This window comes from Equus asinus, chromosome 18, assembly GCF_041296235.1.
Source record: "Equus asinus isolate D_3611 breed Donkey chromosome 18, EquAss-T2T_v2, whole genome shotgun sequence".
Taxonomy (NCBI): domain Eukaryota; kingdom Metazoa; phylum Chordata; class Mammalia; order Perissodactyla; family Equidae; genus Equus; species Equus asinus.
Genome location: NC_091807.1, coordinates 32,417,896 through 32,706,253, shown reverse-complemented (window position 1 = coordinate 32,706,253; position 288,358 = coordinate 32,417,896). Strand labels below are relative to the sequence as shown.

The following is a 288,358-nucleotide window of genomic DNA, read 5'->3' as shown; positions in this document are numbered from 1 at the left end:
TGTTAACTTCTTTTAAAAAATTTTATGTGGTGGCAAAAGTAGTAAGGAAGATTTGCTTGTTTGCCAATGTGGGTTTCTGGTGCAGAAAAGAACTTTCTTCATGCTGAGATATGACAAAGATAAAGAGTGGTCAGCAGGAAAAGTAGAAATTGTCCAGAGATGAGAGCAACTTAGAGCATAAAGATGTCATGAACCATAGCTGAGATGGGGTCTAGAAAGGCCAAATCTACTGTCAGAAAATCTCAGTGGAAAGTTGGAATTTGAGAAACCCTCATCCCAAGAAAGGCATTAAGCTCTGATGTAAGTAAACCTCTCCAAGCCTTGGAGAGTGAAAATAAAATTTAAAGATGAAGAGAGAGAGAGAAAAAAAATGGAACAGAATGGATGGTTATAAAACACTCATTTTAATTCAATTTCAAAACTTTCCTGGGATGAGCTCCCAGATCCCCACACTGCTACCAGGAGTGAAGGCTCCAGTTATTAAGGCTCTGTTGTTGCCAAAACGTCCTCTTCACTCTTTTCTTGCTGCATGTTCAGTAATGACCTTGAATAACCCTAGATCTGTATCCATTCAGTTCAGGTCAGTTCAACAACAGTTATTTTTGAGCATTTAGTAAGTACCAGGCTGTGCAGAACCTGCAAAGATAAACATAATGCTCTTTTCGTTCCAGTATGTTCTAGCCAGGGGGTGGGGAGAGGGGTCATTGGACATAATGACAGGTAATTTCAATATGGCGCCAAGCTAGCAAAAGCGGAAGGAGGTGCCTGACCAAATCTGGGGACTCCAGGGACTATGTCTACAGGGCTGACTTCTCCACTAGGCCCAGAAGTCCATGACCAAGGGCCCGTGAGAAATGTTTTCATTTCTTTTAAAGTCAGAAGAAAAAAATGAATATGATCCAGCTGGGATTTTGTTTGTCTTTATACCAACACAGTTGTAAAGTGATTTTGAATATTTTTATGGAAGAAGGGGCCCATACAGGCAAAATGGCCCAGGACTCACAAAAATCGTATCTGACTATGCTAGTTTCCTAGGGCTTCGGTAGCAAAGAATCACAGATTGGGTAACTTAAGCAGTGGAAATTTGTTTTCTCACAGTTCTGGAGGCCAGCCGTTCCAGATCAAGGTGTGGGCAGGGTTGGTTCCTTCTGAGGCTGTGAGGGAGGATCTGTTCCAGGCCTCTCTGCCAGCTTCTGGTGGCCCCAGGTGTTCTTTGGCTTGCAGGTGTCCATCTTCTCCCTATGTCTTCACATCTTTTTCCTCTTTGTACGTCTCTTTCTCTCCACACGGCATTCTTTGTTATGAGGACACCAGTCATATAGGATTAGGGGTTCACTTTATACCAGCATGACCTCATTTTAACTGAATTAATAATCTGAATAATAATTGTTACATCTGCAATGACCCTATTGCCAATTGAAGTCACATTCTGAGGTCCTGGGGGTTAGGATTTCAACCTATGAATTTGATGTGTGTGAGGGGACACAATTCAATCCATTATAGTGGCCCTGGGTCCCTAGGAGAGTCTACACTCCTCTCCTCCTGTGTAACCACTAGGCTGTGCTTGAGGTGGGAATGACAGGGGAGTCACGTGGCTTACTGTGGTCCCCTCACCTCCCTCCCAAAGAAATAAAATGAATAATTGCCTCCCGTAGGTCACAAGACCACTGTGGAAAATTATGTTGCAGACTTGACTGGAACATTTTATTTGTTGACCTAACTTCTAATTGAAGATGGCCAGATTTAACAATCTACAAAGCTAATCTTCATCCTCAGAAGAGCTGAGCGTGACAGCTTTAGAAAGTGAAGCCTTGTCATTGAACTGAAGTTCTGTAGAAAACTCCTCTGCATGCGCCATCCCCAGCAGGGCCGGCCTCAGTGGGTCCGGAGGCCCAGGGAAGAACTCTTCAGCTTTCACGGCTGGGAGCTATTTTTTCTCCATTTCTTAAGGACAGGCTTTGAGCCAGGGAACAAATGCCAGGAAGTGGTGATAAGGATTTTGAGCAAATGGTACTCCTCTGGTTCCCACCCTCCTGTCTTCAGGGTCGGGATCTACAAGGGGCCAGAGCCCATTTCTCACAGGTTCCATGTGCTATTTTGGGGAGAGAGCCAGGAAGTCACCCAGGCACAACCCTGGCACAACGCCCCCCACAGCCTGTTTTGAATTTGCATCTCTAACTCTGCCTTTTGCCCAGGGAGTTTCAGGGGACCTGTCTCCCTCCGCCCTTGCTGTGCAGGCCTGCTCAGCCAGTGGTGGTTTGAGATGAGCCAATGCTACTTCTCGCTCCCGCCCTGCCAACTCTGCAAATGCTTCTGGGTGTCTGGTCCTCATTAGGGTTGGCTGAGTTAACAGTTTATAGCTTCACCCTGAAGTGCCACCTCACCTGTGGTTGACCAGACGCCCCCATCTTCACTTTTGAAGAAAAGGCCACAAGGGACTTCTCGGTCGGTTGCCAGAGCTTGTCCTCTGGGCTCGCATGCCATGCAACTCGGCTGCTGCTGTCACCACCTTCCCGTCCAGGAGGCCAGCTCACTATGGGCCTCTCCTCCTTGCCTGGGGCTTTGCCAAACTCCCTGGACTGCAGCCATCTTGAGTTTTCTCCTGGAGCCCATCGACTGTCTGGGTTCTCTCACAGGTTGTAAGAGAAACAAACTGAAAATGTGCTAAGTCCTTCATCACCTCCTCCTTTTTCCAGCCTCTCATTTGAAGTTCTATGTGTATTCCCAGACTCATGCTTCTCAGTATTTTTCATAAAAATAAGTCTGTGTGGCAGCTCTGGGTAAATATCATAGCTTTAAAGTCTTTACAATTAAGACCTCCTCTTGCAACCGGAATGGAGCAGTTATAATTAAGAAAAATACCTAGAATAAATGTTTAAAGTGTGTCCTTTGTTTCTGAAGCATCTGAGCTGTTTTGCTATTAACAGGAGGAAATATTTAGAAAAATCCACGGCATTTCCAAACATCTGACTGCTCAGCTGGGTAAAAATACAATCTAAGTATTTCCTTTCAAATTTGCATCACTTTATGATTAGTCAGGGCTTTTGAAGTATGAATTTCCTTTTCCGAAATGTTTTCTATTACCAGCTATGTCTTTTTTTATTTGGTGACCCAATTATATGACTCTTAAGCATGGAAAAATTCACGTTATTAGTTTAAAAATATATTGTTGAACCTCAATCAGAAGTTTTGCAAGATTGTGTCTCATAAACTTTTATAAAGTTTACTTTCATCGTTTTGTTCTAGGATGTAGGGAAAGGGGGCTCTGGGGTCCTTAAGGTGTTTTGAGGTAGACAGAGGTAGAAATGAGAAAGGGGGAGTGAGGGCCCCTTTTGAATGTACCCCTTTTATCCATTCATAATTGTAAGGGAGAAGTTGGCATTGGATTGGAACATTCCTGATTATTTGAACCAGAGCACGTCTGGCTATGAGGCTTCTTCATCTTGGATGACTTAGAGTTTTTCTTGTTTTCCTTTACCCGAAGGTACAACCATGAGTCCATAACCATCCTAGTATCTTTTAACAGTGAACTCTTTAAGAGATTATGGAGTTGATTTCATTACTTAGACACGTTCCAAGAGTTCTGGAAAAACATTGCCTCAGAGAGAATATAATCTGGAGATTTACATTCTTTAGAATTTGCTACTCAGAAGATACTTTAGCACACAAGTTCTTTAAAAATAAATTATTTATAGCTCCAATATTTTCTTTATAATTTGTTCCAACTAGTTCATCATCGTTGAAGCAAGGATTATACTCCCCTTTTTAAAGCCAAGCCATTTGCTTCCAAGTGAGAATTTAAAGAAAATTCACTGTTTGATTTTTTTTCTCCTTATCTTTTCTGGGAGTAGATATATTGTGTGAGTGGTCAACACACCTGCCAAAGTCAACTTTTAAAATAGACATAACGTAAGACCAGCACACAGCTCAGCCTTGTTCCCTGGTGGAGCTCCGTCGCGGAGGATCACGGATCTGTAGGATTGGTTTGCCAGCCCTGAAGCCCGTAGAGGTACATTTGTCAAGAAAGAAAAAAGATTGTGTTTTGTTTTGAACCACCTCATCCATCAATGGCATCATTTGGTGCAACCTGATCTCGAAGTATCAGAAATACCTGTTCCCACTGCAGATGCATTTTAAAAATGGCACTTGCCTGGTCAATGATGGAAACACTGTGTGATGTCTATAGCTACAGTGGTGCTGCTGGTCTCCTTGAGTCCCTGTGAGACTGATCCACTTCTCTGAAAACAGGCCAGAGGCTCAGTTAACAGAGGGTCCTCTCTGTGATTCTTCCAAGAGTCTCCGCTTTCATTGTCAGGTATTTTAAGGCATTGGGAAGTGAAAAGGCAGCTGGGACCAATACATACCCTCCAAGACTGTGCTTTTGGGGACCTCAAGGCTGTGAATTGATACCAGAAGCCCAAACAAGTGATCTTATAGAGCAGAGGTGGTGTTGAGGATCAGCATCTGAAACGTGGAGACTGACTCACTGCCAGTATTTGAAGAAATGAAAAAGGAAAAAAATTTAAAAAATTCCTTACCCTTCAGATTAAGGGTGGCTGAATGATCCACAATGTGGATCTACAGGCAATTTAAGAAAACAAGCAGGAACTCTTTAAGCCTCAGTGGTCCTTAGTTTGTGTTTTCTATATCATGTTTAGCCAGGCTTGAGTAACTAATAGAACTCCACAATGCTAGAGCTTGTTGTGGGTAGAATTGTGTCTCCCAAAAGATATGTTCAAGTCCTATCCCCTGGTTCCTGTGAATGGGACCTTATTTGGAAATAGTCTCTGCAGATGTCATCAAGTTAAGGATCTCAGGATGAGACCATCCTGGATTTAGGGTGGGCCGTGAATTCACTGACTGTTATCTTTATAAAAGAAGGGAGAAGGGGTTTTGAGGCCAGAGACACATGGAGGGAAGAAGGGCGTGTGAAGATGGAGGCTGAGATCAGAGTGAGCATCTCCCAGCCAAGGAACACCAATGGTTGCCAGCAACCACCAAAATTTAGGAGAGAGACATGGAATATCTTCTCCCTTGGAGCCTCCAGAAAGGGCCAAATCTGCTGACACTTTGATTTTCAACTTCTGGCCTCTGGAATTGGGAGAGAATAGTTTCTGTTTTAAGTCACCCAGTTTGGGGTAATTTCTTGCAGCAGCGGCCCTAGGAAACTAATATAGAGCTGTATGGGGTCTTTTGAGATGTCGGAACCAGGAGCCTCATTTTATCTTCAGGGGGCCCAGTGACTTGCCCCACTTTACATGATAGGTGTGCAGCTGAGCTCAGACAAGAGTGCTTGACTGTGGACCCTGAATTTGGTGTCCCCCCACCCACTCATGATCATTTGTACCACATCTAATATGCTAATATGTGCAGAGCCTGGGGTCAGGTGCTAGAGGGAGTACGGAGGTAAGTCACATCAGCTTTGCCATTCAGGAACTTCAAAGAAGTCACATACTCAAAGGACTACGCTATGGGAGCTCTGTGGTGTCATTAGAGGCTATGAATCTAAATATGCTGGACAAGTATGGGCGATTGGAGGGATGAAAAAAATCTCATTTTGGAAATGGACTTTGTGGTTGGGCTTTAATAGATGTGATTTCAGCATGGGGAGGTGGTGGGGAGAAGAGGTGGGGGTAGGAAGCTGCCTTATCACTTTCAACTGATTGAGTGCCTGGGAGACAGTGGAAGATGTGACTGCTGCTGGAGGCCTGTGGGGGCGGGCCGAGCAGAGAGCTGCTGTGGGGCCATCCTGCCCAGCTGACCAGGTGATGCTGCCACCCCAGTGGGCCTAGAAGGCACAGTGTCAAGCCTGAGAGGATTATTCTTGAGCCTGAAGGTTTTTTAATGTTTACTCCTAATGGACTCATGGTTTTGGACTTACCTGGGACCTATTGTTCCTTCCTTCGTTCCGGTTTCTCCCTCTTGGAATGGGAGTGTTTGCCCTGTGCCTGTCCCACCATTGTACTTTGGAAGCACATACTTGTCTGGTTTCAAACGTTCACAGTTGGAGAGGAATTTGCCTCAGGATGAGTCATACCTCAGTCTCACCCATACCTGATTTAGATGATATTTAGAAGAGACTCTGGACTTTAGATTTTTGAGCTGATGCTGGAATGAGTTAAGACTTTTGGAACTATTGGGATGGAATGAATGTATTTTGCATGTGAGAAGGACATGGATTTGGGGGGCCAGGGGCAAAATGCAGTGGACTGAATGTTTATGTTTCCCCATCCCCCATTGCCCCAAATTCATATGTTGAAATCCTAACTCCCAATGTGATGGTATTTGGAGGTGGAGCCTGTGGGATGTACTTAGGGTTAGCTGAGGTCATGAAGACGGAGCCTCATGATGAAATTAGTGTCCTTGTCAAAGAGATGCCAGAGAGCTCCCTTTCCCCTCCCACCATGTGAGGCCACAGGTGGAAGACAGTTGTCTGTGAACCAGGAAGCCGGCTCTCACCAGATACCAAATCTGCTGGTGCCTTGATCTTGGACTTCTCAGCTTCCAGAACTGTAAGATATAAATTTCTGTTGATTATAAGCCATCCAGTTTGTGGTATTATGTTATAGCAGCCTGATCAGACTAAGACAGCTGTTAAAGGAACAGAGAACCAAATGCGAAGGAGAGTGAACTCTGCTGGTTGCCTGTGGCTTCCCACTTCTTTCCAAATGGAGTCTGGGTTTTGCTCAGGTATCTGCACGCCTTCTATGTGCCCCAGGGGAAGCTGACCCTACATCCAAGTGCGAGAGGTGGCCCAACAGGTAACACCAGTGATGCCACTCCCCTCGCCTGTGATTGGCTGAGTCACGGACGTGTGAACTAATGTTGGTCAATGAAATGTAAAGGAAATTCTAGTGGGGGGTGGGGAAGGAGGGGATGCTTCTGGAAATGTCTCCTTACACCTGGAGAAAGTACAGAAAGAAAAACTCCCTTTTCCTCTGGACATTGCCGTGTCTGGGCGTGGTGTCTAGAACTGGGGCAAATGTCTTGTTACTGGCCTGAAGGTGAAGCTAACACCAGGGATGGAAAAGAAACAAGAAGGCAAGAAACAGGGTCGCTGATGACTATGTGACACCACTGAACCAATGCCCTACCTCTGAGTTTCCTGTTCAGTGCCATTAATATATTTCCTTATTGCTTCAGCCAGTGGGAATCAGTGTTCCTGCCACCCGTTGCTGAAGCCTCATGGGCCTTCCTGGAGGAGGCGACACCTAGGTCATCTGAAAGATGAGTTGGAGTTAGATGGGAGAAAAGGGAGATAAAGTATTCTAGGCAGAGAAAGCAGCTTCTGTGAAGGCTTTGAGAGGAGCGACTATCAGCCTTCATTTGAGACACTGAACAAGTCTAGTCCGTCTGGAGCAGAGAATGGGGGTTGTGATACATGTGAAGAGACAGGAAAGAAGGAGGAGGAGCAGAGAGGGAAGAGGCCACGAGAGCGAAACAGGAGCCAGAGTAGAAACAGTCCAGAAGTTTACAGGGATTTGTGTGGGGGAGGCCAAGGGGGGGTATTCATTAAGAGACTATTAAATTGGTTCAATCGAGACATGAGAGGATTCCCAGATCAGGCGGTGGCAATGGTAATGAAAGCCAGGGAAGGGTGGAAAAGACTCCAGGGAGGTAGAATCCGTGGTATTTGGCAATAGATGAGCTGGGGGGAGATGGAGACAGCCAAGCTGATGCCAAGAATCTCGGGTGAGTGACTCAGAAGATGCGGTTATCATGAAAGGCCGGCTAGGAGGGAGGACTGGGTTGGAGGGGGCTGACGTGGAGGAGAGGACAAATGCAGCCATCGGTTTTGGGTTTTCTGAGTGCAACGTGCTTAGACACACACCAGACAGAGAGGCGGGGGTGGGGGTGGGCAACACTCTTGCGGACAATGATGGGCAAAGCGCAGCCGCTATCAGCAGCCATCCTAGCCTGGGTGAGGTCCAGGGTAACGAAGGTGACCCTTGAGCTCAGAGCTTTCTGGAATAGCCACAAGCTGAAATAGGGCACCAGTTCTGTTCTCTTTCAGCTCCCTGACTGGGCTGGTGACACCGGGGCCTTGAGCTCTGACTCTGGCTCTCTCCATCCATCCCTCTGGGTCCTGCTCCCTCAGTCCGCCCTTGTCCAGTGTCTGGATGGGGCACTTGGGACCTCCTCTACTCTCTTGGCAGTGCTTTATACCCAGGGAGCAGGCTCAGGTTGTGAGTTCCAAAGGACCCAAGTCTTATAAATCAAAACCTTGGTTTTCACGATTCCTGTCCTGTTCTGTTAAAATATAAAGAGCTATCTGGAAATTCCATGCTTTTTGCCTCTACATTCTGCTGAGCTGATCTTCTCTGAATGTCCAGTTTTAATAGGCAGGAAACTAGAGTTAATATATCTAACTGTGACCTCAGCACAGGTAGTAGCTACAGAAAGATGGAAAGAGATAGAAATGTGGCCTGCTCGGGTGAGGTATAAGGAACAAACTGAGTTAGTTGGAGACGGAAACACAGAGATCCACTTAGCCCCAACAAAACCCACAACGATGGCGAGAGAGCTCCTCATGGTACCCCATCTGACTATCTAAGGCTTCAACTAGAGATTGAAGATAGGAAAAAGGTGGCTCCCTAAGCTTAATGGCTGCCTTTTTTTTGCTTCAGGCCTTACGAGATGTACAAGTTGGGGTACAGGTGGTTTGGGGCCAACATCCCAAATGGAGTGCTGACCCCACTCCCTGGTTCTGGGAAGACATATAGGAAATCCTTTGGCATGAAGCAAGCAAACAAACACACACCCAAACAAAACAACACGAAAAGCCCCACACCAAAAACTTTCCACTTGCAAACATGTTTTTGTCACTGCCAAAGGTTTAGGATTGCAACATTTGGGCGTCTTTGGCCCCAAACTTGAGGACTCTGCAGTTTTCCCAAAGCACCTAAAATAAAGAATTCCTTTTGGCAAAAACAGTATGTTTGTAAACAGAAAGGCTTTATTTTTGAGAAACTCAATTCTCCCTTAGATGTAGAGTATTCGGAATAAAGCCCTGTGGCTATTTTCCATCTGCCTCTCCCGTTCCAGATTGTCACTGGCAGGTAAAAAATATCTCTAAGTTTGTGTGTGTGGTTTCCATTAACTGGGTGTGTGTTCGGAATTTGGGCTTGTCGGCCAATTGCTGATTGCCTTCTGATGCTTCTGGAGAGAAAGCTTTGCAGATGAGGTATGGATTCTTCCAGACTCCAGGTTTCTTGTGCCCCAGGACCATGACACTGGGAGCTTCCCAGAGATAGGGCTTAACCTCCTTGATCCTTGTCAGGAAACCTAGCCCACCCATCTGAACATTGAACCTGTTAAAAGCACAGATCTGAAGTTGGAGTAACTTGTTTTCTAGCTTCTTTTTAGAACAACTTTGCTGCTAAAGATGAGCTCACTTTTCCCTTCCCAGGAGCCCAGGTGTCATCTTTTTTTCTCCCCTTTCTCACTATTAAACCCTGTTTACACAGAGCTCTAATAACCTTCTCACTTTGGAGGGTGGCCCGAGGTCTCTAACTAAAGCTTGTAAACATTCTCACGAAATACTCAAAATGTAGAATACCCTGGTCTAAAATCCCAGGACAAAAGATAGAGTTTTTATTTGTGATATTTCTGGGATTGGCCACAGAAGGAGGTATATATATATATATATTTTATTGAGGTATAATTTAAACAACATACAGTTAACCATTTTAAATGAACAATTCAGTGGCATTTATTGCATTCATGCTGTTGTGTAACCAACACTTCTGTTTAGTTCCAGAACATTGTCATCGCTCCAAAGTAAAACCCTGCACTCATTAAACAGTTTCTCCCTCTTGTCTCCTTCCGGCTCCTGGCAACCACCAATTTGCTTTCTGTCTCTGTGGATCCACCCGCTGCCGGATATGTCATATCAATGGAATCATGCAATACGTGCCTTTTGTGTCCAGCTTTTTTCACTAGCATCATGTTTTCGAGGTTCATTCATATCAGGAGGACGTTCGTCTCCAAAATAAATCCTGCTGAAGAGCTATCGTGTCTCCTATTTAAAGTTGAGTAGGGGCATTAAAGAGCCCATAGGATGAACCCTGAAGCTTGCAAGACCCTGGAGAGATCATCAGAGGCTGCGGAGGCCAGACTCTGCCCACAGAACCACCCTTGTCTCCGACTCTGTTGTTCCTGCCTCTGCCTCTGAATGATGCCTCCTGGAGTCCTAATGTCATCTCCTGCTCATGGTCTTTGGCAGCTTCTCTCTCGCCCTGCTTCTCACATAACAAACTCGTTCCCGTTGCCCTGCTTTGCCTCTGTGTATCTGGGTTCGGTACATCTTGAGAGAAAATGAATTTCATGGAAATTAGGGAGAAGGGAAGCGGTGGGTTTCCAAGTTTCCAGCCCTTTCCATCTTGTTAGGTAGCCACGAGATCTCAGTAGAGGTGAGAGCTGATGGTATCTTAACACCTGGATGGGAAGAGGGTGCTGAATTAAGTTAATGCCTGGAAAACGTGATTAGTCATGAAAAGTTTTTAGTGTATACCTGTAATAAGTTCATTATAAGGATATACATTTAAAAATGATTTGCCGTATGGATTTAACTCTTTCATGTGTTTTACGATTGTCTTTTATTTTATTTTATTTAAAAAATCTGGTTTGACATCATTCTTATCACTATCATTGACTTTTCCTCTTTTGATCTTTTTCCTCGTTTTTATATCCTCTCTGTATTTTTAAAACTTTTTATGTAAGTCAAGGAATTCATCCTTCTGGAATTGGAATTCACTCAATCTGGAATTAGAAATTTGCATCCCCTAGATTTTAGTAATTTTTCTGTTCTTTTGAGCTGATTTTTCCTAACAGAACAATTACTCTTCAAGCAGCCTTATCTGGCCACTAGATGGCGAACATATGCCGCTCTAGATGGATTTTGATATTGAAGTTAAACTATTTGGAAAAACAATTTGTCTTCGTTTAAGGTAAATACAGGAATTGGCCCTGCAAACTGTGCGTGCTTGTGGGTTACAGATTTTTCTTTCCCTTTCTCTTCTCTCAACTGTCTTTTTCACTATGGCATCACAATTAAGCACAGGGACTCTAGAGTCAGACTCAGGTCAAATACTGCCTCCATCCTTCGCTTGCCACATGACCTTGAGTAAACCATTTAGCCTCGGGGTTCTCATCTACAAAATGGGGCAAATTACAACACATACATCATAGGGTGGTTGTAGGAGTTAAAAAGCTAATGTGTATTAAAGCACATGTTATATGTGTTTAATTTTTTTAAAAAAATATTTATTTTTCTTTTTTCCAGCTTTATGAGTATAATTGACATATTACCTTGTGTAAATTTAAGGTGTACAACGTGATGATTTTATTCGTATACACATTGTGACATGATTACTGCAATAGGGTTAGCTGTGTGTTTGCATTTATTATCACTACTTTTGTTCTTCGCTGTGGCATTGCTAATCACTTAGACAAATGTTTTCCAAATGCCAGTTCAAGGACAAGCAATATCAGAGGCACTTAAGGATCTTATTTAAAATGTAGATTTATAAGCTCCATATCTGGAGCATCTATTTCAGTAATTTTGGGCTTAGGGGCCTATATTCTTTAAAAGCTTCTCAGATGATTCTGTGCTCAGATAGATTTGAGGACCAGTGACATAGATTGCCCTGGGATGTTGCTGTCTACCCAAGTCCAATTGTGGTGTAAGAAGCTAATGCTGTCTGCACACTGGCAATTTACATTCTCCTTCAACACAGAATGTGTACCATCCAAAGCTGTGTCCATTGGGATGACTTCCTCTCAGCACTGTCTTCAAGGCTACCCCCTGAATAAGGTTGTACTGCAGGCCGTTGTCTCTATTTGGCTTGTACCCTCATATTCAGCTGACCCAAGCTTGGGCTTTTTCCTCCTTCATCAGCTGATCGTAACAGACTTTCCATGTGGCCAGAGGAATGAGCTAAGGAGAGACACTGATGCAACAATGGTGAATAACAGGGGGGGTCTGGGATACCTGCTAGTATAGCTTGCTTGTGTTCTTGATCTGGGTGTACCACTTCCATCTTACAATGGATTGCTGCCGGGCATGCCCAACCATGTGGCTTGATGGGTGTGCTGGAACACAGTTTGTCATGGATAAATAGTTATTTGGTGCCCCGTGGTCAGGTATCCATCTCTTCCAGGGCCCAACAGTGTGCTAGGAGCTGTTTTTCTAAAGTTATGCAATTGTGTGATGTCATTGGCATGGCTTGGCTCCAGAACTGTGTCTGAGTGTGATTTTCCCAAAATGGATTGCCAATAACTCCACACAGTGTCTTTGCCATCACCAATACCTCTAATATCATAGGGTCTGCCGGGCCATAAGGCTCAAGCTGTAGGGCCACTTGCTTGCAACCGGGACCCTTTCGTAGAGCCTTTACCTCCCATTTCAGCTCTCATTCAAAACTTTTGTGTCTCTTGTTATAGGGGTGTGAACAATATTCCCAACTGTGGAATTAACGCCTCTAGAACCCGAAGAAGCCCGCTAGCTATCATGCTCCAGTCTTTGTTTTAGGTGGGACATGGTACAATAATTTGTTCTTTACTTTGGCTGAGATGTCCCAGCATTCCCTAGACCCTGGACCTTTAAAAAGTGTTCTAATGTGGCAGGGCCCTGGATCTTCACAGGGCTTGTTTCCCATTGCCTTTATCATGTGAGTCTTACTTACAAAGGCCCCCAGCATACTTGCCACTTGGTGCTCATCAGGTCTGATTTATAAGATGTCATCACCAGGGTGATGTTCTGCAGATGTCCAGTTAGTCTACATGTCCTCAGACTATATTAGGACCGAGAGGAGAGAATTAACATGGCCCTGGGGCCACATTGTAGGTGAATACCGTTGTCTGTTCTGAGCAATGTGAGCAGTTTGTGATCCTCCTTTTTGATAGGGATGAAAAGGACGTAGGCCCCAGATCAAAGGCTGCATTCCACGTACCTGAGCCAGTGCTTAAGTAAAGATATGCTATCTGGTAAGGAAGCTTCAGTGCCAGCTGTTGGCTGCTACTTATTTAAGTTTGTGGGAGTCTCTCATCCTTCAGGACCCATCTGATTTCTGCAGGGACCAGACTGATTAAATAAATGGTGATATGATAGAGGCCACACCCTGCATCCTATAGGCCTTTAGGGTAGTTCTATGCTCTAAAATGCAAACCTCCCCTCCTCCCACTCCAAGATACTTCAGTGGTTTTTCTTTATTGTCTTGGCTGGGGTAGGGGGCAGTTTTAGAAGCTTTCCCTTGGCCTTCCTCACTGTGAGAGCTCTTATTTGTATGGGCGTTTGCAGCTGTCAAGTATGTCTATTCCCATCATACCTTCGGGGACTGCGGGGTGGGTTCACTCACCTAGCTTCCTGGTCATCCAACGTAGGTTCTTCTAATGGGATACACTGAGCAATATCTCGGTTGGCTGCTCTACCTGGCCTCTAACGTTGCTGTTCTCCAAAAATTGTCTCTCATCTCTGCCTGGATGACCCCTAGAGGATGCACTCTGACCTTGCCATTCATTAGGATAATTGTCTATCTGGCTTCTAACAGCGGAGCATAGCCCCCTGGTCTCTAATATTTTGGATCCCATCATCTCCATTGCTCCCAGTGGGCCTACTTCTGTGCTGGTGTCTCCTACTGTCAGCTCTGCCCTACAGAGAATGGCACCCACTGAGATTTTCAGTGATCCTGATAGCTCTTACCAGCACACTTCTTATTGCTTCTGGAAGTGGGATACCCTTTGGGTCTTCCCACTGAGCAGCATTTGCTGGGTTTTCTGGCCTCACAGGGTATGTTCACTTTAGCCGCCCACTTCTCTGAGCATTTGATTCTTCCTTCACTGTCTGTCACAGGACTTCTGGCATTTCGGCTTCACTCTGTGTAGTCATCCATCACTTGCTCCAAGCTTCTGAGAGCAACGCCAGCAGCATGTTAATACTGCCTCTCGGAAGTCCTGTCAGGGTGCTGTGATGGGCTGAATTGGGTCTCCCCACAAATTCACATGTCAAAGTCCTAACCCCTAGTACCTCTGAATGTGATTGTGTTTGCAGGTAGGGTCTCTAAAGAAATAATTAAATTAAAAGGAGGTCATTAGGTTGGCTCTAACCCAATATGACTGGTATCCTTAAAAGAAGAGGAGACTAGGACACGGACTCACACAGAGGGAGGACCATGTGAGGACAGCAAGAAAGCGTCCATCTACATGCCAAAGAGAGAGGCCTCAGAAGGAACCAAGCCTCCAGACACCTTGATCTTAAACTTCTAGCCTCCAGGACCGTGAGGAAATAAATTTCCGTTGTTTGCGCCGCTCAGTCTATGGTTCCTTGTTATGGCAGCCCGAGCTGCCTAATACATGTCACAGGGGGATGTTCCCACATTGATGAACTCTTCCTTATCCAACTTTGTGTTTGTCCCCAGATCCAGAGCCCCAAGGGTCCAGCCCCTCTATTCTCTCCTGGCTTCTGCTGGTATGTGTTGCCTGGGGTCTGCAGCTCCTCAGAGTCTGTCCTTTACCTCCCTTGGAAAGCCCAGCATTTCTCTGACCCATTACGTTGTGACCTAACGCTAGTTATTGGCTTAGTGGCCAGAAGGGAGGAGGGGACAGATCCTGTGTGTGTGTGTGTATCTTGCAGGGTAGAAGTCTCTGCACAGTGTCTTCGAGCAAAGGGGAGGTGCTAGCCCTCAAGAGGGAGGAGTGGCCTCTTTGGAGGCTCAGAGTTCAGGCAGTTCTGGGGATTCAAGGCCAGAGTGCATCACCCAGATGGCCCCACTCCATTTCTCAGGGAATCATTCTTTCCCAGTGGGAGCTCTGAGTTTTGCCACAGCAGAACTGCCTGGTTGGGGCTTAAAATTCTGTGGAGTGCTGTTTTTTATGATTAAGTCCTGGGCCTGATCCTTAGCTTTCTCTGTGATTTGAATACAAGTGGTAGAGTCCCTTCGCATGCTGGCAAGAAGGCCTTCTAGCTGTCACAGTTAGCATCTAATTGATGGTTAACGTCCTCAGGCTTTCACTGTCACTCTCTCAAGCATCAATTGCTCACAGCAACAGCCATCCAATCTCACCTCTTTATAGTGACTCTTTCTCGTACGTATTTCTCAAACAGCGGATGCTTAGCACTGGCCATGCATTTCCTGCCCGATACATGACCCCAGGTCACTAAGATGAAAGTTTTAGCAATTTCACTGCTACCCTGAGCCAGGGATTATATGATGGGGTCGTCATTGCTGGCTGGGTAGTGGGTGATCCTGCTCCAAAATCCTATCAGTTAGCCTCCTCTTTCTTGAACCACTCCTGGCATCAGGGTGGGTTTCTGGGAAACAGACTCTGAGGGGTGATTAGCAGGCTGGATGTCTCTCCTGCAATCCAGGAAAGAAGGAAGCTGGAGTGGGCAGAGGAGAAGTTGGACAATGCTGCTATCAGGCTGTGGGAAGCTGGCATGGCCTTCAGAGTCAAGCTGAGTTGGAGCAGGGGGGAATCAGGCTGTCACGCTCCTGATCTGTCAATTGTTTCCTGGATGCCAGCTGTTGCAGGAAGGGCAGGATCTCGTGCAATGTGGCTCCCTTCAGCCAAGGGCAGCACCTGCAGAGGACAGACAGCCCTCCTAGCCCTGGGGAAATGCACCTGTGGGTCCTGAAGGGGGATCTGGAAAATGCAGAGGGCATCCATGACAATAACCCAAAAGCATTTGTTTTATTGGGGCCACTTTGAACTTCACATGGGTCCAGGCTCAGTGCTGATGCCTCCTTTTGGTGGATGAAGCAAAATGCTGAAATTGTCCCACAAATTGGAAGCAGCACTTGGATGAGGCATACTATCATTAAAAGGTTTATTCTTGTTATCTCCTAACATAAGTCTTTTCTGTGAAGGGATGTTATCCTAGAAGGCTCAGGCCACCATCAGCCACCTCCACCTCTCGGACACCAGTTCTCGGGCGGGAATCTGAGCCTCCACCTGCCGCTGGGCTGTCATCAAGCCAGAAGTGACACTGAGACAATCTAGCTGTCATTGGCACGTTAGGAGCCCATGAAGGTGAATCGGGGGACTGCAGACATAGCTCACGTTGAACTGCACATCCCAGAGCCAACCACAACAAAACTCCAAAGAGGAAAGGTCAGACCCATGAAGTGCTATTTGTTTTCACTGAAACTCCATCCCACCCACTTAACACCCGTCTAACCAGGAACGGAATCAATTACCACGTGTCAGGCCGAAATCTGACACAAGAAATGAAAGAAGGACACAATCTCCCCAGGGGGATGGCAAGCGGGCAGAAAGGGTGGGGGAGATAGAAAACCCAGGGAAGGGAGCCATGAATGAGCCACCTTCTCCTGTAATTAAGGGTTAAAGGCAGCCAGAGACTTGATTCCTTTCCCTCTCTCTCTCTCCTGGCCTTAGAGCCCAGATTGGTATTACTGTTGGACTACTGGGTGTTTCTGTCATAAAAGGTGGTCAGCAAGACTGTGAGGTTATTCGACTTTGGTTACATAAGTTGCTCCATTTAATAATTAAAGACCAAAAGGTTCTAGACGTTTACTATTTTGTAGAGCTCCAGGAGCGAGAATTCCTGGCAGATCATGTTCAGCTGCCATGCCTATTTGAGCTGATTGAGTTGCTGCGTTTCTCAGGCTTCTGTTAAATGTGGTGTCAGCTCATCCGAGAGTGCCCACTTAAGATGATGTCATTCACTTGCTACATTTATGCAAGTCTTGAAAAGAGAGCTCACGGGCTGCTCAGGCAGAATCCACAAAACTTCAGAGGATGGATCTCGGCAGAAGTTAGCCTGGAGTGGTGCGGACAAGTAGTCTTCACAGCAATCGAAATATAATGATGTACAACCGAAATGTGTATAATATTATAAACCAATGTGACCTCAATAAAAAAGAAAAACAAAACCCAATCTAAAAAGCAGTTGTTTAACTTGAAAGTTAGCACCCTGTAAGTTGAAAAGCATTTCAAATAAATGAAGATGTTCTTCAGGAAGAAACATTCATCTGGTGCTACTTCACCAGCTCTATCAAATAAGACATTTTCAGTTTTTAGTTTTTATTAATAAAGGACACCTATACTCTTAAACTTTTATTAATGGGGTCCAAGGATGAAGAACCCTCTTGTCCTCAGCTAGAGCATTAGAGGGCATTTTCTGATCTGTCCTATAAATGGCCTTGCCCCTCATTGCCCTACTGTATTGGAATGTTCCAGGTATGAAGCATTGATTAAACTGGAACATGGATACAGAAAGCAGGGAGCATGCTCCAGATATCCTGGTGGTAATTAAAGGACATTTCCATTTATTGGCAGGAATTAATGAAAGGTAAAAGTTTTGACAATTAACATTGTCAGTGGCATCGTAAGCAGCGTGCTAATGAATGAATCCATGAATTGTTCTTTGCCGAAGTTATTAGCTTTATTTTGTCATATGATATTGATACCTCCCTAGGATGCTACTCTCAGATTATTTCTATTCTTCTCATGTAAATGGTGCTCAGCCGTTGGTTCTTTTGTCTGCAGAGAGAGAGAGACGTGTGCGCATTCTCTGCTCTCTCAAAGTGACGCTGCCTACAGTGTGGTTTTGTTTACTGCCTACATGGTAATGCCCCTTCTGTCGTGATTCTTATACCGATCTTCATTTCCTGGGCTCAGCCCTGCACCTCCATCTCCGGGGAGAAATTGTGCCCACTGGCTCCCAGACACCTTAAAGTCAGCAGGTCACAGTGGCATCAATCACCTTGCCCAGATTTGTCTCCTCCTCCACTTGTATTCTCCATTTCAAAGGTGGGAGCGATAGGCAGCACGCTCTTTGACATTGGTCTGAGCAGCATATTTTCAAATCCCATGTCTGACGGGCAAGGGAAACAAAAGAAAAATTGAACAAATGGGACTACATCAAACTAAAAAGCTTCTGCACAACAAAGGAAACCATCAACAAAACGAAAAGACAGCCTAACTATTGGGAGAAGATATTTGCAAACCATATATCAGATAAGAGGTTAATATCCAAAATGTACAGAGAATTCACACATCTCAACAACAAGAAAACCAATAACCCAATTAAAAAATGGGCAAAAGATCTGAACAGAGATTTCTTCAAAGAAGATATATGGATGGTCAACAGGTACATGGAAACATGTTCAACATCATTAACTATCAGGGAAATGCAAATCAAAACTACAACGAGATATCACCTCACTTTGGTCAGAATGGCTATAATTTACAAGACAGGAAACAACAAGTGTTGGAGAGGATGTGGAGAGAAGGGAACCTTCGTACCCTGCTGCTGGGAGTGTAAACTGGTGCAGCCACTATGGAAAACAGTATGGAGTTTCCTCAGAAAATTAAGAATAGATCTACCATAGGATCCAGCTATTCCACTGCTGGGTATTTATCCAAAGAACTTGAAAACATGAACGCATAAAGATACATGCATCCCTATATTCGTTGCAGCATTATTCACAACAGCCAAGACTTGGAAGCAAACTAGGTACCCATCAAGGGACAAATGGATAAACAAGATGTGGTATATAGACACAATGGAATACTACTCAGCCATAAGAAATGATGAAATCCAGCCATTTGTGACAACATGGATGGAACTTGAGGGTATTTTTCTAAGTGAAATAAGTCAGAGGGAGAAAGTCAAATACCATATGATCTCACTCATAAGTAGAAGATAAAAACAGTGACAAACAAACACATAGCAACAGAGATTGGATTGGTGGTTACCAGAGGGGACGGTGGGAGGGAGGAGGGTAAAAGGGGTAATTAGGCACATGCGTGGTGGTGGGTTATAATTAGTCTTTGGGTGGTGAAAATGATGTAATCTACACAGAATTCGAAATATATTAAGATGTACATCTGAAAGTTATATAATGTTATAATCCAATGTTACTGCTATAAAACAGAAAAATTAAAATTAAAAAATAAATAAAATGGAAAAAAGACAAAAAAAAAAAAGAAAAAAAATGTGGGAGCAAAATCCCAGGGGCACTTCAACTTGAAACCTGAGATACTTTCTTGATCCCCTGTCTCCTGTATACCCAACATCAACAGATGTTCTAAATATTTCTTTTAATTATTTCTCACATCTGCCCCTCTTCACTGTTCTCGCCACTTGGCCCTATTTTATACCTCCATCCCCCTTTTCCGTCTATTTTGACAGCCTGAGTTCTCACTTCTGTGGCTTTGCTCATGTTGTCCCCTCTTGCTAGAGTGTATCCCTCTCTCTTCCCTTTATTTGCTTGAGGAAGCTTTGCCCTGAGCTAACATCTGTGCCAATCTTCCTCTATTTTGCATCGCATGTGGGTCACTGCCACAGCATGGCTGCAGAGAATGGTGTAGGTCCATGCCCACGAAGCAAATCCAGGCCGCTGAAGCAGAGTGTCCTGAACTTAACCACCAGGCCACAGGGCCGACCCCTCACTTCTTTTTTTCTGGGAACATTAATTCCTTAATAGTTTTCAAAATTTGCATAGTCTCTTCTGTTTTCTATCTTCCTTGATTGCATGCATCCCTGTCTTCCCCCCTCTCCCCATTAGAAAGTTTTGCATCATCTTTTCTCCCCCAACATGAGGTTGGTTACCAAATGTTGACTTACTAATGAATTGCATCCATTCTCTTTCCTGTCTCCACCATCGCTCTTCGGGTTGAAGCCCACCTGACTTCCGTGTAAGCCAATACACCAGTGAGTCTCCTGGTGAATCTTTCCTCCTCCGTCTTCCAACTTTCACACTGTCCTTCGGCTTACCATTGGATTCATCTTTCTAATGTACTTCTTTGTTTGAAACTTCTGTACCCATTTTCTGCCGAGAAATGTCCTAACTCCCTAGCACGGCATTTGGAGCCCTTTACAATCGGACTCTAATTTACCATTTTAGTGGCAGGTGCTGTCACACTTCCCTAACTTCCTGTTTCCTCCCGTCTCCCAGCTGCCTTAGAGCTGTGCCATCTTTCTCATCATTTTGGCCTACGGACATGCTGTTCTCTGCTGTGGCATTTTTCTCTGGGTGTTAAAATCTGACTTACTTCTTAAGACCTAATTTAAACAGAACCACCATGTGAGGGCCCTTCTGATTCCACCAGCAAGAACAGATTGCCTCTTCCTTGTGGTCTCAATGCCACCTGTACCTCTAGTTGCTATTTATCACAGTCACCCTAGAATTATGAGCACTTTCCTATCTCTTTTCTTTTGAGCTTGTGGACCCCTCAGGATGCGTTGCATTGCTGTTTGTGCTCCTCAGTACTTCCATAAATTTAGGAGCCCCTCATTAAATCCATTGCAAAAAATGGAAGACCACGTATTTTAGATGTATATTTCAAAAAGAGAGTTCTTTTTTTTTTGAGGTATAATTTCATACAGTATAATAGCTTCTGATATATGACATAATGATTTGATATTTGCATATATTTCAAAATGATCACTACAATATGTCTAGTTAATATCTATCACCATACATAGTTACAAATTTTTGGTTTTTTTTTTTGGAGGAAGATTAGCCCTGAGCTAACTGCTGCCAATTCTCCTCTTTTTTTCTGAGGAAGACTGGCCCTGAGCTAACATCCATGCCATCTTCCTCTACTTTATATGTGGAACGCCTACCACAACATGGCTCGCTAAGTGGTGCCATGTCCCCACCTGGGATCCAAACCGGCAAACCCTGGGCTGCCAAAGCGGAACGTGCACACTTAACCACTGAGCCATTGGGCCAGCCCCCAGAATTTTTTTTTCTTGCAAAGAGAACTTTTAGGATCTACTAAAAAGAGAGTTCTTTATTTTTGATTGTGTGTTGTTTTTAATGTTCACTATCATCATTTCTAAAATTTTTATTAACACCAAAAGCATACACTATCTTTTGTCTTTTTAAAAGCTTAATCCAGTTAGTTGTTTTGAAAATAAAAGGTAGAATTCACATAAGTACGACAGAAAGTGTTTCTGAATTGTTGACTTAAAACCAATCATTTGGTGAATTTCAACATTATGTTTCAAACTGGAGTCCGTATGGACAAAGCTTGAATCAAGTGGCATACAGTTTCTCTGGTTTTGTTCAGGCATAGCTCCTGCCCTAAGGAATTCACCTTATTTTTCTTTTGCAGTGGCCTCTGATGTTCAGGGAATGGATCTGTGGGAATGAATAGCCTAAATTATATCTTGCTACGTAATAAATGGATGTCTGATGAAATGCACACACATACTATATATATATATATATGAAAGTGAACATGTGGACAACAGATGATTTTTAGATGTGACTAACATACTCATTAGGCATTTTTAGCAAATTTCTCCACCAGGCTCATTGTCCTGATGTTGAAATACAAGAAGTCGACTGTCCAGGACGCTCTTCAGAATCCTGAAGTTTAACTTGGATCCCTTTGAAGTCTTTCACTATGATTGACGGAACATTTCAACATTTTGCTATACTCAAAGGCTCTCAATAAAAGATAAAATCAAGTGCCTTACTAATCAAGGATACCACAAATGACTGGAAATCAGGTGAAAATGTGACATGAGCGGTAATATTAAACCCAAAAACCTGTATCAATCACTACAAATTTCAAAAGAGTTTGGAAACATTTAAAGCTTTTCAAAAGTGCACACGACTGATTTCAGAAACCATTTGGGAAGTATTTGGGTGCTATTTGTAATAGAAACAAATCCCAGTTTGATGTTTTTCTGGAGTGAATGTTTTAGAAGAGAGTTTGGCATCACAAAGCAAGGGCAGAGGAACGTCGTCTGTGCCTGTGTGTTGGAGAGCAGAGATCCCCCAGATACGGCTGGGTTTGTTCCCCACGTCAGTGTCAGCCACTGATGGGACAAAAGTCACTTTTTTGGGGGTGCCAGTCTTACATCCAGGTGGAGAGGGTTATCATCAACAGACTAAGATTTTGGGGTTCTTAGCAAGGACTCCCAAGACCCTTCGTTTCACTCTCATCATCCTCAGATAATCTCCCTGAGATGACTGAGGCCTCAAACTGCACTGCAGAGAGCTCAAGACTCAAATGCTAACACCCCTTGGAGGGTCATGAGAGTAAGTTCACCGTGGGTACCTATGGCAGGAGAGCTTCCCAGCCCGGGGGGCAGTGGGAACACAGCGATTGCTAACCAGGCTAGCAAGCAACACAGATGGAGGTATCAAGACTGCCAAGGACAAAGATCCAGATGGTGCCTTGAAAACAACAAACTCCAAAGAGGTTTTGAAAGTGAATTTCAGCAACTTCCCAACATCTTATCATCTAGTTTTCCCCCCATTTTTTAAAACTAGGAATTGAATCCCACATGGGTATCAGACGGGATAGCTGTTTGTCCAGCCCTGTCGCGTCTTATAGACTTGTTTCATTGTGTTGCTCGCTGGATGACAAATCTTCACTGACCCTCCCTTCCCTTTAAGGGGCAATCTGCAGTCTTCAGCTGGTGTTCAAAGCCATCTAAAATTGGCCCAAACTTACTCTTGTAGGCTTATGTCCCCTAGTCCCCAACATTAATTCTTTATCAGAGTCACAGTTACCCTGCAATGTACCTGCAATATGCCTGTCTCAGTACCTCTGCTAATGCCATTTACCTACCCCCAGAATGATTTTCCTTTGCTCTTGTCCAGTGGGAACTTCGCCTAGACTCAGAGACCTTGTCACATCTCACCACCTCCAGGAAATCTTCCCAGATCACCCAAGATCGGTGAGACCATTTGCTCTTTTACACCTCAAAGATGTCCCCTGGCTTTGTCACCTTCATGACACTTAGTCCATGCTGTCTGGTGCTGTCACCCTTTATGTACCTATTGAGAACCCTGGGCTGCTGTAAGCTCACAGACAGTGAGGGATGGTTTTTGATTTTCTTTTACTGGTCATCAGCACTCAGCATAATGTCCAGCATGTAGACAGCTGCTCAGTACATGATGTTGAGCTAACTGGGTGAATTATACCTCTACGTAATGCTTGGTACCTAAGTAGTTTACATGTAAATTCATTCAGCCATCCATTTCTACATTGAATACCTACTCCATCCAGCTCTGTGCCTGTCCCTGGAAATAAAGCTGTGAGCAATAAAGTTGTGGTGCCTGTCTTCACAGACACACAACTTACAATCATAATCCTCATGTGACTTACATTTATTGAAGGATTACTCTGTGCCAGGTATTATGGTAAGTACTTTTCATAGTATCGTTAAATTCTCATTACCACCCTTGGGGATAAGCATTCTTATCCCCTTGTCACAGATCAGGGAATGGAAGCTTAGCGTGTTTGTTAGGTTAACTGCCCAAAGCCACCTGGCTAGTGAGTGGGAGAGCTTGACTCAGTCTGTCTGACTCCAGAGCCTGTGATTTTTAACCACCACATGGTATAAATAATTACTAATATTAGAGGAATGACAAATACCACAAATATCATGTGTGTTAGTTTCCCATGGCTGCTGTAATAAATTACCAGAAATTTAGTGGCTTATTATCTAAAAGTTCTGTAGGTCAGAAATCCAACATGGGTCTCATCAGGCTAAAACCAAGTTGTGGGCATGACTGCATTTCTTCTGGAGGCTCTAGGGGGAATTCCATTTCCTTGCCTTTTCCAGCTTCTAGAGGCCATCCACATTCCTCAGCTTATGACCCCTGCCTCCATCTTTAAAATCAACAAGGTTGCTTCCTTCTGGCCAGTCTTCTATCTTTCTGTCTTTCTCTGACTACAAGTGAGAAAAATTCTCTGTTTTTAAGGACTCATGTGATTATATCTGGCCCAGCTGGATAATCCAGGGCAACCTCCCCATCTCAAGATTCTTATTCACATCTGCATAGGCCCTTCTACCATGTAAGCTCACATATTCACAGGTTCCAAAGGTTAGGGCACGGGCATCTTTGGGGGCTGTTATTCTACTGACCACATTGTGAGAGGGTATAACAAGGGGAGCAGTCTGGAGGTGTTGGGAGGGCTCAGGCTCCCTGGGAGGGACAGGAACCCCAGGCCAAGGATTGAGAAGGTATGAAGCTCCTGCAAAGACACAGAGCTGGGACCTTAGCAGGTCCGAGAGTGGCCTGATGTGGTGAATCAGGGAAAGTGGCTCTTGCAAAGGCTGGAGAAGGTGGCAGGAGCCACATCATGATGAACATGCCTGGTAGGCAGGAGAGGGATTCTATCATGATTCCAGGAAAAAAGGGAAGTAAGCAAAAGGATCAAGCAGGGGATGTGATTGATTTGAATTTTCAGATCATTCTGCTGCTGTATAGAGAATGAGTTGGTAGGGTTCAAGAATGGATGCAATTAGGAGGGTATTCCAATAGTTCCGGTGGGAGATGTTGGTGGCCTGGAGCAGGATGGTGGCACTGCAGGTGAAGAGCAGCCAGTCTGGGCTCTTCTCCAGAGCAGATAGCAGGGCTTGGTGATTGCTTGGATGCGGAGGTAAGGGAGACACTTCTAGGTTTCTAAGAGGGATAACCGGAGTGGATGGGCCTTTATATTGACAACAATGGTGCTGGAGGAGGACCAGGCTTGGATGGGAGTGACATGACCAGAGCCTAGTGGCTGTAGAAGGAGTAAAGACAATTAATATAGGGAAAAAATTCCTCTTGGGGATAGGAGGCCAGAGCTAAGTAGGTAGAACCAGGGCAAAATTTGACAGAATCACTCATTTTGTTTCTTATGATTGAATATTTATAAAGGCCGTATTGCTTTAAGAGGATCCAATACATGATGTTAAAACATCCTCTGGAAAGTTATGCAGACCAAGTGTTCTGATTGTTGGTTGGGTTTGATCAAGGGCAACAGATCTGTTATCTTATTTCAGCCTCTCCATCTTAATAACCAAGCATTCTCTTTGCTTCCTTCCACATGATACTTTCATGTACACCATGTATTTCTTCTGATCCTTAGCCAGATGACAGTCTGATTCTTTGGGCAGAGTATATGACCCTTGATTTTTAATAAGATTCATTTTTTCTTCAGGAAATACATATAGATGTATAAATACACATGTAGAATTGTGCATTTAAAAAACTTACATTTTGCAAAAAGAAGCTTTTAGGAAAATATGGTTTGGCATGAGTTAATTATGGGACTAAACAGGAAAAGGCAATCAACCCAACACGCAACATTTAATTAACAATTGCGTGCATGCACTTGAAGCTTAGCTTAATTTATATACCTGTCCTAGGATGAGACTCCACAATGATCTTGTTTAGATCTCACAACATGACTGTATCTACTAACACGTGTTAGGTTTACAAGCTCAATACTAGGGAAGAATGGAGTAAATTCTCCCAGCAAGAAAGAACACTCCAGAATTCTCTCCTGGTCTCCCATGCATCCCCGGGGACTGCAGTTGTCTGACCTGTGGGTTGATTTGAATGCCCAGACTTCTGTGGAGAGATGTCATTTTTGTTTTTGTCTTTAGCCTGTTTCCCTGGTTCTCAGATTCAGCGAGCATAAGAATTACTCGACAGGGCTCTGTAGATAAAGCCCTGGATTTCATGCTTGATTCACAATTGAAGACAATTTTAAGGGTACTTTAGACTTTAATTTCTGCCTTTGGTGCTGATTTGAGAACTTAAACTCCATGTGGGTTCTTGGAACCGAGCACAATCTGGGCCTGTGATTCCAAGTCTGATTTGGGGAGGCGTTTCAGCACCCTGCCTCTGAATGGAAGAGAGGCCGAAATCAGAGACAACAGGGAGATGCTCCATTGTGAAACTGATTAAATAATTAGAAGATGCTAAGCACTCTGTGGTCATGTTTGTGGTAAAAAGATCCTGACATAGCAAAACAGCAGAGACTTTAATATGAATTGTCACATGCCGATGTGAGAAAACAGACGTGGACCTAGGATCTATACAACCAGATTCCTCTTCACATGAAGGAAGATTATCACCTAGGGCTGTACAAACAAAGACTTCTCATAGTTTGCATAGAAAGAAATGTTGGGAAAAACACACAGCTCATGGTACACAGAATAGCGCCTTAGGGCAGGTGTGCCTTCGCGGTCGCTTTTATAGTCACGCCATCACCTGCCGTGTTAAAATAGACATTAATTTGAAATTCTGTGTTATTTTTTTATCATTTTGGTTATATTTATTTTAAATGTTATGAATAGCTTCAGAAGTATGCTAAGCAGAGAGAATTTATTCTCAGTTTTTGGTGAGTTCCTATTTAAGAAACATTATAATTTAAGCAAATTGCTTAGACTGGGGATCTAATGCATTTCGTGTTGAATAGAAATCACTCCAGTAATATAAACTCCTGTTCATCCTCAAACACTTACTGTGCACGTGGAGCCTAAAGATGAGTAGGTGAGTAAATGCGTGGCCTTTTTTTCCTGTAAAAAGGGTCTCTGTCTTGTGCAACTTAATAGAATCCTGCCGTGTACTAAAGCATGCATTTGTGTATATGTTGGCGATTTGAAAATGGCACCAAGTGTTAAGTAAAGAAAGTCCTTAATAGTCCTATAGAGGTCAAAATGCTAAGTTACAAAAAAATACCAGATCCTGAAACCTCTGCATATCCTTAACACAATCCATATTAAAAACGTTGTTAAATCCATTTAGTAAAAAAACTACATGTGAATTTATCAGAAAAGCATCTTAAAAAACAGCCATGAAGATAAGACTTGGCAAAAAAGAAAAGACAAGAAACAAATGAAACCTTGGGAAGGCTCTTGTCACTGGAAACCTTGACTCTCAAGCCAAGATTCTTCTGTTAAGTGTAAAGTAAAGAAGCAGCTAACGGTGGGGCCTTGAACTTTCTGTGGTCCCTTAACATGTTCGTGGGGTTGACGTGTTCATGCCGACCGCCTGCTCATCTTCAGATTCTGGAACTTGCATGTGCTCAGTGAGTGTTTGAGGAACGAAGGGAGTATGTGCTTGGGGGTGATTTCTATTCAACACCAAATGCGTCATTCAACTTGTGACTCAGCCCATTGGCAGCTCTTGTAAACGAGGTGCTGCTTCCAGGTATGTGGGCTGCAGAGCTTGCATATCAGTTATGAAATGGACCACACAGATGCGCACTTCTTTCCTGGGCTGCTGTCTGTCTTGCTTGTATGGATCTGCTTCATCAGGACTGTGTCCATCCCAGCCTGGCCCGGCTGTGTGTGCTGAAGCCCATCTGCCAACAGGCTCCCCCTCTGTCCTTGAGCCTATTCTAACCAGTGTATCAAGCAGCCTATTTCCCCTGGTGAATGGGGCCTGGAAGGATTTCCATTTCCTTCTACTCTGAGTCTGGTGAGGCCCAGGTGCCCTGACTACCCCGTGTGCAAACTGCAGCCTTATTTTACCTTCTTATCTCTCCTGAAAGCTTGGGTGAGTGGACCACTGATGAGACCTATTCCTCAGCTCCTAGTCTGCACACTAACTTCCCATTGGGATTGGAGTTCTGCCCTGTCCCTGGCTAGGAGAGGATTTTATTACCCTGAATCTTGCGTCCTTCTTTCTCCATGACTCTTCTACCCCCTGGCGCTGGCACAGGCTGGATTCCTGGATGAGAGTGTAATCAAAAGCCTTGGCTCTCTTTCCATCTAAATCCTAAATCTTGGTCTAGATCTAGGCCTCATTACTCAGTAGAGTTCCTTCCCTTCTGCATAAGTGAGTTGACTTTCTCGCGTTATGGGTTTTGCTCGAAGCAAAATAATCTTAATTGCCCATCATTGAAATGGAGAACCATATTCCATCTTACTGAATATATACTTAATACATTAGGGATATTATTCATGTGGATTTGGAGGTGAAGTTCAAGCTTAGGGTTGGTACATCTCTGGGATCTCTACAAGCAATGTCACAACTGTGGTGATTCTGGTTCTTGGTATTTGGTGCAACTCAAAAAGGGAAACCAGAGTCTTCGAGCTGCTTTATAGGTTCATAGTACCTCATCATGAAGATTTTCATTAGTTTCTTTGTTGAGTTTTTTTAAAAAATATATTTCTCACGAATAGTAGCTCCTGAGCTAAGGAATTCCCAGTCATTCATTCATTTGTTGATCCAAGCATGAGGTACAATTGCTCCTTCCATCAGTACCAAACAAATGGGGAAGGACAGCACTGGCCATTGCCTGGACTTCAGGAGAAAGCAAAGTCTGGGGTGGACTGAGCCACTGGACATTCGCTTGGTTTCTCAAGTTGACATGGGCAGTAGAAAGAAACAGATTGAAACGTTGTAGGAGAAGTCTAGGGGACAGTGAATTTTTGTTCTTTTCTTCTAAGACATCTCCCCATTATTCCTTGGAATAAGAATCAGGCTCTTTCCCCAGTCAAAAAGATCAAGTCAGTAGAATAAAGCGATAGCTGGGAATGTCTATTTGCAGGACTAATCATTTGAAACCCACTTTGCAAACTACCACACCAGCAGTCCTCCTTCTTCCATGCCCTCTCTGTGCTTTTCACTACTCTCCACTCCCCATGCCAGAACCCGGTGTCTGGATGTGTAGTTTGGTATACATCTTTAAACCACGCCCCATCCCGTTCACAAACAAAGCTGTCTTCTTGTTGGCCCCTTGGTGGGATTTTGGGGTGCCTCAGAGTAGTGGGCGAGGGATGATGGTTTGTAATTCAAAGATGGATGGTTTATTACAAATACCATAGACAATGCTAGCCAAGAAAGTAAGTTTGGGGTTTGGTTGTTGGGGTAGAGGATTACAATAGTTTCCTTTCTAGTTTTTGTAGGAAAAGTCAAGTGCCAAAACATAGTGGGAGGAGTTTAAGCACAGGGAGAAGGTTGAGAGTTGGATGAGAACACAAGATGGGATAAGATTTGATGATTTTGATACTTGCAATGATCACAGGCTGTTCTAAAAATGTGAACTTCCCAGCATCTTCATTCTCTAATGAAAAATTTGTGACATCTGTGATTGCATTTATCTTCTAAATTTCCTTTCTAACCATTGTTTCCCATAGTCTGGTACTTCATTAGTAATGATTTTACTGACAGTTCCCTTAAACATTCTCTGAATTCAGGTGGAGGAAGATGGATTTTTAACTAATCTTTTTTGGCATAAACATATATCATATAGGAGACTAACTATTCTTTCCATTTTTCATTTGTTTTCTTTGGTGTTATCTGACATTAGGTTGTCAGAACAAATTAAAGTGGTGAGTGAGCAATAATTGCTTTGTGATATAAAAAGATGGGTAAAAATTGCTTTTTAACTCAGTAGATGTTTTACTTCTTATGCCTAAAATATTTCGGCAGGCGACTCTGCATTTAGCAGACAGTCTTGTGGATATATTTATGGACCTGGCCCATCTTGTGAAAACGGGGATTTGTACTGAATAATTCGGATTTGCTGACTTCATAGCTCAGGTTTTGTGGATCAGGGCCAACTCCTCTTCCTTTTGTGAGATGCAAACGTGGTCTTGCTGTTAATGCTAATCTTGTCTGTCTGCTCTGCCCCTTCTTCAGACCATCCACTGGTATCCTCCTATGCTGCATCTGCCCTCCTTTCCACTTAACTGAACTTTTAAGAGTGGCCTGATTCTTTTTAAAAACCCATTTCAAAACCCAATTAGAGAAAAGAGTGACAATCTCTTGAAAACCCTAGGCCCAAGATACACCAAGAACAACAAAAAATGAATCATTTTTTGCTGCCGTTTCCTTGAATATTCATTTCAGCCAATTCCTTGGTGGATTCCAAGGGTTTTATCTATGTTACAATTTCAGTGTGGGAAAAAGGAATTAGAACAGTCCTTTTTCTCCCAATGAATATGTACAATAGTTAGCTTTCTTAGTCCTTAGAGCTGTTTCTATTCCCATGAAGACTGGCAAATTGGTTAATGGGTGGAACATGGCCGTGTTAGTATGGTCTTCGTTATTATAATGTGGTACAGGAAATATGAAAAAATAAAAAGCTGATTCTGAAAAGAGAGGGAAGTATACTTGGACTTGGCCAAGAGAGATGCTCAGGCCATTAGCTGAGTAAGGTAAATTCTCTGGGTTAAAATTTCATTGGAAGATCACTGCTTACTAGCAGCTCATTGAAACGGGAAACCTGGATTAGCCTAGTGGTGTTCTCTCACTGTCTACACAGATGAAACCGAATGAGGACAAAAAGTGGCCACAGACTGCTTTTTAGCTTTTCTTCCTCAGATTCCTGTGGCAAATGTTAAAACTTCAAGTGCAAGTGGTGGAATCAGGAAAGGTCTTAAAACCTGTTAGGTGTGTATGAATACACACATGGGCATGAGTGTTTTGGACCGATTTGTTGGAGGGAAATATGACTCAATTATTAATTCAGAATTGTTTTGCTACACAAAAATCCATACAGATAGGCACTTGCAAATTTTTGGATTGGCAAGTTAAACAAAGAATCAAAACAGATTGAGTGCTTACTCTGAGTTGCGTGGTGGGGTAACGAAATTACATGACACAGTTCGGGGCCCAGGAGTCTGTGGTCTCAGAGGAGACAGCCAGGAAAATAATCAGGGTGCAGAGTTCTGGTAGAACTGAGGCCATGAGGGAGGGAAGGGAAGGGGGCAATAGCAGCGACTTCCTGGGGGGGACGAAGAGGATGAAAAGGAAGCGTGTCCAGGGGGAGTCGGACTGGAGATGAATCACAGAAGTGAGATGGACAGGAGATAGAAATAGTTCATTTAATTTTACTCTTTTTTTTAAAAATCAAGGTCACATTGATTTATAACATTATTTAAATTTCAGTTTTTATTTTTTTAATATTAAAAGCATTTAAATGTGCACTTTCCTATGAGAACTATTTGATCCTATCTCAAAAGTTTTGATAGTTTTAAAATATTACTCATTCAAGAAAAGTTTACTTGTTGGTTTGTTTTAACTTTTTATTTAAGGGTTACTTAAGAGAATGCTTATTAATTTCTATGCAGTGGCATCTTCTTTTGTTTAAATATTATTACTCATTTCTGATAGTTTTTCTTCATATATTTGATGCTATGGTATTCAGCAAATATTTATTATTTTTGTGTATTCATTTTGGATTCTATCTATCTTTGTTGATATAACATTCCAGTCTTTGTGCTATTTACTATTCTATCTGAGATTCAACTTTGCCAGAAATAAGTGAATTGCCACCTTTTTCTATTTTTTAATCTACTTTTAAAATTTGTGTAATAAATTTTTGTGCGCACTCTGTCTCTTTTTTAACTTTTTTGGGTCATTTTATTTCACATATCTCTTGAGAGTAGACTACATTTGATTTTTAAAATCCAATTTGGTCATCTTTTAATGTTTTTATTTATTTTCGCCGTGATACTGATGCTTGGTTTTATAAAAAACAGTTTTCCTCCTCTTTCTAATGTTTTCTGTCCTTTTTTGAGTACTTATTTTTAACCTACACACTCTCCTGTAATTTTCAGTGAATGTACTCCAGTTTTAATTTTGTGAGTGGATCTTAAGTTAAAAAACAGTTAAAATGTGATTTCTATTATAATAAAAATAAAGAATGAGATCTTTTTTAAAAAAACTTTTATATCAAGTAAGGGATTTAATCTATCTTTACTTCCCTTTCCAATTCTGAGATTTTAAAAATATAACATGTTTTTAGATTCAGATTATTGATTTTAAATGATCATTTTTTTACATGTTTGCTATTTTTAAGAGATATTTTACATGTATATTTAGTTGGTCAGCGTTTTTGTAACCTTTATTTATATCATCTCTAATGAATTTCAAAGTTAACCACATTCTTTTTAGATGCCAAAAATCTTATTTTATTGATTTGTCTCTCAATAATCTCTTTTCAGCTTAAATTTAGGCAAAACTATAGTTGCCTTTTCTTTTAGTTTTCAGTGTTATGGAAGGGACATGTGAAGCTGCGTTAATTTTTGTTCTGTTTTGGGTGACTTCCTTTTCCTTTTCTTTTCTCCTCTGCCTGAATTCTTACATGCCTTTTTTCTCCATTCATATGATTTAAGAGTTGTCAGAACGTATCTTGAGGCCGGTTTCTCTCATCAGTTTAGGTTGGAACGTGGTGAATGAACTCTTTTTCTCCTCATACTTGAGGGTTTTTTGAACTCTCACATTTTCATAAATTATTTTAAATCAAAACTTTCTTTTCAATCTTTCTGGTTTCCTCCTCAAGAATTCACGGTATTTAAGTTGGCAGCGTCAGTTCTGGGTATTTGCCATCTTCTTGCTCTTCATTTTTATCTCCTTATCTCTTCCCATTTATCCTGAACACCCAGCTTTTCCTCCAAATCATGGGTTCGGTTTTCAATGCGACACAGTCTGCTCTTTACCAGACATGAATGATATTGAACTTAAGAGGGCAAGTGTTGTTGTCTTGCCATTCTTCCTGGCCTCACCACCAACCCTTTAGATTTTGTCCACTTAATTTGCTTCCTACCCTGTGGTTCTTTCTCCCAGCTTTTTGCTAATTGGGGAACTTTCTTTACCATTTGCTTTCCTGACACTCTGAACTGATAGAACATATGGAAAAATATGACCCCACATCTCCTCCTACTGAAGCTCTTGACTCCCCTCAGTGCTCAGAACTGCCCCTCCCAGGGTGCAATGCACCTCACTGTTCACTCCCTGTCTCCCATCTCCAAGTCATTTACTTAGTTTCTTTCCTCAGTTAAAAGTATAAAGTGAGACTCCGAAGGGATTACAACTATCAGAAACCTGCACCCACACAATATGGGGATGGCTGAGCTGCTTTGTGTTGCATACAGATCTCGGTTTCTGAAAGACAGGGAAGAATGGGAATCTGAGCTCCAGCAGGGCAGCTGTTGAACTTAACTTTGTAATTAGCCGCATCTCTTTGCATGTTCTGGTAATAGTTTGCCTGCCAGTCATAGTTTCACTATCCTTGTGGGCTTCTCCCTTTTTCTATATCTTCTTTTCTGTATCCTCTTTCTTCTTTTGTGGAAACTAAGGGGAGACTGCATTTTAAACCAGAGGTCAAGATCCAGGCGATTTTTGTTTCAAAGTGGGTTTTCTCCCTCTAGTCATCATTCTTTGGTGATGGATCCCACTTAGTCCGAATTCTCTTCAGAAGGTCCGTAAATGCCATAAAACACACAATGGCGGAGGGGAGATGACATTCCTGGAATGAGTCAGGCTGAACGGTTCCAGTTTTCTCCCTAAGTCATATTGTAGAAAATACGATATGATGTGGGAAGTGACTTGTCTTGGTGAAATGGGCCTGGTTTGGGAATCAGAAATCTAAACTCAACCTCTATTGCCCTGTGAGACTTCAGCCTTCTGTTTCCTGACCCATAAGAGGAAAAGGCTGGGCTAAAAGATTTTTCCGGTCCCATTGACTCAGGCTTTCCATATATTTTGTAGTTAACGTAATAAATATTGGGGGCCATTTCATCTCTCTATTGCTTAGCAAAGCCTGGGGTAAGAAGACAATGCTTTGTGTCAGGAATGTGGAAAGCTGTATTTGTGGATAGGCAGGAAGCAACCTCGCCTTTTGGAACCAGATCTTAAAGTATATCTGTATTCCGTGCATTACTCCATTGGGTGAACAAGGGGAGGAGTTGCATGCTAAAGGAGGAGATTTTTCTTTAAGGAAATTAGGGCTGACCAAACAAGGAATTGGTTGCTATTATCAGACACTAATGGGCTCTGATACAGGGTAATTAGATAGCCCTAAAGGTAGGGTTTAGAGCTAAGTAACCAGCCTCCCTTTGTGCAGGAGATACTGCGTGAATATGCTTGAGATGGATTCTGTTCTCTGTAAATTTTTAATCTGTTCAAAAATTTTCATGGAACAATTTACTCCTTTCCCTCTCCCTTCTTCCTTAGCTTCTTTGACCTTGACCATACGTTGAAAGGTGAATGTATATATATATATATACACACACACAAAATGATTACTATTGGCCAAGGAGCTTTCTGCACAAATCACAAGACCTTTTACATCTTTATTTTTCATAGCTGTAAGAGTCTGAAGTTCCTCTTAGATGGGCTTTCCTTAGCCAAGCATATATAGTTTTTAGACTTGATCTGTATGATTTGAAAATATCACGTTTCAATGTTATCGCACATTCCTTTAAAAAATACATTTATCTGGCCTTGTGGATTTGATACCACAGCCAGCAGAGGGACTCTGTGACTCTTCCTGGGGAGATGAACTCTTATATTTTAGCGTTATTTTACGGAGATTCCTTTCCTGCATTTTAGGTCAATGGGACGTCAAGCTGTCCATGACTGGGGTGGAGACTTTTTACATGCACTAAGCCCTCCATCCGCACCTCATTACATTTACTCCTCTGGAGTCGTGTTACAAGTGCGTGGATATCAGGATCCTTACTTTCTCTGGCTAGTCTATCAATCAGCTTCATATCCTGGCCGGTATCACTGGCCAAAGTTAGATGCAAAACGCGGTGTGTTCTCTGGAAGCAGACTTGAAGGTAGAGTTTGGTGTGCGGCATATTTTTAGGGAACACCAGTAAAGGAACAAGGGAGAAGTAGGATTGGGGAGGGGATGCCCAATGGTCAGGCCTGACACTACCTCTGCCAACTTGGAGGCAGAGGTCTACAGCGAGTAGTGTCCATTAGAGGAGACAGCTTTGGTCTGCAATGGCTGGGCCTCTTGTTCTGTCCTTGGGTGTAGAAGGCCCTGGAAGGCTGTGACCTTGGGTGGGGTCTTTCTGTAGCTCACTGCCACAGACAGGGCACCCTGGCAACTTAACCCTAAGTGAGTTGGTGACATAGTGACCACTTGGGCAAGTTACTTAACCTCCCAAGGCTCCAGTTCCCTCCTCTATAAACTGGGCGAGCCTGATAATTCCACATATCTCATAGGGTTATTGTAAGAATCATAAATGAGAACATATGCTAAGTATCCTTGTACAGTGCATATTAGGGTTTCAATACATGGTAACTAGACTTGTAAAAGAACATTTATTTCTTCTACAGTTGTTTCTGAGCATGCATTACAGGTCAGGCATTGACCTACACACTTTCTTTCCATTATCTATTGAATCCTGAATGTGTTCGTTTCCCAGGGCAGCCTTAACGAAGGGCTACAAGCTGGGTGGTTTAGGACAATGGTTTATTGTCTCACAGTTCTGGAGGCTAGCAGTCCAAAATCAAGGTGTAGACAGGGCTGTGCTCCTTCTAAAGCCTCCACGAGAGGATCCTTCATGGCCTTTTCCAGCGTCTGGTAGCCCAGATGTTCCTTGGTTGGTAGCAGCGTCATTCCAGTCTCTGTCTCCACATCATCTTCCCTCTAGTGCATCTCTGTGTTTAAATTTCCCCTTTTTTATAAGGACACTGGTCATATTGGATTAGGACCCACCCTAATGACTTCATCTTAACTTAAATACCTCTCTAAAGACACTACCTCCAAATAAAGTCACAGTCACAGGTACTGGGAGTTAGAATGTCAACATATCTTTCGGGGAGGACACAATGCAATCCATAACACTCGTGACTCTCTATGTGGTAGGTATTATTATCTGCATTTCGTAGGTGAGTGAACTGAGACTCAGAGAAGCCAAATAACTCACCCAGAGTCACGCAGCAGGCAAGTGGTGGAGCGAGGACTCGAACCAAAATCTCTCTGACTCCCCAGGGCATGTCCTTTCCACTAAAATATTGTCGCCTCCATATATGAAACCTCTAAGTAAACTAGGAGAGATTTGAATTTGAGGGATAAATTAGAGTCTACAATTGCTACAATAAAATTAGTTGTCATCTGGTAAAATAGCCTGAATCCACAAGCAGCTTGTAAGCCATTTTGCTCAAACAAATAACAAAAAGCAGCCATAAAGGGCAACCACAACACGTCTACACTTGGCAAGGGTTTCCAAACCCGGTTTTACCATTTCCTCCTCTTACCTGCAATTCCTGGCGCCTGAGACTGTGTTTAACCACTGAGGCCTCAGCTTCTTTTCTGGAAAAGAAAGTTGGCAATTTGTGTTCCATAAACTATGACACGAGTTTGATTAAAAAGTATCTTGTATCTTGCTTTAGTAATGATAATTATAACAATTTCAATCACATGTACTTTACTAACATGGTCCTGATAATAATAATAATATCCAATTTGATGTGAGCATCTCCCCTGTGCCAGGCACTTAGAACCTGTTAGTGACGTCATTGAGAGTTTCCACGTGGAACGGCGCTGTCTAGGAAAAACACACTGCTTTCCTTTACTTTCACACTTCTGGCCACCAAATGTGTGGGTTTTTTCCACACTGATGAATTCTCCAGCATCCGCTGGGTGTCATTCAATTTAAGTAAATTCTGACACCATCTACCTGGAATTAGTGTCAGGTTAAGGGCTCAGTCCTACAAGACTGCTTTCAATCCCCCACCATTTCAGATGCCACTTAAAGTCCCAGATTGTTATCTGCACTTCTAACCTGTTAGCTATAAATCAGAGGTTCTCATGACCTCCTCCTCAGGTTTGAAAATTTGCTAGAGTGGCTGGTAGAACTCAGGAAAACAGTTTACTTGCTAGATTACTGGTGTATTATAAAAGGGTACAACTCAGGAACAGCCAGATGAGGAGATGCATAGGGCAATGTAAGTGGGAAGGGCCGTGGAACTTCCACGCCCTCTCCAGGCATGCCACCCTCTCAGCACCTCCATGTGTGCACCAACCCAGAAGCTCTCTGAGCCCCACAGTTCAGGGATTTTTATGGAGCCTTCATCACAAAGGCATGATCAGTTATTAGCTCAATCCCAGAGGATGGCAGGTGAGCCTGTGAGTTCTAAGCTTCTAATCAAGGTTTGGTCTTTCTGGTGCCCAGCTCGCATCCTGAAGCTGTCCAGGATCCCAGCAAGAGTTGCCTCATTGGAACAAAAGATGCTCCTTGGGAAATCACAAAGGTTTTAGGAGATCTGACCACGAGCTGGAGTTGAAGACTGAAAAATATATATCTTATTATATTACAATATCAGATGCTGAGAAGGAACTCTGATTCTGGTTTTCTGGTTGAATTTACCTTCCTTCCAAAAGGTTCCCTTTATGATTAAGTTGATAGTGATCAGGCATTTTGTAAATACTAGACATCATTTCACCCTTTGAACTTCTAACGTGAGAAAGTAAAATAGAAGGAGCTGTTGTATAGGTTAGGAGTCAGCAATTAAGGCCTGGAGGCCCATTTTTGGTGCTCCACCTATTTTTGTAAATAAAGTTTTATTGGAACACAGCTGTGCTTGTGTACTATGGCTGCTTCCATGTTTCAACAGGCAGAGGTGAGTGTTTGCAACAGAGACTTTCTGGCCCACAAAACCTAAAACATTTACTGTCTGGCCTTTTTCTTTTTTTTTTTAAACTTATTAATATTCCATGGTTCTAGCACAACTAGGAAACATACTTTTTTTTTTAAAGATTTTATTTTTTCCTTTTTCTCCCCAAAGCCCCCCGGTACATAGTTGTATATTGTTAGTTGTGGGTCCTTCCAGTTGTGGCAGGTGGGACGCTGCCACAGCGTGGCTCGATGAGCAGCGCCACGTCCGCACCCAGGATTTGAACTGACGAAACACTGGGCCACCTGCAGCAAAGAGCACGAACTTAACCACTCGGCCATAGGGCCGGCCCCCTGGCTGGCCTTTTATAGAAAAGGTTTGCCAGCCCCTGGTCTAGAGGATTTAGAGGGGCTGTCAGCACCATGGATAACTAACAATTTGAAGATGAGAGACCTTTGAAGCTAAGAATCTAAGAGCAAACATTCAACCAACACAGAAGCTGATAAATAGATAGGAAGATACAGAGAGAGCCCCTGCACAACTGATGAAACCAAAATACAGGGGGTCATGATGTTGGTGTTGTACAGAACAGCAAAAGCAGAAATCCAGTATTAACATTTTACTCCTATAAAGCATTTAATTGCTAGGATTATGTTAAGGCCTTAACCGAATAAAGCAAAGGAAGTATCGGGAGACGCGTGAGTCACCATGCATGGTAAATCTCAATCCATTTCAGATGAACTGAAGTTGAAGTGGGATTTTCTAAAACTGGATTTAAAAATGCATTTTAATTTTCATTTGCCTAATGAAGTTAAGCATCTTTTCATGTGATTCTTTGCTACCTGCTTATATTTTTGGGTGAATCATCGGTTTAAATATTTTGATCAGTTTTTAATTGAATAGTTTGTTTTCTAATTATTGAGTTTTTTTTAAAAATTGAGATAAAATTCACATACTGTGATGACTAATTTTGTGTGTCATCTTGGCTCCACTGTGGTGCCCCATTGTCTGGTCAAACACCAGTCAAGAGTTTGCTAGGAAGGTATGTTTTAGATGTGATTAACATTTAAATTCATTGATTTTGAGTGAAGCAGATTACTGGCCATAATGTGGGTGGGCCTCATCCAATCAGTTGAAGGCCTTAGCTCAAAGGCTGAAGTTTTCTGAAGAAGAAGGGATTCTATCACCCTCAAGATTGCAACTTAGAAATTAGTTTCCAGCTTGCTTGCCTTCCCTGGATATTTTGGACTCAAAACTGCAACATCAACTCTTACCTGAATCTCTAGCCTGCCACATGGACTTCAAACTTGCCATCCTCCACAGTGTCATCAGCCACTTTCTCTCTATACGTCCTATTGGTTCTGTTTCTCTGGAGAACCCTAACTGATATACAAACCGTAAAATTGGCCCACCCCCACATGACAATCAGAAGAAATGGCTGTCAAACTTGGCAAAGACCAGAGGAGAAAAAAATGCCTAAAGTCTATTGTGACAAGCTCCTAAGATACTCTGTGCAGGTTTTTTGAGGGAGATTCATTCTCCCGTGATAGTCTGATTCACCTACTATTCAGAAGGCACTAGCTTCTAGGAATTTTTAATAGGAATGTAAAATATCTTGCCAAACTTTTGAACATCACACAGTTTTTGCCAAAGTAACTGACTAACAAATGTTGGCCAGCAGATTCGGTGGAATGCCTGTGGATGCTTCTCCATCTGACAGAGGAATCGTAAGCGCTGGTTTGTTCTATGGTCTCTACTCATCAGTTGAATCAGCCCAGAATTACATTTACCACAACTTTGAGCTCAGTCAATAAGTGACGAGAAATTAATATTTTTGAGTCCTACAGATTGTACCTCTCTGAAGCTGGACTAGCACCAAGGTTAGTGTCAGAATGGTTCGAGGATGGTTTTATGATTCACTCTGTAGACAAGCCCTTATTCTGTGCACTGTCAGAAGAATTGGAGAAAATATAAAGACAAGAAGAAAAATAATAGTAATAATGTGTACACCCCTGTTCATAGCAGCATTATTCACAATAGCCCAAAGCTGGACATAACCCAAGTGTCCATGGATGGACGAATGGATAAACAAAATATTCTATATGCATACAGTGGACTATCATTCAGCCTTAAAAAGGAGGGAAGTTTTGACATATGAAGGAAGCCTGAGTACATCGTGCTAACTGAAATAAGCCAGACACAGAAGGACAGATATTGTTTGATTCCACTTCTATGAGGTCCCTAGAGTAGTCACATTCCTAGAGATAGAATGTAGAATGGTGGTTGCCAGGGGCTGAGGGGAAGAATAAATGAGGAGTTGTTGTTTAATGGGTAGAGTTTCAGTATTTCCAGATGAAAAAAGTCCTGGAGACTGGTTGTACTGAACACAACTGGACTTAAAAATGGTTAAGATGCTAAATTTTATGTTATGTGTATTCTACCAAAATTAAAAACTAACAAGAAAAAAATAGCAACAATTTTAACATTGGCTATCATTTATTCTATGTTTACTATATACAAGACATACTAGGAACATCTTTTAAACAATCTTATGAGTTAAATACTCTTATGAGCCTAAGACTATAAGCAACAGAGGATCAAAGCAATTAAGTAATTTGACAAAGGTCATAGAGCCCCCGAGTGGTAGGGGAGGCCTCAAGGCCGGAGCTATGTGACCCCAGAAAACCTATCTGCTTTTAACCAAAAAAGAGGGATTTCAAAAAAATAGAACTGTGGCTTGGGTGAAGAAAGTGAGGCATTTGCCCCTGGCATGAAATTTAAGAGGGCACAAAAAACTCAGTAATCAGACAACTGACATGGTAAGGCAATCTTTTAAAAAAAACAAAAATTAGTTCAAAAATCCATGATGAGCAAAATGAGAAAATTTTAAATAAATTCAAGATCTAACAGGACAAGTGAGGGAAGTGGCTCAATTGCACGGGCGATCCTGCGAAGAAGTTACTTGTTATAGTCGGGATAATTTCACATCACTAATAGAATTTTTTAAAATTCCCAACCATTTTAACATGACCAGATATTGCTAATATTTAAAATATGGAGCAGCAAAGAAATGAAGAAGAGCTGTCAGAACGTGTGGAAAGAGAGAGGAAAGTTTATTAACACAACAATGTGAAACACTGTCTTAAGGAGCCGAAGCTTTGTAATAACTTGGCACCACATTCAGACGGCTTAATTTCAAGAGATATTTATCCCAACGATAGCTGATAGTAATGCTCTAATAAGTCCTGTACTTTGTGCTAAGACAAAACTAATCAGGGTTTTCTGAGGCTGTGTGATGTGCTGGAACTATCATGCTACTGGGACTCCGCCACTTATGAGCAAGGGCTGTTGGGGAAGCTAATTAACCTCTCTGGGTCCTAATTTCATAATCTTTAAAATAAGGATAATGCCCACTTTGTCAGCTTCATAGAGTTCTTTGCGAGGACCAAATGAGATAATAGTTGCGAAAGTGCTTTGTAAAATTGTGTTGATCTGCAGAGTTGGTCGTTGTTATTTTGCAGTGCATTCTTTTTTCGAAACCAGAGTGGGGAGCCAAAACTAATATCTCCCTTATAGACTGTGTCGCACAGGATTTTACTGTGTGTGGTTATGTTTGGGTGGGCAGAGACCTGATTCGACTCACAGTCTCCCTGAATCCATGTATCATTGAGCCAGAGACTCACTAATCAAGTTGATGCAAGCATGCGTAAAGAATTTAACTGAGAACTGGCAGGCGAGTGTACATTTTAGGGGTTTTGTAAAGGGAGCCATCTCAAAATGCAGATGGTTTTCAGATATGGCTAAAGGTTGAAATGAGGGGCAAGGGTTGGGCTTACATGTTGGATGACTGAGAGAGAAAAACATTCTTGGTTCAATTGACCGTTTTGTTGAGATTGAGCTGGTTCTGGGTACCCGGGAAGTGGTGGGGTACCTGGCCAGAGCTGGATATACCAAAGAAGGTGGACAGTCATTTAGTTATCACCTCAGTAATCCGGTCATTCACTCGTGTGAGCAAAAATGTACCAATGTACCGGCTATTATGGACATTTTAAAAGTATAGATAACGTGTTTTGAAAAAAATGCATTATCTCCACTAATATGTCATAAATATATTTATGTCAGAATAAAGTATCAAAGAGACTATTCACACATTTCAAGTCCTTGAAACTTTTTTAAAAACTCGGCTTGGTGAAAGCATAAGGAAGCAGGTCATTTGTTGAAGGAACAATACTGAAAGATTTTTAAGCAACGCTTCTTTGACCTTAAGTCCAAGCTATCCAGCTCGATCTAGTATTTGGTACTATTGGTACTTGGCTGCTGGAAATTCTTGGCAAGGTAGAGTGTTTTGATTTCATTTGATCTGTCATCAGACCAGGCACCTGATTTTTTTCCCCCCGAACTATAGAGCCTTAGATCTGGTGGGCCCCACCCAAATTTCAACACCAACAGAGCTTTTGTATTAAGTTCAGAGTGAGAGATTGTTTGGACAAATAATTCATACCCTTTGATGGGAAGGGGAAGATTTGTTTCAGAAAAGAGATTATCTGTGCTTGTGCCAGGTATGGCTGCCCTAGACCTCAATTAGCCAGTGCATTAGCCTGTCCATTAAAGGAATTGCATTTTTATTGGATCACATCAAGCTGTTGATTGAAAAAAATAAAAGTGGCCTTTAAATTTTTCACCAGCTGTCACAGGATAGAGATGGCACATCCAAAGAATGGGCTAGAAATGGTGAACTACCAATGATACCATTGTTCTTCCAACCCATCCTATAAGAAGAACCATCCATTTCCTCAACTGCTCTGGCCAGAATTGGCCCTGTGCATTATGTAAGGTGGGCTGTGCCTCCCTGTTAGGATAGATAGGCCTTAAAATGCCTCTCTTCTAAATTTTCATTCTATGATCCTTGCAATCTCTATAAATAAAAGTGCTTCAGTATAGTGGTGGAGTGAGAGGGGAGAGCAGTGATGAATCTAGAAAGGTGAAGCTGGTGAACCTTTAGAGTGATATGCCTTAAAGAGGGCCTGGGCACTTTATGGCAAATGAAGACATCAGTTAGGTGGTTGTGGAGGGTTCTGTAAAGGATGAGTAGGCACGGAGATGGGAAGGAGTCAGAAATTAAGACAAACATCATCTAGTTCATGACCTACACATGACAAGTTCTTTTCACATTTTTAAACCAGAAGAGTCATTGATAAACTCCCCAGAGTCATCGTAGTCCTGAGAACGAAGGCCTAGAACAACCATGTAAGAGGTCCACCTTTTCCATAGTGCTTGGTGGATTCCCAGCACTGACATTTCTGTGCCACTTGGCTTAGATTTATGCACATCGTGCAATGTTCCAATTTCTATCTTTCCATCTTCCTCAGTGCAGCAATTGGTGTATGCAGTTGCCTGGAGGCAATTTTTGCAATAATCATATCTAGTACCTTTTTGCAAATAGGATCAACCTATTATTAATCTGGCTGCTTTCCTGTTTGTTGTTTTTTTGTTGTTGTTACAATCAGTTCTTTTTCTGTTATGTCACTGTGAAGTTTTTTGACTGTAGGTGGGGACTGTGAATCGATAGTATCTTAACAAAAAGCAAATAATTTATTCCAGCATGTCTTAATCATAAGGGTGAAACTGATAGACAAAGTGATTCTCCTCTGCCGTAATGGCTTTGTTTTGATTCATGGTATAGATAAGTGGAGTGATTAAATTGAATCTTAACTAGAAATTCTGATTTAAATTCTGTCAACCTGGTCTGTTTATAAGAAGTGGTTCTTAGGCAAAGTGAAATGTTCTTTGGGCCTGAGAAGGAAATAAACACTATTTAAAACTTTCATAAATCCAATAATCAAGCTGTTTGTGCTCTCTTTTTATTCCAGTTTCTTCTGTTGTTAGTTAAAAATTTGGGGGCTTTTAATGAGCATCAAGTTACCAATTATATCTGTTACAAAGGAAGGAAGAGGAACTTCTTCTCATAGGTGGGATGTAGAAGGTCCTGGCCCATGTTTTTGTAAACATATTAGAACAAAAAGATAATTTGTAAATTTACAAAAAGCCTATTTTTATAGACATCAGAGAATTCGGAGAGCAAGGAGCACTAGATAAACTAAACTTCCAAGGGGAAAACTCTTACAGGGTGAGCTGGCAATCACCAAAGCTGTTCCCCACCCCTTTGTGGTCATTTACCAATTCTGGATATGGGATGAGAAAACAAAGACCCTCCCCAGGAGCAGAGGACTCTCATCAAACATTTGGCTTGTCTCCCCATCAAGACATTTTTAAATTTTGAGGCTACATTGGGTGGGAGGTTAGAGAGCTAAGTTGAAAACCCCTGAAGGGCAAATTGGAACTCTCAGAATCTTTCAGGGCTGAGGAGACCCAGGCCCCATCAGAATCTCAACAAACAGGTAGAATGCCCATGTTCTCTAAATAAAGGAAAAGCAGAAGTATTATGAGTCTTACTAAAGCTAAAACCCTTTCCAGCCTAACCCATTATTGCTTTGAAATGCTTATGCCTTCACACTATTTATGTAATAGAGGAAAGAGAAATTCTCTTTGGTGGGTGATAAAATCACCCAGAGTCTCTGCAGTTTTTTATGTTTAACATACAATAAAAAACCACAAGACATGCAAAGAGCCAAGACTATATGATTGCTAATCAAGGGGAAAAATGGATACTAGAAGAAGACCCCCAGATGATCAAATATTGGAATTAGCAGGCAAGGATTTAAAAATAGCTATGATTAATGTGCTCAAAAATAGAGGAAAAAAAGAGATGAAAAGATAGAGAATTTTACCAAAGACTTGAAATCTATAAAAAAATCAAATGGATATTCTAAAATGGGAAAATACAATATCTGAAGTTAAGAAGACATTGAGCTTGGCAGTTGATTGGACATAGCAGAACAAAGGGCTGGGGAGCTGGGAAAAAAGTCAATAGTATTCAAGTTCAGATTTTAAAAAAGATAGATATGTAAGACCCATGAGGAATATGCTAAAAAGGCCCAATATACATGTAATTTAATGTCCTGAATGAATGCAGGAAGAAAATAGGGCAGAAGAAATTTTCAAAATGATAATGGCTGAGAATTTCACTGAACCGAATCCTTAGATTCAAGAAGCTCATGGAATCCCAAGAAATGGAAATAAAAAAAGGACCATACACAGGCACATCCTAGTAAAACTGCTGAAGACCAAAGTAAAAAATACAATCTTAAAAACTAGAGAAAAAAGCCACATTACCTTTAAAAGAGTTACAGTAAGATTGACAACTGGATGCTGATAAGAGGCAATGGAGTCCAGAGGACGATAGAACAACATCTTTAAAGGGATAAAAGAAAGTCACTGCCAACCTGGAATTAAGAATATTTTTCAACAGTCAAAATGAAGAAAGATATTTTTAGACAAATAAAAATGGAGGGAATTCATTTCTAGCGTGTTCGTACTAAAAGAAAAACTCTTTTCCTCTAGGCAGAAGGAAAATGAGTCCACTTGGTAATATGGAAATGCAGGAGGAAATGAATAATAAATATGTGGCTAAATAGCAATAATTCCTGATTGTGCAAAGTGATAATTGTAATATCTTGTGAAACTTAAAATAGATGCAGAAAAAAATATATAATAACAAAGTGAAAGGGGGGAGGGTGGAAAATGGAATTAAACAGTTCTGAAGTTCTAGCGGGATTGAGATGATAAAAATTATAATATGTATTAGACTGTGATAAATCAAGAAAACACATTGTAATCTTTAGATTAACTAACAAGCTAGTAGAAAGAGAATAAATAGAATAATAAAGTATTTGGTGACCAAAAAATGAGAGAAGTAGAACTAATGTTTGCTGAATGCTTTTTGCCTGTGTTCCAAGTAATCCTCAACATTGTGGTAATGCACATTTCATCATTTCCATTTGATAAAGAGAACAACTGCTTTTGTTGGAATTCTTGGTTGGAAACAGAAGAAATACTCTAATTTGCATAAATATAAATGCAAGCTAATGTAGGATTTATTGGGTAGCTCATAGACTCTTGGAAGGGTCACAGGACAGATACTACAGTTTTTATGCCAATGCTGGAGACCTCTTTTGTTGATGTTCCCTGAAGCTGGAGGCTTCCATTGCCTCCCTCACAAAAGATGACAATTGTAGGGTGCTTGTGTCTCCCTCCGTTGCTCTCTACTGCATTGAAGTCTCTTGAGAGTGCATCTAATTCACAAAGCTTAGATCACATAGCTGCACCCTAGTTGCAAGGAGAGCTTAGAAAATGAGGTTTTGGCTTATTCCTGGGGGAAATAGGATCAACAAAGGAGAAATTTCCCTAAACACAGGCAGAGTATTCAAAAAATGTGTTGGAGTGTGTGTGTGTGCATGCATTTACAAAGCATGACACATATCCACTACAGGAAGTGAAGGTTATGAATGCTGAGTGCCATCTAGGAGCCTCCAAACATTGAGTGATGGCCCAGGGGCTGGAGCCCAGGAGGGTTGGCTCCAGAGTATGTGAACTACTTTGAACTGTCATTCACTTGATCCCTTCTGGCTCTTTGTGAGACACACTCTATAAAAAAGCTGTTGGGGGGATGCCAGTAATTGCTGGATGGCATTTCAGGACCAACAGGCTAGGGCTTGAGATAGAAATGGACCAGGATGGCATTGAATTCTGTGGTGGTAACGTCCTCTACTTGTACTCCTGCTGGCACCTGACATTCCAGGAGCTACACCTCTAGAAACTTCCACATCAATTGTCTGATAGCTCCTCACATCTCAAGGACCTTCTGTTTTCTACCCAAATGGCTGTGTGAAAAAAGAGAGTCCAAAGACAGAAAAACAAAAAAACAAAACTTCTAGCTATCTAAGAATTAACAAGTGAAGCAAGGAATAATAGAATTTTTTATGGTCCAATAACAAAACAAAATCCTAGATTAAAAAAACAAAGGCAATGTTGTGGGTAGTCAGCCATGGGATCTGATTGCGTGTATGATTATTTTAACCCACAGTGCATAATTCAAAGCACTAATTTGATAAACTAATCTTTTAGATCCTGCAGATAATATGGAAGCATTTTGGGGAGAGAGATTTTCAAACTAATGGATTCACTCCTCTTGCCTTTGATAATAATGGCTCGCATTTGCAGAGCACTTGCTATTTTCAAGTCTCTAACTTGCTCCCCTCAGCACTGGCAGGTGGGCAGTATAATTCCATTTGACATAGGAAGAAACAGGTTGTGGGTATGAGACAACGTTCTGGTGTTATGTACAAGGGGACATTTTGCTTTCTCATTTTTGTACTTAGTGTATTATCTTTTAATTGCAGTTTCTCTGTTTTTTTCTAGGCATAGGAAGGGGGATTAGAAGATATTATCAATGAGCCATTGGTTGTTTGTCAGTCAACAAATATATTCATTGTAGTAATGATTAAATTTGTGTATTCTATGTCAGATGTATATGCTAGTGTTTTCGGATTCCTATCTGATTGCATAATGGTTACAATATGCTGCTTTAATTGACATTGATAGCAAACCAATAACAGATATCAATTAAAGAAACTTTCTGAGATTAGATCGTTAAAGGAAACATTGGAGGTATAGTTATTATAAATTGATTTTCTGGGTTTATTTCATGACTCTGATCTGTAACATACTGGACACAATGTTCTTGCTCTCAACGAACTATTTCAGGGAAATGCAAATCAAACTGCAATGAGATATCACCTCACTCCCATCAGAATGGCTATAATTAACAAGACAGGAAACAAGTGTTCGAGAGGCTACGGAGAGAAGGGAACGCTCATACACTGCTGGTGGGAGTGCAAACTGATGCAGCCACTATGGAAAACAGTATGGAGTTTCCTCAGAAAATTAAGGATAGATCTACCATATGATCCAGCTATTCCACTGCTGGGTATTTATCCAAAGAACTTGAAAACATGAATGCATAAAGACACATGCACCCCTATGTTCATTGCAGCATTACTCACAACAGCCAAGACTTGGAAGCAACCTAGGTGCCCATCAAGGGACGAATGGATAAAGAAGATGTGGTATATACACAATGGACTACCACTCAGCCATAAGAAATGATGAAATCCAGCCATTTGTGACAACATGGATGGACCTTGAGGGCATTATGCTAAGTGAGATAAGTCAGAGGAAGAAAGTCAAATACTGTATGATCTCACTCATAAGTAGAAGACAAAAACAACAACAAACAATCACATAGAGACAGAGATTGGATTGGTGGTCACCAGAGGGGAAGGGGGGAGGGAGGAAGGTGAAAGGGGTGATTACACACACGTGTGTGGTGGTGGATGGTAATCAGTCTTTGTGTGGTGAACAGGATGTAATCTACACAGAAACTGAAATATAATGATGTTCACCTGAAAAAAATTTACATAAAAATAGCATTCACAATTAAAAAAACTGTTTCAAAATGCCGTGTGAAAGATATTTTCTGTTCTTTTAAAGATTTTTTTATTTTTTAATTTTATTTTCCTTTTTCTCCCCAAACCCCCCCGGTACCTAGTTGTGCATTTTTAGTTGTGAGTCCTTCCGGTTGTGGCATGTGGGACACCACCTCAGTATGGCATGATGAGCGGGGCCACGACCGCGCCCAGGATTCGAACAAGCGAAACCCTGGGCCGCCGAAGTGGAGCGCACAAACTTAACCACTATGCCGCCGGGCCGGCCCCCAGAGATATTTTCTTAAATGACCTTTCTTCAATAGATAAGTCTTGCTACCTCAACTTCCTTTTATTCATTTATTTTTGGTTGGGTTGAAGCCAGAAGAAAAAGGATGGAAACGTAAACATGGATGGCAAAGAAGGGAAGTTTGAGAAGGGTGCAGATGAAGTTGATCAAAACGAGCAATGAAAAGGGACGGAGACACACTTACTACCTGGCTAAGCATCGAATTAATTACTATTGTTGTACATTTCTAAAGCGCCGAAAGTGTAGCTTGTTTTCAGTCAGTAAAGATGTTCTGCCAGAGTCCCTTCCCTCCAGGGAAATAATAACCCAGTGAAATAAAACATCTGATTCAAGAGGGAAAATTACATGGCTTAAAAGAAATCAACCACAAAGGTTTCATTTATGAAACTGGTTGGGAGACATTTTTGTATTTGAAATCACAGAAACCACATTGCTTGGGCAATCTCACCTATACTTTCTGTTGTGTGAAAGTCCCAATGGTAAAATAATATTTACTCTCTGGCGCGAGATAATGTGTTTTCATACCTACACACATGCACACCCAAACCTATAGGCTCTGTGAGTGCCTGCCTTGGGGTGGACTCATTAGTTCTGCTTATCTGCGTGGGTGCATTCAGGACCATTCAAGGACGGTGGCAATGCCGGCACTTTAGAGTGAAGCTTACGATCAGTGCAAATCTGAAATGCTTTAAGATGAACGATGGAACTCAATTTAACCCTGAGAATGACAGTCCAGTTATCTGAAGTCAGAGGCCAGCAATGAGTGCTGGTGATTGATTTTGGATAGCTGAAAATGTTTTTCTATGTTTAGAGTGAGCCTGGAGGCTAATCTCCTTTAAAAGGAGTAATTTTTATATCACCTTTAAAAACACAGGTTGGCAAACTCTGACCAGCGGGCCAAACTCAGCCCTCTGCCTGTTTTCTGTAAATAGTTTGGTAAATGACAGTGGCACACAGCCACACTCACTTGTTTAGGTATCATCTATGACTGCTTTCATGCTGCAACAGTGGAGCTGAAGAATTGCGCCTGACACTGTAGGGACCATAAAGTCTAAAATATTTACTATCTGGCTTCTCATAGGAAAAGTTTGGCATCGCCTGTCCTAGTGTGTCAGTTTGGCAGACCACATACACACAGGGACAGCCACGTGAGGTGGGCTGTTGCTGGGACTCTAACATCCCTCTTCTGAATTTCTTGCCCTCCTATGGTCTGCCTTTTTATTTTTTTCTTATTTTTATTTTTTAAAAAAATACCCAGGTCCTCTTGCTTTCTTAGGATTCAGTGGAAAGATGTATTTCTCCATATAAAATGGTCAGTGAGTTGCAATGCTGAGGAAATTTACATCAAAAAATATTAGTAGTTCAATGTAATATTCTTATTTTTAATTTTTTTTAGAATTTTTAATTTTTATTTTTTTATTCTTTTGAGGAAGATTAGCCCTGAGCTAACATCTGCTGCCAATCCTCCTCTTTTTTGCTGAGGAAGACTGGCCCTGAACTAACATCCTGCCCATCTTCCTCCACTTTATATGTGGGACACCTACCACAGCATGGCTTGCCAAGCAGTGCATAGGTCCGCACCTGGGATCCAAACTGGTGAACCCTGGGCCACCAAAGCAGAACGTGAGAACTTAACCACTGTGCTACCAGACTGGCCCCTCAATGTAATATTCTTGCAATTTTTCTGTAGGTCTGGAACTTTTTTCAAGTGGAAAAGTTAAAAAAAATTGAGAAATTTCAAGGAACTTACCCTCAGATATACACACACATTTACAGACATATTTGTAAAACAACATCCATTATAGCACTCTTTGCGAGGAGAAAAGATAAATAGACATAAATGTCTGTTAGTGTGGGACTGGTTAAATTGTGGCACGTTCATTCATTCACACAATGGATGACTATGCAGTTATAAAAAAGGGAGAATGTCCCTTTTTAACTGTTGGAAAGTTGAAATGTTAAATGCAGAACAGTGTGATATGTTTTCATTGGTATGGAAAGGAAGGAAGGATAAGACGAAATATATAGATAAAGCTATAGGTTTTTTCCCAATAAACATTCAATCTTCGGAAAACTGCATAGGAAACTGGTAGCATTGGTTGCCTCCAGAGAGGGGAATGGAGTGACTGGAGAGTAGAATGAGGAGGGAAATGTTTCTCCGTATAGCCCTTTGTACTTTGTGAGTTTCTAACTATGCAAACAAATGGCCTTTTCAAAAATTAAAAACTGAAATAGAGAAGATTTTTTAAAAGAAAGAAAGAGTAGGTGTGTCGCTCATATTGAGTTACCCAGGTGATGTAACTGGTCGAGGTCAACATCGTTGGTCAACACCAGACTGAACCCATGTCTGAATCAGAGCCCAGAAGCTACTCAGAAGGGAGTACAAGGTGGAATGAAGGCTTTTCTGGTGACGGAGAGGAGATAAGGTTTGTCTTTTTTAAATCTACTGACTCTGCTGGCAACAAAATTAACGAACTTCAATCAGAAGCGAACGTCAGCTGGTTAATGGGTTTGACTGTTTCCACTTTGCTCCTCTGATGGCTGCTTAACCTGACTGATGAGTAGGTTAATGTAATTACATCCACTGAAAATTCCAACGGAGTTAAGGGCTATAGAAATATAGTGCTTACATTTTAATTATTAAAGGTTAGATTTACCGATGAGCTATGCCCACTGGTGGGTTTCTACTGCCCAATCAGACCCCAGGGACATTTTTAGTACCTAGATGGAACCATCCAGGGAGGGTTTCGTTGGCACATGATCTTGCAAACATCTCCCCCCACCTTCTGCTGCCATACTGACGACAATTCCCCAGAGTGGTATATTATTTTTGATGTTCTTCATTATTCTTTAGTGTCCTAAACTTTTTCTAATGCAAATATTTTATCTGAAGTAGTTCTCACTTATACAACTTGCAAATAACTATTTTAATCAGTTTTTTTAAAAAAAACCTTTTAACTGAAGTAGCATATAGCCACAGAAAAGCACCCATATTACAAGTCTACAATGAATATTACAAGTTCAGTGAATTTTCACTAACCGACCACCAGTGTAACCAACTCTAGATCAAGAAATAGAAGCTTTATCGCATCCAGAAATCCTGTTTGAGCCCCTGTCAGTTTCCACCCTGGTCCCTCCCAAGCTTAACCATTACCCTGACTTACAACAGCAGATTTGGTTTTGCCTGTTTTTGTACTTTTTATAACCGGAATCATACAGGATATATTGCTTTGTGTTGGCTTCTTTTGTTCGAGTTATGTATGCGAGGTTCACTACATTGGTGCATGAAATTGTAGATTATTCATCCCCATTGCTGTGTGGATTTCTATTAAGTGACTGTATCATGGCTTATTTGTCCATCTACTGACGAGGGACATTTAGCTAGTTTCCAGTTTTTGGTGTTATAAGTGCTGCTACTGTAAACGTTCTTGCACGTGCTTTTTGGTGAATATTTGTACACATTTCTGTTACCTATGTCTAAGAGTGCAATTTCTGGGTGACAGGGTACTCATATGTTTAGGTTTAGCACAGTGGTTCTCAAGATTTCACACGAATCAGAATCACCTGGAGGGCCTGTTAAACCACAGCTCTCTAGGACACACCTGGAGAGTTTCGGATGCAGTAGGTCCAGGGTGGGGCTGGAGAACCTGCATTTCTAACAAGTTCCCAGGCGATGCTGATGTTTCTCGTCCAGCGACCACACTTTGAAAACTTCTGCTTAGCAGATACTGCCAAACTGTTTTCCAAAGTATTTGTACCAATTTACCATCCCACCAAGATGAGAGTGCCAGTTGCTCTGCTTGGTATTATCCTCCTTTTAAATTCCGGTCATATGGATGGAGATGGAAGGTATCTTTGTGTGGTTTTAATTTACATTTCCCTAATGACGAAAGAAGTCAAACTCCTCTTCACAAATTTATTGGCCAATTGGATATCTTTTCATGTGTAGTGTGTGTTAAAGTCTTCTGCCCATTTTTCTATTGGGTTGTCTTTCTTATTGAATTGTAGGAATTCTTTACATATTCTGGGTATCAGTGCTTTGCTGGAGTTTGTATCGTAAGCATCTTTTTCCACTCTGTGGGATGCCTTTTCACTCTCTTAATTGTGATGACCAGAAATTCCTCATTTTAATATAATCTAATTCATCTTTTTCTCTTTTAAGCTCCGTTCTTTTTGTGTAATTTAAGGAATCTTTACCTACTCTCAGGTCATGAAGACATTCTTTTATATTTTTAAAAAATATTTATTTTTTCTCCTCATGTTTAGATTCAAAAATCATCTGGAATTGGTTTTTGCATTTCTTCGAGTTTCAGTAAGAGATTTTCATATACTAAAGTAATCTTCCTTAAGGCCCTGTTTAAAATTCTCCTCTTTGTATCTATTTTTAGTACTTTTAAAAAAAAGATCAATGCCATATAGCAACTTTTAGAAAATTCAGGAGATATTTTTTAACCTGCAATTGTATTGAAAGCAATATTTCAAATAAATGCTTTTTATTTACTCAGGGTAGGCTTACTTTCGACGGAGCCAAATTTAAGGCAGTTACCGAAACTTTTAAGTAACATAAAGCACTTTTTTCATCTTGAGCCAAAACTATAATGCCCACAATAATTTATATTTAATTTTTAATACAGTTATCTATCCTGAGTGATTATGTGGGCTGCTCCCAGTATTCCATTCTCTGTTATGTGGTTTTTCTGAAGACTGTGGTTTCTTTGTATAGCTACTGGGAATTATTACCTTGCTGATGAATTTCTCTTCTGAAGAGATATCAACTACGAGTTTCAGTGTCGTATTTTTTCACTTTAACTTACAAAACAGGCATAGGGTCTGGGTGCTCTCTTTATTTCTCGAGGGTTTAGAAACAAAGCGCTCTTTGTGTTTAAAGAAATGTTTTAGCAAGACTGTGCTTTGTGAGAAATACCTTTAAAATTGGCTGAAAGAATTGATTAAAATTACCCTACGTGTTTTGCCATGTCGTTTCGGAGCAGCCAGCTTTCTTTGGCCAACCGTGTACTTGAATAGTTAAGAAAGCCTCTTGGTATTTGGCGGTCAGACTGGCCGTGCCATTTTGCACAGAAGGAATGAAATTTGGCTTAGAAATTAGACTGGGGGCAATTAAAAACTTTTAGAAAGATTGAAAAATATATCATACATCAGCTGGAAGTTCTGTTATTCAGACCCCTCTTTCTTCCTACCAAGAAACAGATCCTTCTGGAATTCGAGCTCCATATGGGCAGGCACTTTGTTGGTTCTGCTCATCACTGTATCTCCATCATCAACAGCAAAGCAGTGCTTGATACTTGTAGGTGCTCAATTAATATTTCTCAATTGAAAGTAGGAGTGAATCAATCCCTATGCCTTTAAAGGGTGGGATGCAGGTGTGCATGGAGTTAGGAGGCTGATCAATGGCTTCCGTCTTTGCCCTCTCCCATCTGTGATCTATTCTAAGGGCCTTCTGGAGGGAGTGCTCAGGCACAGTCACACTGGGTGTTTCTTACCCCAGCCATCTTGAGCTTGTAGACTGTGGAGGATTGTAGAGCTTGTAGACTGTAGATTGGTGCTCCCCCACTACTGCGACCCCCCGACCCTTGAGGGTGAGGCAGAGTTGAAGGTGAGCCCAAAGTGGCAAACTTTCAGAAGCCAGAAGGTTACAGTGTTATTGCTGGTAATAAGATGATTTAGAAGAGATGGATGTAAGATATATGGATGAGGACATTTGTAGACAGGTTTAGGGGGTTTTGACGCCACAAAATTTAACAAGAAGGGTTCAGTTAATCCAGCTGACCAATTGTTTAATCAGAAAACAAATTATGGACTGGTTTGCAAGTTACAAATGATGAAGATTTAACTTAAATTAAAAAAGAGTGAGTGAATATAGGATTTGCTTATGATTGTTTAAGGTCTTTGTGGAACATCCCAAAGGAAATATCCATTTAATGGAATGAGAGTTGGAAGGAGAGATGTCAAATACAAACTTGAGGACAGTTCAGAAGTTAGGTGCTGCCTGAGAGCACACAAGGGGATGAGTTGTCGATGGGGCTTAGCAGTAGATGGGGAGAGAAAACGAGATGGTGTGCCTTTTCACCTTTGATTTTGAGAGCCTACGTATATGTGCCAGTTTTTATTGATTTTAGATTAGTCCAGACCATTGTAGTTCAGTTATTTAACTGAGAGTAATGGCCTAAAGGACTCTACTATCTTTTCATTTTCAAGTTCCTGTCGTTGCTCGTATTTGGCTGTGCATTTCTTACGTCCTCCTCATGGACATCGTTCCTCCTCTGGGTTCATTGTATTACTCTCTTCTCAAGTTCTTTGAGAGGAGCAACCCATTTCCTTTTTAGCTTCCCATGGTGCCTGAGGTAACGGAGTCTTTGCTGAGCCTCTTGAACTTGTGTGTATTGCCTTTCACAGGTGAAAAGTCAATATGTGGGGCATGGAACCTTCTAGAAGAGCAACTGATGTTGTCTCTCCACTTCTCCAAGGTAATGGTCAATCCCACACTTATTGCATGGAGGATGTGTATGGATGTATGCTACTTTCTCCAACGTATTTGGTGGTCATTGACAGGCTGTTGACTTTTGCAAAAATTACAGCTAGTTTGTGACCGAGTATATATATATATATACACACACATATATAAAATATTAAAGCATTTTATAGGCTACTTAAGAAAGCCGTAGGGCCGGCTTCATGGCCAAGTGGTTAAGTTTGCGTGCTCTGCTGCGGTGGCCCAGGGTTCGGACATGGCACCGCTCGTCAGGCCACGTTGAGGCGGCGTCCTACATCCCACAACTAGAAGGACCTGCAACTAAGATATACAACTATGTACAGGGGGGGTTTGAGGAGATAAAGCAGCAAAAAAAAAAAAATAAGATTGGTAGCAGTTGTTAGCCCAGGTGCCAATCTTTAAAAAAAAAAAAAAACCTAAACAAACAAACAAAAAAGAAAGCCCTAGAGAAATTTGCATCCAAGGATCTGCATACTTTATTATTTATTTATCTATCCCTGGACATTACAAGAGCTAAGGCAAACTTCCTTTGATATTATACAGTACAAAAAAACAGCTTATATAGTTTATGAGCAAGAAAACTTTCTCCATTAGATATACAATGGTATTTAATTTATAAAGCATGCTATAGAGTTATTTAAAGTTTCAAGTAGATGATAATGATAATGATATTACCACTAATAAAGTAGTCATCATAAATAGACTACTTACAGAGTGTCAGGCACTTTGTTGTTTTATACATCTTATTACACGTATTATTTCATTATTTTTTATACATGTTATTTCATTTAATCCATAGATAGCCTTGTGACGTAAGTAATATAGAGGTAGGGAAAGCGAGGCTCAGAGAAATTAAGCAACTTGCTGAGCCAGTCTAGGCAAGTGGCAGAAGGACACTGTTGAACATGTCTGTCTGACGTCAAAGCCCTTCTGCTCCCTTACTAAACTGAGCCTTTGGGTTCAAGAGAAAGCTTCTAGTTAGAAGAAGAAAAGTCCCACTGGAAAACTCTTGAATAAAAATCATGGACTCAAACCTTTAAAAAGATCTTGTTAGGGGCTGGCCCCATGGCCAAATGGTTAAGTTCAGGCACTCTGCTTCCGTGGCCCAGGGTTTCACTGTTTTGGATGCCGGGTGTGGACACGACACTGCTCATCAGGCCATGCTGAGGCAGCATCCCACATAACACAACCAGAGGCACTCGCAGCTAGACTATACAACTATGTACTGGGGGAGGTTTAGGGAGAAGAACGAAAAAAAGAAAAGAAAAAACAAGATTGGCAACAGATGTTAGCTCAGGTGCCAATCTTTAAAAAAAAAAGATCTTGTTAGAGCTTTGAGTATATGGAGTGACAGAAAAATTGTGAAGTACTCACTGGAAAGAGTCATTTAGTGTACAGCAAAAAAATGCATTAAGTGACTATTATGTGCGGGTAATGAGCTAGGTTCTCAACATCAATATATCACAGCCTTCTCTTTTGCTCTTATAGCCTAGAAAGTAAATATTTCTCTGTGCTTCACTCTCTTCATCCTGAAAAACTCAAACGAGAAATTCATTAAAATGCAATGTCCACTTGACTTTCCAGCCTTGTAACTAATTGGTCTCAGGAGCAGAATGGAAAATTTTTATCTAAGACTGGAGATACATAGGGCATGAGCAGTTAGACATCTCTGAAGAAACGTTTTCATCCTTCTGTTAATATTGGAATATCACAGAGTTATTTTCTTAAAATATTGAAATTAGTATAAAAAATTTTTAGAAGCCATCCAGTGTAAATGTCTTTTTTCCCATCCTGCTTGGCTGGAGAAGCCTGAAAATTGGCTACGTTTCCTGGGAACATTGAGAAATAGTGATGAGAAAGAGAAGGGTGAGCACAAATTCCAATCAACCCTCTTCTGATACAGTCAAAACTGTTCAATGATGCTACGAGCTCCTTGTCATGGGCCATCAAGGGAAATTAGAGCTGACAGCTGGAAACTGTTCATGTAGATTTTCCAGTTTTTCTTTAAAGTAAGCAGTATTAAATCACACCAAAAAGAGCTGACATATTTAAAATCCTGGCTATTATATCACACTAAGCCTAGGAAAAATCTGTCTGATTTTCCCAACACTAGGTCACCTGGCATGGATGCTCTGTGGACATATTAGAATTGGCCACATTCCCCAGGCACATGAGGCTGTCCCTCTGCTCATCTTTCATTTCATAGTGGAAAGTCATCTTGGCTCTTAGTTCTATCCTTCTCATCACCACATATCAGCAGGCACAGCAGCAAGTAATAATGCAGAGTTGCTCCTTGGTTTCCACTGCTACTGCTCTAAGTTCTGGCGAACACTGAAAAGTGGCCAACAAGAAAGTGAAAACTGACAAGAATGGCCAAAAAATGAGAATGTTGGAATAATTATATGCAAGAATTCATCTATAAAACAATAGCCTACAGATCATTGTTTCTTACATACTCACATTTTAAAAACCACTCTTGGGATCCTGTAGAATTCTCTAGAGACAGGGTGGATTTGCCCACAGCCAGACGCCTATTTGGAGTTGTCCTCAGATGTCCCCAGTGACCATTTTCACTGGTATCGATCCCAGTGATGGGGGAGATGTCATCACCATCTGAAAATCAGTGTCTGTGGGTCTACAATAGCACATTTAAATTTTTCCACTGATATTTGTCATACGAGGTATTTAAAAAATATTAAGTTTATTTTTAAAGACATTTTGTGGTTTTTAGTCATTTTTGCCTGTTTTTCTGGGAGCATGTCTACTTCTTTATCTCTTGTCACCATTTGCATGATATGCTAACCAAGAAGGAAAAAATGATGAGTAGAAAGAGTAAGCATTTAGCAAATTATCAAATGAATGGATCATTACTCCCTAAAAACCAGGCCTCCTGTAATTTTCTGACCACATGTAATTTTCTTATAGAAGCCATTTGACTCTTGGGAGCAAATGAAGCAATTGAGAACTCTGAGAATGATGAGTGTTGCCATGTGTTTAAGTCTGCGCTTTGGAATAAAACCACGTTATCTTTTACTTCGCTTTGTGAATCTGAATCTATACTGAAATGTCCTTGGGGGATGTAATTCTAACTAGATTATATTCAAGTTCAGTTTTGGAAACGTTAGGTTACATATGGACTCCTAAAAACATGAATGTAACTTCTAGAGTTTCTCTCTCATTCTCAGAAATGAGAGCTAAAGTTATTTTTAGAGATTACAGTTGAATGGAGACAGTGATCTATTGGTCTGATGCCTGTTTTTATGACATTACCCCTGAAATGTTGCATATTTTCATGCTTAGAAATACCCTCTAACTTTGTAACATACTCTGAGGATTGTATTGTACCTATTCTTTGCTCCGTAAATCACAGAATGGCTGTTGTCCAAAAGCAATAAGATCTGACCTGATGTCTAAACCGTGGAATGAATGTCACATGGTTCATCTTAGGCCCATGAAAGGCTGGAGGGGGTTGTTCTTCATAGGTCAGCATCCGGGCATGAGGCCACGGCAGTTCTTACTCTGCAGGAAGGGTAGTCTGTGTAGGAATAGCACCAGGGCTGCCTGTCCCTTCATGGTTTAGACTTTCTCCAGCAGCCAGATTACAAACCAAAGTGCAGTTCTCATGTGAAAGTTGGGATGATTATCACAAGGAAATTCAATTCACCAAGCACAGAGCCACGAAATTGCCCAATTCCAGGGGATACTATTCATACAGAAAGAGTGCTGTGGTAGGACTGATCAAACAGCATCATCTTTAACCACAAACGAGGAAACTGCTGTTTAGAATTCATCCCCAAGTCCATGACTTTTAATATAAAGCAGAGAACTTGGATGAACAGCCTGTGCCTGTAGCCCATTATGCCAATGATACTGGAAAAATTGGCAGCAGATTATTTTCCAATCAATGTCAATGTCCAAGGTCAAGGCTGAAGGGATATGAGCAAATGTGAATTCAACAATCTTGATTAAAGGAGCTTGGAAAATCAGGAACACCAGGCTGGAATTAGACGTATTGGCAGAGGATTGGAGGTGGAGGATGTTTTAAAGAATTGACAGCAACTGATATTTTTTCATTCCCTCCACCTACTCTCCTAGCTCTTTCCCCTCTCTCCCCTTCCTCTTCTTCCCAGGTGACAGAGACTGCAAATTGGTCCCCCTTTTCTCAATTGTTATAGAACCCCAATTTTTAGTGGGGTTCATGGACTTCTTCCTAGCCCCACTACATTTCTCAGTCTCCTTTGTAGTTGGGTGAAGCTACATGTTTAAGTTCTGGAATATGAACAGGCATGGGGAGCGCATCTTCTGGCTTCTGCCTTTAAGGGGAAGCACCGTCCTCCTTTCCCTCTCCTCTGGTTAGAATGAGGATGAGATAATGAACTATCTTGGACCTGGCAGATGAGAGAAAGACCCTAAGGATGGCAGGGCAACAAGGTAGAAGAATCTTGGCTCCCTGAGAGCTTGATGCCTCCGTATCAGCCCTGGACTCTATGTACCCAGATCATTATGTGAAATAGAAATAAACTCTTTTTGTTTAAACCACTACTATCTTGAGTCTTCTTGTCATCTCAGCTGTCCCTGTATCCTAACTAATACACTACCCTCTCTTCCCACTTGCCCTTCCTCATACCCTCATCTCCCAACTCCCTTATTCTTTTCTGTCACTTTCTGTGAGACTGTCCAAAGCATAGACCAATGGCTCTCAAACTTTAGTTTGAGTAAATATTGGTAAAGTGGACCTTCTTAAAATGCAGACACCCAGGCCGTGCCTCTAGAGATTGTGGTTTAGGGCATCTTAGATGGAGTGTAAGAATATGTATTTTTAGTAAGACTCTCAGGTGATTTAGATGGAGGTGGTCCATGGGCTACATTTGGAGAAGCATTGGTATAGCTTCTATGCCTAGCATGGAATAGATGCTCAGAAAGGCACTCGAGAGAGTAGGTTGCAGTAACTCAGTCGTGTCTGCTAATGCTTCCCACGGATTGAATCTACATGATACTTGAACAACTACTCCATTGACTCATCTGCCTTGAAAGTATCAGAGAACATGACGGTTTAAACAACAGCAACTATCAAATCAGTTATTTGGCACAATGTAGAAAAAAACCCTGGTTGACCCAATTTTTCAATTTCCAACCTTTATATAACTTTAGAATATAGATTTTCATTGTTGGTGCTTTGTTTTTGAGGAGTGAAGTTTGTTGAAGAGTCATATGCTTTCTGAAGTTTTCAACTATTCATTCTTGAATGACAATAATTATGAAGCTCAGTGAATAGCTTTAATTAATTAAAATAATTCATAAACAGTTGAGTTCTTCTTATGTGATAAGCTTTGTGCTAGGCATGAGGGATAAAAAGATGAACAGAGCACAGTCCTGCCTTCAAATTTCACACAGTCGGCTTGGGGGAGGCCGATGAACAATAGCCTGACCAATACCAAACAGTGTGAGAAGTTCGCTAATAGAGACATGCACAGGGACCTAGGGGCCAGATAAGGTGACTTGACTTAGCCTGAGGACATCAGAGATGGCTTCCCTTAGGAAAAGGCCACTGAGCTGAGTGGAAGTTAGGCAGGCAGAGAAGGTGGTCAGTTGGTGGGAAGGAAAGGATACTCGGGCCAGAGAAGGCAGCATGTGTCAAGTCATAGGAAGAATACTTGTTGGAGCCAGTGGGAAAAAGGATGGCAGGGTGAAAGGACCTGATTCATGAGGAGTGTGGAATTTAACTTGAAGTGTTGAGGCACTGTTGGAAGATATTAATCAGAGAAGCAAAATCACTAGTTATCAATCACAGTTCATCATGCTGGCAGTGTGTGGAGGAGGAACTGGAAGGGAATAAGACTGAAGACAAGGATACGAGGTAGAACGTCATAACTAAGACAGTGGCTGTGGAAGAAGGAGAAGAGTGTGAGATACTTAAGTGGAAGAGACAGAGCTAAGAGACTGGGATATAATGAGGAGAGGGAGAGTCTGGGATTACGTATAATTTCTGTTTTAGGCAACTGGTTGAGTGGCTCTGCCATTCACTGAGGAAGCAAGTAGGAGAGGCTGAAGAGGTTTGAATTGAGGGTGGGGAGGGGGGAAAAGTTAATGGGTTTATACTTAGACACGTTGAATTGGAGGAGCCTATAGGTTATCTAGAAGTGAATTTGGCGATGACTCTGATACCCAGGCAGGACGTTTTTGTCTCAAGACATAGTTTTTGGAGTTATAAGCATACAGGAGGTAGCCAAATATGTGTACATGAAGGGCTCTCCCAGGAAGAGTGTGTAATAAGAGTCAAGCAGAGGACCAAAGAGGGAAGTCCACACAAATTAAACACGAGACCGTCCAAAGCTAATGATGTCTTCACCCAGAGACTTGCTCACATCCAGTCTGCAAAGCATTCACCTCCTCTGTAAAAGAAAAGGTCCTTTTCTTTTACTTGTGATGATTGACAACATCGCTTTTGAGTCAATATTATGCCAAAGAGAAAAATTAAATTGGTAAAAATACAGTTTTTCCCCCAGTTGTCTGTCATTTAAAAATAGTAAAAGAAAACCAAAGAATTTACTTGAGGGTTACCATGAAAAACCTCTGTTTTATCTGTGGTTTAGATCAAATGTTGAAGCTGATTTTCTTCCTATTGTGAATTGTTGGCAGTATTTAGTCTTTGGTTTAGCATATTTCTTTCATTTAGATATTTCTTCATGCTGCCTAAAAGAGGGATTTACCAATGAATATTTTAAAAAACTGAATGGTAAATGAATAATCTTTTAAACTTGGAGCACATATTGAAGTCATACACTAAAAATTCCTTACAAAGAGTTCAAATCTCAGGATTGTGAATTTTCTTCTATTTCAGAATTGTTTGCCTCTTACTGTCTTTGGGAGGCAAGAAAAGTATTATATGTGAATATCTGTGCATATTTTTGAGATATTCTGCAGCGAATGTAGCATATCAAATTATGTTCTTAATTTGTCTGCGTAAGGAAAATGGGGTTTTTAGTTCATTCACCTCTAGGTTACAGGGTTTCTCAGGGCACTTCACATAACCATTTGCTTTAAACCACTCAGGTGGGATTTCCAAATATGGCAGAGACTTATCCCTGCCCAGACCAAGTCAGTCAGAATTTCCGGGTGAAGACAGCTACCTGTACTTTAGCCCCTCAGATTACCCTTGTGCTCACCTGGAGGCTGAGAACCACTGTGTTAGAGAGTGGTTCCAGGAATAAATGAGGCCTCCATGCTGAGGCAACAGAGCTATCCATGGAATCGAGACAGGTATTTGCAACATCACTCAATAGAAGAACAAGAATCATAATCTTCTTCATTGCAACAGTACATCCTGGAACTGTAGGACAGAAGAGTAATCACTGTCGGGCAGCTGTGTAGACTTTACTCTTGAACTTGCAACTATACTTTAGTCTACATTAGTCATTATTTGTTTGATGTCTCTATGTCCATGTAGAGTCTAAGCTCTGGGAGGGCAGGGACCGGTTCTGCATTGTTTAGAGCCATGTTTCATGGAGCTTTGTCCACAATGAATACTCAATTTGCCCTTATTTACTGATAGACAGGAAAGCTATCTTGTTAGCTTGAGGCAAGAATTGTAGATGATCCTGTACCCACACTTGTCCCTGTTCACACACAAGCATACACTCCTCACACATATCTTGCATTGCCACAAGACTAGTTTCAAGGGACAATGAAGACACTTCTTGTCCTTGGCTACTGATATCAGAATGACTCCAGTAGGACTACATGATGAGCTTTATTCTGCTCAGAGCCAAGAGGAAAGCCAACTTGGCAGGAGTGTGCATGGGCACAGTTCTCATTTCCAGATGGAGCAGTTTGGGGTATACCTATCTGTTTCAGGTGTGACTCCAGGAAGGAATGAGTTTACTGTGAACCAGGGTGGCTCCCCCTGAGAAACTGTTCCAAGAGCTCATGTCCAACTGGATGTGAGCTCTCTTGTTCTTGATTCCCCCAGGACATTGCTACTTTCTTTGGTGTTTGCCAGTCTACTGTATTTTAATTGTCTTATTTGCCTTATTAAATTATAAGTTCTCTGAGGGCAAAACCTTCCCCAGGGTTACAGAACTGTAGCTAGGTCTTGAACTCTGATTTTATAGCTCCAAGACCCTCCTTGCATCAAATCATCACCTAACACAATGCTAAGTTATTGTTCATTATTGTTATCTCAATGGGAATGGTATCAGACAGATTTTGAACAGGTAAGTAGTTGATATCAGGTCAATTGAGAATGGGAAAGAGTATAGAACATTTTTACTTGGAAAAAGGGGAAAGAAAGGTCTAGAGAGCAGGGCTTGGTTAGTGAGGATGATATTGGGGAAAGGCAACCATGTGAGAGGAGTTTCAGAGGCAGCAAAGGCCAACATGTAGACAATGGATGTCTTGATGGGGAATTATCACTGTGTAGTACGGACATGAGAAGACATTGGGAACCCAGCTTGGGAAAAGAGAAGGAAAACTCCACTATTTCAAAGTTGACTTCTTTTAATTTTCTTGTTGCAAAGAGGGTATCTGGGCCAGTTAAAGACTACAAGTGCACAAGAATCTTTTTCTAAGGTGGGATTTGGGAGGCAGAATTAACAGATGCTCCACAACAAACAGACCAACTACTTTAAGCCAGTACTTTTCTGTCTGGTATTTATGGCCAACAGCTTGCTCATATGTGTTGACCATGCCTAACTTTTTATTGAAAATATGAATAATTAGAGAAGTAGTGACAACTTGAAATGTTTTCTGAGGGATATCTATTTATGTCAAGATGGTGGAATGAAATGCAAAGCAAATTAATATTTAATATTACATTTAATTTAATATTTTAATTTAGTGTTAAATATTAATATTGTAATATCTTGATATTCTGTACTACTGCTAACTTTAGCAAAATGAATACAATCCTTCAAAATTTAGAGAGAATGAACAAACATAGTCAAACACAAAATTCCATGAAGTTGGAGTATGTGCCAACTTGACTGATAAATTAGGCTTTAACTGGATGATAGTACTAAGTTTCTCTGGTTGAGGTTTAATCTGTGCCATATGTGATTCTGTGAACTGGATAAAGTGTTATCTAATGTGGAGATTCTCAAATGTTACCATACTTAAGAATCACCTGCAGAGCTTCTTAAAACGCCAATTCCTACACCCCACCCCCCAGATATTCTGATTTGATAGGTCTAAGGTGAGGCCCAGAATCTGCATTTTCAACAAACTGCAAGGAGATGCTGACGCTGTTCATCTGTGGAACCCCTTTGAGTAGCAAGGGTGTAATAGAATTGGAAAATGCAGTTTCAAAGGAATAGAAGCTGGATGCATGTTTCTTAGTCAAACTTCTCACCACTAAACCAACGAGTATGATGATCATTAAATTAATTCTACTTTTAATAAAGTTTTTCCTAACAAACAGAAGAGAATGAAGTCCTATCAAATATCTTTAGAGGACAACTTGGCATTGACTTTGACATCTTAAAATTTTAATTTTATTGATTCTCCATTTTATTAAATAAATGTTCCTTTAGCTTGCTTGAGCTGGGGGGGAAATGAATTTTCAGTGCACTTTTACTGCCCATCTCTTGCCTGTTTGTTGGAGTGCAGAAAACATATTTAAACCAAATGGACAAAAAGAATCATCATACCAAAGGGGATGAACAAGAGTTACATTGTCACTTTTATTAAACAAAGAAAAGTAAAATTGTATTTGGTTAGCATTTGACAGGGTTACCGTGATGGTTAATTTTATATGTCAGTTTGACTTGGGCCATGAGGTGATATTAGTTCAAATATTATTCTGGGTGTTTTGCTGAGGTGTTTTTTTTATGAGGTTAACATTTAAACTGATAGACTGTGTAAGGCAGATTGCTCTCCCTAATGTGGGTGGGCTTCATCCAATCAGGTGAAGGCCTGAATAGAAAAAGGCTGACCTCCCCTGAGCAGGAGAGAATTCCTCCTGCCTGATGGCCTTGGAGCTGGGACATTGGCTCTTTCCTGCCTCTTGAGCTGAAACACTGGCTCTTCTGGGTCTCAAGCCGGTTGGCCTTCAGAGTAGAACTACATCCTCAGCTCTCCCGGGTCTCTGACCTTTGGACTTGGACTGGAATTACATCCCATTGGCTCTACTGGGTGTCCAGCTTGCTGACTTATCCTCAAGATCTTGAGACTGTCAGCCTCCATAATTGTGTGAGCCAGTTCCTTTTATTCTCTCCTTCTCTCTCTCTCTTTTCTTTTCTCTCTCTCTCCTATTGGTTCTGTTTCTCTGGATAACCCTGACTAACACAGTTACATTATAGCTTTTTCTCGCTCTTGTTTTGTCTTGTCTTTTTTTTTTAAATATGCTGTAATTTCTATGGTGTTTGGAAAGGTGGGTTGTTTGAGGCCCTATTTGCATCGTGTTTCATGCCTCAGAAACTTTTTGTATATCAGATTTCACACAGAGGACAAGAATGAGATACAACTGGTACATATCAGAGTTAGCGCAGCCTAGTGCAAATCAGAGCCCAGAGCGTGGTTTGGAGCATTACACAAGCTACTGTGTCATCTCCCTTGAAAGCTCATCTACGCAGGGTATCATCTCACAGACCTTTTGTCAAGGCACGGGAAAGACAGAGAAGGTCAGGGGAAGGATGAAGACCCAGCGGGAGGTGTGTCTGTCACTGAGCATTCATAGCTATATCGTGGGTTGTCTGTCCATTGTGGTGTTTTTTGGCTCAGGAGTCATCTTCCGAGAACCCTTCATCAAGACAAAGATGGGAAGTTTCCATAGCCCACTCTGGTCTTGGAAAGGCATCATGTTTCACTTTTAAAATAATAGTACCCTTGAGTGATTATTACTTTTGTTGTTAGTGCCATCGAGTGAATTCTGACTCCTAGAGCCCCTGTGTACAGCAGAGCAAACCCTGCCCAGTCCTTTTGTGCCATCCTCTCACTTTCTGGGGCTGTATCAGACAATGCCCCACTACTATTCATAGGGTTTTCATGGCTAATTATTTTGGAAGTGGTGGCCAGGTCCTTCTTCCTAGTGTATTTTGGTCTAGAAGCTCCAGTGAAACCTGTCCACCATGGGTGACCCTGCTGGTATTTGAAATCCTGGTGACATAGCTTTCAGCATCACAGAAACACCCAGCTGCCACAGTATGACAACCAATAGGTGAGTGGTGTGGTTCTCTGATGGGGAAGCAAATCCAGCCTTCAGTGGTGAGAGCTCTGAATCATAACCACGGGACCACCAGGCCTGGCTGATGATTACTTTAGTCTTCTTGAAAAGAGCATTGGCTTAAAAAAGTTGTGGCCTCATCACCAGCATGGAATATAAACATGTACACAGAATCTTGTACGAAGCACACATGGGAAAAGTCATATTTTTCCTTTTCTTAAAAATACTGACTTCATTAGTAAAATAGAGATGTTTTCTTCATTGCAAGAAAAAATAATCCTTTGAGCTGAAAATGGGAAAGAATTTACTAAGTTTGAAAAACTAAAAATAGTTCCTGGCTGGTCTTATTCCTGTCCTCTGTATTTAGAGGAATTTACTCCTGATACTATTATTACAGGAAATTCCAAAAGCATGAACATTTTCTGGTATTTTCACGAAAACAAGTGTTTATGTTTGGTTTAATTTAGACATGGAGGAAAACAGTTTTGCTTTGTATGCATTGAAGAGTCTAGCGGATGCCATGACAATGTGATTTTATGTAAAATGTAGGTAATGAAAGCATTTAAGAATTCATACAAGAATGATAGGGTATCAACTTACATAAAATGTCTATCAAACTCTATTGAAGTCCATTACAAACAGTGGTTCTTAACACAAATGCAACTTGCCCACTTACACTGTCAAGATTATTGCTAGAGGGAATGGATGTTGGTATTTTTCTCCAGTATCAGCTTTTAGGTCGTTATAAAAATGATCAGTGGTTAATAATTATGAACGGGTCTGATTACTAGGAGAAGTCCAGGTACTTGGGGCAGCTCCGTAAGTAAAGAGATTGAAGAGTGATGAAATATTCAGATGCCTTAGTTTCAGAGGCCAAAGTTTGCTTAGTAGCATCTCTCTTGCTCCTGGTCTCAGCCCCTCTTTCATCTGTTCTATCAATTCTGGAGCATGGGAATCCATCCTCAGGTGTGTCAGTGTTGTACGTACGTAAGACAAGGATGAAGATATCAAAAATGTTGATCTCCAGTTTAGAAAGTCCTTGGACCACAACTCTGAATTTCTGAGTTTACTGTGAACTTCTAAAGTCCTATAAAAATGCCATCTTGGTTTATAGCTAGCATTTTTACTACACTGTGAGTTTCCGGAGAGGAGAGCTATGCAGTGAAGAATACCCTTTGCATGCCCAAGTGTTCAGTTCTTGTGAGTTCTATACGATCACCGCTAAGGATCATGTCAATAACTCACTGAAGCAAGTTGAAAGAAGCTCTATTCACAGAATAAGCCCATGATATTTGCCTCAACATGTTCCTTAACTCTGTTTTAGAAGCCCGCTGAACATGTGTATTCATCAGAGCCTCAGATGCCACAGGTAACCATATAAAAATTTTATCTAACAATTTTGACTTAAATGTGCATTGGACAATGCCTTTGTGCTGTCAGGCCTCATTAATTTTTTTGCATCAAAGAAAATAATTATTGAGAAATTTGGTATTGCTCTGCTAAAGTGGATATCTACTGAATATCCCCAATCCAATTCTTTCCTCTAATATGGTAATCTGTTATCTGTATTCAATTATCTGGAAGGTGAAAGTTACTGGGCAGCCCAATGGAAAATTTTAAGTCCGTTCACTCTGGGTCTGCTGTCTTTTCAGATCAATCTTTCTGCTAATGACAACCAATACTTTCATATGTGATTACAGCCCTGCTCCATCTTTTCATGAGCCGAGACTCTTTGGAATCATATGTATTGATCTTTTTAATAGAAGTCAGGAAAAATAAAATTACTCTGGCTTCTTACGGCAAAACGATGATAAATGAGAACTTAGAAACTTATGGGAGAAATTTTTTCTGCCTTGGATTATTTTAATCACTAAAAATGATTGTCTTTTTAATAATATTTGCTTTCCATTATGCACATTTGCAGTAAAGCCAAAAATTGTTTCTGTATTGCTTTGTGAAACCACAGTGAGGCAGGGGCCTGTCAGTATTCCCGTACCTGCTGGTGAGCAGGTACCGCAAACAGGAGGCAAAGAACCAGCTCCAGAGTCTTTGCAGGAATCTCAAGTTGAGTTTCTGTAGGGCACTTTCAAAGAAAGAGAACTCACTGAACTACGTATTTTTTTAAAAACATTTTTTAAAGGTCATTGTTAATACTATTGCCTTAGAAGCAAGATTATATTTCTTTTATCATCCCTCCTCTTTTCTGATTATTTCCAGAAATAATACTTCTCCTTGGCCAAGACTGATTATTTCCCAAGTGGGTTTTCTCTATTGTTTAAGATAAAGTGTATGTAACTCCTTCCCTGTGGCTTGGTTGCTTTCTCTGTGTGTCTGGTAGCTGCAGGTGGTGCCATTGGTGATAACTGGGAATCAAGCTTCTGGGGTCATGGTTATATCACCTTATCTCAGAAACCTAGAAGCATAGGACTCATTTGGGCTCTCATTTTGGAATCAGAGCTTTCTGTTTTACATTTAAATTAAGTCCCCAGTTCCCAACTTAAGACTGGCTTGTTTCCGTGGCTTTGGAGGAACACATGGCCAACACAGATCAGAGTCAATGCCGCTACACACAAAGATCAGATCTTTCTTGGTATGAAGAAATGGATGAAATATTGCAGATGTCAGGCCAAAGTACAGCCTTGGTTTGCTTTGTTTGGCCCTAAGAGATCTATCTGTCAGAAGGAAAACCTGTCCCACTGGGATGCCATGTAAACAGCCACCACGGTCCACTGGCATTGTTTCACCTTGATGCAGAGATGAATCTCTTCCTCTCTGTCTCCCTCCTACCTAAACACGACAAAGGGAAATATCTCATTCAGGAAACAAATTATATTCACTGAGCTTGTCATTTAACTTGATTTAATCCAATTCCTTGAAGATTTGACGGGAGTGTACTATGTGCCAGGCAATGGGAATCTAGGAGTGAACAGAGGAGACAGTTTTCCAGATTGTGTGTATAGAGCTAATGGTCATCCAAGGAAGCTGGCCGCCAAACCTCCTTACAAGCCTGGGGAGTGTTGCTAAGCCCCCTCCCAGCGCACAGTGACGCTGGTGGAGGTGTAGAGTCTGATCTGAGGTTGGCGGAAGGTTATATTGAGAACTGAAGAACTAGAATAAGGCAGATGCAAATTGGAGAGGATAAATGGAGAAAGGACATTCTAGGCTGAGAAAACTGCTTGTATGAAAGCTGGCATTTGATGGGACGTCTTTGTGAGAAACTGAAATTGTCCCAGCGTGGCTGCAATACAGAAAGAGCACAGCAACTGGGTGATTGTTTCCTAATGTCACCTGGGAGGACAGCTGGCCTCTGAGTTTAAATTTACTCACACATGCAGACACTGATGATTCTAAGGCCGACTTTGGCCTTCAACTGTTGAATGAACCATGTGTGTGGTGTTGCCTTTGTCTAGACTACTCAACTTTCGCCACTTTGCTGTCTCTGTCTAAAAGGCAGTGTTTGTACAATTATTTCCATGTTTCTAGAATTTTGGCTTTAATTTATAAATATGAGTGGAAGATATTGGAACTCCAATGCTGATATATGTGATAAGAAGTGTAGGTTTTTAAAGAATTCATAAAATTGGAGGAAAAATGGCAACTTTTGTGGTGAATTATCCTTAGGTGTGCATTACTTTGTTCTTTTTTTTTTTTTTTTGGTGAGGAAGATTGGCTCTGAGCTAACATCTGTTGCCAATTTTCCTCTTTTTTTTTTCCTCCCCAAAGCCCCAGTACATAGTTGTATATCCTAGTTGTGTGTCCTTCCAGTTCCTCTGTGTGGGACCACCCCTCAGCATGGCTTGACGAGAGGTGCTAGGTCTACATCCAGGATCCAAACCAGCAAACCCCAGGCCGCCAAAATGGAGCATGCAAACTTAACCACTACGCCACCAGGCAGGCCCAGGCATGCATTACTTTTAAGCTTGCCAATTGTGTATTCACGTGTGAAAAGCAGACAAAATATTAAGAGCCTTGAAATACCAGAAATAAACCTATGAAGAGTATGAGAATGTTTAAAGGTAAGGTATAATAAGTAGGACTTTTTATTGTATATCTCTCTGGGAGTCCTCTCATTATGAAGAATATATTATTTAAGTTGTACTCAACTGTACTTGCTTTATTCGTATGAAAGTAGAGGACTGCCTTATTTTTTTTTCTCAGAGAGTTTGTAAAAGATGGTTAGAAATCACAGATTCAAAATTTGGTAGCTTACATATCAAGTCTTAGTTCTGTGCATTAGATGAAACAGTGGAATAATGTGAAATAGCAACTGTAAACGTCTGTTTGTACCCACCTTGTTGATACTTTTGAAGATGCCATTAACTCTTCAGATTTCCAAAATCTAGATCTTGCTATGCGGAAGAGGCAACAGCTCTTGGTAACGGTAAACATTATAAAGCTCGATAACAATTTGGACAATTGGAAATAGGTTGATAGCAAGATAGGACTAACTATGGAGAGAAAAAATCAGAAGAAAGAATAATGGAATCTTTAAGTTTACTGAATTAGGAATTTTTCAGATCCATTGAGGTAAATTCTGTAAACAAATTTTGTCGTATAGTTATTCAAAGAGCAATAGAGGACTATTGTGCTTTGGCTTGTGCTCAACTGTCCATGGAAGGTTTAAAGAGCTTCCAACACCAGAGTGCACACTGACTTCAAGAGCTTTCAGCAACCGACTCCTCCGTTTTACATGCCCCCCTTCCATTACTCCTTCTTGAGGTCGTTTCAGTTCAAGCCAATCTGTGACTTGATCCTCTACAGGCTACAGTGGTTGCCTTAAGAAGATTCCAAAATCTTGGATAACATCAAACTCCTTTTGTGGGCTGAAGATTCAGCAGGTAGAATATGGACTCCAGCTTACCAAGCTTTTCGTTCATAATTAACAAGCTAAGATATGTACAAGGAGTACAAGGGAGAAGTACAAGGAGGAGTATTGTCTCCCTCTGCCATCTAAGGTTCATTAGAGCATTTCCAATTCCCCTCTTCCTAGTGAGATCTGCTGGGAATTTATTTCTGGTTTGGCCTTCTCTTCCTCTGTTGAAAACATTGAGGGCTCTGTCATCACTTTGGTTGCAATTCCTTCAATACCCAGTGTAGCCTAAGACGGCCTTTAATTTCCCACAACTCGAGCTTGCAGAAGAACATTGTGGGTCATTTTCCTTGGCTGGTTTTGCCCACTGCCTCTGATTTGCTACTCTGCCTTGCAACCATCTGCCAGTTTTTTGACATCCCAAGGTTTCTTGAGTCCTCTGAGGGTTGTGGAGGTGAAGATATTAATCACAGTCCTGGAGTCATTTACTCCAAGCTCTTTCTCAGGGAGATTCTAAAAGCTGGTGTGTGCTCAGCCATCCACCCAGACAGCTCTCTGGAGTCTGCAGGTGAGAGATCCCCACCTGCACAAGCGTGTGATGTGGGCACTGCATGGCCTGCTTGTGAGAATATATCGGCCCTTGACCATGCCCTCTTCTTTGCACATTCTAGTATTTGCTGTTTGGATGTGACACATATCTTTAATTGGCAATCTTGGTCTTTCTTTCACATCCAGAGCTTTTCCAGCTCTGTAAACTACATGATCCCTCCAGTAATATTTGCTAATCAGCTGGGGATAGCAGTTTAAAGAGTCTGCTGATTAAGACATTGTTAAGTGGAGTTCCCTGGGCCCCAGCCCACTGCTGAGTCATCCTGATGCGAATGCATGAGCACATCAGGGTCTAGGAAGTCTGTTGATTCTGAAATCAGAGCGTTCAGGGCTTACATAGAGCAACCAAACTAAAAATACCCCCATGTACTGACAACAGGAGAATGAGGAACCTGATAATTGAAAGTGCTTCTGAATCATCCATAGGGGTCAGTCTTAGGCAGTACCTATGTTAAGCTTTTAAGAATTCAAGGTACCCTTTTAAATTCTATAATTCCTTCATTTGATAGCTCATTTATTTCACGAGTGCTTACTTAGCACCAATGAGGTGCCAGGTGCTGATGTAGGCACTGCATCCCCAAAGGCGTATTGAGCATCTTCTCTCCAGGGAGCATGGGTCCAGTGGAGCGTCTAGTTTCTCAACAATGATGACAAGAATTGGTCCCCACGGTGATGAAGGAGAAATGTTCAAGTGCTAGGAGAGGAAAGAGGTACCCTAATTCTGCCTCAGTGCTCACGGAACAGTGTGGACATGTTTTTTCCTCAGGGATTACAGAGCAGAGAAGGCGGGATATGTAGAGGAGTGATACCTGGGTTGAACCTTTAGAACTGAGTAGGAGTTTTCCAGATGGACACGGTTCTTTGCAGATGAAACAGTGTTTCCAAAGGCCCAGACGATGGTAGAGATTTGAAGGTCCCCTCAAACCAGAGTATTTTCATATGTGTTATTTACAGTAAGAAAAAACACTTTTTCCCCCTTAAAGATCTGTGATTGTTCAATATTTGCTATTTGTATTACTACTTGGCTTCCACATTGTAAAACTCTGAGCCATATTTTATATGCTTTAAATTACAAGTCAGTAAGAAAGTAAGATTCAACGAGCAATTTTTATTTAACACAACTTCTCAGGAATCCATTTAATTGGTAAATTGAGATTGGTTTCTGTCACATCTGTTTAAATATATGAAAGTAACTTGTTCTCTCTGGTTCGTTCTAGATAGTCTTAGTATGAAAATTATTTGAAGTTGATAGACTTCTTGTATCTCTGTGGCAATTGGTCACCTGTAAACGTTTGGACTCGATCTGGTTGGGCATAGATGTGCTAAGCAATTAGCAGTCCTCTCATTTCTGAATCTGGGATAACAGGCAGCATTTTGAAAGTGCAAATTGGATGCATGACAACTGGCAAGAGCAGAACGAAGAGAATTTGTTTCCCTTTGGGATTTGACAACTGTTAATTCTTCATGAACTTGGCTTCTGCCAAACATATATTGTACTTTCCTCTGATAGGAAATTCATATTGTTAAACTCTATGTGAACTCAAGGTATTAATGTAGAGTGCTTACTAGCAAAAATGACTTGCAAATGTCAGATAAAATTAAATAACATGGCTTAATAAAATAAGCTTGTTTCCGAAAATCTGTTTTTCATATTTGTGAAAGAATTATCTGTCCTGTTATTTAAACCAAGATATTGCCAGGACAGGGAAAAGAGACACTCTTTTATCAATTATCAAGGGAACCATTGATTTCACAAAGCCAATTAAAGTATTTCTGGAGGAACAAGTAAATATTAGTTTTAGAATCATTTCTTTTTAAAAGACCAGGAGACTAGAATAAGAGTAATAAATAAAAATAAGGCGTCCTATTCATTACCTAAGGCACAGTGAGCCGCTGGGCCTGCCTGGAGGTCACTGGTTCTCAAAGTTGTTACTTTAGCTGACTTAAACAATATGGACAGTTAGCTTTCACTAAGACACCGACATAAAATAGATGGATGGGCTTCATGGCTGTTTGGAAAGAATTTTGAGTCGAGTAAATGTCCTGTGGTTTGACTCAATGTTTTGTGAGCAATGAAGATTTTCAAAAAAGCAAGTCTGAATATTAGGTGCTCTCTAGAGAAGCCACCGGGGGTCCCTTTTGTTCGCTGTGGTCTTTGTTGGAATTAGGTGTGAATAACCATCTGTTCAGCGCCCTGATCTGAAGCAGAACAGAAACCGGGAGCTGTAGGAGCTGAGAAAGGCAGGATGGGCTGCTTCCCGAGCATGTTGGCCACTGGTTGGAAGACACTTTAGGAGTGAATGTTAGACTGGTTGGTGGTGGGAGTTTCTTGAAATATGTTCTTAGGTGATGCTGGCTTGATCTGTGTTATTAGAGAAATACTTCTCCTGGTAGAATTGATCTAAGGTGGCTAACTGCGCCCGAATGATCTATGGTGAGAAGCCCATCCGGAATCTACTCTGTTTGGAACCAACCACTTCAGAATAAAACATAATTAGAATGATTGCTGTGGGCTAAGGTCAAGGTCTATCTTCTTGGAGGAGATGATGTCAACCTCAGGACAAAGACTGTCCTAACAAAAAACTTTTTCGATGATCCTTTATGATTCTGTTAGCTGTGAATGACCTCACAGCTCTCCTCCATCCTTGGAATAATGAATTCCACACACCTACTCACCAGGCGCTCAAAGCAGTCTTCGATTTTATTTATTTTAATTATAAAATGATCTATTTTATAATTCTCTTCTCCAATTTAAGGAGATGCTACCAATTTACAGTTCACTAGAATTTGGTAAAGAACCAAAAGTAGCTGGGAATTGAATAGCAAAAATAGATATAATTCAGGACATTTCCAATTATTTTCCCCTCTGTAGACATTAGCTATCCATCAATCTTTTCATACCCCAACAATACAGTCAAAAAAATATGAGCACCATCCATGCGTGAACTTAGGAATTGCTATCTCCTTTGAATTTTAGCTGATGTTTGCTTCTTGTGTTAGTCCATTTGGGCTGCTATAAAGAATATCATAGACTGAGTGACTTATAAACAACAGAAATTTATTTCTCACACTTTTGGAGGCTGGAAAGTCCAAGATCAAGGTGCCAGCAGATTCAGTGTCTGATGAAAGACCCTTTCCTGGTTCACCTTGCGTCTTCGCAAGGCCAAAGGGGTAAGGGATTTCTCTGGAATCCTTTTTGTAAGGTCACTAATCCCATTCATGAGAGCTCCATCCTCATGACCTAATCACGTCCCAAAGGCCCCACCTTCAAATACCATCATATTGAAGGTTAGGATTTAACAGATGAATTTTGCTGGGCCACAAACATTCAGTTTATAGCAATTCTTAGTGGTTTTTTTGGAGGATTAAAAAAAAGTTCTACTATATTTCCTTCTGCAATCCTCACCTATTAGATCTAGTTTTTAAAATTTCACTTAGAGATTTGAACATAATTTTTAAAACCTAATGAAGTGTGACTATTTTGATAAATAAAATATATGTTAATGAGCAGACTAAATATTTGGTAATTTCTTAAAGGGAAAGGTTAAAGACAAAAAAATGTTTCCACCAGGAACAGCCCCCATGCACTGTGATCCCCAGGCTTGGTTCCTGGCTCTCTCAGGGGACAGTTGGTGGTTGTGTTGACCTTTGTATCCGCCTCTTGTAGTTCTGACAGAGAAGCTTTGAAATGTGGTTTCTGAGTCCTCCCTGGAAAAATGGCCTTGATGGCAGAACACACAGAACATCCCGTGATGTGTGTCTCCATCCTAGTGTTTTTATTAGCAGACAAGCTCCATAGGCGTCTTTACTCAGGACAGTAAGAATGACTATTTTCTAACTTGCCAAACTACTTCCTTTAAACTCTTGTCTTACCTGGTATACAGAAGATCATTTATCCAGGATTTCTAGGTCCTGAGCTATTCCAGATTTAGGATATTTTTGAAGTTTCTAAATAAAAGAAAAAAAACAAAAAGCACAGTCTTGGAGGTGGAGGGGCGTGTATAGCAGAAACAAATTTTAGGTGAAAAAAATCAGTTGCCTACAAAATGTAACCACTTTAATTTTTCTGTAATTACTTAATTTCTACTCAGAGTTTCCATTCTTCTGGATGGTAGAAACTAAATTTCTGTTAATTCAGGGTCTTTCTTCCTTTTCACGAGGTTTCATCCTCATCCTGGGGGCTTAAGGAGAGCAGAGACATCACAGGCATGAGGCCATCGGGCAGGGGTCATTGTCAGGTGTTTGATGCCACATCAGCTCCCTCCGGTCCACAAACCTGGCTCATCCCATCCTCAGTGGTAAAGGCAAAGCCTACCAGGTCTGCGTGGTCTCTTGTTTGCGGCAGGATAACTTAGCTTATACTTCATTTTTGCATCTCTTGGTCATTGCATAAATTTTATGCCTTGACTTTTTTTTTTTTTTTTAAAGATTTTATTTTTTCCTTTTTCTCCCCAAAGCCCCCCCGGTACATAGTTGTATATTCTTCGTTGTGGGTCCTTCTAGTTGTGGTATGTGGGACGCCGCCTCAGCGTGGTTTGATGAGCAGTGCCATGTCCGCACCCAGGATTCGAACCAACGAAACACTGGGCCGCCTGCAGCGGAGCGCGCGAACTTAACCACTCGGCCACAGGGCCAGCCCCATGCCTTGACTTTTTTTATGGTAGCAGAGAGAAGTCACAAAGTAGATGTACACATGACAACATAAATGAATAATTTGCTATTATTAAAAATCTAATGACCAGTTTATTATTAATTAATTTAAAATACATTCACACAATGGCTCTGCATGTTTTAAAAGGACACATGCATAGTTAGGGCTAAGCAAGCTCTTCAGAGTAGATTACCTACAGGGGTCTAGGGAATAGAGTGGAGATCATGGATCAAAGGGCAGAGAAACTCAAGAGGGCTTTGCATGCACTGGTGCTGGTGATAGAATGCTCCCAACCGAGGATCATGATTAACTTTGATTCCTGTGCCTGGGACCCATAACAACAAACCAACTAGCCTTTATTTCCTGAAGCATTTAGGATGTGGGCAATGCACACTCCAAAACATGGCCTCTGAGGGGCCGGCCCAGTGGCTCAGCGAAGCTAAGTTTTCACGTTCCGCTTTTCAGGTGGCCTGGGGTTCACTGATTCAGATCTCAGGTGCGGACATGGCACTGCTTGGCAAAGGCCATGCTGTGGTAGGCGTCCCACATATAAGGTAGAGGAAGATGGGCATGGATGTTAGCTCAAGGTCAGTCTTCCCCAGCAAAAAGAGGAAGATTGGCAGCAGATGTTAGCTCAGGGCTAATCTTCCCCCAAAATAAATAAATAAAATAAAATAAATAAATAAATAAATAAATAAATAAAAGTAACCAGCCCAAAAATGAAAAACAAAAAAACATGGCCTCTCGACAGGTGAAGGCTGCAGATTCTAATAAGGAAAGCCTCATTCAAAGTCGTATTCAAAAACCTCCTCTTTTCCTCCTTATTTTGCTGTAAGGGTCTTTCCCTGACTCAATGGCTGCTTCTTACTGACTCTGAGTTGGGAAGGACCAGGGAGAATTGCCATGCATACAAGGAGGTGCAAAGAGAATCCACAGTTAGTGTTGCAAGTTTCACTCTACAAATTCTCTTCCTAGAGCAAACAAGATTTACTTGTCAGCCTGATGTCCCCACCTTTCCTTTGAGAACAGCCATTGCTCTCAGGGTTCGGGTGATTGAAGTTCCGGATCTCCCACTCTACGGATAACTAAGTAATATGATCTCCTGCAGCAGAAGGGGTAGACTGAGTCCAGCTTGTCTTCCCTGGGAGATTCTCTAAGCAGTGGGGAAACAGACTTACGGGACAAAGAGGTTAACTCTAGGTATAACACATCAATTTCACCTTTTTCATGAGTTCCCCTGGTAAACAGTTCCATGGAATCTTACGGATGACATATTTCAACCCTTTGCCAGAACCCCTGAGCATATCTGTGATCCTGGACAATAACTCCATCCTCACAGAGTTAAGAGATTCAGTGAGCAGAAAGTATCACATATCCTACGTGTCAGTCATTAAACAGGGAACCTCTAACTGTGCACCCTCCTTTCTGTAAAACCCTGGACACGTTCCTTTTTGCAAAACCTCTGAACCTCAGGACCAAATCATTGGTATTTTCATTTCTATCCAAGAATGGGCAAGAGTGCAATTGTGGTATTCTGGTTTCTATGTTCAGCCTACTCATGCATGGTCCAAGACTCCACTCAATGGAGTGGAAATTCCCTTTCAGCTCTGAAAAGCTGACACCTTTCTCTCTGCTGGCATCTGCCTACCTTTTTGGGGACTCTGGCTAGAATGATGCCTTCACGTCCACCAGTTGTTCCATCTTGCTTCTCCAATCTCTACAAGTCCCACACATTGTTACATCCCTCTCATGAGACAGAGGGGGATTTTAATTATATTTGTTCATGGTTACCATATTTCTCCTTCTCTCTTGCTTTCCATATCTATTATGCTCTTGAATGGTCTCTCTGTCCCTTTGGTTTCTTTGTCCTTACTCTAGATTTCCTTCTAGATTGCCTTTTTATTAACTAAGGTAGGAACTAGAACTGAGTGGAGAGACTCATGCAAACTTCTGGAGTTCTCCATGTTAGTAAAACGTTTAGGCAGGAAGCCCAGAATTCCAGTTGACCCTGCTGTCTCCTTGCCCTCCACAGCTCCCACCTCTGCCCCACCCTGCTTGTGGTCACACATTCGTCCATTACCCAGTGTTGTTGATCCTGCTTCCTGACAGCTCTTACAGCTCCTATGCCCCTGCCGCATCTCATCAAGCCTCCTTCCTCTCCAGCCGTAAGCACTCTTGTCCCCACCGTCTCCTCCCATCCTGCTTCCAGAGTGGTCTTTCAAAACCCAACCCTCAATTCCTCTACTTCTAACCACTTAGTGGCTTCCTACCGCCTTAAGAATAAACAACAAGCATGACTTCTAAGGTCTGAACCACCTGACATGGCCCTTGCTGACCTCGTCTGCCTCTTCTTCCATCACTCTGTCCCAAGCCCCTCATCTTCATTCCTCAGAGTTCCTTGAAAATGCCACACCCTTTCCCTCGTGGTCCTGGTTGGCGTTGTTTGCTGTGTTTCTTTTCTCTTTGCCTTGTTGACACCCACTCATCATTTCTGTCTCAACTTGACTCCCTGGACCAGTTTGGTCCCCCATAATCCACTCCCACAGCTTCCCATACTTCTCCTTTGTGAGAATTTCATAATTTATAATCCCTTCACTTATGCCGCTTTTCTCTTTAGACCTTAGGTTTGTCAGGGGAAGTGAGCAGGTTTATTTTGCTTCCCACTGTACCCTCCGTGGTACTTGGAAGATAGAAGTGCCTTAATAAATATTTGTTGACTGGTTGATTTTCCTAAGTTGGTTAATTGCTTATTCAGTGCTCTTGAACAGTGCTAAAAAAAAATTCACCTTTGAAACACAGCTACTGTATGCCCAAGTTAATTCCTTGCTCCTTGCCCATGCCTATAAATACTACATTTTGGGTGAACTAAGACATTTTCTATTTTAGCACTAGACTGTCTAATGTTTGTGTTCCAATGATTTCCTTATGTCTCGTATGTTTCCTTTGAGCCGTGTCTGAGCTTCGGTCCTGTAGGAATGATTTCTCATCTGTTTCTTGTACTAGATAACACCATATTAGTCTTGAATAAATGTGACAAAGTTCTAGCCAAATTCATCATCCTGGTAGAAACCAATGCCCAGGATTTCAATCAAATGGAAAAATAAGAGATAAATAGTCTACTCTGAATTTATTTATGAATTGTGTGCTCCGAAAGTTACAGCCTATAAGGGCTGAAATAAAATAATGAGGCTGCCAGTTCCCTCTACCTAGGAATATGTCCAAGCCAGTTTAGTCTTCTCTGGACAATAGAGACAGAGAAAATTCCACAGGCAAAAAGGTCTTTTTCTCATGTGGATCAGGAGACAGGAATGTTCCAGTAAATGGCACCACCATCCACTTTGGCTCAAGCCAAAGTAGGAATCATCCTTGATTCCTTTCTTTGTCTCAAAACCTACACTTAAGCTGTTAGTGATCCTATTGCCTCAACCTCCCAAACATTGCAGATCCATATGTACTTCTCTGCATCTCTACAGCTATGCCACCATCTCCTCTCTTTTTCCCGTTGTTCTTGACTTCCACTCTCACCCTCCCTAAAATTCATTCTCTACACAGAAGCTAAAGCGATCCTTCAAATCTGCAATCATCTTATATCATTCCATTGCTTAAAACCTTCCAATAATTTCCAACAACTTAAGAAAAACAATCTGAATTTCTTACCCTGGCTAGAAGGCAAATGCCCTCTCCTTGGGAGAGGTTTATGAGATGCTCTTTTCTGAAGCCCCACCTCCCAACAGGATCTATGTCCTTATCCAGCTTCCCTTTTCCTCAGAGCACCTATTACTACTTGACATCATTCTAGGTACTTATCTGATTACTTATTTTTCTGCCTTGCCAGCAGCATATCATCTTCTTGTGAGCAGGGACCTTGAAGGTCTTGTTAAATGTTGTATATGCAGCATCTACAAGAGTGTCTAGTGCAAAATTGGTACTCATTGAATGCTTGCTAAATGAATGAGTGAAACAACGAATAGATGGGACTCAGTCCCTCTTGTGTCCCTTTCTCAGGAAAATTTCCCTTAAGTCAAAAGGAAAAGTGGCTTAAGGTGGTCACAATTTAGCTATTACTATAGTCAGTGTGTTGCTTTCTGGTTTTCTGCCTTGATATTTGGAGACCCCAGAGATCTGAGGCTTAGCATGTCCTTCCACTCAGTCTATGGAATGATAATTAACCCACACCTCCTTTTGGCTGGGCTCCCTGGCAATCAATGCAGGACTGTGCCTCCTGGCTGGTACCTGCTGGGCACAGAGGCTCATTTCCCTCTGCGGAGCTGCTGACTGGAGCTGTTTGTCCCTCAAAGGGTGCTAAGCCCTCATTAGCAGCTTATAAACTTTTTCCTGCTCTTCAAGACTGGCTTTTTAGGAAACAGTGGGGGCATTTACTAAGACCTTTGGAGAAATGAGCCAAATTTTTGGAAATGTGCATATTGAAAGGGTCTGGAATAAAAGCTGACTTATAATAATGCAAATAGTATGTTTCTTTGTAGACAGAATCACCAGGCTTCAATTAGGAGTTTTGGAAACATTTTTCTTTCTTTTTTATTTCCTCGTGAATTATCTTGGTGGTCCAATTTCAGAATTGATTTCCTCAAGACTCTGCTTTTACTTGCTCCTCTTGGGCATAGGGAGCCAGTGAGGGCTCTTCCTTTCAGTACTGGGGTCAGAGGATACCTGATCAAGGGGCAGAACCATTATACTTAGATGTTTTAAAACTTTTAATTGAAGTACAACATAGATACAGAAGAGTGTACATATCCTCAGGGTACAGCTTGCTGAAGTTTCACATTTAATTTTTGATGGGATTTGGATAGTTTCCAGTCTAGCTGTCATAAACAGAAGGTCTGCTTCCTTCCTTCCTTCCTTCCTCGCTCCCTCCCTTCTTCCTTCTCTCTCTTCTTCTCTTTCTTTCACTCTCTCTCCCTCCCTCTTTCCCTTTCTTCCTTCTTCCTTCCCCATCCTCCTCCCCCTGAACCCCCTCCTTCCCCTTTTTCTTTTTCTTCCTCTTCTTCTTCTTCCTCTTTCTCTTCTTCTCTTCCTCCTTCTTCAAAATGGAGACTATCTACTGGAGCAAGCTCCACAGAGACAGGCATTAGTGTGGCGGTCCCACTCGGAGGATAAACCTGGATCATGTGGTCAGAGGGTCTTCACTCAGTATCTACCCAAACTGCTGATTCTCCTCTGGAACAACCTGGTGCTTTGCTGGGGCTGGACCCAAGCATCTTTTTTTAATAATCCTTTTCCTATCTACCAAAACTTGAAGGAGCGCCTGCAATCAGAATTGGAGTAGAGATGAACCAGCTGGGCAGCAGCCCAGGGCACTGAGCTGTAAAAATGAATTTAAACATCTCTTTAAATGGTAGACCAGTTAACTCAGGCTTCCTTATACTGCAACTAACATAACCAGGGAAGTCTGACTTGGGCCACCAAAGACAGTGCCCTCCAGTGGAAAAAAAACTACTCCCACTTGCCCAGACCTCTATCTGTGGAGTGTTATTCCATAGGTACATGAACTTTACAGATGCTGAAATTCTGAACCAAAACAATGCATTCTGCAGTGCCAGTTAACCGGAACAACTGGCTTAATTTGTTCTATAAATTTTAAAACTTTTATATGCCTCCCAAAGATCTGTCTGGTTAGTAAGACAGAAAATTGAGAGGTGTTTTGCCATCATTTCTCTTGGAAGAAGGATGCTACTTTGAACTGGGAAAGTGAATTGGTTTCTGTATATAATTTTCTCTTATAAATAAATCTCGTCCCCACTGAAAAAATGTGGAAAAAATACTTAAAGAATATTGTTGAAAGGGGTCAGATTATTGGCTGGCCTAAAGTGCCCACATACTTAGTCTGGCCTGGTCTGTGAATCTAGCCCTCTCTGTTCTAGAAGCCCGGCCAGGCTGTGGGAGGTCAGAGTGGGAGAGCACTGGCCCAGCAGTCAGGAGACTGGAGCTTGGTCCCGGGGCCCTTGTGGACTGGTTGTGTGGCCTTGGTCCTTAATAATAATGTAATCACCTTGGTCCTTAATTTCCTCATCCAAAAAACGACAGGATTAGATGAGATGACTCAGGTTCCTTCCAGCTTCGACAACCTGTGAAATGGTGTGAACTGTGCCATGCAGGCAACTATATCTTGTTCTGGATGAATAAGGGACTTCACACAGCACTGTGAGTACTCACTGACTCACCCTAATGAATGAACTATTGCAGCTCGATTGTTCTTTACCATTTTTCCCCTGACTTGTCAAAATGCCTCACTGTGCTAAACAAAAGAGTTGGTGTTAAATCTACAGAAAATTGATTCATAATTTTTAATGAAATCTGTGATTATCAAAGTCCTCATTGTTAACTAGCCGACCTCCCCGGTGCTGAGAGAATCACTCCCGTGATGACAAAATCAGTAAATCTTGCGCCCCTCACCTCGGAGCCTGTGGAGTTGCCCCTGGGAGAAGCAGTTCCATCACAAGTGTGCATCTGTCCCTGTGACTTTTGGTTTCAAGTCTGTATTTGACTCCTGCTTGGTTTTTCATTTTTTCCGGTCTGTAAAATCTCAATACACGTGCCTCATTTCTCTCTCTCTTTTTTCTAAGATTGGCTCTGAGCTATCATCTGTTGCCAATCTTCCTCTTTCTTTTTTTCTCCCCAAAGCTGCAGTACATAGTTGTGTGTCCTAGTCGTAAGTCATTCTAGTTCCTCTATGTGGGATGCTGCCACAGCATGGCTTGACGAGTGGTGCTAGGTCCGCACCCAGGATCTGAACTGGCGAACCCTGGGCTGCTGAAGCAGAGCAGTTGAACTTAACCACTGGGCCATGGGGCCAGCCCCTGCCTCGTCTCTCTTGATTGTCAGGCACAGAAACTTCTCAGGAGACATCAGAGAGTGACCCCTGTCTCTTTGAAGCATCCTCGGGTCCTATAACCTCTCACTGTGAGTTTTACTTTTGTCAATGGTCTCTATTTGTATTAGTTTTCTATGGCTGCTGTAACAAATTATCACAAATTTGTGGCTTAAAACAATACAGTTTTGTTGTCTTATAATTCTGTAGGTCAGGAGTCTAACGTGGGTCTCCTGGGCTAGAATCAAGGTGTCATCAGGACTGCATTTCTTTCTAAAGCCTTTAGGGAAGAATTCATTTCCTTGCCTTGTCCAGCTTCTAAAGGTTGCCCACATTCCTTGGCTCTTGGTTTCTTCCTTCATCTTCAAATCAGCGATGTTGCATCTCTCTGGCCCTTCTTCTATAGACACATTTCCCATTGACCATAACTAGGAAAGATTCTCCGCTTTTAACAATTCATGTGATTAGTTGGGCCAGTCCAGATAATCCAGGATAATAATCTTCTCATCTCAAATTCCTTAACTTATTCACATCTGCAAAGTCCCTTTTGCTGGGCAAATTTCATCTGCAGATTAGGGGGTGGACATCTTTGAGGGGGGCATTATTCTCTTGACCTCAGTATTTTAGGTCAGACAATTCCAAACATTTTCCCTGAGCCTGGGGTTGCCATGGATTGGGTTCACCCTCAGGCTGACTCTGAGCACATGCTGACATGTGGGATGTTTACTAAGGAGAGTCCTTGGAAGTGATACCTATGGCAGGAAGGGGGAGGAGGCAGGAGCGAGCAGGGCAGAGGTGGAGTTACAACCTCAGTCAACCCCACAGGGAACTCTGGGGCTAGAATGGCCCTCAGAGTTGTCCTGATTGAAGCTGAGGTGGTCTTAGAGTAGCTAAGAAACTTGCTCACAGTAGCTCAGTTAGCAAGTGGTAGAGTTGGTATTACATCTCATATCGTTTGAATATAAAGCTTACGTTCCTCTCCATTGCGCCCTGCGTTAGGATGCAGTCAACCTCCAGGACAGGTGAGCAAACGTTGTATGTAAAGGGATAGAGGGGATACATTTTTGACTTTGTTCACCATGTGGTCTCTGTCTCAAATACTCTGCCCTGTGATGAGAAAGCCGCCATAGACAATACATAAAAGAATGACAATACTGTGTTCTAGTAGAACTTTACTTACAAAAATAGCTGGCTGGCTGGATTTGGCCCATGGGTCATAGTTTACCAACCCTCGTTCTAGGAAGTCATTGCGTTGAGCACATGCCATCGATCAACTCAGTGGTTCTAATACTTGAATGTGCATCACAATGACCTGGAGGACTCGTTGAAACACAGGTGGCTCCATTCCACCTCCAGACTTTTGATTCAGCAGCTCTGGGGTAGAACCCTAGAATTTGTAGTTTCAACAAGTTCCTATGTGGGGTTGATGCTGTGGTCCAGGGACCACACTTTGAGAAGCACTGGCTTGGGCTAACACTCATGAATGACAGATAGTGCTACCCTCCTCGAAGAAAAGTCCTTGAATCATTCTCCAGTGAAATAGTGATGCACAATTATCTTCTGAGGGTGTAACTAAGGGACATACTGCTTAAATGGATTCCTTTCTTCAGGACTCTGGCTAATGAAGAGCCAACACTTTGTCAAATTGTGTAATTTGAAGGATGTCAGAAATGCTTCCCCCAAAATGTTTTCTATAATCTACTGCATGAACTAGTGCTTGAATTTTCAGCAGGGCCAGTGTGGAGCATCTCCTCCAGGAAGGCAAACCCCTTTTCTTGAGATACAAATGTCCTGGATGAAGAGAAACAACTTGAGGGGGAGGGGAGGAGTGTAAGGTTTGGCGCTGAGAGACCAGTTACCAATTTAGTCACCATGGTTAAGCATTTTCATTTCTGAGCTGCAGTTCCTTAATCTGTAAAATCGGAATGATAATTACTATTTCACAGATTGTTATAAAAATCAAATGAAATCTAATGAGACAATCCATATAAAAACACTCTTTATGTTCATATATTTGATCAAATTGGATTTATTACTTTTTTTTTCCCACTCCGGGACAGGAAGCCTGGGGATGGCAGGAGACAGTAGTATCTTAGAGAGACAGGGTGCTGGGTGGGTGAGGGTGAGGGCAAAAGCAAGATGGCAGGGAGGCTGCTGAGGATAAACTACTTATTTTATAATATTATCTAAAACATGACGCATAATAATATCTAGGTCAGCCTTTGTTTAGGTCAAACCAGGTGTATCAGTTAGCTTTTGCTTCACAATAAACAACTCCAAATTAAATAACTTAAAACAACAACCATTATTTAGCTCATGACTCTGCAACATGGCTTTTTTGGTCTGGTTTGAGCTTGGCTGATCTTGGCTGGGCTGGCTCTTGAGTCTCTGGTCATCTGGTGGGTCAGTTAGGTGCTGGCTGGTCCCAGATAGTCTCATTCACATGATGGTTGGCTAGAGGCTGGGGTGATGGGGTGACTATGGCAGAAGTTGTTCATCTTCCAACAGGCTAGCAGGGCTTGTTCGCACAGTGGCAGGGTTCTTAAAACAGCCAGTAGAAGCTACAAGGCCTCTAGAGGACCAGGCTCAGAAGTGGCCCAATATCACATCTGCTGCCTTCTGTTTGTTAAAGCAGGTCACATGGCCAGATCGAAGACAGGGAAATAGACCCCACCCCTTGATGGGAGTGGCTATAAATATTTTGAAATATATTTGAAATCTACCATACCAGGTATGAACTCTTCCAAGTACTTAGTCTGGCAAGTACATAGTCCTCTGAGTACTTAGTCTGGTCTTATAGTTTACTGCTTCAGGTTTTGTTGTGTGAATTCCAAAACTCAAAGTGAGCTCAGAGCTGCCTAGTTCCTCAGAGAAATAACACACCCCATGCATTCCAGCATTCTTGTTGCGACTTATTGAAGAAAGTATATAAAAGCCACAAAGAGTTTATGGAATTCTGAACCACGAAATATGAATGACTCTTTGTACTCTAGGTAGAAGAGATGAGGATTTTAGATAATTAGAATTTCAAAGAACTTGAGAACAAAAATCATTTTTATTTTATTTTAGTTTTTTAAAGTTTTGGTGTCTGTAGAGAAAACTATGCCTTAAAAGGTGTGGGCAGAGGAAAGGGCAAATAAAATGAACCATATTTTAATGTTCCCTGAGCTAATTCTGAAACCTGAATAATGAAAACAAAACTTTAGATGGAAACAAAAAAAGCCTTAATGTGGACATTTGGCTTTCAATTAATGGGTTAATCCAAAGATTTATCTCTAATATAGATGAGCTTTAAGCAACTTTCTAACTGTGACTTTATTCTTTACATGTTGGAGTTGAGAAGATCTTCAGGAAATTTTGGCGCAGAGAGACTCTGAATTGTCTTGGGAAACCCAGCTTGTCAGTGACAGACTCACGACTAGAATCTACATAACCAAGTCCCAAATCCAAGATTTTTCCATTATTCCATACTGTGTCCAGCATAGATGCTCTGTTCACGGAGGCCCCTACCTCCAGGGGAGATACCCAGGGAGGTTAGAGAGGAAGTCATTTGGAATGCTGCGAAATATTAGTCATTCCCGTCAGAATGAGAAGTTGAATGGGTGAGGGCATCCCCTGTCCTTCCTATTTGAAAAGGCAACCATGTCTTTGACGATGTGTTAATATTGCTACTTTCCTAGCTTTTGGTTGGGTGTGTCTACATTACCTACAAAGTAGGTGACAACATTTTCCTTGGTGGAAAGTGCATTAGGTAATGATATTTTTCTTATGCACTCATCAACAACACTGTCTCTGTCCAAGACGTGGCCATGAGTTAGCTCATGCTCTGTCTTTAGGGCACGGTCACACCTCTCCCAGTCACCCCATGTTGATTTTAAGCTACTGAAACTACTCTTTGTGTTGCTTGGTGACTATTAACCATTTTTGACAAAAAGAATGTTTTCCATGTTCTGGTAAGGAAATCCTCTGTCAAGATAAACAGACCTTTCCCTCCTCTCCTCCAACTTGGGCCTTGCCAGGAAGGTCTAAATAGGTTCTCTGTAGTCATTTTCTTTTCAATATTTCACACTGGAGTTCAGTTATAAACTCTAAGCCAGAAAAGTTAACTTTTGCTGAAAGACCACAGAACCCACAGAATGGAGAGCTATTTTAGGTTCGAGTGTCCTGGGCCTCTTTTAGACTTTTTGTATCTAGGGAAATGTCATATTTCCCTCCCCTCTTTTTATATCATTTTCTAACGCCATTAATTTAATAAACATACTTCCCTCTTGAATTTTTATTGGTATAACTTTCTATCCCAACATTTACCACCTCCATTTTTCTGTTCCCAACTATATTATGAAGTATCGGGTTTACCAATGAGCTGAAATCTACACTTAATCCTTTAAGATGAAACTGAATGGTATTTGGAGACGACTGACTTATCCAAACTAGCTCCCGGGCCCAGATAGAACTTTCTGTTAGAGTAAACAGATGTTACTATTCCTGGATGGGAGTGGGGGCACCCCATGTTACTGCTGGTAGATGGGCTATAGCTCCATACACAGGTGGTGCCTCAACTAACATGAAAAATAATTCAGGGCTCATTTATGTGTATATAAGCTACCACCCTCTTTCCAATTTTTCCCTCCCTTCACCCCTTCCGCTTTTTGTGACTTCTTTTCTTCTTCATAATGGTCATTGATGTTAAATTTTTCTTTGAGGCACACCAACACAACAATTCAGGTGGTGGTGACATGGGGTGTGTGAGGGAGAAGGGTGTGGACAGTGTTTTGCCTTGAGATCCACACATCTGAACAGAGGCCCTGCTGCAGATTCTTGCCTGGAGAGGACTAAATTCTCTGTTGCCCTACCAGGTGTGCACAGTGAATTCTACAGTTGGGATCAGACTTGGCTGCTAACAGTGGATGCAGGAAGTGACCTGAGCCCAATCAGGAAGTGAGTTTGACTTCCAGGTCAGGAGCATCGTGAAGACTCAGGGCCTTATAGTACTTCTCCTTGCGACTCTGCACATTGCAGGAATGGAAACTTGAGACTCCGGCAGCCTAGGCCTGCTTTCAATCCAGCTCTTTCCTCATTGATGTTAAGACTGGAAGACGAGAAGTGATGTGACTATCTCTCCCCTCATCGAATATTCATTCTTTCATTTAATGAATGTTGACTGAGGACTTTCTCAGTAACAGGGACTGTGCTGGGTGGATGGGCTTCAAGTCTGGAGGCACCTTCTTTTCACATTGTCTCTATACCACCTCAATTTAGGTGTATATGTGTGTACATACACACATAAGCTCACACACACATATGCACACCTAATTTATTATTGTTGTAATTATTTGCATGTATCTCCATCCCCAACACCTTACTTTTAGGCCATTATCACATTTTACTTAGTTCTAACTTAGAAAGTTTAAATAAATTTCTAGTAGCTTCTCCCCCTCCCTCATCACTCTCCCTGTCTACCAATTGCATCAGTTTAATCTTTCATTAAGAGAACAACGTATGCTTGGAAGATTATAGGAATGGGAGCAGTGAGAACTTTCAGGACCCTGGGGTTATAATCTCTGCTCTGTATCAGTTACCTTATCTACAAAATACAGGGCTAACAAAGTGGAAGGGTTAGATGACCTTTAATTTCCCTTCCTGTATTGAGTTTCAATGACTCCATCCCTCTCCTTTACCCGATAACTTCCAACAGCCAAATATTGCCTGAAGGACATGATGCAAACTCATTTGTTGACTATCCACGGCCCTCCTAGTGGGGCCCAGTTCCATTGCATAGGCCTGCTTGCCTCCTCCATGTGGCACATCCAGGACAGCCACACTGGCCTACTAGTCTACTGACCTCTCTCCACTTTCCTACCTCTCTCTCTTTGCTTATAAGGTTCTTCATGTTTACAAGCCCACACCTGTGCCCAGATCTTACTCATCTTTCCAAGGCTATGTCCTCCAGGAAGCCTTTTCTCTTTTTACTCAACTGACTGAATTGTCCTCTCTCTGAAATTGCATCTCGCACAGAGACTGAATCTTTCATGTGGCCTACATACATACAAATACACATGTGTATGTGCATATATCCATCTCTCTCTTTATTGTAAATTTTATACCCCTCCCATTTTTGTGTTTACAGTGTATGACATGAAAAATAGCTCAAGAATGACTATTCCCAACCTCTTCCTCACTTAGAGGAAATCACAGAATTCTTTTCACCAGGAAGAACTCTGTGTATTCTAGGTCAGCACACAAATCTTTATTGTACAAAATCTAAATGTTGGGAGAGGGGAAATATCTTTATTGATTTATTTCAGAAAGCTCTAGATGGAAGAGAATACGATCTATCAAGAAGATTGGAAGGTTTATTTCCCCACTGTAAAATTTAAGCTCTATGAGAGCAGGAATTTTGCTTGACTTGTTCTCCTATTTATCCCTGGTCTTGAAATGCCTGGCACACTTTAGACGCGTAATACATATTTGTTGAAAGAATGAGTGAGGATGGACCGTACTGGGTGGGCTGGGCGAGGTGGCAGGGAGAGGTGTTGGAAGTTTGGAGAGAGGTGGGAGATGCTGCTAAGCAGCTGCTGGGCATGCGGGCTTTGGAGAAAGATAAGAAACTAAGATTTTAGGTTCTGCTGTGAGTCATAAACCAATCATTCTTTGTCACTTATTTTTTAGATGCCAGTAAAGATTCAAAAGATCTTGACAAAGATTTCTTAGATGTTGGACTGACGTTTCACTTCACAGAGTAGCACCTTATAATCTGTTGCAAGGCTGCCATGCGTGTATTATGTTCTATACTGTTTGTTGGATAAATGCATGATCTTCCATTCTTCCCTGAGATAGTATGCCGCCCAGAACATGGTTTACTTTGCGCATGGCGCCAACTTCTATGTGACCGTAGATGGATTTATCCCCAGATAGCAGCCTCGAGTATGGTTATAGTAGATTACAAGAGAGGCTGAAGGGGGAGTTTCTATGAATGTGTCCATATTAGTTGTGAGGGAGAAAACCCAACTTAAGCCAGCACAGGCAAAAAGGAGAACTTGTTAAATGGTTGTTGAGATGTCTTGTAGAACCCAAAGATAAGAATGGGGCTGGGTCTCAGGAGTGACTCTCAGATATTGTTTTTTCCTTTTTCACCTGGATTTGTCCCTCTTTCTCTCCATCCTCCTTCCCTGGACTGAATTTTTTTTTCTCTTAGCTTCTTTGATGCATAGTGTGGGAAATGGGAGAAAGCAATCTCTCTCTCAGGTTTAGATTTCCTGGGGAGCAATTTTGATTGGACTGAAATGCAGCCACAGAAGGTTGTGACCTTGTAGTCACAGTTCCTCCTCCAGCAGCCATGTGGATGGAGGGGAGGAACAGAGGGGGCTCCCCAGAAGGAAGGTGCAGGACCCCACTGGAGGTGGTGCTGAGCCGAGTGGACAGAACGGGAGGGCTCACTTCCTCGTATACACTTTCACCACCACAGTGGAAACACCTTAACATGCAGGCCTAGCCGTGGGAAGTCAGTGGGGTCATCTTCTAGAGTGACGAGCTAATTCCGAGGTACTGTGGCTCCATGGCTGTTTTGAACGCTTCCAGTCACTGGTTCTATTGTGTTCAGTGACTGACATTCTGACTGGAAGGAATAAATACAGAGTGCCAGGAGGTGCATCCCACACCTTGCAGGGGACCCTAAAAAGCAAGAGAGTCTCACCAGATAAAAACCTAACAATCTGCAATTTGTAAAAAATAAGAAGATGCATAAGAGTGGAGGTGGCTTTTTTCTTGTGTTTAGGTCGAGGAATCAGAATTTAAGAGGTCAAAAATATTTTGTAAAATAAAGCAATTGTTTGAATGTAAAAAATGGATGTACACAGAAGGGACTAATCCAGATGAAAGAGAAAATGTATCTTTTGCCCCTTTTCACTCATTCTTTCATTCATTTTGCAAATTTGTGTTGAGTACCCTCCATAGTAGGTGTTGAGGGTACAGTGAACAATAGAATCGTAGGCTCTGCCCTCTGGGAGTTTACAGTCTAGTGGGGAACAGAGACATTGACACAAACAGTGCCAGGTGTTATGCGTACTTTGAACAGGAAAGTAGAGGGAGCCTGGGAGCCTCTAACAGGACCAGACTAAGGGGTTCTGATAAGACCTCTTTGAGAAAATGGCCTTTAATTTAAAGGTTGAATTCAAGGATTGGAATGCACCAGATAAAGCAGAGAAGGGCTCCAGGAAGTGGAAATAGTGTGTTCTTGTCTCCAAGGGGAGGAGTGTAGCTCCTTTGAGAGCTGAAAGATGTTCAGTTGGTGGCAGTGGGGAGAGCAAAAGAGTGTGGCTGGGACCAAGGTGTGTGTCAGGGTTCTGGGCTCTATCGCAAAGGCACAAGGAAATTATTGAAGGATATCATATTTCTTAGGCGTTGTGAATACTATGGTGCTGTGATATTAGTTTTCTATAGCTACTGTAATAAATTACCATACACTTGCTCACTTACAACAACACAGATCTGGAGGTTACAAGTCCAAACTAGGTCTCACTGGACTAAAGTCAAGATGTTGGTAGAGCTGTGTTCCTTCTGGAAACTCTAGGCAAGAATCATTTTTCTCACTTTTTCCAGCTTTTAGAGGCTGTCTGAATTCCTTAGCTAGTGTCCCCCTTCCATTAGGACATGGACAAGTTTGGAGGCCATGGTTCTGCAGATCTCAGATACTAAGCCTGGAGGTGACATGATCTGATTGGTGTGTACTCCATGAGGACAGGAGCCACAGCCCTGTTGCTCACCACTGTATATGCGTATGTGCTTGGCACTGTTCCTGGCACATGAGAGGTGTTTCATAAATATTTGCTGAACGAATGAGAAAAAAGATATTTAAGAACTTCTGGCTGCAGAGGGAAGAATGGGTTGAAATGGGGCAAGAGTGGATGTAGAGAAGTCAGTTAGAAAGTCATTATAATCTGAAAAAGGGGCAAAGTTACCTGGATAAGATAGTGTCAGTGGATGGATTTGACAGCAATTTAGGAGACAGTCAACAAGAGTTGGAGATGAGGGTGATGTCCAGATGTTTAGCTTGGGCAAGGAGGAGGTGGTAGTGCCTCTGACTGGCACAGGGAACCTGGAGCGGGAGCAGGTTCAGATGAGATGATGAGCATAGATTGGGATGGGCTTAGTTTGAGGTTTCTGTGGTTGAGATGTCTAAGCGTTATCTCCTAATAGGCAGTGACATATGTGAGTCTGAGGCCTAGGAGAGAGGTTGAGGCCAGAGTTTAAGATTTGGAAGTGATTCTAGCATCTCAGTAGTTGTTCATGGAAGTCACGGACTTAGATGTTGTCACATAGAGGAAAAGTATAGATGAGGAGGGGAGAGAGCCTGGACCAAGTCCTGAAACACAGTTTCACAAAATCTGTTTCTCATTCCAACATCAATGCTATATGTGGTTGAGAGTAAGGCTTGGGAAAGGATCATTGTTTGTTTTGAGTGTTTTTACCATTGTGTTGTTTTTATGAACACTTCTTATTAGGATGAACCCTGAGGGAGTTGGCATGGAATATGGAAAGCACATATTTTTAGAAAACCCACTTGGAGATTGCTCGCACTGAAGTCCTTTGTATGAGCTTTGGAGTTTGGGTTTAGTTAGGTGCATACTTATTAAGTTCCAGTGGGGCGTGTGGTAGATGCCTCAAAAGGCTGCAATGTCCTCCCAGGGGCTGGAGGGGACTGGTGACTGTATTCGTCCTCACTTCCTTTCCTTGTTTACCAGCTTACCATTAATGATTGGACTGAGCTGGAAGCCAGGGGCTGTGTATCCTGAGAGCTCAGGCCCGGAGAGAGTACTGGGCCTTAGGGTAAAAGTTATGACGGACAGAAAGGCCCAGGAAATTGCCAGAACCCAATGACTTCACCCTGGGATACTGGACGTCGCTCCAATTTAAATGAGACAAAAGAAGAGAGGGCATTCAGGGCACTTGTATATTAGAGTAGAGCTGGGAGTGAATAACCTAAGAATACTTTTCCAGGACTTCAAAAAGATTGAGAGAGGCCCAGCATACTTAAAGTGTTTTGAGATCCTAAGTATAAAACAACACCAACATCAAAGGGAAGAAATGTCAAAACAACGTTGCAAATGTTCTGGAATATCTAAGTTAGCATTGAACAAATTCTGTTTACCCAAAACACAAACCCCACCATGCAGTATAATTGTGTTAGGCACAAGGTGTTTATAGGGTTTCTAAAAACTTATTCAATGTGTACCACAGGTGGTGTGGCCTGGTGATGTATCATGGGATTAAAGTTGTATGATGAATGTCATCATCTTTTCACCTTGTGAGTTCTATATATGGCACACGTGTGCCTTGAAAGTTGAAGTTTGAGATCCTGTGATGGTGAGGCCAAGGTCAAATGGCCCCTTCAGTGATAGGCCTTAGGACATCTTATCCATTATTTAAAACCCAAATAAAGTGTCCTTCTCCTCTCTGCAACATTAATCAAGAGCCAATAAATGAGCTATACTGGGAAACGGGGGGCACAAAGCTGCATAAAATACAGCTGTGCTCTGGAAGAGCTCTTATGGCTGAGGAAGCAGCCCAGCACAGCAGCTGACTCTCATTCCGGGGGATCTTCCCTGCTCTGGCTCTTTCCTTGAGTTTGAAGACTTGACGTTTATCTCATCTCCCTTGGCTCCTCTTGCACTTAAATTCTCTACTACTTTTTGAACACACCCTATTCACATTGTATTGCTGTTTGTTTTAATGTGAAAATAGATTAAATTTTATTATAAATATTTACATATTATAAATAATTAAATATAAATTGTAAGCAATTTTAATGCAAAACAGCGATCAAGGGTCTTATCCTTTGTTGCAGACTCTGCAGCAGGCAATCCTGGGCCTTGCATATTCAGCAGGACATTTTTGCTGCTTGATACTTTGTGATGTTATGGTCCCTTTTGGACTTCTAATGACAATAGTTTAAAATAACAGGTGCAGACAATGCTAATTGTCCTTTCTTCCTTTTAGTAATAGGATCTCCATCTTTTTAGGGGCAATGGCTGCTTATCTGGAGATTGCATTTCCCAGCCTCCTTTGCAGAGTAAGTTCAGGCCAATGGGACATGAGAGAGAGTCATTCCTGCAACTTATGGGCTGTTACCTTAAAGAGAAGCTTCCAGTTAACTATGATACCTATTATTATCTCTACTTTTGGTACTCTGGGAGAAAAATTTTTACCTTTCCCTGACCCAGGCTGGGTGCACATATACATATTATCATATCATTTATCTCACTCTGTTGTAAGAACATTTTTTATCTTCCAGGCTCCCCGTGGAGCTCATTGAGCCTTTAGTCACATTTGCCTCCCTAGCACTGAGTAGCACTCCGTGTTCCTGCCACATTAGAGGGTTTGTTAAACAAGTGAAGGAATTAGGGAATATCCTGGACTACATCAGGTTTCCCACGTCAATCAGGATCAACTCACAAAATGATTCAAGGATCACAGAAAGCATCTCATTCGTTTTTGCTAGTTACTCGAAGTAATTGATAACAATTGATTGTATATCAATAACTAGCTCCTAGTCTCATCCCACCCACCCTATACACATCAGGGCATGCACCCATGCCTTCATGTTTTTACCATCCATTAAATGCCCAAATATCTAGCCAACAAGAACAGCCTTTTATTTTCAGTAACTCCTTCTTAGTGCTTTACTGCGTGATTCAGCGAATGGTTAAATGTCAGTTTCAGAGAATTTGGTAACTACTTTACAGGAAATTCAGCTTTAAAAAGAGGCTAATCATCTATGTTCCTTTAAACAAAGTTAATTGGTTTGGATGGAGGAGGGACCTTGCCTTGTGGAATTGTCGTGACAATAAAGTCACATTCTGGAGCATCTCTGGGCAATGTGACGTCACCAGGCCATGCTGGACACTGCCAGTGGGCATCCATGCCATCATCCACTTTCTGAATGACTCTGATTTCCCCTGATTTAGGAATTGCAGGCTGGGTTTTGCTTGGGCTCTGAAAGGTGTCTCGGAATACCATCCATCTGTCGCTATTTGTACGGCAGAGGCATAAACAGCAAGGCAGGGTAGAAAACAGAAACAGGCTTATTGTACTTGTGTTACCAGGAGCAGCAATCACTAATCATGGTGGAAAGACGTTTTATTTTCCTTCCCTCATGTGCTTTTCTATAAACAGCAAAACACATTGAATCAATTTTTCAAACAAACTTGTAAAATCAGAAAATACAACAACCTTTAACAGTTGGTAGCATGAATTATCAGGGGCCACAAAGAGGTTTTTAACTATTGAAACATGTTGGCAAGGTGACAAATGAGTTTTTTTCCCTTCCAAATCGTTAAAAATAGCTTTTATAAACTCTTAACTCCCTCTGATGGTGAGCTCACCATTAATCACCTTTATGACATCTTATATTTAGGCCACGGATAAATCCACGGGTCCTAATCAACCACTTTCCTGAGGAAATTGTCCAAATCCCGACTGGAGGGGGGATGGATCACAACAACCCTGCTATTCAGACAAATCTCTTTTCAAGTGCCCTTAAAGCTTTTTTTCATACACCAGTGAAGACAGCCACACAGGAAACAATAATAGTTTAATCTCTTGAAAAATTTCCTTCCTGCATTGCTGTGTTTTCAGACAGGTAGTTAGAGCCAGCCAAAGAAAATGAGCAGCAGCCCCTGCCAAGAGCAGGCTGCTACTTGAGCCTCTGAGCTCCCCGTCCCTCCTCTTACCCTGTCGCCAGTGCAGGGGCCTGAGACGGGGTGCTCTTTAGCCCAGTGGTGACCTTTACTGACCTTGGGAACGCAGGAGCTATGTGCAATGTGGGGAAGGGCCATTCGTGACTCATTGTGTGACTAAGCGTTTTTTAAGCCTCTCTTCTCTTCTCCTCCCTGAGTTCCCTGGAGCATCTGGTTGGGAGGACACGCGTTGTCTGGAGAAGCACATTTGGTTCTCAGAAAAATGCTGTTTCTCACAAGATGGAATCACTGTATCCTTGTCTCTATCTTTTGCTCATGAAACCTTGCTGATTTAATGGTGAGCAGTGCAGGCTAGTTCTAAGACCACGGGGGAGTGTTTTTGCCTTAACAAGGCTTCCAAGAATCTGAGCTGGTTCTGAGCTTTGTGGGGCCGACAGGACCCACTTTCTGTAGGTCCACTTACTTCACCCTCTGCCACCAGTGTGGGACACTGGCCTTTGATTACCTCCAACAATCATTGTAGGTTTTGTTTGGGCTATCAGATATATTTCCTTAGGGATTTGGTCACAATTCTCATGAAGGTCTCATTCTCCCTTGCTTCAAAGGAGCTCCTTCCAGCCAGCAAGTTCACTGCACTGTGGACAAAAAGAGACCACCCCTCCCACCCATCCCTGCCCACAGGCCATTGACCTCTGGCTCAGGTTCTGTTCTCTTGATCGTTGGCTGCGAGCTTTGCTACCCACCCACGGAGTGCATGACTGCCTTACCACACCATCTAACTCTCCTGGCTCTCAATTCTGGCTTCTCACCCAATAATCTTTTTGTTTTTCCCCTTGGCTTGGCGATTTCGTGAACAACTTGCAGGGCCCGGACAAAATTAGTTGCATTTCTACCTCTTGTGTATTCCCCCCTGCCATACTTGTGACTTGTATAAAGAAAAATAAACTCTCTTTAGATAGACTACAGCAATGCCTCTGATGAGGAGAGAGGGGGCAAAAGGATTCATTGGCCAAACTCCTGATTGGCACACAAAAAAGTAAACAAAATTAGTTGTCATAAAAATAGCCCCTCAAGGCCACCCATGGTGTCTAGGAATTCTCTGGATCTGTTCTCATGGATTTTCAGGCCAAGCAGAAAGTACATGAAAAAGGGCCTAAAGATTTTCATCTCTTTTTTCCTCCATTATCAAGGATAACTGAAAAATCAGTTTTGTAATATTTTCCTTAGATGAGTGCCTTAGCCAGTCAGGAGCATTTTCTCAGCTGTCTAAGTCAGAAAATCAGCAATCCATAACCACAGAGTACCTAAGGAGGGGTCCATGGCTCACGCTGTTGTTAAGAAATATCAACAACCAAGTGGAACCTTAAGGTATTCATCATATTGTTATTTATAATAGCAATAAATTATTAATGACATATATTTCCAGCAAGGAAGGAGTGCTTAATCCGATGTTAGTACCATTCACATAATGACACTTATTGCAGCTGTGAAAAGTCAGGTTTTCTGACTAAAACTAAATTAATGGGGATTTGCTTACATTATGCTAAGGGGAAAAAAGTAGAATACACTGTTTATACTATTTGATTCCAATTTAAGTATATTTATTAGAAAAAAAGATTATTTCTGGTTAATGGAATTAGGAGTGGTTTTAATTGCATTTTTACAACTTTTCATAATTTCCAAAATATTTTTAATACAGAAACATTGTTTTATAATTCAAAGAGCCTTAGGCATTATTTCTGATTCTATCACTACAATCAATTTTACTTTTTTTCGATCCTGAATCCTTCTTGAGTTGTCTTATTTTTTCCCAAGGTGTTTGCCCATGGAATTCTATGTAATTTTTTCTGAATTTTTCAAATATACTCTGCTGCCTGGTTGTGAAACCCCAAGGTAATACATTCATTTTCTTTTGGATTGCTGTTACTTCTACTCTCTTGGGCAGTTTGTTTCAGTTGATCTGAATTTGGTTTTGAGTAGGACTTCTCATTATTTCTTCTACTTTCTGATGGATGAAATTATCACTGAAGTGAGTGAAGAATGTAATAGATACGCTGCTCTCTAGAAGTGTCTACAGGTAAGTTTTCTATTTCTTGCCTCTTGCTCAGCCTCTGAGTTCAATCAAGCCAGATTCTTCCACACTTTTCCCCTGGTCTTTGGTCTCTTGACATATAGACCATGACATGACACCCTTCAGCTCATTTTTTTTTTCTTGTTCACGTTTAAATGCCCTTAACTCAGCTTATACCCTTAGCTTGGTGGTTTCTTCTCACATGTCCCAGACTCTGTCCCTGTCCCCAAGACAAGGTTGAGGTCCAGTCTTTCTCTGTTCTTCCCTCACCCCTGCACATCTCCATCAACACCTTTACCACCTCGCAGGGAGATTACGTGTCTATCCCCCTCCACAAAGGCAGTGACCACTTCTTATTTATCTCTCCAACCCCACTGTGTAACACGATGCTTCAGTTTGGTGAGTGCTCAGAACAATGACGTGAACTGAATTATGCCTGTTTAATTTATATTACCTAAGCTGCAGGATCAGTTTACTTTAGATGTTGCTGTGTTACTGATATGATTCCTAGTACATCAAGTGTCCATGGTCTTTTCAACTCCTTGCAGTAAAACCTCATGCTTCTTTGTTTATCAGCTCTACCAGGTACATTGGTTTGCAACTGGTCCTTTCTCTTTTATCATGTCCAACTCTGTCAAGTCATACCTACAGAATTATATTCATACAGAATTCCGTAGATATCCTGTCTGATAAATTTGCTTGTTTAATTTTATTTGGGAAGTTTTCTCCTTTCTCAATTTTTATTTGAAAGCTCTTCAAAGGAGGAAGGGTAGAGGAGAGGAAGGGAGAGATAGAGAAAGAGAGAGCGGGGCAGAATGGTTGTTTCTGTATTTTGTGTTAAAAATTTTTGTGCTGTGTATTTTCAGTGAACACTGCAGTGATACTGAACTAAACACTATTTTTCCTGGAGTTTTGATAGCAGGTAGAGGATAAAGACATTGAGATACCAACCGTTCAGGGAAAAGTTCTATTGACTCGTATGTTCTAAAGAGATCTTGAATTAATGCTGCTACACTGGAGATGTCTTTGGATAGTGGCATTACTATATAAACAGCCTCTGAAACAATAAAATTTGTCTCAAAGTCGAGATCTTTGAGAGATATTTTTAAGAGAAAGTTCTATCTTCTGGGCCAATGAAAGATAATGAACGTTCAGAATTTGATGTTTGGTAAGAAATTTCCCTACTCTATGTAATTTTAAGAGAATATCTTATAAGACTGACTGATGAACCAAAATAAAATTCAGAATAAACAAGACATAAATGAATGGCAGGGAGGAAGGTTGTCAACGCTGGATGAGTGTGTCTCTCTTATTACCTCTGCTCTTCCTGGATACCTGTAACTGTAGTCAGCTAAGCCCCGATTTGCCTGACTTAACTTCATGAAAGTTTTTGACCTAATAAAAAAATAAGGTGTGGTGGGAACCAGAGTGAGAGCTAGCCTGGACGAGCCCAGCCTAAGCACTCAGAAACAGGCTCCTCCAAAACAATGCTTTGCCCAAGTCAAGGCCATGTCACTGTGTCAGTGCTTTGCTTATTTCAGACCAAAGTTGAGATGAGCTAGAGAATGTTCACGTGCCTCTGACCCTTACTCCGCTCTGCTTCTTTTGTCTAGTTGTTGAGGGAGACCTTGGCCCAGAAAACTCAAAGGATTCATTCCTCTTGAAAGCACAAGAAATCACAATGTGATTTCCTGACCCCAGAAGACATGTGTGGATGTTGACTGTCTGTGTGGAGCAAGGTGAGGGAGGGAGAGTGGCATGCCACACTGGATAGGTGGTCAGGGACCAAAATTCTTCTCTTGCTCACTCTCCTTTGCCCCCACCTAAGCTAGGCTTCTATGATCTTTCCAACAGCATGCTAAGTGTCCACCAAGCTGATCATTTTTCTCCTGGTCACATAGGAGACCACATTCCAGACCTCCTCATTCTCTACCAGCTGGACATGGTCCAAGGAGAGTTCCAAGGTCAAGTTCCATGGTGGATTACCAGGAGGAAGTGTGGAATTGCCTTGTGGAAGGACACCGTTGAATGTCTGATGAGACTGTGATATGAGTGGTGCATAAATCTTCATTAGGTTAAGCTGCTGATTTAGGGTGGTTTGTTACAGAGAGGTTAGACTGTCTGACCAATACAAGGTGGTTGCAAAATCTGACTTTCCAATGACCAGGATGGCCTCCTGGTTCTGTACCTCAGATTCTTCGTCTATAAAATGGGACGCTCATAATACTTACATCATAGGGATGTGGCAAGGTCGAATCACAGAATAGTGCCTGATACTGTCAGGTGCTGGCCACTACTACCATTACTAGTCTGATTACTATTACCTCTACTAGGACACCACCCTATTATTGCTGTGGAGCTTTTCTTTTTGGAGAAGGAATACCATGAAGTAAATTGGTGCTCATTTCAAGAAAGCCTACCATGGATCTCATGCTTCTTGAGAGGGGGGAAATGGGTTTCTTGATGAGAACCCATGTGCAGTACTAGCTAAACTAACAAAACAAGTCTTAGATCATGTCACTCAGGGATTATGTGCTAGGAGCTGGTACATTTCCTGTTGTTATAGAAGCTGAATATTACCTAATGGTTCACAGTGGATTTAGAGGAGAGAGGTCATTTATCAGAAAATTATTGAAGAGTTCATGGAGAAGCAGTTAATTCTTTAATCTTTCTAGTTTATTTGGGAGTAGTGATCTCACTCACTGTAAACAACACACATTGAACTGGCCCTAGAAATTTAACAGTGGCCAGAGGGCAACTCTGACTTTTCAACAGGTGTTTGCCTCATGAAACTCAGGTAATGGGATTTTAAACAAAAACAATGTGGCGTCTACAGTGATGTCCCAACCAGTCAGTTAGGATAGTTAGAACAGTTCCAACTGCCTAGCAGATAGAGACTGCTGTCTGAGTCCTAGGAAGGTATAGTTTGGAAGTCTAGTGTGGTTATTAAAAATGTGGACTTCGGAGTCAGATCTCCTGGCTTTGAATTTGGCAGCTTGCCAGCTATGTGACCTTGGACAAATGACTTAGTCTCTCTGAGCTTTGGTTTCTTCTGTTGTAAACTGGAAATAATCATAAGACCTCTCATAAAGTTGTGAGGGTTAAATGAGTTAATACATTTAAAAGGTTTAGAATAGAATGATACTAATTATTATTATTACCCTCACTATTATTCTTATTAGAAAACATTGTTTAGTAACTTGGTCAGGAACATAGTCCACTATGTCAAAGGCGTTTTGAGTTTTATAACACTGAATTTCAATCCCAAGGAACTCCTCCTTGGGGCTTAGTGTAGAACTGTGTTTGCCTCACTCAGTGGATGTCCCATCAGCAACAGGAAGAAGAGGATTCAGTGTCAAGATGATGCGATGCACCATTTGCACCAAGATGCTCGTTTCATACTTTTTGTTTGTAGATATTTTTGAGCCAACGAGAATGCTTTTGAAGGCTGTTTACCGATGAGGACTGGAGAGAAAAGAGTGAGGCTGGTGGACAGAAGCACAAAGAGCATTTACGATGCTGAGCCATCTCTGAAGATAGAAAGAAGCTTCGTCTTCCCGTCTTGCAGAGAATTGTTTTCCAGGAAATTAATTTTTTAGTTCTTCTTCCCTTTTGTCTCTCCACTTTCCACCTGATCTTCAAAACATAATTGCAAACCATAAGGCATGTTTTTTAATCTTTTTGTTTGGAAATAATTTCAATCTTATAGGAAAACTGCAATAAGAATATAGTCATGTGCCGCATAATGACATTTTGGTCAACAATGGGCCATGTATGTGACAGTGTCCCATAAGATTAGTACCAGACAGCCTAGGTGCATAGTAAGCTGTACCATCTAGGTTTGAGTAAGTACACTCTATGATGTTCACACAACAAAATCGCCTAAAGATGCATTTCTCAGAATGTATCCTTGTCATTAAGCAAAGCACGACCGTATTTACAAGGAGGAAACTAAATACACTTTTCTCAGATTCAACTTTTTTTACTCCATTTGTGAACATTTTACCCCATTTGCTTTCTTATTTGCTCTCTCTCTTTCTACACACATATGTATACACACACACACGTAATATTTTTTTCTGAACATTTGTAAGTGAGTTGCATACATCATGACCTGTCATCCCTAAATACTTCAGTGTATATTTCATAAGAAGAAGGATAATTATTCTCTTACATAACCACAGTGCACTTATCAACTTTAGTAAATTTAACATCAATATAATATTTTTATCTAATCTTCTATCCATATTCCAATTTTGTTAATTGGCCAAATAATATCCTTTAGAACATTTTTTTCTTCAATACAGGATCCAGTCTAAGATTGCATGTAGTGGTATGTCTCTTTAGTCTCCATAAGGCATATTTTAAAAAACATTGAATACTTTTAAGCACTAAAAGGTTAATCTTACTTTATTGCTCTTAATAACAGAAGCAAACCAACTTGATCTATTCATGATACTTGATGCTATAATGAAAAAGAATTAAAATGCTCATCTCTTAGAATGATTTACTTTTTTGGGTGCCAATTAGAGGTAAGTGTTTAATTTTTCTAAGTTATCTAATAGTTCTATTCTGGTGCTTCTCTTTCCATAAACTTTTCATGGATAAGCACTCTCTTCCTTCCTCAAATTTAATTTGATATATGTATGAGCATCAACAAAATGAAACTCCAGGGAAATCTTTCAGTGTATAGCATGGGGAAATGCATCTTTTTGGAATTCAAATGGAATCTTCACTTTTTCAGACTCAAGTTTGCTCAGTCAAACATATTTTTATACCATATAGCATATATCAATGCCATATATATATATATATATATATATATAGCATATATATATACATATACCATATATCAATATATTTATTGATATAATTCCATCAATATTTTAAGGTACCTCTCAAGTTTCTGGAACCATAACAAATTACTGGGGGAAAAAATGAGCCAACCCTTAAACCCTCTTCCAATGAGTTGAACAATGAAATAGGAAATAGTTTTAAGATCTGAGGTCTCTCTTTTCATTAGTAACAATTACTTCTTTGGCTGTTTCTTTTGCTCTTTATAACAGACTTCTGTAGGAGGGACCAGCAGCTTTTTAGAGTCAGCATGCTACATCTTTTTACGAATTTCATGAAAAGAACGATATGTGTGTGTGAGGGGGTATGTGGAGTGAGGGGACAGAGGGAAAAGCAGCAGTCCCTTGCAGTTCCATTCTTCAGAAGCCAGTAGGTGGTGAATTAGCTTAGTCAAATCCGGTGGTGGGGAGAGAGGTAGTTGAGGACAGCAAGGGAAGTGTGGGCTCCACAAAATAGGGTCAATGGATAGATGGGAGATGGTGGAGGGCAGATAGGGCGGTTTTCCTCTACAATCTTCTGAAGTTTAAATGTTCCTGGAAGCCATTGTCAGTTCATTTATAAGAGAGTAGAACTATTATAGGACCCAAACCAACCAACCAACAAAGGGCCATGTGGAGAGAGGGCTGTCTTCAGAAAGAGTGGAGTGAATGGTTGGTTGAGTACTCCAGCAGGGAATGCATTTCTGAGAGTAAGGAAAAAGAAAACACGAGGGAAACTGGTGTTTGAATTTTGGATCAAGATGAGAATAGTATGGGAAAGAAGGAAAGTTCTGGAACTTCATGTCTAAGGGAGAGAAGAGTGAAAATAAAATCCTAAGTCTAAGTGAAGATGGAGTCCTATAATTGACCAGTGGCTAGGGCATGAGGAGGAAGCTAAGGTGAGTCAGAGACAGCTGAAGCATAGAATTTTTGGACTTCCTGAAAAATGCAGAGGTGTTCCATTCTTAAGTGGTAGAATTTAGTCCACTGGGATCTAACATGGATGAGTTCCTATCTTCCAGTTCACATGCTCACTTCTATTAGAAAAGATTGGCAACTCTTAATTACCCTTTGGGTATTAAAAGGCTTATCACCTCCATTTCAGGGGCTTACAGACTGGTTCGGTGTGGGAATACCTAAGTATGCTCTTTCTGCAGCTTCTCAACAAAACTATTCTTAGCAGCTGTGACCTGTTGTGGAAGTTAGTATGATACTGAACAAGTTAAGCAGGTTGTCAAATTGTCTTTCCTGTGTGACTTCTACAAATTAATCTGAATATTTTATAGACTGACTTTATAGGGAACAAGAATCTGGAATATAGTCCAAGTTTTTCTTAATGTGTAAGTGGGATTAAACTTTAAATGCTCTTGGTAAACACTGAAGATTTAGCTAGATACGATATAATGAGGGATGTTTAATGACCCCTGACATTTTTTCCATCTTTCAGCATGTATGTAGAGAGAACTATGAGTTAAAGATAAATAAAATCTACCTGGATATGATACTGGACAGCATCCATCCATTCCCAGAATGGCAACTTTTATGTCTTGATTTTAATAATCCATGGAAGACGAGAGGGTGTGGTTCCTTCAGAGGCTGGTGAAGTGCACCTTCATCAGCCCATCAATTCTTTTTCCTGCTGTGACTCACAGATTGAAGGCAATAGTGAAACTCCCTTAGTTTCATAAAATATAGTTGGATATTTAGGTAAACATGCTTGTAGTTTTGACCTTTTGCTTTCGAATTTTTGTAGAACAAATAAATAGCACGCATAACAAATAAAAGTTAAATTATGTTATTTGTATGGTTGATCAACACGTAAAGATAAACTACACATGCATACATATATTATGTTTAGCTCTACAAAATTTTCACTTTTGGGGTAAAAATGGATAAATATTTCTAATTTCATAGGATTAAACCTAAAATATGTATAGGCATATTGCATTTCTACTAATCAAATAATAACATAACACAGTACATTTCCAGGAAAATATGTTGTGAATAACAGCCTCTCTATTAAAATATTCAAACTAATTTGTAGAGTGGTCAAGCCAATGGAAGTCACTATACTAGTGGGTGCAGGTGGTGTGCTTTGTTCTGTGGGAGAATTTGGGGTTTGAGTTAAGAATGAGACAGTCAGGAGTCAGAAAGATCTCAGAGGCTATAATATCTGAGAAAACTTGAAAATAGGTTTTCCGCTGATGAATAGTGGGGATGGAGTGTTGTATGAGGGTGCAAGCATGTCAAGGAAGGATCTTCCTTCTGGGAGCGTAGGTAACAAGGCTGATGGGTTTGGAGAACTACCGCAATACTGTAGATTAAAACTCATCAGATGCCAGACCTTGGAAAGTCTTGTATGCTGCTCTAAGAAATGCGAAGCAGCTTCTGCTCTTATTCTAATACGTTCCTTTTATGGAATCTAAAAAAAGATGCATCAGTCTTTAGTGTGTATGGTGAGCCAGAGAGCAAGCTCAAATGGAGCACTGAGAATTGAGGTTCCAGTGCCCCCAAATCCATCTGTCTAGCCAGATCTCTCCACAAGCTTGTGGTGTAGGCAACAGAGAGGTGGTGAAAGGTTTTAAACAATTCCAGGGTGTGGGATAAAAGGCAGTGAAGGCACTGAGATACCATTTCTAGTTCTGCATTGAAGGGGGAATAATGGGGCCGGAGAGGACAGATTCAAGTGGCTTTAGGTAAGCTGTTCAGCAGGATTTGGATGTGACTTGGATGATGTTGGGGGATGATGGAAAAGGTGGAGTCCAGGATAACTCCCACATCTCAGCCTGGTTTCACCTGCAGAGGGAGCAAAGAAGTTGGCCTTGGTAGTGACATTTGCCTCTTAGACATCCATGTGGACGTCTGAGTGCCTCTGAGACATCCGGCAGGCAATTCAGTCTGGAACTTGTAGAGGGGTCTGGGCCAGACAGCTGGATTTGGGGGCAATGGGTGCTTCAATCCTCAGTGCTCCATTTTGGCTTGCTCTCCAGCTCAACATGCACCCAGAAAACCGTCATAGATTGCTGGTAGAGTCTATGTGTGGAAGAAATTAGGATAACGGGAGATGCTAACTCTCTATCTTGCTACCAAGTCACGGAAATTTGCATTATTTTCTTCCTTAAGGCAAAACCAGTGGTGTCATTTGAGAAGGAGTTTGGGGCAGGAGGAAGGGACTATTTGCTTACTTAGAGCTCATCAACCAAAAATAGTGCTGTAGAAGTGGAATTAAAATTGTGCTTGCAAAGCTTGCCACACTGGGCTGAGCTTTCAGTGTAAATGCAGAGTACCTTTGGCTGAAAATACATGTTTTGTAGGCAAGGAACTTTCATGAGCTTGGAAAGAATGATTATTGTTTAATATACACACATAGAATTAGAATTTAATGTACATGTGTAGAATTATAATTTATTATAGACATAGTGCCACCTGGACTAACAGAAACTCCTGTCCTTAGGAACTTGGAAAGGCTGAGCAGAAAGGAGGGGGTGCAGCAGGAAGCAACATATCTCAAATCAGAACCAACTCACGGAGGCTGGCCCCCAAAGTTGTCACTGCTGCAGCCTACTGCAATGTAGTCGGGTCAGGTGGAGTTCCCCAACTGGACGAAGAGCACCATCAACATTGACTGGCAATACTTCAGAGGCCTTTTGGTGATTGTTAGACTGGGCAGGACAGGAGGTGACACTGTGCAATGATTGAAAAAGAGACTCTGAAAAGATAGAGAAAGGAGAAGGAACTGGTGGTTTTGAACTAGAACTGTGGATAGAGGGGGTCAGGGGAAGAAGAGGATGGAGGACATTCATCTTCAGAAGAAAGCATCAGGGGTCCTGGCTCTTGAAGAGAGGAAGGGAGACAGGGTAGGTGCTGGTTGCATGGGGAAAGATGACAGAGCATGGATATGAGACCCAAGCACCCCCAATAACTGGGATTGGACATTTCTAGTCAGTCTGCCTATGAGGAGAGTGATAAAGCCTGGTGGGGATATTTGATGGATGAACCAAGGAAGAAGTATGTGAGGTGAGATTTTTATAAAGATGTGGTGGAAGACCAATGAGATTGTGAATCAGGGATGGAAAATGTAGGACGTGTTTACTTCCTCTTTGGGCAGGAAAAGAAGAAAAGAAAACCCATTGGCTTTAGAATTTTTATATGTTTGCTAAGTGAAGTGACAAAATGGCGTCTGAGAAGAGACCTTTGAGACACACCAGTTGAAAGAGGAATGATGGTGAGAAGCTATTAGTGTTTAAGGGCTCCCTGAACCTGTGAGAGATAAGATTGGGTTTGGCTCAGGAAGGAGGACAAAAGTTAAAGGTCCAGGGACAAGTGAGCTAAATCCAACCGTTTTTATGGGAGAAGAGGAAGAAGAAAGAAGTGGGATCCCCCAAATAATAAAAAAGTAGGAGTCCAGAAAGCGAAAGAAAAGGCCTCAATGAGTGTGAAGTGAGCCAAGAACTCTGGATTTGAACCCAGAGTCAAGTCTTTCCATCGGTGTTCCATGGGCGAGTACTAGCTTCTCCAAGTCTTAAGTTTTCGTTCTCTGATTTTGACACGGGGGCTAAAATACATTCTCTGAAGGATGATTGAGCAAATTCAACCACCAGATCTCTCATCTATTTTTATTTTTTATCCTATAATGGAATCTATCTGGAGGTTCATGGAGACGATGTGGTGAGGGAGCAGCAGGAAGGATAGAATCCACGGGTATAGGATATACACATAGGGAGGGGGCTTCACAATCATCTGTTCAATGGGAAAAGTTAGAGAGCTCTCTTGGAATACAGTCATAGGGCTTGGAGGTAGAAACACACAGATCCCAAAAGAGAACACTTTGCTTACCATCTGCCCACTTCTTGGAGTTCTGGCCTTGTAGTTGGTCAAAAGGCAGCAAGGATCCGTGAAGCCTGTTCTGAATTCACCCAAGTCTATGTGCGAAAGGCATCCTTCTTTCGTCTTCCCATGCGAAGCGCAGCTATTAATTACACTAAGTGACAAAGATTCTCCTTGTTGCTTGATGGACACAAGGATGAATCTTTGTTACTGATTGCAAATAATAGAAGTCTGATGGTGATCAAGAGTCGGGCCTGGAAAACATGCACCAAGCCACACAAGGGGCATATGGCACCTTCTTCTGAATCAACCCCAGAGGCTGCAGGGAAACAGAGTGGGTATTATTTGGTCAGGTTCCTCCCATGAAAATATAGCCTCCATCCTTTTTTGCTTGTTCGGTTCTGGCACTGGAACAACCTGTCTCTTTACATTAGTTCATTTCTGTAGAGAAATGGTCATTTAGAAGGAAATAGTTGGAAAATCTAGGCACGAATCCATTTTTAAAGTCACAACTGAATGATTGCTTTCTTATTGTGCTACATGGGGCTGGAAAAATCATTCCTTTCTGTACATATTTTTCTTTTTTGCTTTGTGTTTTCATTCTGCTTAAAACACACATATGTGCCAGAAATGAAAACATTTTCAAAGGGCAAGTTTCAAGGACTCCTAAAAATAGGACCTGTTGCCAAATATACATTTCCCCAATATGTAAATGACTGAAAAGGAGCACAATGAAAAGCATATGCTATTCAAATTTTTTTTTGAAACGTTTAAGAGCTGGAGGATTTGACTTGTAGCCTTGAAACTCTTTAAACTAGTGGTTTCCATTTAAATTTTACCATAAGTCTTCGGACATCATTCTTTGCATATTTTACATCTGTCTTTTAATCAAACCTGTATAAAAGTTACTAAGAATAGTTTTATTTTCCAAATGGGGAAATGTTATTTCTTTTATCATTCTGTGATTTGACATGAAGATTTCAAATAATTATCAAGGCTAAATGATGTCCAGAACATCTGGGCCCCTAGCAGATGCTTCATTAGACCCAAGGATGAATCAATGAGTTGGATAGAAGAGGCAAATTTATCATAGTAAAAAGCCTTTCATTTCTTTCCTTCTGTGGTCTGCAATCAGGAACTACCTCAAATTCTTTCTAAAAAAATTTTTTAAAAGGCGGAGCATAAATGCATTAATTAAACTTGTAGAAGTCAACGTTAATAAGGATGTATTTCTGTGGTGGTCACCCAGTGTCAGTGAATGCCCTCTACACTTAAAGCTGTGCCTTGTAATTTAGAAGAATTATCATTTATTATGAAAAATCCCACTGGTGAGCTAGTTTCTCAAATGCCTTGTTTTATTTTCTGAAAAAAATGTTTTTCGATCAAGAACAAGTCAAGACATAATTATTACATGTCATCTGTCAAAGATTCACAAACCTGAGTGGCCATATCTTCCTGAGAAGGCTTTCATGGGGCTGGAGTCCTGAGTTCGCTTCTCTCCTTCCAGTGCGGTTGTGGAGGCAGTGCAAGTCTATGAAACACCACTGAAGGGCTAGACCTTTACCCTTGGAATTGCATGCTTTCCCAGGTCTGGTTAAATTTTGCCTTCCATATCTTAATATTTCCGTGATAGGGCATGGAAAAAGAAACTTAGAAAAGGTTTCATCTTTGTTGTTAAAAAGTTATGACCTTTGCTCACATTTGCCAGAGAAAGTGGCTTATAGCAGCAATTAACATGAATTATTAACTCTTAGATTAATAATTTATTAGAAACCTAACGGCCTTAGTCACTGCCAGATCACACTATTGAAAGGAAAACGAAGAAAACAACAGAGCTCTAATTATAACCATTTGTCGATGATGCTTGGAATAAGGAATGGCGTTTAGACTTTCTAAAGGATTTTTTAATTTCCCCTATAGTATCCCACTGGCTGCAAAGTCAGACAAATTAACTAATAATTCCTCTAATGACTTGTGTAGGTGCTGATTTTTAAAAAGTTTTTATTTCACAGATACTCATATAACTCTTCCTTTGTGTCAAGTTCTATTTGAAGCACTTGTGCATATTAATTCGTGAATTCTCCTAACAACCATCTGAGCTGCACACTGTTAGAATCATCCACATGTGCCCGAAGCTGTGCCCAGAGTCACGCAGGTAGATGGTAACCTGGTGCATTCGTTTGCCAGGGCTGCTGTGACAAAGTACCATAAACTAAGTGGCTTAAACAACAGAAATGTGTCGTCTCACAGTTCTGGAGGCCGGTCATCCAAGATCACGGTGTTGGTAGGGTTGCTTCCTTCTGAGGGCTGTCGGGGAGAATTTGTTCCACGCCACTCTCTGAGCTTCTGGCAGTCTTTGGTATTCCTTGGCTTGTGGAATCAATACTTCGATCTCTGCCTTCATTTTCACAGGTAATTTTCTTTCTGTGTGTGTCTGTGTCCAAATCTCCCTGTATTATAAGGTCATGAGTCTTATTGTATTAAGGCTTACCCTAATGACCTTGTTTCAATTGATTACTTCTATAAAGACCCAATCTCCAAATAAGTTCACATTCTGAGGTTTTGGAGGGTTAGGACTCCAATATATGAATTTTGGGAGGCAGGGGAGTGGACACAATTCAGCCTATGACACTGGTAGACCTGGGGTCTCAACCCAGGAAATCTGGCTTGAATCTGTGCTCTTAATCACCATGCTAGGCTGCCTCCCATATGTTGGTCTTTTCTTATTAAGGCAAGTTCAATTTAGAGCATCTTATTGATTCGTATCCAAGAATTGTCTCCAGCCCAGTAGCTCTTGGGGACACTGTCTTCTTGACCCCAGGCAGGAATCCGGTTAATTTAGGGGATCACACTGGTTCGTAGCTCAAGGATCTCTAAATTCCCTTCCAGCTCCAAGCCCACTGTGTTTTGAAATCTAAAAGCTCTTTCAGCTCTTTCTGTTTGACTCTGGAGTACATGTTTTCTTAAATCCACATTTTGAAGGCACTTGAGGAGGGAGAGGCCTAATTACTTCCTTTTTTCCTTCCAAATTCCTGTTCCTGGAGCCATGATTAAGTAATACTTACAGCACCTCTTGCAAATCTCCCTGACCTCATCATGTCTTGAAATGGAAAGAGAGAAACCGAAAGACCCATGAGTTCTGAGTCCTTGGCCTTTTCAGTTGATGAGGAAGCAAAGCTTGAAAATCCCTGTTCCTTAATGGAGGAGAGAAAAGGGGGGAAAAAAGGAAGAAAAAGAAGAATTGGGGAAGATAAAAGAGCAGAGAAAAGAACTTTGTAAATGAAAATAAAAATAGGGTTTGGGAAATTGTGTGTTGTTTCATCAAACGCCAATTTCCGAAGGAGAAAAGTGACATCTCACACATGGTTTTCCTTTTTTCATTTTTATTCCTTTTTCCTTTTATTTATTTTTATTGAGGTCACATTGGCTTATAACATTATATAGATTTCAGGTGTGCATCATTATATTTCAACTTCTGTATAGACTGCAACATGTCGACCACCAAATGTCTAGTTGCCATGGATCGCCATACACGTTTTTTTTTTTTTAAAGATTTTATTTTTTCCTTTTTCTGCCCAATGCCCCCCTGGTACATAGTTGTATATTTTTAGTTGTGGGTCCTTCTAGTTGTGGCATGTGGGATGCAGCCTCAGCATGGCTTGATGAGCGGTGCCATGTCTGTGCCCAGGATCCGAACTGGCGAAACCCTGGGCGCCAAAGCAGAGCGCACAAACTTAACCACTCGGCCACAGGGCCGGCCCCCTATGGTTTTTCTAATGATGAAATCAGGGTGGAGATTTACACGTGCAACTTCTTATGGCTTCGTTCCCCTCAACCCCTTGCTCACTCTGATAGCTGTCTGGAAGATTCATCATAAAGGTCAGACTCCCACAACAAATCCTGCATTTGGCTTCCAACCTCAATATTTTTAGGATTTTCTCCTTTCTTTCTTTTTTGTTTCTTTGGGAGTACAGACTGACTAGCATTTTAGTGCAGTTTAAGTCTCAGACCACTTCCTTGTTTTTCTTCTCTTTTGAAGCAAAGAATGTGATGAAATCATGCAGGAGAATGCCCGGTAGATTATAGGAACTCTTTCCTAGTTTGCTTGAATACATTGTCCACCCCTTTCAGTATGTTTGCAAATTTACTCTATTCTGAAGGTGGAGGTCAAGGAATCATTTCTAAAGTGACTCTAAAAAAGGACAGGAGACACAGAGAGGCCATTTCAGAGGGTAAGGTGAGTCCAGAGAGAGGAAGCAGGGGTCAGGGCTTTGTGCCGCTGGGTTTCTAAAGGAGAGATGTCACATCTCTAGGAATTTCTGATTCTTGCCTTGAAATGACTGGCCTGGAAATTTGATCAGGCTCTTTCTTCTCTCACTCTCTTAAGGGCTACCCTTCTTTGGGAGCCCCAACAAATGTTAATTTGTACAGAATCTAAGAGACTGGTAGATTGCAAGATTGGCTGCAATACTTTACTTTTCCCTGTATGCATGCTCATTATAATGTAATTTTGCAATTTTCACACCAAAGGGTAGAGTCATAGTCTGTTTTTCCTACCTTTGATTCTGGGCTGCCCTGTGACTTGCTTTAACTAATAGAATGCAGCAGAAGTGATGGTGTGCCATTTCCGAGCCTAGCACAAGAGCTCAAGAGGTCTCGTACATGGCTATTTCTTCTTGAAACCCTGCCCAGATACCCTGTGAATAAGACCAGGGTAGTCTGCTGGAGGAGGAGCAACAATGTGGAACAGAGGTAAGATGTCTCAACAGAGGCCATCTTCACTAGCCTGTCCTTGGCCAACTCAGCAGCTAAAAGGAGATGAGTGAGTGAGAACAGGCAACATCAGGGGAACCATACAACTGAGCACAGCCTAAATTGTTGACCAAGACAATCATGAGCTAAAGAAGTAGTGGTTGTTTCAAGCTACTAAGTTTTAGTATGGTTTGTTATGCAGCAATAGCTAACTGATATACTGGCCTGGAAATTTGACCAAATTTTATGCTTTCTATTCTCTTTTGTTGCTGCCTCAACAAATATTTGTGTATAAAGAAGACTTAGCATTGTTGGTAATCACCTCTGCTGCTCTTGGCAGAGTGATCATTGCTAGCGGAGACTATCCTAAGTCAGTCCTTGAAGTCACCATCAGGCTTCCTCCTTTGTGGTGAAAGATGCAAACCACAACAGTCTGTCCTTTACTTTGCACGGAATGTCCTGTCATACCTCTGACCACTGGAACCCTAAGCATTTTACTGATTTAGCGAGCCCCTCAGTCTTCATAGGGTTTCCCTCTCGCCCTCTGGGACACATGTGTAAGGCCTCCAGTGTACTAGCTACTTCTTGCTCATCTGGTCCAACTAGAAGATGCTGTCAGTGTGACGTCCTGTGGGATCCCCAGATGTGCACATCTCTTCAGACTATATTATGACAGAGGGTAGAAGAGCTAACATAGTCCTGGGGCAAAACTGGAATATTTTTGTCCTTTTAGTTTGAATGCAAACAGTTTCTGATTTTCTTTTCCACTAAGGATAGAGAGGAACGTCTTCTCCATATCAATAACTGTGTAGCCTATACCCGAGACCTATTAATCTCCCCAGCAAAGACACCACTTCTGGCATGGCAACAGCAATGGGGACCACTACTTTGTTGAGTTTGAGTAGTCTGCTGTCATTCTCCAGGATCTGTCTGGTTTCTGCACGTCCAGATTGATCAATTAAAAGGAGATATGATGGGGACCACTACCCCTGCATGCTTTAAATCCTTGAAGGTGGTACTTATTTCAGCTATCCCCCCTGGAGATCGATATTTTCTTTGATTTAGTGCACATGTGGGCAGGGTAGGAGGGAGAAGCAGCCTCAGAAGTTTGTACTTGGCTCTCCCCGTAATGGTAGTTCTTATCCCGCAGGCCAAGGACTCAGTGTAAGTTGGTTGCTCTGACTACCAATAAGTCTGTCCCAACTGTACATTTGAGGATGAGAGAAACAATTGCCAACTGGGTCTGTAGAACCGGTAGATATCTGCTGAGTTAGATGTTGGTCCGATGCCATTATTCCTGGTCCCCATATGCTCCCATTTCAACAGAAGGGCCACAGTAATGCTTCAGTCCTCCAGCTATCAGTGTAAACTGAGACTCAGTGGGCAATATTCTGAGATATATTTGGGTATTCCCCTTGCCTTGTGTACAGTTACCTGAATAAATGGCTGAGGTCCTTTGGGGAAAGACTGGAGGAATCATTGCCATGTTCATTTGCCATTGTGTTACAGGATCTGTCCTCCTAGGGACTCAGTCTCCTTTTTAATCAATGAGGTGCTGTCTGAAAACTGGCTAAAGTCTGGAAACTATGAAAGGGATCAAGACCCTTTATGGGGCTGACACTCCTTAGTCTCCTGGTCATGCATCATTGGTTCTTTTGCAGGTGTAAGGTGAGCAATGCCTTTGTCAGCTGCCCATCTTTTTTGCCCTGGTGATGCCTTCCCAGTCATTATAATACCTGCATCCACCTGGCTTCTGATGGTTAAGCATGGGTTTGCTTTGCTTGCTCTCCTGTACCGTTTGGAGGTGAGGTGGGGTCCTGTCATCCCCATTGGTTCTGGTGGGCCTAGTTGTATAACGGCCTCTCCTACCTTCAGCCCTGGCCTAAAGACGAAGGACACTTCTGAACTTCACAGCTCTGCTGCTGACCCTTTGCCAGTTCATTTCTGCTGTGTCATAAGTGGTATGTCCTCTGGGATTTCCTGTGGAACATGCGTTTTCTGGCCTTCCGTGATATTTCCTCTCCAGCCTGCTCACTCACAAGGAGCCATTTGAGCCCAGAAATTCTGGCACTAGAACCTCACTAAGTTGAGCTATCACTTTTTCCTTGCTTTGAGGTGCCATCCTAATGCCAGTTTGCATGCTCTCCTGGGGTCCTTGCTGAAGAAGGTTAAATTCTAATCAAGGCCAGTCTGCTACGCTAAGGTCAGGGCCCTGGTTGGGAAAGAATGGGGCCCTGACACCTGGATGCAGGGCAGCAATTAAGGAGAGGCAAAGAGGCCTCATCCAGGGTGCAGAGTGTAAGTGAGCACTCACTCTCAGGCCCGTGCAGGTGCAGGGAGAGAGTGACTCCTGAAGTTTTGCACCTTTTTGATGCCTTCAGAAATCTTGAATCTCCAGATTCCCCTGTGCTCCTGAGTCTGCAGAAGTAGCCTGCCCCTCTTGTGAAGAGCTGGCACCTTCCTCTTGCTTGGAGGCAATGCAGAGACCTTTCCCCTGCAAGACAACATGAGCCCCCTTCAGGATGTGCCCCACCTCCCCTCCTGGCCTGTAGGCTTATAAGTAGGGTTACCTCATGGCATTTCCCAGCTGAGGACTCGCTAGGCCTGCTAATTGAGGAAAGGAGCTGCAGGACCTGGAGCAGCAGGACATGGCGGGTATATGCAGACTGGGTCTGAGAGTGCTGGGTCACAGGGCCCGGAACATAAGGTTGGAGAAGGGAGAGTACATTGATTTGGGAGTACTCTCCCTAGATCAAACTCCCTGGTGAGGACCCCAGGATGTTGTGCAGACTTGCTATGAGGAAGATCTGGACAGTGCATCACTGTCCCACTACTTCCTGTGCCAGATCTCTGCAGAAAACTCACGGGCAAATAAACTGGGACAAGGATCTATGGAACGAGGAATTCCGATTCTTTGGACTTAGACAGTGTGAAGTGTATAAGTAAGACTTTAAATTTGACTCTTACCCCACGCTTGGTGCTTGCTCTACTCACTAGCATTAATAACTTCTTTACAGATGATATTCCTACAAGTGTTGTCTGTATTTACTTTCTCATTCTCTGACTCTTCCTTCACGTTTTAGCCCACTGAGCTCAGACTCTGCCCCTTACTCAGGTTCAAAACCCCAGTGGACACTTTTCAGTTCTTACGTAATGAGATGAAAAACTGATTTTGTAACAACTGTCAATGGAATTCCTTGTAGGAAAGAATTTGTCTTTGCACGGTATAGTTGGCAGAATAATGCACCCCCTGCCAAGATGTCCACATCCTAATGCCAGAAACTGTGAATATGATATATTACAAGGCAAGATGGAATGAAAATTGCAGATGGAATTAAGGTTGCTAATCAGCTGACGTTGAGATGGGGAGGGTATCCTGGATTACCTGAGTGGGCCTAATGTCATCACATGGGAAGAAGGGGGTCAGAGTCAGAGAGAGAGATTTGAAGATGTCATGCTGCTGGCTTTGAAGATGGAAGAAGGGGCCACAATCTAAGGACTGAAGGCAGTCACCAGAAGCTGAAAAGGCAAGGGAACAGATGCTCTCCTAAAGTCTCTAGAAGGAACGCAGTCCTGCTGACAACGTGATTTTAGCCCAGGGAGACCCATCTCAGACTCTGGCCTCCAGAATTATGAGATAATAAATTTGTATTGTTTTAAGTCACTGAGTTTGTGGTAATATGTTATAGCAGCAATAAGAATCATGGGGATGCCTGGGAAAACACTTTGAGACAGAGCTTGGAGCAGAAGATAAGGAAGAATGAATGGTAAGCGTATGCAGAAGGAGAAGCCTTTGTCTGGGGAGGAGGAGACAGGAGAAACAGCATCAGCCTGGTGTGGTGTGAGGTGAAAGGCTGGAGCCACTGACTAGTTCTCTCCTGGTCTTCATTGCCATCCTAACAATATCTTTCTCTGTTGACCACTCTTTCCATCTCCTCACTTCTTTTCCCCTTGGCTTCTGTCATGCCACACCTGCAGAAGGAGACATCACATCAGAACTTGGTAAAGCAAAGCCTTCAGAGGCCTCTTGTATATCTGGGGGTCTTCTTGGGGCTTCCCTGGTCTAACTAGAATGACCCACCCCTATGTGCCCAAACAGCCCTCCATCATTGTATTTGTATTGGATTTCTTCCTGTCTCTGATTTCCACTCTGTACTGTGAGCTCCGTGAGATGGGTCTTCATCATTTTGGCTTCCAGATTTTACCACAATGCCTGCACATGGCAGATGCTGATGAACTCTTTGTCAAATAAATGAATGAATGAATGGAAGGATCCTGAGTTCAACTTTGAAAAGTGTTGAAGATTTGAGTCCAGGAATTAAAGTTGATAGGTGGTCAGTTGATGTTTACAGGTTCTATGATCAAAGACTGTTATGGGAGAGCCTTTTCTGAAGTCCAGCATCTATTCCCATGATTCTGTACCCAACAGTCTTGAAGGTGCCATCCTGGAGCACAGCTTCCCACAAAGTGAAGGGACTTCTGCTGGCAATGAGGTAGACCTGCTGTGGTGGAGGGCTGGAGCTGGGGTGGGAAACTGAAGTACACAGGAGATGGACAAGAAATCTAGTGCTGCTGCTAATCACCTTTTACTGAAAACCAATCTCTATTTGGAACCTGGGACAATTTATTTGAGCTATGCTGTGGGTTCAATTGAGAACCCTAAAATTCATATGTTAAGTCCTACTCTTAGGGCCTCAGAATGTGACCTTATTTGGAGATTGAGTCTTTACAGAGGTAATCAAATTTAAATGACATCATTAAGGTGAGCCCTAATCCAATGTCTGGTATCCTCATTAAAAGGGGAAATTTGGACACAGAGACAGACATACGTAGAGAGAAGATGCATAGATGTGGAGATGTGGAGAGACTGCACAGAGGGAAGAGACGGCCATCTACAAGCCAAGGAGAGGTGCATGGAACGGATCCTTCCCGCACAGCTCTCACAAGGAACCCACCCTGCTGACTGACACCTTGATTTCGAACTGGCCTCCAGAATTGTGAGGCAATCAATTTTTGGTGTTTAAGCCGCCCAGGCTGTGGTACTTTGTTATGGCAGCTGTAGCACGGTAACACAAGCCAGAAACCTGAGCGTATGTATTCACTTCCAGAAACTTGTGCTCACTCCTGGGAAGCTGAGCTTCTCCATCACAAACCTTAGATGAGAAGGTGGGCCCTTCTCGGCCCCTTCCTGTTTGTGATGGAGGTTTAGTATCAAAGATCCCACCTCTCTTGGCTGCACCTACAGCACCAAGAGGAAAACGTGAAAATGCATCAGGCCCACCCGGGGGTAGGAAGGTGGAAGAAGGTCAGTGAAGAGTGACCTATTACAATGTCGACTTTCTGAGAAGAGGAATTAAAGGTACGTAATCTCATTTTCTCCAGAGACAAATAATGATTATAGGGCCCCAACTTCTGGAAAGTAAGAGGCTTTTGCGAATGTCTACAGAGATAAATAAAGTTAGAGAACAGGTTATAAATGGGGCCTGTGCTTGGGGACTGTGACTCAGTGACACAGGTTGTGTCTGTCACTCTAACTAGATTCTCGCAGCACAGCCCTCCCTCATTTGTGTGATTTCTTCACGTTCCCAGCATCGCTCTGCCCCAACGGCTCTGAAAGATTGAGCCTAGGAAGAGAAAGGAAGAAGAGATTTTCTCCTCTTTCTGACTCAATTTGGAAAGACACATATTAATGAAAGAAAGTTTACAAAATGCACTCTTAAGTGTTTACAAGTGATGAATTTTTTTTCCCCTCTGTGGAATGGTTTCATTTATTTAATAGAATCCTTTATTGATGCCTGATGCTAACCTGACCTAGCGAGCTTGGCCATACAGTGACTTTCAGTGCTGCCATCTCACTGTGACCCTTGTTGGCAAGTCATGTTCAAAGTGTCAGAGAGAGGTTCATTTCCATTCGTGCAAGCCCCCAATTCATCACCTGTTGTTTACTTTGCTTAGGTAAATGCACTGGGGACGAATAACAGTGTCTTAAGTTGAAGCTATGGGTGGGTAATTGTGCTGGGAAATACTAAATTATAAACACTTAAATTAGGAGTCTAGATGTGTCTTCATAGAAAGTATCTTATGCCTCCTGGGTACAATGTGGGGACGATGAGATGGGCCAGAAAGAAAGATGAGAGTGAGATCTAAGTGTATGCATTTGGGAGGAGTGGCAGCCACTGGACTCTGGATTTGTAGGGGACAAGGATGATAGGCAGGGTGCTCCAGGGGTCTAGACAGGATAAATTACACTGCATAGCAATGGTCTTGGAGAAGGAAGGTTAAAATGAATAGCAAGGGCAGCCCCTAAGGGAAGGAACCAGGCAGGCAGTGCTAGGAACCGTATCATATGTTTCCAAAGCACTAGGTTTAGGCTCACCTGTGCGGATGATGATATGAAGAGGTCTGATACAGGGGGACCTTCCATCCCAAGCTCTTAAGAACTTGGAAGTCAGTTTACCCTTACATGTTCAGAATGATAAAGCACATTTTTCTGGGTGATGTGACATTTGGCAAGGGACAAGAGGTCAGGGCAGACATACATTCTCTGCCACGCACTCCCAGATGGGTAGCTCCATGCAGGAGTCAGTGTATGCTTATGGTGTTATAAGACAGAGCTGTTATGGGTGGGACTGGCTGGGGTTCCCCCTGACAGGCTGCAGGGCTAACCACTTGCAAAAAGTGCTCAACTGGAACTCTGAAGGTCCACCCATTTCCCTGGGCTGTTTATTCATTTACCACAGAGTATTGGAAAAGTCAGGAACCTCTGTGTCTCACTTTACTCATCCGTAGAAAAGGAAATAATAATATTCACTCCACTTGTCTCCTGGCATAAATATGAACATCAAACTTTGAAATGGTTTAAAGACGGTTTTTAAAATTGTTTTTAGAGGTATAGAAGGAAAGAAGGAAGGAAGGAGGAAAGGAGGGAAGGAGAGAGGAAGGAAGAAAGAGTCATTGGAATCTCATCTTTATTCTGTGTTGAGATTTCTGAATTAATTTAGTGAAAGTTGAGTGCCCTGCAGGGAATACAGTCAGAAACTCTCCAAATCTGCTTCTTGGTACTTATGTTAGAAAAATGTTGAGGAGCACAGTCACCAAACTTATATTCTGCATGAAAAACTCGAAATTCCAGTCTCTGGAAACTTAATTCCTCTACGTGTCTTAACTTTTGTTGTTGCTGCTGTTGTCGTCTGCAGCCATCTTTAAACGATTGGGATTCTCTTTAAAACTGCAGAACTGTGCAATATCCTTTAACCATCAGGTCCTAACCACAAAACCCATCACAAAGCGTGGCAGAGCAGATCAGCAGTAAGAGGATATCTTTGAAAGACTAAGATGAACATTAAATTAATCAACCGATGCTCTGGGGGGAAATGGCCACTAATTTCAAATTTTTCATCTCTGGAAAATCAATTATTATTATGTTTATTGATGTTGTATTTGTCACTATTTTCAGCCATTTCCCCTGATGACATGGGTTAAAATAGGAACATTGTTATAAAAGAGATTAGACATGTTCGATTCCGTTTCTAGACTTTCCACCTCTCAGCTACCTGGGGTTTGGGAGAGAAATTAAACTGCCATAGGGCAAAGGCTGAGCTTGCCCTTTATTCCTTTCTATGGCCATCCCTTTTGCCTCTCTAAGATTTTAAATATTTAGTTAAACACCAGCTAATGCTTTTTACTCTCCGGGCAGGATTTTGGAGACGTGTGTATAAAGTCAACACTCCCTTTGCAGTTAGGTTGACTGGGTTGGAATTTGTTACCTTACCCCCAAAAGACTCTGAAGACCTTCTACCACAGTATGGCGTGGAGCTTCCCAATGCCTGTGGCACACAGGCTTCCTACAGATGGGCTTGATCCCGAAAATGGCCCTGATGCACATGCAAGCCGCTTAATGCCAGCCTATGCCCATGGTTCCTAACCTAATGATCCATTCCCTGTTGAATGGCTCTTGTCCTTTTTGGACCACTTGGTGATTTAGAATTCTCACAGCAGTGAGCAAGACAGGTTTGTCAGCAAAATAACAAAATGCTGATCATTTTCCCATTTGGTTGTATATATTTGCACATGCAAATGTGCAAAATTACAGTCATATATGTGGTCTATATAGAGCAGTAGAAGAATGATTCTAGAATCACAGTCTGTGCTCCACTAGCTGGGAGAAATTGGTAATAAAATATATATACTTCTAATATATGCCAAGCATTATGCAAAGCATTCTGAGAAAAAAGAGAGATGAACTGGATCAGACTCTGCCCTCAACGAGAACACAGTGTAGTAAGCACATTATATTGTTAAATTTTAGATTTGTACATACACATTTGTTAATGTGCCCCAAATCAAAATATAATGGGAACAATTTCTAAATAAAGCACTCAGACAACAAGTGCATTAATAAACCCTATATTGGCTTTAGGTATTTAAAAATAATATCTTCTTGCTGTAACACATTTAAACAAAGTGGAAGCTTATAAAATAATATAATAAGAATAAAATTCCTCTTCCTCCCCCAGTCTTGCTCCCCAGTGGCGGCTCTAGGTTAACTATTTGCTATGTGTTCTTCCTAAATTTTTGTTTGCCTATAAAATGTAAACATAAAGCACATATATGGTGGATATCTTTGTATGCCACCACCTCATTCTTTCCAAGGTCTGTCTAATGTTCCATATCTTGGATGCACCAGAATTTATTTAACATTACCTTATTAGGGGACACTTAGGTTATTGCCAGGTTTTTTTTTTTTTTTTTGTATTAATCTAAATGGATTGTGAATAAGCAAGAACTTGTTATAGGAGGAATATTAACATTGTAAGTGGTATATAAGCAATGTTTTGTAGTTGACCCTTAAAGCTTTCAATAAAGGAACAATGTAATCAAGGGCATATATTAGAAGGGTTCAAGGTAGAGTCTGAATTGGATTGGAGAACGACTTAAAGCAAGGAAGACCAGTAGGCTATTCATGCAATTGTCTAGAGGAGAGATGCTGAAGATTTGAATTAAGGCTGTGGTAGTGATAAAGGAGAGGAATGATTCTATCTTCTATTAACTGGAAGAAATTGGTAGTGAAGGAGAAGATATTAATTTCTAATTACAATTAAATCAAAACTTTAATCAACTCTTGATTTTCTGGTTGTGAGACAGCTATGGCTAAGACACAGAAGACAGCTGGAACATGCTTGTAGTGAGCTGATGAATACTGAATGTCTACTTTGGGGATTGGTCAAGTCTTGGAGTGAATACCACCTGGGATGGAGGCAGAAGGTTGAAACAGGATGTCCAAACACAGTTATGGTCTCTCTTCCCTGCTGACATTGAAGGCAGCTCTTCTGCATTTTGGGTTCTTTCTGCCCAGCATGGTAGTCAGCCAACAGAGAGTGCTCCCACTTAACTGGAGAGGTAAAGGAGACTCAGCTCACGGCTCAGCCTTACCCTTGTTTAATCCAACCTCAAATAGTCAAGATTCGACCCTTTTTAGGCCATAGAATTGACAGGAGCTGATGACTGGTTAGATATAGGAATAAAGGAGAGTCAACGATGGTTATGGCCAGCCCTGGTGATCTAGCGGTTAAGATTCCGTACTCTCACCACCGTGGCCTGGTTTTGTTTCCTGGCCAAGGAACTACACCATGCATCTGTTGGTTGTCATACTACGGTGGCTACATGCTGCTATGATGCTGAAAACTATGTCACTGGCATTTCAAACACCAGCAGGGTCACCATGGTGGACAGGTTTCGGTGGAGTTTCCAGATGAAGACAGACTAGGAAGAAGGATCTGGCCACCCACTTTTGAAAAAATTGGCCATGAAAACTCTATGATTAGCAGTGGAACATTGTCTGATGTAGCACCAAAAGGTGAGAGGATGGTGCAAAAAGACCAGATGGGATTCAGCTCTTCTGTACACAGGGTCTCTAGGAGTTGGAATTGACTCAATGGCACTAACGACAACAAAAAGAAGATTATGAGAGTTCAATCCCAAACAAATGGGTATATTATGGTGACATTAACTGAGAGAACGTAGAAAAGGAAACAGATTATTTTTTTGGTGGAATCTGTGGGGAAGGGATGTATTTAAATTTTTTAAATGCAAGATGGAAGACGTACAATTGGAAACTGAAAATTTTGTGTTGGAACCCTGTAGAGAGTTCTGTCAGAAACACCATCACATGAGTGAGGGTTGACTCTATGAAAAATGAACTTTCCACTAGAAAAGCTGTGAAGAAAGTTAGTGAATAGCAGCATGTGGTTATGGGTAGAAGAAAGAGTGGTCAGAAAGACTTATCCAAAAAGCCAGGAGACGATGCAATTTCAGAAGGACAGTGTGTTTTTCAGCATTAAATTCTGCACAGGGAATGACAGGACAATGCTGAGAAGAAGCCATCGGATCTGTTGACAAAACATGATTGGTGCCATTTGGAGCACAGTTCCAGGGGCAGAGCCAGAGTGGCAGTGTGGTATGTGTCTCTCCAATTTTTTCATTGTGGCTATAGAACTAAAATTTGTTATACATGGTGATGGTGATAAAATGCTCATTTTTTTCCATTGAAGGAATTTTTCTTGTGGTTGTTTTTGAGCTGGGCTTTTGGTCTTATCATCCTTAGGTTGTTCATATCAATGAAAAATTAGAATGTCCTAAATGTCCAACCACTGGTGGATTGCTTAATTAGATATGGTCAATATTGAAGTATTATATGGTCAGTGCTATAATATTTTCATGTTTTGCAGAAAGATAATAATATATGGATACATAGAAATGGCCAATCATTTGTTCAAATGTATCCTGCAGCATCAACCACGTCCCATCACTGGGAGCCTTGCAGGGTAGAAAAAGCATATCCTTCTTTTCTACAACCATAGTGTTAGAAAAGGGAAAGATTGGATCTCCTTATTTTCCTCAGCCAGAGATGGAAAGTTCAGTCATCAAGGTGTGGGAGATTTCCAGGTGGCTTTGACAAATGATTAGAAGGGCTTACAGAAGCTGGACCTGGTTTGTACTGTAAGAAATGAGCAAGATTTCTCATATGGGCCTGATGAAATTCTGTGTGCACACAAGAGGGAAGATTAGCCCACAGAGATGCTCTCACCTTTAAGACGGTCAAATATTCGAGCTTGATAACAAAACTTCCAGCCATCATACATCCCTCCAATGAACTGGCAATATTATAAAAGTCTAATAACCATAAAAAACTTAACGATTCATCTGTTCTGAGTAGAACACACAGGAGCCTTGTTGGATTATAATGTGCACTTATTAGATTTTGAAACCATTTCAACTATTCACCAATTAATGGCATTTAAAGGATATATTTACAAAGATAATCAGATTCACAAATAAGATTTTTCACTTAGTAGTAAATTTCAGTGAAATTCACTTGCTGGTTTCAAAACATGTTTCTTAGACATTCTGGTACTATCGGATTCTCTAGGAATATAATCGTATATTTGAATCACTGACAATTAAATGGGAAGGAGTATTAGAAACTATCTAGTAACCCATTTTTTAGAGGAAATTGATGTTCCTAGAGGCAGGAGGTCACATAACCTGTGGCCAAAATTCAGCTCTCTTTACTCTCAGTCTACAGCTCTTCCCAAAGCACAATAATGCTTCTTAAATAGACACAACTGAATGATCATATATACCTTAGAGCATTTTCAGGGTATTTGAATATAGAACCTGCACAAATGCATAACGTGGCTCTAGGTAATTTGGACTTGATAGACAGTACAAAGTGCTATTTTTTAAATCTTCTTTTGGGGACAAAGTAACATATATTCACAGACAAATAAATTACTGTGAAATAACTTAAGGTTATGTGTTTCTCTATTCAGAAAGAAGGTGTATGCCCTGGGGAAATGAAAGAGATTCACAGCCCCTCTGCAAACCTGCATCTCTGCAGCGTTTGTGGCTTCCCCACCTCACAGTGAGTTCATTTCTTCTCCTCCACACCAGGGACAATCAGTCCCCTCTCCCTGTGGGCAGATATCTCATCCCCATGGGCAGTGTCGTGAAGAGCCTCTAGGCTGACAGATGCATTTGGGAACTCATTCTAAAATGAAGACGTGATGGAGTTGATGGGGAACACATAGAACCGGGACAAGTCTCTGACTCAAGAAATCAGTCTGCTGGGAAGGATTCATAACAATTGTGACTTTTTAAAAGCTGAGCTTGAATAATAATTATAAAAAGTTATTGACATAATAAAAGAGCAAAAGGACTTACGTGATGAGCAATAGTTCCTGGCCTGCCCCTGCCCCTTACCCCCAGTTCTGCCCCTCCTCATTCCCAAGGGCTTTACCTTTAACTGTTTCTGTTTTTGGTTACCTCTGGTGGTCAAGCCCATGTTTCTAAATAATACAGCACGCCGTCAGTTCCTATCGCCCCTTGCCCACCCCTCTTGCCCCTCCCAGTACAGCTGTATCACTGTTTTTCCCTCTAATGCTACTATGGAAACTTCCTCTCTAGATGAATGAAAATAAAACTGAATCCTAACCTTATATTGTATACGAAGGTGGGCTCCAGATAAATCAGAAACCTAAATATAAAAGGTAGCACTGTAAAAATAATAGAAGAAAATACAGGAGAATATCTTTGTGACTGAGGAGTAGAGAAGACTTCTTAAGTCAGACCTTAACATCACAACCAAGCATAAAAACTTGGTAGAATTTATCACATCAAACTGGAGAATCCAATTCAGTGTAGAATTTCATATAGACATAGTTATTAATCAGACAGCAGGTTGGGAGGAGATATTTGCAACATTCAAAACTGAAAAGCTTATATAGGATAATCAAGGAATTCCTACATATTATCATGAAAAAGAGAAACCAAGAAAAAAGGATATAATAAATCAATTCAGTGGAGGAGAGAATTGAACAATGAACAAGTATATTAGTAAATAATCCAACTATTTAGGCAGCAGAGAAATGAAAATTAAAAGGACAATGTGATACCATTTTCTACACATCAGATGGCAAAATTAGGAAACTGAGTGGTGCCGTTGCAGGTTGGGTTCTCCAGGGGCAGACATTGAGACAGAGTTTGGCTTAAGATGTTTGTTGGGAATCAACACCTGAGACAGGAGTGGGGAGGATGCAGGATTGGGCACAAGGAGCAGCTGAGATGTGATGCAGGCAGAGCACAGCTTCAGCCAACCCAGCCAGAGGTGCGTGGAAATCACCCTTCAGGGTTGCTGGCTGAAATAACCGGCCCTTTGCACCCAGATTTGAGCTGCTCTGGGAAGGGTGAGATCTGGGGCCAGGTCTTTATCTATATTTAGCTTTGGTCAGATAACGAACTCCAGGAGTTCAGAGGTTAGAGATCATGTGTTCTGCAATGAAGGCAGAACCTGCAGGAGCTGACAGCTGGAGGCTGACTGTTGACCACACTCCCTATAGCCAGGCAGAGTGTCCTTCCTTGAAGAGAGATCTGGGCAGCACAGCTCTGCATCTGTCATAGGCATATTGTGTGTGTGTGTGTGTGTGTGCATGCATGCGTGCGTGTGTGTGTATGTGTGTGTGTGTGTGGAAAAACTGACCATTAAAAGCAACAGAATAATGGACATTCTTGAGCACAATGCCTTTTCTGCATTCCAGATAATTTCCTTAGATTGAGAAGTAGAATTATTGGGTCAAAGGACATAAACATATCTTAAGTTTTTTTATTTTGCTAAAATACTATTCTGAAAGGTTAAGTCAGTTTATATGAGTATGTACAAGGTTCATACGTAGATAAGACCATTTTAGCCCATACTTACTAGCATTTGCCAAACAGCTTAATTGCTACATGAAAGGATTACGAAAATGCTGAACTTGAAAGACTTCAGAATTAACAAGTAAAAGTGTCCAAGTCATAACAGATTTATCTCCCCCTAAGTTTATTAATTTAGGGGCAGTGACACTGTCTGAAGATTGACAGTCCTCTGGATTCCATTTGTTCTGTAGCTGTGCGTCGGTGACCAGCCAGCTTGGCAGTAAGTTGGCAATGTTTAATAAGACTGTCCTCCATGATTGAAACAAATGACTCTCTTTTTGTCATCAGAAATGGAAGCTTTATGCATTTGTTTTAGTAATACAGGATCTGACATCATTAATAACCTGGGCTTGCAACTTGTGCTTGTTGAATACAATAGATGAATGAAAAATTTAATTTTTTAGTAGATCATAAAAGATGTGCCAAGAGATCAAAAATAATTTAGGTAGAGTACCTCTGATGCTTGAGACATTCCATTGTCTCTACTTTTTGTTAGGCTAGATGTACATGCTGATATCATTCTTTGTGAATCCGCTAGGCCTTAGTGTAATATTCAAAGACTTGCATTCGCTGGTCTTATCTCTTCAACTTTCTCTCCCATTACTCTCCACCATGGCTTTGCTTGACCAACCAAGTCGATCTGTGTGATGTCCACAGAGGATGAAATGCAACCCCTACCCTCGTGTTTTTCTCTCTGCTGTACCTCATGTGAGGAACACCCTCTCTTCTCTGACAATCTGTGTAATTCCTCTCTTTCCAAGAGCTCACTTGAAGCTCACTTTCTGGTTTTATTTGCTCCCTCAAACCTAGCGCTTACATCTTGAGTTTATAGCGTTTTGCTTTTCCTGTAGTTCAGTTCTGTGTGGCTTCTCTAGGACTTTTATCTAGGCTTGGCATCGGACAGATAATCTTCAGGAGGTTAGAGACCATGAGTTTGATTTTTTTTCCCTTTTGAGCCCCACCAACCAGTAGGGTTTGAGCTTAACAGAGTCATTTAAGGTGTTTCTTCAGCTCCGATTTCTCCAGTTTATGCTGGAGAGGACACATTGGATTTGTGCCTTTCTGAAGCAAAGTAGCATCCAGCACAGAAACATCTGCCAGGGGCCGTTTAAGAGAGAATCCCAATTCTGCTTTTGGTCACAAGTGAGAGGGAGCTTCACAGTGAGCCCAGCATCAGTGAGGGCTTCAGCTGCTCCTGTGGGTGATCCTTGCAGTGGCTCCTTCTGCTGGGGACCTGTGGAGACTCCCCAGTGTTGCTACTAGTTCCTGCACATGAATCACAGATGGAGCCATGAAGCCAAGAAATGGTGCTGAGGATGGCTTTGGGGATGGAGAAGAGCGAGGAGGACAGGGCATGGGTGGCAAGCAGTTGATTTTTGCTTAAAAAGAAGAGTCCAGAAAATGTATTGAAGCGCCACCTTTGCCCACTGTTCCTGAAGAACAGATATTTAATAATTTGGGGGTAAACTTGTAATTCAATAATTGTGAGTAATGATAGCAGAAAGGAGGTCAAGTGACATCGCTATGCTTCCTTTCATTTCCCATGGGTGAAATTTATTGGCCCCTCAGATTTTTTTTTTTGAAATGTACCATGGAGTTCTACCATCTCCATGTATTCAACAACATCTAAAAAACAGTCCTGTTTTGGGGCTGGCGCGGTGGTATAGTGGTTAAGGTCGTGCACTCCTCTTTGGCAGCCCGAGGTTTACTGATTTGGATCCGAGGTGCAGACCTACATATTACTCATCAAGCCACACTGTGGTGGTATCCCATATACAAAATAGAGAAAGATTGACACAAATGTTAGCTCTGGGACCATCTTTCTCAAGCAAAAAAGAGAAAGATTAGTAACAGATGTTAGGTCAGTGCCAATCTTCCTTACCAAGCAAACAAAAAAACAGTCCTGTGAATTTTTCTATTTTATTTGTTGTCAGAGTGTTGTTGGGTACATAACATGTAAAGGGACGTGAGGAACAAATTCCTTTCATGTAGCACTATCAGAACTGCGGTCTCCCCCGACCCCCGTTAAAAACATCTTGTGGACACTGTCATCCTTGTAACTAATTTCCTCTCTACTTTCTCTACTAGGAAGCTTAGATCAAACTTTCTGGCCACTGCTAACAAGTGCAGAAGGCTGTGAGCTTGTGTTTCTCTGCTTTTTTCTTACTCTCAGATTTACCATGTTGCTACCTTTGCCATGATATACTCTTTGCCATGATATGCTCAGTTCTTTCTATTTTACCCTTTTGATTATATTTATTTATTTTTAAATTAAACTTGTTATTTTGAGATAATAGTAGATTCACATGCAGTTGTAAGAAATAATGCAGAGAGATCCAGTGTACTGTTTACCCAGTTTCCTCCAACGATATCATGCATAATTATTGTAAAATATCACAACCAGGAAATTTACATTGTTATAATCCACTAGCCTTATTTGGATTGATGGTATTGTTAAACCTTCTCCAAATAACTTGTGGAAAGGGATAAGATATAATTTAACAAATATCAAATTTATTCTGTAATTAATACATAGAGAAGATTCTTATGATATAATTAATATAGAGAGAGGGTTCTTAGGATGTAATAATTACCAGATACTTTTTAAAGATAAAAGTTTTTGTTTGTGGAATAAAAATAATGGCTGACCCTCAGACACCAAGATCTAAAGATGTACCAGTCTATCAGCATCTTGATGCAAATGTAACATTGGCCATGAATTTGATTAGACTTTCCGTCCATCAACTGAGAACCCACACTTAGGTGGGAGAACTTGGATTAAAACCTTTCACTTCCGTCTTGCTAGGCAGCTCCCCAAGCCCAGCAGATGCTCTTTGTGGTAGAAGTAGGTTTAGTTTGTTTGTGATTAAGTGACCTGCTGCAACATAGCAATCTAATACAAATACAACAACAACTTTGCTTTGAAGGACATTGGGGTTTACTTGGAGGTAAAATTGTATGTAGTTAGAATTAGTTGGCATAAAGACTCTGGAAATCAAGATTGGAAAAAAAGAAAGTGTTGTAATCCTATGATCTTGTGCATTTGTCAAGACTCCAGTGGTTGCCCATCTAAGAACCTTTCCTTTCTTCTTGCTAAATTTATTCCAGAAATAACAAACTCGGGGGAGATGAGCTCCAGGAATGAACCAGGATTGATTCAAGGCAAACTTAATAATTCCATTTCCTTTTGCTAGAGAGTTGTTTAGGAGTGGGCCTGCTACTGAGTTCTGCCCGGGAAGACACAAGGACAAGTGATTTTGGGGACAATTTTGCTCCAAATCTTTTAAAAAGAAGATACAAGAAGTTGGTTTGTCACTTCTTCCTGAAAGGAAAATGTGGGAAGGTATGTGATGGTACTGTGCTGCAGCCTAAGGTTGAAAAGCCAACTTGGTGAGAACCACAGGGCAGAAAGACCACAAGATGCTAGGTCCTTGACCAATGGCATCATTGAGCTGCTCTACCAACCCTGGAACTGCCTACTTTTAGACACATTACTAAGTGAATGATAAATGTGTTTGTTGTTATGGCATATTGGGAGTAGCCAAATGCATTCTAACTAATAATATACATATTTAGTTTAAAAGTTGGGATTCTCAGAGGGAAGTGTCCTGCAGATGTGGTGGCTAGATGTACTTCACGTATGTCAAAAGAACCTCAATTTTAAGTGTGTCACCTGTTGTCTTCATAAGCTATAGAAATATCATGACATTCTTAGTATTTTGATTCCAAATTTTCTTTTCCTCTGATTGCCGCTTGTGGAAGAAAGTGGTATAAATATCTTTGTCATTGATGAGACCTAGCTTTGGAAACCATGGTCTCTGTGCTTGCGGGCTATTTAATCCCAAACTTGTCTGATCAAGGACTCACCTTAGGGGGCTTGTTAAACTTTCAGATTCCCATACCCACCACAGACTTGGAATTCAAGATTTTTAACAGGTTCACACCCTCCACTCCTGTGACTGTTATGATCAGTCAAGGTTGGGAAACACTGCCCTAGACGAGGGGATCGTGGAACTTAGGGAGAAGAAGATCCTATATGTGCAAATTAATCAAAAACAAAAGACTTGAGGTCTTGAGATACTTGAGTTCTCAAGAAAGCATATCTGGGGAAGTTGTAGAGGATCCAGGTGCAAGTCTTAGAGGATGCTATGGCAAGGTGTGAGGCTCAAGGACTGATGACAGAGAAGACGTAGCTTTTCTTACACCTATCATCCAATTTCTGTGTTTTTAAAAATTAAGTTCAGCGATATGATTATTTTCTTTAAATTAATAATGGTAAGTACTATTATTTGGCCACTTCATTAATGCTGAACACTGGGCTAAGCATTTTTCTTATTTTGTCTCCTCCACTTTGCAAGGTGGTATTATCATTCCCACTCAATAGATAAGTAAACTAAGACTCAGAGAAGTTTAGTAACTTGCATAAAGTCACCCAGCTAAAACACGGATGAATTGGATCCAAACTAGGTTGGTCTAATCCTAAAGATGATCATTTTAAACATTGCATCATCTATATTGCACAATGTGCCACTGTTACTTAGAGTGAACGTTGTTCTTTCTATCAAGCCTGCTCATGTTTCTATCAAGCTCTGCTAGGGTAGCAGAGAAAATGCCAATAGTTGAGAGACAAGGAATTTTTATGTAGCATCTTGATGTTTGAGTGTTACTGAATGGTTGCATGATTGTTGGCAGTCAGCTAAGGTTTCCATTCAGGAGTTTACCCACCTGTAAGCCAATGAAGACAAGCCTGGCCTCAGGGCATGCTGAGGGAAGCAGTAATCTTGGAGAAGAATTTTGGGAAAAGGGTGCTCAATACAGAAGGTCATTGAATACACCAAGTAGAGCTCAGTGATTAGGGAAGAAATGAAAACATTTTATAATTCAAGAGAAATGTGTAGATATGAATAGTGCTGTTGAAATATGCAGATCGAGGGGAAGTAGTCAATGAAGTGGAGACTTAGGGGACTCTGGAGTGGAGTCTGCTCTGTGCTTGAGGTGCCCTTGCCTGGCCTTTCTGGGACCATAACTGTGAAGTAAGTGGTTATATACTTGAAACAGGGTGGAAGGGAAAGAAGGAGATGAAGTAGTTCCAAGACTATTGTGTGTCCCAAACTCTAAAAGAACAAGGGCAAAGGACGGAGTGGGGTCAGAGGCTGATTACAAAGGGCCTCAAGAGAATAAGTCCAACAGGGATGTGTGAATACCAGGAACATGCTCTGATGTAATTTAACCTTCCTCACATCAGTCTGTAGCAGTGGCTGAACCTCACCCTCTGAGGGGTGGGAGAGAGCTATGGGATGAGCACCAGGAAAACATGCCAGCTGCTAAAATATAAGGGTTGCCCAATGTGTAATTATCTAGGCAAGAGCAGACAGTAGGGGTTTAGCAAATGAGACAACCCTCATGGAGCCAGGACCATAGGAGACAGAGGACAAAGGCACCCCACAGAAGCCTTTGGCTCACAGAGGCGTTTCTTCTTAGCCTCGTTATCAAGCCATCAGGGATGGAAGTAAAATGTGTTCCTCACAGTCCTTGGGTCAGCCTCTCACTACTGGCTCATATAGAAAATTCCTCAATTAAAGGACTTTGATCTCTCCCAGGCTAAGAAATAGAAGACTCTTTTCAAAAGCAAATCATCAAAATTAGGTACATTCACCAACCTACAAACCCACTGGCTGTGAAGCTCACAGATACAGCGTCATACAGAGACAGTGTTAGTTGAGTGGACTCAATCCTGGGGACTTGCTCATTCCTGGACTGTTTACTTTTCCTTTGATGAGCCAGGCACTGGGCTGGGCCCAGAGGATCCCAGGAGAAGGGCACATTCTCTGACTTGGGTTGGCTCACAACCTGGAGGGATAGACAGAGACTAAACTAACCATTGCAACACAGTGGCTAAGAGCTTAACCTGGGGTGATTAAGATCAGAGGCATGGGTGAGGGGCCCCCAACTCACACCAGGGTGGGTGGGGGTCAAGGGAGGCCTTCTACATCCTGAGGGCCATATGTGAGTCACAGCACCCCCACCAGCCGTGTGTGCTGGGGAAATCCCTTATCAGAGTCTGCTCCCTCTCTCGTAGAAGAAAAGATGATAAACTCTGGTTCCTACTGCCATGTGCATGGACCAGGCTCCAAGCAGGTGTGCCATCAATGACGCTGTCCTCCAGAAGAGGCATTATTTGGTGATATCAAGTGGATGGCATTTCCGTATCAAGAGAAGGGAAAGTATTTGCCTCAAGGGTTTTTTTTCCTTTATATTTTTCCCTCTGTCCCAACATCTAACCTCTATTGTCTCATATCTACTAAGTAGTTCTAGAGATTTCACAAAGGAAGGGAAAAAACCCCATCTCGTTCTCATAGTGGCTCAATGCTCTGGGCACAGGCAGTTCTCACTGTGCCTGGCAGTGTGAGATGACAAAATAGACTGCGCGAGCTAAAGCTGTGCAAAACCATCTTAATCATCAAAGACAAAAATTACACAGAGAAAGGAAAGCATAAATATTCCAGAAGAAAGTTTTGAAATATATTTAGCTAAAGAAATCACAGCATAAAGCAAATCACTTCTATTTAATTGGTCTGGCAGCCTCTTCATGTTTGGTTCTTATACAGAAAGTCCTTTGTTATAGTGCATGGATAAGAAAATCTTGACTCACGTGTGTGATTACGGGAGGAATGTCTTCTCTAAGAGAATAAGAGTTGACTGAATTCCTTTTGTTGGAATTGACGTACCCTAGTTGACAATATTGCAGTAGATGCTTATGGTGAAGAGATTCCTCTGCATTCAAACAGCCCTTTCCAGTAAGAAAGCTTGCTTGTCTGTTGAGAAAGGGAGAGGGAGGGAGGGAGAGATTGAGCAAGAGGGAGGGAAGGAGAGATTGAGAGAGAGAGAGAGAGGGAGAGACAGAGACAGAGACGGAGACAGAGAAAATCATGTACGTAGGGAAAGAGCAAGGGTGAAGGGAAATGTCATAGAAGTTCAGAGAGGCATACTGTTAGAGATTGACCAGCTCCTGCTTTAGAAAAAAAAAAACGTGTGTTAGAAGATAGAGGGATTTCTTGGATTGGTGGTTCTAGTATTTCTCTTAGGACTTAAATGTTTTTCCATTCTTGGCACATTGTTTCTCCTGCATTCTATTGGTTGCAAGAAGGATTTGTAATGCATTTGATGGGAACTTGGTGCTTCCTTTAGGTCTGAGGGAGTAGAAGGGATGTGTGAACATGGGAGAGAGGAACCGTGGCAGGGATTGTGGCTACGGGTAGAGGAGTGCAGCCATTGCAATACTGCAGCGTGGGAGGAATAAATACCCTGCACTTTCTCCCCAGCCCTCCATCATCTTTCTAGAAACTTCCATGGCATACAGGCTTAGAGAAAGCTGAATTTTCAGTTGTATTTCACTGTACTTAAAAGAGTGTCTTGGGTCAGGTCCATAGTGGCAGTCATGTGGCTTTTAAGGCATAAATAATTTATAAATATATTCTTGGTTTTAAAATAAACAATAAAATATCTCAGCTACTCTTTCTTGAAGTCCTTCACATTTTCCCTTTCTATAGGTGACCTCTTTGGATGACTACAAGCCATGGAAATCCTAAAGATACTTCCACATTCTCAGGCTGCTTATTTCTCACTATCATTTAGTGTAGGCTCTTCACAAACAGAAAAGAGAAATTATTGACCCCTTCCTTCAAAGTCATACATTTTAATATAGTTTTGCATACCCATTGTCAGAGTTTGAGCTCTTGGATCATAGTTCAGACTCCTTCTAATCCTATTGTCCATATGTCTAAATTTCTTTGGCAATTTCAAGCACAAGACCATCAGTGTCAATAAAAATAGTAACAGGGTTTACTTTGTAAAGAGTGTGATGGCTTTTTGGCTGGTCTCTTTTGGTAGCACGAAGGTGTTTTTTTTTTGTTATTTCATTAAGCATTTATTTTCCTTACCTCCTGTATCTGAGAATACACATGAGTACAAATTGTCTTAAGCTTTTGTTAGCTTTTGAGGTAAAGAGGAACCTCCTTACCCAAAGGAAAATGAATCCACATGGTGGATGGGTGTGATGACTAATTTTATGTATCAACTGGCTAGACTGTGGTGACCAGTTGTTTGGTCAAACACCAGCCTAGATGTTGCTGTGAAGGTATTTTTTAGGTGATTAATATCTATAGTCAGCTGACTTTAATAAAGCATATTATTTTCCATAATGTGGGTGGATGTCATCCAAGCAATTGACGGACTTAAGAGCAAAGACTGAGGTTCCTCAAAGAAGAATCAATTCCGCCTCCAGGCTGCAATGTAGAAATTCTGCCCAAGTTTCCAGCCTTCAGACTTAAGACTGCAACATCAACTCTGAACTGAATCTCCACTCTGCCAGCTTACCCTCTGGATTTTGGACTCACTAGTCACCACAATCCTATGAGCTAACTCCTTAGAATATTCTATTCATTCTGTTTCTCTGGAGAAACTCGACTAATGCAATTGGGGAAGGGATTTGGGGATCAAGGCTGACCATGAGGGAAATTTGTTTGCTCGGTGTCCACAGTGCCAAGCATTACTGTCCTGAAGATGTGTGTGGCTTCTATAGTCAGGCTTGTGGTAAGGGAAGGCATAAAGGAGATTTTCTCCATCAGATTCCCGGTAGGAAACAGATGGCATACTCCAGGGGTTCATTGAAGAGACTATTTAGAGGTCAAATGGTAAAGGAATCAAGAAGGTGTTGCACCCAGGGGTAAGCATCAGTGGGAATCTGTCAACAGCCTGGGGCCTGAAGGAGCAGGGGTAGGGAATAAGTTCTATGGGAGATGCCTCCTCTCTTGAGGGTTGAGGCTACAGGGAGAGGGGGTGGCCACTGGCAAAACTGAAGGTTGGCAGAGAGGATGTGGAAGGAATAAGCACCCTGGTCTTTCTCTCCTCCAACTCCAATCTCCTGCTAGGACCTCCTATTGTAGGAACACATCCCGAAGCCATAGATCAGGAAGGCTCATTGGAAACGTTCACAGGCCCAGCCTCCTGGGCCACCCAACAGGGAAGAGAAGGCAGTGAATGGATGTGGAGGTAAACAAAGAGAGGACAACCAGATGGCATGGGAATTTATCTCTGGAGAATTCTTAGTAACGTATTCACTTTCAGTAAATAATAAGCTTGGTCTCATTAATTAAAGAAAAAGAAATAGGTCACTTTGGGGAGGTGCAGTTAATCTATTGAGCAAGGAAGTAGAAGGATGTAAGTAAATATTCCGTACTTACATATGTACATATACGGGAAGAGAATCCTTAGCCTCCCTGGACTCTGGGGTGCAAGTGACCCCAATTCTCAGCCACTTGGTGTAGGGCTCCCCAACTTAGATCCTGCCGTCCTTTCTCTTCTCCCATCCTTCATCTAAATAGTCAGGCCCCCATTCCTGCCTGTAGTCACAGGACAGCACAATGTGCACACTTTCAGAGTCATGCCCTGGGATAAAGGTTGATCATCAATGGATCACCTCATGCACAGATATCAGCCTCCAGCTTTCTGTGGTAAAACAAGGATTCAACTCTTAAGTGAGCATTTGATTACATGCCTATGAGTTCCTAAGTAATAGCTTTGAAGGACATGGGAGTAATTTAGAATACTAACTTCACTGGACTCACTGTAAAGCAGTTGAAATTATGTCTCTTGAATTTAAATGTTTGTTTAATTTATACTGAATGCTGGGTCCTTAGTGAGGTTTTTACAATCCTTAGTTGTTTTATTGATGCTTCCATTAAATTCCAGCACACCATCTCTGTGTGTATGAACAAGTTCTCGAGCCGGGATATGTTGGGTACTTGTTGAGCACTTACTTGACTCCAGGAAATGCGCTAAATCCTGCTTATGCACAGATCAGAACAGGCCCTGCTTTTTGGGTGCAAAGAGATTTGTCAGGGAGACAAACATGCAAAGGGAACCATCAGCCTGGTCAGAGAGGTGATAGAGGCATCTACAGAGGAACAGAGTTGTCCCTAACCCAAGACCTAGGCAAGGTGACCCAGAGGAGGAAACATTTCAAGACTCTAAGTCTTGAAGGAAGACCTAGAGTTAGCTCTGGGGCTGAGGGGGCACCCCGGGAGAGTGGCATTCCGGGAAGGACAGGCCAACCATCTTGGAACAGCAGAGTGTTTGTGAGCGGAGGGATGGGGACTGATCAGGAGGAGCCTGTATATCATATTATATTCTGGACCTTTGGGTGAGTTCAAGGAAGGACCCCAATGTCTTCCAAGTAGGTAAGTGGTACCATGGGATTTTAATTGTATAAAGAATAAATGTGTGTAGAAATGGGCAGAGACTGGATTGGAAGGCAGTGGGGCAAGAGCTAAGAGCCAGGCTAATGAGGAAACTGTTACACCAAATCCAACAAGAAATAATAAAAGCCTGAATGAAAACTGTGTTCAAGGCGTGGGAGGAGTGACAGAGTATAAAGACATTTCTGAGATGTGATAACAGAACTTTGCCAGAAGCGTGACTATGTTTCTGACTTGCTTGGCAAGACAGATAATTACCAAAACAAATAATGAAAGAGGAGAGCAGGCTGGTGGGTGGCGAAGAGGTCAGCTTGGTTGAGCAGCCTGCAGGGTGTCCACGTGGGGATGGCTGGAGGTGGGAGGGTACAGACCTGCAGATCAGAAGGAAGAGATGGAAAAGATTTTGTAGTTACTGTTAGAAGAAGAGGGCCGTAAAACAACAGATAAGACCACCAAGAACAATTGTAGAGGATGAGAAAATAAGAGAATCGAAGACGAACATACTATTCTCTGTATTTTTATGAACGTTTGATATGGTTCATAATTTTTAAAAAATACAATTAAAATTAAAAACAGAATAGGTGAAGGAAGAGAAATCTTTCATAGAGGATGAGACGCAGCAACCATGGATCTGGGAATCCATGAGTTCATGGAATAAGAATGGTGCAAAAATGGGAATTCATGGCCACAGGGGATAGTGATAAGTAAAGACAGAACTACTTCAATTGTATTTTGAAATGAACAGGGCACTGGGGACTTCAGCCAGAGCAGTTTCATGGAGTGCTGGTAGGGGAATTAGAGAATGAGGTGGGGAAGAAAAGCCGAGAGAAGTATAAGCTATTCCTTCAAGAAATTTCACTGGCAAGAGAAGTTGCTAGAGAGGAAATCAGATTCAGATTCAGAGAACTGTCTTTTCTTTTTTTTAAGCTAGGCATAAGTAGAGTGTTAGCAGGATGAGGGCAGAGACAGAGGGAGAGGTTCTGGATACCTGTGAGGAGGCATCGGAGGAGCCCTTGAGGAGGTGGAAATACCAGACCGGAAGCACAGGTGAGAGTCAGAGGCGTAGGGGCAGAGCCTCAGTCTCTGATTTCAGAGGCAGAGCGGGTCCTGGTGAGGAAAATCTCAGACGTGGGTTGTGGAGGAGCGTGGAGAGGCTCAAGGAACTGCAGTGTCCACACGGACACTTACTGGTCCAAACACAGGGACAAAAGTCTCCAGTGAATGTAGGGGAGTGAATGAGAGGCGGGTAGAAAACAATGTGGAGGAAAGTTAGAGGGCAACAGGGCGTGAAGGCCCAAGACTCAAAAGACCTCAAAGACTGTTTGAAAGCAGGAGGCAAAGGCAAAGTGAAGCCCAGCCTGGTCCATTTAGACAGCCCTTCCAGAGACGTGGATGTGGGCACCACCCAAATCCAACAGGCTCACAAGGAACGCAGGTAGAACCCGATTTCAGATGAAAATTGTTGAATCAGTTAAAGCAGGTTAGGGGAGCTGCTTTTTTGGTCCTGTGATTATCTAAAATTGGGGATTCCAGAAGGTACAGGCAGAAGTGAGAGCAGCACCAATAAAAAAGATAGCAGATGGAGAAACTATGATTATGGTTATTTGTTATGAGTCTATTTTAAACTTATATTGCCCAAGGTGGCCATTTATTTATCACAGATAGCTATTGCATTTTATAATCCTTGTTCCTCACTAGGCATGGATGTCATTCTCATGGGCTTTATTTAAGGTGAATTTCACTAGAAGCAAAGCGTATGGGCTTTGACAAGAGAAGTGCAAACAGCGTCATAATTCACAACATCACTAGTTCTTTGTACCTATTGCGGATATTTGCCAACCCTCCATCTGAAATATCACCATAGTATTGTTCAAAATGCAGAACTTACTATTAAAATAGGCCTTTTAAAACACCATGTGAGAGTAGTTAACACAAAATTAAAACAATCTTATTTTATTTATCCAAATGTATAAATAAACATATATGATACATATATTATACTATACTAAGCATTCTATTATGTTAAGTTGTGTTTCGTATGTGTCGTTAAGGACAGCATTCTAGTGAAGTTACATTATAGTCACCGTGGTTCATGTGTATATAGTTATATATCTATACCTATATCTATCTATTTTATCTCTACCTTCTATAGCTTCAGTTTTTATGTTAAGGTGAAGAAAATATTCTGAAAAGTGTATTAAAATATCCTGGGGCAACATCTTCAGACTTACCAAAGCTAAATTACTTTGAACTCCGTAATTTTAAAATGGAAGTTTGGGTAAAAGTTCATTTGCAAATAGTTGAATGTAATCACTCAGCCAGAATTTTTACCTGAATTGTAAGACTATGTTGCCATGCAAAGAGCTTAAAAGACCAAGAAATGACATAAAATTTATGATATAATTTTCTAAATGACCAGCCATAGCTTCTTTAAGAAATGCTATCTTCATTTGTAACTCTCAGGATCCCCTGAAATTTATAATACAAATAAGATTTCTGTGGTATTGAGTCCGCAACCCACACATAACAGCCCAGTATATCTTCATTAACAAGAAACATTTCTATTGATTTCATTTTGCGATGTTTCATATTACATATAACAAATATGTATGGTCACCTAAATGAATTATTACAATCCAATTTGAAATGATTGCATAGGGTTATTATATTATCTCTAGGATGCTTTAGTCTCTGGGTGTCAAAACTGTTTTTATTTAATGGAATAACATGGAAAAGTTAATCAGAGGAGGTTAACCTCTGTGGAACTGAAGGTCACACGCATTTACTCTCAACTGGAAATGGAGGAGCTTTCAGTTTTGAACTCTCACTGGGGTGGGTGAAGGGGGAAGAGGGAATAACCAAGAGAGATTTAATGTCTGTATTTCCTCTAGTCTCACTAGTATCGGTTGGCTTATGGGGCTTTTCGATAACTAGATTTTTGATTAAAAAATTTCCTGCAAGGAAAATGAAATTAAACAAGCAATACAAACATAATAAAAAATCAATAGTGCAGTTAACATTTCTATTGTATGTTATTGAATGGCTGGACTTCAGGCTCATTCAGCTTTGCATACACGTGCGGCTGCTCAGTTTCTGACCAGGGTTGGGGTGAGGATGAGGAGTTGCAGAGAAAGAGTCCTCAAAATTATATTTCCAAGATAAAGCACAGAGGCAGAAACTTCCTTTTTGCTTTGCTAACATCTTATATTTGATGAGCACACAGAAGTTACCAAGACTAGTGTGCATGGAGCATGTGGAAACTTTCTTATCCACATGGTGCTTTCCATTGCAGAGCAGTCTCTGTGGGGTTAGGCTTCTGTCTCAGCAAATGGGTTGTGATTTTTCATCTTGCTACGGAGGTACTTACTTGCTCTTAGAGGACTTGGATGCAGAGGTGGATGACTGGAAAGATATCCAATTAAAGCCTGAGGGGAAGCCATGAATTAATTCCTCTGAAGCTTCGAAGGTCCTTTAAACTGGTAAAGTTTGGCCAACTGAGATAATTGGGAAAGTTCCCCTTCTACTCCAAACATAACAAAAACATGAAAATCCACAGGTGAGCTCAAAAAGCAGGAAAAGGAGATCTCTAAGTGACAGGAACAAGAAGTGAGAGTTGGGGCAGAATAAAGCCTGGAGACTAGACAGGGTGTCTACTGTGAGTCTGGATTGTAACAGTGTACTAGGAAAGAGTTTGGGCTTCAAGGTCCTCCGTTGTAGGAGGTGAGACTGAACTCCCAGTGATAAGGACTGTCCTGTCATTGAAATAAGGATTGAAAGCTCCACCTACCAGTCCCAGATGGGAGCTTTGTGCTCTGGACCTTGGGTAGCAACAGAGTTACCTGAAGGAAATCAGAAAGCACAGACTTGCACAGTGTGAGTATGAGACTAAATGTACACAGCCAGATCTCAGTCCAAAAAATCCCATTAAAAACAAGTCTAGCACAGAAATCAACGTAAAAACTAGCCTGGAACTCCACAGGGTCTACAGGAGCCAAAGTTAAAATGTCTCCAGAGTCACCTCCACAAGCCAGGGCACACAGGTTGAATTCCTTCAGAAGACAACATATGCCAAAGACAAGCTTACATCTCACGTACTGTGCAAGCTTATATGTTCTAATTTCCCTTAAGCAAAGAATTACAAAACACACAGAGATATTGACCCCTTGAGGGAGGATCAAATGTTGTGACAAATGGGAGAATTCACAAAGAAATGCAGATAAGAGTAATGTCCAAGGAATTTGAAAATAAGGATGATTTAGATGCTCAAACGGAAAAATGAGGAACAAATTTTATAATGGAAGATGAAAGAAAAGCAGGAGGGTTTGAGAAAGAAACAAATAGATTGTTAAGGCAACCATAAAAGGAAGTAATTTTGAAGAAAAAGTTGAAAAAATAAACCATTCAAAATACAGCTCAAAAAGATAAAACCATGGAAAATATGAAACAAAAATTGAGACAATGAACATAAAATGAGAAGCTCCAAAATATAGCTAATAGGAGTTCCAGAAGGAAATTATGGAACAAATGGAGAGAGACAGTGGTCAAAGAAATATTGGTGGAAATTTCCCATAATTAAAAATCACATGACCAGTTTGCAGTAGCAACTTAAGCCTTGAGGAGGATACATAACATTAAACCATACCTAACACATTGCAGTGAAACTACAGGATATGTAAGATGATATAAAAAGCTTTAAAATATATACGTAAAAGAAGCAGCAATCAGACTGTCAGCAGACTTTTCCCCAGTAACAATAGATGTCAGAAGGTGATTGAATATTATTTTTCTAAGTGGTAAGGGAAAGTAACTATCAACTTCACATCTATACTCGTTAAATGATCATTCAAGATGGAGAGGAGATTTTCCCAGCAGCCATGAGCCTGGGATGCTGGCAGGGCTGCTGATGAGAGATCCCTCATCATTATTTCCCCTCTTTTCATTCTTCTCAAAACTCTCTCAATATAATGGTTTCACTCCCTGAGCAATCATTTATTTGCTCATTATTTTATATGCAATATTGAGAGATAGCCAAATGGAAATTAATAAGGAATCAGTAGGCAGCAAGAATCAAGGTCAAGTTAAGAAATTGGTAAAAAACACTTTGGAAATTTACTATAAGAGTAATATGAATAATAGTTGAGGAGATATTTAAAATGACAAGGAATTAAAATACTAGACAACAATATTGTGGATGAAAGAAAGGCAGAATTTGGTGGGGGGAATTTAAGGAGTTCTAAGATTCTTATCTTGTGGGAGAATAGAGTTATTGGTTAACATCAAAATCTGAAAAAAGATAGTTAAGTATTCTTAATACCATATTAATAAGAGTATATAAATAAGGATTCATAATTCCAAAAGAATAGAAAGAAAAAAGGGATAAAAAGAAACCAACAAAGCAAAGGCAGAAGTCATGAAAGAAGGGTGAAAGAAAAAAATAAACCCAGAGAAATGATGCCAAAAATAGATCCAAATGAATGATCAGAAATCAAAATAAATGTAAATGGATTAAACCCTTTTCTTAAAACAGCAGAGTCTCAGCCTGGATGAGTTCCCTCATTTCTTGGATACTCTGAGAGAGCCCTGTGTTGTACTACTCCTCTTGTCTCAGCACAGCAAGCGGTAATTTTCCACAACAAGAGCACTTCATTTCACTCTTTGGAAATGAGGTGTTATCTGTCATGTCTTTCTGCAGATATGATCAGATCCCAGACCAAGAGTCCCCTCTAATGTCATGACACTGTGCCTCCAGGGGGCAGGAGTGGGGCGGTTGATTTTTATGGCCCTACCCAGATCTAGTGAACAGAAGAAGTCTGAAGAAGCAGTGAGCCTCTTCCTAGGTGGAACAGATGGAGAGATGCTGGAAAGCCAGCTGAGGAGTTAGCTGATTCACAACAGGGTGAATGGCTTTACTCAAAGAGTGCTGATAACTGAATCAGTGGCCAGACACAGAGAGCTTTCCAGAGAAAAAAGACTTTGGAGTTTTAATTGAGTTTTGGCTCAATACGATGTGGCTACTAGATCAGTCAATGTGATTTTAGAAGGCAATGATGGAGGTAGAGCGTCCATAATAAGGGTGTGATATACCCGCTCTGCTTGTTCTTATCAGATCATAGCTGGAAGGTTGAATTCAAAGGCAGGTCCAGAGGGCATCACCTGGATGTTAAAAGTTATCAAATCCTATCATGTGGATACTTAAAGCAGTAAAAGAGGTGCTTATCTTAGATCAGATATGCCATTTGCCCCAAATACCCCATGAACTGTCATGGTGCATGGTGACTTGACCTAATCTTTGTGGCCTCAGTAAACATAGCTGGAACCCCTCAGAACTTTGTAACCAAACAGTTAAAAAATGAGTGGACAGATTCAGGAGGTGGAGAGGTTCCTATTGCAGGAAGTATGCAAGGAAAAGCTAGACCACTTTCTGTTTGCAGCATTATAAGGAATTCACGCACTCAGTCTGGAGTTGAATTTGCTGGCCCCTAATTTTCCCTCTCGCTCTGAGACCTTGATTCTGTGTTTCTCCCTGACATTTATGTGAATGCCCAGGGTAGGAGTGATGCCTTTTGATCCCACTTCTGAATCCCTCCTCAAGCCACATGTGAATTTGTAATGCTGACACAATAAGGCAAATCCTTTCAATAAATTAGAGGAGAGAAGAAAAGGTCTCTGTGAAGGGGATCCCTTCATCCCAGTCCAGGGCATCATACACTCTGTGATGTCTTCAGAATTACCTGAGGATATTACATGATTTCTGGGTTCCTATTAAATAAGAACCTTGGACTTACAGCAGAAAATCAGCATTTTTAACCAGCTTCACAGGTGGTTTTCACTCTCACTTAAGGTATAAGAACCACTACTGGGTTTCAGCCAGCCACTGGTAAATGATTGGAGCTTGCTTTTCTCAAACTTTTTCTACTCTGGTACCCCAAATAGATGACATTCTCTTCCACATATTCTCAGATGTTCATGGTCCTGGGACTAAACAAGCAGTAGCTTATGTGAAAATCACATTTAATAAATCGTAGCTCCACCCTTGCTTTTTCTCAGGATAAAGTAGATGTAGACATTCTTTGAGAATGGATAATGGCTCTACATTCATCCCTCCATCATCCACTGATCCACCATCCATCCGTTCATCCATCCATCCACCTACTCATCCATCCATCCATCCATCCATCCATCCATTCACTCACCCATCCTCCATACATCCATCATGTATTTATTAAACACCTACTACTGTTTGTAGCATGCACCAGGAGATGATGGAGGAAGACTTTCTGAGGATCGGTAGGAACCGATTCCCCCCAAAGGTTTTACCTATGTTGGCTTTGTCCTTATAGCAATTTTGGCTTTCACCAAGAGACACACTGACTATAAGTGAGCTCTTTGAAAGCGTATCCTTCATTATCTCCTCCACTGGGGCAGCACTTGTGCAGTGGAAAGACCAAAGACATTGGAATTAGCTAGAAGTGGTTTTGAATCCATTTTATGGATTTGGGTGACCTACTTGCCTCTCTGAGACTCAGTTCCCTTATTTCTAAAATGGGATAATAAGAATAATAACAAAGTTGATGTGAAGATCAAATAAAATAATGTAACCAGAGACTGTTGTACGATTGAGAACCTTCTAGGACTAGTAGAACTATGTGTTTGTGTGTGTGTGTGTAATATCCATCTAGGTTTCACTGGAAACAGATTCTGAGACAAAGATTGAAGTTCAGCAGGTTATTTTTGTGGGAAACTAGAGATTAACACCCCTGGGGAACTCTGGGAAATAGTGTTGAACTTGAACTTCGGAATTTTTCCACATTGAGGTGTATACACCCACCTACTCCGTTTAGTCACTGGGTTGCTCCCAGTGCTGTTAATTCCTGTCAATTCCACCTGCGATGTCTATGAGCAGATCAGGCTCTGATGGCCAGAGAAAGCCCTTAGGTGAAGAAGCGCAGGTGCTGGAAGTTGGAAGTTGGGCCAGAGCGCACTGAAGAGGGAAGAGCCAAAGGGATATGGACGGGGCATCTGTGGCATCTGCTAGAGAGTGTGTGTCAGCTTTGGTCCATGTCAGCTTTAAGATTGCACAAGATGGCCTTTAGTCACCCACAGCTACTATAATAGGCGACAGTTTATTGGTAGGTGGGATGCAGGTAAAGTACCGAATGCTCACGAATTGGAGGCACATTTGCTGCCACTCCTTTGGAACCCTGTGCACAGAGCCTGCCCTCCTCTCCTGGGGCATCTGGGCATTTTGGTGGCCACTGACGCAGCACTATCCCACTTTCCAACTTTGTCTTTGCACCTTGGTTTTTCTTCCTGAACCACCAGCTTCTGTAGCTTCTACCAGAAGCATCCCCTCTCCTCTCTCTCTTCTCCTTGAGAGCCTAGGTTAGTGTGGATACAAAGGCCATTTTCAGACAGTGCTGACATAGAGACACGTCCTTAGGTGGTTCAGACACTTTTCTGATATTATTAACAATCTGGTGCCCAGAGTCTCAAATCAGATACACAAAAAGATCTAAGCCTTTTTTCATTTGTGCACTCCTGGTATAAATCCTAAAATGAGCTGTCCCCTCAGCCTGCAGCATTGAGAGCCATCAGGGCAAATACACGATACTTGTAGCAACAGCTGCCTGCAGAGAGTGGCTTGTTCACTGTAGACCCTTGATTCTGCTGGTGAGCCTTTTGTCTCCACAGCCGCAGTGTTTGGGGTTAGAACCGAAGCCGAATTCTGTCCCACCAAGCCACTGGAATGAAGTGAAGGCAGGAGTGGACTTGTGTCACTGTCACAGCATAAAGGATTTCCATCGACCCAAAGGCTTGATGGAATTTCAATCCGGGGCTCTGAGTCCCTCTCGTCTGCTTCTGTCTCCTCTAGGGACAGGCACCGTGTTCATGGGCAGCAGAGCTAAGGCCAGCCAGGGCCATTAATATTTCAAAAAGGTGAACATGGACATGACATTTTGAATGATGCATTGTTCCTCCAGGGATGATCTTGAGGGACTGGGATTGGAATGTGAGGGCTCTTCAGGAAGTAGGTGTGGCAGCTTGGTGTCTGTCTGGTGCTAGGTTCTCATGTCCTATTGTAGAAATAAGCCCAGTGTGTCCTAACTCCTTACCTTCCCTGAGTAGCTGTCATCCTCCTCTGGTGCCAGGCTCGATTCACCATGCTTCCTCTACCCCGTTCCCACACCATGACCCTAGGAGTCCCAGCCTTCTCCCTATCCCCCTCCCACATCCTCTCTGCTAAATTAATAGATGACTTCAGACTAGGATGAAGCATATGTCAGTGATGCTCTGGCTTGTGACAATATTTACTGAACCTACTATGTGCTCCAGTGGGGAGATGCCAGTAGAAGAAGACAGTCTCTGATGTCAGAGGATAATCATGTGCCTGGGGAGATGGAAGAATTCATATAAAATGACAGCAACCAACTCAAGACACCCGGACCACCACGCCAGCCCCAGAGTTGAAATGTGTGCAGAAGGATGAGTGATGGCTACCACCACCAAGACTCAGGAAAGTGGATGTTGAGTTGCTTCTTGAAAGAGGAGCCGAAGGACTATTTTAGTGATGTCACAGAGGTCTGAGGGCACTGGGTCCAACAAACAGTGAGCTTTAGGGGAAGAACATGAAGTATTTCCTTGTGTTGTAGATCTTAATGAACTTACAGGAGGCAGGTCTGAGTAAAGGTTAAAAAGACAGGCTCTGGAGTCAAATGCTGGTTCTACCACTTAGTAACAGCGAGGCATCTGTGCCTCAGTTTCCTCAGCTGTAGAATGGGGATAATGAGAGCGCACTATCATGAGGATTGGAAGAGTTGGTAATTCTAGTGTTCTAACTCATGCCTGATACACATTAGAGGTGAGGTCGCTATCACTGTTATTATTAATAATATAATCATACAGGAAAAACCTTTCTCATTATCCAGATGGGAGAACCCAGCTTGTGTGGAAAAAGCGATTTTTTTAAAGATCCCACTAAAGCTATTGGCCAGCAGAGATGGAACTAGAAATCTGGGCTCCTGACTCCCAAATGATCATTCCTGTGTGTCAAGACTAGGAAGCTGTAACTCTTTGCCTCATCTTTATAGGAGAAAACAAAATTTGGTCTGAAAGTATCTAATATGTAACCATATTGTTCCCAGAAACCAAGATCAATAATTCTGAACTGTATCAAAATGCCGCAAGAAAGTAAATGATTCCACAACTTCAACCACAACGCTTGAAGCATCTAGCTTCTGCTGAGAACCACAGGAAGGACTCGGGAAAGATAATCGCTAGTATTTTTTTCCCTTGTTCTTTGGAAAGGTAAATTTGAGAGAGAAAAGACAAGGTGGGGAGAGCTACAACGAAACCACGACAACAGAACTGTGCTTGCTAAGTTTCAGATGCTGTTCTAAGTGCTTTGCGTGCCTAAACTCATTTAATCTTACCATAACACTTTGAGATAGATCGTATTAGTAAACCCATTTTGTGGATTAAAGCACTGAGGCTCCCGGGGAGGTTATGCTGCCAAGGCAGCACCGTTAGCAAAAGGGGGAGCTGGGATGGAGCCCAGGCATCATCTCTGAGTCTGTACTCTTGACCCCAACATGACAGCGTCTTTAGCTGGAGGTGTCGGAACGCTGGATTCTAGCTTCTTGATTGTTGGTAAACTTTGCTTCTTGATGAAGTATGCCTTACACACAGCAAGCGTATGCATCTTTAGTGTGGAATTCATGGATTTTTTACAAAGTGAACACATCCATGTCACCACCAGCCGGGACAAGATGTAGAATATTATCGGTGCCTCAGAAGCCTTCCTCTGTTTTGACCATGAGCTATTATTGTCTAAATCAATGCTTCTCCACCTTTTGCTTTCATTATCTGTTCCCTACACATCCTCTTAAGACACTGCCTTCCTAATTGTCTCCCAGGAAATTATAATATCACACAGAGTCCGTAAATCTGTTTATGTACATCTGTATTTATGCATAAAAAGAGTAAGATTTTTTTGCCCTTCAAGCACCACTTTTCACTTCCTTGCAGACAATATTGCCCCCATTGGGAATGTGTGCCCTAGAACAAGGGTTTCTGGGTATGAACGCAGAGGACATATGGGGACATTTCAGGACCCTGAATGCCTGCCCAAGATGTGCACAATATTGCCTACATGTGCATTTTTCTGGAGAAATCCTTAGTGTTCCTAAGATTATGAAAAGGCTAAAGAAGGTGTCAGGGTTCCCGCACTGTGGGAGCTAGATCAAATCAGTCACCAAAGGCTTGGTTAGGTGCAAAACAAGCCCCTTCAGAACCCTCATACACTGCTGGTGGGAATGCAAACTAGTGCAGCCACTATAGAAAACAGTATGGAGATTTCTCAAAAAACTAAAAATAGAAATACCATATGACCCAGCTATTCCGCTATTGGGTATCTATACAAAGAACTTGAAACCGACAATTCAAAGAGACTTATGCACCCCTATGTTCATTGCAGCATTATTCACAATAGCCAAGATGTGGAAGCAACCAAAGTGCTCATCAACGGATGAATGTACAAAGAAGATGTGGTTTATATACATAATGGAATACTACTCAGCCATAAAAACGACAAAATCATCCCATTTGCAACAACATGGATGGACCTGGAGGGTATTATGCTAAGTAAAATAAGCCAGACAGAGAAAGACAAACCCTATATGATTTCACTCATATGTGGAAGATAAAAAAACACACAAAGAGAACATATTAGTGGTTACAGGAGAAAGAGGGCTGGGGGGGTGGGCATAGGAGCTGAAAGGGAGTGTGTATATGGTGACTGACAAGAAATAGTATACAACTGAAATTCCCAATGCTGTAAACTATTCTAAACTCAATTTAAAAAAGATAACTGATGGGAAAATAAAAAATGACTAACTAAATAAAGAAAATCCTGCATGCAAAATATTTCAGATCTGAACCTCTGCCAGCTGATAGGACAAAAGTCAGTGTTCCAGAATGGCAACTATGATCTATTTGTTAAAGATAATAGCTTCTGTTAAAACTTAATATAAACATCTTTAATAATAAGTAAGTAAATAAATAAGCCCTGGGGTTGGCCTGGTGGCTCAGTGGTTAAGTTCCCACGCTCTACTTCTCGGCAGCCCGGGGCTCGCCTGTTCGGAATCCGGGTGCAGACATGGCGCCACTCGGCAAAAGCCATGCTGTGGTAGGTGTCCCACATATAAAGTAGAGGAAGGTGGGCATGGATGTTAGCTCAGGGCCGGTCTTCCTCAGCAAAAAGAGGAGGATTGGCAGCAGTTAGCTCAGGGCTAATCTTCCTCAAAAACAAAAATAAATAAAATAAATAAATAAATAAATAAGCCCCTTGACTTGGGGGAGTTCCATTGTGGTGGACTGCCCCCTCTTCTGAAGTGCCCCACAGGAACTGTCCTTGGGTTGGGGCTGACTCTGCTCCGTGCAGACCCTGTTACTGCTGGTGTCTACATTAGGCTTTCTGCATGACAAATTTCTCAAACTCAGTGGCTTAAAACCACACATAGTTATTGTCTCACAGTTTCCAGGGGTCAGGGGTCTGGACATAGTTCACCTGGTTTCTCTGTTCAGGGTCTCACAGGCTACCAATCAAAGCATCAGCTGGGGCACCAACTCCTATGAGGCTCAGGGCCTCTTCCAGACTCACTGGTTGTTGGCAGAACTGTTTTTTGTGGTTGTAGGACTGAGGCCCTCAGCTCCAGAGACCTCTGCTGTTCCCTGATGCATGGCACTCTCCATAGGTGGTTCATAACATGGCGGTTAGCTTCTCCAAGGAATCTCTAGTTCACGGAGTCTTATACAGATCTAAGTGACAGGATTTACATATATACATATATTAAGTCAAGAGGAGAGATTGTATGATGCATCATACTAAAGGTGGGGATCACAGAGACCATCTTAGAATTCTGCTACCATGATGTCTGTCTCCTGACTTAACCAACGCAAGGGCTTCCTTAGGGAGGGTCTCCCAGGGGAGATATTTCTGGAGTTTCTGGGGTTGCTCTGTGGGCTGGGATGTCAGTAGCTTGAAGTTCTTGAGCATCTTCACATGTGGCCCACTGTTAAGAGAACAGGTTCCACAGATGGACTGCCTGGGTTAGAATCTCAGCTCTACTCACCAGCGGCAAGATCTTGGGCAAGTTACTTTACTTCTCTGTGGCTGAGTTTATTCATCTGTAAAAGAGCTACTTCATGGCTTGTTTGTGAGGAATAAGAGTTTAATAACCAGAGACAACTAGAAGGGTGCTTGGTACATAGTAAGTACTCAATAAAATGTTAACAGTGACTATAATAATATCATTATTAGTCTCAACATCCATCCTCCACAGAGGTACACCCTGAACCAGTACTGATTGACCCTGAAGACATGTGACTTGGACTCATTCTTCTAGCACCTTCTTTTAGGGACAAGGTGAGTTGTGCACATTGAAGAGATTTCTTCCCTGGGGTACTTCTCACTGGGAAGTGAATGTGTGACCCTATAGTAGCTATGAACCGATGCTGTCTGGCCCTCTCAAGAATGTAAAAAAGCATGACATGCTGTGACAGTAGGCTGAAGCCAAGTCATCTTACCTCAGCACCTGAGAGAAAGTTCTAGTACCTCCCCCTGGGGTCTCAGGGTTGGACCTGTCCTTTAAGAGATTCCTTGTTCAGCCCTCCTGGTTTTGCAAGTTCCTCCACTTTCCTTCTTCTGAATCTCACACTTTGCTGAAGTTGACCAGAACTCATCTCTGGTGAAAGGAGCTGGCAGTTTTGGGTTGCAGGAGGTCCATCTGACACGCCATAATAGATTGACAGCTGCTGGAAGATGGAAAGAAGATGGTGCAACTGTCCAGCCTGCTTTCTCCTAAAGGGAAAGACCATGCGGCATGAGTTCAGAAGAGCTCTCTGTACAAGCCATGCAGGTTTGGGAGTAAATATCTCCCCCTTTATTCATTTTTCCCAATCTTTGGAATTTCTTAATGAATTAGTTGGAATGTGGTTTATTTCAGGCTTCCAGCACTTAAGAATTTAAACTGGTCTTGTATTATTACTGAGGCTAAGACACATAAGGTATCAGTGAACCTTGATGTATTAATTTTTATAAGTTAAGAAAATTAATAAAGCACTAAAATATAAAAGCAACCCTGAGTTTCCATCAGAAATATTGATTATCTACTTTGTCACATAGGTTTCTTTTAAATGCCCAGACTCAGATGCTCAGATTAAAGAGCTGCCTATTATTCATGCTCAAACATTCTCAATGCTACTATCTTGGGGACCTGCTGTCTGCCAGTCACCAGGACAAGTGGTGTGCACCGGAGAATAGAATGCATCAGCTTCTTGATGTGGGGACCTTACAGTTTGATGGTGGAATGTATTTTCAAAGTCCCCAAATGATTTTGTGGATATTTTTCGTCTCTTTAGGCAATATTTTCATTCTCTAATAGCTAGTTATTAGTTACTTTCAATAGCATTTGAGTAATATATGACAAAATGTTACAGAATGAATAAGATGATGTCAAAATACCATCAGTGTCTGAAAATTCACTTTCTATGTTTCTATTTTGATTACATTTGAAAATTTACTCATGTCTATTAAAAAGGAAGTGTGTATATTAATAATTATAAAGCTGTTTGTAATAAATTATCTAATTTAAGTGGAATTGAGCCTCAATAATATTTTCCCCAAGCTATCAAAAAATACTAAATACAATTTCCATTTTTAATCGTGAATATGATGCATTATTTATTTTGAATAATTAATTTTGATAGGTAGAGATACATATAAGGAAGTATTTACTAATATTTTGGGGGAAGGATATAAATTAAGTTTTAAAAATACTTCTAATGAGAAAAAGACTAAGAAGAGCGAGAATTCTCTTATACTAGGCCCTTAGTCTTCACACACTCCCTCTGGCCTGATGCATCAAGCTGGACATTTCAAGATTTATCCCCTCTTTATATAAACAATCTTTCCCAGTGGTGGTGATATAAGAAATCCGTACCTTATGGAAGGGCACATTTAGAAGTTAGTTTTGGGGATTTGAATATTCTTCCTCATAGAAAGAATGACAGCATCCCAAGAGAGCTGACTAAAGCCCAGCTGAGCCATGTCATATAATACAAATGGAGCCAGAAGCACTGTTGGCACAACACTGGGAAAATATATCAAGAGTTTTACCATGTGCTGGGCAAATATCTTCTCTTCCCAGAGATGGGAGATAGCTTCTCCCCTCCCCTGCAAGGGGCTGGTCCTGGAAGTTGGGAGCGGTCTTCCTGGTCACCTATAGGGTGGTGGCTGGAGAGAATGGAAGGAAGAGGATTGGGCTCTAGGGAGTGAGGAGTTGGGCATCCCTGAATCCAGATAGTACAAAGATCTAGGGACATCTTTTTGAGCCAGTAATCTGCATGACCATTACTGTCTACCTCTCCTCCATCTTTTTTTTCTCTTCACTTGTAGGTCCTAGTGATGGACCTGCATGAATCCTGTATCATCACCATCACTACATTTTCTCTCCCTAAAGGCCCTCCATGGAACAAGACATGTCTCAAAACTTCTCTCTGATTCTTCTGTCCCTCAAGGAAACAACGTGGACATTTTCTGTAACAAAACTGTGTTGGGTTGAATAGGGTCCCACAAAAATTTATGACTACCTGGAACCTCAGAATATGACCTTATTTGAAAATAGGGTCTTTGCAGAAATAATTAGTTAAGAAGAGGTCATACTGGATTAGGGTTGGCCCTAGATTCAATTACTGGTGTCTTTAGAAGAACGGGAGAAGACACAGAGACAGAGAGAAGAAGATCATGTGAAGATGGAGGCAGAGATTGGAGTGATGCTGCCGCAAGCCAAGGAATGCCTTGAGACACCAGAAGCTGCAAGAGGCAAGGATGGATTCTCCCCTAGAGCCTTCACAGGGAATGTGGCCCTCTTCAGATCTTGATTTTGGACTTTTAGCCTCCAGAACTATGAGAGAATAAATTACTGTTGTTGAAGCCACTTCAATGAATTACTGCTTGTATTTGTAATTATGGAATTCAATAAATTACTGTTGTTGTTATTTGTTATGGAATCCCTAGAAAACAAAAGCAAAACTTTTCAAATGCCCAAGAACTGGCAACTAGGGTCTTGACTTAAAACAAAAGGCATCAGGAATTCCCAAATTATAAAGACTGCCATCAAAATGCAGGCCTATGAAGAGCCAGCTCTGCTATCACCAGCAACCTCCCAGCACTTCTTCCCAGTCTTTACAATAAAACTGGGGAGGGGAGAGGGAGGTTGTTGGAGTAAGAGACAGTACGTCTCACCATGAAGACAAGTGAGATGACCCAGGGAAATGCTAAAAGACTGGAGGAGCCTGAAAGAAAGGGAAACTTGCCTTCCCCAGCTGAACATTGGCTTAAGTAGTAGACTTGCTGATTTGCCTGAGATGGGAGAGAAGGCAGGTTGGACAGAAGGGTGGGAGTGGAGCAGCTTGCGCTCCAACCACGAGGTGAGGATGCCTGAGTTCACTGCGGGTCAATGGACGTTCCAAAAAGATAGCTGAGCTTGAGCCATCCTGCTGGTACCCACCTAAGATTGGTGTCCATTGGGCCCAGGGCATCTAGCAGTAAGAGGCTATGAGATTTGCCCCTGATGTAGGGAGCATGGGGAAGGTGGTAAAAGACGTCAAGCCAGACTGTGCAGAAGTGGGAGTAGAGAATGGAGATGACAGCCCTCAGAGCTTAGACATGTGCCCCACTAGAGATCCAGTGTTCAGAGGTATCATAAGCCAGTCAGCCAGTAGAGCTGCAAGAACCTCCCAAGAGAGGATACCAGCAATGGTCACTTAAATGAAGAGGCACATGTCCCCTTCCGATGCCTCCTTCCTGCCCCATTGACTAGGGGAGCTCAGCCAAGGGGGCAGTGGGCATTGTAAAAGTAGACCTTGCCCCACTCCTCAGGACTGGAGTCCCAGCTCAAGTCTGCACAGAGGGAAAGAAGCCATGGGATTTAAATCAAGACTGAGATTGAAGCTTTGGAATGCACCATCACTGATTGCCTGGTCACTTTTAAACTTTAAGTGACTGGAGAGGTATAGAATCTGCCCAAGATACTGTTAAGAGGTGTGAAAAGGAAGATTCAACAGAGCAAAGTGGGAGGGGCAACAGCTGGAAGACATAAAACCGTATTATGTTTGTAAGCCAATGCTTTGAGACTCCTTGATAAACTTCATAAACGAAAGTATTTGCTTTATTTATTTATTGACTCATCCTGATAGACACACAAACAGCAGTGAACAGGCTTGTCTGCTCTATGCTTTCTCTATTTTACCTAGAAGCAAGTTGGGAAAGGGACAAGATCACCAGGGTTTCCCCTCAAGATGAGACCAAGGCTTGGAACCAAGCTCAGGCTTGTTTCCATCTGCCTTACCTTGCAGATATCAGATCAGCCCAGTGAGTGCCGCTTCAGGAACGAAGGAATGAATTAAAGAATAAATTGGGAATAAGGACTTAAGACATCTCACCTATATTTCAAGAGAGACCCTCCAACTCTGCTCTCTAGACACTTTGTCTCAAGAGTTAGCATCAATGTTTTAGCATGGAGTTGGGGCAGGCAGTAGAATGGCTATACCATTCTGTGAGATACTGGGGGAAATATACTGCAGGATTTTGGGGGCTGAGGCTCCCCCTCAAGACTTTACTCTCACTCTACCTTCCCCCAGAGCCATTGGGACTGCTGGCTCTGCCACTGGGACTCCAAGATGAATTACTAGTTAGAGATGAGAAGTGAAAGTCAGGGCTTGGGGGAGGAACTCTGGGAAGGGAAAAGGAGCGGAGATTCTAAGCAGTGACTATCAATGGGGAAGAGGGTAGATTCTGTGTATGCTGTCTACATGGAACACAGCAAGGCAACCTTTTTTCAAGGTGAATGAAGCTATTATATAAAGACATATCTATTAAGGAAAGATGTTTAGCTTATTTATGCATTTTCTTTAAAATGTTTAATAACCCATCTTTTGGAGAGGAATACATGTCTCTGGATGCTTAAGACTAATACAGTTGTGAATTACAAATTGGGAAATAGGTATCCAATTGCATGCCATCTCTTCAGATCTTTGCGTCTTTGGATGAACTTGGGTTTTAGACAGCACACTGCAGGTCCCAAGACTTGATTCACCCTGAGAGATTTTATTTCAGCAACGTAGCACTCTATTTTCTGAGAGCATTTTAGAAGAAAGACTTTCAGTAGTAGCCTGTATGAGGGTGAGCTTTGAGCTCATCAGAGTCTTGAGCACAGTGGTGTGCTCTCAATGAAACATCAAACTAATGACAAACTTTGCTTATTAAAAAAAAATTCTACTGAATTCGTACTCAAAATAGGATATCTTTACTTATAGCCAATGAGGTTTTTTTGTTGTTGGGGCATGTGGAGGAATCAAAATGAAAGTATTCAATGTATAGTTAATGGAAAGAACATGTGTTTTCACACTAGCACACTTATTAGTAAGAGAGATGAATGCTTCATTTGGAAGAGGAGATTGATTAGTTAGTCAATGTAGTGCATTCAACAATTTTGGGGAAGACAAAAGGAGAAAGGTGATTTGAAGTACTATATCCAAAAAAAAAAAAAGAAAGAATAATATTGTGGAGCTGCAATTACTTTTCAACTAGAAGAAATAAAATTGCTCATCTTCAAAATATGCAGAGTATCCAACTTGCAACTAATCCTGAATTTCAAATCAATAAGGTTTAATATTTCACCAGCAATCATAGGTTGAAATCAATGCTGTCATGGCTCTTCGGGAGAGTAGAAGCTTATGAAACAAAGAATTGAAGGCAATCATCCAAGGATGAAATAAAAGGATATACTTTGCAAGGGCCTCGGTGAAAGGAAAATATATGGTAACTCAACCTTTCCCCCCTCTCCCAAGATCTTTTCCTTCCAGTTTCAATGTTAGGTCCTGGTGGCTCAAGGAAATGGCTCCAAAAGACTTAATGAAAGAAGGAACAGGGACATCACCAGCCTACTGAGGGTTTCAGAATGAGCCAGCTGGTGGGTTCTTTGAAACTGGGAACCCTGATGTTTATGCTGATAAACTACGGAGACTGTATCAGTTAACTCGTACTGCATAACAAACTACCCCAAAATGGAGTAGGTGAAAAAAATAGCCATTTGTTTCACTATTGTCTCTGTGGGTTGGCTCAGCCCAGTCTGGGCTGGTCTCAGCTGAGCAGTTTTTCTAGTCTTGGCTGGGTTCACTCACGTGTCTGCAGTGAGCTGCTGGGTTGGCTGGGGCCTGGCTAGTCTAGGATGGCATCAGATGGGCTGGCAAGTCTCTATTCCACATAGTGTCTCACCCTCCAGCAGACTAGCCTGGGCTTAGTCTTTGCAGGATTCCAAGGGGTGGAAGCATGCAAGGTCTGTTGATGACTGGGGCTCAAACTGGCACACTGTCATTTCCACTTCTTTTTCCTGAAGCAAGTAATAACAACCACCCAGATTCAAGGTACGGAGGGGTAGATTCCATTTCTTGATGGGAAGCGTCACAAAGTCACATTGCAAAGGGAGTGAATATATGGAGGATTGAAGGACTGAGGTCATTTTTAGGTCTACCACAGAGCCATTCTTACCATTAGTCAATGCCCTACAGAGCATCAGACTTATGGTAGTTACCCGCTGCTGGGAACACCACCTCCCCAAAGAGGGCACCATGTTTGGATAGAGGAAATGGCTTGAATTACAAGTACCTCCTGATTATCTTCTAGGCAATTTTCACACCATTTTACAGAAGGAGAAAATAACGAAACATACAGTCTTCCCCTGAGATCTCCAGAGGCAAGTCTTAAGAAGAGGAAATAAATAGAACAGGATCTTCATTATGAAATGAAACACCACGGTGATTAATTTTAAAATGGTCAGTTCTCAGGGGAGGTGACACCTTGCATTAGGAGAAAGCTGAGGGAAGGCCTCCAGCAACAAGCTCTGAGTGCTACGTGGAGTTTAAACCTCTGGAAATAAAATATTGCATCTAAGGAGCTGGTAATGTCTGGGAACTCCCATGTGTAAACACGTGGCCTGAGGGATAATGTTACTTAACCACTGGCTGAGGGCCTGTGTGATGGCCAAGACTTGTAAATCTCAGCAGTGTCAGTCACTACAGCTGGTGGATTAGTGACCTCAAGGGCACAAGGACCTCCAGAACTGTGAAAGAGGGGAACTCAAGAGGGCTAGCTGAGTGTTGCCTTGTCTCACTCTACTGTGCTGGGTATTCAGTCATGCGGAAAGTATTCACTGTCTTTTTAGTTACCCGTAACCAACCAAGTCTTCAGAGGTGATTATCTGATGCCTAAACTGCCCCCTTGTTACCTTCATAGGATAAGAAGCCATTTGTCCAATTTGTCTATGCAGGAGCAAAAAGGAGAACAGGGACATGACTAAAGTCTTCTGCTAGGGCCAGGAGTCCAGCCTTGAAACATTCATCTTTGCATTTGCCCCATTTTTCCATCTCCTTGCTCCAGGGGTCTAACTGACCCTTGTTTGGCACCTGTGGCAGACAGACTGTCAGGTGGCCCTCATATACCCATCCAATGTAATCCCTTCTCTTGAATGTGAGTGGGATCTCTGACTTGCTTCTAACCAACGGAATATGGAAAAGATGATGGAATGACTTTCCTGGGCTTAGGTTACCTTATATGGTGAAAGTGGTGGAAAACCACTCCCGTTCCAGGAGTCTGTCTGATGTGAAGGAGGGCAGGGCTGGGGCACAGAAGCAACAGAGGCAGGTCCCTCATAACAGTGAGGGTGGCAGGGAAGTTGAGAAGCAAAGGAGATCCAAACTGCCAAGTTACTAGGTGTGGGTGAAGAACAAAGTCTCGCCAAGCAACAGCACAGACAAGATGGTATTTCAAAAGGCTAAATATGGAATAAGATACAGGAGTGGGAACCTTTGAAATGTCACTAGGGATGTGCTGAGCTGCTGGGAGACCTGGGCTGCAAATCCAACACCCACTGAGATCAATGCTACCTGTTCCAAGAAGGCTTCTTTGATGGGCCTCCAACCCAACTTAAAGTTAAACGTTACCGTCTCTTTCTTTGTGCCTCTATTCTACTCTATTTCATTTTTCTTTTACTTAAGTCAATTACTTACTTATGTGTCTTTAGATTTCAAGCTTCTCCAGGGAAAGCGATGTGTCATGGTCATTTTTATTTTTCCACCATGCCTTCTCTATATACAAAGTACCTTGAGGCAATAATTGGCTAGTACTTATGTGTTGGATTTAATCAGCAAGCTATATTTGTGGCAATTCTATTGTCAACACAACTACGCATCTCAAAATTTTTTACAGAGAAATTTCTCACTCTGGAAAGGAATAGTTCCTCTAACAGCCCAGCCTATAAACTCAGTACTAGCAACCCAGTCCCTCATGTCACAACATCTGTGTTTAGATTGCCCCGAAACTCTTTCTGAGGTTCTATAACTCCCTTCATCTTTATGGAGTAGTGAAGATTGGGTTTTCTCATTCTTTCTATGTCAGCTCTCTAGATGTCAGAAGATTGTCATCTTGCCTCTCTGTGGGTAAATATCACCCATCACGTCCGCCATTCCTCATCTAGAGTGGTAGGTACATCTTTTACTAGTATTGTTCCCCCCCTATGAATTGTCTCTTATCTGACTTGAAATGCAGTGCTTGACCTGAACCAGCCCACCACATAGCAGGATCATAACTACTTTTGAAGAGGGCCCTGAGCGTCTACTAACGTGGTCCAAAATCCCTTAGGTTTTGCTATTGCCTACAAAAATTACAGAAGCATATCATGTTTGGGCCCAGGTCTTCTCTCCTTGAACTGCTCCTAAGCCAAGATTCTCTCATCCTCTATTGTGTTATTGATTTTGGAATCAATTAAAGGGCTTTGCATTCATTCTCATTACATTTCTTCTTGATGGTTTTGGGGCCGTTGGACTAGCAAGATGAGAACATTTCGGATCCTGATTCTTCTGTTTAATGTTTTAGCAATCCCCCTGTATTTATGCCTTCTAACATTTTAATAAGCATGCCCTTTACAATGCTATTCCAGCCACTGATGAGCTGGCTGGACAGAGCAGGGCCTAAAAAAGAGCCCTTGGTACACGGCCACAGTCCTTCTTTCAGGATGACATCACTCTCTTAATCAACACTTTGGATACGCTTGTTCAACCAGTTACAAATTCACTTAACTGTGCTCTAGTCCCGCCCCCATTTCTCCGTCTTGTCCACAAGAATATCCTGAACAACTCTGTCAAGTGCCTTGCTGAAATCCAGATCCACCGATCAACCAGCCTAATAACCCTATCAGGGGAGGAAACGAGATTAGATTGGGGTGACTTGTCTAGGAGCCGGCAGCCTCTTGGCAGTCACTGTTTTCTCGTCTCCGAGCTCACAGATCAACCCATAATGATTAGTTCTCGTGTTTTGCCAGGGATCAATATGAAGCCCACTGGTCTGTATTTCATTGAATGTTCCTTCCTTTCCCCCTCTCTCCCTCTCTATCTCCAAACCCTTCCCCACCCCTTTTGAAAATTAAACCCTTTGCCTGTCTCAATTCTTTAGGAATCTTTCCTTTTCTTCCTGCTTTCCTGAACAATTATCCAGTCTTATGTCATTTTCATGTCTCCTAATAATGACTGGAGATGTCTCTTACTGTCCCCCAGTGTCAGTTTCCTCCTCTGGGTACAAAAGTGCGAGTCTCAATCGAACCCCTGAGGTCACTTTGAGAACCAAATAAAGAAATGGATGAAAGCTCTTTATACAATGTCCAGCATATAATGGATAATTGTTAATTGGATAAACTACAAAGAACCATATAAATAAGAGGTTTTACTATAATTCCATGTAAGACTCCCAAGATACACATAGAGTGCTTTTCTACAAAGCCAAATAAATTACATTTTGAGTTTTACTGTGTGCTGTCATAATTTTAGAAAGGGGCTCTTCAAAGGACCTGAAAATATCTGGCTTGATTGTCTATTTGAAATTATCTTACCCTAAAATTAGATTTAATAGGATCCTAAAGTCTTGTTACTCCCAATTGCTTAGATCTATTTAAGGAAATTTACAATTGTTGACCTAGTTTACACAAGTGCTTTTTGCTGGTTGAGGTGGATAAATTGAGTGATCGTGTTTTGGATCAAATAGTATGGTATTTCAAATATGAAAAAAAAAATTCAGCTAGAGCGAGAGGGTGAAGATCTCTGGTAAAATCCCTTCTTAATGGAAATAGAATTTGTGTGATAAGTGTTAATTATGATGTCACTACTGTTAATTGGCAAATTGCCCAGGAGTAGCAATCGTATTTCTTATCTCAATCAACTGACAATATTCTTCATCCTTGTGTCCTTACTACTCGAGAAGTAAAATGAGTTTTAGGTTGGAAGGGACCTTAGCAGTCAACCTAGGTTAACACTCTTTTTCCACCCCAGTAATATAAAAGGAATACACACAGGAACAAATTTAATAGTAAAATATTTAAACAATAAAAAGTCAGTCTTCATCAAGTACCTAAGACCAATACTATTTTCATACCTAGATGTGACAATTTTCATCATTAAGATGTATTGTTTTTCTTTTTTTCCCCCATTTTAAAATTATTTTATTGAGGTCACATTGATTTATAACATCGTATAAAACGCAGGTGTACATCACTACATTTTGGCTTCTGCATAGACTACATCGTGTTCACCACCAGAAGTCTAGCTTTCATCCGTCACCATACATATGTGCCCTTTTACCCCTCTTCTCCTCCCCCCACACCCTTCCCCTCTGGTGACACCCTCTTTGTACAGAAGAGGAAACTGAGCACCTACAGGCAAGCTGACTTGCTGAAGGTGACCCATCCTGAGCTGGGTCTCACAGCCAGGGGATCCTCACTCCAGATCTGTGCCGTTTGCAGTGATCCGTAGCTGCCCTGACAGGTTTGTGATCTTTGGGGTGACTCATCAGAAGTCCTCTGCTTCTAATTCCATTGGACAGGGGCCAGAAATACTCTCCCTGTGTGGTTGTCATCTAGGCTCTTTCTGCTATTTAACTTAGTCTTCGGAAACATGAAGCCTTCAACTCTGTGGTGTCTGGCTCCCAGGGCAACACGGATGCTGAGATGACAACATGCATCTCTGTGATGCCCAAATTAGAGCTGATTGATGGAAGGCCACTAATAAAATGTCACATCTTATAGATGTGGATGGGCCACGGGACCAGTGATAAAGTGAGACCGGGAGCTCTGACATCCACGCGGTCCGGCCATATTATTGACAGTGGGAGATACTATTGATCGAGCTGCCAAGATGATCCTATTACGCAATTAGAATATTAGATTTGCATTTTTAATTCCTTTAAAAGAAATTGGCCTGAGGCAATTATGGCAGGAAAATATTAAGATGGATATAGCTTCTTCGAAAATAAGAATTCAGAAGAAGCTTTTAGAAAGATGCAGTTATTATCAGAGAAAAGTTTTACTTAGAAAAGGGAGCAACAAGGAAGTAGTAAAAACACAAAGCTAGGCAAGTTGAAAGGGCTCGTGGAAACTAAATTTTCCCCTGAAGAGAAGAAAACAACCACCTGACACTAGAACACAGTTTAGACCCGCCAGGGGTGTTTGATTCTGTTCCACGGCAACATGCATACACGCCACACACTGGGCAGATTTCCACTGCGTCTGGGCAGCGTTACGCTCTCATCCTTGTGCTGCAGATTCGTTTCCTATACCAGCTCAGCCCTGTTCCTGGTTCCTCTTTAAGAAACTCACTTTCTGCCAAGGTTTTTTCTGGCAGCGTGGCTTGACGGAACAACCGAAGGCTGTCCTCTCTCCTCTGAAGTAATAATATTTTTAAAATTACAGACTCAATTTATGATGGCTTACGGGGAAATGTTTAAAATCTAAGGTATTAGCAGATGCTTTTAAAACAGGAAACTCCCTCCTTTTGAGTGTGGATGGCATTTGTTCCATCAGGGCAGTCCAGGCCAGATCTGTAGTCCAAACTGTTCCTGAGCCCTCGGGAACATTTCTGGGTAAGCTGAAGTGAGGTCATCAGATAAGAAATTGAAGCCGCAGTGAAATTAAAAGCCAGATGATGTCTGCGTGTTTGGAGCAGGATTCAGTAAACTTTTTCTGTAAAGGATCAGATAGTAAACACTTTGGGCTTCGTGGGGCCACCTACAGTCCCTGTCTCATGTCCTAGTCCAGTCAGCTCACTGTACAAAATCCAGCCATGGCCTGGATTTGGCCTGCAGACCATAGTTTGCTGACCCCTGGTTGGGTGGACAGCACATGAAGACCACATTTTCCCCTCGAGATTACTGGTTAAATGCCTTCTACATGGCAGGTACTTGTGATTTCAAGGAGAAGAGATTTGACTTCTGTCCTCTGGAGCTTCCAGTATAGTGGGAGATCTCGGCAGACATGCAAGAAGTTACAATAAAACTGCGTAATTGGTATAAGGAAGGGAAGGATGCCCAGCAGATGGTCAATCATATTGATACCAACACCTCCTCCATCATCAACAAAAAGAACACAGCAACGATAGAAACCTAGTAGGTTTCAATGATAAGAGTTTTCCATCTTGTCGTGGAGGAGGAAAGTAAAATCTGCTTAGGGAAATCCAGAAAGTCTTCCCAGAGGTCATTGCATCTGAGTTGAGATTTGAGGGAGTAGGAGTTTGAACAAAGAAGGGGCAGCACCCTACGTGCAAATGGAAGAGAACACGGTGTGTTCAGTGCCTCTGCTTGGCAGGCTGAGGGCCTGTGGGTCAGGGGAGCGGGTTTGATGCACAGATGCCATATTGGGCACAGAGAAGCATACCTGGCGTAAGTATCTGCGGGAAGAACTAGGATGGAGACACAGGTGTTATTGGGAGATAGATGCTCCATGTAAGGAGGACACTTTTAACCACAGATTGGTTTCACTTGTCCACTCAGAAGACATTTAGTAAGTCTCTGTATGTGGGGGACATGGCCCTGGATGCTGGGGCTATAAGGAGCTTGAGAATACAGTCCTTGCTCTCCAGAAGTTCTCAGGGGAGCCCAAAGGTAGGGGCTTTGTAGGAGAAGGTGAATTCCCTAGAGATACGTGGGTGCAGACAGGGACAGTGATGTCGTGAATAAATGTCAATAATGTATTTATGACACACGTAAGGACTGTGAGGGGCTTTAAGAAGATTTGGTTTCATAGAGAACACAAATTACTGAGTAGGACTTAAGTTCTCCACAGACTTTGCAAAGGTGAACTTGTCCCCAGCCTCTCTGTGCAAACTGAAAGATTCATTTGGTCCCTGGGTTCTGCTGAGCTTTCTTACCTGATGTATTCATCTCCTGGGGCTGCTGTAACAAATTGCCACAAAAAGAGTGGCTTAAAACAATAGACACTGATTCTTCGACACTTTGAAGGCTAGAAGTTCAAAATCAAGGTGTCAACAGGATTGGTTCCTTCTAGAAGCACTGAGGGAGAATCTATTCCATGCCTCTCTCCTAGCTTCTGGCGCCACTGGTAACCCTTGGCATTCCTTGGCTTGTAGATGCGTCACTCCAGTCTCGCCTCCTTCCCATGCCTCCTTCCCTCTGTGTCTGTGTGTCAACTCCCTCTGCCCTTCTCTTATAAAGACGTCTGCCATTGGATTTAGGCAGGATTGTCCTAAATCCAAGAGGATCTCATCTTGAGATCCTTAACTTAATTATATCTGCAAAGATCCTTTTTACAAATAAGAGCATATTTACAGATTCTGGGAGTTAAGACAGACGTATCTTTTTTTTCCCCCGATTATTGTATTGAGTTCATAATGGTTTATTACATCGTGTAATTTCAGGTGTACGTTATTGTTTATCAGTTTTTGTTTAGACTACATCATGCTCACCACCAATAGTCTGATTTTTATCTGTCACCATACATATGTGCCCCTTTATCCCTTTTGTCTACCCCCACACACACCCTCCTCATCTGGTAATCACTAATCTCTTCTCTTTGTCTATGTGTTTATCTTCCACATATGAGTGAAATCATGTGGTGTTTGTCTTTGTCTGGCTTATTTCGTTTAACATCATACCCTCAAGGTCCATTCATGGTGTTGTAAATGGGATGCTTCTGTCTTTTTTATGGCTGAGTAGTATTCCATTGTATATATATATCACATCTTCTTTATTCATTCAGCCATACGTTTTTTGGGGCCACTATTTAGCATGCTACACCTGATAAATAACAGCACCTGGGATTTTTGAAGACCATGCTGCTTGCATCTAGGTTGTCCACTCCATCATAGGGAGAAGAAGATACTGCCCAAGGCTTGGGGCTCATCCTTGTAACTCACTGGGGAGAATGAGGGCACTTCTGTGTAGTGTATTTTCAGCATGATTTCAAGGTGAGAGGCTAGTGCTGTGAATGCAAGGGCTCATGAGAATCAAGGAATGGCAGTGTTTGTTCCTTCAGCCAGCTTCTTTAAGCAAGACTGCTCATTCAGCTCAAAGTGGTACTGTCAGCAATGTCACCCTGGAATCCAAAAGACAAAGATGAATGGAGTAAAAATGTAGTACTCTTGATTTATCAAATGATTCTACCTAATGAATCCATCACATTCAATAGAAACTACATTAGCAATTCCTGTTATTGGTCTTATCCTCCCCAAAGCCCCTGGGGTCCACTCCAGTACCCATATGATCCATTTGCAGGGAAAAGAATGCAAAGTTTAAATATATTTTTTTGTAAGTGTAAACTGTTCGGACAAAATAATGCAAAACAGTGCAGACTGAGGTGGCAAAGACACTTGGCTTCTTTTTCCTATTGAGAACTAGTGAGGTGGTTGTTATACAACCTACTAGAAAAATCGAGATCCTCAGTTATTTGAGCAACAAAGTGTTCTGAAAAAGTTCGATTTGGTTTTTCATTCTTTTAGTGGCTGTGACTTGTTCTTGGTAATTTCTGCAACTGTCTTTCTGAATTTCTTGAGATGCATCTTTGCTTTCTTGTTTTAAACAGCATGGCTGGATCCCAACGTTCACTAACGGCAGCGCTTAATTTGTTCATTTGGTTCAGCTCAGCAAACACCAGTAAGCACTGACTGTGTGTTAGGCTCCATGCCAAGCCCAGGGATTAAGATGATGAATGAAATGATTTAAATGCAAGGTGGAACATGCATATGACTTTTTCGTCTGACTGTCCTAAATCTTTAAAGTCCCCTGTGCATTTGTAAGATTTCTTTTCGATGTGTGCTTTTGAATGATGGTGAAATGGAGGAACAGTAGGTGAAGTCAGTTCTCTGAAACTTTGACTCCAGGTCCTCACTTTCTTCAGCTTTCAGCAAATAAGAATAAAGTGCCCTAAGCCCTTCTCTTGCGGACTCTTGAAGGAAGCACAAGCTATTACAGTGCCGTTTCCAGCATACAGCACCATTAATTAGGTCTTCGCTATTTTCTGTATAGACTGAAGCTTGATTTGGGCGTCAGCAAGTTGAAACTCAAGCACATTCATCTTTCCTATAAATTCGGCCATTCTCCACCCGCACCCCCCATCAATTGTAGTCGATACTGCTGCTTTTCATGAGGGCTCTCCTGTAAGAAAGGAAAACACGGTAAAAATGTCTTTTCATTCTCTTTAACTTCTAGAGTCAGTGCTGCCCAGTAGAAATATGATGTAATAAAATTTAAAATTTTCTAGTGAAGTGAGACAGATGAAATTAATTTTAAAGTATATTTTAGTTAACACAATGTATCCCAAATATTATAATTTCAACAAGTAATAAGTATAAGATCATTAATAATATATTTTATGCTTTTAAAAAATATATTGAGACTTCAAAATCTGGTGTATTCTTACCATTTATGACACAAATTGATTCAGAGTAGCCACATCTCCAGGGCTCAACAGCCACATGTGTTAGCTACCATTCTGGACGATGCAGTTTCACCAGTCTTTGTAAAGAAGCACTGAGGAGTTAAAAGAAAATGGATTACTTTGGGTGAAATTTAGGATTATGTTGCCTGAGAAGAAAAAAATTATGAGAGTTTTCACTGTAGAAATATCTTTGAGGTTGAACGTGTATGAATGTGTGTGTGTGAAATGCATGTAAACATACATGCATACATATATGCTTATATTTTAACGTTCTATCAGTAAAGGACATGAATTAATAACTAGTTTAAACATGTACTGATTGAAACTCTAGCCTAAAACCAATTAAAGGCTAATAGTGTAAGTATTGTAGGCGTTAGTATCCAATAAGAATTTCTACATAGTGACTAGAAAAAGAAAAAAGTGATCAGGTTACAGATAGCACACTGGGAGTTTTGCATGGCTATGCCCACGTGTGCCCCATCACCTGTCATGTTGTCATGTGAGGAAAAAAAGGTTGAGAACTACTGATTTGGAGAAGAGAAAGAAAACAAAAATCTACTTGCGGAGGCCCCAAATTTATCACGTTTTCAACTTTAGTATCTTTATATTGATTTGGGTGGGGTATTATTTTGGATAGTATTATCTTCACCAATCCTCATCTTGCAACATTAAAGTGCTAACTTGTTTTTAATTTTAAATCTAAAATATATGGGTGGGAATCATGAGTAGAGAGGGAATCACAACCCGATGAGTTTCTCAGGGAATCACAAACTCAGGTAAGACACACAAGGATGCGTGTGGCTGCCCCTTCACCCATGCAGACCATCCACTCAAGCCCGCCCTGATTCCTCCCTCACCTCTGGAATAGATTGGACCACCTTGCTCTGACTCAGCTAATGTAAAATGACTCGCTAGTGAATATGCTTGAACCAACTCAAGAAGTAAGGCAATGGCATCAGTCTCCACATTGTGAAGTGACAGGTGACATTGGTCAGAATGTCTAGTTCCAGAATATTATAGCTAGAAATGATCTTAGAGATCCCCCAGTCCAATCTTCTATAGGAAACTGAGGCACAGAGATGAACGCCCATGGTTCCAGGCAATTAGTGGCGGAACTGGGATCAGAACTCAGGGCTCCTGATTGCCAGTCTAGTGTTTTTAACATTCAGACAATGGAATGGGAAAGCCGAACAAAGCCAGCAATGGTGATAAACCCCAAGTCAGGGTCCCTTCAGGAAATAAAATCCAGTCTAGGTATTTCAAATAAAGGGAATTTAGTAAAGAGAATTGGTTACACAGATGATGTAAGAGCTAAGAAACCGTCAGAGAACCATTAGGCAATCAGTGATTAGCAATAAGAACATTCCACTGCCGCCCCTTGGCTGGAAGGATATTGGGAAGATGTGATAGTCGAACTGGGGCCCCAGGGTGGAGTCTTCCTGACTGAAGCTGGGAAGCTAGAGCGGAGGGCAATCTGGTGGGAGATGAAGGCACTGTTGGAGGCTCTGTTACAGGTAGAGTGAGACTCTTCAGTCTTGCCATTGCCTCTTATTGGACAAAGCTAATTAGAAGCCAGTTGGCAAAGGGCAGGGGAAAGCGGTTTCCTGTGGTACAGAGCAGAGCAGGGCAAGGGTTTGGAGAATATCTGAGAACAAATGGACACCTGCAGCACAGATGGATGGCCTTAAAAATCAGATTTATCACTTGATTATGATTTAAAACTAATTTTAGAAATATTTTGTGCACCAAGCTCACAATAACTATGGTGAGTGGAGATGCCCATTGAGAAGCAACCTTTGGCCATAAATGTAGATACTCAAGAGCTGGCCACACCCATCAACCCTCTGGCCTTACTTTGGTCCATCTTCATTCATTTCTGTCTTGAGACGTTGGACTTCTCAGTGTCTTGTCCAAACCCATAGCCTTGTCTTTCTTGGGCAATAAACAATTTCTCTTCAGGGTTTCCTGGAAATTGCTTCTATTTGCTTCACAATTTAGAACAACTGAGGGTGCTCCCTTGAGTGTAGGATGAGCCAGGATTCATGACTGAAAGGGCAGGCTGGCATAAGAGAGGGTTTTTGTTTGTTTAGGTGTTTGTTCTTATTTTGGGCAGTACAAGACATTTTAAACTATTTTTAGCATTGAATGATGCATGGCGGAAAAGAGGTCCTAGCCCCATGAAGGTGAAGCACCAGAAGCAGGGGGAGCCACCTTTGACTAAGGATGTTCTGTGTTCCAGGAGCTCTCTGAAATGCTTTGCATCTATTAACTCTCTTAAGCTTCACAGTCACCAGCCGCGTGTTAGAATCAACTATTTCCCTCAATTTGCAGATGAGGACACTGACATTCAGGAAGCTTTAAGTAACTCGACCAAGTTGGCAGGTTGCTAAGTGGCGGCGCTGTTTTTGGAACGCAGGCAGATTGGCCTGTAGAGTCCATGTTCTTAACCACTAATTTGAGCCTCACTCTTGCCTGTGTCTGCGGGTGCACAGACCCTCCCCAGGGTCCTAGTCCTTATGCACTGGTCTCTGATACTCAGGAGGCTGGTGGGATTGGCTGAGTAGCTGTTGGTGCTATGATGAGGTTGTAAGTGCCACATTATTGCAGGGCACTTAGTTGCTAATTGCCATTTAATCACAAGATGAATACAGTTATTTCTTTTCTCCATCTAGCCGAGCGCCAGTGAGATGGTAATTATTTCTGAACTAAGTGCTGAAGATGTGGCTTTGCGTGGAGCTGGAGCTAAATGCCACATCCTTGAGCCACCACATTCCTGGCAGCACTCATTTACCCACGTGGCTAATTAAACACATTGTTTTGATATCAGATGCTCATTCCAAGCTTCCCATTTCCCTTAAATGAGGATTTTTTTCCCCTTGGAAAATTTAATTTAAAAAAACACAGAATTTGGACTTTATATTTGGTAAATCAAAATCCCCAATTTTTGTAGAGGTGACATTACATTTTGGCCAACAACTGAAATAGAAAACTTTGCATTTGAATAGTTCTAAGTTGAAAACGAGTTAACCTGGACGGTTCATTACTTCATGGTGCCCTGTAAACATAAGTCCTGCTGTATGCAGTTGAAGAGGGGCCGCTTCTTGTTTTCTGTTGTTTAAAGTTTGAAGGATGTAAAAACAGGGTTATGTGGAATTTCTCTAAACGTGGAAATGCAGTGGCTTCTGGCTCATCCTTCTCTGAGGATTTTTCCTCCAGATGACTTGTAAATGGGTTGGGGTTGATCTATTTTTCACAGGGGGCAATAAAGTGAGCAGGTTAAGCAACTTATCCAAAATAACTCAATTAACAAATGCAGTCCTTGTTTTGCAGCTCCTGGTCAAATGTCACAGGTAATAATTGAGGTTAGTAAGCCTTCAACCTTATAAAGACCTAATCAGCTTGCTCTGAGCTCAGAATAAATATACAGTTCCAAAATAGGTCATATGAGCAGTAAAGCAGCCAAATGTTTGGAAGCAAGAAGTCTGCAACACCAATGTGATCTCTGCACGGACTTTGCAGGGGCCTTGTGTGTGATGGAGCTGTGACAAGGGTCCCTAGTGAGATGGGTCAAACTGGTATTGAGGTCTCAGTTTATGGTGTTTTGGTTGGGACTCCCTGTGGATAGTTATCTAACTGCCTTAACAAAAACCCTCCAAATCTCAGTCTTTATACAATAAGGCAGCGGTTCTCAAAGTTTAGAGCATCTGAATCTCTTTATTAAGACGCAAACTGCTGAGCTCCTCTCCCAGAGTTTCTCATGGAGGAAGTCTTGGGTGGGGCCTGAGAATTTGCATTTTTAGCAAGTTTCCAGGTAATGCTGATGCTGCTTGTCTGGCGATCACACTTCGAGAACCAGTGTACTAAGGGCTTATTTCTTTTTCCCATCACAGTCCAGTGCGGGTGTTTCTGGCTGTGCACCTCTCCGGGGATGCTCTCCTTCAAGTGGTAACTCAGGAAATTAGGCTCCTTTCCTAGAAGCTCTGCTGTTCCCTAAGACCATGGACTCCTCTTCTGCAGGTAGCTAGTGAGTCATGGAGGAGAAAGAGCTTGGAGGATTATCCTGGTGGTGTTCTGGGAGCCAAGCCTGGGAGTGGGATATATTATTTTTGCTTACATTCCATTGGCTAGAATCAGTCATGTGGCTCCACCTAGTTATAAAAGGAAGCTGGAAACAGAGTCCAGCTGGGTGCTCAGGAGGAAAAGGAAACTGACTTTGGTGAAAATACAGCCATTTTTTTTGGCCACACCTAAGTTTATGAAAGTTCCCTCTTCACCTGTCTCCTCCACCCAAGACACTGGGAAAATGATTGATAAACCATTGATTTTGAAAGTTTAATGATGGTCCTTGACCCACCTGGATATATTCTTGAGTACTGGCAATGGAGTTGGTGAAGCACCTTGTCCATGTTCCTTCCATGGATGAAGACACTGTGATAGCAGTCCACTGAGGTGAAGGATTTACCCGCACTAGAAGTGAGACAAGATCTAGAATGGGAGTCCCCATCTGTGCCAAGTGTCAATTGATTGTCTCTCAGCTCCAGATCCATCCTGCTCTGCCCTGATATGTCATACTGGAGCTGGACCCTGTAAACATTTCTCCTTTGCCCACTGGTCCACTGTTACCTCCGTCACTGGAGTGTTCCAGAGTGGCAGTGCAAAGTGAAGGCACTTTGCTTCTAAGTTCTGGGCCTCCATGATAATCATTCACTGTAGCAGCCCAGTGGTTCATGCAGCTGAGCTCCAGGTGTGCCCTCAGGCCATGCTCTCCCCACTGGTGGCCACTTCCCAGAAACCCTCTCACTCATACCCCCTACAAAGACAGGCTGCTTCTCTAGACCATCTCTGACCTTTGCCTTCCAGAAAGTTCCTTTACCACCAGCTGGTTGCAAGTCCTGTGGTAGCTAAGCCCTTTCTGATGAGGTCTGAGTCTCAGCCTTGGGGATGACAATAGGTGGCTTCTCTCCTACTTGTTCTCTTTATTCGCTCTCCCTCAGCTTAGAGGTAATGGCTACTCTTTTGCACATGCTACTTCTTTAGGGTTCTTTTTTAGCCCGTTGTAATAGTTAAGCACCTTTTATAGTTAAAAATTCTTTATATTACATTTTCTTTGTTAAATTAACTAGAGTGATTTCTGTCTTTTGACTCAGCCCTGGCAGATAAGACCTCCTCCTCGTGGTTTTTGTTGCAGAAAGGAAAAGTTGAATGCACATCCTCTCAAATCAAAAAGCAGGACAGCAAAAGCATGCCTACTCAAAGCTCATTTCCATCTAGTTCCCTTCTTCATTCTTTGCTTTCATGACTTTGATTTCCTGCCCTGAGAAAGGCCGGTGTTATCAAAGATCCAGGAATCGGGTGAGCCGGTCTTCAAGTCTCAGACTTCTAGACTCTAGCCTCAGCAACCAGGGGCTCCCTTGGGTAAGGCCCTGGGTAGGATTCCGAGGTTAGCCAGGGGCATGAGAAAGAAAGAGGAAACACATGTGTCATCAGTAACCAGAAACCAATGTTGCTGCCTCAGTCTCTGTCCGAGGGTGAAACCGTAAAGTGAACTGTGTGTAACCACCGGGTCTTTTGTGTTGGCTTGGTTCTGCTACCACAGCAGTAGGGAATCAATATAACCTAAGAAAAAGAAAAAAAATCCCAAGCAAAAGTTGAGTAAACAGCACATGATCTAATTTTAGGCCACAGAAAATAAAAGGTCAGCATAGAATAAGGATAATAATAATAATAATTCCAGTCAGCATTAGCTACTTATTATTTCTTTTTCTCCACAGAGGATGGATCCAAGCCAATGGAAGGTTGAGGCCAACTCTGCTTCCTTTCTCGCGAGCTAACCTTAGCTTCCCAGACAGTCCTCAACGAGGGCTTCCCATCTGAGGCAGCCTCAGTCTTAGACAAACTAATTCCTATGAGTTAGAGACCCTGAGAAAGCTCTTTAATAGGAAATTTCTACCCTATTGCTACCACATCTGAAACTTTACCGTAAGAGCCCCATGGATGACCATCTCCAGAATCCTCCCACCTTTTTTTAACACTGTGGTGAAACTCACATAACATAAAATTAACTATTTTAAGGTGAAGAATTCAGTGGAATTAAGAACATGCACGGCAATGTATAATCCTCACCTCTATCTAGTTTCAAAACATTTTCATCACCCCAAAAGGAAACCCTGTTCCCACTAAGCAGTCATTCCTCACTCCCCCTCTGTCCAACTCCTGGCAACCATCAATCACTTTCCATGTCTATGGATTTGCCTATTCTGGGCATTTTGTATAAATGGAATCATGCAACATGTGGTCTTTTGTATCTCGCTTCTTTCACTTATCATCATATTTCGAGGTTCATCCACATTGTAGCATGGATCAGTACTTCATTCTTTTTTATGGCTGAACCCAAATGTTCATCAGTGGATGGACGGATAGTCAAATTGTAGTGTATACATACTAACTCTCTTTTAAATGATTTTTAAATGAGCTCCTCAAATGGAGGAGATGGCACATAGGACCACTGCCGTCGATATTTTACTTTGAATAAGATTATCTGATAAAATTACTTTATACTAACAGGACCAGAAAAAATTGCAGGGTGGAGAGAACTTCTAAACTACAGAGAGATGGTGGAGGGATAAAGGGTGGGAAAGTCAACTACTATTTAGCAGAGGTCTGACTCTGGTTGGAGTCCTAGGAAATTATTCCTATGGGGCCTCTCTGACTAAATGCAACATTATGTTGCTTAGTGTAGAATCAAAACACACACAGCCCTTGTTCTCAACGATCGGTGTGCTAAAGCAGATCTGGGTGAAAGGTCTGCCTTGTCTTTCTCTGGCACACCTCTGGACTAAGTCTTCATTGGATGAATACTTGAGTTGCAAAGCACGTAACCTCGTCAGCCCCAAGTGGGAATGAGTGATGCCACTGAACAAAGCCACTCTCATGTGACTGCCTTGTGATCACACTTATCGCAGAAGCTTGGTATATCCTGAGTTGAGTTGAGTTTCCACTCCTAATGTGGGACAATAAAATACCTTTGGAAGGAAATGGTCCAAGAGTCAAGGAGACAGATCTTCCTCTTCATCTTCATTGGGAGTTAATTTGCTGGCAATTATAGCGTCTTTACCATACACTTAGAGTCTCATTCATTTACACTCCAGGAAGAAGGATGACTCTTTATGACTTTTTTCTTTAAATTATTGATGCTTAAAACCATGAGCCATTCATTTCCTGCTTTCTCAACATTCGTAATTGACTATTTCGAGGCAGGTGTGGGTTTGAGAAAGCCGTTGAGTTGGCCTGAGGACTGATCCCTGGAGGGGGCTCATGCTGTTAATTTTTCCCACAGATAATTATCAGTCATGTAATACTCAAGTCTCTGCATTGGAGCACACAGGTGGCTCCCTGTGCTCAGCTAGTTTCTCTAGAAGCCAAAGCCAGAGCTGGGGCATGGTTATCTCTATAAACATGTATGTAGGCTAGCTCTCCACATGTGCAGGAGTGCACATAGGTCTTCCACTCTACCCACTCTTTCCTCTGTACTTCCTGTAGCCATTCAGCTACTGGTAAAATCTTGTGCCATATTCTACATGTAAGTGGTTCGCTTTTAGGAAAATCAAATAAAAACAACTAGAAAGGGAGGGTGGGCCAAGGTAATTTAAGTGAGGCAAGATGTAAAAAGCTTAAATGGCGAATGATCACATTTTGGATCAGGAATGTTACTTTATTGGAGAGAGAAATATGGCATGAGTTCAGCAAACATTTTGAGAGCATGTACCATGTTTTGGGAGATGCGCTACATCCCTCAGGGCCTCAAAGAAGAAGAACATAGTCCTGAACCTCAGGGAATACATAAATCTATCAGGGGAGACAGGTCTTAAACACCAAATCGTAGTAGAAATTGGATAAGTGTTATAATCAAAGAAAGAACAAGTAAGAGAGGGAGGCTGGAGGAGGAAACTGTTCATTTTTGGAAAAGGAGGTGGGAAATGATGAGGGTGCAAGGAAATGACATTTGAGCTCAAGTTGGAATGGTAAGAGGGATTTGTCAGCTGGGGAGGGAATTCCAGGAGCGTCCAACTTAGAAGACACAAGCTGCTGTTAGATTGTGAGAGCCATTTAGAAGGCAACTGAAATCTTTCAGGAGATTGGAGATAAGGCAATGATGGCGGGAATGTTGAGTGGAACTGATTCAGGCAGACATTTTGGAGATAAATGATGGCTATTGGGGAACCCCATGGATGCAGAGGTTTAAGGAGAGAGAAAGGAGACAAGGATGATTACAGTGTTTTCAGCTTAGGTGAACAGGTAGATACTAATACCCTTAAGAGAGGTGGAGAAGGTTTGGAGAGGATAATAATGGATTCAACTTTGCCCATGGTAAGTTTGAGTTGCCCAAGAGATATCTTGGGAGAGACGGCTAGTCAGCACTGGAGATTATGCCTTGGTGGTTAGGATAGAAGGCAAATCTGATGATCTATAGGTATTAACACATGCTATTCTAATTTTAATCAATTAGCATATTTTGGAATGGTATTAGAATTTCTGGCATTTATACTTGAAACTCTTATTAATGCATTCTTCATCATATTTTTGGTTTTCTTTGGTTCAAAGAAATGAAATCCCCTCACTAATGCATCAGTACTTTATCTGATGATGTATTAACATTTCTGTTTTTTTAGCCTCTGGAGAAAAGACCAACACATTTAAATTGCATACTACTACTAACACATTGCAAATCTCTGGAATGACACTTAGGTTTGTAAAGCCAGCATAAAGTTACTTACAAATTCAAAGTGTCTTAAAGGGAAGCAATTCTTTAAGCAATTACTTGTCAATAAATCTCTTTTTTTTTTTCCCTGGTGAAAGATAAAGGAAGCAGTCACTAGCAAAAATAACCAGTAGCCCAATGACATCATTCAATTGTTTGTGTGGCAGTAGGGAGGGGATTGGTATTGCCAACTGGACTTTGCTTTTATCTCCCTCTTCCTCTCATGACATGCCATGGCTCCCCACGGATGGAAAGATAAAGTCAAAAAGTCTAAGGTTGATTTTCAAGTCTCCACTGGTCTGGACCCCCCTCACCTCTATAACGCAATCTTGTATAACTATCACTAATAAAAATTCCTGTTCAAGCCAATTGGGTCTCCTTACCGTCACCCAAACAGGGCAGAGGCATTTCTGCTCTAGTGCCTGCCCAGGCTTGTCTGCATCTTCTGTATCCAGAGCCTTATCAGTACACAGTGCTGATGACTTGGCATGTTACCTGATCGGGGATGTGAAGCCCACAGCAGTTTTCAATACAATTTGACATAACGAGCTTTGGTTTTTTTCAGGAAGGTCTCTCTGGTAGCAGAGGGTGGGAAAGAGATACTGGTAGGTGGGAAGCCTTCCAGGAGGCTTTGCAGGGGTCCAGGTGAGTGGGGAGGAAGCAGCAGGAGGCTGGATTCTAGGCAGAAAGGTGTCAAATCAGACAGACATTTCCTAAACCGTGTCAACCAATGATCCTAGATTGCTTTTCGGATTTCTCTTTTAGATAATGGTGGAGATGTGGAGTCCTATAACGAAAAGTGGGAAAACAGGAAGAGGGAGAGTGAGCAAGAATACAGATATCCAATCCAGTTTGGGGCAAATAAATTCCCGGTGTCTGGAAGATCCAGGTGGACGTGGTCAGTTGGAAGCTGAGAATACCACTTGCAAGAGAAGCCAGAAGAAAGGGATAGAAAATAACTATAAAAAGCACCACAAATATTTGCATGCTAATTGTGGCTTCTAAAGGCTTTGAGGGGGTTTGAAAACAGCTTGCTTTTCACATAGTTTCAGCATTATTCTTGCCATTTTATTTTTAAAATACAGTTTGCAGTATCTATGAAGAAAATGCTTGCTTAGCAGTCTAACTCATATTAATCACAAATTCCAAATTCATGGCATCAGAATTACAAGAAGTTCCATATTGTATAATTAGAAGAAGATTCCAGTCTTTGGTTCATTGACTCTGGAGCCATATTACAGTCTTGTTATATTTGATAATGACATAGCAGACATTCTATCAGAACTTGGCTATCTGGAGAGAGATTCCAAAATGCTTTAATCTTGTCACAAATCAGAAGCAGCTGCTCCTTATAAAAATGAAAGCTCAAGGCTGTGTGGTCCACAGAAAAGCAAATCTGACTTACACTCTTAAATGGCAGATTCCAGGGTTTCAATTGGCAAGTGTTCTCCATCCAACAACCCCCTCTCCGTGTTGATTCAGGTTGGTTTTATTTCTTTAGACCACTCTCCAACTGAAAATTGCATTTGTGTAATGAACTTTATCATAAGCACTTAGGCTTCCTATAGCTAGGGCTAAGCATTATCTTGAGACTTTTACACTCTGAAAAAAACAGATACATGGAAAATGTAATTTAAATACAACTTACCCCCTCTGAGTGGTGGAATAACTAAAGAGAGAAATGTTATTATCATCAGTCAGTCAAGGGCTGCAAGGCTCAATCGCTGAGCCTACAAACCTTCCATAGGTTCTGTGATGACATGAAACTGCTGTCCTAGAAACTCTAAAACTAACAAGAGTATTAGCTTCATTGATTTTCTGAAAATGGGAAAGGAAAAAAACAGTGCTCAGCTAAGTCCAGGAAAGAGATTTAATACAACTGTCTTTTAATAATATTAAGTTTCCTAGAATCAATATTTTCTCCCCCTTGTATTATACCATAGGTTGCTACACACCAGTTGCTATGTAGTTGAATGGGATCAATAGAAGCCTTCCCTTCTTTGAAGACCATTTCAAAGACCTGCATAATGGAGCATAGATTAGGACGAGTGAAAGTGAATTTTAAGTACACTGACATTATGCTATCATCTTCAACCTGGAGAGTATAGATTGTTCTGGGGCCATGGGACCCATGAGGCTCAGGGTGAGAACTGCCAGTCACAGATTGGCCCACAGAACTCCTGTGACAGTAGCTTCCTCTAGGATGGTTTAACAGATGCTAACCACAGGCCTTTGGGTCATTCCTAAAAGTATCTTCAAAGACTCTGAGGGGTACCTGGTACATAGGGATGAAGCTGTGCTCTTTCCACAGTTTAGCACAGTGGCTCTTAAATCAGGCCAAACCCAGTTTGTGTTAACTCACACTCTGATGTTGAAAACCCTTTCTACTTGGCTTTATTTTGGATATTTCTTAGCCAATAAAAGTAATTCTTGATAGAATCACTGAAGTCTTTTTACAAAAGTACTAAAATGATTTTTTAAAAAATAATATCTACGGAAAATACTAATACCAAAAAAATATGAAAAATACAAATTTTTAGTGAGGGTAGAGCACATTAATTTTTGAGTGTTGATTAATAGTGTTGCCAATCTCTTTTTTTAAGACGTTGACTTAAAAAAACTTCTGGAGATTAACTGTGATGTTGACATTTACAAGTTACTATTTGTTAAAAAGAAATTGTTTGAATGACCCAGTAAGCCCACTCCTGGGTGTTTCCCTTAGAGAAATGAAAACGTATGTTCACACAACAACCGAGACGTGAATGCTTATAGCCACTCTCTCTCTAGTTGCCAAGATCTGCAAATAAACTGGATGTTCTTCCCCAGCTGAATGGTTAACAAACTGTGGTACATCCATGCCCTGGTATGCTATTTAGCAACAAAAGAGAAGAGACAACTTTGCTGATTCTCCAAGATGTTATGCTGAGTGAAAAAAAGCCAGTTTCAAAAGGCTGCATACTGTGTAATTCTACTTACATGACACTTTTTGAACAGAGTAGAATAGACCTGGAGAACAGATGAGCAGTGCAGGGGCCGGAGTGAGGAAAAACATATGACTACAAAGGGAGTGTTTTGAGGTGATGGAACTGTTCAGTGTCCTGATCGTGGTGGTGGCTAGGCAAATCTATACATATGTTAAAGTTCATAGAACTGTACATTGATAAGGAAAAAAGGTCAATTTTACTGAATAATTTACAAAATAAAATTTTAAAAATTGCTCTTGCCTAATTTTTGAATTTGGAAACAGCCTGCATTTATGTTATCTTTCTGTAAAAGAAAGCATTAAGTATCATAGATGGAAACCCGTGTGTAAGTAGCTTTTGGCACACATATGGTTGGGTTCTGGGGGAGGCCATGGAGTAATTTAGGCAGGAAGTTGCTTATGAGTTACTTTACAGGCGACTTGAACATAACTTGTAAGCCTCCTGATAATTAGTATAGACTGGACAAGTCTGTGTTAGCAATGATAAGATGGCACCTTTGAATGCTTTATAATTTTTAGCACTTTGCCATTTTCTCCTCTTAGTACTGTGAAGTCGTTGGGGCAGGAATCCTCATCAGAGTTTTGTAGATGCAGGAAATTGAGGCGTAGGGAGCTTAGGTAACTCAGACAGTAACTCTATTCCTGATCGCAGATCACTGGCTGGTGAGTAGCTGGGACTGGCATCCAGAGCATTTGACTCCTGGAAAGTTCTAACTCTAGGCTATATTTTTAATTTTTAAGATTAAAAGAAGAATTTATTTGTATCAGCCTTCCTCTAGGTGATATCCTGCAAAGCTGGAAATCTGTGAGACCACTTAAGGAGATTTATATATGTAGCCGAAGGGCCTCACGTCACAATAACGAAATAAACAAACCCCACACCACTTGGTTACTGCACAGTAGAACAGTACAGGGAGTTCTAAGTCCTTCCTGGTCTTTACATTTTTGGCTTAGCTGAAGACATTTATTAAATTTTTTGAACCTAAATTGTTCCACCTTAAAAAAAAAAGAGTAGTGAGTTGAGGGTTTACCTCTCTAACAGAAATCTGGGATGCCAACGAAACAGATGTAACGTAGGGGGAGAGTGGACCTTAGCTATTGCCACATTTTACAAGGACAGTTGTAGAAAACAAAGGGATTTTTGCCAGGGCCTGTGTGCTCACAGCAAATGCAGGGGACCCTTTGGCCTTAGCCCAGAGAGGGGCGCACCAGCCAGGCAACAGTCCTGTGTGTGGAGCAGCATCCCCCGCTGTTCTGGGAGGAAGTTGTTGTTTTGAATACTTAATCTGAGCTGGAGTCCCAGAAGACTGAAGGCTGGTCCTTTCTTTACGTCTTCTTTTCCATCCTTACAATTCCAGAGCTCTGTGCTGCTAAGCTCCTGCCTGCAGCCTGGGTGGGAAAGGTTCTAGAAGTTCTTCAGGAGGCCTGGGGAAAAGCCAGGGTCCTGCTCATGGTGCGGAGGGAGTCCGATTCCATTCTGAAGAGCGCGCAGAGGACCTGAAAGCAAGTGGAAACAGAGCAAAACAAAAAACGAAAGAAACAAACCAAAACCAAAAAGGGAGACCTCCTTTCTTCTCCAGATGGTACTCTGCTTTCCCCACAGTTCTAATTTCTAGAAAGGTCGGTAGAATAGTTGGGCATTCAGAGACAAGTGAGTGGATGGGAATGTAAACTATGCACCCTGGTGCCAGGGGAGGCCTTGGTCGGCCTCCTGGGGGGTCAAGCTCATAGATCAGCACAGCTGCCCATTGTTCTTTTATGGTGACAAACTGCCCTTTTGTGCAATTTATGTGACTGAGGTAGATAAGTAGCTCTCTTCCTATGAGTGTGCTGCATGTTTTCGCTCATTTTTCCATGCCAACCATGCAGTGATGTGTTGGTGTGTTGGCCAAGGAGAAAATAAATTCAACTGTATCAGATGAGGGGCAACCTGTGGGTGAGTGAGGTATCAGCTGGGAAGTGGACAGCACTCCAATCCAGGAGCAAAGTAAAAAGTCAATCCACATCCCTAATCGTTTCCTCCTGTCCTCCCTATGGTGGGATCTCCCGTTACTCCATCAGCGCACCAGAAAATTTACATAGATGAATTATCTTTTGTGGGATCTTTCTTCTTTTCCCCTCTGTCCTTTCTTACCTCATTCCATCCCTTTAGCTCATTTTCCCCCATTGTTTCTCTTCCTCTGGTCTTTCTCTGGAAATCTGCTTTCTAAATTGTTCTGCACTTTCCTCTGTAGGTGGCGATTTGCAATTAAAACCCACAATGTGCAACAAGTCCCCTCTGAAAAAGATTCCTTAAGATACTCATCGTGTGAACTGTGTATATCTTTGAAGATAATTTCAGAACCATTTATAATATTTTCATGCTTATAAGCATTTTTTAAGGCTAGTGGTCCAGACGGGACTTCTCCAGGCTTTCTTCCAACTTTCACTTCAGTCTAAGTTGCTGCCACCATAGATGAGATATTTGAAATTGGACTCAGGCAGCCAAATCCATGTTATTATTGCCTGTTAGTCTATAAATTCCAGAGTAACAACCTTATAAACAGCTAAACAAAATTAATCATTACAGTGCTACATGCCAACTTTAACTTGAAAATTATCTATTTGTTTGCTGACTGTAGTCTGAGCCCTACTGCACGAGCACAGTCCTTTCCCTTACAGGTCTCTTGGTGCAGCCTCAGCTGTGCATTCTGGTCATAGCTCCTTAGCTGTCCTCGTTAAGACGGTTTTCATCCCAAATACAGGGCTTCCCTAATTCCGAGAATTCTCGCAGACTGTAGCTGCTCATTGGTTCTGGCAGATGACTGGCTGTAGCAAAGAGATCATTATTCCCAATGACCAGTCTTCTACTCAGTTAAAGGTATCTTTTAACTTCCTTCTCCGATAAGCACTGATTCGTTCTCTGTCTTCCAAATGGTGAAAATATCTAGCTTTTCCTATTTGTGGGGAAAGTATTACACCAAAATTTGAGTTTCTCTACGCATTGAAATTTGGAAAAATAGTGAAAATTGGCTAATGTTTCTCTCTATACAATTTATTAATAGTTGGCACTCAGTGCCATCAATAGTTGGGATGAGACTTTTGCTGAAATAAATCAGAGGGGGGAATTGCACAGAAATACTATTTTTGTTATCTTAATAAAGCCTGTAAGGATAGGCCAGATAATTTCAGATAACCTCTCCTAATTCTTGAGTATTATGGCTGCCTCTTGCCCGTGTTAGCCATTCCATCTCTAGTCACTTCTTGGCAGAGTGTCTCTTTTCTATGCTTTATTCTTTTTATTGCTCTTTAACCTCTCTATCAGTCATTTCTAATGTGATGGATTCACGCTGTACCCAGTAACCAATTAGGACCTTAAATTCTGAGTGTTAGAAGGGAGTTAGTTCCTTGATTTTTTATGCTATTTTTTGGTAATATGTTTGGATGTCAGTTTTTTCTTATTGTGGTAAAATACGCATAGTGTAAAATTGACCATTTTAACTATTGTAGTGTACAATTCAGCGGCATGAGGGACATTCTCTTATGTTTTACAACCATCATCACTATCTAGTTCCAGAACTTTTTCATCCCCCCAAATGGAAACCCCGTACCTATTAAGTAGTCACTCCCCGTTCCCCTTCATTCCTTCTCTCCAGTGCCAGAAAATAACTCCTAATCTGTTCTCTGTCTCTATGGATTTGCCTATTCTAGACATTTTATATAAATGGAATCATACAATATGTGACCTTTTATGTCCAGCTTCTTTCACTTAGCATAGTATTTTCACCATTCATTCATGTTGTAGTGTGTATCGGTACTTCTTCCCTCTGTTTGGCTAAATAATATTCTTAGATTAACTTTTTAATTGAAGCACATTCTTGCTGCCTCAGGACTCACGGGCCCTTGTGTTCTCTACAGATCCCTATTTTCCTAGTTTCTTTCTTTCCAAAGCATAGCCTGGAACTTATCCTTATGAGCCTTAATTTTCATCAATGAGATGATGATGATCATGATGATGATGACGATGTTACATACCTTCTTTTGATCATCTGCCAGGTAACCATAACAGTGCCGCAAACTTTCCAGACACTGTCAAATATAATTATCAGAGTAGTCATGCTCTTATAATTTCATACTCATTTGGCAAAAGAGGAAATCGAAGTGCAGATGAGTTAAGTAACCTACTCAGTGTCCTCAGGAAATGAGAGGAGTCACATTTGTGCCCAAGACTGTCTGTTTCACTGCCCAATCTCTTATGGGCTCTTGATTTTCCTTGTTTCTTTCAAGCTGTTCCGTGTCACAGAATAAGAGAATAACCTGGTTTTATGACTGATTTGAAGACCTCAGGAAGAGGCTGAGTCACACTGTCCATTGGATCACATCAACTTCTTCAGAACTGACTTCAATAATTTGATGCTTTTGAGGACACTCTACCATCCAGCCTGTCCAGTTTCATCATTGCACCGGATCCCGTCCTGCGCATTCCTGCCTCTAAACTTTCTTTGCTCCTTCCTTCTTGTCAAATCTCTTCCCTTCAAAGCCGAGCTGAACCCAGTCCCCTCCCTAAGGCCTTCTCCCTTCTCACAATTCTGAGAATGTACTTTTCTGTGCTTTGCCTTCAGGTCTTTATCATAGACAGTCGTAGTATTAATTACAGCCTTGTGTGAATATCCTGTCTTCCCAGCGAGATGAAATGTTGCTTCAGATCCCAGTCTCAGTTTAACGTTTCTCCAGTAGATCCCCCACCCTCACATCCAGCTTTCAGCTCAATTTTAGACACGGAAATATACTTTGACATATTAATTTGATGTAACTGATCAAGTAGTGGAATTCAACCCCATACTATCTCCTCTGAACCAAAGTTGGCCAAAGACAGGAATTTAAATATACAAACATACAAACACAAAGTGGGTTTGGAGATGAACTCAACTAGGATGAATATTATAGAGAGTAGTTTTGGGGACTCAGGAGAGGATTGTTACATGGTTAATGTTGAGAATGATGAGCAATGTTTGATACAACCCCTCAGCAGGCAGTTGGGGCACCTGTGGTAAGCATTCCCTATTGTGGGACTAATGGAAACCTTCAATTTCTTGCTAAAAAGACTGGACATATATATTCAGTGTTCCTCTGAACACAGTTTGGGCAATTTTGGTTTAAAGTCATGTAACCTGATTGCTTTTGAAGCATGAATTTGGTACTGGAGTTTAAGTACTTTAAAAAGTAGCATCCTTTCCTGTTTTGGTCAATTTGATATTTAGAGAGGAAACTCATTAACACTTTGAGGTCTTAAGGAGGTATTCCATTTGGGTTGGGCAGGGACAAATGCCACCCAAACCTCAGTGGCTTAACATAGTAGGAATTTATTATTATGCCACATGGGTTGGTGGGAGGGCAGTAGGACTCTGCTCCACACAGTCAGTCTACACTATCAATGGTGGTTTTTAAAAGTGACCCATGCTGACTCCACCCATGCACACACATTCTTTGACATTCCTCTGATGGAGAGATGGCATCTGTGTTCCCCTCTCCTTGAATCTGGGCCAACTTGTTACTACTTCAACTAATAGCATATGCCAGATGTGATGGCTGTGTGGCTTCTAGGCTGGCTCAAAAAAGGTCATGCACTTTCTGTCTTCTTTGCTAGGGCACTCCCACATGGAGCCCTGGGCCACCATGTATGGAATCTGACTACTTTGATGTCACCGTGTTGTGAGCCAGTCTTCACCACCTGGAAAGGCTACAATGGGCACTTCAGGTGGTGGTCTTAGCCTTTGAATCACCTGCTTTGGCATCAGATATATTAGTGAACAAGGCTTCAGATGATTCTAGACCTTAGCCATTGAGACTTCCCAGCCTCAGACATTGTGGAGCATCGACAAGTCATCTTCTATTTACTCTGTTCAAATTTTTGATCCACAGCATCCATGAGCATAAGTCAATTGTTGTTTTAAGCCATTCAGTTCATCTGCAGCAACGGTAACTGAATATCATCTACGACGTCATCACCTCCACGAGGGGCTCATGGGTTGCTGACAGGCAAGAGATGTCAAGAGGGCTGAGCAACAGCAATGAAATGTTTTGGCCTGGAACTAACATGTTCCGTATTTCATAAATACAGCCATGACTAATCACATGGCCAAGCTTAATTTTGAAGAGATGGAGGAGTGTACTCAGCACTTCACTAGAAACAGACGAGAACGAGAAGTTAGTGAACATCGGTAACATCCACCTTCAAAAGCAGATAACACCATGCCTCCTGCTGTCGACTGAATTGTGTCCCCCTTAAAATTTATACATTGAAGCCCTAACCCCCAACATGATGGTACTTGGAGATGGGACCTTTGGGAGGTGATTAGGTGTAGAGGAGGTCAGGAGGGTGGAGCCCTCATGGTGGGATTAGTGCCTTATAAAAAGAGACACCAGAGAGATGGCTCTCTCTCTCTCTGTCATATGAGGACACAGCAAGGAGGCAGTCATCTACAAGCCAGGAAGAGAACTCTTACCAGAAACTGACCATGCCGGCACCTAGATCTTGGACTTCTAGACTCAAGACCTGTAAGAAATAAGTTTAGGTTGGTTAAGCCACCCCATCTATGGTGTTTTATTATGGCAATTTGAACTGACTAAGACAACTCCCACACTGCAAATATATTCAAAGACTTATTTCCTAAATATCCAGCCTGCACAGTAAGCTTGCTGGGTTTACACTGCAAAGGAAATAGATGTTCATATTGTTCATGCTTCCCTCTCAATACAGTGTTTTACCTGAGCGATATGCATCCTGCGCCACGGGATGCATGTTTACAGGTAGAAGCCAAATACATACCCCCCATTTCTCTGACTTCCTGCGAGCATTGAAGTGCTTGATGAGTTTAGAGGCTCCTAACATTTTGGCAAGTGACGTGCCTTCAGTGCATTGATAGATTATGACATGCAAGAAGCAACTGCTAGCACACCATGACGTTCTGCTGTAAGAAGCAGAGCCATGCTCAGCTCCTTCTGGAGGCTGGAATATTTCTACACCACGTAACATTCTCCTCTGGCTTCATCTGTCACATCCCTGCAGGCAAAAGAAAAATGCCTTGTGTGGTCCGAAAAACCAGGCTAATTAGGGGTCTCAGTACAGTTACCATCAATGCTGACCAGCCTCTCAAGTCCCAGTTAATGGATGATATTTTAGAGGGGAAAAATGTCACATTAGAAAGGACCTGGCAAATGGTGAATTGTACCAAACTGTAATTTTGGGTACTTGTGATTTACCAATGATATCTTGTTTTTAGAACTGCATTATAAATTCCTCAGAAGCTAATGGACGATTATGAATGAATTTGCTGTGCTTTCTTTTATTATAGATAACAGGCAACATAAATATGATTCCAGTGGATGCTAATGGACTGAGCCCCTTCCAAGGATTATGTTGCATTTTGGATTGTCTTTAGACAACTGAAATTCTGCATCCAGAGAAGGCGCCATTTTTAAAGGCTGAATTCTCTGCTTACAAGGAAATTTTATTTGGGGGAAAATATTGATGGCCGGGTGAATGCTGGGGGGGTTTGTCCTGAGCATCATGCAATGCACACGCAAGCTGGCATTCTCTCCTTGCTCTGCGTACAAGCGCACTGTTCCCCAAATCAACGATTAATGGTTGAAAAAGTCTGAAAAATGGATATCCCTTTGACCTTTCTAAGGTTTGTCATTTAGTTGACATACCCATTACCTCAAAAATCAAATGTGTTTGTCTAAACATTATTCTGATGTTTACTTTGGGCTCTAAAGGGCAGACAGCTGACCACGGACCCGCTGACAGTGATCAATTCAGCCTCGAATCTTGTCACTTTCCCTGTTTATTCTGCTATCAGTCTCCCCTTTGCCTGCCACCACGGCCACTTTCTGCTGCTCAGGCGCTTTTAAAACTAACAATAATCCAATTTAGAATTGATCAATGAGAATGTGTGGTCAGTAAGCAAAATGACAAAGTCTGCATGTAACCGCTGACCACAGTCAGGGGTCTATTTTATACAGATGGCGCTGAAGGCAAATTTTAATTAATTAATAAATGCTAACAGCATTCAAGCCTTTTCTCTTTTTTTTGGTTTTTTAACGTTTAAGTCAGACCCTCGAAATTTCACAGTCTTAGAAATAGGAGAACCAGGCTTGTTCACTATCTGCTACAATCAGTATCTTCTGGAATGGTGCTGTCCAGTAGAACTTTCTGTGATGGTGGGAATGGTCTATGCCTGTGCTGTCCATTATAGTGGCCACTATCCACCTGTGGCTAAACTTGAACTATGGCTTGGGCACTTGGGAACTGCATTTTTAATTTTAATTAATTTAAAGTTAAAGTTAAATAGCTTTATGCAGCTAATGGCTACAGTACTGGATAGCAAAACTCCAGAATGTTGAGTTTTGGTGATGAGATGAGGCCTGCCAATACCGTTTAGAAAGTCGTGCTGTCTAGATACTGTGTATCAGGAGGTCATAGTCTCTAGCCTGATCCAACACGGCTATAAACCAGGTTAAGAGAAGTTCAAGGAAATATTCAAAGTCTTCGCCATGTCCTAAAGGCAATGTCATATTTGACCAGGCACCTTTCCTGGTCCACAGGAGGAGGGTTCCTTAGTTGCCTGAGTGGCCCTGGATGCTGGCCTGCAGGGATGACCATCAGAGGGGAGCGCTCCAACAGGAGAGGATGCAGGACTGGACTGGTGCAGGAGAGAGAACTGGGTAACTTTTCGTAAAGGCCCCCCAAAGCAAGCTCCATTTTGGCTGCATCTCAGGTCTGGTTTCCAGAACAGAATGTTCCATTTGGTTCCCAATATCCATGGCTCCTGGGTTTCAGATGTACCCAGGCCCCTCCCTGGGCCCCTGCTTTCTGGCTGCCAAGTTGGCTGGGCCACTGGACCCTGCTCTCCTCGTTCTCTCAACCTCAAACACCACTTTTGCCAAATCCAACAGTGGGGCATCATTTGATCAATTTCTTAAGTGATCTGAAGAATCATTTCTCAAAATGATTTGCAAATGTTACCTTCAATGAGCAAACAGCATAAAAACAAATTGCTAATAAGATTAGAATCGTATATTATATTTGGGTGTCTTTTTAAAGACATAAGATCAATTTAGCTTTTCTCTCTGGATAGATATATGTCAAAAGCTAGGTTAAATTTTTTAAAAACCACATCACTTATCTGAATTTCCAAGTTTGTGGGGGACATTATGAGCAAGTGGAAACACTTTATGAGGGTTGTGGTATAATTGATGGAGATTTAAAATGCTGTACCGGGTAACTATTGCCTTAGAAGGAAAGTGGTCTGGGTATTCTCTGGAGGGAAATTCCAAATCTATAATTCTGTTTATTTACATACTACCAACACCAAAAATGTAAAAAACATTCAATTCTTATTTTTAAAAAATGGAAAAAGTCTATTTTCTGAAAATCTTTAGTAGGAAAAAAATAATTTGGGGCATTTAAAAGTTTAGTTTTTAATAAAGCTTTATGTGACAAAGAGCTTGACAATGACAACAAAGGGATATCTTATAATGAGAAGGTCTTTGAATTAAAAAAATATGTATATATATATATGTATATGTCTCATCTGTGATGCCACTATCCAAAGACAGTTAACACTTTCTTGTATTTCTTTCTAATCTTTATTCTATTTGTTTTCAATCTAAATGTAAAGGTTATGTATATATTACTTCTATCCTTCTTTTTTTCATTTAACATTAAAACACATTTTCCATATATTGCACATTCTTTATAGATACAATTTTAAAAGTTGCATCATAATTAATGGAATGAATATACCTAATTTGCCTAACTATTTTTCTTTTTGTTATTATTTCTTTTTGCTATTATAAATAATGCTGCTCAATATTCAGGATTATTTTTCTAGGTTCCATTTTCAAAAGAGGACTTCCTGAGTTAGAGAGTATAAACATTATAAGGCTCTTTGCCAAATTGCTTTCCAAAAGGATTATACCAAAATACCAGCAATATTCGAGAGTACTCCTTTCACAGCCTCCTCATCAGCAGTGGATATTATTATTTTTTTAAAAAAATCTTTGCTAATTTGATAGGGGTCAAATGTGACCTCATTGTTATTTTAATGTGCCATTCCTTGATTACTGGGGAAGGAAAGCATTTTCCACACATTTGTTGATTAGTTCTATTTCCTTTTTGGAAATTACCTATTCACATCCTCTGGCAATTCATCTGTTGGAGCTTCAGTGTTTCAAAATCCAGTTCGATTAACCTCTGTATGTAGCAAGATATTAGTATTTTGTCTATACAGTATTCCTGTGACTATTTTTCCCCAAATATGATATTTCTCTTTTACTTTTGTTTATTTATTTTGGGTGAATAGAAGCTTACAATTTTCACTTAGTAGCATATATTAATGTTTTCATTCTTTGTTTAGTAATGCTGGTATAAAAAATTAAATTTTCTCTTTGATTTCTTATATATTTATATTTTATATTTAATTTTAAAATTCTCTTGGAATTTATTTTGCTGAATGATCCTAGGTGAGCCTTTAAATAGATTTTTTTAATCAAGTGATCCATTGTTCCAAGGGAACTTATTTATGAAATGACTTACCCCTTTCTCATTCATTTAAAATGTATCTTTTACCATAAATTTTATATATTCATACCTGATAGCCTATTTCTTGATTATTGTGATTTGTTGATTTTTAGCTTAATTTTGTTTCAGAACTTCAATGTTTTACTTACTATCAATTTATACCATTGGTCACTGGTTGATGGGTCCAGAATACTCCCAACATCATTTTTCTTCAAAAAACTGTTTCGTTTTATTTTGTGTGTGTGTGTGTGTGTGTGCCATGGGAGGAGTGAGTATTGATTGTTGACTTTTTTGCTGACATATTTTGAGTTTTACTTTTCCAAATTCTTCCCATCTCTCAAGACCAGATCAAATCCTCCAGTCCACTGAGCCTGTCCTGACCCTTCTTGGTGAAAAGCATTTATTCTTACTCTTAATCCTGCAAGGCTTCATTTGTACCTCTTTTATTTATTTATTTATTTATTTTCATTTGTACCTCTTTTAGAGCATCATTACTTGCTGCCTTGTAGTATAGTTATTCACAGACAAATCTTATTTGCATCTAATTATGTATCTGTAGTAGGCTGAATAATGGCCCTCAAAGATGTCCATATCCTAATCTCCAGGACCTATGCATGTCACTTTAGGTGGCAAGAAGGACTTTGCAGATGTGATCAAGTGAAGGGTCTTGAGATGGAGAGATTATCCTGGGTTATCCAGCTGGGTCTAAATGTATTCGTAAGAGTACTTACAAGGGGGAGGCAGGAAGAGTCTTGACTATAGTAGAGGAGAAGGTGATGTGAGCACAGAGGCAGAGAGTGAGTGATGTGGTCAGGAGTCACCAGAACCTGGAAGGGGAAAAGAAAGGATTATTTCCTGGAGCCTCCAGAAGAAACCAGCCCAGCTGACACCTTGACTTTTGCCCCTTGAGACTCATTCTGGACTTCTGGTCTCCAGAATTGTGGGAGAATAAACCTGCGCAGTGTTTTTGTTTTTTGAGCCACTAAGTTTGTGGTAATTTGTTACAGCAGCAATCAGAAACGGATACTGCAATTCCTCACATCTTAAAGGCAGTAGCATGCTAAACCAGGGCCCCCTTCAAGTATGGTAGGGGGAATTGTCCCTTTTACAGGATGAGGGTTGGGGCTGTGCAAACCCTGCCTGAAGAATGATGCATAGAGAGTGGCTTCTGGTTTTGTTCCACGTTTCAGAATTTGGTCCAGGTCCAGATGCAGGAGCAGGACTGACGGTACATATGATTCTTTTTCCTCTGGGGCCACAACTTCATATTCCAGTTTTATTCACAAGGGAAGTGCAGTCTAGCTCATCATTTGTCAGTCTCTGTGAGATGAATTCAAAATCACTGAGGCCAAGAATTCTACTTTACAAAAGTTCCTTCCAGGATTACCACTGAAAGCCACAAATTAAGAAGAAATGAGTTCAAGAGAGAAGCTTGAATGAGTAATTGATATAAGATTTCATTAAACATTCTTATTTGCAGTTTTTCTATTGTATCAAGTAAATGTGAATGTATATTATTGGAATTTTGCACTCCTATTGCTTTATATGGCGTATATTTATTTAAACCAATGTGTGGTTTTTGTTTTTGTTTTTGTTTTTGTTTGGTGAGGAAGATTGGCCCTGAGGTAACATCCGTTGCCAATCTTCCTCTTTTTGCTTGAGGAAGATTTTCCCTGAGCTAAAATCTGTGCCGCTCTTCCTCTATTTTGTATGTGGGATGCCGCCACAGCATGGCTTGATGAGCAGGGTATAGGTCTGTGCCTGGTATCTGAACCCATGAACTCAGGGCCACCAAAGCAGACCATACACTCAACCACTACACCACTGGGCTGGCCCCAACATATGCTTTCCTTAAACTCAATTTACCTTTCTAGTATCTTTGTGAGTAGGAGAAGAACTATTATACACATTTTCCTGAATAGAAAAGATGACTAGTAAGGTAAAGCTTTCTTTCCAATATCTTATTTGTTTATTCATCAAGATTTTGAGGGTCTGCAAAATGCTAGGCACTGTGCTACATTTATAGTGATTTGAAGATGAATGAGACACAGTCTTGGCCCTGAAGGGTATCACAGAAAGCAATAAACAAGCTGGAAACAAACAATAGGAGGAGAGGGGCTCAATTAGTGGGAGGTACATAAGGGATTATGGAGGAGTGTTGTGGTTTTCGACCTTGGTTGCACACTAGAATAATCCCTGGAAGCTTAAAAAAATACTCAACTGTAGACCCTACCCCAGATTGTATGTATCACAATCTGTGTGTGGAAGCTGGAATCAGTTGGAGAGATAGACAAGAAAGACAGGGATGAAACACACAAAGGGAACTTCATGCACACAGAGGGCTTATGGGAGCAGTGAGCAGGGTGCTGACCCTACACAGGATGCATTGTTTGAGCGGGCCCCACTCTGGTTGGCTGCAGGCTTATTGGAGGGAAGCCTGGAGGAGAAAAGGAGTGTGTGGAGGTGGGGGGTTTGGGAGGCTACCATTTGTTGAGTGCCTCTGTGTGTCATGACTGTCCTGGGCTTCTCACACGTTCTCTCCATTTAGTTGTTGTAAGACTTGCGAAGTTATGTGTCATTATCCCAGTTTTGCAGATAAGAAACCCAAAGCTTGGGGTGGTTGGGAAGCTTCCTCAGGGTCACAAAGCCTGTGAGTGGCAGCAGGGAGTTGACTTCTCAATCAGTGCTGTTTCCAGGTTCTGGGCTGCCTTGTATAATGGATGCATGGCTAGAAGTAGGTATGGTAAGTAGTGGAAGGTATGCCCAGGTCTGGGGGCTTGACTAAGAACTGTGATGTTTGAATCGATGCTGTTCACCAGGTGGGAATGAGAGAGGAGGAGATAGTATTCAAGAAACATACAACCAGTGGGCAGGCTCAGATGAAAGGAGCAGTAACAACTTTTGTAGAGGGATCCAGCAATGAGGTAAATCCCAAGCATGGACTGATATGGGGGAGAGGAATAGCAAAAATCTGTTTTATGAATTATTAATCCATGTATTAAAACTCTAACTTTCACTTCAAAGTCTTCTGTATTGAAAACTGTTGAATGCTACCACTTGTAACAAAACTTTTGGGTAGAAATACAATTTTGACATTCTGGCTGGTCAATGGAGTTCTTCTGTGTTACCTACCATGTTAGGCTTTCTTAGCTGGTGTAGACATGTGACTGAGTGGAATCGGAATGAATCCTTTAGCTTTCCAATACACTTAGAGACTTGTTTCTTTTAACTGCTTTATAGTACGTAGACTAGAGGAAATTGCAAATGTGATTACCTGGAGAGATGTTTTATTTAATTGCATTTTTATCTGCCATTTTCTTTACTCAATTTTAATAGTCTATGTGGATAAAAGTTCTTGCGAGGGGAAAGTTTTCATATATTAATATAATTAAATTCTGTATTTCTATGAATAAATATTTTATTTTTTCCTAGGAAAATATGAGCAAATCTTAAACTCTTTCCAGTTCCAACCAACTCTGCCATCCAGCATCTCTGTAGTCATTTATAATCCACACATAAGTGCAAATCTCTACATACATGCTTACATCCCACTCAATGGACATCAGTTTGTTGTTAAGATAATAATCTCTCAGCAGGTTAGTCTCCCCTGATGGCCTGGTCAATACATTTATAGAATGTAATTAAGCCGTATCACTCCCATGACAGGAAATTGATGACCTTTTAATTATTTCAAGAAACTGAATATGCAATCATTTTCTCCTTTAGCAGAGAAAGACCAGTATATTTTGAATAAATTGAAAGCAGAATCTAAATACTTACTTGTTTTGTTTGTACGCTGTACTTCTGCACTTCTCTTTCCTCAAGACATCATCTTGGGGTACTTTTGACAAGATTTAGGAAAACAATTTAGGCAGTGTTAAAAACAGGAGATTAATATTTAGTAAATAATATTTAAAAGGCACTTGATGATTACTGAAATTAGATAAGTTCTATCAATGCTACCATGAAGTTTTATAATGTGGATAAGCTCACAATTTTTAAGATTGTCTGGTGGGAAATATATGGCAAGGAACTTTTTAAAAGAGTAGAAGACGACTGAGGTCTCCTTATGAAATCAGAATTGGAGAACAGGGTTAATTCCCACAGGGAGGAATGAGTTGCTGCACACTTTCATTCCGTCACTTTGGGTGAGAGAGTGCCATCCATCATTACAGGGTCCATATTATCCAAATCAAAGACCCAAACCCGCCATGTGAGAGGTGTGAGTTTTCTTATGGGGATAATGGAATGCAATATTTCAAATCACAATTATTTCACACATTGGGATGACGTAGCTTTTATATCTCTAGTGTAGCAGATTTTCTCCATTCAAAAAATATGCATTTTATAACTCCCTTAAAAAAGAAATCCTCAACTTGTATACTATGTGCATGTGGTTTAATAAATTTACCCAAATGGGAGGATTATCTTTGCATTCTGGTACAATAAAATTGGTTTGTCTCTACATATAGGCCAGAAAAGTGGAAGCCATTCCTCTCTCACCATGTTTTATTAAAAGAAAAGAGAATTGTGCTGCTACGTGAAAAATTAACTGCTTAATCTTCGACTGGAATTCCAGTCAGCAAAATTAATGGGGAGTGGGACAATTTCACTAGAAAGACCCCAGGGTGAGTGGTTTTGATTTATAGCTGGACATATTAAATGTGTAAGTTATGTCTAGAAGAAGCTCTTTACATGATATATTTTAAACGTAAATTAGTATAGCGACTCGTACATGTTATATTTAAAATTTTCCTTTCTTTAAAAAAATATTTGCAAGCATGCTCTGAAACATTTCTTTAATTAGGGTTTTTCTTTAGAAAAGGGTTTGCAATTTTACGGATTTTTTCCCCCTTGATTTTGCAGAGAATATTAGGAATATTCAAGTGTAAAGACGATGTGACACAATTCCTTGATTTTTTTTTTTTATGGTGATGACTATACGTGTCAATTTGGAGTAGAAGCCTCTTGTGTCAGAAAAAAATACAGGCAGGTTGCTATTATGCTCCTGACAAACTGGGCGACTGAAGGCAGAGCAGTAAATATGAAGCAAGCTCTCCTCCCCTTTCAACTCCACAAGCAGAACATGAAGTCCTTGAGGACACAGAGAGATCAGAGTATTTAAAAATTACTGTTAATGAGACTATGATCAGCACTTAGTACATATGTAGGAGGCCCTCAATTAAATACTTTTAAACTTTGTTTTGTCAATAAACCTTTCTTGAATGTTTGACACTTTGCTGGGGGCTGGGGATTCAAAGGTGACTAAAAGATGATTTCCGTTTTTAAGAAGCTGAAAGCTAAGTGGAAGAGACATCTATTATCTAATGAAGTATGTTTAACAGAGATTTATACATTGGAAAATTGAAGAAGGAATGATCAATCCTGATTAAGCGGAAAAGGCAAGTGTTCACGTAGAAATGATATTTGAGTTGGGTCTTGAATACCTGTGTAGATATTTATAAAGAAATAGCAAAAACAGTTGAAGGTCATCCACACTTTTCTGGCTTCTTTCCCTTGAATAAGTTTATTTCATGAACTAAGGGACTTTGATGTTAATAAATTTTTCTTGTGTTATTCTAGTTACCCACATTTTAACAGATGGCAGACTCCAATTTCTTTTTTCATGAAAATAGCTGTGTCCGATAGTTTAAATTTTACTGGCATTAAAATATCAGCAACAGTGAATAAGCACAAAGGTCTTCTTTGAACTTTCCTTGTTTGCAGCTTTTAAGTGGTCAATGTAGGGTAATGTTGAGAAACACGAATGAGTAGGAACACTGGTTTAAAGGGTTGAAAAATCATTTTATTCCTAGCTGTAAATTTCTTGACTAAAAACATTATTTTCCGTGACCTAATTTCCTATGTATATATATCAAGTGACACCTGAATAATGTTAAAGCCTTAACCTTTTTCCATTTCCTGTTGTAAAACTGCCTGAATTTGACATCTTTTTAAGTGGAGTTGAAATTGTTTTCACTTGTGATGTCAGAATTCAGATAATGCCCAAATTGATGTTTGGTGATATCTGTCTTAAATACCTCATTTTCGAAGATGTCTTCTTTTATTTTAAGGGAGACTAGAATTCCATTAGAATTCTAAAACAGAATATAAAATAGTCACTTATTACAATATTCCCTGTTGATTCTTTGAACCCCACCGTGCTGGTGACTGAATAGACAAGAGGAAAAGCATGGCAAGCCCTCAAGCAGATACTGAGTCTCAGCTCAAAGGCTGGAGCCGTAAAGGTGTTGATGCTGTTTATTCTCCAATCTGTCTGACTGTCCCACTGGGTGGCAGGACCCCCTAACAGGTCCCACCACCCCCTCCACAACATTGACTCTATAAGGGATGATCTCATTATTTTCTCAAACCATTTCTCAAATATCTGCCCCAGTCTATCTTGAGTATTTTCTACGCCCATTTATTAATTCTTCATTCAGAACTTCTCCAGAACTTCATTGTGCCATGCTCTATCATAGGCTAAAGCAGTGAAAAATCAGACTGGATTTGTGGCTGTCATGGAAACAAACTATAAGAAAGTAAATCGAGAAGAAACAAGATAATTTTGGGTTGCAATAAGTACAATGGGATGAAATAAAATACAGTAAGACAGAATAGAGTGAAATAACATAGAGTAGTGATGTTATAAAGAAAGGAGCCCTCAGGGGAGGGGTCTGCTTTCGACCGAGTGGCCGAGGAAGGCTTGTCTGAGGCGGTGATAAGAAGCCAGCAAAGTTCTGGGCAGCACATTGCAGGTGGAGGAAAACGCGGGAGCAAAAGTAGTAAGACATTTGGAGGAAGAGGCAGAAGGCAAGTATGGCTGAAATCTAAAAAGAAAGAGAAAAATAAAGTAAGGGGAGGCAGACAAGTGGCCAGTTCTTGTGGGCCTTGATAAAAAGGAGTTTGGATTTTATTCTGATGGTGATGGGTGACAGTCAGAAGTTTTAAGCAGGGGAGTGACAGGACCTGTTGCAGGGTTCTGGCTGCTCAGTGGAGAGCGCGTTATGGGGTGAAAAGAGAAGAAGCAGAGACTCCACTTGGGAGGCCCTGGCAGGCGTCCTGGGAGAGATGACAGTTGTTTAGACTGCAGTAGACGGGAAGGAAAGTGAACTGGGAAGGGATGTGCTGTGAGGTTAGAGTTGACAGGACTTGCAGGTGGTTAGCTGTGAGGATGAATGGGAAGAAGCAATCAACGACGACTCCACATTTCTGACACCTGGGTGTTGGGAAATAGGGGGTCCGAAGGAAAGCATGTTGTGAGTAGAAATCAAGATTATTGTTTGAAATTAAGGTTGAGAATGCTTGTTAGATGCTCAGATGCAAATATCAAGTAGGATGCCCCATTTATGTCTCTAAAGCTCAGGACCCCAAGATACGGAATTGAAATCATTAACATATAGAAGGTGCTAAAAGTTAAGGTATTGGATGAAATGTCCTCGGGCCAGAGTGTAGCAGATAATTATGGAAATTAGGAAGTATTTAGGGAAAAAAGTTTTAGAAAATTTTAAACAACCCGAAATATTAGAAAAGCAAAGTATTTAGAAAACACAAATACTCCATAATAAAACTCAAAGAAATAGAAAACCTGACTAATTCTATAACTATTAAAGAAGTTAATGTTAAAAATTTTTCTCACAAAGAAAATATTCAGATTATTTGCAGAGTTACTGGTGAGTTCTACAAATAATTCTAATTTTACATTGTTTTAAAATATAACCTTTATAATTATTTAGATGTGGCAAGGTCAACAAATCAGGAAATGTCTGCCATTGAAAAGAGATTAGTTGTACTCAGATCCCAAGAGGAGGGGGCATGCCACACCACGGGGGGCCATACGGGAAAGTACCAGGGTTTGTTGGAGGTGGAGGGAGAGGGGGAAATGTGGCAAGAAACTTTATTGTGGTTTCTGCGGAAAAGAACAGGTGAGGTAGGGTAAGCAGGTTTAAGATTGGCACGTTTGAATAATTTCAGGAGGCTCCAGGTGGGTCACAGGAACTGTCCTTAGTTGTTCCGGACCTGACCCTGGATTGGTTAGAGCAGGTGGATAGTGGGCTGGAAGCTGAGAGCCTAATAAGGGAGGTGGTTAGAGGTGTGGGCTCTGGATTGGTTGGTTTGCATTTGAAAGGCACTCTCGGGTGAGTTGTTTACCATCTCTAGGAATCATCTGACTCTTGGGAGGGGCAGCCCCTCCAGGATCAGCAAGGCTCTCCAATGTCAAAGCCTCAGAAAATAAGAGAGATGGTTAATACATACATAAACTATCCAAGAGGGGTGAAAAAGTTTATGAAACTAGCGTAAGCTTGACTAAACCTGATATGAATGAGAAGGAAAAGTGACAATGCAAATTTACTCATGAACGTGGATGCTAAAATCATACACAACATATCATTTGTGAATAACAAAAGTTTTGTTTCATTCATAACAATCCGTATGCATTTAGTTTGTTTCCTTGCACTTTTTCTTGCACTTGCTAGAACTCCCACTAAACTGTTGATAGAAATTATAAATTTAGAGATGCATCTAACTCTTGTGCCTGATTCCCCAAGGAGAGCTTTTAGTGTTTCGCCATGAAGTATAGTATTGCTATGGATTTTCTTTATAGATTAAGGAACTCCCTTCGTATTCCTAATTTGCTAACATTTTTTTTAAACATGAATGAACACTGATTTTTATCTATTCATTTCTCTGTAACTATTGGAAGGATTATATGATGATTTCACATTTAATCTGTTGATGTGGTTAATTATATTAATTGATTTTCTAATATTAGTTCAGCTTTGCTGTCCTAGGATAAATCCAAATTTATCATAATGTATTTTCCTTTTCTATGCATTACTAGATTCAGTTTGCAAATAGTTTGCTCAGGATTTTCTATCTAATAAGCAAGTTTGGTCTATAATTTCCTTATCTTGTAATGCCCTTGCAGATTTTAAGCTGGACTTTTTTCTGTTCTCTGGAGGGTATTGTGTATGATGAATGTTACTTCTTCTTTACAAATTTAAAAAAACTCACAAGTGAAGCCATCTGGACCTAGAATATTCTTTGCGGGGAAATTTTTTATTTACAGATTCAATTTCTAAGATAAATATAAAGCTACTCATATTTTCTCTTTCTTTTTGTGTCAGCTTTGGTACGACAGGATTGTCAAGGAATGTGTTCATTTCATATATATGGTCAAGTTTATTGTCATAAAGTTTCTCATAATATCTTTTTACCATCATTTAATGTCTATTTCCTGAAGGATGAGAGGAATGGTCCAGATAAACCACATGTAGAGGCCTGGTGGTAAAAACGAATTGTAGCATTTGGGGAACTCAAATCTATTGTGCAAATCTAAGCGCAACACGAAAGTGAGGATTATGATATATTTTTAATAATTAGAAAAGAATAACAACAACAACAACAAAAATCGTGGTCCTTTCTCCCAAAGAATTTAACTGAGTCAAGGCTTATACATATTAAAATGTCAGGAGGACAAATATGAAACTACGTTTATGCTAAATGCTGTGTAGTAGATTTTAGACTGCGTACAACAAGGCCAAAGAAATACCAAATAAAGGGGAGATGAATTAATATTTTTAAAAGGTTGTTTAGAACGTGAATATCTAAGTTTTATGCTTTGTTAGGTCAAATAGATCCTTTGCAAAGAATAAGCAATGTCTGCCTCTCTTAGGGAAATTTGGTTTAAGTTCATACCCTTTCAGAGGCTTTCACGCATATGCCGCTCCTTGACGTGTTTTTCTTTTGGCCAATGGACCCCTGGGTCTCTTTTTATTTTCTCAAAACATTTTTTCTTTCTCTTCTAAACACTAAATTACTAGTTTTGCAATGAAATAAGACTTGAAACAATTTGCACCTGTGTCTTTGGCATAAATCAATTAAATTAGCCACAAATATTGGTGTTTTAGAGATGAAAAAGAGTTACACAGTTGTGCTGATGTGAGGGTACTGGTAATCTAATGAATAACATGCATTTACCTAAGGTTGCCAGCTGAAAGGAAATGACTTATTTCCTAACTTATTTTTGGAAATAATAAGTTAAGGAAGTCCTTTAGTATTCTTAGTTTGCTTAGTTTTTCTTTTCTTTTTAACATGAATGAACATTGAATTTTAGTGTCCTGAGCACTGAGTCTCATATCTGGCTTTTACATATAGGATTAAAATAGAACGTTTGAAATATTTATTAAACTCATGGAATCTTTTTTTAATCATGGGAAGCTAGGCATAACGGCTTTTACTTTAAAATATGACAAGATGCAAGAATATTCCTGAGCTTTCCTTACCCTGCAAAGCTAGACAGGAGTGTGTTCCCCTTGCTGGGGTCCTTGGAAGAGCAATGGTGTGGTCAGAAAGAAGCAAAGGAAAGTCATCGATCAGAGTTTATGGAGAAGTTCTCTTTGTGGAGTAGATTCTGTTTTACAGGTAAGGCTGGTCCCAGACAGAATTTAGAAGGAAGCCAAGTCTTTTTTGTGCTTCACATTCTCGATCTGTGTCCTAGGCACAATTACCAGTGGCCTTCCTTGGCCCTCAAAGTGCTGAGGGATAATAACCGTGAATTTGAAATAATACTCATTTAAGGATGAAAGCAAAATAAAAATAATTTCATACAAATACTGGATGAATTTACTGCTCATAGACCCTCATTAAATAACTCTTAATGAATGTATTTGAGGAGAAGAAAATTAAAGCCAGTAGGAAGGTGTGGACTACAAGACAGGCCTGTAGATGAGACTGGGAGAAGTATAGGCGGATATTAAAGGACATCCCATTTAGGATTTCACCTTGATCTTTATAACAAAGGCTACTGGAATCATTTCAGCCTGGGGAAGACAGCTCTTCTACCTGCTGAATAATAGTTGGAAGGCAGCAAGGCAGGAAAGGAAGATGTAGAGGCTTTCCATGAAGGAAATGATGAGGACATCCCCCAGGCAGTGGAGATGGATTCTAGAGGTGTGGAAACAGAAAGAAAAGATTTACAGGTATGTCAGGGTGATTGGATATGAGCAGTGAGGCTATGAGTCTATGAGTCTTTGTCTTGAGTCATTGGTCGTGCCATTGACTGAGTTGGAAAGAAGAAAGTGTTTGGAGGAGAATGTTTGGTTTTGAATACATTGAATTGAGAAGCTTACAAGGCATCTAAGTGGAGATGGGCCTCAAAACCCACAAATCTTGATGTTGTTATATGTTTTAGAATTTTTTCAATCTGATGGTTGTATGGCAATCTCTCTCTGCCTCTCTCTTCCTCGTTCCCCGTCTACCCTTAAATTGTGTTCCTCTGATTACTAGTGAAGCCCACAGCTTTTTATTGGTTTATTAGTCATCATGGTTTGCTCTTCTGTGAAACACTTGTGGATCGTCTTTGGCAGATGTATAGATTGCTTACCTAACCAACATCCCCCTCCTTTCTTTCTTGTTAAAAGTGCCCTGATTTGGGTGAGGTGTGAGGGACAACGTCCCAGGAAAGGAGGCCATGTCTCCACTAAGGTCCTGTGGATGCACAATGATTGGTGGTCACCTGACCCATTTCTGACCAACAGGACCTAAAGGAAAATCTCCTTTGTAGATATTTGTGCTGCTCACATCTTCTCCAGTATTCAGCTTATACATTTCACTCTGTTTACTGCGTCAGATAGGCATTTTAAATTTTAATGTAGCAAAAAAAAAATGTACCACTCTTCCTCTTCTTATCTGTCATTTTTTGTGCTTTGGTTTAAAAACGATTCTCTATCCTGGAGCTCTAAAACTATTCTCTATTTTTTTTCTTCTATAAATGTTAAGTTAAAAAAAATCTTTAGGTTTTTAAATCCATCTGGAATTTATTTTTGTATCTGGCATGAGGCAAAGATGTTTTATTGAATGGATAATCAGATGCGCTAGGGCGTTTTTTGAATGCTTCACTCTCTCTTCCTGGTTTGTATTACCACCTCTGTTGTATATATATGAAGTGCACATGGGTATATTTGTCTGTTGTAAATTTTCCTAATCTGTTCGTTTGGTCTATTTGTCTACCGCTATTTCTTTTTTCTGACAAATTGTAGGTTCTCTTAAATTTTTCTTTCTTCCTTTTCAATGCTTATATCAATTATTTTTTTTCATGCCTTATTCTGCTGGCTAAGATCTCTGATATAATGTTAAAGAAAAACAGTAAGAGTGAGTATTCTTTCTTGTTTTTGACTTGTTTTGTTTATTTTAAGGGACTACTGCCAGTTCTTCACCATTGTGTGTGATTTGGATTGACTCCATTGATCAGATTACAGGAGTTCCATCCTTAACTTGTTTAGCATGTTTGCTATGTTATTCTGAAAGGTACTCAATTTTACTTTTGTGTTTCTTTGAATATTGTGATGATCATATAGCTTTTTTCCTGTAATGTGTTGTGAATTATATTTGTAGATTTTTAAATATTAACCTCATCTTGTACTCTTGAGATAAACCATATATGGCCATGATGTATTTATTTAATTATCTACTGAATTTAGATTAGTGATATTTTGTATAGGATTGTTGCTTTTATGATCATAAGATGGATTGGCTTGTAGCATTTTTTTCTTTTAATGTCTTTGCCCAGTTTTGGTGCCTAGGTTATACCAGCTTCGTAAACTGAAGTGGGGAGCTTTCCCTGAAATCATTTGTATAAATACAGACAGTTTGTGGAATACGTCTGCAAAATCATCTAGCTCTTCACAGCCTGTCTTCAGTATTATGGACACTCCAGGCAAAGGAGCCCACTTCATTGTTAGCTGAGGCTTGGTCCTCAATCCCTAGCTGGTCTTCTGTCCTTGGGATGTAGGCTAGGCTACAAGCAGTCCAGACTCCGTCCTTTCACCTCCTCTGGAGGTGCTCTTGGCCTTGGCCTCCACTTGTTCCATCCAGGCCCCATGAAACAGCAGACCTGGGACCATCTTATTGTTTTGACAGAAGGAATTTCAAAAAATAAAGCAACTAAATTAGGGGGACAGACCCTGAGAGAAGTTTAAGGAAGTAAGAGTTTTTAATGTCTTTGCTCTCCCCATGCCAGTGGGGCAAATGGCGGCTCCTACCATAGTTAGAATATGTAGATAACAAGCTGCATAAAACCTTGCCTTCATTTCTCCCTGGGTTTTCATTTTGCAGAGAGTTTGAATAAATTCCAGTTTGCAGAGTCTTTGGAACAAAACTAAGTCATGTATTTACTTTTTATCTTGAAAAAAATCTGTATCAGAATTTGAGCTCACTTAAGGGCATCAGTCATTTTTATCCCTCTTTGAATCCACCCGCAACCCCATTGCCTGGTGTATCACAGGTGCTCAGTAAGTAACTGTATTTGAAGATGTTTGTTCTCGTCCAAATAACTTACAAAATCAGTGTTAAAATCAGGCTGGGCAATGAGTATTCTATTTTCAGGGAAGAAAGCTCATTTTACTTCTGTTCGAAACTAAAAGTTCTTAAACAAACAAAAAGATGGAAAGCTGAAGTGTTACAGGACGTTGTTACTATCTACCATTTTCTCACTTACATGAGTGTGTTGATTTCTAATATTAAAACGCTCTTTAAAAAGAAGAGTTTGCTTGCATTCACTGCCTGCATTTCTTATCTTGGCCTTTTGGTGTCATTCTTAGATTAATCTGAAAAGCATATTAAACATGGGTGAAATTTTTCCCCAGCTTTGGGTCTTTCTGTTCTGTGATTTGAAGCAAAGATTATCATACCTATAGTACAGCTTACGAATCAAACATTTTCAATGTTATCTTAACTGTATGTTTTATAACTTACATGTGGCTGCAGAATTTTAAATACAACACAGAGATCTAGCAACAGTAAAGTAAGTCTTTATTTTTAGGGGTAGTCTAGAAAGAGCTTTTACTAAAGTTATGGTACTGGAGCTATTGAATTTAACTACATATGCAACTAATATATGTATGTTACATATATAACGCTAACACAAAATTCTAATGTATATCCTTACATAATAATGTAAGAATATAATGTTACACTATAATGCATATATAATATGTGTGTGTGCCCACCTTACTGAAAGTAAACTAAAATTTTAAAGCCATGGCAGAGCCTGATTTATTTTTAGTGATTTGTAAAATAAAGCTAATTGCTGTCTATGGAGCTTCAGAGAGCTGACGAATTTCTTTACAGTTCCTCTTTCTGTTCTGTATTTGGGGATACTCACATACTTTTCTTCACCTATGATCAGAAACGAAAACCCTTTGGACTGTAAACTTGATGCAAATCCAGCTGTCAGTCACTTGCTTGCCCTTTTTTCTCAACATGCAAAGTCTCAATAACTTTTCTTCTTTCTACCATTAATTATATTTTCCTATATTGTGATTTAAATACATATACTTAATGAGATTGACTTTTCTATTATCTAACAAATGAGTGAAGAAACAAACTAAAAATACATACTGATCCATAGTTCCACAAGGAAGAAGCAAAAGTTATGGATTTGTTGTGTTTGAATGTTATGCTGAAAGTTCCCAATGCTGGGTCCTTTAGGCTGCATTCAGTCTCAGGGAAAAGAGATGTACTTATCACCTGGACCTTTGAACAACTTCAGTATCTAAGAGAATCAGTGTACAGGCATGTGTCATTTAACAACAGGGATACATTCTGAGAAATGCATCTTTAGGTGATTTTGTCATTGTGCAAGCATCATAGAGTGTACTTACACAAACCTAGATGGTATAGCCTACCCCACACCTAGGCTATACGGTACTAATCTTATGGGACCACTATTGTATATGTTAATATGATTGTATTCACTCTATAACTCCTTATATCTGCCCATAGCTGGGGGCTTGGGTGGTTCAACTTCAAGTTCTGCGGCCTGAAAAACACTGGAGATTTATTTCTCAAAATATTCCATTTTAATTAAGATCCTATCTGAACAATACAGCAAAGTAATGTTTTAAAATAAATTTTCTTAGAAAATGATTATTCTAATTTAGACTGAGTTAAAATTCAACTCCGCAGTTCATAATTTTCCATAATATGAGATCTATGGGGTCTGAGTTCTCCATCATACTTTCAAGCTAACAGGTTAGCCTGACACAGTTTCACAAATGCTGGCAGAAGATATGAGACCCCTGCGTCCGAGACAAAGGGCTAGGTTACTCAAGGCACAGCAAGCAGTGTGAGCACTACTGTGTTGGTTCTTTTTGTCCTGTAGTCCCATGAGTGTGGTACGGATAGGCTTAGATTTTGCCTACACAGACAGTGGGATGGAAGTCTATACTTATGAAACCTAAATCTTATACAATGGGTAGTAAGTATTCTTAAGTAAGTAAGGAGACATTACGTCTCTCTTCCAAGGCTGTTTGCTATACAAACATCCTTGAAAAGTTAGCTCAGAACAAAAAGTGGTCAGTGCCTCATTTGCAAGGTATGCCTTTGGGAGACAAAGTAGAAGATGCTTTCAGAGCTGTGCCCCCTTACATGGGAGAAAGCTGACAATTTATCCTCCAATTCTTATTCACTGTGGGCTGAGAGCTGATCCAGGGGCGTTAACCCTTTAGCATTTCCAGTCTCCCATACACTGCCAGAGAGAAATCCTTGGTGGGTGGGGTTGAGAGTCACAAGTGCTTAAAGCAAGTACAGAGTATCACGTATGGACAGTGGGTGTCTAGGGACATGGGTGTGACATTGATAGTATCTGTCACACTCCCCAGTTTCAGTCCTGTCTCCTCCAAATATTACCCACATTTCTTCCTTTCTCTTTCAATCCATAGTTGAGTTGTTAAGTCTACTGGAAACACCCATAGGTCTTAAATGGCTGGTGGTGATGTGATATTTTTCCTCACGTCATTCCTCTTAACCAATTTACTACTCAACAGCATCCTTCTTAGAGGGTCCAGGGTGGACAAAGAAAAGGAGCAGAAGCAGAATTGCAAGAAGTCAATTTAGCTACTTATTAACATCTTTGGAAACATCCAGAGGAAAAGGTGGGAGCTAATTGCTCAAATCTGTGTTTTAAAATAACTGTGCCTTTTGTTCCTGATCTCTGTGACCCCAGCCTTGGAAAACCAAGAGCTGGTCTTCAATCAAAGAGTGTGTCAAGGATTATTTTAAGAACAAATTGAGGAAATGTAAGCGCAAGTCTTTCATCACCTTTTCACCACGATTAGATTTATTTGCTCCCCTGTTGACAACCCCCTTCTCTTTCAAGCTCTCCGACCGCTTTAGAATTAAGGGTGAAAAATGAAACCTGGTTCCTGCTTTTAAGAAAATGAGAGAACGCATATGCCAGGTTGACAGGTGCATTTCCTGGGAGCATAAAAGTATTGAGGATTTTTAGAAAAGAACAATATGACCCTGGCCAATGAGAAACCCACTCATTCAGAGTCTGGGATAAATTTAAAGTGCGGGTGAAGTGCATTGATATATTAGGGTTAGAGGAGGGGAAAGGATTTGCCAAACAAATTAAAAGTATAAACAAGGGAAATAAATAATCTCGCTAAGGCTCAAGGCCAACAAATGTTTCTAAACACTTGTAAAACCACTTTGTATTTAAATGCTTCTGTGAAACGATGAATGTTCTGATTCCTAATGGTTTTTTATCTATTATTAAAACTCTTAAAAATTCTCTGAGACATTCCATTCTTTCCCTTCGTCGGGGCCCTGTCGTCCTTGTTGCCATATGAACTTGAAATCAAGCTGAATTTTGTGAAAATGTTTCTCTACTTCAGACTTTTCCAAAACTTTCCACCCAATTAGGGGAAATTAATGAGGTTTCCTGCACTTCGTGTGGATATTGAGTCACCCGCAGACAGTGGGGCATTGTTCCTCCCCAGTTAGTATTTGAAGGGAGAGAGTTGTTTTCTTTCTCAAAGTTGAGGAAAACACTATTCTAAAAAGATGGTTTCTTGTTCTTCTAAAGGTCCACCACTTTCTGTCTTCTGGTTTGCTTTCTTTGTACTTTCCCGTTGGGTTCTGAGTCTTCCGCTTTATCATTTATTCTCTCATAGTATTTATGCAATCTTTACAGATGACTGCAAATGGGGATAAGTGGTACTCGAGGTTTCAGTACAACCTTGGAGATGAAGAAATGGAGATCCACAGAGGTAAAGAGAGTCACTCAAGGTCCTGCTGCTTATTTCAGTCAGATCAAGAACAACAGCCGATGAATCTCTCCCTCCTAGACTGGTGCTTCTCCCCCGCATGGTCATTGCCCTGAGAGGAAGGGAGGGATGGAGAGACAGAGAGAGCATGCTAGAGAGAAAGAGGGAGAAGGAGAGAGAATCTGGGTGACGGTTATATCAGTACTTATTGTACTACTCTTGAAAATTTTCTCTAGGTTTAAAATTTTTTCAAAATGAAAAAGCTTAAAAAACATCAGTCTTAGTCATATTTTAAAAATTTTGGTGCTGTGCAGAAATAGTAAGTTCATGGCCCTGTCAGTTGCTGGGTACTGCTGTTGTCACTAGAAGGCATATTTGTCAAATAAAGCAGACATTAACTTTTGATTAAAGTTCATAGAGGAGCAAGATTTTTCTCTTGTGATATTTTTAAAAAAATATTCTTATCATCTTTATTTTGAATCACACTTAATTATTCATGAATATTGTGTGTGCGATTTTTTTCCCTAATCATGAAATTTTGAGGCAGCAAAATTGACATTATGTATTTCATTCTGACCAGATATTAAGAATTTCTAAATTGACCTTTTCTCAAAGGATTCATGGCCTAAATAGAATTAAATAACCAAAAATTCAATGCAGTCTTTAATGGGTATTTTACTTAATGCTATGAAGACTAGCTATCAAACAATTGTACAGAAGTGATAATTGCAATATAATCTAATTTCTATATTCTAATTCTAATTATTACTTAAATCTCTATGAACATTTCTTTGTTTAAAAATGTTGTCTAACACATTCTCTTAGTAGTTGTCCCATGAAATCTTCCCCTTTCCACGTTAATTAACTATTAGTACATTTTGATGATTATTTTAACATAAAATAGACATTTTTAATATTATAATTAATCTTTATGGCATTTAGTCTTGCCAAAATAAATATGCATTTATCCTTAACCTGACTGATAGAATTTTAACATATGAAGCCTATCAGGAAACTTTTTTCTCTCTTACCTCTGATTAAAATTAAATACTTAGATATTGAATCCAAATCTAAACAGCATGGTGTATGAGTCAGGGTTCTGTGGAGAAACAGAAACAATAGGATATACATAAATATATAGAAAGAGCTTTATTATGAGAGATTGGGTCATATGAATATGTAGGCTGAGATGTTCTACCTCCTGCTGTCCGCAAACTGGAGACCCAGGGAAATTGTTGGGATAGTTCCAAACCAAAGGCCTGAGGACCAGGGGAACCAACGGTGTAAGTCCTGGAATCTGAACGTCCACTCCAACAGCCAGGAGTGCTGATGTCCCAGGGAAAGGGAAGATGGATGTTCCAGCTCAAGCAGAGAGCGATTTCACCCTTCCTCCATCTTTTTATTCTATTCAAGCCCGCAACGGATTGGATGATGCCCCTGAATTGATGAGAGCCATTTCTTTACTCAGTATACTGATTCAAATGCTAACCTCTTCCAGAACACCTTCACAGATGCACCCAGAAATAATGTTTTGCCAGTTATGTGGATGTCCCTTAGCCCAGTCAAGTGGACCCATAAAATTAACCATCACACATGGCATGTTGATATTATTGATGTTGTAATGCTGGTTACATAGGATGTGAATACTGTACTTCCAAGTTTATAGATCATAGACAAGATTAGGGATACCAGAATGATATTGTAGTCATACAGCTATTTGGGCTTCTAATGGCTGAAAAAAAGATTTTTATTAAATACCAAGGCCAAAGCCCAACCTTGATGCTTTCTTAACAGATATATAACCTTAAATTAAGCTGGCCCACCCTGGTCTCTTCACAAAAACTATTAGGAACCATACAAACCATTATAAAATACAATGAAAGTATATCACTTTTGGAATAACAGCAAAATACAGATTATCTAGGAGTAAACTTTTAAAGACATGTTTAATGCCTATGAGCAAAAAACTAAAAAACTTCATCAAGGAACATAAAAATAATAAGACTCATGAATAGAGAACATAGCTTGTCATTGGATAAGGAGACAGTATGATTTAATAACCTAAAGATGTCAACTCTTTAAAATTTAAATCAAGCTTTTCTTTTTTTCCAGGAACTTGAAAACTGATATTAACCTGGAAATATAAGTTTCTAAGAATAGTCATGAAAATTTTTTTAAAATGGGATTTGGGGAGAGGATTTGGAAAGGAAGACTATCTCCACTAAATATTGAAGTGTTTTATAGCTTTACCTACAAAATCTAGATAGTTAGAACTGGAATAAGAACAGACATATCAATTGGACAGAATATTCCAGAAGTATCACAGAATATATGGGGAGCACAAATATACAAAACTCTAAATATCTACAGGCAACAATTTATCAGCAAATTAAAGATAATTCAATAAATCATGTTTTCTCAATTTACTATCTATCTGGATAAAAATCTCCCACTCCCAACATCAAACAAATTTCACGTGAACTGAAGATTTAACCATGAAACCATTATATTACTAAATAATTCTAAGTATCCATCTGTTTGTCTATCATCTATCATATATCTGTCTAAGTATATATTCTTAGAAAGGAAGAGGAATTTGTAAACATGACACAATAATCAGAAGTAAAATAATAAGAAAGATTGATGAATTTAAGTACTTAAAAGTTGAAAATTTCTGCATGGTAAACATACCATAGGTAAAGCCAAAGGACAAATGGTGAGCAAGCAAAAGCATTTTCAAATATATAGAACAAAAGTTAAATTTCATTGCTGTGTAAAATATTTTTTAAAATATACAAATCAATTTAAAATATAAAACAAGTAATTCACAGAAAAAAGAAACAGTAAATGGCCAAAAAACAAAAAATATTCAACATCTCTCAATATTAAGAAACTCTAATTAAAACAAGATGCCAGTTTTCTAATCTATCAGATGGTCAACGACAAAAGCAAATTTGAAATGCCCCATGATGGCACTTGTATATACACCGGTTTGAAGGGAGTACAGTGGAGCATCCTCTTTGCAACAGTGAGCATTCCTTTAGGAATTGAGGAATGCAGCCTGCATCCATGCTCACCTAGGGACACACCGTCGTATGTTGAAAGATGTTCATTATAGCATTTTTTATGATAGCAAACAGTTGAAACATCTGAAGGGTCCACAGGCGTAACTAGATCTCCATTAATCCAGACAGTGAGGGAGGCTACGTGTCCTGTTGTTAGAGACTGCTCAGCTAATGCTGTTAAATGGAGTCCAGTATAAGACAGCACATCAAATGTGATATTTGGGTGGAAGGATCCCCAAACCTACTTTTGGTGATTATTTCTGAGGCCTGGAGCTGGGGACTAGAGTAGGATGGGAGACTTGGTTTTGTTTCTGTATCAGTTTTCAACTGTAGGTGACAGGAGTGACACTAGTTGTGTTAAGCAGAAATTGATTTAATAGTGATTTCTTCAATAACCCAGTGTATGTCTTCCTGAAAAGCTTGTGTTCTTCAAAATTAATAACAGAGCATATAGGTCCAGTGCAGACCACTCAAAACCTGGGTAATTTTGCATCCGCGGCACCAGCAGATGCAGTGATTGAAACCTCGGAGGACACTTGGACAGGCAACTAAAAAAGGCTGGAGTTAGCCTCAAGAATGTTTAAAATGAATAAAAACGGACTAGTGAAAATGCTAGCTTTCAGACTGAGAAAATGCAGATAAAAGCTCTGAGCATAGAGAAAGAGCAACCTATTCTGTCCGAAGCTTTGCACAGCTAGGGGCACCCCTTGTCGGAGATGGCGCCTCTGGGGCAGGTGATCGTGTTGAATGTTTTTAGGACAGAGCTGAGAAGCATTCTGTAGCCGAGCTGAAGATCTTTCTTCTTGCTCCTCTTCCTAGGAAGAATTGTGTATGAATCAAGACAATTGTCATGTTACAGTGACATCACCCCCTGACTCCTAATCTTACACGAGCTATTCTGGAGGCTTAAAAAGATGCAGAACAGACTGCACAGAGAGTGAGGACTGTACAGAATTGCTGGCAGGCTGAGGGAGAGGGCTCTAGGCTGACCACTCGGAGGACTCCAAGAACAAGTTGGGACACTGGCCGTCTTGAGGAGCCATGACCTTGAGCAGGAGGGGACTAGGAGGCCACCAGCAGGACTGCTGAGTTCAAATATGCACTGTCACTGTTTCAGAAAATAAGGAGTGATGCATGAATATAAGGTGCAGATGATATAAAGCAAATACAACAAAACGTTAACAATTGTAGAATCTACATGGTGGCTGTATAGGCATTCACTATATAATAGTTTCAACTATTATGTATGCTGAAAACGTTCATAATAACAAAACAAAACAAAACAGAAAAAAGAGACTTGTAGCTTCCCTCTGTAGCTGTTACTGCTCTCACTGTCCCCTAGGATGCATGAGGCTGGTGACTGGACATAGGAATGGTGAGTTGGGCTTCCACAGGCGCAACTGCCTTGGCCACTGGCGTTGAGACTGGAGCTGCAGGAGAGCCCCTCTGTGTCCCTCGCCACCACACCTGCCATCAGAAAATTCCGAGTAGCGGAAAGATGGTCTCTAACTCACCTCTGCTTTTCTTCTTCTGAGCACATCTTGCATGAATGCATCTAACTTGAAGAAGCTTGGTTTGACTCCTTGATTTAAGAAAATCAGAGAAACACGATTCTTAGCTTCCTAGTGTCTGCAGTTTAGGGATGCTTGTGAGAAAGTGGCTGTAATGGATGCTGATGTAATGGATTCTCTGTATCCACTGCAATCTTACATTCCTTTGGACTGTTTTCTCTTTTTTAATTTTTATGATTTTTGTAAATAGAGTATAATTTACATATATTAAAGTGCACAGTCTGATGAGTTTTGGTAAATATATACACTTACGTAGTCGCCACACAGTCAGAATGTAGAACATTTCCATGACCTCAGAATGTTCCTTTGGCCACCTCTAGGGGCACTGTTCTGATTTTCAGCCAGATAACTTAGTTTTTTGCCTGTTCTCTGCTCCAGAGAAATTGGGGGTCGGGGTGGGGTACAGTAAAATTATTTGTACAAGAATTTTGATAGCGACATTATTCATAATAGCCTCAAACTGGAAACATCCCAAATGTCCATCAACAGGAGAATGAAAAATCAAACTACGGTGTATTTGTACAATGGAATACCTCACATTAATAAAAAGAAATGAACTATTGACACACACAACATGGACCATGAAGCACAAATATAATGTAAATTAATTTTGTAATTATTAAAAGAAGTTTCAGTACATTTTAATGCTGAGACAACTTTCACTTTTGCTTTATGCATTTCTGTAGTGGTTATGTTATAATAATTACGTATTAATATTAAACATTTAAATATGAAATGCAGTAAGCCTTGCGATTAAATGCTAGCAGCTTTTGTAGTAATATTATAATAATATTGTAAAATTAAATATTTTTATCATTTTTATATTTATAATTTAAACATAAAATATGTTACTTATATTTTAAATATAAAAGTAAAATAATAGATATATTATTTATTTGGAAGTGAAGGGGATCAGAACATGTCACTCCAAAATATGCTGCGTTAGCATATTGATTATTTTGAACGGAAGGCAACTGAGAAACAGTCGATATAGGAAGAGCTCTCCACCTTCGCCCTTTCTGCCTAAAAGCAGGACATAAATTTCCCATGAGAAAGGTACCCTTCTGGGACCAGGAAAAGAGAACATTCTGATCATGGGAGATGGGGAGTTGATGCCAAGATGAGTCTGTACAAACTAACCTTCACCTTCCATTAGTTTCCCTCATGTATTTCCTAGTCACTGTCCCACCAATTTGCCACCCCTAAAATCCCTCATCCGCAGCCCAGGGCTTTGTTGGTTCAGTTCCTGGTTGCGGACATGGCACCGCTCATCAGGCCATGCTGAGGCGGCATCCCACATAGCACAACCAGAGGCACTCACAACTATAATCCACAACTATGTACTGGGGGGCTTTGGGGAGAAGAAGAAGGGAAGAGCAAAAAAAAGGAAGATTGTCAACAGATGTTAGCTCAGGTGCCAATGTTAAAAAAGACCCCAAAAAACACAAAACTCTGAGACACTAATCGTTCTTCTAGGTGCCTTTAAGAACTAGGACCATATACAGAGTAGGTAACTCATTTAGTCACTGGACATGCTCAAATTTCATTTTCAGAAGAAACAAAAATTGTCTTTTGATTTGATTTCATAACTAGATCAGTTGGATGCATCTGGAGTAATAGGAAACATTAACAGTGGCTTAAACCCTAAGAATGCTTATTTACATAACAAAAACTCTGGAAGTAGATGGTCCCAGGGTAAATTTTATGGCTTAGCAATGACTTCAAGCTCCTACACTTTTTTTCTTTTTCCTTCTGACACTCTTAGAGTGTGAGCAATGCCCCCCCACCTTCCACTCATGCTCACAAGGTGGCTGCCCCTGCTCCAACCATCAGGTCCTCAGGTGACTGACTGTGTTGCAGCCAGAAGGAGGAGCTGGCACAAAAAGGCTTTCTCTTCTGCATGTCTTACTTGTCAGGGAGGAAAATTTTTTCCAGACATCTACAGCAGATTTCTTACATCTCTTTGGTCAGAACAAGGTCAGATGGCAACCACTAAACCAATCACTGGCTAAATCGATTGGGTTTGCCACCATTCAGTTAGACCAACTAAATCATCCTGAGTGACACATTGCTGCCTGAACAAAATCGGGGTCTGGAGGCTAGGAAGTGGCTGCCTGGGACGTTGTCTAGTAGATCAATAATTATAGGTTATTTCAATAATGTCCTCCCCATCAATGCTTAAAGTGTAGACCTTTTATCCTGATCAGATGGTAGAGCAGAGGAGAAGATGAATTCTGGCTTAAACCGCACAAGCTCTGTGTCCTTGAGCAAGTGACTAGTTTCCTGTGAGTGAGTTTTTTTTATCTGCACAATAATAATAATCATAATAATCCCTGTCACGTAGGAGTTGGTGAGAAATACCAGAAAAAATACACGGAAAGTACTTGACATGGTGTCCAGCACATAGTTAGTGCTTAATAAATAATAGGTATTGTACTCTCAGAAAGAGTAGATTGGGCTTAAACCATAGCTTATATCAATAAGTCAGTTTGCACAGGCCTGTAGATATTCCCTTTAAAGACTTAGACAGCATGCATTCGAAGTGCCTCATGGGGTTGCTATGAGGAGTGAATGAGGTTCAGACAAGGCATTTAAAGCATTTAGTTCATGGCTCCATCCTCATTGGCTATATACCTTCTATGTATTCGTTGAGCCTGTAGTTGGTGCTCAGTGAATTTTGTTTGGAGTCCAGCTGTGAATCATGCACCTGTCCTTTTCCCGACAATTATGTGAACTTGGTGACAGTGATGCTGAAACTGGGCCCGTCTCCCTTCTCATCCCTGATGAACCCAACGTGGATCTGCTCTTATCTGCCTGTCTGTGGCTCTGTGAGTGTCTTCAGAAAATCGGTGAAGGTCTGGGCTTGCAGGTGGGGAACTGCGAGGGGAAGAGTTAACCAAGGGAAGGAGTTAATGCTGAAATTCTCTAAAGCCTCCGCATGTTTTCTTCACAAGATTTTGAACCTGAATTTTGGATTTTTGAACTTTCCCCTTGTCTTTTACCTTGGCTTCTGACGTCACTAAGCAGGCAGATCCTTAGAAAATGTACAAGGAGGTGGACCTTTGCAATTTCACAGTGCGTGTTTCATCCATTAGGAAGGCAGCTGATAACGGAATGTGGTTCTGTGCATTTGCCCACCGCTTCCGGATGTGCAGAATAACTTCAACCTGTGAGCCCGTGCCGGAAGGATGGGTCTCGTTTCTCCATTTCTATGAATGAGCAAAATGAAGCCTCATAGAGGTTAAACGATTTTGCCAAAGTTCTCTATTTAGTACTTTATTAGGAGCTGGAATTAGGAATCTGATCAGAGGACACCTAATATACTTGGGAGATAGTGCTTTGACTATTATGCATCGGGGACATCTTTCATTTTGTGGGGGTGGGGGAGTTCTATAAACTCATAATTTTTCTCCACTTTATTACGCATAATCAAAGGATTAAAACAAGCCCTGCCCACACCACAGCATTATCCAGGCTCCCAATTTATGGATTACAGGACAAAAGGTTATCCTCAAGTCTTTCCTTTCAAAAGTAAAGATGATCTTTGCTATGGCATGGAGACCTTCCCAGTGGAAGAGACTTCTGAAGCCTTGAAAGTGAAAAACCAAAGGTTAATTCACACCACCTTTGTGAATCAAATATTTATTTTCACAATCAACAAATGGCCAAGAAATTAAACCATGGTTTTTGTTTTGTTTTATTTCTACTTCCTCTAAAATCCTCTAAGGCATTGAAGCTAGCTTCTCCCAACCTCTGAGCTATGGAATGAGATCTTTTTGGGGATTTTTGAGGTGCAAAAGGAGAGAGGCAAGTCCTGGGGTGGGAAGGGAGACTGAGAAGGGGCTCCAGAGTCTGGGGTTTCACTCAGGATGCTGCTCTTGAAGGGGTACCATAGTTGGCCTGTAGCCCAGATGTTGCAGGGTCAGGGGCCCGGAGGAGGAGATTCTGAGAGGCACTGTGTGAGGACCCAGGGCCTGAGCTGGTCAGGGACCAGTGGAGCTGCAGTGGGAGGATGATTCTAAGGCAGGCTCTTGGGAAGCTGGGAAACACACACTCCTGCTTCCCAAGAGCCCACTTACAGGAGGCTTCTAGGATTCAGCTTCAAACACACTCCCTCTGTCATCCAACACTTGCTCTCCAGGAATGAGATCACCCTTTTCAGGTGGGGTATATAGATCGCATGCAATGCCAATGCCCCCACAAATTGCTCAGAGCGTCCTACTCAACCATGGGTGGCCTGTCCTACAGTCATCCTCCCCTTGCAGCTTCATCAGTCCCCGTCCAGCTCAGTCCCTGGGTCCTCACACTGCACTTCTCATGGTGTCTTCCTCCAGGCCCCTGGCCCTGCAAAATCTGGACTACTTGCCAACTGTGACACCCTCTCTGTGGCCTACAAGGGCTCTGTATGCTGATGGCACTGTCCCTATAAGTGTTTACTGTGAGTATTTGTGTGGCACAGCTGAATATGTGCTCTGGAGGGCTGGCAATGTGTTCTGTTCACTGGATCCCTAGTGCCCTGGCTCAGGGCCCGGCACACAGCAGGCTCCCAACACTCACTGAAAGGACGCAGGAACTGCTGCGGCTCATGATCTCCGCCTCTTAGTGCATGGCTGCTATCTCATCCAATGGATATTTCACACTGCTACACCCAGGTGAGTCGTTCTAGATGGCCCTCCTTGCCTTCTCCTCTCGAGGCTTTAACTGATAGAATGGAAATCAATCTGGCAGTTTTATTCAGCACACTGTGGTAAGAGCTGGATTCCTGTTTTCCTCCTCTTTATTGAAGACACTTGACCCACAGGTGGTCACACCTGGATACCTAGGGACCAGGCAGTGGAGGCGTCCCCAGAGGAGGGTCCTGCCCAGATGGGTTTTCTAGGCGGAGTCAGGACCTGCTGGAGAGTTGGGCCCTTCTCTCAGTCCGTAAGGCAGTCGGGAGAAGGGACAAGAAAATGCCACAGGCAGAGCCCTGACAGGGTAACTGCACCCAACAGAGTGCTTAGTCCTCCTGGGAAAATGGAATCAGCTGCCCTGAGTGCTCATTTGGAAATACAGACATGATCAGTTTCACCATGCGCTTAAAGCCTGGGAAGTTCCCTTTCTGGAGGATGCAGTGCTGGTTAAGAAGATGAGAGGATGCCCCTTAATTCTGGCACATATGGCCGCAGGCCAAGGCACATGATTAGGGAGGGAATGCAGGCAGGATTTCTGCCAGCCCAGCCACACAGCTGCAGCCCTCTGGCTAATGCACAGATACCTGCACAGGATTCTACACCCCCCGCCCCCTCAATCTGCCCACCTCTCCTCTCCACCTGCATCCCATGCAGCCTTTCATAGCATCCTCTATTCCCTTGTATCACACTGCAGTCAGAATATCTATGTGCCCATTTCTCAAAATATTGTAGCATTTGTGCCAAAAAGCATCTGTGCCATATAGCCTATGTATCAGGCATTATTCAAACTGCATCAGACTTATTAACTCATTTACTCTTCACAATAACCTGTTGAGGTAGGGATCACTATAGTCCCCTTTGAACATTTGAGGGCAAGGGCTACATGATTCACTCTTTTATCCCCAGAACCTAGGACTAGGTTTGGCATAGAGAAAGCTCTAAGGATGTAGAGATGAATGAATGGATGGGCTGTGTTTACTGACTGTTTAGAGAAGGGAACACATCGTGTCTAGTCAGCACTTTCCTACTTTCTTCATATTTGTCATCAATTCTCCATCTTACCCCTTTATTTTCCCAGTCCTTCCTCCTCCACCTCAAGGACCGAGATTTAAGCCAGCTGAAGTAAAGTATTCATTAAAAAACAGAGTCTCTTAATTGGCTAAAATTACATTTTTCTGTTTGCTCTCTGCGGTTTGGTTAAAGAATGAGATCGGTGTTATCGTCTGTTTGGAAAATGCCTTTTGAGAACAGGGACAGTTAATGACTGTTTCCCACTGAGTCCAACAGACGGTGCCAAGTACCCTGCGGGCACAGAGAAAATATTAATTGATGTTGATTTCCTTACTTATTATTTAAATATGCTAAATGGCCCCTGAAAAGCTTCCAAAGAGTTAATATGTTGCTCAAAATATATGACTTATCCAGGGAGTACTTCACTCGCTGAGAGTTCAGTGTCTCTGTTTGTGTTGCCTATTCATTGTGTAAATTTGATGAATTTAGGCAGGAAGAAGTAGAACAAGATTCGGTTATAAAATGGTAGAAAATAGCGCTTATTTCAAGTAAAAGTCAACTTGAATACCAAGTTGCTTGTGTACAACAGTGATGCATAAATCCACATGGATTTGAAAATGTAATGACATCTCTTTTTACTGATTTTGAATGTTGTAAAAAAAATTGTTTAAATGTTGAAATATGACAAGCTTAATTATTTTTTTTATTCCTCACTTCCACAGCACTGCAGCCCAAGCTTAAAAATCAGGCTATGTGGCATTTTTGGTGCTTGAGTTATTGGGAAATAATTTTACTCAAAATCAAATCACAGAAACTTATTCATTTTAAAATAGGAAACATTTTAGAGTTATCCGTGTCGTATGTTGCTGAGAGATTCCAGAATATATTAGGCAGATGAGTATTTAAAGTGGTATAAAGATTTCTCTTGTCATCACTTTTGTAGATTAAAGTCCAGACTAGCTCTGGGGATTTCTGATAAGCCATCAACAACCACGAAGAATGATTTTCCTTTGCTGATTTTGCTAATAAGTTGTCAGGTTATTAACACAAAGGGCTGGTCAAATTTGGGCTATGTGTTGTATGTGATCATGGAAGAGGGCACAGCAAAAGGATTTTGATGCTGTTGTTAAGAGAATAAAGACAGGAAAGTACTACAGAATGCAGGTTCACAATCCATCTCTTGAACCCTTAAGCCAGATGTGTCTTGAAATGTGGAAGCTTTCACATTTTGGAACGTAATTTAGTACACATATCACACACTGTGTGACAGTGCTAGTAGGGTTTGCCACATCACTCCATAATCTAAACTGTTAATATGTCTTCAATCAAATATATCAATATTCGCATTAGTGGGAGAAGTGCTGCGCACGGCCACATGTCACTTCAGGACAGGTTTTGCCCCAAATGAGTTAGCACAAAAGTTTCGGTTTCCAGAAAGTTTTGGATCTTGAAAGTGTCATAAGGGATTGTGGATGTGCATAATTAAGGTCCAAGATGTTCATGTTACCGACAGAAACTGCAAAGGAAAGTCAAATCAGAAAACCACAGCATGTTTGATAAAATGCCACACAATTCTGTCGTAGGAAAGATTTTGTATTTTTAGACGCCACTTGCTGAAATATTTGGACTCTCTATCCAGAATAAACAGTGAACCTCCATTTGTTGTTTTGGAATATGTACTTAAATATATTAAATTTTAATTTTTGTTTGACTAAGTAATACACTGGTAGAAATTTTAAAAATCTATATTCTAACAGAGCACATCTTTTCATGCTTTCCTTCAGACATACGTAGGTGTAATTTACCCAATGTAGACACAAGTCTTTTGTCTTTTTTAATTTAAAATTATAACGAGTATTTTTCTATGTATTTTACTTTCTTTGTAACTGTCATCTTAAAGAACCTTTTCTGAAGCAAGATTGAACATAGCATTCCGCTGCTATTTTGGAAATAGGATGCAAAAATCTAGAGAACACAACAGAAATTAGTTATCCTGCCATGTGGGTAAAACACAGCCGTGAATATTAAGCAAAACGATTGTCAGGATCTTGATCAGTTACACTTCTGCCATGATGAATACAGTTTTATAAAATAAAATAGAGTTGCTGGTGACAATTAACACTGTTTGAAGAAGCATAGCATCATTAGGACTTATTGATTATATTATTATTTGTAAATTTTTGAAAAATAATGACATCCAGTGATTTAATTTCTACTAGAGCTAGGCTAGTGAGTTTGTCTTTTGAAGTCTTTGAGTCCGTGTTAATTTGTCCATATTCTTTCCCAGTGTTTTTGTTATTGTCAGCTGCTGAACTGATAGTGAAAAAAGAAACACAGCCAAATGAAGTTTTAAGAAAGTGGAGTAAACTGAAATTGTGTTCAACAAGGTAGGTAAGGTCACGCTCTCAAAATGTTGAAGTTCTTCTTTTTGTCAAAATATGACATCTATGAGCTTAAATTGAAGTTTTAAAAATTCAATCAAGGAATCCTACAGAGTGACGTTTGTAGGTGTATATAAATGACCTTTCATAAAGAGGCAAGGAGAACTCTATAAACTAGAATTTATTAACAAAATTCATGTGAAATTAATGGAATCATGTGTCTGATAAGTGTCTGAATTTCTAAGATAATTTGGAAAAATCTTGCCCAGGTATTTTTCCCCCCTTTGATTTTATTTCTTATTCAGAGCTATAGTTTAATTGTCCTTTCCTCTTTGTCACTGGGGAAAGACCATCCGCTCCATTCTAGACGTTGCTTTGATTCACCTCTTGTATGAGATGCTTTACAACTTAATCCACTTGACCTTCAGATGAAGTTCTGCTCTGGAGCCTACTGTCACTACTCTTGTCCTCACTGAGTTTTCCATATTGATGATGGCCACTCTCCTCCTGGTAGAAAACCTCCTCCTTCTTCCTCACATTTTGGCTGCATACGGAAAGTGGAGAAGACACTAATGTTGAAATGGAAGAACAGTACTTATAAAGCCAAGGGAAAGCAGGGCAAGAGCCAACTTGGAGGATTTTCTGGAACTTTCTGTCCTTATGGGTGCCCTTATGTCTCAATAGATATTTATGGAACATTTGTTCTTCTGGTGTGGTGTTAGACGCTGGTGTTAAAGGAGCAAAGAAGATATTTGCCCTCATAGAACCTAGAGTCTACTCTAAAAGAGAAGAGCATGAAGCATAAATAGATAAAATAAATTTATAGATAAAATCATATATAAAATAAAGAGATACTGTACATGGTTATATAAAAAGACAAAAAAGTAAGTATAATTATGATGTGTGCTCTGAAGAAAGTGTGCAGAGAAACACTGAAGCTGAGATGAGAGCCAAGGTCTAGTTGCTCACGGGCTTCTGGGAGCATGGGAGGTGAGTCCTCCTCCTCACTGAACTCTGACTCAGGAAGGACTCCACTTTAGGAATCAGATTAACTTTCTTTGGCACTCACCAGATTCTCTCTGGGACATTCCCTGAGGAAAACTTATTGAGCAAGGTTGCCCAGAGAGTATTCCTGCCAAAGTCCTTTCATTGCTCTAAATGCTGACTTGAGAGCTATTTGTTTTTCTAAGAAGTATAAAATGTGGTTTAATTTCAGAAGAATAAAATGAGATTGAAGTTCTAGGTCCTTGGTCACATCTTTCTCTGCTAATTTTTCTCCATTAGAAGATTCTTTGGCATAAAGAATTAATTGTCTTAGACAAAGGGATAGTGAGGTTGAGTTGGGAGCGGATCCTGAAGAGGTAGCTATGTGAAGCTTGGTTTTAGTGGTTTGGGCATTGCTTGCTTCTGTGTATGCTTTAATGAAATTTCTTAGAAAAACACTTGAAAAATCAGAAGATTTGTAAGTTAAGATCCTTAACAAATCTGACCATTGTTCCTTAAATATTACATGAAACAAGGGAAAAAACTTTGGACTGGTGTTGTGGGGAGATCTGAGTTATGGTTTCCATTCTACCATTGGTTACCCTTGAAATCTTGTATGAGTCATGTTACTGTCTTGGGTAAGAGAATTCTACGTTCATATATAAAATGTAGCTGGTAGACCAGATAACTTCCAAGATACTTTGCATCTCTCACATTCCTAAGATTCTAAGATGAACGTTTTGAAAAATTGATTTGAGCTTAAAAGTGTTTATTGGAGCCATTTGAAAGCCCACTATTTCTGTTCAGAGTTTTATTCTATTCTGCAGTTTGAAGTGTCCCAGAGGTATTTCCCATGTCACACCCACCTCGTTCCAGATAGTATCTTCACTACTGTCATTTACAATGCATTAGACATTTTATTTTCATATAGGAGGTCAAAAATCCTTCTAAATTTGAAATTTCACTTCAACTGGGAAGCATATAGGATAAGCAATAGAAAATTCCCTAATGCAATAAAAATGATTCAGGAAACTACAGCGTTTTCATTTTACAGAGAGTGGCAAATTTTGTAATGTACAGAATGAATGAACGATTATGGGAACAATTATGCAAATTTTTATCTTATCTGCAAAATCACGATTTCTGAAAATTCAAGAGCAGCAACTTCATCCTTGAAGCTGAACAATATTCCCCAAAAGCTTTTGTTTGCCCTAATATTCCATAATGTTATGCTTTTACCGTCAATAAGCCATTAGTAATCAAGAGATGTATAATTTATTAATTACACTCCACATTAATATTTAATCTTTTTGGTTGCTGAGCATACTTCTAAATCTACTTTTTAATTACATTTTAGGAATATAAATCTTCCAGGCAACCATTAGAAAAGTAATTTTTCTGCACATTGTGATGCCAATTACTTTAAAGCAGTTGGTTGTGAACTCTTGTGATGATACTTGGTAAAGTGGCAATCTTGGTGCATAGGTTCACTCACTTGAAAGCTAATTGAATAGTAGTGAGAAAGGAATGTTATAAAGAATTTACAAAGACATAGGATAGCCAGAGGGAGATGAAAAAGAAACAACATATATCAGAGGGAGTCTTATCCACATCGTCCCCCTTAACCAGGCAACACCTGTCAGTGGTGAACCTTTTCTGAGTTCGAAGCAGATGTTGGGCTGTGGCCCCATATTTACAGTTCACCGAAATAAGTAGTGCTTTTCTGTTATGACTCTTGTCCAAATAATGGCATTTTAAAGCCATAAACAGATCTCCCTTACTTTTTTTTCTCCAATAGTGATATTAGATGGCAGCGATGATGAGTTTGTCTCTGTTTTCTTGAAACTCTGATGAGCTGCCTGCTAACATGGCTTTGGCTGATTTTTTGTTGTTCTATCAGATTCTCATGGTTTTGAAAATTTTAGTGCCAGATGTTTTGTTCATTTAGGTTTCTTCTGCCTTTCTGGTGTTTTACATGTTCTTTTTTTTAAATTACCTCTCTACTGGGACAATTTTTGAAAGTGAGCTCTAAATTTTTTCATAATCAAGTTTTGGTGGTGATGATAGTGGTTTCAATAGGAGGTAGATGGAGGCATTGGATTATATTTGGGGAAAAGTATACACTTATTTATAAAAGAGCTTCATCTCTGAGAACTCTGCCTTTCCAAAACTGTCTCCCTCATGGGTTTGCCCCTGTTCTTCTATCGGGCTGAGATTTCCACCGTAAAAATCACTCTTTAGGTTGGACAGAATATGAAAGCTGTTGTTTTGAAGATATTAGTGCTAAAATGTCTACAGTTCACCTGGGAGCAGCAGGTGCTTACCCGCACTGTTCTCCTCTTAGCTTATTTCCATGGCCTAATTATGGAGGTTAACTCCTGCAGCCTTCTGAACTTCTATTCTCACAAGTTCTTACAATTCCAATTCTTCTTCAAATCTCTTTATTTATTTGAAGGCTTAATTATTTTCTTTATTTAAAAGTATGAAATTCATGAAATATATAAGAATGCATAAACTTAAATATACTGCAAATAATTTTTAAAGTGTTCTCTTTCCTCTACTAGTTTGTAAGCTTTATGAGATCAAGAACCATCTCATGTTCATTGCTGGCTCCCCAGGGTTTGACACAGTGCCTGGTACATAGTAGGCCTTCCAAAAATATTTGTTGAATAATCCACCAAATGAATCAGGATGCATTTTTTTACTCACAGAATGAAGAGTCTTTGGAAATTGTCTTTTAAAGGAAATTCTGGAGGGAAGACAGGACCGAGTTACCTCTCAAAGAATATATAAGGACATTTGAAAGTGAGGATGACATTTTTTTTATCTGCATATGAAGTTTAGAAATGGATTTTTTTTGTTGTTTGCTTGTTTTTATTTTAGGTCTTGTTTTCTTACCAGGAGATTAGAAAGACCTGAGTTATGATGCAAATTTCTTCTTTTTTTTTTCCCAGATTCCTACCTTAGATACAAAAATGTTATTGAAACTGGAACTTCTAATTCCTTTCTGAGTCTAGAATGCATGGTATTCCAAGTACCCTGGGGAGCTTTTTCCTTTCTACAAAAGTCAATTTTTGTTTTTAACAACCAAAAAGCAATAGTCAAAAATACCCTTGATAAGCCCAAGTATATTGTATGCACTTACCAACTTCTGCCTTTTAACATGTGGGGGTAATTCATGGACAACCTGGTTTCCTCAACAGTCTACTAGCCAACTGGTCAACAACACTAGAACCTGAAACTGTAAAACATCTCTAATGGATTAATACTTGAGAGGATGCACAAGTGATTGGGTTTAAAAGGGCCTTTCTCCTTAATTGGTGTGGTGGTCCATGTCAAATAGTCCCTTTTGGCTTTAGAAAGTTCCATTTTAGAGCATACATTAACAGTTATTTATATAGACCTCCTTTTTGTGGCACCTACTCATTCACAGTCAGGCAATTGGGTCATTGACAGGAAGGGGGCAGGGAGGCTAGACTGAGTAATAAGTCTTGTGTTCTGAGCTACTCGAGGGGGAGAATTAAAATTGGGGAAGAAAGATGAGAGAAAGGAGGTGGCAGAAGCTTAAAAAAAAGTTGTCACTAACCTTGTGACACAGCAGGGTCAAAAAAAAGATGATAGATATAAAGAAAAAAATTAAGCAACATTTTGATAATTTCTCTAAGGAGGCCATTTCTCACCTCATGCATCCATCTTAAGACATGGAGACAACTTTAAAAATCATTCCTTGGAGAATGGTGCCTTCAAACAGGTAAAGGGTTGCGTTTCCATCCACTTCTGGTGAGGTCTGGAGGAAAATTTAGATCTCACACACTCGTCATATGGCAACTAAGTTACAACCTGAACACCCTTGGAATATAATGTGCTATTTTATTAAAAAAAAAAAAAAAGGCTGTAGCAATTGTTTGCTTCCAAGGAATTGCCCCCCCCCTTTTTTGGGTGGAATTCAGTGTTTGTGGCAGGACCCTTGGTTATTCACGCTACTTTCTATAACTGGATGCACAAAATAATAAATGGCTCTGGCTCAGTTGGTGTTCTGTCTACACCACAGTTATTCCCTTCAGAAATGTCTCCTATTGATTTGCTTTTTCTCCAGAAGAAATTTTTTCTCCCTCTCTCTGCTTTTTTCATTTCTTCTCCCTCTCAGTTTCCATCCATCTTCTTTTCCCAAACCGTAAGGATTCTGACGTTCTCCCCTCTCTGCTTTTTGTTCAGTTTATTCGCTCAAGCCCTTATCTTGCTAGGAAAGGACTGGTCATTAAAGACAAGGGAAGCCAGCGGTCACGTATTTACCTGTTGAACCTCAACAGGTGAGAGTGAGAGTGAGGTGTCTTCCCTGAAAAGATTCTCCCTGAGTGGAGATGTGCTTGTGTAGAAACTCATAGGCTCCCTCTGCATTCGCAGTGTCTCCTGTCTGTTTTCTCAGTGGCTGTTTGAAGTTAAGAATGCATGTGAATTTAACTCAGTGAGTTCCCACATAAGTTTGAATGGCGTGAACAAGGGGAAGGGTAATTAGAGATTTTTAGGGCTAACATTATTAAAGGACTTATTTTCCTGCATTCATGCAGTGATTCATTCTGAGGATAGGCTTGCTGAAAGAATAACATTTGATTGACCAAAACAATAATAACAGATATTGTATATCTTACTGAGTGCCTAGTGTATGCCAGAAACTTTAAATTATCTCTAATTGTTATAACTGTTCCACTAGTGGGTGTTATTATCTCAGTTTTGGAAATGGAAATTTTGGCTCAGAGAGATTCTGTAATAATCCCAGGATTGCCAGGTATGAAGGGTTCAGCTTGGATTCATATCCAAGTCCTTTCTGACCAAATGCTGTTTGCTGTGCATTTTAATACCCCTGGATGTCGGATGTCAGAGGTGGCCATCTTGCCATTTGGAGGACTATGGATATTCAAGGATATGTTAAGGAGCCTCAAAAGCAAAATTAATCCTTTTCCCCTTTCATTTCCCACCATTTGAACCTAATTCTTAACATTGGTCCTTCATAAAGTTAGGTTTTGTACTTTCAAAGCCTAAATCATTTGATCTTTTCATTTTTCTGTTTTTATGCAAAGGACTTTGAAGCCAAATGTTTCTGAGCAAAGGACAATGGGAATAGCGTAATGATAAACACATAGATTCTGAAGGCAAAGGATGTAAATTTCTAATTCCAGCTCTTCAGCTGGTAGTATCACCAGGGCAAGTTATTTACCCATGCTGTGCCTCAGTTTACTCTTTGTAGGGTAGGCATTAGAATTGTACTTATTTTACAGCTTATTGAGAGAATAAAGCGAGTTAATATATATAAAGCTCTTGGACAGTATATATCCTACACATAGAAAGTGCAGTGTTAGATATTATTATTTTGCTATTTTTTATTTGTATCAATTGACATTTAAAAATATATGATATAACAGCAGGATAAAATCATAGTTGGTGAATTCAATACAATAGAAATAAAACCATTTAACTTTTATAAAGATTCACAAAGATACTCAGTTTTTCATGAATCAGATACAGTTGATCCAACTAACATGAAAGAAAGAACTCGATCTAAGTCAATTTACTGTGCAGTAAAGTTGTTGTGGAATCTGTTACTTAAATCCCCAGGTTGGAGCTTTGCAAATGGGGTGGGGGATGACCTGAGATGCAGCCCAGTGAAAGACTATAGAAATCATCAACTCCAAAGTTTGGAGAAACCAGAGCAAATGTAAATTCCAAGGGAGAGCAATTCTGTCCTATTGTTAACTTCTCTTTAGATTGCTTCGAGCCAATGTTTAGTGTTAATGCCTGGCGAGTTCCAAACAGGGAAAAACATAGGTACTTATCTTCTGTATTATATATGACTAAAATTAAAGTTGATGTGTCCATTAAGCAGTGCACTAACAGGTCTTCTGACTTTTCATAAGGCATTAAAGGAATGATGCTTATCAAGAAGACATTCTATTTCAAAAGAACACTAATCAATGCTGAGAACATTTGCTATAAATTATTCACATTTGTTATAAACTACTCCATCCCTTTAAAAATTAACAGTACACAACCTATAATCTAGGAACGAAAGTAGGGCTGCCTCACCTTGAAAAGTTTGAATATGAGGGGCTGATTACAATAAGAGAACAAATAGGATACGAAGACTTGAGTTCAGTGTATTATGAGGAATAAATCACAGAGCAGCCTTACATCTGATAAAACATGATCCCTGCTCCTCGTTGTGTGTTCTTTCACCACACATTAATATTTCATGCAACCATTTCAAAATAAAATCATAATGTGAGTCATAAATCACAAAACAGTGGTAATAAACCACTTTGGTTTATATTAGCTGTATACGGATGATACTTAAGTATTTCCACCATTAGCATGGACTATTTGAGCTTTCTCTGTACCACATTTGCTCTATTTCTTCCATTTTAAGTGGTGGGAATCTGAAAAACAATGCTAAATCCATTCATTAGTGATAAAACAGTGCTATTTGTTCTCATAATTGATTTCATTTCAACTTGGACCTGTGAAAATAATAGCACAGTTGAAAATGACAATACTATTGACCTTGTTTTATCAAAGAACATGGCTTCCCAATGAATCCTGCTGAGGGGTAAAGGGGCATCATATGGGAATAAAATATTGAAACAAAAAGTAGAACAATGAATTGAAGGTTGCAATGATTGAATGTATAAACATGGTTTATATTCATTAACGAATGGCTTATTCTTTATGTAAACTCATGAAATGAGGCTATTATAAGTATGGTATTGGTTTTATTATTATTATTAATTTTCTTTTAGTTTCATTCTAGAGGAATCTCTTCCATCCTATTGCTTGAGTTTCTTGAAATTGTTAGTACTAATAACTGAAGAGGCAGGATAAGGTTATATCTGGAGATATATATGTATTTTCATCTGAGAATTGTTTTGTTAGGTGATTTCCTTGTTGTGGGAACATGATAGAGTGAATGTACACAAACCTAGATAGGATAGCCGACTACACACCTAGACTATATGGTACTAATCCTATGGGACCACTGTTATTTATGTGGTCCATTGTTGACTGAAACATCATTATTTGGCACATGACTGTATATATTCTAGATGTGAATATATGTATTCTGGATGTGAATAAAATGTCCATGAGTTGAAGCATCCTGAACTCATGAAAAGGGAACTCCCACCAATTAGACAAATTGATCAAGACATGAAACACATACATATATCAGACTCGTAAATATTTGAAAGTGATGCTGCTGGTGGTTTCTCGTGCTTAAGCTCACTTCATAATCCTTATGATGAGGACACTATTTATGGATCAACAGTTGGGTTGGTCCATAAGCCTGTGGCCCTTGACTCATAAAGTGAGAGTGAGGTTAACATTTAATGCCCTTGATGGATGCTCATGGTTTCTCTCAGATGCCAGGTATGCAAAGGGACCAACCTTGTTTCATCATTAGAAAAAGTCAATAGGTATAATCACTGGACTGGGCCATGGTTGGAATGAGGATGCAAAAAGGATACAAGAGCATGTTGAAAAATTGGCATTAAAACACTATGGGTAAAAATTTATTGATTTTTTTATTGATAAAAACTTTCTTGATTTTTGGAAAGTTTATTGATCAGGGGTGGACCACTCAAATCCCCTCGGGGGTCACAGAGGTTATGTATTCCAAAGAAGTGGACTGGGCTCCTGAAACCGTGGAAACCACATGCCGTATCTGAAGATGCTGCTCAGTCACCACATGGAAACGTGGTCCCTGCTGTCAGGTCATCAGATTTTTATGTATTGGCAACCAAATCAACTAAAAAAGCAAACAAGACTGTGTAGGTTAAACAAAACACATTTTCTGGTCTACTTTGCTCTGTCAGTTACCAGTTTGAAGCATCTGTGTTGATTGCTAAGCAGGAACTTGAATATAAATGTCCATAATGTTATTCATAAAAAGAATGTATACTATGTTTCAGGTTTTCTAATGAATCCTTTGGAAGTACTCAGATGCTTTTCCTCAGCTGTTATCTCCAGAAGGCCCTAACTTTTTGTTGAAGACATATTTTCTTAAAGGAGAATTATGTAGCTGGCGATACTGATACTGTTTGGATTTTCAGAGAATGAAAACTTAAGAAGTGCATATACCTGGCGTCTTGTGAAAGCTAAGGTAAGACTAGAAGAGGAGAAGGTAAGTCCCAGCTAAGCATTTTTGTAGCTTGGGAGTGGCAAAGGGTTATTACCGTGCGGTACACTTTAGCACACGCGGCACGCTTTTATGGAGGATAGAAGATTGCCGAATAGCAGGTCACTGTGGGCAAGAAGAAAGCTGAGCTTTGACCTCAGAAAGGAATTCGGTCTTGATTTCAAGAAGGCATTTAAGACAATCATCCAATACTTTGGAGTACCTAAATGGATGGTGGAAACTACGAGAAAACCACAGGTAGTGTTTGGTCATAAAGAAAGTGGTGGGAGGTGTGTGGAGGTGAACAAGCAGAGAGAAAGGAGTTCTGAAGCCAGTGGAAGGGCACACAAGTGCTCAAGAATTGTAATATTTATAACCACATGGGACCTGTGAGAAGAGGAGGGTGACAATGGAGGAAAGGTTGCGGCGAGAGGAGAACATGTTGAAAGATTCATGCAGGCAAAGATTTGGGAAGATGTCCACCTCGTGTCAAGGTAACACCTTCGTTCTTTGAAAGCCAGGTTTCAGAGGCTCAGCCGACTTTCGAAAATGGAAATCTCTTTCCCGTATAACCCATTTTCTTTCTACTTACTAACTGCTACCCATTTCCATCACTTGGCTGGAGCCCTTGGCTCTGTTAGTTCTGTGGGAGAAACCCAGAAAATGCCCTAGACAAATTCATTGCCCTCCAGGCTGCTCGGCAGTCTGGGTTGTAGAGGGATTATTGAAGTTTGGGGTGGGTACCATCTGTACCTTCGGAACGGCTGCCCCTTGTCAATGCCCCCGATACCCCATAGCGAGCAAAGGACAGACTGAATCAAGGTAGTCTGTGAGTGTTTATGTATCTTCGGCTCTTATTGTCGAATGTTGTCTGTGTCACTCCCCAGTCCTGGCCATGTAGGTCAAGGCTAATTGTCCATTGGCCTGCTGCAGGGGTCCACCCATTTCTGGTCCCGCCCTGCCATTTATTTTCACATTTTTTCCCTCTGAATTATACTGGGACACAATTCCATGTCATAATAGGTACATGGAAGGTTTCCCACTTCTTTGGAAATAGAACAATCACCAGTCAATTACGGGGATTACTTTTTACTGCAAATTTGGGTTGTTTTGGTTGCTTCCCATTGGAAGCTTGGTTTATAGTGGATTAATTTCTAGAAATTTTGTCTTTGTCCATTTTTAGAAATAGAAGTAATCCCAGAGATAATGAACACTCCCAAAAGTTTTTTCCATAATCATCTCCTTAGTAAACTATTGTTCTTATCTTGACTTTAAATACTATTGAACTGGAGGATTCCTCTCCTAGTGAGCATCATTTTCCATAAGTCCCATTTCGTAGACAATATGACGCAACCTGTTTAGCATGGGTTTAACTAATGAAGAATTGGGAATGCTGTTGGTAAATTTTCACCTGCTGAAATGGAAACACCATGCCTATTGTATTTAGCTACTGGAGAGCAATAAAAAAAAACTGCATGTAAATCCCGGAATGTCTGGAGTCACATATTGCCCTTTCTTTTCTTATTTTAACATAATGGCTCTATTTTTCTCATTTTAGTATGGGTGTGCCCATACTAGCGTTACTAGCATCCTTTAATTTAAAGCCTGAATGCAAGTCCTTTCCCCTAAATTAATACAGGGAAAGGTCAAGGTCAAGGTCAAACTCAGGACAGTTGTCTCCATTTCAAAGATGAAAAGATTAAGGTCACCTTTGACATAATTTATATCTCACAAAATTACAAAATACATTGCAATTACATATTTATTAGATTAGCCATGGGACCGTTAACAAAGTTCCTTTAAAATGTAAACAGTGAGGTATTGATTAAATCAGCCATGAGTGCATGTTGACTCCACGAAAACTCCTGAAGCTCTTTGTAACTTGGATCAGCTCAGTCCAATTTCTTTTATCCTCATCTCCTTTTAAAATTGTTTAAACAACGTTACCACTTAATTACTAAGTCACCTGTAGCAGGAAACAATTATTCTGAATAAGCCCGTGTACTGCTCTGGTTTTCCAGCAGATTATTTAAAAACAATATTTCCTTAAGATAACAATTTTGATAATGATGCAGGAAGGAAATATATTCGCAATTAAGCGAACATGCTTTAGCACAACAAGCAATAAAAAGCTTAACACTGAGCCTTTGTGAATTAAATGCCGGAACAACATTGGACAAAAGTCGTGCATCTGCTGACACATTTATTTCTCAGTAAATGAAGACTGTTTAGGTTTAATGCATTTGTGGTTAGCAATAGTTTAAAAGATCAATGTAAATTCGTTCTGAACTAGTAAATAAGGCTTTAATGAAACTCCTAACAGCATGCGTTCACACCTTAGATCTCTTTATCATTCTGAGGCGACGCAGCAGGATTCTCTTAGAGGTTGATGACAAGCACATAACATTATGAAGTGTTTGACAGATTTTATTTGATGTTTATTTGATTTATGGGGTTGATATTGGATTTCAACATCTCCCTATCAGCCTTCGTTCAGGCTGAGTGCAGACTGCTTATGAAGACAGTTTCTTCTAAACGTGCTTATTAATATATATATATATATATACTATTAATGAAATGCAGTTTAAGACTGGGATCATTAAACATTTCCACTCTCCTAAATGAGGTAATGTATGAGAAAGCACTTTGCAAACTGTAAAGCCATATACAGATGTTAGTTATCATAATTATTGTTGTTACAGGAAACCCGGGTTTTATACATTATTATTCTGTTTTCCTTTAACACTTAATTCAAAGAGTAAATACAGACAACCAATTTCCTTAAAAACCTGCTGCAGCTTTTTAAATAGTTCTGAGCGTTTCATTAAGGTTTTATTGTAAATCATTCATGATGCTATTCATTTAGTGTAGCCTTAAAAAGAAAAATCTACTTACCTAATAAACATGACTTGTTACACTAAATTTTGCCAACGTGAACTCTATTAAGAGGGTGCTGGAGAATTTCCACCTGAGCCTGGGAACTGCTCCATGAAGCACATGAAAAAGTTATTTTGCAAAATGTAAAGCTGTTGCCTTGCCAGTCATCTCTGTTAACTTGCCTTTTCTGTTCTTCATAGATGATGAACTTCCTAAGTTATTTTTTGTCAGGAGGAGGCAAAGAAAGGAATTTTTTCTTTCTCTCTCTCTGTCTCTTTTTTTTGGTTTAGTCTAGGAGAGACGTAGGGACTGAAAGATAGTCACAAGCTTATTAATAAAAGTCAAGATAAAATTATTCAGGTAAAAACCAATGATTCCTTGGGTTAGAATTTGAACCTTATCCTAGTGATGCAAGGAAACCTTGGCAAATTTTATGAACATTTGGGGAATTTACTCAGGGACAGAGATGATCGAGCTCTTCTGCACAACCCACATCCGTGACAAATTTAAAAGTCCAGTGCACTCTTACCATATAAACTTCACAAGATGATCACACTTTTTTTGGTCTTAAACACATGAGCACTAAAGGAATTACTAATTGTTTATTGGGTACTTAAACTAAGCACAAATTAAGCAAATACTTTAAATAAATAAAGGAACCAGTTACCCAGTCCCAGGGCTTGGGAAATCTCAAATGTGCTTGCTTGATATGTAGTTAGGAAGGAAATATAAAAGCTAAGTGAGCAGGAAGGACTTGTTCCTATTGTTAAGTGATGCCCTAAAAGTGTTCAACATGCAGAACTTGTCAGGAGATCCTGTAGCATCGTGCATCCATTGAGGGGAGGAAAATCCACATCGTTATATATGCTTGAAAAGTAGGAAAGCACAAATAGCTTAGAGGAAATAATACTACAGAAAAATAGGGGAGGCATTAACTAGACTACACCGTCCAGGAACTCCAAGACAAAATTGATTACAACCAGGTTATTTCCTCCCTGGTCTACCTATTCCTCATCTATCCTGCCTTTGCAGGCCTACGCGTTCTGGGTACTTGCCTCTTGACACACTCCAGGTGCATCTCTACTAGAGTATGGCTGAAAATGATACTCTGATAGTAACTGAGCCGGCACCTGCTTCATTCCAGACCCGCTATTTCTGGTCATGCAGCCTATGGCAATACTTGCTTTATGAGTGGCCATGCCATTTTATGATACCTCTCGTATATTAGATGCTCAATGAAAGGTTTGGAATGGCCAAATAGGTGAGGAAAAAAATATCACACTGCTAACTCAGTTCTGTGTCCATTTCAAAAAAATCAAAGTGGAAGTTGGAAAGACAAAAAGTGAATAAAAATCAAAATCACTCAAGTACAGCTGCTTGGTATGCCATCCCTGCGAATGTTCTCTTTTGGATGGTAAAGGATACCTACCTTTAGTCTCTTCTCCTGGTTGATAATAACTTAAATATCAATGAAATGTATTTGTAATAAAAAAATGATGTTAATCAACAAAGTATCTGCATCTTATAGTAGAATCTAAGATTTAATTCTGCTAAGTCTAAAATTTTAAAATTCTACTCAGTGGTGCTTGCTTTTCTGGATTTACACATAAAAATGTAACAAACATTTAACCTGTTTATAGTTTTTTCTTTTTGTTACTCAAAGAATAGTGTCAGTGAATTCATTGAATATTATTTAATTCAATAGTACGTTTTGGTTTTTTGCCACATAATAAATAATATATACTGGAGCTCCATTTTCTTGTCTTCAAAATAATAAATTTGAGCTAAAGTATCCATCTGGCTTTAAAGTCATTTAATTAGAAAGATGATCATACAAATATGATTTTCCTATTAGAATCTTCAGGGTAGGGAAAGTTTTCTGAAAGAAAGATAAGAAATCCTAATTAGGAAACAAATAATTTGGCCCCTAAATCAGTGATCATCAGTCCTGATATTGTGATGCATTGAAGAGTACTGAGTTTTCTGAAGGGATGATGTGAACTTTCAACTTTTAAAATATATTTCAATTCTCTTCAAATAAAAAACAAATATGTTAACAGTAGGGTATTGAAACTCTAAAAAATGTTGGGAATATTGGCAAGGCATATAAATAAAATGGAAGACAAAGGGAAAGTCAGGTTTAAAAAGGGAGAAAAAGCAATTTCAGTAAAGCGAACGCAACTATTTTGTTTTTGTTAGGTATCAAAATAATCTTTTAATACTTAAAATTGAGAAGTGAATTTACTTACCAACTTAAAACGTTGATTGTATAAAAGCAATTAAAGCTATTAAGACTGTCATTTTTATTTTAATAGCTCATCTGGCAGGGCTTAGGAATAGCAATCCTGTTTTACAAAACATTTTTGTTTCATAAGATAAAGAAAAAAGAAGGTAAGTTAAGATGTAAACACCTATTATGGAATCTCGATCTCTATTTTTGATTAATAGGAAGCATTTCTACACTATATTGGTTTCAGAAATATTCTTGAAAGATCCGTGTGAGTAACTGACTTACAGTGTGCCAATGATAATAATGATTTAAGGAATTTACATTTGTTTGAAGTTATAATTGAAGCTACATTATTGCATTTCTCAAGGGAATATGGATTTTTAGACGTTGGCTTTTGAACTATATATACTATTACAAAGAATTTCCAAAGTGATCATTTTTCTAATTCCAAAATATTGACCTTAAGCCATTCAATTTCACCCTGATAATGTCAACCATTCTAAGTGAAAGAAACAAGTGATAAACTTTATTGACATGAGTGAGAGTTGAGAATTGCTGGCAAAAATATCAAGTTAATAAAACCAGGAAACAATTGGGTTTTCCTTGTGCTGTCTTGCAAATACTAGGCACATTTTCCCATGGAAGCACCAAAACTGAATAGGATGAGGAAAGAGAAACAATTGTCCAGTTTGGTTCTAATAAGTTTTGTGCAAAGACAAATAAAATCCATCTTAAATATCAGTTATTGTAACTGATTGAGACATGGAAAGGTGAAGGAAAGAAATTGTGCCCAATTGGGGTTTTAATAAGGCAGCAGATCTTTGAAGAAACTTATGTACTTTGATAACTAAAGTCAATTAATCATGACTTAGGTTTGTAAAACTCAGATGGCTTATCTGCCCTCCTCAAAAATTACAGCCGTTTACAATAAAAACTTAAAACATCTTCTCGAATTAAAAAAAAATGTCATTTAGAGGGACCAGCCCAGTGGTGCAGCAGTTAAGTTCACAAGTTCCAATTCGGCAGTCTGGGGTTCACCAGTTCTGATCCCGGGTACGGACCTACACACTGCTTGTCAAGCCATGCTGTGTCAAGGCATCCCACATATAAAGTAGAGGAAGACAGGCACGGATGTTAGCTCAGTGTCAGTCTTCCTCAGCAAAAAGAGGTGGATTGCCAGCGGATGTTAGCTCAGGGTTAATCTTCCTCAAAAAAAAAAAAAGTCAGTTAGAAAAAAAATGAATTAACACTTTTGCTGTATATTCTGATGGTGCATGATCTTTTCCCTTCTCTAGATAAAGCCTGAATAATTGCTTTGCTCACATCTTCCTCTGTTACCAGACAGTGGAAAGAAAAGATGAAACTTATTGAGGGAAGCTGCTCTATACTGCATGGCATACACTCATTTATTCCCCGTTGAACTGTGTACTGAATACCAAGAAAGCCACAATATCTCTTTAAGTAACTTCTTAAAGCCTGGGATCTCTAAGGAGTGTTAAGGGTACCTTATTAGCTTGCTGCTGCCTGCTGAGAAAACATTGTTTATGTAGAATTGGCTTATTGCTAACGAGAGAATATATTAAGGCATAACACCGGCAAGACAAAATATGGACTCTCTTTTTCTAAATATTTTCCTTCAGATCCCTCTCATTCCAGTTGATGATATTAAAGGGTCAGACATAATCACTCAATCCTTTACTTACTGGAAAAGGCAAACAGACTTTATTAAGATTAGAAAATTTCCCCCACCCCATTTGTCTCTTCTCCACCAGTGTCTTAGCAATAGCCCCTTGGAACCATGAGATGCTAAATAGTTCCAGTGTTTCCCTCTTCCTGTAATAATCATGCATATGCCCAGCTTGCTTGTCTCCCCTGCCTCATGAATTTGCAGAGTGGCCCCAGCTAGGCTCCCGCTTGTCTTGGGGACAATTGCCAAGGCTGATCCAAGGAGAAACAAATTGTGAAAGAGAAGGTTCACTGTATTTAACACAGCTATGACCCCTGTAGGGTCTGTAGCTTTTGTAAGAAGGCCCTGTGCCCCTCCACCCTTGTTCTCTCTCCCCACGTTTATACCTTGCACCCCTGTCCATTGGCTGCTGGAGATTCCAATGGCAGCACCTCACTTAGGACTGAAATGCACCACACAGCTGCAGGGCCCAGCTCTACCAAAATGGCCCTGGGTGGTAGTAGGTACTGAGGGAAACTGATCTCCAGACTCTCTTCTCCATTTTCTAGGATCCAGGTGAATTCTGGTGGGCAAGAGGAACAGAAGAGGAGAGGAATCAAGACATCATCATCTTACTGCAGAGGGTAGCAGTCTACAGAGCCCTGCCTCTGATGTGTCACATGTACTGGGAAAGCCCTTGGCCCTCTTGACTCCTCTCTGCACACCCAGGGGAGCTCTTCAGGATTCCTCTGGGTGGCAGTCACCGGCCTGGAGGTATTTCTTCCAGAGGGAGAATCTCCCTGGAGAAGCTGATCTCCGTTTCTGCTGGGATCGGTGCTGAGGAGACTGCATAATTTGGTAAGTAGTGAAGCAGCTAGTTTTGTCTCAGCTGACAGTAATTATGGATTAGGGTGCCCCGAGCAAGAATGAGCAAATGGTCTGGAGAAATAGCAGCAGGGAAACTCTACATTTCTTTTGGTAACTTCTAAATCAGCAAAGAAAATATGCTCTAGAACAAAGGCTCAGGAGTCTGGGAGAATGTGGAGAGGGTTCCATGCAGTTTAATGCACAGATTTGCCCCCAGGTCCTTCATCCCACCCTGAACTTCTTCCAGGAGGCCACGCTTTGTATACTCCATCCCTCCTTTCTCGCCCTACCCTACTGCTTCTTGTTTCTCTTGATGTTTTCAGCCCCTTCCTGCTTTTTCCCCTGCTCCTCAATGGTCTCAACTGTGCATCCCAGAAGCACCTTGTCAGGGCATGTTAAGGAGGGCCAGAATCTAGCTTCTTTCAGAATTTTAATCACATGTTAATCTTGGTTGTCCCTAAAGATCCATGGTAAGCAATCATCCATGAATTTTGATTTCTCCTGTGGGGTAAGTAAAAACACAAAAATTGAAAGACATTGGGAGTTTTGGTAGCTCAAACACCATCTCCTGGAGAGATTTCATATGACTACCTCCTCTGAAATGGGCTGTTTCCCCATTCCCTTCTGTAATTCTGTCTTGTTACCCTCCCAGATTTTCTTTATGCACCAATAACTATTAAAAATGGAAACAGAAAATAAGCGAGTGCAAAACAATACTATCCCACAAGTCTTGAGCAATACCAGATACATCATAAGCATTGACTCAATGAATGAGTAATAATTTTTTGTTTCCCACTGTCATTGTGTGCTACATCTAGCATTAGTAGCTTAACCAACAAATAACATTTTCTTTATAAGAGAAAAAGTGTTTCAGACAATTTTTCTGATGCTGACAACATTTCGCCTCAATATTTTGCTAGTTTTGGATTGACTTTGGTAGATTTATTATTTTTTTTTAGGTATGCTTTTTTTGGTGAGGAAGATTGGCCCTGAGCTAACATCTGTTGCCAATCCTCCTCTTCTCCTCACTCCCCCACCCCCTGCCAAGCTCTGGTACATAGTTGTATATCCTAGTTGTAAATCATTCTAGCTCTTCTATATGGGATGCTGCCACAGCGTGGCTTGATGAGCAGTGTATAGGTCTGCACCCAGCATCCGAACCAGTGAACCCTGGGTCGCTGAAGCAGAGCACACAAACTTAAACACTTGGCCATAGGGCCGGCCCCAACTTCAGTGGATTTTTGATAGAACACCATGAAATCTTACATGAGTCGTTAAGGATTTGAATTCAGAATCAGACATGGCTGGGAAAATGGTCTCTTTGATAATTTATGGGTTTTGGTTGTTTGGCACTCTTTTTTTTCGGCCTTATCCAGCCAAACCAGTCTCCAGGCTGCACTTCTCTTACCCTAGAGGGGTAAGCCTCTTCACACAAAAGCTCTCTATGACATGGTCCTTTCAATGCCCATCATCTCTACTTTGAACAAGGAGCATGTTGTTGAGCTTTGCAGCATAAGTTATCTCAGAAGTGGCGCCACCCCATTGCCAAATAGCACAATGATGGGTCATTTAAGAGTGCTTAGGGTTGGATGAATTCAGCAGTGTTCATCCAGTTGGTCTGGGCAAATGGTACAGAAGTCAAAATTGTAGGTTTGATGACTTTTGGGGCCAGTGAGCTCTGTTTTGTCCCATAGATCTGCCAATTGTGGGCATAAGAGCATTTGATGCGAATATGGTTGATGTTGAATCAGCACAAATGAATCATTCTTACTTAAAAAACTAAAACCAAAAACAAAAAAGTAGGAGTCTTTGGTGAACTTGCAGACAAAAATTCAATCCTTTCCTCTCTCTATCTTTCTGTCTCTCTCTTCCTTTCTCTCTCTCTCTCTTCCTCCCTCTCTGTATATAAGCATTATTTTATGAACTAAGTGACAATTGGATATACTGTTTCCATCCTGTAGGGTGACTGTAAGAAGACACTATTTAGAAAGCACCTACTGTGCAACAGCTAATTGGCGTTGTAAAGGAAGGCCTGCATCTCCCTCTCTACATTCCCTCCTGCAAGGCTGACCCTCTGTCTGTGTCTCAAGGACCATGGCACTGACCCGCTTGTTTACACTGCTGAACTACATGGTTAATAAGATGCTGTTTTCCATCTAATGAATTTGCCCTGCAGGCACAGGAAAAGGGTTGGTTCCACCATTTTCAGAAGCCAGGCAACCGATAAATTTAACAGGATTTTGTTGACATTAATTGGGTTTGCATCGGTGTGAGACATTCTCACTCCTGGCTCATTTGTCTTCTGGATCATTTGAATTGCCCAGGTTCTGGGCCAGCCAGTCATTCAACCATGTGATTCAGGCTTAACAATATCTCCAAGTCACTGGCGACTCAATCACACTTTAGTTTATTGCTCAATAAAATAATAATAACAATTCGTTCAGACATTTAACCAGCCTGCGTTTCTCCAGGGGCAAAAGAAAGCTTTCTAGTTTAAAGAAGTGTATGCTTTCCTTTCTTTTTTTTTTTTTCCAAGAAACAAGTCAAAATGCTTTTGGTATTAACAAAAGACTCTTTCCAGAGGTGTAGCTGCCAACACCTGGAGCAAATTCTCAGAACTGGTTTTAGGATTGAAGACCAAGTGGAGAAGACATGGGAGCTATTACTGTTTCCGTGATGGAGATACACAAACACATATAAATACAAATTGTTTTATCTTATAAAATAAATTACTTCATCATTCTTATATTATTATACAAGTATGCTTTGCAAATTTGCCCACTGGTAACAGTCATACTCTTTTGCCAGGTGGCAAGAATATGAGAATGATAAGTTTTTGTTTTGTTTTAATTGTAGGTGGTAACTTACGCAATGTGCCTTTGTCCTTAAGAAGTTTTTAGATTGGCTGTTTGTGAATTAAGGTATAAATGAAGCTGAGAGCTAATTTACAAATGGGCCTTTATATCTGCAAATTGGTTACTAGATCAATTGCTGTCTGGGGCATGGGCCATTTTTTAAAACTTTCAAATCTATTCAGAACTAATACTTTAGTAACTTACTAAACATTAATTGTTAGAAAGCGTATATGCATTTGGCAATGTCATTTTCCTACAAATGTCTCTGAGTACTTGACTCCCAATCTCTGTGCTTTTCTCGGCATAGACTGATTACAAAAAATTCCTGGACCACAGTCGTCCCAGATCTCACTTTCAGTAGCTCCATCCTGGACTGTGCAGATGCAGAGAAAGCTCTACTCTAGGCTTAAAATAAATGAGATCTCATTAAACACACACACATTGGAGTAAAAAGCAATCAGTTTTAAATTAATAAGATTATGAAATTATTAACTTAATGGAGGTCTTTTTAAAGACAATTTCTTTTAATAGCTCACTATTCTAGAACATAGGTAAAGTGCTTTTAAATGGACTTTATTGTTTATCCATCCCTAATCTAACACCTTTTGGAATCATGTCAATGGTCAACATGCAGATAGTTAGAATGTTTGCAAGTGGGCTGTTTTCTGTAAATTTGCTTCAACTTTTAACACACAGAAAGATTATCAAATTCCTTCCAGAGCCCTGGAAAAAAGCATATGTTCCTTTATGCTATTTCACTACTGAACATTATTTTAGGATCGTATAATCATGTATCATTTTTTATGACCCGGATATGTGTTGTGCAATGGCTGGCAGAGCTCAGGGGAGACGTTGGCCTGTCCCCACATGGAGAGAAAGGCAGTACATTTCTGGTTCTGTTTTTACTAAGGGACCAAACCAATAAGAATTTCAAAAATGTGTTGCTAAATGTTTAGATGTAGAGTCAAGTTGGACTTTGATATATTTTTAATACTCGCTTGCATACTTAGACATCCGTAAGTATAGAGATGCTCCACTTAGCAGTTTAGCCCTGAATCTGTATACTGATAAGGATGTAGGTTTGCTGTTGTGAAAAGCATTTCCTGAACCAGGTAGAAGTATAAAAGTTTGAGCTGGTATGTCAATTGGCTCAGTGAATTCAATGGAACCCAGATTCCTTCTATTTTGTTTCTCCATTTTCTTAGCATGTTGGTCATGCCTGTGTGGTCCCAGGTAGTTCACGGCCCAGCTGCACTTTAGCCAACAAGAAAGGGAAGGTGGAGGAGCAAGGGAGAACACGCCCTTCCCTGGCGGGGCGTGGCCTACAGGTTGTGTACATTCCTTCCTCTCACATTCTGTGGGACAGTTTATGCCAAGATAAGCACAAAAATTGAGAGTCAAATACTTAGAAAGTTTTATAGAAATCTGACATTTCTATGAGATCCAGGTGCATGATCTGGTTTCTTATTATTAATTTTTATTGTATTTTACAAAAAATGTCAGTTCTTGACAGCTTTGAATTTTTTAAAAAAGTCCCTTCACCCCAGATAGCAATGATCTAGCAACCAATTTGTAGATATAAAGGTTCATTTGCAAATTAGCCACCTAGCTGTAAAGAAGGAAATGTGGTCGAGAGACAATCCGTAGATTCTGGACCACCACATGCTCATCTAAATATGGTATTACTGTGGAGAGAGGAGATGGAGATTCAAGGCCACCGGCACTGCATGCATGGGCACCTTCCAAGTCCCCTGTCTTGGCTGACTTTGGTTCCCAAATAAAGTTTTGGTTATTCACCTTACTGTCATTTGCTGAGACATGAGGCAGCAACATACAATGTGATTTACCAGATCTTTCACACCATCCTTTGCTTCCTCTCGGTGTTGGCTTACTGAACGTGGAGAGCATCCAGCTACTTAATCTAAGTGTTGAAGGAAGATTTAGTCAAGATCTAAAGGATGAGGATTTGTGTTGAAACACAACAGAGTTGAAATTCCTTAAACCAAATGCTGCAAGGTAGAGTGAAGAACACTCGTCTGTATGGCCTGCGCAGAACGCACAGGGATCAGACAAATAGAGAATACAGGGAACCTATGGGTCAAATGCAAGTGTGTACAGCTTTGTTTTATGGCAATTGTCACCCAATGGTTAAAAAATGAGAAGAGCTGCCTTTCTGGAAAGAATTGTAGGTGTGCCCTGAACAACAAAGTTATAATCACATCTTGCAGTTGCTGCTTACCCTTCTCCAGTAGAAACACTCTAAGGGCGGGGGGCAAGGCTTTCCAGCGCTTTCTCCAGCCCCCGCGGTTGTTTCAAGAGCTTGAGGTCTCCTCTCCCCCCCAGCCCACAAGCGTCATGGCCTGTCCAAAACCTCTTGGCAGCACTGTGAAACTCGTGACTATTTCTCCTCTAGTTTCTTCCCTTCCCTCTCTCCTTTGTTTAAGAAAGTCTGGGCCGTGGGTGTTGGGAGGCCAGGCCTTCAACCAGAAATGCTTGTCTCGCTTGATCTATTGAATTGGTTGCCTGTGGCTGAATAATGGATTGCATTTTCCCGGCTTGTTGGGGTAGAGGCGGGGGTGATGCCACAAGGGAGTCTGAACCAGGCTCTCTGTCTGGGTCTTATTGAAAGTTTATCTGAGGGACACGACTAGATGGAGGGAATGGATTGAGGGGCAACAGGCAGTGAGAAACAGCCATGGTTGTTTTCGCGTAGAATGACGCTATAGTAAAACCCTCAGGGGGAGGGGGTGTTCCAGGATGGATCCGATAGAATTCATCATGTGGCTTCCGCAGGGGACATGCACATTGGGCTGGGGCAGTAAAGTCTTTATGTTTGTTTTTGTTTTGTTTTGTTTTGAATTTTAAACTCTGACATCCAAATGTCTCTCAGGAAGAGATCTATCTTGATTTAGAAAGTACCCTACTATGCTGTCTGGAGTTGAGAGATGGGATTCTAAGGGATTGGCTGCAGGGAAGAACCCCAGAGAGTTGCGAAAGAAAGAAACTGAATTTGAGGGTTAGAGAGATGCAGAGAAAGGAAGGGAGAGGGAAGACCCACAGCTTGGTGGGCAACTGGAGCCCAAGCTCTGAGAACTGATTGAGGACATTCAGAAGAGGTGTCTCAGCACAGTAAATCTACTAACACCACTCAACGGTACACGTGAGGCAGGTGGATTTTATGGTATGTGAATTATAGCTCAATAAGCTTCAAAGAAAGCAAGCATAGGTGTGTCTAATACTCAATTTTGGGTTGCTTGCAATCATATTGCTGCAGTGGAACTTCCAGGTGCCTCCCAGAATTTAGCAAAGCCTACTAAACACAAACAGACCTTGTGAGAGGCTTTGTTTGTGTCTTTGTTTGGTTTTGGTGGAAATCTAGGAAAGGAGCGGCCTTCCGCATTTGGGTTAATACGGGGTGAAAGGAGGCAGTGTGCGCTGGGAGCGGAGATGGTCATAGATTCCTAGATCGGTGGAACCTGGGGCTCAGGGCTGGAAGTATCCAGGAGAATATAAGGCCCCGACAATTTGCAGAAATCCTGGGAATGACTTTGGACTCTTCCCCTGAGGTGGATTGGAGGTTTGTCTGGAAATGACGGAGCCTCTGGTGACAATGAATTTCTCTTAAGTACAATAGAATTTTTCTATGATGTGCCTTGGTGTTTACTTTTATGGAATGCTCTCTATTCTGGCTACAGTTATATTCTGCTAATTTGGCTTTTTCAAAAGTGCGTTCCTGGGATTAATAATTCCAGGAGATTTGCAGGGAGAAAAATTAGATGGTCAAGTAAATATTAGGCAACATCACAAACTCAATCCCCCTCTCAGAGAGTCACAAGGCACTATAACATATTAAGGGCTCTGAGAAGGTCCGCAATAGGATCCATGTTTCGGTTTAGTGCAGTATTTCCCACACTTAGTTGACCACTGCCTTTTTCTTTTGAGTAGCTCACATTGACAGGGAAAACTGGGAAATGTTGCTCCCCTTGAAGGCTATTTTGCATTTGGACCAAAACCTTCCACCTGGAGCCAAGCTAGAACTCTCCACCAGCCTATGATTGATAATCTCTCATCTGCTCCTTCATTCTTTCATACCAAGTCTTCTCCTAAAGTGTTTGAAGGCATTTTGGGTTTAATTTCAGTAAGATCTGTGCAATCGGCCCTGTCAAAGCTGGAAAGCCTGTGTTGCTTTGTATTTGTCAACAGCAGCAAAGTGTTGAACGACAATCATTCAGCAACCACAAGATGCATCCGGGGAATTGGTGCCGTCAGATTTGGATATTAGTCTTGGGTGGCCTGACTGTAGTAATTAATACATAACGATAATGCAAATGCTAATGAAATTAACAATACGATTGCTATTAATATGGTTTAGGCATATCATTAACAGTCTGCCTCCCTCAGTGAAAAAGCCTTTGCTAAAGTCAGCCTTTTTTCCTGATACTAGATAACAGTGAGTGAAGATTTCTAGATGGATTCCCTGTTTTGCATTTAGTGTCACATGTCACATGAACTGCTGCATGCTGCTATACAATTCCATTTTATAACTTCTGAATAATTATCACAAATATAGAAAATGTTCCAAATAGACTAGATGAATGACAAGTATTGGACAGGAAGAAATAAAATAAAAATAGTGTCTTAGAACTCAAATATAGTAAATACTGTTGGGTAGAAGCTAGTAGAAAGTCAATGCGATGTTAATATGCTAGTCATTATAAAAGACAATTCATTTGTACCGCCCCACAGTAAGGACATGCAGGTCTTCCTAATGGTATTGTCATAAATATCTGTCCGTTTATTTCATTTCAACCTTTAATGAGGACCCGATAGAATTTTCCTAACATATTAGGATAATATTGTTTTTACATTGTGAGTTTTTCTGATTCAAAAATGGGGTGGAGGCTGATTCGTGCTGCCCCATGATGGCTACACAGAGCATCTTTTTTTTGGAAGATTAGCCCTGAACTAACATCTGCTGTCAATCCTCCTGTTTTTGCTGAGGAAGACTGGCCCTGAGCTAACATCCGTGCCCATCTTCCTCTACTTTATCTGTGGGATGCCTGCCACAGCATGGCTTGCCAAGTGATGCCATATCCGCACCTGGGATCTGAACCAGCAAAGCCCAGGCTGCCGAAGCGGAACATGCTCACTTAACCGCTGCACCACCGGGCTGGCCCCTACACAGAGCATCTTTTAATGGCAGGTGACACAAAGGGGAATTCTTCAGCCTTTTCTCATTATCTATTCACTTTTCACCCATTTTTTCATTCCCTGAATTTCTTCTCTGGAATACTGTCTCTACTTCTTGCTTTTTGCTTCTCTCCACTTTTTCCTTGTCTTGTGACCCAGTCTAGGGACCTTCTTATGTGGAGCTATACACAATTTTGGTAGAATTTTGGTTGTCTGTATCTTCTATTTAAGTGTTTGTAAAATCACTTGTCAAATAAGGGTTTTTGTGAAAATCTTAGGTAACATGACAAATCCAATAGTTAAGAAGGTCGTCCTTACTGTGAAAGAGAAGAGAAATAGCGGAGTGGGCTCATTAGGTTAGCAATGTAAAGCAGCCATCACATAATGGGTTATGTAATGGAACCATTTAATAAAAATAGGTACAAAATACTACTAGTGTAATTAGATGAAAAGGTCATAGATATCATCAATTTAGGTGGAGGTGATATGAGAAATAGGAATTAAAACTTCCAGGAAACTATCTCCTGGAGATTATTTGAACCACAAAAAGTGGTTTGCATTTCCAGCTTAATAGCCAAAGGCACAATATGCCATCTGCGGCGTGGTTGAGGAGAGAACTCTGCAGGGCATACCTAATTGGAAATGTTCAAGGATGTGTCTCGTGCATTACCTGATGCTAGAAAAATACAGCAGTCTGAACGCCTGCTCCAGGAAAAGGACTAACCTGCTCCTTGGCTAGTGTTAGTGAGTTTCTTTACAGTATAATTGTGGTCAATTTCTCCAAAGGAAAAATGACCAACTTTTCTATTACTAAAGAAAATAAAGAAGAATAACTTCAATTAGGATTTTTCAAATTTACCTCTAAGACAGATGAGTTTTGTCTCGTGACACTTTTCTAGTATGTCTTCATGCACGACACTCATCCTCCTTTTTCTTCTCTCTCTGTCTCTATTAAACCCATCCACATCTAAGTTGCCTTCAAAGGATGCTTCTTTTTGAAGTGACACCTGACCTCCACAGGCACCACCCTTGGCTCATGTTCTTGCTATTAGGGATGTGCCTTGTCTCTCCTGACAGCCTGTAGGCAGACGCGAGGTAGGCTCCCTTCTTACTCATTTCTGTAGTGTCTTGTCTGCTGCCTCCTCACCTCTTTTGTGCTTAGTGGAGTGCTTGGCTCCTGGTGGATATGCACTAGGTATTTATAAATGTAAGAATAAATGAAAGGAGAATAGAGTTGGCTTACTGGGAGCTGGCAAGAAAGGTGTGCATAACGATTGTTCCCTGTGGTGCCTTTGGGCCACCCAGCAGTGTAGCATTAAGTTCACGCACTCTGCTTTGCTGGCCGGGTTCGCTGGTTCGGATCCCGAGCGTGGACCTACACACTGCTTATCAAGCCATGCTTTGGCGGGCATTGCACATATAAAGAGGAGGAAGATGGGCGCAGATGGATGTTAACTCAGGGCCAATCTTCCTCAGAAAAAGAGGAGGATTGGTAGCAGATGTTAGCTCAGGGCTGATCTTCCTAAAAAAAAAAAAAACGTACCTCAAAGAACAGATGAGCACCTCTGTCTTCAGGGGTGCAGCATTTGGCCCAAGCAAGGGCGCTTCATGATGTTAGAACATCCGCTCTAGTGACTAACATCATTCAGGTCCCAGGGAAACACTTCTCCACCTCTTGTCTTCTTGTGTGTCCCAAACAAATGGTAACTGAGTCTAAACGCCCTGAAGGAGTGTGGGTCTATTACTGGCGAATAAAAATACAAGCCTCTCAGTTAAATTTGAATTTCAGATAAACAATGAATAATTTTTTTTAGTATAAGTATGTCCTCAATACCATAATGTGTCGGTGAACCCTATGTGGGTCTTGCTACTTTTGTTGTTCAAGATGGACACAGCTTTGAAGAAGTGAGAGAAAGAATAAGTTAATGAATTTCTCCCTCCTTCTCTGAGATTTCATGGTGACGGTGTATTCTTGTTTAACGAAGTGTCACTCTCCAATAGTTCCAAACATCTACATTCTTGCTTCTTTGTATCCCAATTTGTATTTTGGGGAGTACTCATGAATCGGTGAATTACCATGGCATTCTCAACAGTTGTTCACAGTAGCTGAGAAATATTTTGCAACATTTGTTATTAAATAGTGAATTTGTAGACATGTAGGTTTGATGTAACGTGTATAAAGCATAATAATGATTTTTCGCGGATTCTTAGATATTTATGTATTACTTAGATATTGCTTTCAGAAACAGTGAAAATAGCAAAATAAGTGATAACAATCTATAGGATAAAGTTAAACTATTTTGCAATATTTTCTATTTGAACACAACATGTAAAATTCATGCATTGCTTCCAAATTAAAAGTACTGCTTTAAAACTGTTATTGATAATCTCGCTCACTACTGCCAGAACAGAGCAAAGATTTTCTTTGAGATTTCAATTATTAAAAACCTAGGGGTCTGGCCCCATGTCCAAGTGGTTAAGTTCACGTGTTCCACTTCGGCAGCCCAGGGTTGCACCAGTTTGGATCCTGGGCTCGGACATGGCACCGCTCATCAGGTCATGTTCAGGCGGCATCTCACATAGCAGAGCCAGAAGGACCTACAGCTAGAACATACAACTATGTCCTGGGGAGCTTTGGGGAGAAGAAGAAGAAAATAAAAATAAAAAATGAGATTGGCAACAGATGTTAGCTCCGGTGCCAACCTTAGGAAAAAACACAACAACTACATTGTCTCAGTGGGCTTACAGTTAATATCCGCAAATTATGTGACTGTTTGGCTTACAATGACATTCGAAATGAAAGTAAACAAAAAAAAATTTATGGAATACATATATAATTTTTAAACAATTATGTACATTCAAATTTTATTCTCTGCCAAAAATGCTGACGCATCAGCAGGACACTAATAATATTATCGCCTAATAATATTATCATGTTTTGCTGACATTTATGCCTAATAATACTATTATACTTTTCTGACAATTTAGTCATATAAAAACTATAGCTTCATGTATTTCCTTATTTTGTTATTATGAAGGTATAGTTGTCAAAGTGAAAGGGTGACATATTTTATTTAATAGTTTGTTAATTTGATTTATAACATGTAGATATTTAGACATAGGTCCCAGTGTTGTCCTGGGACCCACATATTTTGAGAGACCAACGTGCATGGAGAGGCTGGCAGTATTCTGCTTTCTCCCACAGCACCTGGTAAGTGCTGAATTGACTTAGCAGGAGCCCCGGGAAATAAGTAAGACTTACTCTCCTGTCACTTCCCCTCAGTGAGGACTGAAGATATCTATGTTAGTTTGCTAGGGCGACCATAAAAAAATACCACAAACTGAGTGGCTTGAATCACAGAAATTTAATGTCTCACAAACTTCAGGAGCCTAGAAGTTTGAGATCAAGATGATGGCAGGTTGGGTCCTTCTGAGGGCTGTGAGGGAGCATCTGCTCCATGCCTCTCTCCCAGCTTCTTGTGGTTTGATGGCACTCTTCGGTGTTCCTTGGCTTGTAGAAGCGTCACCTCGATCTGTGCCTTCATTTTCACATGGTGTTCTCCCTGTATGCCTGTCTGTCTCCAAATTTCCTCTTTTTATAAAAACACCAGTCATATTGGATTAAGGACCATCTAATGACCCTATCTCAACTAATCGCATCTGCAATGATCTTATCTCCAAATAAGGTCCCATTCTGAAGTCCTGGGGGTTAAAACTTCAACATATAAGTTTTGAGGAGGACACAATTCAACCTGTAACAACACCGTGTCTTGCCCGATGGTTGAGGCAGGACTTTCAGTGAAGCCCTTGGACTTGAGGTGGGGGTTGGGTCTGGGGTTGAAGTTCGGATGAAGGCCAAGCATGGGAGGAGGCACTTCAATTCACACATACTTGGTAGTTGAAAAAAACCAAAGTTTTTATTTTATTTTTGTTGTTGGTGGAAAGGAATGATGGGGAGGGGATCTGTCAAGATGTCCCGGCATCCAAATATCCCTGTCATCCAATGGCAGCACCACCCTGCCATGTTGAAAGTTGGGCACACGATCTACTTCCCACCCTTAGGCAGAATCAGAATTTTCTTTTCAGAAGAAGAGCCAGAGGAGAGGAACATTTCAGTGTTTTTTATAAGGTTAGGTTAATTTAAAACTTCATTTCATGTGGCTCAAACCACATTAAAATGAAATATAAAAATAGTACCTTCATTAAACAAGCCATTGTTTCCCAGGTTAGATAGATGAGATAAAAATTTCCAAATTTAGGGAGGTGTCACAGCCAATGCTATTAATTATTCTTTGTTAAATATCAGAAACATGCAAAGGATTTTAAAAAAGGAAACCCAAAGTTAGAATGTTCCCTTACTTGGCTTTTTGAAGATCTAACTGTGAATGGAAAAAGTCCAGGATATGAGAGCAGGCAATGCCAACTTGGCCCTTGGTGGACCGTAAATAAATATTTCTGGAATGGAGAAACACAAGCTAAACATCATAATTGCTTATGTTTGCAATCCTTCAATCTGCAAATTTCAAGATATTTTTCTACCCTGTAAGGTAAACATCACAGTTATGCTGTGGTCGTCTTGCTGCCCTGACCAGGACTGAGAACTTCATGGAGGAAAACAGTTGCCTTGGTGGTTTGACTCACTTATTTTGAGATTTGTTGCATGACTTTCATCATTACCTGTGGATGGGCATAACCCCTGACTACTTAGTCAGGACCTTCTTGAGTTATTTTTTTGGTAGGTGGTATAGGGGAGGTGAGTGATAATTATCACTCTGTCTTTAACAAAACTCCTACCTGTGTATCTGGAAAATATGCATCTTTTGGACAGCCAATTGTCTCTTCCCACAAGAAGATGGGCAAGCTCCTTGAGGATGGAGCTTTTATTCATTGTGTTCACTTATTGCCAGCACTTAGAACAGTGTCCAACAAGAGGTAAGAACTCAAAATACTGATAACCAAAGCTATCCACTTGCTACGTTGTCATGATGGGGTGGAATATCTTAACAGAAAGCAACATCATTATTCACCTGTGTGAGAGCAGCATCTCCCAGAGTGTGCTGGGGCACTGGTGGGTGGCATAGGGGCAGAATGTCTTACTGTCTCCCTCCCTCAACATCATGCCTGACTGCCAGCTCTCTGGGACCCCACCCTGGATTTCTTCTCATTGCCAAATCTCACTCATGTGCCAGGAATGAGATTTTCTTTCTCCACCACTGATGCCTCTTGATAGTCATCAAAAGACACAAGCATTGGAATCAGATCTGAATCCCATTTCTTTTGTTACTTTTTAGTTTTGTGTTGCTGAGCCTGAAGTTGGAGTGTATATGCATTTCTTAATCTGCAGGATTGGAAGAGTGATACCAGCCAGAATGGCCATAATAATTAATGAGATCGTGCATTTAGGACAATTCTTGGCTGGTCATAAATGCTCTTGGGGACACAATTCCCTGTGGGTGCCTCATGTCTCTGCATATCTTATGAGAAGAACACTAACTGTCTGTTTTTCTGGACAATCTTTTTGAAGATGTTTGTATAGCTCCCATCCTTGGATGATAGAGATAGTGCCTCCTAATGGGGCAAAGGACTGGACAGGTTTGCTTGGGGCCATCCATGAAGATCTGGGTTTCCTAAGCTTGAGGTTCCTCAGCTGTGACACAAACTCACTCCATTTGCAGCCTCTACCTGGGTCCCACCTCATCACCTCTGTGGGGCTTGAGGGACAAAGAGAGCTGAAGTGAACGTGATGCTCATGCAGCTTGCTGTGCTATGAGTCATAAAGTCCTTAGTCTCTTGGCCAGGAGTCTCATGTCTTCTGCCAGCATCCACGAAATTGTAGCAGGCTCACTTGCTAACTTACAAGTAGGATAAAATCTCAGACCTGTCACAATTCTTGATGACACTCAATGTATAACCACATTTATTTAGTTTTGCTCAGCTTCCCTCACTAGATGGCAAACTTTTGGAAGGCAGGGACCATGATTTTCATTTTAGTGTCTTTAATCCTAGTATAGAGTAGACTCACAGTACGTTCTTGATTTAACTGAACTGAACTGGTCTGCTGGTCTTCAGCTCAGTTTTTGCTTCCTCAATTAACTCAAACTCAGCAACATCTGAAGGTCAGCCAGTAGAAAGGGAGGATACAGGAAGTAGGCTGATGAGAAGGAAAAGGAAAAGCTCAAACATCTAAATTCTTTTGCCATGTTTCACCTATGTCCCCCTCTATAACCATTTCTTTTCATAAAAATAAAATCCCTCACCAAAGTCCTCTCCAGAAATGCGTGGAAAAATGACCAGCAACCACTACACATGATATAGAGTAGTTGTCTTCCAATGTGTGTGGGGATAGCACACGCCTAGCAAAAAGATCCCAGTAAAGGACTAAGGACGTCCTCCTCCACGCATGGCAGGGAGAATTCCACCTTTCTCCCATGAGCAGAGAAGTGGGGATGCTGGAGACAGAATACAGGAGAGATTCTTCAGTGGAGGAGCAGCATTGGTCAAACAGCTCGACCCTTCAGTCCCGGGGAAGGGAGTTTCTGCCACTCTGGATGCTGCTCCAGGATCTGCAGCAACTGCTCAAAGCAGGGAGGGAATTGAGGCCAGCTGAGTATCTCTAAACAGAACTGCAGGCTGTGTAAACCAAACAGTGGCTGTGGTCATCCTCTTTGCCCTACTACTAGCTCTGCATAGCTTTGATGCTGTTGTCTTAGTGACTAGCCCCTTAGCCCCAGAAATATCTCTCCCCACCTTACCCCTGGAATGAGCTCCTATACACCCCCTCAGAGCCCAAGATCCTGTGCAACAACCTGGCTGAGTGTGCAGAGCTGTGCCCTTGGGCAGGAGGCAGAATGTGTTGTTTCCTGGACTAAGGTGCCTGTCCTTTACCAAACATTGCTTAGCGTGCTAAGGCTTTACATTAACTGTTTTCTTATTTTCTGTATTCTTGATGCTTCAGCATCTGGAGTCTCCCTGGCTGGAGGTGTGACTGTCCCTCCACGGGCTAGCTAATTCTTAGAGATGGCAGTCAACTCTGCAGGGAACATGCCTTTCACAGGCAAAGCAACTAATCCAAAGCCCATACCCCCATCCACTGCTGTTTTTGAGCTTTCACAGGACTCCTACACTCTGGCCAAAATTATTGTCTCCTATTCACCTGGGGCCCAGTACTAGACACCTTAGGACAGCTCCTATAATCCAGAGCCCACTGCAATAATTCAAACTAACCAATCCTGAATCTGCTTAGCTTGCTTAGCCTACCTTGCCCATTCCTTCTTGTGAAAACCACAATAAAGGCTCTGGCTCAGGCTTTCTCATCATACCTTCTGCCTCCTGACCCACCCTGGTGCTTCCTCCTATGGCTCTGTGTGGCTTGGTGTGCCCTCTCCTCTTGGGAACTATGAGTAACAAACTATCTTTTCAGTGGCCGTCATCTCCTGATCTGATCCTTCATGGTACCTGAATAATAATAAAACCCACACTTCAAAACAGCATTGCCCTCTGTTCTGAATGCTTAAGAGAAGATAAGCTTGTGTTAGGGCTCAAGGGAGCACTTCTCTTGTTCTTTGTTAAAGAAAATATCTTTAAGACTTGGGTCAGCGTTCTATGTTCTGATTCCCGGTAGAAAGTTGCAGAAAAAGAGCAGGACAGAGTTTCAAGAAGTTTTGCCCATCCAGAGAAAATGGTTGAAAGAATGATGGACCTCCCCTATCCTGGAATACTGTGCACTGTGAAAGACTGAGTCAGAGCTGTGGAGGTTGAGGTGGAGGGATTTTCCTAAGCTCTTACTGAGAGAGAAGAACAAAACACATAGAAATATTTGTAATAGGATCCTATTTTTGTAGAAATCAAACAATGGCAGAAATGATCTATCTATATGCACAGATGTCTGTGTGTCTGTATACAATTAGATGAGCATGAGGAAGAACATGGAGGGATACAAGCTATGTTATTAATAGGAGTTAACATGGGCAAGTGGGCTGAAGTAGGAGCCGTGAGAAGAGGGGAACAAGAGAAGCCAAGGAAAAAATGGGGGGTGGGAAATATTACACTTAAAATCTCATATCTAGGGGCCGGCCTGGTGGCACAGCGGTTAAGTTTGCATGTTCTGCTTCAGTGGCCCAGGGTTTGCCAGTTTGGATCCCGGGTGTGGACATGGCACTGTGTGGCAAGCCATGCTGTGGCAGGCATCTGACATATAAAGTAGAGGAAGTTGGGCATGGATGTTAGCTCAGGGCCAGTCTTCCTCAGCAAAAAGAAGAGGATTGGCAGCAGTTAGCTCAGGGCTAATCTTCCTCAAAAACAAAAAATCTCATATCTACATGATTACACTTAAGTATTTATATTAAATTATGTATATGTGTGCATATGTATAAATACATTTTTTAAAGTTCTATAATTTCATGTCTCAGATTTTTAGCAGAATTGTATTCTGTGACTGAAGACATTTAAATATTATTTTCCTGTGATTTAAATTCTGTGATTTAGTTTTAAATGTGCTTGAAGAGACGTTTTCCTGACAGCCAGCTGTTGAGCTCAGGTGAGCAGAATCCCTGGTTTTGATATCTCACTGCCAGGCGGGTACAGGTCACACTTGAATCCCGTCTCCCTCCCTGCTCATATCTCTGATTTGCGGGACAAGTAGACCGGGAAGAAGTAGATGCCTCTGAGGAAGGGAGCCTGGCTCTCCAGATAGAAGGAGACGATTCTGTCTGTCCAGCTATGGCCCACCACAGACTCACTCACTGCCCTGCGGTCACTTGGGCCAGACAAAAGCAAGTTCTTTTCTCACAGTGCAGGGCTTCCTGCCCTGCAAACCTAGCCCCTTCTTCTGGGTGTTACTAAGCCATGCGTCTAAATATGGCACAAGGCAGTTTGATGGAAATCATTTCCAGTAAAAGAGGATGTTTCCTCAGCAGTTTTCAAGCTGGCGCTGACTCAAGCATCCTCCAGGGAGCCCATTTAACTGGTCATTAGGGAGACGGCAAAAAGGCATTGAGGAATTCTGTAACAAGATGCACATCCTGTGTGGATGATCTCCTGGGACCCTCTGACCATGGGCTCCCTGTGCCTGCTACCCAGGTTTTATTGATGCTGCGGAAAAGTCTTTTGCTGCCGCTAATATTTGTGCACAGTTTTAAAGATACTAGTTCCAGCTGTGAGGAACCGCTCCGATGGTGAGACACGGCACTCGAACAGTAATTAAATGTTTAGAGCTAATGCTCATCCCATCACTACATCCTCAGAAGCGGGGAAGTGAATCCAGACCTCAAAAGGAGAGATGGAAGTTTATGCTGAGTTTTTTTTTTAAGGCAAAATATTTACACTATCCTAAAGGCAACAAATACACTTATTTACACTTCTAAATTTTTGAAAATCAGAATATAAACAAACTGAGAATTTTTGCACATGGACCATACAGTGCAAAAAATAGTTTACTTGAGGGGTATTTTGGGTCTATTTGTTATGGAAAAAAGCGATCCTTAGGAGAGTAAGTAAAAGTGTCGCAAATCTCCAAGGATAGTAGTTGTAGACAGACAAATGTAGCTGCTGAGGGTGATATGATGACCAATTATCTGAATTCTAATAGGCCCTTTGGGGTCTGGAGTCATTCAACACTTATCAGGGCTTCAGTGGCAGGTTCAGAAGCAGAGGGACTAAATTTTTAAAGTTAAACATGGCTTCATAGAATCTTTAGAGATGGAACTCTATTCCATTAAGGTTCGTTCCTCTTCCCAAACCTTCATTTTTTCCAGCACTATTGAGGTAGATATTTAGGGAAACATTTCAAATGATTTGAATAGCAAAAATGAGAAAATATCTTTAAAAAAATGGAAGATATGCTAACAGTGCATTTTTTTTTAAAGGATCAGAGCAAAAGCACCATTACTTAGCTAAGAACAATATGGCTAACCACAGCTGCACAGTTCTCAGCAAATTTATGAATGTGTGTTGTCAAGGAATGTGTCCTGGGTATAGACTAAGGAGTCAGAACCTTTTGGTTATTTATTTATGAGTCTAAAAATTTCTTCCTAGGAAATATGAATTTGTAAAGTTTGGTAATGTGGGCTTATTTTTTTTAAAAGAGTCATTTGAAATATTTCTCCTTAAAAACAGAACTATCTTTAGGTACAACCAATTGTGAATGGCAATGAAAGTGTTGCTGTGCTCATCCTGGGGGCAGTTATTCTTTTCACACTTTAGTCTCTGGACTCTGCTTTGGTCTTGAAGGGATAGATGTTTTTTCCTTAGGATAACTCTCGATGCCTCTCCCATGGGAAGTCAAGGTCAGGGCTTCTGGTTCTTAGCGTTTTCGTGCTCGTAGTACTGTAGCCCCTAGAGATGTGGGGATCTGTGAGAAGATTTGCGTGGAGAAAGGAGAGGCTGGTGAATCCACCCTACTCGAGGGAATGTATATGGAGAACTATGTCCCCAAGCTATGATTGTGGACTCAGTGAGGACCTCCCTTGGCATTCCTGTGAATCTACTCTCCACTCTCGTTTACTGTCAAACGGTATGCCGTGTTACGCCAGCAATAGCCTCACACATCTTGTGTTTACTACATCTCTTTATTTCATCATGTTCTCTTGTGCTTGATTTAATCTCATGTTGTTTTCTTCATCACGGTCCCTAAGCTCACAAAATCCACTGCCACTGTTGCCACTAACAGGCCACACTGAGCGATTGACTGAAAATGAAGTTACAAGTGATTAAGAACTACAAAGGAGGAAAATCAGTGACGGTTATTGCTCACCAGACAGGTGTGTCCCATTCCACCATAGCTACGATCTTGAAGAACATGAACAAAGTGATGGAAGCCATTAAAGGGCCTGTTTCACTGAAGTCAACAAGATTGACAAAAATTTGAGAAGCGCCTATATCGGACATAGAAAAATTTGTAATGACCTGGATTGAAAACCAGGCACAGAAGCTTATCCTTCTCAGCACCAAGGCAATCATCACCAAAGCAAAAAGATTGTGTGCGATGTTGAAAAAAAAGGCTGGACCCGAATATAATGTTGAATTTCCTGCTAGCTCTGGGCAATTTAAACAATTCAAGAATTGTTACTCATTACATAATGTGAAAGAGAGTGGTGAGTTTGTGAATGCTGATGTAGAAAGCAGCTGAAGAATTTTTGGAAACTCTAGATAAGCTGATTGTGGAGGAAAACTACTTATCAGACCGAATATTCAATATAGATGAAACGACCCTATTCTGGAAACGCATGGCTGAAATGACTTTCATCCATAAGGAGCCCACATCAATGCCAAGATCAAGGCTTTTAAAGACAATACCAATCTTGCTTGGGGGCAATGTTGCAGGCTACAAATTGAAACCCTCTGTGATCTGGCACAGCGAGAACACCAGGGCCTTCAAGTGTATCAATGCGCACACACTATTAGTGTATTGCAGGAGCAATAAGAAGCCATGGATGACCCAGCTCCTCTTCCAAGATGCCCTCCTGAATTGGTATGCCATTGACGTGGAGAAGTACTGTTTGGAGAATAACATACCTTTCAAGATTTTGTTTATTGTTGATAATGGTCCTGGACATCCTCCTTTTATTAGTGATTTTCATCCCAATATCAAAGCAGTGTTTCTCCTTCCAAACACCACCTCTTTGATCCAACCAACATATCAAGGATTTATAGTGGCTTTTAAGGCCTACCACTTGAGGAGGATCTTTGCCCAGGCTAAGGAAGACTGCAGCTAAGGAAGACATTGATGCAATTCTGGAAGCATTACAACATCTATGGCTGCATCAAGAACATTGCTTGGGCTTGGGGTGATGTAACAAAGGAATGTATGAGTGGAATCTGGAAGAAGATGCTCAAGAGGTTTGTCCATGACTTCAAAGGATTTACCAAGGATGAGGATGTTGCGAAAATCAACACGGCTGTGGTTGAGATGGCAAATGACTTTAACCTGGGTATGGATAAGGATGGCATTGAGGAGCTCCAAGAGGTGGTTCTTGAGGAATTGATTAGGGAGGAGTTGTTGGAACTAGAACATGAACACAGAGCTGAAGAAGAGGCAAGAGAAAGGAAACTGCAGGAGAAGAAAAAGAAGAAGAACCCCCAAGAAAATTTACAGTGAAAGGTTTAGCAAAAGATTTTGCAGACTTCAACAAGCTCCTTAAAATATTTGAGGGGCCAGCCCTGTGGCATAGTGGTTAAGTCCAGCGCACTTCACTTTGGTGGCCTGGGTTTCCATATTTGATCCCAGATACAGACCTACACCACTCATCAAGCCATGCTGTGGCGGCAACCCATATACAGACTGGAGGAGGATTGGTGCAGATGTTAGCTCAGGGCTAATCTTCCTCAAGCAAAAAAAAAAAAAAAAAAGAGGAAGATTGGCAATAGATGTTAGCTCAGAGCAAATCTTCCTCATCAAAACATTTAAAAAAATTGAAAACATAGTCCCCCAACACTGAAGGTTTTTTATTAATAGAGAGGAATGTTCGTAGTGCATTATCTGCTTACAAGCAAATCTGTGATGAAAAAAAGAAACAAACCAAGGAAACCACCATGGACATATTTCTGAGCCTCAGGTAGGTCCTTCAGAGGGTATTCTACAAGGCACTGTTATCATAGGAGATGACAGCTCCATGAGTGTTATTGCCCCTGAAGACCTTCCAGTGGGTCAAGATATGGAAGTGAAGACAGTGATATTGATCATCCTGCCCCAGTGTGGACCTAGGCGAATGTGTGGATTTGTGTCTTAGTTTTTAATAAACAGATCTAAAAAGTAAATAAACACTTTTTTAGATAGAAAAAGCTTATAGAATAAGAACCTAAGGAATAAAATACTTTTGTAGAGCTATACAATGTGTTTGTGTTTTAAGCTAAGTGTTATTACAAATGAGTCAAAAAGTTAAAAAATTAAAAAGCTTACAAACAGTTACAGTAAGCTAAGGTTAATTTACTATTGAAGGAAGAAAAATATTTTAAATAAATTTAGTGTATACTAAATGTATGATGTTTATAAAGTCTACACGGTGTCCAGCAACGCCCTAGGCTTTCACCTTCATGCCCCACTCACTCACTGACTCACCCAGAGCGGCTTTCAGTCCTGCAAGCTCCCTTCATGGTAAGTGCCTTATGCAGGTGTACCATTTTTTATCTTTTATGCTGTATTTTTACTGCACCTTTCCTATGTTTAGATATGTTTAGATACACAAATACTTAGCATTGTGTTGCAACTGCCTACAGTATGCAGCACAGTCACGTGCCGTACAGGTTTGCAGCCCAGGAGCAATAGGCTCTGGCATACACCTAGTGGTAGGCTGTCCCATCTGGGTTTGTGTAAGTACACTCTGTTTGCACAATGACAAAACCACCTAGTGACACCTTTTTCAGAACGTATCCCTGTCGTTAAGCGATATATGGCTGTGTTACTACCCTATTACTACTCTATGACTCTGTTGCTGCTAGAACATCGTAAAACCACTGGCCTTTATAATAGACAGCTCAGAATGCACTCAAGTCTTTCAAGTTTTTTGAGTAAAATGCTCAAAAAATCTAAGCTCATTCTTGTCTTCCATTAATAGCACCACATTCTGTGGCTCCATGTGACAGCACGAGGGGTTATGGAGGATGAGTGTACAGGCCTTTTGAGGGAGCAATGGAAGCACCTAAAAGAGGGGAGGAATTCTCAGTCCCATAAAAGCCACCTTGTAAGAGAGGGGTTGGCACGTTGGGGCCGGGAGTTTCACGGAAAGCGTAGGATTTGGAAACATCTAGACTTCCAGATGTGTCCTCCTTAACATCTAATTCTCTCAGCCTCAGTTACTGACCTTGCAGGGCTCTTGTAAAGAGAAGCAGTACTATATAGAAAACTCTCTGGTGCGTGGAAATAACACAGGAAATGGTGATTAGCATCATTAAAAGTAAAATTGTAAATAAAAGTAGAAAGTGTGACTCATTGTTTTGGGACTACTCTTTTTAAAGTATCTGGATCCACTCACACCACTTGAATTCTTGCTGTAACGTGAGCAATGGAGCCAGAACGCCGGAGGGCTGATTTGTTCCCAAACCCAAATCTCTGCAAAATCTATCTGCTCCAAAGATGGGTATTTCTTATGATATTTGTCTAAAACTGGAATTAGCCATGGAGGGAAAACTGGACCTTAGATCATACCTTGGAAATCAGCTGACTGCACATGTCTCATAAACGTACCCAGAGGTCCCATGATGGGCACAGCGTTCACATCGGTAATAACTGTTATTTAAATAAGAGGGACAATGAAAAATGCCAAAGCACCATGTTAGATTTATTGACTAAAAAAGTAAATCCGGCCACATATGGTACTTGTGGAAGTCTCTGTAGAGTGCAGAGAACATGTTCTCTATACAGAAATGATAGGCCCAAACACACAAGGTAGAAACGCACAAGGCTAACTTTCTTTTTCTTTCTTTTTCTTCCCTCCCTCCCTCCTTTCCTCCTCCCCTCTCTCCTTCCTTCCTTTCTTCTTTCTTATCCTCTTTCCCTCCTTCCTTCCTTCCTCCTTCCTTCCCCCCTCTTTCTTTCTTAAATTTTGTTAACGGGCTTTCTTACATAAGAATGTAACTCAGCTCAACCACTGTTTTTAGCTCTGTGAAGATATTAACTATCAATGAAAAACTTATTTATAAACTTTTAAAAATGTGGATTATTGACTTCATCCCATAAATTCCACTTTAAGATGTTTTAAAATGAGTGTTTCTGAGCTAATGAGTTGAAGTGACTCCAATATGGTCTTCTGTGTAGAGTTGATACGTTACTCCATCTTGTAGAGTCAGTTAATGGTTTAGCCGTCATCACTTAAACACAGTTAGTGCTGTCTAGCAAAGGGCTTGGCCAAGCACCATGTGAGTGTCACCTGTGTAGGCTGAAACTCGAAAGCAGAAGGACAGCAGATGAACATGAGCCTCCACTTCTCAGATCCCATGGAGAAATGTGCTGAAGCCAGATATGTTTCCACTCATTATGAGCTGTACTCTAGGAGAGGGACCCTGCTCCCTGCTGTTCTCTTTTTCCACAGAATTCTCAGAAAAGACACTCACAAGTATAGGGAAGAAAGCAGACTGAGTTTAAGTGCCAGTTGATCAGAGGAGCTGCAAACCTGTGCTGGGAACATAGGCTGTCCAGTGCTGTAGGCACCTGGAGCTCAGTGAGAGGTTGAGACTATGCCTAGCCCTTCCTACTTGGTAAGAGGAGCCACCTATCCAGCCAGCGCATTGCTAGATAACCCAGAGAGACACCACAGTCCTCCCTTAGACCCTTCTGCCTATCTCTTCTTGGTACCCAGCTGTACAAGAGACTGTGTGAGAGACTATACAACAATATGTGAATGAGGTCCCTGCTTCTGCAGAAGAGAGTGGAACAATGGTAAACTGCATGTGCAGATGTTAAATTCTCAACTGGGAATGCAGTCAGGTTCACATGGGTTATCTTAAGCCCTACGGTAAAAAATAGAGTTGATAGAAAAGCCAGTTCATAAGTTGCTACACAAGAGCTGACACACTCTCCTTACTATTTTTATATTTTTCAAGTTCTATGTTTTTCTAAATACAAGGTTTTATTCTCCCGGCTTAGTCCTTTAAAATCACAAGAGATATGTGTTAGCTGGAAATTACTAACTCAGTAACTTGAGGGTTAATTGCTCAAAGGGCATGGTGTAAATGGGGAAAAGTTTAAAAACCTGTGTTCTCTCTTCACATCTATACCTGTGATGGGAAATACATTTATTTCGCTGCTACAAAGGGCAGTAGGTCCTCCAAATATTTTCTGAAATTTGGCTTCCGTTTTGACCCATAGGTTATTTAGAGTATGTTATCAATTTCCAAATATTTGGAGATTTTTCTAAATATCTTACTGTTATTGGTTTCTAACTTAATTACATTGTCATCAGAGAATATTCTCTATTCTCAGAAGTTTACTGACATGTATTTCATGGCTCAGTATACGGTCTTTCTTGGTGAATATTTCACACTTGAAAAAATAAGTATTCTGAAGTTTTGTAGCATTGTGGACAGGTAAGTCAAGTTGTTTGACAATGTTATTTAAAACTTCCAGACGCTGATTTAATTTTTTCTTTTTTGGCTAGTTCTATCATTTATTGAGAGTGGGGTCTTGAATCTTCCCCTAAGATTATGGATTTATTTATTTCTCTCTTTAATTCTATCAGCTTTTGATGATGAGTCAGGTTGGAAAACACTGATCTGGGAGACTAGAGAGGGAGAAACGACCTCAGCCTTAGTGGCCTGAGGGACGACATAGCACTTGGTCATGGCCAGGAAGGCTGAGTAAATCAGGGGAAGTCAAAGGGAAAGGAAAGATCAAGGAAAGTCCAAGAACATAACATGCAAAGCTGCTGAGTCAAAATACAGATGGAACACCCTGGGGGTGACATGGAACAGTGGGCAGATGCTCCCCAGCTAGGAATGGGATGGTTAGCCAATCTGGGGTCAATGGGAAGATAAAGAATCTCCATGTTCAAGCCCCTCCTTCACGTGGGGCCTTGTGAGCTCTGAGAGTGTCAGGATCTGCAGAATGTTCTAGTTGGATGGAAGCCAGAATGTGATCAGGAACCATTTCTAGTCAATTGACTTTTGATATCTCACCAGAAAGGCCCTGAATCTCCAATCTCTAGTAATTTGCTGTGATTTTTCTTCCCATTTTCTTAAAAAAAGTCCTCGAGATCGTATAAGCCTCTCGCCCCAAGAAGCCTGGATTCACCCCAACCCTCCTCGACCACCTACCAGCTGTGCAACCTTTGGCAAGTTATTGAGCTCTCTGGCCTAACTTCTTCATTAGTACAGTGAGGCTAATAATAGTACCTACTCCATGGGTTTTTGAGGGATATAGTTAAATGAGTTGATACATACAAAGCCACTTACAACAGTGCCAGGTGCTCAGTAACAGTAAGTTAAGCATTTGTTAAATAAAAATAAACAGAAGAAACGTGAGTATAGGCTTTGGGGTAGCCCAGACTAGGATTCTAGCTTAGACCTCTGTGTCTTGAGTCTCAGTTTTCTCATCTGGAAAATGGGGCTGTTGTGATTTTCAAGCTCTTAAAATTCCATGCACCTCATATATTCCACTGTTTGACTCAATCTCAGACTACTTGTCGTAGCTCCGGGGTGAGCTTCTCTCCATCTGCCCCGAGTGCGAAGTTTTAGCACAAATAAATATGTTGTGAAATCAGCACATACTGCATTTCAAAGCAAAACCTGAATTTTAAAAATGGTGTCTGTATCTGTGCCTTAACTTTATCATGTTTACATTTTATGAAATTTTAACTAATTAGGGCATCTCAAAGTGTTGGGACTGGCTTGGGTGTCATATTTTATTTTCCATGAGAATGGCATCCAATTTTTAAATAATTTCCAAAATTGAGAGAGAATTCTAGTTAATAAAAAAGCTAATCCTTCTAATGATCACTTATTTAAGGTTTCGCTTCCATGTTGCAGTGTCGTCTTTACAATATTCCATTTCCTGAGAATAACCCCCTGTGTCTAGTGTGCCCATGCACGCGCACATGAGTAATAGAGCAATAGAGCAGGCCACTTGAATGTCAAACATGACCCTCATGTCAGGCTTTAGCACCACCTAGACGAAGTGTCTGCCCTTCAAACTGCTAATGGTTCTTTAACACAGCAGGGGAGGATGTCAATAAATAGGCTTGATGGTTGTTTAAATTTTATTTTATCTGTTTATTTTTTTGAGGAAGATTAACCCTGAACTAACTACTTCCAATCCTCCTCTTTTTGCTGAGGAAGACTGGCCCTGAGCTAACATCCATGCCCATCTTCCTCTACTTTATACGTGGGACGCCTGCCATAGCATGGCTTTTGCCAAGCAGTGCCATGTCCGCACCCGGGATTCAAACCAGCGAACCCCAGGCAGACAAGAGTCGGAACATGGGAACTTAACCGCTGCTCCACTGACCGGCCCCTAAATTTTATTTTAAAGATGAAGAGCATGAAGGATACAACAGCTAAGTTTTCAGCTTTATTATTGATGACAAATTTGTTTAGCCACAAAGTCTAGAATCTCTATATAGAGCCCAAAACAATACTACTATTGAACATCATCAGCATATTCCCTGTAGAAAATATATACTGTATATAGTATAGAATAATGAAATTCTTACCTGAGTTTTATAAATGCAGAGTTAAGAGGATAGGGTATTAGACTATGAATTAGCACACGTGACTTTGATTTACATGGACCTCAATCTCTGATCCGGAAAATCGCCTCCTTAAACAGTGGTATGGGGTCAATGATGACCTTTTACAGTTTGCACCAGCCCGAGGAAGCTTACAAGTAAAAGGCAGGAATAGTTAAGGCATTGAAGACGTAGAAACTGAAAATTCCTGGAAACGATTCAAGTCCACCTCTTACAAGCTAAGCAAAGATGACCTCAATAAGTCACCTGTGTAGCACTTTGTAGAGTCAACAACCTGTTTGACCTATTTGATTCTTGAGACCCTTTATTCTCCCATCGTAAAGGTCATACATCTGAGGTTCCAGAACAGACCAGTGTCGGAGCTAAAACCTACATCTAGGTCTTTTGATTCCAAATCTGGTGCTCTTTGATCTAAGCTGCTGCGAGGTCATGGGATGCTAAAGAAGGGGTTTCGATCTCTGCCGTATAGTGTATATTTCTCATCATCTCTCATTGGGGAATCGTAGACATTTGCTGTCTTTCAAGGCTTTGAGAACCTGAATAACAAATGCAGTGCGATTGCCAAGCCATGAGTATCTTCCTTACCTAGAAGATATTATGTTACGATCTTGATGTAATGAAATGCTCACGGACTGTATCCTATACGTCTAATAGAGAACAGATAATGGTTATAAACAAGACGTTTATTCGCTTGGACTTGTACCAGGAGCTCGTTAGTGGTGTGCTTATCAAGATGCTCTGATGGAGTGAAATTCCCGTGCCTATCATAGGACTTTGCCAGCCATAGTCCCAGCAGCCTGTGGAGCCCACCAGAGGCGCTCACAGAGAAAAGAGCATGGTGAGACGCCCAAATGATGCCTAGGGGGAAAGAAAGATTGAAGAACACAGCATTCAGAGACTGAAAAAGTTCAAGGACATTTTAAAACCCTGTAAGCCTTAGTGGCTGAGATAATTAGCTGTGTGTATGTTATTTTATATGCATTTTTATATACTTGTGTTAACTGTTGAACATAAACCGAGATCTGTAAATGGGACCCGGAAAATCCAGTCTCATTTACACATCTGCTATTGACCTTGCTAATATATGAACTGAAATGCAGGAGAGAAGCTAACATTTATTGAGCATCTACTATATAACAGGCACTTTATATACTCGATCTCATTTAATCCTTAAGATAACCCACTGAGATACTTATTTTTATAGACATTTTGCAGATGAGGAAACTGAGTTCAGAGAGGTTAAAGAATGTGTCAGTGGTACACAGTTTTATGTGGCAAAGCTATTACACAGTAAAGGTGACTTACACAAAAGCCTACGCATCATGATTCTGCATGCCACCCCCCCTACAATGGATTTATAGGCTGCCTGTCTCTGAGAGGGAGCTTGCATTTCCCCTACTAGGGACTCACCCTTAATCAATGGTTCTAGAAAAATGGCAATTCAGGGAAAGATGTAAGTTTGCATACGGACTAAAACATGATCACATCTTAAAATAGAATTACCAAATGTGTAAAGCAGCGATTTCTATGGACATCAGTTCAAATTATTTTTCAGACAGGGGTTCTGTACCCGTAAATGGTTCCACAGATCCCCCCCAACATGAAATCAGGAGTGAATTATTGCACCTCAGAGAAAATTGCTTTTCACTCAACCCCATTCTTAAGATAACATTTTATGAGAAAATGCACTGCTATTTAGTATAAAATATTAAAGGCAGTTCATTTTGCCTTCGGTGACATTTTAGGGGTTTCTGATAAAGAATCAATGGTTTTCACACTAGGACTCTCATTTTAAGTAGTCATCAACAATTTTTCTTACTGTAAAAGTTTGCTAATGGGAAGTGTTGATCAAGTAGTAGAAAGTTGATAAGATATTGGGAAAGAAGAGGGATTTGTGGGAAAATAAAGTGGATGTATAGTATTGATTTTTTTTCACTTTGAGAAAAATTCTTGACCAAAAAAAGCCCTGGTTGATAAGTGCTTTCTTTTTTTTACACTTTAAGTTTGGGTTTTTAAAAAGGAGGTTAGGAAATAAGAGCTCTGAAGGAGTGTATGTGAAGCATGTAGCCCACATAATGTGGTCTGCAGCTTAATATTCTCAAAATTTTTCTTACACGGTTTCCCCAGAATTATTGAAGTAGATGAGTCTTTCCAATGTAAGATGTCATAACTACAGGGACGGGTCCAGTGGTGTGGTGGTTAAGCTCGCATGATCTGCTTCAGAGGCCCCAGGTTTGTGGGTTTGGATCCTGGGTGCAGACCTACACACCACTCAGGGAGCCACACTGTGTCAGCATCCCACATACAAAATAGAGGAAGATTGGCACAGATGTTAGCTCAGCACCAATCTTCCTCAAGCAAAAAGAAGAAGATTGGCAGCAGATGTTAGCTCAGGACCAATCTTGCTCCCCAAAAACAAACAAAAAGATGTCATAACTATAAAATAAAGTCAATAATTGGTTTATTCTAATTTTACCTAATATTAAGACTAAATTACTCATTTAAAAAAATGAGCAACCAGTGACTCTTCTGCCATAGCTTTTGTTCAATGACATTTAAGAAATTAAGATTTTAGAAACGGCCAAACATACGTGACTTGCATTTAAACAACTTCTTAATTTCTTTTAATGAATGAAAGTGATGAAAATTCTATCATCCACAAGTTCATAGTGACAAATGGTGTTAACTGAGCAGCTCAGAGATTCTCAAGCTTCCTGTTCTTACTTCATTCAGGTTCATCTTTTATCAAATCCTCATCGTTGGTATTAAACAGGTTAAATATCATCGGTGCATGAGCCTTTTCCTTGCCACATCAAAATCTCCAGTGGGAAAAAGTATGTCTATAAAGAGTCACTCGTTTGTTCTACTTATACTGTTACTTCAGTCACCTGAAGCAGCAAGGAAAAAAAGAGTTCATGAGACGATTCCGACTGTATGACATTCTGGAAAGGCAAAACTATGGAGACAATAAAACTATCAGTGGTTGCAAGGGGTGGGGGGAGAGGGGGAAGGGATGGTTAGGCAGAGCAAAGAGGATTTTTAAGAAAGTGAAATTACTGTGTAGGTTCTTATAATGATATTATCTATATCGTTACACATTTGTCCAAACCCGTAGAATCTTCACCCCCAAGAGTGAACTCTAGAGTAAACTATTGACTTTGGATGATTATGATGTATCAGTGTAAGTTCATCCTTGGTAGCAAATGTACCATTCTAGTGAGTGATGTTGATAGTAGGGGAGGTTCTGCATGTGAGGGGGCAGGGGGCAAGTGGGAAATCTCTGCGCCTTCCTCTCAATCTTGTTGTAACCTTAAAACTGCTCTAAAAGAACAGTCTTAAAAAAAAACAGTTGGTGAAATAGATGTGTATTATCTACTTTACCTAAACTGAGGGCTACTTCATAAAAATGGACAATTTCTCCCTGGCTATTATCATATTCATCAGCACTTTTCAGGGCTGTATTGACTCGTTTAGGTGTTTGAAGGCATCTGCCGTGTATGCTAGGCGAATGATGTTCTTTATTTTCAAAGACATACGCTAAATTGTCGTTTTGACTGCAAGGAAATTGACTTATTTCTTTAAAAATTTTAAAAATGTGAATAACCATAAGGCAATAGGAAAGTCGTCCCCCTTGAATTAGAAAATCAGGACAGTGTGTTTGGTTCCAAGTTATTCGCACAAAGAGTGGAAAAGGCAATGGCTCATGATATCTTTTCTGATCAACTTTTCTGTGTTTGCTGGAGAGAATAAAGCACGCTTCAGGTATCTACACAGAAGTCCTTGCAGCAGCTGACACACATTCATTCACTCTTTCCACACATTGTTGCCGCATGCCTACTGTGCAGCAGGCACTGTTCTGAGTTTGGGGATAGGCTGGTAAACCAGATGGACGAGGGCCCTACCTCACTGAGTGACACTCTCAGAGCAGGACACAGACATGCTCAAGTAGACAAGCAAAGAAGAACTATAGTGTTAGATAAGGACTACGCAGAAATTTACAGAGATGGGACGATGACTGGGGGTCTCTTAAGCCTGTGTGTTTAGGAAAGGCCTCTGAGAAGAAGATGTTTAAGCTGAGCTCCAAGTAAAATTGCCAGATGTAACAAATATAAACAACGACTCCCAGTGCAATTTGAATTTCAGATAAACAACAAATAATATTTTAGTATAAGCATGTCCCATGCAATATTTTGTCTCACGTTTTATCTGGCAACCCTGACCTCAAAGGAACCCAAAGGAGTCAAGAGGAAGGCCAAGAGGAAGAACTTTTATCCTAAGGCAGAGAAGAAAAGCTAGCACCAAGGCCCCAAGGGGCAAGACTAGGGGAGAAACTTCTTTTGTGGAAAGGCTGTGTGGCTAGCGGTCAGGAGCTGGGGCACTGGGACAGACAGCCTAGACCTAAATTCTGTCCCTACTGCTTACTTGCCACATGGCCCCTGGGTCAAGTCACAGAACCTCTTTGTCCCAGTTTACACATTTGAAAAATAGGAACATTAATATCACCTATCTCTTAGGGCCAGTGGGATTAATACAGTTAATAAACATAAACAACATGTACCTTCTAAGTACTTGCTATTACTATAATTTTTCGGATTGACATAGACAGTGTATAAATCTGTCCACACACATCAAACATCCTCTTTGCTTCCAGAAGAAATCTCTGGCAATAGTAAACCCATCCATTCCTTTCATAAAACAAAACTTGAACCTCACAAGCACCAGCAACTGACGGCAGCCACACCCAGGGTGCCACGCTGAGCATCTGTTTTAAGAGAAATATCTGAAATCTCTCTTAACTCACTGCTAGAGCTCCTGGCCTATCTTAGAAGTTCCAGAATGGATCATGTCACCTAATAAGGGAAACTGCTAACACTTTTTTCTCTGCAGTTGGTCCTAATATTTGTTAGCCATTTCCAAGGCAGAAGTTTCACTTTTGTTTTTACTACTGTATCAAGTAATTCCTTCTTGATGTACAAATAAAAATGTTACATGAGGTAGCACTGATAACAAGGATTTTTCAAATGACATTGACCCAAATGTCCTGGAATGTCTCTTGTGGGCATAAGTCATTGCTTCCTTCTGGATGTCAGTATCCCATGGCCAGGTGCCACTCACTGCTGTGGTGTGACGGCCATGCTCAGATGGCTGCAAAGGTGGGATGTGGACGTTAGAGGTATGCCGTGCTCTACAGAAGTCATGGTGGGCATTGACTTCCACTCATCTGTGTCAAGAAAACCAACGTGTAACAACAACAGCACAAAGGTGTGGGAGTGCAGGGTGATGGAGAGCATGGGCTCTGAGTTCTCACTAGCTTTCCTCCATCACTGGGTACCTCAGTTCCCTTAACTGCAACATGGGGATAACTTTCTTATAGAGTTCTTATGAAGATCACATGAATACGTATATGTAAAAAAGCCCTTAGAACTGTGCCAGAAACATAGTGAATCCTGCATATAAATGTATTTTTTATGTTTATGACATATAAACCTACATAGAATATCACTCAATATAAACTACTATTATTATTATTTCATTAGTGTTGCATTAACCTTGAGCCCCAAATTTCCCAGATGCTGCCCAGAAATGATAGGAAATCTTGCATGAGAATACACTGTCATAGCGTGCTTACAGCCAGTGGCTAAATGAATTTTAAGAACATATTTAAGCACTAACTATATTATTATTATTGTTTGACATAGAAAAGCTAATGACTAAGGTTAATTTTTAACCAACAAATCTGTATTTAATTTTCAAATAATTGTAGGACCCTTTAGAACAACTTCCATTGCTCCACACGGATTTGAAATCTATTGACTTGCCTGTGGACTCAGGGGCCCATCTTGAATTCCTGGGTCTTTTGGCATCAAGACTGAGGGATATGTTGAATGAGCCAATGGGGCGTTATTATCATGAGTCAAAAGTGAGGGTTGACTTTAAAATACTAGGACTGATTTTAGAATATGTGACAAAATTGTCTCTAAAGCAGCTCTAAAAGAGAAATTTTAAAGAATATTGTGAGCAATGGCTACAATTTTGAAATACACATTCCTATGACCGCTTTGAAGGGAGAACAACTGGTACTATCCTTGCGTTCTACATTTGATATGTTTTACAGTCTTGCTAGTCCAAGTGAGTGCCAATGGACCAACTACATCCTAACATAGAGGGATGCATGCCCTGGGATCTTGTTAGAAATGCAGAATCTCAGGTTCTACTCCAGAACTACTGAATCAGAATTTGCATTTTAATGAGATCTTTACATGATTTGCACTCACATTAAGGTTGGAAAGACATTGTTTTACAGTCTCTCTACATTAGGTAAGCCCGTATTCTTACCTGTAAACATTTGAGGTCATTATATTCATTATAATGGGATGGAATTCTCAACTGCACATGTTAACAACAATGGGATTCTTTGGCACACTTATCGCTGACCCAGGTAGATGGAATTTTAACTGGCTCCTTTGTTATTTATCTTGTATAACTTGTAACATCAAACAAAGCTGACCACAGGAGTTACCACTTTACCACTATGGGAAGCCACTATCGGAATGTCCTAGTTAAAGCAAATAGTTGGTATTGATAACAGCCTTTGGGGTTTAGTGATGGCTGCTTGGGGTCATAAATGTCCTACTGGCTTGTGCCAAACCTCAAATAAATGAGAACATTGCTGCTCAGTATCATCATGTCTGTGGACACTTTTTAGTTTAATCTATCCTACTAAACAATTCTACCCAAAAAAGGCCTCAGCTCGTCTACCCTAAAATCATTTCAGTGAAAGTATTTCTCCATGGAAGGAGGGTGGAGAATATGTCATTGTTAGTATTAACCAATCAAGATACAAACCATCCTTTGCTCAGTGGCACTGCCACAAAGTATTTGGAGCTCTGCCTCTGCCCGCAAACTACTTAATGGGAAAAAAGTCATTTGCTGCCAACCCACTGTCTGATGCTAAGTTTTTATGACTGCGCCTCTCTGCATGGTAATCTGGGTCTAAATGTGGACCCGACTTCCCTCCTCTGTTTGTTTGCCCCTCTCAATCAAAGCACACATGGGTTAGACCTTCGACTCTTGAAACCAATGTGTCCGTTTTGATGGAACCATATACATCAACCCCTCTGCACTCTGTGGATGTTTCTGTTTAGTTCTTAGAAGATGCCTGAGCCAGTCCCTGAGAATTGGAATGGTTCTTTGCCACCCTGGGAGTGAATTTTTGCCTTTCTTGCTGACATTTTAAGTAGACCACTGGGTGTGGGCTGCTATTCCGTTTCCCAACATGCTTGGTGCAATTACGCTAAAATATTACAAAGCCTGTTTGTGGAAAGGGTGAGGGTTTTGGCTCCAGAACCTAAACCTCTTGAGAAGACAGCGTGAGATGGAGCATTGAACAAAAGCGTTGGCCTGTTGGCTGGATTGTGGGTAAGTCCTTGGAGGTCTGGTCAGCCTGGTCAATTCCTGTCAGTGCCTGGAGAGCTCCACGAGTTTCCAGGACTCGATCCTCCTCTTGAGGAGGTCCATGCCATGAGGACAGAGTTTCCCAGAAAGAGATGGCAGGAGAAATCAGGAGAGGTTGATTTTCATTTCAGAGTAATGCTTTGGCAAAATTCTCCTTCACAATGACTCTTTCTCATTCTGTCACCATCTTAAGTGGTAGCTGAATTGTACAATGGCTTATTTTTAACTTTTTTCCCTCCAAATCTGAGTCTATGGCTGAAGGAAGAATATGACTAGGAGACGTCCTTGTGAGCATAGCTAACATAGATGCTAGGCCCCAGCTGACATTCTTCAGTGTTTACCACCTAGAGCCTAGGCCTAGGTGATAGGACTGTTGAATATGATAATCTGTTCTAGTCTAACAACTTGTTTCCATAATAGCTGAGTCCATCATAGTGGCATCTTCTGATCAAGAAAGGGAAAAATCAGTGTAAAAGTGATGACATCTATAATTATTGAAAAACACCTTTTAAAAAGAGATGCTAAGAGCTGTATCTGTTGGCTTTCAAATTGCTTCCATCCCAGGGTATTGTCACTCCAGCATAGCAGGTTTTGAGGCGGACTCAATTCCACTGTGGAAGGGAGAGATGATAACCGAATCGCATGGTGTGACTTGACCCAGGCTGCAGCCCTGAACGAGGGAGTGGAGAATTCTGGATAAGAACCAAAGTTACTACCATCAAAGGGAGGTTGGGGCTTTTAGGTAATGAGAAAACACCTGCTGATATGGATGGAGACGTCAAGGGAAGAAAATGATTTGGTTCCAAATTAAAAGGGCAGCTGGCTGGAATGCAAATTCAGACTACACTGAGATACCACTTCTCATCTATGGGATTGGTAAAATTTGACTACATAGTCTGATAGTGAGGCTGTGGGGCAAGTGCTACTTTGTACATTGCTAGTGGGAATGCAACACGACACAATACCCATAGAAGGAAATTTGGCAATATCTGGAAAAAGGACTCGTGGATTTACCCTTTGAGCCTGCAATACCATTTCAGGAAGATAATCCCAAAGATGCTGGCAAGATATGAAATGATATTTGCACTAGATTCTTTACTGAAGCATGGTTTCTAATTGCAGAAGTCTGGAAACAACCCAGATGTCCATCAGTGGGTTGATTGGTTGAAGAAACTGTAGTACATCCATACAATTAAGTAATTAAAGAAATAAATACAATACACAGAAATGAGAAAGATATATTGTCAGCCCTCCGTATCCACTGGTTCTGTAACTGCGGATTCAGCCAAACGCAGATCGAAAGGCCTACGATGGTTGCATCTGTACTGAACATGTACAGACTTTTTTTTCCTTTCACTATTCTCTGAACAATACAGTATAACAACTATTTACATAGCATTTACACTGTATTAGATGTTATAAGTAATCTAGAGATGATTTAAAGCATAGGAGACGGTGTAGATAGGTTATACGCAATACTACATTATTTAATATGAGAGATTTGAGCGTCTGTGGATTTTGGTATATCCTTTGGGGTCTTGGAACCAATCCCCATGGATACTGAGGTATGACTGTACTATTTCTGGATAAAGTGTTAAGAAGAGGAAGAATATAGTTAGTATTTTGCATAATGAATAAGGAGAGGTGCCAACATATCTTCACATGCACTTATAGTTTTTAAAAGAACCAACAGAATGATGTGGGGAAAACAAAAAGTGGGGAAAAGGATGGACACTGGACGTTTCTGAATAGATCTTGCTATATAGATCTGACTTTGGAACCAGGTGAATGTTTTATGTAACTAAATATTACACAGTAAAAATAAATTTAAAGTTAAAAAGTTCAGAGACACGATAAAACGTAATCCTAACTGTATGTCAGGTGGATGAAAAAAATCATGCAGAAAACAATCTCATATGACAGCATGGAAATGTAACTGCACTCACATTCCATGTGGGATATAAGGAGTAAGCATTTAAACATTTTTAAACTGCAGTTTTACTTTTAGTAATAACATCGGTATTGTTATTTCAAAACAATTATATAGTATACATATAGATATGTTGTAGGGTAAGGAAATAATTTCAGTAACGACATTAGGAAACCAGATTTTCAAGATAGCAATACAAAACAAGATCAATAAATCAAGTAAAAATTCTGTACCTTTTCATTTGAATTCAAAATATTTTATGAACCCACGCTTTATTTTTCTCTTTTTAGAAAATACGTTTTTCCTAGTTGCCTCAAATTGGAAACGTCCCAACGTCTCTCAACAGATGAATGGATACACAACATGGCGTATCCATACCCTGAAATACTCTTCTGTAACAAAAGGAATGAACTGCCAGCCACACAATGACACGGATGAATTTCAAAAACGTTACAGTGAATTAAAGAAGTCAGGTATAAAAGACCACATTCTGTATAACTCCTTTCATATGATGTTCTAGAAGAGGCAAAATTCTGATAGAAAGTGGATGAGTGGTTGTCTGGGGTGGGGAGTGGGAAGGATTGAATGCAGAGAGGCACAAGTGACGTTTGTGAGATGGTGGAAATGTTCTGTTTTTTAATGAGGGTGTGGGTTTCATGCAGGTATACATTTGTCAAAACTCAACAAACTTTATGTTTAAAACATGTGTAATGGTATATAAATTATACCTCAAGACATTTGTTTTAAACAGAGACAAGACAAGAAAAGCTCAGGGACAGGGGACTGGGCTAGGAGCTGGGCATGCCAATCCTAAACTCTTGCTACACACACGAGAAGGGCATGTGTCCAGTACACAAGTGGGCAAGTGAGCAGGGAGTGCGGCCAAGAGTAACACGCACGCCCTGTCTGCCATCAAAGGTCAAGTCTGGAGAGTTCTCCAATTGCTTAAGAATGAGCAATCAGGAAAAAAAGCAACCCAAAGCAACAAAAGTGAGTTAAAAATATGCGTAAATAAGGGAAATGGAGTGTCATGTTAAAAACACATCTCTGAAAAAGGTTTCCTGCTGGAATTAAAAGATGAGAAAGCATCTGTTTACTGCGCAGGTGTTGGGGAGCCAAGGCTGCCCTAACCGGGATCAGGGCGTCTTGTGGGGAGAATGCACTGCCATGCCATTTGGCAGGATGAGCCACACATCAGAGCTTGTCTGGGTAGGGCTGTAAAGAGCTTTGATGACAAATTAAGTAGTGTGGGTTTTTATCTTGCAGGCACTGGATTTTTTTTTTTTTTTTTTTAAGCTCAGGAGAGTAATGTGATCAGGCTGTTTTAGCCTTGTTTGTTTTTAATTGAGGAAGATTATCCTGGCTGTGGTGGGAAAGATGGTTTTGTTAAGGGAAAGATGGAGGCAAGCAGAACTATTGGGAGCTGTCTGGGTCTGGGTGAAAAATGATTTGGTTCCAAACTGAGACAGCGGCGGTGGGAATGGAAAAGACGAGATGGACTTGAGGGAAGTTTCTGACGTGGTAATGAAAGCAACTACTGGCCAATGCTCACATGTGTGGGAAGAGATAGGATGGGAGATGAGGGGAGGTACATGGAACGAGGAAGGGGGTAGGTGAAAAAATGACAGGAAAGCAAATTTCTGACATTGGGACTCTGGGTCGATGGTGACTCCATCAAGAGAGACTAGAAATAAAGAGGAGACACAGGTTTGAAATGAAAAATAATGTATCCTGGTATAGAAACTTGAATCTGATTTGCTTGTGGGATACCCAGGAATTATAAACTAGTTGTTTTATATTAGACTTTTGCTAGTAATTCTGTTTAGGGAGATATTATTAGACTCATGTAAATCCAAATCTGTATTCCAATAAGCTGTTTCATAACAGACTTTTGCAGTTTTGCCAGAAAGTTCATTTTACTGTTCCGCATTTCAAGGATCATCTTAGTGTAACACGACTCCAGAGAGGGACTTAGCTTTTACATTTCTTAAATCTGCAGGTTTAAAATCTCAAATTCGACTACATAATTTAATCACTCCTAAAAAGTATTAGTGCTTACTATATGCAAGCCACTATACTAAGTGCTGTAAGAAATGCAGAGAAGTCTAAGAACTAGGCCTATGTGCAGAAATTCGTGATAAGCACCCAAGGAGCACCCTGCTGGGAGAAAGCAATAGGATGTGTGTCAAGTGTCCAGACTGGTAAGCAATCTAGGAGCTGAGTTTATACCTTGCATTGATTCAGAAAATGCCATGTGAAAGATGCTTCAGAACAAATGTTATCTACGTATAGGAGCAGATTCTGCAAAGAGAGTTTAGAACAGTGAGAACCACTCTCCGGAGCTCAAGCTGTTTGTTAAAGAGTTTGTTACCTAGACCCAGAATTGAATGGGCCTCCCTTTCTCTGCCTGTCCTCCGAATTCGTTCCATTGCTTTGCAAACAACTTCTGCTCTGCCTGGTGGAAGCTTTGCAGATATGGTAATTAAGTGACTAGTCAGGGAATATCCTTTCAGCTTTATGATATAGGACTCCTCTCTTAATTGGGAGGTGCTTATTCGGGAAATCCACTCCTTCAGGATGTGATCAGAGAACCGATTCAGCCCTAATGATATTTAATGGCAGTGGCTGGAATTTAATGGGGATGATAATTTCATGTAATTGGGGGGCCTTCAGATGAGTTAATGCACCTGAGTGGCATTGCATTTGGGTCTGTGTCTGAGGCAAACATGTGCTTCCTGACTGCATTTCCCCTTCTGCTCCTCTGCTGAAGATGAGAGATTCTGGAGAGCATGTGGAGTTTTTGGCAGCTCTGTGTTCCACATCACTGTGAGGAAAGATGTGTTCCACATCTCTTTCGAAGAAGGTGCCCAATACAGGTACTGTTTCTTAGAGAAGGCACCACTCTGATTCAGTCTCAGGCAAAGTTTTAGTCTAAATTTCTTTTTCTCTTTTAAAATTAAAAACCCTAAACCCATTTAAGTGAGTAATTCTTTAAAAGGGCCTACCATAGAGCTTGGCACATAAGTGTGGAATGAACCAATTTTAATTGGAGCTGCCACCTTGAGGTTAGAACGTTGTTGGACCATGCTGCTACTTTTGTAAATATCATGATGAATAACATGGTATAAAAAATCAAGCAGGTGTACATCTAATTATACATGCATGTGAGAATCTGCTTTGGGAAATGCTGTCACAAACCGAAAGGAATTTGCCCTGTGAACGGAGGAAGAAGAGAAGTGATGCAGACATCAACATTCATTGGGCCCTGACGACGTACCACTCATGATACTAAGTGCTTGGCATGCATTGTCATCCCATTTGCTGGGCAAGATGGGCCTTAGGTAGAGTTCGGTGAAATCTCTGGAATAGTGTTATTGTTTAATAGTTGCTTATTCTCTTTTTCCTGTGAAGAGCTGTAAAACTCAAGTTTAGAAAATGGAGCTTTTACAAGGTATGAGGTCTCTGGATTAGACCTCAGGTCCTACCAGCTTCCCTCCCCACCCTTCAGTCCCCACGCTGTGCGTGGAACCAGCTCCTTCCAGGGGCTTAAATACAGCCAAACTGTCATTTCAGAATTCACTTAAAGGATCTAACTGACCCTCTGAGTCTACAAGCAAGCTCAGTAATCACATCTGTCGACAGGTCAATATTTTACATGGATGAAATACCCACGGCCGGGTGACTAAAGCTACTGCACGGAGGACCGTGGATGGCAGTTGGCTAGTGTTAATGCACTTTCACAGGTTAAAGACCCGGATGGAACACTAAATGATGCTAATGTCACTACAAATAATGCCTGGACTTGCTACTTGTCATCATGTGGTTTTTGGAGTTTCCTACTCCATGGCCTCATTAAACCAGAGATGAGCAAGACCCACTTGACAATCTAGGCTTTTCTGGGGCTTAGTGGAGACCACAGTACATTTTTCTGTGTTTCACACAGAAAGCACACTGTGTTTCAGAGTGTTTCTGCAAAACTTCCTTGGGAATCATCTAGTTTTTGATAAATGTGGGCACCTGCTGTCCCTGAGGGCCAGAGACTGAATGTTTGTGTCCCCCAAGTTCATACATTGAAACCTAACCCTCAGTGTGATGACATTTGGAGGTGGGGCCTTTAGGAAGGAGATTAGGTCATGAGGGTGGAGCCCTTGTGAATGGCATTAGTGTACTTATTAAAGAGAGCCCAGAGAGCCACCTCACCCCATCTACTATGTGAGGGCACAGCGAAAAGACTGTGAACCAGGAAGAGGGTCCTCACCAGACACCGAATCTGCTGGTACCTTCATCTTGGACTTCTCAGCCTCCAGAACTGTGAGAAGTAAATGTTTGCTGTTTAAGTCACCCAGTCCACAGTACTTTTGTTATAGCAGCCCAAACAATCCAAGATACTGAGTCTCTGATGATGATGATGATGATGGTGGTGGCGGTGATTTACTGCATGATCTTCTAGGGGGTGACAAGATTTGATTTAACCACTATATGTGCCCTTAAACTTGAAGTCTATTCAGGCAGGCAAGGCAAACGCACCAATGTTATCAGCACAGATACTCATAGAAACTGGTGACACAGGTAGAGGACTTTTACCTGCCCGGAGGCATGACTCACGAGGTGCTTGAAAGTACCCCCCATCCCGCATGTCCCACCTCATGTAGTTCACACGGCTGTAGTAGAGATTCTAACATTAAACTAATCTGATGTCTGACAGCACTTTAGGTCAAAACGTTCTCTTCATGTTGACAAACTAATTCTATTATAGATTCCCCAAGAATGGATCACAGGCCAGGGACATTTTAATGATAAGGCTAGGTTCAGGAAAAAGTTTTTACGTAAGGGTCAGTATAAATGCATAGTGTGAATAAGAATGTTCTGGAGCCCAGAAATAGGAGAAAGGGAAAACAAGAGCAGGAATGAAGGACGTAACATGTGGATGACATCTAACACTGACTTCATGATTTCTGCTCACTACGAGCTGCACTGAGCATTTCACATGGATTCTGCCACTTAGCCCTCACAACAGTCTAATAAAATGAATACTATTCTTAACCTCATTTTACAGGTGAAGAAACTGAGGTACAGAGAGACTAAGTAATTTACTCAAGGACATCCTGCTGTTAAACACTAAAATCAGGGCTCATGTCAACAACCGCTGCACTACGCTGACTTTCCAATGTGAAGATGTGGAATATTTGAGAGAAAGGAACTCAGAAGGATGAGTTAAAGACACAGGAAGGTGAACATGGGAAAAGGTGACCTTTACTGAGATGAAGGCTCTCAAGAAGAGAATTAGAGAAAACGTCTGTTAAAGAGAAGGTGTAGCACTGGACACATCACATAGCAGGAATGAGACCCACAGAGCAAGGGATGGGAGTCATGCTTGAACATACCTGAGAGAAGAAGGGATTGGGATGGAGAAAGGCACAGACGGGCATGTAGCATGGATGGAAAGAAGTGGACAGGAAAACCTTAATTCAGATGGAATGAAAGAGGCATGATTACATCCAAAAGTGAGGGAAGAGTGTGTTACACTGCCCGTCATGAGGGATGGGGTATGAGAACACTTGCTGGTCGTGAAGCTCTGGGGCCCGGAGGACAGTTCTGAGATGCACTTTGGACCGGTGTGTGACCTCACAAGTCATCTCACCTCTGATGCTCACCTTACAGGTGGAGATGGAACCACCTGACTCTGAGATCCCTTCCTGTTAAAACTTTCATTTCCCTGCTTTCAAATTCTACCATTTTTATACTTTTTCTGTCACTTACGTTTCATAGTTTCCTCCTAAGTCTTGTTGACCTCATGAAAACAGAACTAAATGCAACGTTACCATAGAGTCTTTGTAGTTTTAAAATTTCTAACATTTCAAAGTGTAACCCAATACATTAGATTATAAGCACTTTTAAAACATGATATTAAGTGACTCTGAAAGGAAAATAGTGTTTTCTTCCCATGGGCATCCACAGGGGCACAATTTAACACTGTCCACTAAATCTGCTAGTTATGGGGGCCTCCAATGAAGCTGCTGTAAACTGGAGCCACTGCTGAAGCTTTATCTCGTTCCTCGGTCTTTGACTATAGAGTAGGCTTTGAGCTCCTCCATCTCTGGTGCCCAGGATGGGAAAGAAGTGAATTTGGCTCAGTTAAGAGAGCCATGTGTGTGTTATTTAAGCACTAAACTTCCAAGACCAAGGCACTTCCCCATGAATTAATGCCTGGTTGGAAATGTGATCGCTCGTGGGATAGCTGAGGGTCATGTGCTCTCCACTGGCCACTAACCTCCACGGAAAGCAAAAGTCTTTGCTTTTATAAACAGCAGACAAATGCATGGCAGTATATAGGAAGGAGGGTGTAATTTGGGATCTATATCATATTTTTAATAAGGAATAAAGCTGAGGATATTTTTAAACCTCTTTTAGTATTATATTCAGCATAATTCCCTGTAGAGGAAGGCAGTTTCATAAACTTTTCTGTAACAGCCACAATAAAATGTGCAGGGTCCAGACACAGTCATTCCACAGCCATCTAAGCTGTGCCTCACTGAGGAGTCCTGAGCCCCAGGGCACCAACATTTCTGGCCTCTGCTTCCAGGAAGCCACTGGTATAGCAGGGTGATGGTGGATTCTAAACTGGTTTCTTTTGGAAAGCGCCCTGAGATGTGTGCTCATTCATGGACCAGCTGGGAATTGGGACTGCATTTGGGGAGCTCCAGAGGTTCCCAGGCTGACCTTGAACTTGTCAGCCCTCATCAAAGGGATCAGAAGGGATCTAAACTTTCAGGGTAAATCCAAAATGGTTTGCGTCTTTGGAAGCTTATTCAAACCTGAGGCAATTCCCTAATCTTAGAACCACTGTTACTGCCTCAAATGGAAACCAACATCTCCTTCTCTATCCCAGGCAGTGAGCAAAGAGAAGAACACCCTTCACATCACACTCTCTGTTTCCTAATAGTGACTATATATTATAAAAGACAACCATAAAAATGGTGACATCAACAGTAGCAAGTCTCTCTTCAAAACATCCACAAATACTCCTGCCCTTTGAAAACTCTGCATTTTGGTCACTCACTGTGACAAAGTGAGACACGAGGTCCTGCAAAAGATGCAAAGACCAATAAACAATCCAGCAATTCAGCAATATCTGTGAGGAGACACATAAATAGTCATCTCAACTTGATGTCATAGAACATCAAGAAATCTCATAAAAGGAAATAGCAAAACTCTACATGTCTGCCTGGGTTCATTGCCATGCTACTAATAAATTAGCATAGGATTGGACAAGACAAAAATATTGAAAATAAGAAAGTGGGAGATGGTTGATTCCCAGTGGACCTCCTTGAAATGAGAATGAATGGATTTAGGAAGCACTTACTCTCCTCATGGCTTGTCCTATTTCTGTCCAAATTAGTGTCCACTGTTTGTGGGACTATCGTGTTTTTAAAAGTTCTGAGCAGTCTTAGTCAAACATGGAGCAATCGTTATATAATTATAACCACGTGTAATATGTTTAGTAAGACGGGCGTGAGGTTAATGCGGAGCAAACACAAAGGAGGTGGGGGGGTGGGTGTTGGGCAAAAATGAATCAAACAAAAAAGAGAAATTTACAAAGTGAAAGGGCAGAGAGTTATAAACTGTCCAATGTGATATTGAGAGCTAGTCCCTCACGTTTGGTATCAGAAATCACAGGAGAGAAGGCACAAGGCCCTCATGCTCCACCAAGCAGGAGGGGACTCCTGGGTCATCCTCCCGAACCCAAGGTCGTAGCTGAGTCTGACCCTACTCTTCTGTGCCCTCTCGGGGTCTGGTGATGGTCGATCGCCAGAGACTGTCCAAGAAGAGCTTAGCTCTTTACATCTGCTATCCGTCTACCCTCCTAAAGGGCCTACAAACACAGGGATTTGAGAACTATGCTATCTTCAGAGGCCTTCTGTGTGTACTTTGAGTTTCCTTGACCTCAGGTAGATTCAGAAGGAAACTAGGAATTAGTCCTTGACTGGACCAAGGGTTCTTATACAGGAATTATGATGACTGTGTTGTGACATGAAGAAGCTTGGGAGATAAAGATAAACAAACAAATTAGAATGTAACAGTGCATGTGGGCTGTGTGTTTGGTGATCAGAGCCACATAACAAACGAGCACAAACTACCAGGAATAGAAGGCAATTCTAGAGTGGTAGGAGGATGAGAGTCTCCCTTCCTTTCTTTTCAAAGTTTTATTTAAAGGAATTAAATAATTTTTCTTAAATATGAAATAGAAGGCAAGATTCCCTTTCTCAATGAGCTTTCAGTCTAGGCCAGTGTTTTGCAATGCTGTTTTCTTTTTTTTAATTGTGCCTCTAAGGAGCCTTTTTAGACATTTTTTAAAAAACTGATCCCCCTCTTTGTGTTAGGCTGTTGGGCTGCTATAACAAAATCCCACAGATGGGGGTGTTTATCAACAGGAGACATTTATTGCTCACAGTTCTGGAGGCCAGAAGTGTGAGATCAAGGCCAGCACAGTTGAGTGAGGGACATACTCCTGGTTCATAGACGGCTATCTTCCCGTTATGTCCTCATGTGGTGGAAGAAGGGAGGGAGTTCTCTGGGTCTCTTTCATAAGGGCACTAATGCCATTCATGTGGGATCCACCCTCATGGCCTCATCACCTCCCAAAGGCCCCACCTCCTAATACCATCATCTTTGGGGGTTATGATTTCTACATATGAATTTTGAGGGGACACAAACATTCAGACCATAGCAACCCTCCATGAAATTTTAATATCACAGGGATAAGTCTATGTACTGTGTGCAGATCTGTGCTTTAGACATAAAAACAGGAACATGTTTTTGCTCCCAACCCCCAAGAACCATTTGTAGACCCCTTGAGAGTCTAGAAAGCAGTGTCCAAATGGGCATCTGAGACAGGGGCACACCTGACAGAGGTGATGCACAGTAATAAACATCATGGAATGGAGAAACAGGGCCACAGCGGATGCATGGAAGAGGGAAAGGAGGAAACTTACTGGGTCAAGCTTGAACTTTCAGTCTTCAGTTCAAAGTTCAAATCTAGAACCCAGTGAGAAATATCAGTGGCTCTGATACAAATTTTATGCCAGCCAGAAGAAATACCCTCACTAAAAACAAAGAGAAGTTCCTGTCAATGAAACATTAAAGTACACTGGCAGAGGGGCTGGCCCCGTGGCCGAGTGGTTAAGTTCGCGCACACCGCTGCAGGCGGCCCAGTGTTTCGTGAGTTCGAATCCTGGGCGCGGACATGGCACTGCTCATCAAACCATGCTGAGGCGGCGTCCCACATGCCACAACTAGAAGGACCCACAACGAAGAATATACAACTATGTACCGGGCGGCTTTGGGGAGAAAAAGGAAAAAAATAAAATCTTTAAAAAAAATAAATTAATTAAAAAATAAAGTACACTGGCAGAAAACAACCAGCCAAGGTGCTCACCCATCCTCTTTGCCACACCCTGAGTCTGTGAATGTTATGACTGTACACCAGGCCATGGATGTCACTTCATCTTTGATATCTAACAAGGGACGCTCCACCCAGAAATAATTATTGACCTTTCATGTCTCGCGACAGTATATCCAGACTAATTACACCGCACATTTGTGGACTCTTTCATCCTTTCATTTTTAGCCAGTTTGAAAATGAGGCCCCAAGGGTGTGAGCTGATCCACAAAAGAGGAGAAAATATTAATCTTTCTGACTCTTCCAACATTTACTTCTTTTTCTTATGAGGAGGATTTTTGGCTTTGCCTTTCGTTGATGTTCTCTTTTCTGCTTGAGAACTGTCGAGGTGTAATGGGACTACCGAGCAAGATTTTGCAAGTCTTGTCTTGTGAGTGTTGACAGAATTTAATGAATTTATTAGATGGAACCAACTCCTGTCAGGAAGCAAATCTAATTGGATGGTGTTGGAATAGAATAGACACATTCTGAATAATGAATGCACTGTATGTATATTTTTTTTAAGCAATAAGAACCCCAAGATATTTCTGCAACACAGCTTTTGGATTGATTTTCCTTATGCTTTCTAGGGTTTTCAGAGATTTTAAGAAGCTATCTTCTGCTCCTAAAACATTTGCCAAACGTAATTCCCCTCTTGCCAATCTAATGCGTTAAATCACATCCCCTCAACTTTGCTGGGGAGAACATACACTGAAAACTGGAACACATTTTTTATGCTTTAAATAAATTGATCCCAGAATTTCTTATTCTGATTCTATTTCTAGCATCAATTTTTTTTCAAGGTTGAGTTTGCTGATTTTATCCAAATTGTGGAATATGGAGGAAAGGAAATTAGGCATGTCCAAGTCAATGAGAAATATCTAAAACAGAGAAAGAACAGCATGAACAAAATTCTCTCTCCTTGGAGCCTGGCCAGGATTAAAGAGGCAAGTGTCTCTAAAGTAGATTCGATCTTTCTTTTTGCAGGGGAACAGGGTGCCCAAACTTAAGCTATAATGACCTTCATGACATAATTCATAGCATGGTTTTGGAAACGCCTGTCCACTCCAGTCGAGTAGAGATTTTATTAATTAAATCCATGCATGGACAAAGGCAGCATTCAGGCAGGTATTATATTACTGCTTATATTAGAGATTAAGTGTCCATAATCTCTTTTAAAAGTTTGTTTCTTTGTTTGTTTTGTATTTTCAACAATCAAGAGGCAATTCAGTGCAATTGGTGGTGGCTTAGAAGTAGATGGACTGGGGTGTGTATAAGTCGGTGGCTGGCATCAATTTTGGAGATGTCCACCAGGAGATGACTAGATGGCGTCTTGGTGACTGCCAGGTGGGAGGACTAGCCAGGCACCAGGTTATGTTAAATAAAGACCCCTGAGACTTCTAGGGGTGGTTGTGGGGAAAAGTGTACTCAGAAGGGAGTTTGATAGATGTTTCAAATGTATGTACATGGCGCTATTCTTGATGGAGTCATAATATATTGAGAAAAGAACCTAGATAATCTTCTAGTGAGATGAATGTTTCACCAAATCACATTAGCAGTTCCTAAAAAACTCATCACAATTGAAAAATCTTTTGTTCAATGGTAAGAATAAGGCTGAATTCATCATGTGCTGTCTTAAGTCTGGTAGCTCCGTAGTGATCAGGTCTTGTCTCGGGGAAAAGGTACTGATTTAGAGACCTTATAAATTCACACCAGAGGCGAGCATATGAAGTGCCATGATAAAGTCACATGCACATGTTACACCTCCACCAGCTGTGAGCTCTTTTAATTCAGGGGCCGTGCTTATTCACCTTCGGGACTTAAGAATTGGATAAACCATCGTGTCTGGTGTGTGCTGTGGAATGAACTGCTCGAATTTTAGTATAAGACCTTACATTTATTTTGTCATTCAACATGTTGTGAGCTTTTATCTTCTTGATTCTTCTACTGAGGTGTCCCTCTCAAATTTTTTACCTGGAAGTGTGATTAGCATGTCTTGTGTATTTTCGTCTATGTTGATAGTCAATATTTAAATGAATAATGACTGTTACATATTTATAAATTTCTGATAAATGCAACACCCTTGTCTTTGACAAGGCTACCAAATACAAATAATGAAACAGAAATTACTCAAAAGCATTCTAGTAGAATACTAGAAACATTCATACATTTGTTCACCAAACAGATATTTATTGAGGACTTAACATATGCCAGGGACTGTGATCAAGAGCAGATGTGACCCTCCCCTCCTGGAATCTAGCAAAGGAGACAAGTGTGAGTCAAAGGACAGACTACATGAGTAAAGGTAGAATTAGAACTTTGATGGTTGCTGACACAGGGCAAGGCCTGTTGTAACAGGGGACGTGGTTAAATCAGGAGGTCGGGGAAGACTCTCCCAAGGAAGTGGTGATTAAACTCGTTCTAAGGGAAGGGGAGTCTTCGTAAGGAGGTTTGTTGGGGCCACAGTTGAAGGCAGGATAGCACAGAAGGAGAGAGTTCCAAATGGAGAAAGGAAAAGAAAAGACTTGTGCAAGAGGAAAGTGGAGAGGTGAGATGAGACCAGGCTGTCCAGGTCTTTTCAGGGAACTGCAAGGATTGGGGTCTTTATCCTAAAGACAATGACAAATCGGTGTTTTAGGAAGGGTTGTTGTGAAGAGATCAGATCTGCATAAATGAAAACCCTGCTGTCTCCTTGGAGAACTGGTTGGAAGGCTTGATGAAGAGTCGGGCAAGAGGCGGTGGCAGCTTGGGCTGGTGCAGAGGGAAGTTGACCAACATGACAGGTACTGAAGAATTCTTTATTGGGATAGAATTCAGATAAGTGATGAAAAATGGGTTTTCCCCTTAAGCATTTTGACCTACGTTGACACATTCTAGAATTTATAATTTAAGGACTAAAATTGTAGACAGTGCCATGTTGTGAAAAGAGCTGACCCGGAGTTACCAAGGTTCCTGGTCCGGTCAGGCTGCTCTTTACCTGCGTGCCCTTGGGGGAGTCACTTCATCTCTCTGGGCCTTTATTTCTTCCTCCAATGAAAGAAGGACAGTTCCTCTCCAAGGTCCCTTTCAAACCTAAGACCCTCAGATGGATTATGTGGTTTCCTTTTGCACCTTCTCAAATTACTCAGACTTTCTGATTTCCTTCCACTCTATCCCATGCCAGCCATGCCAGGCTAACTTGAAGATTTTAAAATGTAACAGCTTTGCCTGTAGTAACATTAAAAAGAGGGCATGAGTGGCATTTTGGGTCTTACCCTAAGTTCTGTGTGAACTTCAGCTTCACTAGACACAGAACAGAGTTTCCTGGGACAGAAATATGAAACAAAGGCAACTTGTATACTTATATGTGCCAAAAGATACATACAAGAATGGTCAAAGGGGTGCTATTTGTAAATGTCAAAAACTAGATTAGTAGTGAAATGTGTAAATAAATTGTGGCATGTCTATACAATGGAATACTATGTGAAAATGAACATGACTGAATTACTACTACATGCAACATCATTGGTGAAGGTCACAAGCAATGTTGAGCAAAAGAATCCCACACAAAAGAGTGAGTTCTGGATGATTCTATTTGTATGAATTTCAGAGACAGGGATTGCTCATGCGTGGTGACCGATAAGGATAGTGGTTACATCCAGGAGAAAGCAGTAGCCCTCGTGGTGGTGGTGGGGGGGGGGCATCCCAGGGGTGCTCCTGGGGTGCTGGGAATATATCATCTCCTGATCGGCGGGGGTGGCGGGGGTTACATGAGTGTGTTCGCCTTGAGAAAGTTCATCAAGCTAGTAACTTAGGATTTTTGCACTGTTCTGTATGTGCCTTTACTTCAATAAAAACATTTTTTTATGAAAGTGAAGGATTCAGTTCTCACCAATGCCCAGTCAAAACAGGAGTTCCCTCAATGAGGAATATACTCAACAATGAAGCATATAGTTATAAACCTCCCTAGAGGTATGTCAGGCATTTCATTAATAAAAGCATCGTGTTATTTCTTTGCATTTTGTGCTATTTCCAGCATTTGTCAGCTTTTCTACATTCATGATATATAGGAATGTCTTATTCACTTAAATAAATATTCACTTTCATATCAACAGAACCCCTTAAAAAAGGGAAAAATACAAAATATATTTAGAATATAGATATAGAGAAGGCTGACACGATGAAACGATCAAAGGTCCTCTTAATCAATGGCACGGGTTGTTCAGACATGGAGCTGGACACCTAATTACCTGAGTCACCGCACCTACAGAGAGTATGACGTTGCAGTCAAAGCAACGCCTGAGGCCTGCAGCCCACCTCTCAGCTGAGTTATGTTCAGCCTCCTTGGAGGGAGGGAACGAGGCTGCAGAGAACATTCTGCACATTGGGGTCATCATTCTGTTTCTCCTGGGTTCTCGTTTCATTTCCCATGGTTGTGCAAACACATCAAGCAAAACCCTGCCAAAAGTGGACACTCAAGAATTGTTGCCACTGTACTTATGGTTTTGCAGTTTCAAAACTGCAATCCCAACAGGCTTTAATAAGGAGATAAGGGATGTCTCGAATGTATTTGCGGGAACTCTGCAAGAGGGAGCACTGGGCACGCTCTGTGCTGCCCAGCGGTTCTCAGCCATGTCTGCCTGTCAGAATTGCCTCGGGAGTTCTAACCAACACGGATGGCTGGGTCCCGCTCCCAGAGAGTCTGAGTGAATTGGTTTGGGGGTGTGTCCTGGGTATCAGGATTTTTCTTTTTCTTTTTTTGAGTAAGATTAGCGCTGAGCTAACATCCGCGCCCATCGTCCTCTATTTTATATGTGGGATGCCTGCCACAGCATGGCTTGATAAGTGGTGTGTACATCCGTGCCTGGGATCCAAACTGGCAAACCCGGGGCCTCTGAAGTGGAGCTTGTGAACTTAACCATTATGCTACCCAGCTGGCCCCTGAGCGTCAGGATTTTTAAAAGCTCCCCAAGTGATGTCACAGGCAACCAGGCCTGAGAACTACGGCTCTAACCGGTCTTCTTCCTGTTTCCCCAAGTACCGTGCTGAAGCCCACTCTCTCCTCCAGGCTGACCCCACCCTGGGGGACGGTGTTACATGTCTTTTCCCAACTTGGTTCAGTGACATCACCTTGGTAGCCTGAGGTTGGCCATGGTGGGAGTATTTACACCATGGAGATCCACAAACCCTACAAATCAGGCCTCCCCCCCACCACCCTGCAGAGAACTGGTTGTTAAACATTTACAAGCACCTCACTGACTGCTCTTTATTCTAACCTGATTTGGGGTGTATTAAGGGAGGAACAATGAAATTTATTTCTCCTTGGAAAGGTCAAGGTGTCTACATAAAGATGCCACGTGAAATCGAGGCTGCATCTCAGTTCTTCGTCACTGACCTACTTGAACAGTTTAGCAAGCAAGGGCAATTCATACAGTGTACTTTCAAGATACAATCAGAAATTGGGGGAAAGGGTTTGCCTACCATAGAGATCTCAGAGTGAGTCTTCTTCTAACGTGCTGAGAAGCCTTTTCTCATTTCTTCTCTTCTCTCATGTCTTTCCTTTTAGTTTTTCTACATTTGTCCAAAAGACGTCCAACAGTTGAAAGGAAAAGTCGTTATAGAGCAGGCTTTCTGTTTTCCTTCTGCAGGATACAAAGGAATCTTGGCCTGGGGGGGTCAAAGGGCGTTCAGAGGTTGTGCTGTCCAAGAGGCTGTCTGTAGGATCTACGTTCTACAGATTCTTCTGTCCTGCTCCTCAAAGGGGGTTCTTGGGGGCTGATGTTGCACTCAACCCCAGAGGCAGGAGAGTCAGAGGGAGGGTCCCAGAGCTGTTAGGGAGCCTTCCCTCCCCCCACCGTCCCCAGCTCAGCCAGAGCAGGGCAGGTGGGGATGGCAACAGACAGAGTTATCCTCGTCTCTGGGCAATCTGCACCTTTGTGTAGGATGGCTCAGCCTCTTCCCTCTTACCTGTCCTTTAGAGGGAGGGCCCTGATCTTGAGCCAGCCCATGGGTACTCCATGGGAGGAAAAAGCTCCGAAGAAGGTGACCACGGCCCAGAGATTCCTACAGCTTCAGTAGCAGCTGCAGAGACCACTTCCAACTATTCAAAACCCAGAGAGGGTGGTGACAGGTAGGAGATGTCCAATAGGACTTGTTTACCCTTGGGACAGGCTCTTCGGTCTTGCATCAGTGGGGAGCAACTCCATCAAATTCACGCCTTAGGTTCATGGTTCGTTGTCTTCCTACGTCTTACACTTGATGTCTTAAAAGCATGTACTTAAGCCGAAGACCGAATCTGGCATAGTAGGGTGACCAACCATGCCTGTTTGCCCAGGACTCAGAATGTTCTAGAACATGAGACTTTTAGTACTAAAACCAGGATAGTCCTGGGCAAACCTGGACAAGTAGGTCAGCCCATAGTTAAATTTCAAGTCAGAGAGTTATATACAGTAGTAAACAAGACCCCTCAAACACACCAATGAGGGCCACGGGACCTTGGTTGTCATTGCTACATTCTCCATCTGAGTTATCTTATAGCAAAGACCTTTCTGAAAGCTTGGAATTCCACAAATTGAGAAGATTTCTTAGCCAATGGACATTAGAACTCTAAATGACGTCCATATGATAGACTATAATTGCTTTGAAAAAAACAAAGTGTTTGAGAATAAGGCAAAATAAAAATAAGCAAACAAATGAGGACAGCAGCAAAGCATGATTATAGTCAAAAAGCCTAGAAAGGATGACATGGAGCTTCTAAGTTCTCACATTGCCTAACTTGAAACGTATGATTAATAGTAATGGATTACCACGATGTATCTGTGTTCATTAAAGTGAAGGAGACCGGATAACTCACACACGATGAGTACTTTATTTATGAATGATTAAAATATTTCACAGCCATCTATCACTGTAAGCTCGAATACTCGAGTGTAGTTAAAAATCAATTCACAGTAAAAGTAGAAGGAGAGGTGGCTGGGAGAGGAAAACGCTTTCTCTCCTGCCTCCGGGTTTGGTTTCCGAGTTAGACACGGTTCTGCGGGAGAGCCTGGTTTGGTTCTTTGCTCCAGCAGCCTGGTTTAGTTGGGATTCAAAGGCAAGCTGTGTAATAACAAACCCCGACAGGCTTTAATAAAGAGATATACCGTGTCTTGGATGTATCTGAGGGAACTGCGATGCTTGTGGTTTTGTATATGGTTATGGTAAATAACCAGCCCGCTCATTGTTGTGGTCTGGCCTTTGCTGCGAGCACTGGACCACTGGAGACCCATTTAACCTAAATCACCCGCACCTACAAGAGAGCCTTGCATAGCAATCAAAACAAGCAGGCAGGGGCAGGGGCCCCAGGCCTGCAGCCCACCTCTCAGCTGAGTTACCCTTACTTGCCCCCCCAGGAAAAAGGATTTCTTTTTTTCCTTTGTTGTGAGTTCACAAGCCTGAGGCAGCAGAGAACTTTCTGTGCTCTGGGGTTGTCACTCTGCCTCTCCCTTTCCCCATGACTGATTCTTCGAGAGCATCTCGGTAAATGAGCCCAAGTGGGAGGAGAAGATGACTGCAGAGTCCTGAGCAGTGCTTGCTGCCCTCGTGGGGGATAGCAGCCTTCACGTCCTGACAGGAGGCGCTCAACCCGAACCAGAGCTGCAGGCACGAGAAAGCCCTGTCCCTGTCTCAAATTAGAGCTTGAGTACCCGGCTTCAGACCTCAATATGCATGTATTTCTTTTCCCCTCTTTCAACTGGCTAGTGTCTTATGCTTTTAACTGCTCCTGTGTATAGAAGAACCTAAGAAGAAAGTGGCATTTTTGGACATCAGCATCCATAGAGGGAGATTTCGAAGCCGTGAGGAACGATCACTTTGGAGCAAATGCGAAAGCTCATTGTCTTGGTCCAGCTCTAGTATAAAGAAAGTGTTTGCTGCTTTGAGCAGCTGGGGACTAGGACTCATCTGATGCCTGCCTGCCAGGCGGATGTAGAGGTCTGTGACTCCATACTGGAAAGACAGGGCTTTTCTTAGACTACACAAAATCCTCTATCAAACCAAATGTGAAGATCATATGAATGCATTTTCCCCAACCCTCAGAAATGAGCAATTCTTAGATTTAAAAAGGCAAGGGAGGCATTTTTCCTTCAAGCCCTTGGCTGCATTTTTGCTGTCCCTCGTGAAGCAAAGGTGAGATGTTTTGATATTACAATAGAATATGATACGCTCAAAGACAGCTTCCCAGCCCTCACCCCCTGATGTCCGCTGGGAGAGATGCCTTTCCCAACATCACAGTAGACTAAAGGCATTTTCCAAATGTCTGAGTACTGCTTGTAAAGAACCATTGTGTTGTGCCATATTCTGCTATTGGGACTAGATTTGACAATTGGGGGCACAAGGAAGGGTCTATAGAAACACCAGGCTTTCTCTTCACCTAGTGCATCTAACACTCACCAGATGCCCATTCTTAGAGCCTTTTCACCCGCCTGCCCACTTTCACACATCCACAGAGCACTACAAGGAGGAGTGGGTTATGATGTCACCAAGCCAATGCTGCTGGAAGAGCTCTTTAGTTCTCTGCTACCTCTGCCCAAGGACAAGAAAGAAGGAGATGTCTCTGAAGACCAGGACCCCTCTATCCTACACTTCGTCGCATTATTATTTTCCCTGTTCCAGCAATGTTGCTTTAAAAGAAACTTAAAAAAATCCCCCAAACTATACATAATCCAGGGCACACTGTTGTTTTTGTTGGTCAACAAATCTCAGAGGAACAACACAGACCCCACTGAGGGAGTCACAGAGAATCTTGTCTTAACTCAGATTCAAAGCATTTAAAACTTCCCTGCACCTTTCGGCTTCCCGCAGGCATCCCTTTCTGATTCATTTCCAGGTCTGATCACTACTTGGCCCTTTGGTCTACAGGGCAGAAAGGCCCTTTGTTTGATGTTTGATGACCTCTGGACACATCTGCCACCCCGTCAGCCTCCTGACTCAGCAACCCAGTGGATGTCCCCAGGCACTGCTTTCAAAAGTCCCATTTTCTTTCTCCTGTCTGCCATACCCTAAGGCCCAGGCTTTGAATTCAGAATCTGTGTCCTGGGACTCTAGGTCTGGGATGTGAGCCCATTGAGCAAATTGTGCCCTTGGACCTAGAAACATTGTTCTTTATTGCTTTCTCATTACCTTCCTCTGCTCACCTTCAGCTCTTTAGAACACCAAACCCCTCCCCTTAATATAAGCATCAGTGCAATTGCCTCAAAAGCAAGGACCTGTCCCCTCCCTCCACCTATCTTACAGATATCCCTTTATGGATCCAAACTCTAGGGTTCATAATGTATTTTTTTCTCTCCACATTGAAAGTCTTAGCCCTGGAGGTTTCCGGTTATCTTTTCTTGAAACACTTCTTGTATTGGTTTGCTGCTGTAACAAAGTACCAGGGACCGGAAGGCTCAAACAACAGACATTTATTTTCTGATAATCTTGGAGGCTAGAAGTCCAAGATCAAGGCATTTGCAGGGTGTCTTTCATTCTGAGGCCCCTCTCCTTGGCTTGTAGATGGCCGTCTTCTCCCTATGTCTTCACACGGTCTTCCCTCTGTGCAGCCTCCCGGGAGACTCCCAATTGGACAGCCAGTGATCAGTTCATGGGTTTAAGGGAGTCCTTGTACTCGGATCTGTGCCAATAACATGGAGATGGGGGCATCTTAGGAGAGAGAAGACTCTGAAAGGAAGGGCTGATAGTAGTTTACTGAACTGATTCAAACTCATGGGGAACAGTATTTTACGTGGTCCCTCTAGTGACTGATGCAGGCATAGCCTGTGGGACTTCTGGTATACCCAGGGCAGGAGCGTTCATAGAAGACGTAAAGGGAAGGACGGGGCTCCTCTGGGAGGTTTCCCTGTTGGTGGGAGGGAAGGTTAGTAAGCACAAGTTCTTAGAATAGCATTTAGGAATACGATGCTTTGAGCTAAATAACAAAATCCACATTACAAAAAAAAAAAAAAACACCAAAACCTCTATTTGCTTTATTTAATCTACAGAGAGATTTTTCACTTGATAACTGATTGTTTATCAATGTGCCGGTGTGTTTTGACAAAAAGGCAAAAAGTCCTAACAAGTTGCAATATGAATGCATCCAAAGAAGTAATGGAGGATTAGCTGCGTCT

At 41.1% G+C, this 288,358-nt stretch overlaps 2 long non-coding RNA genes across 4 annotated transcripts; one reads left to right on the top strand and one right to left on the bottom strand.

Moving 5' to 3' along the window:
• Window positions 1-50,100: 50,100 nt before the first annotated feature.
• LOC123278372 (uncharacterized) lies at window positions 50,101-152,620 on the top strand. The gene is made up of 4 exons (XR_011495400.1): window positions 50,101-50,197; window positions 54,186-54,256; window positions 148,862-148,944; window positions 150,976-152,620. It is a non-coding gene; the product is annotated as an uncharacterized lncRNA (long non-coding RNA).
• On the bottom strand, window positions 95,373-110,017 carry LOC139040984 (uncharacterized). Of its 3 annotated transcripts, none has more exons than XR_011495395.1 (4): window positions 108,199-110,017; window positions 106,771-107,080; window positions 103,427-103,573; window positions 95,373-100,738 (listed from the first exon to the last, which is right to left on the bottom strand). It is a non-coding gene; the product is annotated as an uncharacterized lncRNA (long non-coding RNA). The 3 variants fall into 3 exon arrangements; XR_011495397.1 differs by having other exon boundaries at window positions 106,771-106,915; window positions 108,199-110,010; XR_011495396.1 differs by lacking the exons at window positions 95,373-100,738; window positions 103,427-103,573 and adding an exon at window positions 103,580-105,643 and having other exon boundaries at window positions 108,199-110,016.
• Window positions 152,621-288,358: the final 135,738 nt, after the last annotated feature.